This window comes from Oryctolagus cuniculus, chromosome 1 (assembly GCF_051225735.1).
Source record: "Oryctolagus cuniculus isolate XC-2025 breed Fujian yellow rabbit chromosome 1, ASM5122573v1, whole genome shotgun sequence".
Lineage (NCBI taxonomy): Eukaryota > Metazoa > Chordata > Mammalia > Lagomorpha > Leporidae > Oryctolagus > Oryctolagus cuniculus.
The window spans coordinates 144,005,332-144,258,858 of record NC_142867.1 but is presented as its reverse complement, the minus strand read 5'-3'; the positions used below and the strand labels follow the sequence as shown (position 1 = coordinate 144,258,858).

Below are 253,527 nucleotides of genomic sequence, written 5' to 3'. Positions count from 1 at the left end.
GTTGAGGACTCAAGGACTCCTAGGTATGCCTGAAAGTGACAATTGTGGCTCTCCACTGCTTGACTGGACTCTGTATTGTCTTGGCAACCTTGAAACTTTCCTGTATTTCTGTTAGGTGGTCTAGTCCCTCCAATCCCACCCTCCCCCGCTGGTGCCAAGCTGGGGGTAGATCGCATGCTTTGAATTTGTCCCTCAATTAATTGGAGCCTCCACATGATGGGGTGGTCTGCATCCCTTCCTGTTGCCATGGAGATGGCCTAGCTTGTATTTCCCTCCTCGCGCCACTCCCAAACCTCATACTTTTTTTTCCCATGGACACTGAACACCCTGCTCTCAAATATTTCCTACAGCCTCACACCTGCGCCTCTCATATTGTCACCACAGAGAATGGTCCGCTCAACTCCTCTCCCTTCCAATGCTATGTGCCTGTCCCCGCGGGTCAGACTTCCTAGGTAGTCTCTGGGTGTTTGCTGGGTCAGGTAGCTATGATTGGTGCTGGGCCACGGGGCTGGTCCCGATAGAGCCTGCAGCCTTCCATTCACTGCTCACAGCTGGGGGTTCATGCTGAGGTTTTTTAGAGTCCTCTCCAGGCCATCTTCATCCCCAAAGAAGCCAAGAGGCAGCCCTGTGTTCTGAGGAGGATTGCTTCAGATTCGTGACAAAGCACAGAGCCCCAAATGGCAAGTCATACAACAGGGGAACAAGCACCCTGCAGAACCAAAGAAGCCAGGGCCCTTTCAGAAGCGAGGAGTCTGTTGACCAAGGAGATCCAATGCTGGAGCCCCATCTTACTGAACTTTGTCATAAACATCCTCTTCCAAGCTCCTCCAATTTGCACACCGGCTTTTCTACCCAGCTCATAGAACTTGCCTGAAATGCCTGATGAGAGACACAGATGTGGGTCCCAACCCCTGTCTCCTTACTGGTTAGCCACATAATAAAGCTTTGCTTTTCCAAAAGGACTAGTGTCACCGATTGTCTTGACGTGCACTGGACAGTGGACCTGTTCCCTGGAGCAGGTGGAGTTCTTTTAGCACTGTTCACAGTACCGGGATGGGGAGAAATCAGGGCTGGATTCTTCCGAGAAAATGAAATCTCAGCTTCCTTCAAAAGGAGAAAGAGCTGATATTGGGCAATGCTGAGGTCGTGTTGTGACACAGGTGGGAGAGGAAGGAAGGGACCTTGTACCGATGAAGCAATCCTGGGCAGCATGTTGCACATTATCTGATTACCCTGTGGTACTTCTGTAATTCGTGAGCTGAATTGGAAAATGGAGGCTCTGAGAGACCAAGTCCCAGGCAGGTGGAAACATGGCTTTGCTGGTCATTCTGATGTCAGAGTTAATATATTTTATCTTACCTTGCACCAAGCTCTTGTTCCCTGGTTCAACCCTCATATGTGTCAACAGAAATAAGCCAGATCTACTTTAAGGGTTAAAAGGAGGTTATTGAGGGCAGAATTTGAATGCCCAGGAGACACAAGCCCAGTGAGTTCCAATGAGTCTTGGCAGATGTTCCAAAGTGATCAAATTCTAGTTATAAGTTATGATTGAGGCTACATTGCCTTACCTCGAAATGATGGGCTATAAGTAAGTGGGAGGAGGGGCAAATTTCTTACTGATTGGAGATTAGAGTATAATTGCCTAAAAACACCTTCAGAGACACAGAAGGCATTGTCTCTGAGAAACAGGCCATTAGAAAGAAGGCTGCTGGTGGTGGTGTTGTGGTGTAGTTGGTTAAGCTGTTGTTTGTGAAGCCGACATCCCATACCAGAGCAGCAGTTTGAGTCCTGACTGCTGGCTTCAGGTCCAGCTTCCTGCGAATATGCCTGGGAAAGCAGCAGAAGATGGCCCAAGTACTTGGGTTACTGTCTCCTATTGGGGAAACCTGGTGTTTCTTGGCTCCTGGTTTTGGCATGGTCCAGTCCCAGCTGTTGTGGGTATCCCTCTCTGTCTCTGTCTCTCTCTCTTTCTCTCTCTGCCCTCCAAATGAACAAATCTTTACAAAACAAAAGAAGGCTACTAATTAACTTTTAGAAGACTTTCCTGGGAGTGGATAGGGAATGCATAGGTAAAGAACACATCCCCTTCACCAAATTGACCTAGTAGATAGGGTTCACAGCTCTGTCTGCTGCCACCCAGGCAGGCTTGAGCAGGTGAGTGTCTTGAAGGCCTGTAGGCTTTCTAGAAGCCATTCATTCTCATGTCCCTAAAAGTCACTGTTCCTCTCTGGAGTCTCCATTCCTGAGATCCCCACCTCTTGGAACCTGGGACTCAGTGGTCTTGGACCGCAGTTCTGTTGTGGCAATTGGCCCCCCAGCTCTGTCTGCTCCAAGTTCTTGTTTCTGAGTGACAAAGCAGGAAGTTCACAAGCAGAGGTGTGAGCAGACGCACGCCCACCCCAGTTGGGCTGTTTCCTTTATTGAGTAGGGGGTAGCGTCCTCAATGAATGTACAAACAAGGTGGAGTTTGGGTGGGGTTCAGAGCACACGGTGATCTCTGGGAAGGTTTCCGTGGCATCTCCATGTAGAGCTAGCATAGATGTGTTCATCAAGGTGTCTTCCTTGTGGTAGAGGAAGCCCAGGTGCATTAAGGGAAAGTAAGTGGGCTGAGTTGGTGCCTAAGGGGGTGTTCTTAGCACTGTAGGGCGCAGCGCAGAAGTTGTTAGAAGCCTCCCAGTTCCTCTGCCTCTCATTAACTCCCTACCTAGTCCGTATTAGTTCCAGGTCTGCCTCTTTTTTGCTTTTATCTTGTGCAAGTCGTCTGCTTTTCTGGGACTCAGTTTCCCTATTTGTATGCAGAACACAAAGAAAATGAAACCAAACATCCCTTTTCTTGAGGGAGTAAGAACAGTTCAATTCTTCTCATTGAATACTTTATTTTGGGATGACCATTTTTTATAGGTTGATATATTTATAATTATTTGTTTTAATTGTTTATTTTATATTTATGCAACAATTAAATTTTAGGGGCTGATGCTGTGGCATAGTGGGTAAAGCTGCCACGTGCAATGTTGGCCATCCCATATGGACGCCAGTTCTAGTCCTAGCTGCTCCGCTTCCGATCCAGCTCTCTGCTGTGGCCTGGGAAAGCAGCAGAAGATGGCCCAAGTCCTTGGGCCCCTGCACCCATGTGGGAGATCCGGATGAAGCTCCTGGCTCCAGGCTTTGGATCAGCCCAGTTCCAGCCTTTGTGGCCAACTGAGGAGTGAACCAGCAGATGGAGGATTTTCTCTCTCTCTCTCTGCCTCTGCTTCTCCGTAACTCTTCTTTTGAAGTAAATAAATACATCTTCTAAAAAATTAAATTTTAGGTATTTTGGGTCTTTTTTGCCATTATATTTATGTGTATCTTTTATTTGTGATACTGGCTTTTCCTTTAGGGTGTGATACAAAGTTTCCTTTCCAAGTATGTAATTTTTTAAAAAAATATTTATTTATTTATTTGAGAAGTAGAGTTACAGACAGAGAGGGAGAGACAGAGAGAAAGGTCTTCCCTCTGTTGTGTCACTCTGCAAATGGCCGCGATGGCCGGAGCTGTGAGGATCTGAAGCCAGGAGCCAGGTGCTTCTTCAGGGTCTCCCAAGTGGGTTCAGGGGCCCAAGCACTTGGCTGTCCTCCGCTGGGTTTCCCAGGCTATTAGCAGGGAGCTGGATTGGAAGTGGAGCAGCCGGGACTCGAACCAACGCCCATATGGAATGTCGATGCTGCAGGCTGGGGCTTCAACCTGTTGGGCCACAGTACCAGCCTCAGTATTTAATTTTAAAAAGTTTTGATTCTATTTATTTGAAAGAGAAACAAGGAGAGAGACATACAGAGAGGGAGACAGTGCTTGTGCGCATGCACACGTGAGAGATAGCTAGAGACAGAGAGCGTGAGAGCGAGAGAGATCTCCCATCTATCTACTAGTTCACTCCTAAAAATGTCTGCATCAGTGGAGTTGGGCCAGGATGAAGCCAGGATCTGAGAACTCGATCCATGTCTCTATGTGGGTGACTGGGGCCCATCACCTGGTGTTTCCCAGAGTGTGCATTAGCAGGAAGCTAGAACTAGGAGTGGGGCTGAGACTCTAACCCAGGCACTCAGCTATAGAATGTGACTGTCCCAGGTGATATCTTAACAGCTGCCCCAGGGATCGGTGCTGTGGCATATTGAGTAGAGCTGCTGCCTCCAGGTGCTCTTTCCAGTCTTAATGGTTTCATGTGCACAAGAAGGAGTTCTGTAATGTATTAGAAGGTGGCAATGACCTTCTAGCTAAAGCATTGTTTCTAACGATGTCTGAAAGGAGTTTGTTGTCTGTTTTCCTCTGCAATTTGGATAAATACTTCTAATGTGTGTGTTTTATATATTGCTTGCTATGAAGGCTCTCGCTTTCACCTTGGGGGATAAGTTAGACAAAGATTTGTACTGCATTATATGAATAGGGAGACAGAGGCGAGAGAGGTTTGGGGACTTGCTAAAGGCCATGTGACTAACGAAAGACAGAGCCAGCATTGGTTCTTAGTATCCTCTCTGTAACCAAAGTTTGAATACTGAATCATGAATTTACTTCCTAGGCATTCAGTGGGTCAGAATCTTTTGTGTTGATGGAAAACACATTTTAGAAATCTTGATTATCAGGGCCAGTGCTGTGGCGGAGTAGGTAAAGCCACTGTCCTGGCTGCTCTACTTCCAATCCAGCTCCTTGTTAAGGTGCCTGGGAAAGCGACAAAAGATGACTCAAGTGCTTGGGCCCCTGCACCCACGTGGGAGACCCAGAAGAATCTCTGGCTCTTGACCTTGGCCTGGCCTACCCCTAGCCCAGCTTTTGCATCCAGCTAAGGAGTGACCCAGTGAATGGATGACCTCATCTCTCTTTCTTTCTTTCTTTCTTTCTTTCTTTCTTTCTTTCTTTCTTTCTTTCTTTCTTTCTTTCTTTCTTTCTTTCTTTCTTTCTTTCTTTCTTTCTTTTTTGACAGGCAGAGTGGACAGTGAGAGAGAGAGACAGAGAGAAAGGTCCTCCTTTTGCCATTGGTTCACCCTCCAATGGCCACCGTGGCCGGTGCACCGCACTGATCCGATGGCAGGAGCCAGGTACTTATCCTGGTCTCCCATGGGGTGCAGGGCCTTCCACTGCACTCCCTGGCCACAGCAGAGAGCTGGCCTGGAAGAGGGGCAACCGGGACAGAATCCGGTGCCCTGACTGGGACTAGAACCCAGTGTGCCGGCGCCGCTAGGTGGAGGGATTAGCCTAGTGAGCCGCGGCACCAGCCCCAAAATGTTATATATTTTTTAATTTTCTTTTTTTAAGATTTATTTATTTGAAAGGCAAAGTTACAGAGAGGGAGAAGCAGAGGCAGAGAAAGAGAAACTTTCGTCTGCTGGTTCACTCCCCACATAGGAGCTGAATCCCAGCTTTCCCAGGCAGGGGCCCAAGGACTTGGGCCATCTTCTAATGCCTTCCCAGACCATAGCAGAGAGCTGGATCGGAAGTAGAGCAGCCAGGACTTGATCCAGCAGGGAGCTGGATCCAAAGTGGAGCTGCCAGAACTCGAACTAGCACCTTTATGGGATGCTGGTGTTGTAAACTGGGCTTTAACTCGTTGTGCCGCTGCGCTGTGCTGGTCTGAAAGATTACACTTTCATGTGTGCCTTCCTCTCAAATCTGTCTGTTGAAATTCCATCCCCCAAGGCGGTGGTGTTGAGAGGTGGGACTTTGGGAGGTAATTAGGCCCCGAGTGGAGCCCTCGTGAATGGGATTAACGCTCTCCTGAGAGTATCTTAGGGCATGCTTCAGGCCTGGTGGTTAAGACACCACTTGGAATGCCTGCATGGATTTCCAACTGCTGGTTCCTCCCCAGATTCGCACAATGGCTGGGGACCTGGGCCAGGCTGAAGCCAGTAGTCTGGAGAGTTTCAGGGCTCCCGTATGGGTGATGTGGACCCATCTTCTGCCTTCCCAGCTACATTAGCAGGGAGCTGGACTGGAAGCAAAGGAACTGGAACTCGAACGGGGCACTGTGGTAGGGGACGCAGGGGTCACAGGCAGTGAGTTAGTTGTTGCTCCAAATGCCTGCTCCATCACCAGAACTTCTGTCTAAGAACTCATTAACCATCTTTACCCATGCCTCCCTCCACTCTGCGCTCTCCAGTCTAAAGTAGTGTTTTACTTCCAACTTCTACCATAGCACCTTTCGCTTGAGTGCATGTAGGAGTGAGATCATGTGCTACTTATCTTTTTGGCGTTTGACCTATTTTGCTTAACATAATGGCTTCTTGGGGCTGGTGCTGTGGTGGAGCCGGTAAAGCCACTGCCTGCAGTGCCGGCATCCCAGATGGGCGCTGGTTCAAGTCCTGGCTGCTCTACTTCCAATCCAGCTCTCTGCTATGGTCTGGGAAAGCAATAGAAGATGGCCCAAGTCCTTGGGCCCCTGCACCCACGTAGGAAACCCGGAAGAAGCTCCTAGCTCCTGGCTTTGGATCGGTCCAGCTCCAGCCGATGTGGCCAACTGGAGAGTGAATCAGCAGATGGAAGACCCCCCCCCTGCCCCCCGCCTCTCTGTAACTCTGCCTTTCAAATAAAATAATTAAATATAAAAAAAAACCATAATGGCTTCCATCCATGTTGTTGCAAATGACAAGAATGGCATTCCGTGGTACACATGTACCACACTATCCAAACATCAGTGGATGGGTACTTAGGTTGTTCATTTCATAGAGCATTTTCCGTGTGCCAAGACCTGTACTGCTGTGGGGACGCACATTCTCTCACTCTACCTGTACCGTGCCCTTTGGGACAAAGGCTACCATTGTTCCTTCTATAGAGGTCTGGGGCCTGGGACTGAGAGAAGGTAGGAGGTTTGTTCAAAGGCACACAGCTATGACTTCCAGACCCAAGATCTGACCTCTTGACTCACTCCAAAGCCTGGGTTCTGAAAGGGTGAGCTGCTCACCATGGCTGCCTTGTTAAGTCAGCATGGGCATTTGCACTCTGCAGACACAGTCACCTCTGCCCACACAAGTCCTGGAGGGAAGGCACAGGACACTGCTCAACTGGGCTCTACCGTAATTATCGTAGCTCTCGCTGTCAGTCATCCAAGACTCCCTTTCTTTCGCCTTCACCTTTTTGTGACTCATGAATCCAAAAGCTTCTATCTGGAAAAACCACCTCAACAGTTTTCCAGAAAAGTCTGCTTCTCTTTTTCACTTTTTTTTTTTTCCCCACAGAAGCCAACATCCCCCAAATCTGCACCCTTCTGGGCAACAGAGAACCAAGGTCAGAAATAAATTAGATTTTTTTTATGGCTACTTGCTTCCTGCTTGGCCTAGTGCACGGCACACAGGAGTTACCTCTGCAGAGTCCTTCTTCCAAATACAGACTTCAAAGCTCTCTAGGGCTACAGGCAATGTGTAACTAGTTATGGTGACCACAAGATACCTTGAGTGTGGGTGAGAGTGGGAAGCAGGGATGGTTGCAGGCTCAGGATAGAGCGCTCTGGCTCTGAAGCCTGCAGGTGCAGCACAAAGGCTGATGAGGGCTAATGACAGGTCCCTGCCAGACCAATGGAGTGACTCAGAACACAGATGTCCCGCCCACCCCTGCAGGCTGGTGGAGGCAACTCCCAGGCTGGGCTTGACTCATCTGTTCTAGTTCCCTCTGCTGTTGCTCTTTTTAGAACAATCTAGGACATGGCAGCTAAAACACATCATTGTTTGCAAAGGGAATGTTTTCGCGTGGGTGGGTGGACACAATGAGTTCTCCTTCTGCTTGGGAACATGGGAGGGGTAACCAGCGACTGATTCTCACAGACATCTGTGAGTTCTGGGGGACCCAGTTATCTGGAGAGCAGGAAGTGAAGGTGGTTCAGTGTCAGCATCGGTGTCACGAGGACATGAGGTTGGCATGCCTGTGTCCAGTGTCGCAGGGCCTGGCTTGCCGTCCTCATTCTGCTCCCTGTTGAAGGCACCCTTTTAGGAAGCACGTGATGGCTCAAGTACTTGGGTCCCTGTCACTCACGTGGGAGACCCTGATGGAGTTCCTGGCTCCTGGCTTCAGCCTGGCATTTGGAGAATGAACCAGCAGATAGAAGATCACTCTGTCCCTTGCTAGCTCTCTCTGCCTTCCAAATAAATTAAAAAAAAAAAAATGGGGCTATGAGTTTCAGGAGAACGTGGTCACTCCAATTTCCTAAATAAATACTAGTAATAAGGAGAGGAACCCAAGAAGCCTGGAGTTGCTTCTTGAGTGCTGCCTCTTGAAGCAAAAATAAACAGTGTCTGCTGCAGAATCAGGTTTGATTCAATGTGTCCCGGGAGGTGAGCCAGTGCTGGTCCTGGTGTTTTCATCCTCATGCATGTGTCTTGGACCAGGAGACCCCGGATCCAGCCTAACAGACTTGACTTTGGGTCACATGGGTCAAGCTGGCACAGGAGTACAGGTTACATTTTTAAAAAATTTGTTAAGTATTTGCCTGGCCAAGATAAAAGCCATATTCTTTTTTTTTAAGAAAGCTTTTATTTAATGAATACAAATTTCATAGGTACAGCTTTAGGAATATAGTGGTTCTCCCCCCCTCCCCATACCCACTCTCCTACCCCCTCTCCCATCCCACCTCCTACTCCCTCTCCCATCCCATTCTTCATTAAGATTCATTTTTAATTATCTTTATATACAGAAAACCAACTCTATACTAAGTAAAGATTTCCACAGTTTGCACCCACACGGACACACCAAGTATAAAGTACTGTTTGAAGACAAGTTTTACGATTAATTCTCATAGTACACTTCATTAAGCACAGAGGTCCTACATGGGGAGCAAGTGCACAATGACTCCTGTTGTTGATGTAACAATTGACACTCTTATTTATGACGTCAGTAATCACCCAAGGCTCTTGTCATGAGCTGCCAAGGCTATGGAAGCCTCTTGAGTTCACAAACTCTGATCTTATTTAGTCAGGGCCATAATCAAAGTGGAAGTTCTCTCCTCCCTTCAGAGAAAGTTACCTCCTTCTTTGATGGCCTGTTCTTTCTGCTGGGATCTCACTCCCAGAGATCCTTCATTTAGGACTTTATTTTTGCCACAGTGTTTTGGCTTTCCATGCCTGAAATGCTCTCATGGGCTTTTCAGCCAGACCAGGAAGGCTTAAGGGCTGATTCTGAGGTCAGAGTGCTGTTTAGGAAACACCATATTCTGTAAGGCACTGAATCCTGGTTTCTATGCCAGAGTTCTATTAATGCCGTCTGTGGCTGCAGCTCTGGGAGGAGCGGTGGAAGCAAGCAGCCATGGCTATTCCCATGCCAATCCTCCCTTCTCTGCAGTTTCGTTTCTGGCAGCATTAGTTAGTCCTGGGCAACCAGCACTGGCTTAGCTTGATGAGCCGCCTCTGATCACAGGGCAGGAGGCCCCTGGCGGCATCTTATCTTGTAGACATTGTGGCATCTTGTGTCATCGCAAGGGCAAAGGTGAGGACAGCACCATCAGATATTTTGAGGTAGCTGGCATTGTGGTACGGCACAGCTAGCAGTCCCATATCAGATCCAGCTCCCTGCTATGGCCTGGGAAAGCAGTGGAAGATGGCCCAAGTGCTTGGGCCCCTGCACCTATGTGGGAGACCCGGATGGAGCTCCTGGCTCCTAGCTTTTGCCTGGGCCAGCCCTGGCTGTTGTGGCCAGTTAAGGATTGAACCAGTAGATGAAAGATCTCTTTCTCTCTTTATACCTTTCTGCTTTCAGGTAAATAAAATAATTCAAAAATTTGGAAAGGTCTTTGAGAGAGAGAGAAAGGTCATAGTCACATAACTTTTATTAGAGTATATTGTTATAATTATTCTACTTATTGTTTTTTTAAAATAATTATTTTATTTGAAAGACAGATATACAGAGAGGGGTAGAGCCTGAGAGAGAGAGAGAGAGGTCTTCCATGTGCTGGTTCACTCCCCAAATGACCTCAACTGCCAGAGCTGAGCTGATCTGAAGCCAGGAGCCAGGAGCTTCTGGTTCTCCCACATGGATGCAGGGGCCCAAGCACTTGGGCCATCTTCTACTGCTTTCCCAGACCATAGCAGAGAGCTGGATAGGAAGTGGAGCAGCCGGGACTCAAACTGGTGCCCATATGGGATGCCGATGCTGCAGGCTGGGGCTTTAACCCACTGTGCCATGGTGCCATGGTGCCGGCCCCTCTACTTATTGTTAATCACTTGCTGTGTGTGTATAAGTGAAGCTTTATCAGAAGTATGCTGTATAGGAAAAAGCACAGTGCACATAGGGTTTGGGACTGTGTGTTTCAGTCTCCACTGGCAGAGGAGAGGATTCCATTCTGCAGAATTTTAGAGCCAGGAGGTGACTCAGAGGTGTGTTTCTCTGAAATGCAGCTTCATGGATGGGCGATCATTAGAAAATTATCGTCAGCGTGCACAAAATGAAAGACCAAAGTGTGGTAGTGAATTTTGTAGAAAGGTAAACGTGTTCAATTAAAATTATTTTTTTTGGTGGCATCTATTCTAATGTTCATATTTTTAAAAAGCCATTGTATGGTGATTTGGGGGGGAATGAAACCTTTTTTTTTAAATTTAGTTTTATTTATTTGAAAGGGAAACAGAAGGAGGGGGAGAGAGAGAGAATCATCTGCTAGTTCATTCCTCAAATGCTCACAGTCTGGCAGGGCTGGCCCAGTTCCAGTCCCGGTCTCCCATATGTTTGTCAGGGACCCAAGTTCCTGTACCATCATGGCTGCCTCCCAGGGAGCACAGTGGCAGGAAGCTGGAACTGGAAGCAGAGCAGGGACTTGAACACAGGCACTCTGATATGGGATGTGGGCTTCCCAAGCCGTATCTTACCTGCTGCACTGAACACCTGCTCTGTAATGAAGTCTTTCTTAAAAAAAAAAAAAAAAAAAAATTTACCTGAAAGGTTTGACTTGCAGAGAGAGAGAGATACAGAGAGAGAGATAGAGAGAGAGAGAAGAGAGAAGAGAGAGAGCGAGAGCGAGAGATAGCTCTTCCACCCACCTGTTCACTCCCCAAATGGCCACAATGGCCGGAGCTGGGCCAGGAGTTTCATCTGGGTCTCTCGTGTGGGTGCAGGGACCCAAGTACTTGGCTCATTTTCTGCCATATTCCCAGGTGCATTAGCAGGGAACTAGATCAGAAGTGGGGCAGCCGGGACTTGAACCGTCTGCTATATATTATGCCGGCGCTGCAGGTAGCAGCTTTGTTGCCCTCTCCCGCCCTGTACCCCCCAACCAAGTCTTTCTGCTCTGATCCTCACTCTTGGTCCCCTCCTGCCAGGCGAGATCTGGGGGCACCTGTTACCAGTAAATTCTGTGTCCAGGCCAGCTCTTGTGAAGCTGAGAGAAAAAGAACTCTGGGTCACTGCACTGGAAGGGACCCTCCTGCTCCTGCCCTTGACCTGAACTCAGCTGGGCCCCAGGGCACCACTGGGCGTCAGCAGAGGAGGTGGAGCAGAAAGAGAGCTGTGCATTTGCCGAAGTGGGCCGGGCTTAGTCTGCTTACAGGACAGGGATCAGGATAGGCCCAGTGCTCTCCACCCCAGGACCCTGCCCTCCACGGAGCCATGGCCTGCGAACCCCTGCTCTCCCCAGTCACAGGCCGTGTCCTCCTTGGGACAGTGGGTTGGAAACTGTCCTCCATGCCTGGCCAGCCGGCGGAAGTGTGGGAGAAGATCCTCTGCGGGCCAGTCGGGAAGGCAGGCGGGCTGGGTAAGCTACGGCGCTGGCCCAGAGAGCCGGGAGGTGCTCTGTGGGTTTCACTGCCGTCCGTCCGCGTCTCGCGAAGCTAACGGTTGCAGAGAAATACAGAAAAGTGTCCCCAATTCTACAACCAGGCTGAGCGGGATTTGGTTTTTCTTTTTTTTTTTTTTTTAAAGATTTATTTATTTATTTGAAAGTCAGAGTTACACAGAGAGAGAAGGAGAGGCAGAGAGAGAGAGAGAGAGAGAGAGAGAGAGAGAGGTCTTCCATCCGCTGGTTCACTCCCCAGATGGCCGTAATGGCTGGAGCTGCGCCAATCCAAAGCCAGGAGCCAGGAGCTTCTTCCAGGTCTCCCATGTGTGTGCAGGGGCCCAAGGACTTGGGGCATCTTCTGCTGCTTTCCCAGGCCATCAACAGGGAGCTGGATGGGAAGTGGAGCAACCGGGAATCTAACCTGCAGCCATATGGGATGCCGGCACTGCAGGTGGCGGCTTTAGCTGCTATGCCACAGTGCTGCACCCAAGGTCAACAATTTCCAAGAAGTGCCCATCATAGCAGGGATGTACTGGCCAAAGGTGAGGGAGTGGCCCGTGAATGAACATGTGCCCTGTCCCCGAGGCGCGGGTCACGGTCACGATGCCAGCACACACTGCTTCCACTTCGTCCATCACTCTTTCCTGCTTGCCTCCGTTCCCTCACCCAGTGAAGATGCACTTTGTGCTTGTCAGCTATGTGAGCTCTGGAACATATCAAGGCGCTTACCAGGAGTCTTCCTGGAGCCCCGTGTCAGCAGGGCTGGACGGAATCAGTGACTGTACAGCAAACCCAGCAAATCAGACCCTGTCCTGCAGGAAAGGAGGCGGGGATGGCCCACAGCAGGCTGGGGCGTCAGGACCCCGTGTGCCTGTGTGTGCTAGAGGTGGGAGCTGGGTGGGGGGAGGGCTGAAACTGTGACTGCCACCGCCCGCAGGGCTGGCCCCGGGGTCCCTCTCGGAGCAAATCAGGGCACAGCCAAGAGACCATGATCCCTGCATTTCTTTCCTTTCCTGTTTTTTAACTTGGTTTCTCTGTTGAGTGACATTTCCCTTTGCATTTCGTGGTCTCTCTAGGTTCCTGGTCTCTGTAGTCGTCTGTGTTCTGTTATCATAACCAAATACCTGAGGCTGGGTAACGTATGCGCTGGAGAGGTTTATTTAGTTCACGAACCCGATGGATAGAGGGTTCCAGCGGCACGGCGCCGAGGTCCTGGCGAGGCCCCTGGCTGCATCACAGCACAATGGAAAAGCAAGTAGAACGCGAATCTGCCCGCGTGCAGAGGAACCACGTGGCAAGACAGAGAGTCAGAAAGATTCAGGGGTCCAGGCTTGCTCTTTTGTAGCAACCCAGTCTTGTGAGAGTCAACCCGGGTTCGAGATTAAGCCAACAGTATCAGCTAGTTTTCACAGAGCCTGTCATTCTCATTTCTGTACACTAGATGGCAGTAAAGTTAAAGAAAAAACATCTGAAACTGAGGTTTTATTCTTAAAGGAATTTCCTGAGTTTTCCCACGGAGCCAAACCTGTAGAAAGACAAAGTTAAATTCCAGCAAGGCACAACAGGACACTAACATATCACAGGCTCGTGTGTGCACAGTGCTTCTAGAGTAGAATGCATTCTCTGGCTTAAACATTTTACAGAACTGATTTATTTTTATTTCAAAGGTACACACACAGAGACAGGTAGAGAAAGAGAGAAAGATAAAAGGGGGAGATAGAGATAGATAGAGAGAAAGAGAGGGAGAGAGGCAGTGAGAAAGATAAAGGGGAGGGATATATATATATGTAGAGAGAGAGAGAGAGAGAGAGAGAGAGAGAGTCAGAAACAGGCTCAGAGAGATCTTCAGTCCCCTGGTTTATTCCCCAAGTGCCTGCAACAGCTGAGACTGGGCCAGGACAGAGCCAAAAGTCAGGAAGCTGGAATGGAGCCAGGACTCAAACTCAAGGGTGCAGGTGTCCCAAGTGGTGGCTTATCCCCTGTACCAAACACCCACGCCATCTGTCTTTACCTGTCTGTCTGTCTCTCTGCCTTTCCCTCTGTGTGTGCCTTTACCACATAAATGTTCACCGAATCTGAGAACTATAAGCTCCAACTTCCAGTATGCAACTTAATTTGATATTATTCTTAAAAATGGGGCTGGGATTTTTTTTTTTTTTTTTTTTTGCCATTTGGAGGACATCATTTAGTTGGTTCATTCAATATCATTCAATGTGAAAATTAGAAAATGTAAGGAAGCCGGCTTTCCAGCAGTTTTCAAATAACATGGTAAGAAATGTAAGGGTAATGGTATCTGGGGTGTGGTTGTGGTGCAGTGGTTAAGCTGAGACTTGGGACAGCTGATCCCACACCAGGAGTGCCTGGTATCCAGTCTCACCTCTGTTTCCGATCCAGCTCCCTGCTAGCGTGCAGGGAAAGAAGTGGAGGATGGCCCAAGTCCTTGGGTTCCTGTAGCCCACATGGGAGGCCCAGATGAAGCTTCTGGCTCCTGGCTTTGGCCTGGCCCAGACATGGCTGCTGTGGGCATTTGGGGAGTGAACCAGTGGATAGAAGATCTCCCTCTCTCTTTGTTGCTCTCTTTCAAATATCATTTTTTATTTTATCTTTAAAATATTTTATTTACTTATTTGAGAGGTAGAGTTACAGACAGAGGGAGGAAAAGACAGACAGAAAGGTCTCCCATCTGCTGGTTCGCTCTCCAAATGACTGCAATGGCTGGAGCTGGGTTGATCTGAAACCAGGAGCCAGGAGCTTCTTTTAGGTCTTCCCACGTGGGTGCAGGGGCCCAAGCACTTGGGCCATCTTCCACTGCTTTCCCAGGCCATAGCAGGGAGCTGGATTGGAAGTGGAGCAGCCGTTCCCAAACCGGCGCCCATATGGGATGCCAACACTGCAGACGGTGGCATTACCTGCTACATCACAGTGCCGGCCTCAGGCTATATGTATTTGAATGGATAAGATCATGAATGGATTTGTCCCAAATACTTTAAGTTGGCAAACTAGGCAGGCTGTTTGTGGATCAGGTAGGGGCAGTAATACAGAACTAAAAACAGAAAGCAGTTTAAAAAACAAAAAAGCAACTCTAACAGAATTTTCATCGTATCTTCTCACCTCATTAAGGCCCTTCCTTATTTAGACACAATTCTGGCTTAAGAACATGTCAATCCCTTAAATGAGATCCTTGTTAAGGATTCTTTGAATGCAGGACAAAGTTTGTGCTTTAAATTTCCATCCACAGTAAATGACGTAATTCCAAAGCTGAGTACTCCCAGACTCCCTTAGGAAGATTTCATGGGGCAGAGTCCTTCATTTAGGGCGTGCAAAAGCACACACTTGTATTTTGTATGGCAAAGCATGGGAGCTTTCAGATTGCCTTCCACAAAGAGGGTGAAAAATACATCTCCTGTTGAAATATGCTTAAAAGCAACTTTTTATTCAGTTTTAACACCATGTAAGAATCCACATAGTAGATTTTTGGTCTGCAAATGGTCCCTTTTAATAATTTCTCATTGAAAAAAATTTGGTCTCTAAACCTTTCTTTTTAACACCCTTTTGAAGGTCAACCCGAAGAAGTGTGGTGTGGACCCTGAGTCTTCCTGGGGATGAAGGCTCCAGGAGGAGGGCAGGTGCCTGAGAAGTCGGATGGACAGGCAGCCAGGGAGACCTCAGGGAAGTGAGGGGTGGGAGCCAGGCTGATGCCTGCGGACAGGTACCACGGAAGACCTGCTTCATCCTGGGTCTGCCTTGGGGCCCAGCAAATAGTTGAGAAGACAAAAAAAGCCACTGATGCCCAATGTCTCTATCAAGCATCTTTGTTTAGCACACTGGCGATTCCTCCAAAAGTTACACAAAGACTTACCATATGATCCAGCCATCCTGCCTCCAAGTATACGCAGCTGTGCATCGCTTGATGAGAGGGGTGTGGTCACAGGAGCGTATCTGTGGTCAGGTGACTGTCCCTGGGAGATCACTGCAGGGTGCGCTCATGCTCCCTATGTGGCTGAGCCCACGGCACATCCAGGTTGTATGGTATGGCCTATTGTTCCTATTGTATACACCTGCATGTCTCATATTCTGAGCACTATAAGTGATTGCGGCACAACGTGTGTCTAGACACAGAGAAGGTACAATGAGATCACTAGGTAGTAGGAATTTTGCAGCTGCATGAGAATCTTCTAATCTTCAGCACCATTGTTTATGATCCAAAACATTTGTGATGGGGTGCACGACTATGCTCAAAAGAACTGAAAACAGGATCCCGAAGAGTCACTTGTGCATCTGTGTTGGTAGAAGCATTATTCACAATAGCCACAAGGTGGAAGCAAACCAGTGTGCGTCTATGGATGAATGTGATACATGGAACAGGGGGAGTGGGAACCACAGAACCAGGCCAGCCTTAGGAAGGAATGAGGTTCTGAGAAACCCTGCAACACGGATGAATCTGGAAGATACTGTGCTGGGGCCGGCGCTGTGGCGCAGCGGGTTAAAGCCTGCCTGCAGCGCCGGCATCCCATATAGGCACTGGCTGGAGTCCTGGCTGCTCCACTTCCGATCCAGCTCTCTGCTGTGGCCTGGGAAAGCCACAGAAGATGGCCCAAGTCCTTGGGCCCCTGCACCTGCATGGGAGACCTGTAAGAAGCTCCTGGTTCCTGGCTTCGGATTGGCACAGCTCTGGCTGCTGTGGTCATTTGGGGAGTGAACCATCGGATGGAAGATATCTCTCTCTCTCTCTGGCTCTCTCTCTGTAACTCTTTCAAATAATTTTAATAATAATAAGATACTATGCTGAGTGACATAAGCTGGACACAAAGGGTTAAATACGGTGTATCCCACTTACCTGAGATACCCGGAAGAGGCAAATCCACAGAGACAGAGAGTGGAACGGAGGTTACTAGGGACGAGGAGAGGGGATGACAGACTTATTATTGAATGGGTATAGGGTTTCTGCTTAGGATTATGATAAAGGTTTGGAAATTGATAGTGGTGCTGGTTGTATAGTGTTGTGATTGTACTCAATGCCCCTGACACTTAAAATGGAAAAGCTGACAGTATGCATATTGTACCACAGTAAAACACTTTCTTTTTTTATACTTATTTATTTATTTGAAAGTCAGCGTTACACAGAGAGGCAGGGAAAGAGAGAGAGAGGTCTTCTATCTGCTTGTTCACTCCCTAGTTGGCTACAATGGCCAGAGCTGTGCCAATCTGAAGCCAGGAACCAGGAGTTTCTTTCGGGTTTCCCACGCGGGTGCAGGGGCCCAAGGACTTGGGCCATCTTCTACTGCTTTCCCAGGCCATAGCAGAGAACTGGATCAGAAGTGGAGCAGCTGGGACTTGAACCGGTGCCCATGGGATGCCAGCACTGCAGATGGCGGCTTTAACTGCTTTGCCACAGTGCTGGCCCTGTAAAACACTTCATTTTTATTATTCATGCTTTATCCTTTCAAAGTAACTGATTTGCAAGAACTTAAAGATATGGAATCCTTTCCAGCAATAGTAATCATAGTTTTTTTTTTTTTCTCTTTGCCATCTTCTTATTCACCATGAAAAATACACACTCACACAAGAAAATTGCTTTAATTATCTGCATTACACCAAGCGTCTTTTCATAAGAAGGAAGTACATGACTAGAATGAACTCCCACTAAGAGATTCTTATTTCTAAGGGAAAGAGTTGGAAGCCAACAGCACATTCAATAACTGGGAAGTAGTGCGAGCCATTTTAAAGCATTGGGGCAGTAGAGTGTGATACACCCATTAAATGCTGATGATGTGAAAACGCTCATAGTAAATGCTAAATAAAAACAGCAAGCTGTAAGATTTTGTTGTGAGGTAGAATCTTATTGTAGTTGGAAGGAAAATATACACCCCAGGAACCAAAAACAAAATGTGATTTATTTATGATGTTAATGGTGTTGACTCTGGTGCTAGCATTATCAATGCTGTTTATTTTCATTGTATTTTAAAATACTTTCATAATAAATCCTCAGCATTTATTATGAAAATTTCATACAGAAAATCCAAAAGACTGATGTATAAACATCTGTTCTTCCTGTTTGATTCAATAACTGTTAATGTTTTCTTGTACTTCATTTTATTTATTCATCTATGTGTGTGTCTATCAATCAATCATCTATTTATCTTCTATCTATCCATCAATCATATGTATTAAACTATCTATCATCTCCATCATCATCATCAGTTTTGGGAACTGGCAAATTATAGCTCAATGCCAAATATAGCCCTATTTACAAATAGCTGAATTAAGAAGGGTTTTTGGGGGCCGGCACTGTAATGTGGCAGGTAAAGCTGCTGCCTACAGTACCAGCATCCTGTGTGGGTGCTGGTTCAAGAACTGGCTGATCCACTTCCAATCCAGGTCCCTGCTAATGTGCCTGGGAAAGCAGTGAAGGATGGCTTAGTTCCTTGGGCCCCTGCACTCATGTGGGAGCCCTGGAAGAAGCTCCTAGCTACTGGCTTTGGATAGGCCTTGCTTTGGTCTTTGTGGCTATTTGGGGAGTGAACCAGTGGATGGAAGACCTCTCTCTGTGTGTCTCTTCTTCCTTCTCTATGACTTTGCCTTTCCAATAAATAATCTTTTTTTTTTTTAAAGAAAGGTCTTTACATTTTAAATAGCAACATTTTAACTGATTATAGAGATGTCTGACTTTTCTTCTTGATTTGCAAGGCCTAAATACTTACTATGTGCTTTACAAAGAAAATTTGCCAACCCCTGTTATACATACAAACACATATACACACTCACACACACACGTGCACACACACAAATTTTGCTGGAGAATCTGACAACAAGTTTCAGACATTAGAGGACTTCTACCTCAATTACTTCATTGTACATCTCTTAAAAATAAATTAATATTTGTGATTAATCATAAACTATTAGCACACCAAACAAAATGAACTTTCTTCATGAACATCCTAAAATACCTACCAATAGACAAATTTGTGTGGGATTGCATGTGTAAACTTTATAAAGTGACATAAATAACTTTATAACAATAAAATTAAAACATGTATTTTAAAATTAGGTTATTATAACCAAAATGTATTTTTAGCATCAATTTTATTACTCAAAGGATTCAGCAACTCTGATCTAATCAAACTGCTCCTCTGGGAATTTCAAATTAATATTTAACATTTCAGTATCAAATACCACATATTCATAAAGCAGCCAGAATTTGTGGTGTTTGTTAGCTAAGGGATCTTCAAAAAGTTCATAGAAAATGCAGATGATCAAAAAATTATGCATGGATTTCAAAATTGTTAGCACCCCAAAATGTTTATTTTCATGTTGCCAAGAACTCTATGAAGTATCTTAACAGATGTAGGCAGGACAAGGCAGGATACTGTGTATTATTTTCTGTATTAAAAATCATCTCCAATGTTTCTAATAATGTTTAAGGCTGGTGGTTCACCTTACGGCTTCTTTCCCAATTTTTCTGTGTATGACTGTAACTTTCCGTCACCAGAGGCTGTGTGGTTCCAGGCTGGACACACAGCCGGCAGCTGCTGAGACCAAACCTGGCTCACAGAGTGTCAGGACTCCCGCAGCTCCGAAGTGGAAACCCTGTGCCTTTGCGGCAACCTCGCATTTCAGAAGCAGAAGCAAGGCCGTTAAGGCAAACAAAACATTGAGGAAACTCTGGCTTCAACATTTGAATGGATTTTGAGAAAAGCAGGACTTTATCCCCCTGGTAGGCATGTTTTTGTAAACATTCCATTTTGTGTGTGTGTGTGTGTGTGTGTGTGTGTGTGTGACATGACTCATGTGATGGAGCCACCTGATTTAGCTGCGGTAGAACTAAGTCTAGAAGGTTTGGGGAAGGATCGGTTCCTAAAATTCCCCACTGCCAATCATGACTGTGGTTACATGAGGTTCGTGTCTTAAAAAAAAAAAAAAAAGAGAGAGAGAGATCTGTGTTCCCAAGCTCTGGAATTATTGAAACCATGTACTTTTGTAAGCTCATCTTTGCTCTGTTTGAGCCATAATGTTATGTCTGCCTTCACCACAATCATATGAATAGGGAGCCGTTGGGCCAGGCCCTCTCCCAGCATGCAATGGGGTAGAATCTGCCTTACACAGTCAGCTGAAAGAGCAAACAAATTCTACTCCTTCCTTGACCAAGAGCTCAGAGAGAAATATCCTAGAAAATTATTTTTTAAAATTGGAGATAATCAGGGCATGTTAGGTATTAGGAAAATATCGAGCAATAAACATACAAACACACACACACATGTGCAAGTTTGGGAAAGAATGACAGTGTGTGCCTTTGCAAACATTTATTCATTTTATTTTATTTTTAAAAGATTTATTTATTTACTCTGAAGTCCACAGTTACAGGCAAGAGAGGGAGGGACGGAGAGAGAGAGAGAGAGGAAGAGAGAGAGAGAGAGAGAAATCTTTAATCAACTGGATCACTCCCCAGAGGGCCACAACAGCCAGGGCTGGGCCAGGCCAAAGTCAGGAGCCAAGAGCTTCATCCGGATCTCCCGCATGGGTGGCAGGGGCCCAAGTACTTGGGCCATCTTTGCTGCTTTTACCAGGCCATCAGCAAGGAGCTGGATCAGCAGTGGAGCAGCTGTGCACACCTGGGATGCCTGTGTCATGGGTGGCAGCTTTACATGCTATGCCATGATGCGAACCCCCTTGAAAACTTTTACTGGCTAAAAGATGTAGTACTGTTATCCTTTTTACAAACATGAAACATATAGGCTTTCCATATGCTCGATGAGATCTGAAGAGATGATATTAATTATGGAAGACCAAATTCAGAGTAGGCAGATATATTTGAATTTGCTTAATAAATATTCATTCCTTTGGAGAGAAATTGTTGCAAAACATTTTCTTTCCATTTAGTGGGAAGTATCCTTTTAGCACTCCCTCCTCTTTGTATGCTGTTCTCATCATATGACAATACATTTTTGGCTTAGACTAAATACAACATGTGGCTCTTCCTTATTATATCAACTCAGAATCCTGTTTATAAATCTGTTTGGCTCCAGGAAGCTGCTTTTCTATGTTAATGTCATTTCTCCAACACATCTTCTTTCATTCATTCCTTTGTCATTCATGTACTGATCACCCACTATGGTTAATTTTATTTTAAAGATTTTTAAAATTTTTATTTGAAAGAGAGTTACAGAGAGGCAGAGGCAGAGGCAGAGGCAGAGAGAGAGAGAGAGAGAGAGAGAGAGAGAGAGAGATGTTCTATCTGCTGGTTCACTCCCCAATTGGCTGCAACGGCTGGAGCTGCGCTGATCTGAAGCCAGGAGCTGGGGGCTTCTTCCAGGTCTCCCACGCAGGTGCAGAGGCCCAAGGACTTGGGTCATCTACTGTTTTCCCAGGCCATAGCAGAGAGCTGAATTGGAAGTGGAGCAGCCAGGATGCGAACAGGCACCCATATGGGATGCTGGTACTACAGGCAGTGGCTTTACCTGCTACCCCACAGCATTGGCCCCGATTTTGAACTTATTATAAGATAAAAAGCAAAAAGAAATTTCAGAAACCAGACCAAAACAAAGGGTACATACCATTATGACGATACCTTGTCATAAGCTTAAACAAAATTGGGGTTGGGTGGGTGATTGGTGCGTGGTTAAGACACTTCTGTGGGATGCCTGCATCTCATGTCTGAGTGTCTGGGTTCAAGTTTCGGCTCTGCTTCTGACCCTAGTTTCCTGCTTATATATACACTCTGGGATGTAGCCCATGATGGTTCAAGCAGTTGGATCCCTGCCACCCATATGGGAGACCCAGATTGAGTTCTGGGCTCCTGGCTTCAGCCTAGTTTGGCTCTGATTGTCACAGGCATCTGATGTGTGAACCTGCAGATGGAAGATCCTTCTCTGTCTGTCCCTGTCTCTCTCTATCTTTGAAGTAAAACTGAATATATGTAAATAAAAACAGAAAAAGAAAAAGGTAGAGATTAGATCAAATGGCTAGAGTAATTAGACTGCATTAAGCTGTCTGTACAGCAAGGAAAGCATGGTGTGCAGGATTCAGAAGCTGACTACGACGGACAGGCTAGTGGGCTAGCACATGGACTCCTGCAGCATGGTGTGGAGAGCCTAGCTTTAGTTTTGAGTGTTGCATTCATGGGAGCTTATTGCATTATTAAAAGCAAATAATTGGGGCCAACACTGTGGTGTAGTGGGTTAAGCTTTTGCCTGCAGTGCCGGCATCTCATATGGGCATTGGTTCTAGTCCTGGCGGCTCCACTTCTGATCCAGCTCTCTGCTATGGCCTGAGAAGGCAGTGGAAGATGACCCAAGTGCTTGGGCCTCTGTACCCAGGTGGGAAACCTGGAAGAAGCTCCTGGCTCCTGGTTCCTGGCTTTGGATCGGTGCAGCTCTGGCCATTAGATGAGTGAACTGGTGGGTGGAGGACCTCTGTCTCTGTCTCTCCCTCTCTTTATCTGTTACTCTGCCTTTCAAATAAATACATCTTTAAAAAGAAAAAAAAAACAAACAAACAAGTAATTAGGGCCTGGCATTGTGGCCCAGTGGGTTATGCTGATCCCATATGAGCGCCATTTAGAATTCCAGCTGCTCCACTTCTGATCCAGCTCTCTGCTGTGGCCTGGGAGAGCAGTAGAAGATGGCCCAAGTCCTTGGGCCCCTGCACCCACATGGGAGACCCTGAAGAAGCTCCTGGCTCCTGGCTTTGGATCAGTGCAGCTCGGGCCATTGTGGTCATTTGGGGAGTGAACCAGCAGATGGAACATCTGTTCGTCTCTGTCTGTCCCTCTCTCTGTCACTCTGCCCTTCAAATAAATAAATGCACATTTGAAAGCAAGCACATAAAGAAAAAAAACCAAGTAATTAGAAACAAAGGCAAACTCAGTAGAAGAGGGCCATGATGAGAACGGTGAGAATGTCATGAAATTCTCCATGTGATTGGGCTATTATTATTATTATTATTATTTTTTCATCTGAGGACAATCTACAAACAGAAAAACAGACAGTGAAGGGTGAGGGGAAAGAGTATGAAACTAAGAAATCGAGGAGAGGGGGAGAGAAAGGTGCTTCAGTTCTTTTGAAGGAAGAGAGAAAACGCATTTCCAAGAGCCCACGACGGCTTGGAAAAGACCAGAAGCCCGAGGGGTGGGACTGCTGAGCCAGCCCGGCGGCATCTGTGGGCCGTGAGAGGGACGTGAGAGGGACGCCGTGTCTCTGCGCCAGTGTCAGCCAGAGGGCGGCATTCCAGGAAAGGGTGATGTGGTTCCACACCACACCACGGTTTGGCCCAACGGACGCGGACACTTAGCCAACCCCGGGGTTTCCAAAAACTCAGAATGTTGTGGGCAGTTCTGGCTTCTTCCATACGCCAGGCTATTCATTAGAGGAACCGCTGGATTAACCCCTGGCCATAATCACCTAGGATGAGGGCTTGTGCGCGGACGCTTGTTGTGGGTAACCGAGGGGACTCCCCTGGGAGCCGCCATCTTGTTGCAGCCCTCCTGGTGCCCAGAGTGGGAGCGGTGCATGCTGGGAGCATGCCAAGTACGCATGCGCGCAGGAAACTCGCTGGCCAGTGCTAACTGCTGTCCTGCCGCCTCCGGGGCCGCAGGGTGACTGGCCGGTGACTGGCGCGCCTCTTAGCCGTAAAGTGACCTGAATGTGTTAGAAGTATTTGAGCCATCTGGGGTACAGAGAGATTTCTTCTGTCCTTCTCTGAGTGGCTTTGTCGCCTTTGTGGACAGTAGACAGCCGCAGATAAAACCAGAGGAGAAAGTGCCCAGGAAGCCGGCTCCCTGGACACACAGTGCTGCCCTGTGTCACTCCTTCCTTGGGAATGAATACCGTTAAAACACAATGAAATGGGGGCCAGCTTTGTGACACAGCAGTTGAAGCTGCAGCCTGCCTTGCTGGCATCCCCTGTGGGTGCTGGTTGCTGTTCCGGCTGCTCCTTTTCAGATCCAACTCCCTGCTAATGCACCTTGGAAGCAGCAGAGGATGGTACAAGCACCTGGGCCCCTGCCACTCACATAGGAGCTCTGATGGCCTTCCAGGCTCCTGGCTTTGGCCTGGCCCAGCCCCAGCCATTGCAGCCATTTTGGGAGTAAGCCAACGGATGAAAGATCTCTCCTTCTCTCCCTGTAACTCTGCCTTTCAAACAAACAAATCTTTTTATTTGAAAGGCAGAGTTGCAGAGAGGGAGAGAGAGAGAGAGAGAGAGAGAGAGAAAGTCTTCCATCTGCTGGGTCACTCTCCTAATGGCTGCAATGGCTGGAGCTGGGCTGATCCAGAGTCAGGAGCCAGGAGCTTGGTCTGGGTGTTCGACTCAGGGCCCCCGTAAGTCTAGGAGGCCTTCACGGAGTTGGAATTGACCTTAGTAGGCATGGATGCATACGCTCTTGAAATGTAAGGTGAATTGACAGGAGCTCACCACAGGGGCTTCTGTGTTCCCAGTGAAACAGGTGCTGTATCCCCAGAACCTAGAGCTTTTCCTGACACACTGTGGATGCCCAGTGAATGCTTATAGAGTGACCAGAGGGGTCCATTCGGTCAAACGAATCATCTAGGTGTGGAATTGACGCCTGGAAGGAGAGAGCCTGTGTTCTGGAACATCAGCTTTGGGCCATCTGCAGTAAGAGGTAGGCAGAGTCCTCGTGAGGCCAGTTCAACTGCTGTCATCATGAGACCACTGCCATTTTTTTTTCTATCAGTTTTCAAGAATCAGGGAATGCCGTGTGGTTTTAATTTTTACTTGAAAATCCAGATGTCTGTACGGTTTCCTGGAAGTTCCGAGAAAATGGAGGCATGAGTGAATTTGTGCATTTGGGTGTTGAAAGATCAGGAGAGATGAGGGGAACCACGGGAACCGTGGCCTTGAACCACCCCAAGTGACCTTGTTTCTTTCCCTTCTTACTTCCCCGATCTAATCCTTGGCTCTGCAGACACGTTAACCTTAAAACACTTCAATCATTCCAGCAACTATGACATGAATAGAATTTATGGCTAAGGACTTAATTTTTTAAATGAGCTTTTGTTTTATTTATTTATTTATTTATTTATTTATTTATTTTTGGCAGGCAGAGTGGACAGTGAGAGAGAGAGAGAGAGACAGAGAGAAAGGTCTTCCTTTTGCTGTTGGTTCACCCTCCAATGGCCGCCGCATCGTGCTGATCTGAAGCCAGGAGCCAGGTGCTTCTCCTGGTCTCCCATGCGGGTACAGGGCCCAAGCACTTGGGCCATCCTCCACTGCCCTCCCGGGCCACAGCAGAGAGCTGGACTGGAAGAGGGGCAACCGGGACAGAATCCGGCGCCCCGACTGGGACTAGAACCTGGGGTGCCAGCACCGCAAGGTGGAGGATTAGCCTAGTGAGCCGCGGCGGCGGCCATGAGCTTTTGTTTTAATCAAAGCAATAAATGTATATAGCTTTTAAAGGTCAAGTAATACAAAAGGGCTTATCACAAAAAACAATGTATTTTTTTTTAAAAAAGATTTATTTATTTATTTGAAACTCAGAGTTACACAGAGAGAGGAGAGGCGGAGAGAGAGAGAGAGAGATAGAGAGAGGTCTTCCCTCCGCTGGTTCACTCCCCAGTTGGCTGCAATGGCTGGAGCTGCGCCGATCTGAAGCCAAGAGCCAAGAGCTTCTTTTGGGTCTCCCACGCGGGTGCAGGGGCCCAAGGACTTGGGCCATCTTGTACTACTTTTCCAGGCCATAGCAGAGAGCTGGATCGCAAGTAGGGCAGCGGGGACTTGAACCGTCACCCACATGGGATGCCTGCACTTCAGGCAGTAGCTTTACCTGCTACGCCACAGCGCTGGTCCCAACATATATTCTTTTTTTTTTTTTTTTTTTTTTTGGATAGGCAGAGTTAGACAGAGAGAGACAGAGAGAAAGGTCTTCCTTCCATTTGTTCACCCCCAAAATGGCTGCTACGGCCGGCTTGCTATGCCGATCTGAAGGTAAGAGTCAGGTGCTTCTCCTGGTCTCCCATGGGGTGCAGGGCCCAAGGACTTGGGCCATCCTCTACTGCACTCCCGGGCCACAGCAGAGAGCTGGACTAGAAGAGGAGCAGCCAAGACAGAATCTGGCGCCCCAACTGGGACTAGAACCCGGTGTGCCGGCGCCGCAGGCGGAGGATTAGCCTAGTGAGCCATGGTGCTGGCACAACAATGTATTCTTATTCATCTTTCTCAACCTTTGGTTCCCCAACTCAGAGGCAGAAACTCTCAACACAGATCTATTTAATAGTTACCTCCATTTTTCTTTTCTGTCAAATGAAAAGATGTCTATTTCACTCATATACGGTAAATTTTTTTTTTGCTTTTAAAGATTTATTTATTTACTTGAAAGGCAGAGTTACAGAGAGAGAGACAGAGAAAGAGAGAAAGTCAGAGAGAGAGAGAGAGAGAGAGGTCTTCTATCCACTAGTTCAATCCCCAAATGGCTGCAACGGCAGGAGCTGGGTTGATTCATATCCAGGGGCCAGGGGTTTCCTCCAGGTCTCCCATGTGGGTGCAGGGGCCCAAGCACTTGGGCCATTTCTGCTGCTTTCTGAGTTGCATTATCAGGGAGCTGGAATGGAAGCAGAGCAGCTGGACTCACACTGGTGCCCATATGGGATGCGGCGCTGGCGTTACCCACATACAGAGTCAGCCCCATATACAGTAAATTTTAAAACAGTCACAGCTCAATAAAACTATAGTAATACACATTCTTTTTTTAAAAGATTTATTTTATTTATTTGAAAAAGTTATATAGAGAGGTAGAGACAGAGAGAGAGATCTTCCATCTGTTGGTTCACTCCCCAGATGGCCTCAATGGCCAGAGCTGTGCCGATCAGAAGCCAGGAGCCAGGAGCTTCTTCCGGGTCTCTCACATGGGTGCGGGGGCCCAAGGACTTGGGCCATCTTGTACTGCTTCCCCAGGCCGTGGCAGAGATCTGGATGGGAAGTGGAGCAACCGGGACTCGAACCAGTGCCCGTATGGGATGCCCGCACAGCAGGCTGGGGCTAAAACCCACTGTGCCCTTGTGCATGCCCAGTAATACACCATTCTTAACAATTTGCTTGAAACAGACTTTAAGTTTGATCAAACACTCTATTTGCAGGAAAACTGATACATACAGGATTTTTTTTTTTTGCTTTGGATTTTGGATTCTTTTTTAAATTTAGCTCCCACATATAAAGGAGAACTTGGGGTGTTTGTCTTATGTGTTTCACTTATTTCCTTCAACAGCATGAAGGACTTAGGCTTTTTTTTTTATTCTAGCTCATCAATGCGCTGTTTTGCTAAAGGGTCATGGAAGTCTCTGGTTAGGATTTACTTTAAAAAACTTCACCGTCCTTGTATTTCTTGGTCGTTAGAGAATGCAATCTAGCTTTCTCTAGTGCTGAAGAGTAATTTATGTTTCTCAGGCCGACAGCTGGGAGGCCAAATTCATCTGCAATGCACTTCCAGCCAGCAGAGGGAGCACTGCCCTTACCCTGTGATGTCAGGGCTTGAACTGATAGGGTTTGCCTGGAAACTTCTCGGCTAGTCTGGATAACCAAGACTCCATTTGGTGCTGGGGAGAAAGGTGTCTGGGACTCTGACTTGGGTTCTTGGCCATCCAGATTCTATATAACGGAATCAGCCGAGTTCCAGATTTGTTTGCTTACCGTGGGGGACTGCTGATGGCTGTGCAGGGACCGCTGTTCTGTGTTGCTCCCCACAGTGAGAAGTCATGCGACCAATTTGTACTAAGTCCACAAAGAGCTGACCTAAATAAACTCGCCCGCGGGATTAGATGCTGGCATCCGGGATCTCTTGTGCAACAGACTGAGTATTTCCGCATCCTTGGAAGCTTTTTGATGTGGCTGCTGGGCGGGCAGCTCGGATGTCTCCCTTCTCCCTGACTCAGCAGTCCCGTCTGGGGAGTCACCTCTGTCCACAGCTGACTCAGCAGACACGAGACTTCTCTGTTTCATGCTCTGCCTGGCCACAGCCCCACCCCTGCTTCTGCAAGAGTGGGTTATGCAACATTTTGTGCATCCTGTCACCATTGCATTCTCCCTATGTTTCCAATCACTGGTCCCCAGACTTGAGGGAGGATACTTTTCTTTGCTTGGAAATGGATGGCTTTGTAATACGAGAGGTCTTCACAAAGCACCTGGGGAATGCTTATTCTCAAAAAGTTGTGCATGGGGGGCCGGCACTGCGGGCGGGCCTGCAGTGCCGGCGTCCCATAGGGGCGCTGGTTTAGTCCTCGCTGCTCCACTTCCCATCCAGCTCTCTGCTATGGCCTGGAAAAGCAGTGGAAGATGGCCCAAGTGCTTGGGCCCCTGGGAGACTTGGAGGAAGCTCCTGATTCCTGGTTTCGGATCGGCACAGCTCTGGCGGTTGTGACCAATTGGGGAGTGAACCAGTGGATGGATGACCTCTCTCTCTCTCTCTCTGCCTTTCCTTCTCTCTCTGTGTAACTCTGATTTTCAAATAAATAAATAAATCTTAAAAAAGAAGTTATGCATGAGTCTCAACATTCATTTTTTGCACTCCAAAATAAACATATCTTTTAATTCCATTTTTCCCCCTGCAGTTTTTGAAGCACCCTTGTATTTACCCACCCGTCATTGCTGGCTTTTCTTTTGACTCAATTCTTTTGACACTTGCAGTTAGTCTTGTGATAGTTCTTTAATTTCTTGAATGGGTATTTGGATTGTTCTACTTCATTCAGGATTTTCTTTGTTTGCATCTTCTCTCTCCAGCTGCTTAATAGGAGTGAATGCTTGGGTGTGGAAATAACTTCTTTGAACTAGGATCCTGGTCTTTCCCATAAAAGTCAAGACTTCTTTTGTTTGCTTAAAGATGTTTTGGAGAAGAAACATGTAGGAATTCAGTGCCAACTAGCAATTCCCACTTTCCACCCTTTTGCTTTCTTAAAAGATTTATTTATTTGAAAGACAGAGTGATATGGAGAGAGGGAGGGAGGGATGGGAGGGGTAGAGGGGAAGAGAGAGAGAGAGAGAGAGAGAGAGAGAGAGAGAGATCTTCCATATGCTGGTTCGCTCCCCAAATGCCCACAGTGACTGGGGCTGGGCCAGGACAAAGCCAGGAGCCAGGAGCTCCATCAGAGCTCCTATGTGGGTGGCAGGGCCCCCAGTACTTGGGCCATCATCTGTTGCTTCCAAGGTGCACTAGCAGGGAGCTGTCTGAAGCAGAGTGCAGAGTAGCCGGGACCCTAACTGGCACTCCGATATGGGATGTGGGCATCCCAAATGCTGGCTTAACCTGCTGTGCCATGATGCCAGCCCCTTCCACCATTTTTTAAAAGATCTATTTATTTATTTGAAAGTCAGATTTATACATACACAGAGAGAGGGAGAGGCAGAGAGAGAGAGAGAGAGAGGTCTTCCATCTGCTGGTTCACTCCCCAGATAGCCGCAATGGCCGGAGCTGAGCCTTTCCGAAGCCAGGAGCCAGGAGCTTCTTCCGGGTCCCTCACATGGGTGCGGGGGCCCGAGGACTTGGGCCATCTTCTACTGCTTTCCCAGGCCATAGCAGAAAGCTGGATCGGAAGTGGAGCAACCAGGACTTGAACTGGTGCCCATATGGGATGCTGGCACTGTAGGTGGTGGCTTTACCTGCTACGCCACAGCGCTGGCCCCCCTTCCACAATTTTGAAGAAAGAAAAAGGAATTTGTGTTATTTGAGATTCAACTGATTCTTCCTCTCCTCTACTGTCCAGTTTTACAATATGTTGACTTTTTCAGAGTCACTCTAGGTTATAAAGTGGGTAGGCTCTGATTTTGTTCTCTTTGGCTCTTTTCTACGTCACCTTTTTGTTTTTTTTTTTTTTTAAAGATTTATTTGAAAGTCAGAGTTTTATATATGTTATACACACACACACACACACACACACACACACATATAGGGAGAGACACAGAGACAGGTCTTCCATCTTCTGGTTCACTCCCCAAGTGGCCACCATGGCCAGGGCTGGGCCAGGCCAAAATCAGAAGCCAGGAGCTTCCTCTGGATCTCCTTCGTGGCTGGCTGGGCCCAAGCACTTGGGCCATCTTCTGCTGCTGTATTGCGAGTGGAGCAGCTGGGACATTAGCCGATGCCCTTCTGGGATGTCAGTGTCACAGGTGGTGGCTTTAACCACTCTGCCACAATGCCACTCCCTCTACGCCCCCCCCCCTTTTGGTGAGTGGGTGGGGAGTGAATATTCTCTAATAGGTGAGAACCTTCTCTATGTTTCTGGTAAGTTTACTTGGAAGAGAGATTTCCAGTTCAGTGCTGAATTAATCACAAATCACTCCCATCTGACATGCATTGTGAGATTGTGGCTATGTTTTTTCCCCCTCTTTATTTATGTAGTTATTTATTTGAAAGGCAAGGAGGGGGGTGGAGGAGTGAGAGAATTCCCACCCACTGGCTCACTCCTCTGGCTGTCAGAACCAGGGCTGGACCAGGCTGAAGCCAGGAGCTAGGGACTCAGTCTGGGTCTCCTGCATGGCTGCAGGGGCCCAAGAACTTGAGTCATCACTGCCGCCTCCGAGGGTGTGCATTAGCCGGAAGCTGGAGTTGGGAGCTTCCGGTGTTAGAGCTGGGTACTAGACTCAGTCACTCTGATACGGCATGCAGGGGTCCCAGGCAGCATGTTGATCACTACACTAACAACTATAGCCTGTCTCAGTTGACTGTCCTTGACGTATAGCTACAATGACAAAATCCACCTAAATGTCTTGGGTCATTGTGTTCAGAAAAGATACTAATTAAAAAAATTTTTGGGCCAGTGCCGCGGCTCACTAGGCTAATCCTCCACCTGTGGCGCCGGCACACAGGGTTCTAGTCCCGGTTGGGGTGCTGGATTCTGTCCCAGTTGCTCCTCTTCCAGGCCAGCTCCCTGCTGTGGCCCGGGAGGGCAGTGGAGGATGGCCCAAGTGCTTGGGCACTTGCACCCGCATGGGAGACCAGGAGGAAGCACCTGGCTCCTGGCTTCGGGTTGGTGCAGCGTGCCGGCCGTAGCAGCCATTTAGGGGGTGAACCAAGGGAAGGAAGACCTTTCTTTCTGTCTCTCTCTCTCACTGTCTAATTCTGCCTGTTAAAAAAATTATTTTTGAGCCGGCGCCGTGGCTCACTAGGCTAATCCTCCGCCTTGCGGCGCCAGCACACCGGGTTCTAGTCCCAGTCGGGGCACTGGATTCTGTCCCGGTTGCCCCTCTTCCAGGCCAGCTCTCTGCTGTGTCCAGGGGGTGCAGTGGAGAATGGCCCAAGTGCTTGGGCCCTGCACCCCATGGGAGACCAGGATAAGTACCTGGCTCCTGCCATCAGATCAGCGCAGTGCGCCGGCCACAGCGTGCCGGCCGTGGCAGCCATTGGAGGGTGAACCAACGGCAGAGGAAGACCTTTCTCTCTGTCTCTCTCTCACTGTCCACTCTGCCTGTCAAAAAAAAAATTAAAAAAAAATTATTTTTTTAGGAAAGGCAGCTTTATCCTGTGAAAACAGTGACACCTGCCTAAATCTTATTTTGCAATCTGTTTAAAGATCAAGAAGGTAGTTGTATTTATTGGTGCCTTCAAAGTCTGCCCCTGTTCCCATGCCAGGGTGGGATGGGAATGGCTGAGTTGCAAGCACCTGGGGAAATAGAGAAGGTCTGGTGAGTGCGATGGAGAAAGGCTACTGGGGTCTGAGCTGGAAGAGACAAGACATCGTGGAACAAGGGGCCAGATTTTGTGAGGGAGATCCCAGGTGTGGCCTACGCCAGTGGGGGAGGGAAGACAGACGACTGGGAGGTTATAGACGGGGAGGGTGAAAATCAGGTTCCTCACCTGGAGAATCGTTGGCCTGTGAGCTTTGCAGTTTGGTTCTCCTGACTCCTTCTCCTCTTGGAAGTGGTCAGCTCCCCATCTCTGCAAAGAAATACCTGCAAGGAGCTGCCTGTGCAAGGAAAGACAGTTTCATTTTGGCTTATGGTTCTGGAGGTTCACAGTCCAAGATTGGGCAGGCGCCACTGGCTCAGCTTCTAGAGACAGAGCCCCAGCCCAGCACAGCCCAGCATGGGGGAGCAGGTGCTTGTCTGTGTCTCTCCTTATGAAGCACCATATTACATCCAGGGCCTGCACCCTCTACAGCCTCATCCAATCTCATCACTTCCAAAGGCTTCACATCTGAAGATCAAAGCTGGGTTTGGTTTACACCCTCTTAGTTTCATTAACATATGATTTCAGGACAAAAAAATTTTTTTTTTTTGGAAATACAGACAGACACACACACATACACACACACACACACAGAGAGAGAGAGAGAGAAAATCTTCTACCCACTGATTCACTCCCCAAACGGCTACAATGGCTGGGTCTGGGCCAAGCCAAAGCCAGGAGCCAGGAGCTTCCCCCAGGTCTCCCATGTGGGTACAGGGGCCCAAGTACTTGGGCCATCTTCCACTGCTTTCCCAGGCCATCACAGAGCTGGATCTGAAGTTGAGCAGTCAGGACTCAAACTGGCTCCCGTATGGGATGCTGGTATTGCAGGCGGCAACTTTTACCTGCTACACCACAATGCTGGCCCCGGGGAACGAGTCTTAAATCCATGGGCCTTTGGGAAACATAACACCCAAACCGTAGCATTTTTTGGCTGTTTTATCTGGTATTTAGATACTGCTATATTTTTATTTTTATTTGTTTATTTTTTTTTCAAAGATTTATTTATTTATTTGAAAGTCAGAGTTACACAGAGGGAGAAGAGGCAGAGAGAGAGAGAGAGAGAGAGAGAGAGAGAAGGTCTTTCATCAGTTGGTTCACTCCCCTAGATGACCTCAATGGCTGGAGCTGCACCGATCTGAAGCCAGGAGCCAGGAGCTTCCTCCAGGTCTCCCACGTGGGTGCAGGGGCCCAAGGACTTGGGCCATCTTGTCCTGCTTTCCCAGGGCATAGCAGAGAGCTGGATTGGAAGTGGAGCAGCCGGGATTGAACCGGTGCCCATATGGGATGCTGGTGCTTCAGGCCAGGGTGTTAACCCACTGCGCCACAGTGCTGGCCCCTATATTTTTAGTATAGCTGTCCTGTCCTGTCCCCTGCCTTTCCTCAGGCTCTGGCTGCTATTCTTATCTTGGGATATATGTTCCAAGACCCTGAGCGGATACCTTGAAACTGGGGATAGTGCCCAACCCTCTAATTTAATGCCTTTTCCCTCTTAACTAAGATTTTAGCACATACTGTGGCCATAACTTTTGCAGTGTGACAGAGAAGCTAGCATGAGTTTTGAAAGGCAGCATGACAGAGAGAGAGAGAGAGAGAGAGAGAGAGAGAGAGAGAGATTGATTTTCCATCTTCTGGTTGACTCTCCCATTTGCCACAACAGCCAGATCTGGGCCATGCCAAACTTAGGAGCCAGGAACTCCACCCGGGCCTCCCACATGGGCGGTAGGGCCCATGGGCTTGGACCATGTTCCATGGCTTTCCCAGGCACATTAGCAGGAAGCTGGATGGGAAGAAGAGTAGCTGGGATGGTAACTGGCACTCTGATACGGGATGCCGGCATTGTAAGCTGCGGCTTAACCTTCCGTGCTACAATGCCTTTATTTATTTACTTAGCATTAATTACTTGCATTACTTTTTTTTCCCCCTTCACAGTTTACCATAGGTTTTAGCAATCCCATACAAATTTTGTCTTTCCTCATTAGGTGGAGAGCTTCCATTTTTTCACTTAAGGGAGGCACTTCATGGTTTCTTCTTGGCATATCTGAATTGCCAGACATCAGTTCCTGTGTGCTTTGGAGCCCATTCTTGAGTACAGCCAGGGTGACTTGAACACGGAGCCCAGAATCCCGGAACACTGTGATAACCTAGACAGCTGCTAAACTACTTGACCGACACTCAGACAGTGGGGATTCATTGGGCAAAGGAGATTCCTGTCTTGGGCAGGACAGGCAGAGTGGGACAGAATGAAATCTCATCACTCTGCTCAGAATGGCACAGAACTAAAACTTAGGAATTGTTTATTCTGGAAACTTCTATGTTGTGTTGTTGAATCACAGTTGACTGCAGGCAGCTGGAGCCTTGGAGTGTGAAGCTGCGTGGCACAGAGGACGCCTGCACGTCTTACCGGGCTCTCCGTGCCTCCGTGCCCTGCGGTTGGAGAAGTGTCACATGAAAATTGCACAACCAGGCATCCTTCTGAGAAAGTCACTTTCCTTTTCAAGGACTTGACTTGGTCCATTTAGATTTATTATGGACCATCTTGGTATCTCATTTTTTTTAGCTCCCTCTTTTCCTAAATTGTTCTTTCTCAACATCTTGCATTTTTTAAAAAGTTTAATTTATTATTCTGTTCTGGTTTGGAAGTCATGGTTTCTCCATCTTTTCATCACTACCACAGCCGATGTTACATCTGGGCTTAGCACGTTCTCTTACACAATACAAAGACCCTAGAATGTGTAAACTCTGTTTACTTGCTTTCCACCGTGTACACTGTTGCAATGTATTTTATTTCTAGAATGCTCCAGGCCAATGTTCCGGCCCCTCTTGTTAGGTTTATAGATGATTTCCAGCTATGGTAGATTCCTCTTTCTGCATTGGAGTTTCCGAAGTTTTCAAAATATCCCCCAGAAGCGCTATTTCCCATTTTCTAGGGTGCTCAGAGACCTGGAGCCAGGTCTCCCATGTGGGTGACAGGGACTCAAGTATTTGAGCCATCTTCTGCTGCCTCGTGGGTGCGTTGGCAGGAAGCTGGAGTGGAAGTGGAGGAGCTGTAACCCGAACTGGAACTCTGGTATGGGGTGGGGGAACCCCAGGCATCAGCTTAACCCATTGTGCCACAACACTGGTCTCTTTTAATTTGGTTTTTGAAATCCAATTCATTCACCTTTTGTTTCTATAATTTCGAGCTGACTTTTCAGATTGGCCTGTTCATTTTCATAGTGTGTGATCTTTCCTTATGGTTTTTATTATATTCATTCATTTAAAATAAACTTGTTTGTCATCACTTCCACATAGTTTACTATCCAGATTTTAGGTGTTCTAATTTTCCTGTTTATTACATTTTCTGAATTTCCATTCTAGTACCTTCATTGCTTGTTAGGTTTATCTTATTTTTATTTTTTAGGATTTATTTATTTATGTGAAAGTCAAAGTTACACAGTGAGAGAAGGAGAGGCAGAGAGAGAGAGAGAGAGAGAGAGAGAGGTGACTTCCATCTGCTGGTTCACTCCACAACTGGCTGCAATTGCCGGAGCTGTGCCAATCCGAAGCCAGGAGCCAGGAGCTTCCTCCAGATCTCCCACGTGGGTGCAGGGGCCCAAGGACTTGGGCCATCTTCCACTGCTTTCCCAGGTCATAGCAGAGAGCTGGATTGGAAGTGGGGCAGCCGGGGCTCGAACCGGTGCTGGCACTGCAGGCAAAGGTTTACCTGCTATGCCACAGCGCCGGCCCCTCTTGTTAGGTTTATAAATGATTTCCAGCTATGGTAGATTTCTTTTTCTGTATTGGGAGTTTCCGAAGTTTTCAAAATATCCCCCAGAAGCGATATTTCCCATTTTCTAGGGTGCTCAGAGCGCCTTAAGAGCTATCTTCATGTCACCTGCGTGCCCAGTCCTATGACTGTCACACATTTAACCCTCACACCCCTGTGACTGCTTGATTGGCAGTTTGAACTCCAGGCCCTGGACAGGTGGCAAGCTTTCTCGCTGCTCAAAGGCAGGTGGGGGTGGGTGGGTGACATTTTTGGCTCTCTTTGGAGAAATTAGTTCTTCAAGGCTCCAACATGGAAGTGGGATATCCAATGGCAGCTCTCTCTGCTTTTATTTATTTATTTATTTGAAAGAGTTACACAGAGAGAGGAGAGGCAGAGAGAGAGAGAGAGAGAGAGAGAGAGAAGTCTTCCATCAGCTGGTTCACTCCCCAGATGGCCGCAGTGGCTGGAGCTGTGCCTATCTGAAGCCAGGAGCCAGGAGCTTCCTCTGGGTCTCCCACGTGGGTGCAGGGGCCCAAGGACTTGGACCATCTTCTGCGGCTTTCCCAGGCCACAGCAGAGAGCTGGATGGGAAGTGGAGCAGCCGGGACTCGAACCAGCACGCATATAGGATGCCAGCACTGTAGGCGGCTGCATAACCCGCTATGCCACAGCGCCGGCCCCTCCCCTGCTTTTACAGACGTCCTGTTTCCTGTCCTTACAGCAGCATTAAGGCCAGTCTTGGGCATCTGGAGCCTGTGATGGAATCTGAGGCAGTTGGTAGGCAGGACGGGGTCCATGCGCTTGGGACGTCACCAAATAATCAGCCGCCAGGGGGAGCTGCTCAGAGTTCTGTGGCAAGCAAAGGCGAGTTCCCTAAAGAAGTTGCTTCCCCGAGAAGCAGTCCGCATAGCCATGGGTAGGGGAGCGTCCAGCATGGAGGAGTAGGGCGCAGGGGGCCTCTCCTGCTCCAGCCACATCCATCTTCATGCACTGTGCGCAGGCTGGGTTCTGCTAGTTGTTCCTATTTGCGCTGGTCTGGCTCCTCTGTGTCCAAGGTTGTAGGCTAAGGTTTCCTGGAGCATCCCCTGAAATACTCAGCTTCCCACAGTCTGTGCCCCCGAGCCTGTGCCCTGCTCTTGCCCGAGGCCCACAGTCTGGGTCACAAAGCTGCCGTTGACTTGTCTCTGTCTTGGTCCTGATTTCCCTGTTTATTTGGCACAAAGGGATTTTCTAGGTTTTTTTTTTTTTCCTCCTAGTTTGCGTTTTGATTCTTTTGTTGTTTTTGCTCCATTTGACTCATTACTCTGAAAATTCATAAGAGGGTGGTTCCTTCAAAACAAGGTATGTTTTTGAAAATCCTGTTGGCCTCAGAGATTTTTAAAAATTTATCCTCCAGCTGCAGTGCTGGCATCCCATATGGGCACTGGTTCAAGTCCTGGCTGCTCCACTTCCTATCCAGTTCTCTGCCATCACCTGGGAAAGCAGTAGAAGATGGCCCAAGTGCTTGGGTCCCTGCACCTGCATGGGAGACCCGGAAGAAGTTCCTGGTTCCTGGCTTCAGATCAGTGCAGCTCCAGTCGTTGCGGCCAATTGGGGAGTGACCCAGTGGATGGAAGACCTCTCTCTCTCTCTCTCTGCCTCTCCTTCTCTCTCTGTGTAACTCTGACTTTTAAATAAAATAAATAAATCTTTAAAAAATATGCTGTATTATCTCAGAAAAGTGATTGTAAGGCTAATACATAATGCATATATGACAACTTCTATTTTATCCAGGTGCCTTTTGTCTGGGATTTCCATTAAATGCATATATTCTATTTTTTTAAAAAATGAAATTTTGGCTTCATGTTTAAAAAGTTTATTTATTTATTTTCATTGAATTGAAAGCAGAAAGAAAGATGGAGAGAGATCTTCCATTTGCTGGTTTACTCCCTAAATGCCTGCAATAACCAGGGCTGAGCCAGGCTAAATCCAGGAGCCTGAGCTCCATCTGAGTCTCCCATGTGGGTGGCAGGGACTCAAGGACTTGAACCGTCATTTGCTCCCTCCCAGGATGTATTAGCAGGAAGCTGGATCAGAAGTGGAGCAGCCGGGGCACAAACTGGTACTCTAACATGGAATATGGATGTCCCAAGCAGCCGCTTAACCCACTGTGCCGCAGTACGCACCCCACATTTATTCCAATTAAAATCCAATTTGCTGAAACATTGCCTCCCTCCAACCTCAAAATGACAACTGCTTTCTTCCCTCGTCTTTGTTAATTCAACGTTCTGAAATCAAGGATTTTGGGGATCTCAGTGCCCAACCACTAAAGGAGGATTTCATTAGCAAGACATTCTGGAGGCTGGCGCCTTGGCTCAATAGGCTAATCCTCCGCCTTGCGGCGCCGGCACACCAGGTTCTAGTCCCGATCAGGGCGCCGGATTCTGTCCCGGTTGCCCCTCTTCCAGGCCAGCTCTCTGCTGTGGCCAGGGAGTGCAGTGGAGGATGGCCCAAGTGCTTGGGCCCTGCACCCCATGGGAGACCAGGAGAAGCACCTGGCTCCTGGCTTCAGATCAGCGTGGTGCGCCGGCCGCGGCGGCCATTGGAGGGTGAACCAACAGCAAAGGAAGACGTTTCTCTCTGTCTCTCTCTCTCTCTCACTGTCCACTCTGCCTGTAAAAAAAAAAAAAAAAAAAGACATTCTGGAATGATCAAGTGTATTTTAATGCCTTCCCCCCTCCCCCTATGTTGGGCAATAAAAAACAACCAGACTAACTTTGCAGGATCATTAGGCCTCTAGGACATGTTCTTGGGTAAATACCTTGTATTTATTTATGTAAAGTGTTCAGTGGAGATTGCTAACTTTTCAAACATTTGATAAATTGTGTTCAGTCAATCCTACTTGTGCTTTGGACACTTCACTTACTGAATTATTTGAAGGTTGATAGACACTCAGTTTATTTAGTTATGGAATTTTTCTATTCATTGGAAAAAAACAGTTAACCAGAATAACTTCTACAGGATATCAGAGCTTTTACTTATTACACACACACACACACACACATACACATGCACAAGGACACATACACTCACACACAGGCTGTGCCATCCCATCATATATTTTCACTTACTTTTTTTTTTTTTCTGGCAACAGCTGAACATGCCCTGACAACCCACCTTCCATGATAAATATTTTCAAAACTAGGCAGGCGGAGTCCTCTGTTAACCACCATCTTATAATGTAATGGAGGGTACACACAGCTGCGGCAACACCATGCAATTACTTAATTTGTTTTTGACAGCTCCCATTTGCAGAGGAGAGGAAAGCACGAAGCACACATGGCCAGGGATCTTTGCTACGCCCGAATCCGTTTGTCCACTGTGAATATTCACACGCATGCTTGGAATGACACAAAGTACAAGGCGGGAACCACAGCCAACATCCTCCCTTTCCCAATGCAGCAACAGCTCCAGCTGTTTGCTGTCCATGGAAAGTTGCAGCAAAAGTTCACATCAGCATCTTTTTTTTTCCCATCTAAGGGAAGAAGTTTTGGATCAGCAAGCACTTTCCATGGTAGGTGTAGAGGGAGTTCAGAAGGTAGGCTTGCTCAACAGATGGAAGAATTCATTTTTTTAAAGATTTATTTATTTACTTGAAAGTCAGAGTTACACAGAGAGAGAGGAGAGGCAGAAAGAGCGAGAGAAGTGTTCCACGCGCTAGTCCACTCCCCAGTTGGCCACAACAGTCGGAGCTGTGCTGATCCGAAGCCAGGAGCCAGGAGCTTCTTCCGGGTCTCCCACATGGGTGCAGGGGCCTAAGGACTTGGGCCATCTTCCACTGCGTTTGCAGGCCACAGCAAGAGAGCTGGATTGGAAATGGAGCAGCCGGGACTCGAAGCAGTGACCATATGGGATGCCAGCACTGCAGGTGGCGGCTCTACCCACTATGCCACAGTGCCGGCCCTGGAGGAATTCATTTTAAGGAGCGCATGGAGCCCTATGTAGTCATCACATTTACCCAAGTGGAGTTTCCAAAGGCCCCTTCATCACGGCTGTGTGCTGGGTGGTGTGATAACTTCTCATGGCCTCCACCAGCCAACCGTGTAGGCTCATGGTGCTCCTCATTGGCCACCTCTCTGGTAACTTAAGTGTTGGCCCACGGATGCCAGAGGTTGAGCTGGCTCTGAGATGTCCCTGCATGGCCAAGGCACTCTGAGTCGTCTGAGACTGAGCATTTCATGAGGACTGGGCTTGAGGCGGAGTTGGGGCAAGATGCAGCCTGGGGGGGTGGTGTCAGGATCTCGTGACTGGCACTGGACTCCTTTCAGGCGCAGGAGAAGGGTTCTTCTCCACTGCTGGGAGTTGGGGTGAGGATTCTGAGAACACGTCCAGGGAGTTCTGGGAGGTAGGGGCACGGATTTGCCTAGCAGTTGAGCCCCCTTCATCACGGTTAAGATCCCTGCCAGGGACTGATGCTCACAACGGACTCTTGATTCTAGCGTCTCATTAATGCACACCCTGGGAGGCAGCAGTGATGGGGTGGCTCAAGTAACCAGGTTCCTGTCTCAAGTAGTTGGGTTCCTATCATCCATGTGAGAGACCTGGGTTGAGTCTGGTCCAGCTACTGCCTTTGCAGGCATTTGTGGATGAACCAGCAGATGGGAGCTCACTTTTTCTCTCTCTCTCGCTCTCACTCTCAGCAAAACAAAACAGGGAACACTAAGAAAAATGTGAGAATTCGCCGGTGCCGCAGCTCAACTGGCTAATCCTCTGCCTAGAGGCGCCAGCACACCGGGTTCTAGTCCCGGTCGGGGCGCCAGATTCTGTCCCGGTTGCTCCTCTTCCAGGCCAGCTCTCTGCTGTGGCCCGGGAGTGCAGTGGAGGATGGCCCAAGTCCTTGGGCCCTGCACCCCATGGGAGACCAGGAGAAGCACCTGGCTCCTGGCTTCGGATCAGTGCGGTGCGCCGGCTGCAGCGCGCCGGCCGCGGTGGCCATTGGAGGGTGAACCAACGGCAAAGGAAGACCTTTCTCTCTCTCTCTCTCTCTCTGTCCACTCTGTCTGTCAAAAAAAAAAAAAAAAAAAAAGTGAGAATTCAAGTTTTCTCAGAATTACCATTAATAGTCATAGCTATGCTTCTAGACCCAGCTATTGGGTCAGAAGGGATTAGAAAGTCTTTAAAAAGCGGGGGACAGCATTGGAGCACAGCAGATTGGGGCCGTTTATGTCTTATATAAAGTAGGGTGAGGACTGGTAGGTTGCATATCATTAGTCTGTTAGTATGTGTTGTTTAAGAGTGAGAGAATAAAAACAGGCAGAGCTCTCGTTTCTCTGGTGGAAGTCTTGCCAGACAGAGTTAAAGCTTTGCCTGTGCCTTCTCCATCCTTGGTGGCCTTGGGCCCTGCTGGTAATAGGCTCATCATGGGTAAGACCACATGCTATTTCCATAAGGAATCACATGTGGCCTGGTTAGCTCCATCCTGGAGAAAGTGCTGGGGAGAGATTTGGGAGGATTTGGTTTTCAAAGACGGACTTAGGAAACAAGAGGTTGGCTTGAGTCTGGGCTCTTGCTACGGCTGTCTTTGGTCAAGTCTCAGGCAGTTGCGGTGTCTTGGGTGGTCTGATCCTCAGGCAAAATGAGGATTTGGGAAGATGCGGGAGTGTCTCAGGTACCCAGAGTGGCCTACAGCCTGGTCATCTGCGAAGTCGGCTGCTAAGATGAATTTTTCTGCTCTCACCATCAGGCCTACCTGGGCAGGTGGCAGAATGCGAGCTCAGGGTTATGCTTCATCCTGTCTAAGGGCGAGGGAATATGTGTGGAGTGGACGGTGCCGGAGGTTGGAAGGGGAGGTTTCATCTTCACTTAATTGGGTACCTTTTTTAAAAAATAATTTTTAAGGGCCAGCACTGTGGCACAGTGGGTTAAAGCCCCAGCCTGCAGTGCAGGCATCTCATGTGGGCGCCAGTTTGAGTCCCTGCTGTGCCACTTCTGATCCAGCTCTCTGCTGTGGCCTGGGAAAGCAGTGGAAGATGGCCCAAGTCCTTGGGCCCCTGCACCGGCATGGGAGACCAGGAGGAAGCACCTGGCTCCTGGCTTCGGGTTGGTGCAGCGTGCCAGCCGTAGCAACCATTTGGTGGGTGAACCAAAGGAAGGAAGACCTTTCTTTCTGTCTCTCTCTCTCTCTCACTGTCTAACTCTGCTTGTCAAAAAAAAGTCTTTCTTTTTTTAAAGGAGTGTAAGATTTAGGAGCAAGGTTGTGGAACACGTAGGGAGAACCTGGACCATCTCGTAAGCATGACTGCTTTTCAAGCTTGTTTTTTAGAGGTCTTTCCAGGATCTGCCAGCCTCGCCCTCAGAGGGCGCCAGACCACCGCAAACAGGGAGAGCCGCCCGCAGCCAGCCTGACTCAGGAAGGTGGAGGAAGATGCCTGCAGGTGCCCTGCCTGCCCCCTTTCTCCATCCTGCACACTCCCCTAACCCTGCTGTCAAAGCGCCTGCTAACTGCTTCCCAGTGTTAAAATGAAAAAAAAAATATATATGTATAACTAGCGGATGCTGAGTATCAATTGCTTTTTCTTCTGTGCTGCGCTGCTTGCTCAGTGACTTGATGCGGGCTGTCCAGCGTAAGAAAAGGTGGGGCGGGGGGGATAATTGTACCTCCATGACAGGCTTCACAAACTCCAGGAAGACGGGGAGGCCCAGTTCTTAGAAAAGGAAACTTGGTAAATACTTCCTGAAATTACTGGTCTCCTACTTCCTTGTGTGACCACTTCCTTCTGAGACGCGTAGTCCCGGACTGCTGGGATGCACCAATAAAGTGCTCAAATTTAGGTAATTGACATATGAAGAATAAGGAACTAGTGTACGTGCGTAATGACGAATATACTTGTTTACTCAAGTGTATAAAAACGCTGAGAAGGAGAGAGGCGGGGCTTCTCACCCCCGCACTGCACTATGTTGTATGTGTGGTGGGAGCCCCAGCTCCTGGCAATAAAACAATAAATCCTCTTGCCCTGCATCTGTGACTGTCTTTTGTGAGTTAACTGGGAAAGGTCTCGGATCCCATAATTCAACACCAGGGAGGCAATTTCTTTCTTTCTTTCTTTTTTTTTAAATATTTATTTTATTTATTTGAAAGACAGAGTTACAGAGAGAGGTAGAGACAGAGAGAAGGTCTTCCATCTGCTGGTTCACTCCCCAGATGGCCACAACAGCCCAAGCTGTGCTGATCCGAAGTCAGGAGCCTGGAGCTTCTTCCGGGTCTCCCACGTGGGTGCAGGGCCCAAGGACTTGGGCCATCTTCTACTGCTTTCCAGGCCATAGCAGAGAGCTGGATCGGAAGAGGAGTAGCTGGGACTCGAACCGGCGCCCATATGGGATGCTGGCGCTTCAGGCCAGGGCATTAACCCGGCCCCCAGGGAGGCAATTTCTTTAGGGAACTCTGCCTCCTTGCTGTCTCCTTGACTTGTCAAAATCAAATCAAGGGTCCTCCTGAGCAACGCCTGCTTGTGGCTGGTTATGTGGTGGTGCCATGCGACGACCCACTGTGTCTGATGACACACCTAACAATGGCTTCCTGGGAACCAAGTGTTTAACACATAGGCCTTTGGGGGACACTCAGCCTTCAAACCACAGTGCTTGGTGCATCTCCATAGCCTAGAATATTCCCTGAGGATTTATCAGAAGGTGCTGGTAAGTTATAGATTATTATTATTTTTAAAGATTTATTTATTTATTTTAAAGCAGAGTAAGAGAGAGAGGGGGAGACACACACACACACACACACACACACTCAGAGAGCTTGCAGCTGGTGGTTCACTACCTGAATGCCTGCCACAGCTGGGGCTGGCCCAGCGCAAAGCTAGGAGCCAGGAACACACAGATTGGGTCTTTTATGTAGGAGCCAGGGATCCAGCCCCTTGAGTCATCCCTCGAGTGTATACTAGGAGGAAGCTGAGATTGGAAGTGGAGCTGGGATTTGAACCCAGGCAATACGACATGGGATGAAGGCATCCTAAACAAAGTTTTTTTTTTTTTTAAAGATTTATTTATTTATTTATTTTTACAGGCAGAGTGGACAGCGAGAGAGAGAGACAGAGAGAAAGGTCTTCTTTTTCTGTTAGTTCACCCCCCAATAGTCACTGCAGCCAGCGTGCTGCAGCCGGCGCACTGAGCTCATCTGAAGCAAGGAGCCAGGTGCTTCTCCTGGTCTCCCATGCGGGTGCAGGGCCCAAGCACTTGGGCCATCCTCCACTGCACTCCCGGGCCACAGCAGAGAGCTGGCCTGGAAGAGGAGCAACCGGGACAGAATCTGGTGCCCCGACCGGGACTAGAACCCGGTGTAACGGTGCTATAGGCGGAGGATTAGCCTATTGAGCCGCGGTGCCGGCTTAAGATTTATTTATTTGAAAGGCAGAGTTACAGCAAGGTAGAGGCAGAGAGAGGGAGAGAGAGAGAGAGCGCGAGTGAGTGAGAACAATCTCCTATTCACTGGTTTACTCCCCAGACTTCTGTATAACAGCTTGAGTTTAGCCACGCAAAGTCAGGATCTGGGAAGTCAATCCAGGTCTCCCCTGTGGGTGGCAGGGATCCAAGTCCTTGAGCCATTGCCTGCTGCCTCCCTGGGTCTGCATTAGCAGGAAGCTGGAATGAGCAGCACAGTGGATTCTAACCCATGCACTCCAATACGGGATGTGGATGTCCCAAGTCCAGTCCTAACCTCTATGCTGAACGCCCACCTCCACATCAGAAAACGTAAACCCTGGCTGGCTACTTCTTAGTTCTTCTTTTCTACACAGTGTGGTTAAAGGTTGGATGATTCATGAATATCTGTAAGGGGTTTTTATAAAATTGGTAACTGCTAGTGAAATTAGCTAAAATTAATTTATTATAATATTTCTGGAAATATTTGATATTCAATATTGATATTGAAATATATGAAATCGAAATGTGAAATTGTGTGATTTGATGAGTGCATGCCGTATGTATGTGTTGAAATATTGCACTATATCACCTCAAAATATTCAGATATTTTGATATACAGTAATAAAAAATTTAAGACAAGAAAGCAAAAAACACTTCTGAAAGAAGAATTTAAAGTACAAAAAAATGGGCCAAATTGCCAGAATAAAGATAATAGTAAGATAATAAAACCATTTATCTCTCTAGGACTCAATGGCCGTTAAAACTTGGAATAATTTATTAACTCGCCTTAACCCCTCCCCTTCCCTTTCATGCTGTTTATTTTCCTTTCTAATTGTTGTTTGTTATTTGTGAAAGTAAAATTTACGATCTTCATAACCAAAGAAACAGTATAAAGATGTATCAATAAAATTTAATGGTGCCCCTCACTCAAGTCTGTCATAAATAAACGCTAACAGCCTAGAATAAATATTTCCAATGTGTTCTCTCCACCCCCCCCTCCCACCCCAACACACCACCACATGGACTCATCACCTCCAAGGAGCTTAGCTCTGGTTACTGTGTTTACAGAAAGAGACTTGTAATACACAAATTGTTCTATTATACAGTTTTCGACGTCCCTCTTGGGGGATAGTTGTATATGCAAACCGATTGGAAGAACGAAGTTGTGGGTCAGCACCAAAGCACAGTAGAAGGCCCCTTGACTGTCCCTTCCCCCGTGGACACACCCAGGGAAATCCTACACTCAAATCTGTCCTGTCCAAGAGACAGTTGCATCCGGCCGAAAGACTCCAACACACTGGAGCACCGGGAAAATCTCCACAGCGTCAGAACCGTGGGAAAAGGACACGTTCTTTTTTTTTTTTTTTTAAGGTTTATTTATTTATTTGAAAGTCAGAGTTACACAGAAAGAGAAGAGGCAGAGAGAGAGAGAGAGAGAGAGAGAGAGGGAGGGAGAGGGGTCTTCCATCCACTGGTTCACTCCCCAGTTGGCCTCAATGGCCAGAGCTGTGCCAATCCCAAGCCAGGAGCCAGGAGCTTCTTCTGGGTCTCCCATGCAGGTGCAGGGGCCTAAGCACTTGGGCCATCTTCTGCTGCTTTCCCAGGCCACAGCAGAGAGCTGGATCAGAAAAGGAGCAGCCAGGACTAGAACTGGCGCCCATATGGGATGCTGGCACTGCAGGCGAGAACTTTACCTACTATACCAAGACGCCAGCCCCAGGACACATTCTTACACCAACCCTGTCCTGAACCCAGTGCCATCAAAGGTTGCTTGGCAGCAACATGAGAACAGGGGAAATATGAAAATCACTGGTAATAATGAACACGTCGTCAAACTCAGGACTCTTTAATAAATTATGGTGGGGTGTCAAAATCAATTGTATCTCTAGCACAAAGCTTAAAAAACAGAACCCATCAAAACAACCTCAATTGCGAGACTTTGTTAAGGTATACAAACTGTAGATGATGGACAACGTGTCAGCAAAACAAAACTGGAGGGCATTAAAAGTACAGTCTTTGTGCAAGTGATCAAAACTGAAGTCACTGTTAGCTTTGCATGGACTGTGTCTGGGGCATGTGGCTGGTCTAGTGGTTGAGGCGCTGCTGGGAGGCGCCCAGCCCATCTGGGTGAGCTCTGTTCCAGTGCTGGCCGTGCCTGCCCTGGGTCCCAGCCTCCTGCTAAGGCTCAGCCTGGGAGACAGCGGTGACAGCTCACATAGTTAGGTCGCTGCCACCCACATGGGAAGCCTGGATTGAGTTTCTGGCTCCTGGCTTGGGCCTTGTGCGGCCCCAGCTGTTACAAGCATTTGGGGAGTGACCTAGCAGATGGGGGATCTTTCTCTGTTTGCCTGTTTCTCTGCCTTTCGAATAAAAAATAATAAAAGTAGCTTGTTATTAATATAAAATGGTTTATGTTAGCTTCGTGGCAACCACAAAGCAAAAACTTTTTGTAGATACATAAAAGATAAAACAGTAATAGGATTTAGAACATAGAACCACATAGAGTCATCAAGCTGCGAAGGAAGATAACAATAGAAGAGAGGAACAAAGAATCTAAAAATTAACCAGAAAATAATGAACAGAATGGCAGCAGTTAAGTCTTTACCTATCAATAATTACTTTGAATGTAAATAGATTAAATTCTCCAATCAGAATGAATGAATGAATACAGTGGCTGAATGAAATTTTAAAAAACCCATCAATATGCTACCTACAAGAAATTCTTTTTTTTTTTATTTGAAAAGATTTATTTATTTATTTGAAAGTCAGAGTTACACAGAGAGAGGAGAAGCAGAGAGAGAGAGAGAGAGAGAGAGAGAGAGAGAGGTCTTCTGTCCGATGGTTCACTCCCCAGATGGCTGCAACAGCCGGAGCTGCGCAGATCAGAAGCCAGGAGCCAGAGCTTCTTCCAGGTCTCCCATGTAGGTGCAGGGGCCCAAGGACTTGGGCCATCTTCTGCTGCTTTCCCAGGCCATAGCAGAGAGAGCTGGACTGGAAGAGGAACAGCTGGGGCTAGAACCGGTGTCCATATGGGATGCCGGCACTGCAGGCCAGGGCTTTACCCCGCTGCGCCACAGCGCTGGCCCCATGGAGTTGTTTTAAATGGCTGCTCTACAGAAAAAACTCTGCTTCCAGTCTTCCTGATTTGCAGTAGAGCTTTGGTTCCAAGGGCTGCTGCCGCTCTGCAATCCATTCCATTTCCACAATAAGACGTCTTGTTTCCCCCAGATTTTTCAAGACCTGAGAATTAAATTTCTAGAAATGCCAAACCGCCCGCGTTTCATCTTGCCTGACCCGTCCTGCGGGCTGGCTTCCCACTGCAAGATCAGCATGAGGTTGCCTTTTTTTTTCCTTGAGAAATAAGAGAGCAATGCGATTCTTTGAGAGATACTCACCGGGAGTTCTCAGTAATCTGATAAAATTCTATCCATCCACACCCATAAAACAAATCTCAAGCTAAACTTTTAGCTTTTTTTTTTTTTTTTTTTTTTTTTTTTTTTTTTTTTTTTGAGGGGAGAACAGGATGTGCTTAAACAAATGCGTGCAGTTTTGGGAACAGATCTTCCCCTGGGTGAGGCGGATGAGCTACATTCCTGCGCCCCGCAGCCTGCAAGGGAAAAGTTCACAGATGCAAAGCAATGCTCTTCTCAAGGTGTCTGTGCAGAGAAAGGAATAATTACGTCTGTGCGATTCCAACCTGGGCACGATCCAGGTTCCCCAGGTAGCTGTGAGAACAGAGCCTGCCATTGTGTCTCAAGTTTACCTGGAATTCTCTAAGGACACCTTCTTCCCTGGTCACTGTGAAGGTGAGAAAGCAGGAACCACACACACACACACACACACACGCGCGCACGCACACACACAGCATCCTTTCTGGTCTTCCAGCCAAAGAGGTCAGGAGAGGAACAATGGCTGTGTGCATTTCATTGCAAGGGGGCAGCATGGGAATTGCCGCATGATTTTCAAATAGTTTCTTAAAAAATCAGAAAGTTTGGCAGGAAGAAGGAGGCTTGGCTATTCTTTTGCATGTGCATGGGGAAGTGGTGGGAGCTACAGCATAGCATTTTTCTTTTATTTGTGTAACTGATTTTCAGTGTAACTTGGATTTCTGAAGTCACATTAAGATGGAAATAAGTTCTAACACTGTCTTGCTAACTTGGTTTCTGCTAACGCTGCAAACTCTAGATCCCATCTTCTTCCCACGCAGCATTGGTAGTTGGCAAGAGATCACTTTTGCTGTGTTTCCTGGGTACCATGTGGTGCCTGCCGTTTTTAGCTTTTCAGGTGTGGCTCATGTGGAATGAAAATGGAGTCTGTTTTGCTAACTTCAGAGGGAGGAAATTGTCCCTAACAGCCCTAACACCTGCTATTGAGGCTCTGGGGTCTGTCACAGGTACAGTGTCTGATGTGCTCGTCCATCACACACACGACTGCAGTGCACTGGCGCTGTGGCACAGCAAGCTAAGCTGCTTCCTGCAAGACTGGCATCTCATATGGACACCTGTTCGAGTCCCGGCTGCTCTACTTCGGATCCAGCTCCCTTCTAATGTGCCTGGGAAAGCAGCAGAAGGTGGCCCAAGTGCTTGGGCCCCTGCATCCCAAGCAGGGGGAGCCCTGGATGGAGTTCCAGGCTCCCAACTTCAGCCTGGCCCAACTCTAGCCATTGTGGCCATTTGGGGAGTGAACCAGCAAATGAAAGATCTGTCTCTCTCTGTCTCTCCCTCTCTGTGCAGCTCTGCCTTTCAAATTAAATAAAATAAATCTAAAAAAAAGACACCACTGCCCACAGAAGGGTCGTTGCCTTGGCAAAGCTCCCATGAAGCCTGCTGCTCTCGTTACTGGTGCTCACGTCTGCCAAGGGCGTGGTGAGAGAGCCTTCACTCCAGTGTGGCTCCATTTGTACTCTCATGGTCCATGGAGAGATTTGTGTGTCCTTTTTCAAGACTGCTAATACTCTAACAAGATGAAAAGATTATGGGATGAAGCTAACAGAAATCTTTTTTTTTTTTTTGGTCATTTACTGAGATCTCCAATAGCTAAAACAAAGAAAGTGTTAATTTGGTTATATTCAGAGCATATAGAGAACCTATTGTAAAAATAAGCATTTTCAAGGAACACATAGCTTGTGAATTTGCTGCAGGTGCATGGTGCAGAATGAGGAAATCCCTGCATGTAATTGTTTTACAAGTGGTGGCCATTCGCGACATTATATCATTCAGAACATCTTGTAGTATTTAAAAGGCAAACGTGGGGCTGACGTTGAGGTGTTAAGCTTCCGCCCCTGACATTGGCATCCCACAGTGGAGTGTCGGTTCAAGACCCGCCTGCACTGCTTCTGATCCAACTCCCTGCTGATGCACATGGGAAAGCAGCAGATGATGGCCCAGGTGCTTGGGCCCCTGCACCCACCTGGAAGTCCAGGATGGAGTTCCAGGCTCATGGCTTTGACCTGGCCCAGCCTGGGCCATTGCTGCCCAGTGGAGAAGTGAAACCAGCAAATGGGAGATCTCTCTTTCTGTCTCTCCTCTCTTTCTCCCTCTCTCTGTCTCTCGTTCTGCCTTTCAAAGAATAAACAAATCCTAAAAGAAAAAGGAAAGGGGACAGGGCTATAGCGTAGTGGGTAAAGCGGCTGCCTGCAGTGCTGGCATCCCATATGGGCACAGGTTCAAGTCTGTTTCTCTTCCAATCCAGCTCCCTGCTAATGTGCCTGGAAGGACAACAGAAAATGGCCCAAGTACTTGGGTCCCTGCCACCTATGTGGGAGATCCAGATAGAGTTCCTGGCTCCTGGCCCAGCCATTGTGGCCATTTGGGGGAGTGAAACAATAGATGGAATATGTATTTTTAAATATTTGTTTATTTGACAGGCAGAGTTACAGACAGAGAAAGGGGAGACAGAGAGAAAGGTCTTCTTCCATCCTCTAGTTCACTGACTCCCCAAATGGCTGCAATAGCCAGAGCTGGGCCGATCCAAAGCCAGCAGCCAGGAGCTTCTTCCCAGTCTCCCACATGGGTGCAGGGACCCAAGGACTTGGGCCACTTTCTACTGCTTTCCCAGGCCATAGCAGAGAGCTGGATGGGAAATGGAGCAGCCAGGACTTGAACCGGTGTCCATAGGGGATGCTGGTGCCATAGGCAGAGGATTAACCTACTACACCACAACACCTGACCCTACAGCAGGAGGAATATTGCTCTCTCTGTCTCTCCCTCTCTTTATGTCACTCTGCCTTTCAAATAAATAAATAAATAAATAAATCCTCAAAAAAGTAGTTCCACAAGGTTTCAGATACACTAGGTTGTACAAGTGAGCTACTTTAACATGGTAAAAATATCTTGGGCACTTGGAGTTGCTTAGAAGTTCTTTCCTTCTAGTTCTTACACTATATCACAGCCCTAAGACTTAAAAATCACACGTAATCTATTATAATTCATGCTCTGGTTCAATAGAGAGTTGTAATTTTCCAAAAGCCACTCACCCCAAGAATTCAGTAAAAGGGTTCCCTTTTACTGCCAAAACATTTGTTTGCACTAATTCAACAGAAGGGCTAGTGAAGTTGGCTATGGCTTGCCTGTGGTTTGCCTCCTGGGAAACTCAGGCTGAAGTTCAATGTCCATTGTGAGGTAGGAGGAGGGTGGAAACTGAATCTGACCCTGGTGTTTAGGGGTGAGGCCTCTGGGAGGTGGTCAGGGATGAGATGGGGTGGAGGCCATGACTGAATGCTGGTGGCTGTGTAGGGAGAGGGAGGGGGACCGGAAGAGACGCACTGGATACTCCCCGTCTCTGACCACAGGACGTCCTTTGGCCTTGGACCAGAACTGAGTTCTAATGGATGTCTTTGCTTTGTGACTTGCCCAGTCCCTGCTGTTTTCAATGGGTTAGGACAATCCAAGGTGAGACATTCTAGGTGTGGGGCTTACTGAGGTCAGCACAGAATGTGGGGGCAGGGATTGGCTTTCCTGCTTAAGAGCTGCATCACTTAAACATTCTGAACCTCAGTGTTCCTTGTCTGTGAAATGGGGCCAAGCAAGCTTAGTGGAACGCTCATGCAGTGCTCGTGTGATTATCCATTTCTCGTCTGGAAGTGGTGGGAATGGTCACGAATGCGGTTGTTTGTGGAGTCTGGTGCAGGTGGTAGCCCTCACACTCTCTGTTCTCAGTGGTCGCCGGCTGTTGTCTCCCACCAGACTGTGAACAGAAGGGAAGATAGGACCTTGGCGTTTGGTATACCTAAATAAACAAGTAAATGAACGCGGCTCCCCTAAGTTCAGTAGCACTGACCATTTTTTCTTTTTCTTTTGGAAATAATCTGGAAACATCTAAATGCCACACATTTTCTTCTTTTTTTTTGACGGGCAGAGTGGACAGTGAGAGAGACAGAGAGAAAGGTCTTCCTTTTGCCGTTGGTTCACCCTCCAATGGCTGTTGTGGCCAGCGTGGCACTGATCTGAAGCCAGGAGCCAGGTGCTTCTCCTGGTCTCCCATGGGGTGCAGGGCCCAAGCACTTGGGCCATCCTCCACTGCACTCCCTGGCCATAGCAGAGAGCAGGCCTGGAAGAGGGGCAACCGGGACAGAATCCGGCGCCCCGACCGGGACTAGAACCCGGTGTGCTGGTGTCGCAAGGCGGAGGATTAGCCTATTGAGCCGCGGTGCCAGCCACACTTTTTCAAAAACTGGTTTCCTCCTTTCTTGAATGAGCAAGAAGTGCGTTATGTGCAGCCATTAAGCTGGAGGGAAACTTTGGAAAAGCAGCAAGTGAGATACGTTCTGTTGCATGTCAAACCAGCGCCAGGTGAGCGTGTATCAAGGACTTGTGTTACGTGGGACAACTCCTGTGCTCTCCTTTCTCTTGTGATTTTTCTTAGAAAGCATTCTCCCAATTCGTCCCACGAGTAACTTGGGTTTAGTGGACTGAGGGTGCTAGCTCCCCCACCCCCACCCCCACCCCCAATAGTGAATGGCTTTGTGGAATAAAATTCCAGAGTCTTGTATTAAATTTACAATATGAGATTGTTGAGGGTGATTTTTTTTCCTTTCTAGCCTAAATTGGAACCTTATGGACATTTACCCTAGAAACATATGCCCATGTGATTTCTATGTAGGAAATATCTCTTCTTATTATTAACAGAATCACTATTGTGTTCCAGTCTTTGTTCTCTGGGGAAAAATCCCCATAAATCAGTTCCTGGCACTCAGAGACCCCAGTGCTCAGCTGTCTGAGGCTTAACAGCAGATTCATCAGAAAACCCAATTCCAAAAAAAAAAAAAAAAAAAAAAGGAGAGAGGTTATGACAAGGAGAACAATGTTTCCCATCTCGCCCTTACAGTGGGGGAGGGGACCGGAAGGAAAGGGGAGGATTTAGAATCTGGTTTCTCTATGTCTGAAAAAAAAAAAAAAAAGACATTTTGGATTAATTACTGGCTTCAAATAAGAATCAGAGAGAGATGCCCTGCCTGGAGGGAGTTACTCACACAGTCACGAGCATTTGGTCCTCGTCCTAGGCCATGGACCAAACAGAAATTTAGACAGAGCTCAAAAATAAACAAACAAAGCCAAAGCCCAAACGGCGGGCCGGGCGTGACTTAAAAACCGAGAACGGGACACAGCACCCATCACGCTCACACTGTTCTCTTTAGGTTCATTTGCTTTCTTCAGAGCCTCTCACTGGAACAATGCCGGAAAGTTCTAGAAGGCTTAGTGAAGCTACATAATTATCTAGCTATATACTTTCATTTTTCCTTGAGATAGAACATATTTTTAGCAATATAGTTTACAAGGAGAATTTAGGTCTTCAGTATCTTGCTTTGATCACCTACAACTTGGAGATCGTAAAGACGTTTCTGGCTCCCAAGGACCATTCTCTCAAAGACCTGCTCCCCAGATGTGACAGGTTTCTCTCACATGTTTTAAAAAAAAGTCTCCATTTTTTTTAAGGGCTCTCTTAATAGAATGCAGTTTGTTATTTGTGATATGCTAGGTCTGTAAAAGACGGCTTTTGTTAGGAGAGACAAAATGTTATCTGGGCATATATATATACACACACACACACATATATATATAAAAATATATATAAAGTCTAGTTTCATTGTCTTTGAAAGGTAGAGAGAGAGAGAGAGAGAGACAGAGACAGAGAGAAAGAGAACTCCCTTCCATCTGCTAGTTCACTCCTCGGAAACCTACAGTAGGCAGGGCAGGGCCAGGCTGAACTCAGGAACCAGGAACTCAGTGCAGGTCTCCCATGAGGGTAGCAGGGACCCAACTACTTGAGCCACCTCTTGTTGCCTCCCAGGGTGTGCACTAGCAGGAAGCTGGATTAGAAGACTTGACCCAGGCACTCCAACATGGGGTTGTGGGTGTCCCCGGAGGTGACTTACCTGCTCTGCATCCAAAGCACACCCCTCATCTTTCTTTTCTTCTTCTGTGCAATCCTGGGTAAGTGGGGAAGCTGTGCTAGAGTGGAGAACCACTGTGGCGTAGCAGGTAAAGGCGCCGCCTGCAGTGCCGGCATCCCATAAGGGTGCTGGTTCGAGTCCTGGCTGCTCCACTTCTAATCCAGCTCTCTGCTATGGCCTGGGAAAGCAGTAAAAGATGGCCCAAGCCCTTGGGCCCCTGCACCCACCTGGGAGACCTGGAAGAAGCTCCTGGCTTCTGGCTTCGGATCAGTGCAGCTCCAGCCATTGAAGCCTATTGGGGAGTGAACAGGTGGTGAAAGACCTTTCTCTCTCTCTCTCTCTCTCACACACATACACACACACACACATTCTCTCCCCCCCCCCCCCCCGCCCCCGGCCCGTGTAACTCTGACTTTCAAATAAAAACCAGGTTACTGTGCTGTGCTCCTCAGCAGCCCTCAGTGTGTTGATCGAGTCAGCTATGCATGCACACATCAAGGATTTCTTTTGAATGAAGCTCACCGTAGCTTGAGCCAGGCTATGAACTGGATGGTGCTGGCATTTTTTCCCCCCTCTTCTCTCCCTAGGAAGAATTGCCCTTTCTAAGCAGGGTGGGGAAGGTCATTTTTGAAACAGAGAAACACTTTCAATTCGAGGAGAATCAGATGGCCTGGGAAGCCATGGAGTCTCCTGCCTTAAGTCCCCGGTAAAAGGGGAACTGAGGGCCTCAGCCCCACTGGGGTACAGAGGACCTTTCACATCCCTACTGCTTCTTCCCTCCTTGTTCTCTGAATGTGCTTTCGCGGACGTGAATTCAAAGTCATCCCCATGGTTCTTGGCCTTGAACCTTTTCCTTAGGCCTCCCAGTGCCTACAGGGGAAAGATGGTGTAGGTCCTGGAACCTGTGACAAAGCCTTGGGCAGCATCTCGAGTTCAACCCATGATAATACAAAGACAAACAAACAAACAAAATCACCAGCAGAAAAACAAAAAACAAAAACAAAACCAAAAAGCAACACAGAACCACTCCCCCCATAAAACCAACCAACCAACCAACCAACCAAAAAAAGGGATTTGAAATCAGAAGATTTGGGCCCTAGGTGTTGGCCCTGTATTTGCTAATTGGTTCTGTGCCAGTTTCTGAACCTTTCTGAATCTCAGTTGTGCCTTTTTTTATAATTAATTAATTTGTTTGAGAGGCAGAGTAATAGACAGAGGGAGATTCAGAGAGGTCTTCCATCTGCTGGGTCACTCCCCAGATGGCTACAACAGCTGGAGCTGTGCCGATCTGAAGCCAGGAGCCAGGAGCTTTTTCCAGATCTCCCACACAGGTGCAGGGGCCCAAGGACTTGGGCCATCTTCTACTGCTTTCCCAGGCCACAGCAGAGAGCTGGATCGAAAGTGGAGCAGCTGGGACTAGAACTGGTGCCCACATGAGACGCCAGCACTGCAGGCTGTGGCTTAGCCCACTACGCCACAGTGCTGGCCCTTGGTTGTGTCCTTTGTGAAACAGAGATAGTACTTGTCTTGCCTATTGTGAGGGTTGAATGAGAGTGACAGGTGGAACCCTGTGAAGTTGCCAGTATTCACCTGCTTTGGGCCTTTACAAGTAACTGGTTCAGACAGGCAAACTCATATAGAGAGTGCTTTGTAGTCTATAAACAGGGATGTGAACTTTGTGTAAAATAAAGCACAATGGTATAAAATGAATCGAGCAGGTAAGGTTTTCCACTCATGAGGTCAGGGAGAAATGGAACTTCTATAGCACCGAGAGCAGAAACGTGCAGGACAAGGAAGATAATGTTTGGTGAGGAAATGCATTTTTATTCTTTGGACAAAGCTTGGCTTAAAGTGAATATGGAATAGTGATTAGATATATTCATTGAATGAATGCATATATATATATATACATGAAATATTCATATTCCATATTAATAGGTCAGAAGGCGCTTGCTGTTAGTACACTTTTGTGTACGAATACAAAGAACAACCTAGTTTTTATTCAAATACCTCCCTCAGGGACCAGTGTTGAGGCACAGCAGGCTAAGCTGCCGCCTGCAGTGCTGGCGTCCCATATGGGTACCAGTTCAAGTTGTGGCCTCTCCTCTCCCAATCCCGCTCCCTGCTAATGCGCTTTGGAGGGTTGAGAAAGATGGCCTGAGTACCTGGGGACTCTGCCACCCACATGGGAGACCTGGATGGAGTTCCAAGCTGGCCTGGCCCAGGCTTGACCAGTCTTGGCCATTGTGGCCATTTGGGGAGTGAACCAGTGGATGGAAGTGAGTTCTCTCTCTCTCTCTCTCCCTCTCTCTCTCTCTCCTTCTTTCTCTGTAACTCTGTCTTTTAAATATATAAATAAATCATTCTTAAAAAAACAAAACCCATGGCTGGTGCCATGGCTCACTAGGCTAATCCTCTGCCTGCGGAGCCGGCACACCGGGTTCTAGTCCCAGTCGGGGCACTGGATTCTGTCCCCGTTGCTCCTCTTCCAGTCCAGCTCTCTGCTGTGGCCCGGGAGTGCAGTGGAGGATGGCCCAAGTGCTTGGGCCCTGCACCCCATGGGAGACCAGGAGGAAGCACCTGGCTCCTGGCCTTGGGTCAGTGCAGCGTGCCAGCCATAGCAGCCATTTGGTGGGTGAACCAATGGAAAAGGAAGACCTTTCTCTCTGTCTCTCTCACTGTTTAACTCTGCCTGACAAAAACAAAAACAAAAACAAAAAACAAAACCCAAACAAATCCCTCAAAGTCCTTCAATTTTTAATTCTGAGAAGATAACCATAATTCCCTCCCTTCCTTTCTCAGAACCTCCCTCAATCCCCCTCTTTCTTTCCTTTTTTTTTTTTCTCTTCACTTTGCAAAAATATGATTTCCATCCAGGAGTGGATGTTTTGAAGAAGTTAGTGCAACAGGATACTACAATGGAAATTCTATCCACAACACCCCTCAGTTGTTTATATTACATAGAGGAGGCTTTAGCCAGGATCTTTGTCTCTCTACTCCTGCTGTTTCCTAATATATTATATATGAGGGGCCGACTTTGTGACACAGTGGGTTAATCTTCTGCTTGCAGTGCCAGCATCCCATATGGGTGCCAGTTGGAGCCCTGGCTGCTCTACTTCCAATCCAGCTCTCTGCTATGGCCTGGGAAAGCAGTAGAAGATGGCCCAAGTGCTTGGGCTCCTGCACCTGTGTGGGAGACCTGGAAGAAGCCCGTGGCTCCTGGCTTCAGATCCGCCCAACTCTGGCCATTGCGGCCATCTAGGGAGTGAACCATTGGATGGAAGACCTTTCTGTCTCTCCTTCTCACTGTCTGTAACTCAACTGTCAAATAAATAAATAAAAATCTTTAAAATATATATATTATACAATCCTATGTAAATGGAAAAATATACATAATTTCAAAGTGAAGATGGAAACCAGATTGATGACTTTTAACGGATATATGGGCAAAATGCAATTTTGTCACTTTTTTATCCTGCCTACCCATGCCAAGGTCACACCACATTTGGGCTTTGGAGAGTAGACAAGGTTTGAAGCTGTTTGTCAATATGCCGTGAGCTCCTCTGACCCCAGGGGAGAGCCGTGGGTGGTTACCTCTTACCTAAAGTCTGGAGAAATGGCCTTGAATGGATCAATGTGGAGAGCCTGGTCTGTGGCCCCTGTGGGTGGGTGGATGGAGAGAGCTGGCACTGGACTCACACTTGGAGATGGCCCTGCTGCTCGATGCTGGATCACAGGGGAGCACCCCTCTTCCGGGGATCCCTCAGCCCACACTCCAGAGTGCGAGGGAGCAAAGGTCACATGAGTGTTTCCCGTGCACTGAGTGTGGGCTGCCCAGGAGGTACAGCCAGGGCCCAGGAGTCTTCATCCCTACTTGGAGTCCCACAGGCTGCTTGGAGGGGCAGACGTCCTTGGATGTCTGTTTTCTGTGGGCAAGGCTCGGGCACCAGTTGGAGGAGAAGAGACTCATCCACTCGGGTCAAAGGAACTGCAAGTAAGCAGTCCCGAGCAAGACGAGGCAGGATGTGGGCAAAACCCACAAAACCATTCAAAGGGGGGAGGAGCTTGCTTCCAGCAACCGGCAAGTTCGGAGGCCAGCGTGGTGCGATCCCGGGATGGTAGCCCTTCTCCTCCCTTACGTCAGCCCTGCAGTGGTCAGGGGGTGAAGAGGAGGAGCGTGCTGGTGTGTGTGTGGGGGACCGTGCCTGCCACCCGTCCTCCAGCTGCGTTGTCTCTCTGCAGTGCGCAAGATATGGGGGTGGTGAAGCATTGCCTTTTATCCATCACATGAGCCTGGATGTTTCATATTTTTTATTTTTATTTATTTTTTTATTTTATTTTTTTTGACAGGCAGAGTGGACAGTGAGAGAGAGAGACAGAGAGAAAGGTCTTCCTTTGCCATTGGTTCACCCTCCAATGGCTGCTGCGGCCGGCGCACTGCACTGATCTGAAGCCAGGAGTCAGGTGCTTCTCCTGGTCTCCCATGTGGGTACAGGGCTCAAGCACTTGGGCCATTCTCCACTGCACTCCCTGGCCACAGCAGAGAGCTGGCCTGGAGAGGGGCAACCGGGACAGAATCCGGTGCCCCGATCAGGACTAGAACCTGGTGTGCCGGTGCCGCAAGGCGGAGGATTAGCCTAGTGAGCCGCGGCACCGGCCCTAGCCTGGATGTTTTAAACCTGAAACCCAGACTGCACTGCAGTGACTTGGAAGGCATGCCGTTTGTGTTATGTAAAAGGGAGCAGAAAAAAATAAAGGGGCTGACCACGTGGTCATTTGGGGCAATGGGAAGAATTTGCCCCGAACGGCAGAGTTTACAGGGGCAGTAGGGAGGGAGAATTAAGTTCCTTTCTGATTTTACTCAGAGATTCCTGCTATTTTTTTTTTTTAAGATTTATTTATGTATTTGAAAGGCAGAGTTAGAGAGAAGCAGAGGCAGACAAGAGAGAGAGGTCTTCCATCCTCTGGTTCATTCCCCAAATGGCCACAATGGCTGGAGCTGCACCGATCCAAAGCCAGGAGCTTCCTCCGGGTCTCCCACATGGGTGCAGGGGCCTAAGGACTTGGGCCATCTTCCCCTGCTTTCCCAGGCCATAGCAGAGAGCTGGATCAGAAGTGGAGCAGCTGGGACTTGAACCAGCGCCCATATGGGACGCCGGCACTGCCGGCGGTGGCTTTACCCTCTACACCACAGCGCAGGCCCTGATTTTTGCTGTTTTAATGTACTGTTTACACCGTCTTCCCAAGCTGCAATATCTGATTTGATGTAAGCATATTTAGAAGGTCCTGTTTGTCTAGGAGTACTTAGCATGTTTCTGTTCATATCATTATATTTGATTCTCATCTTTAAAGTTGTTCTTGTGTTGTGTGTGCTTTTCTGTGGTCTCCAGGGGACATTCTGAGAAGGGAGCGCACGTTTTTAACTTGGCACCGGGCATTCTCGCTCTGCATTATTTTCCATTTTTTTTTTTTTGACAGGCAGAGTGGATAGTGAGTGAGAGAGAGAGAGAGAGAGAAAGGTCTTCCTTTGCCGTTAGTTCACCCTCCAATGGCCGCCACGGCTGGCACACTGCGGCCGGCGTACCGCGCTGACCCAAAGGCAGGAGCCAGGTGCTTCTGCTGGTCTCCCATGCGGATGCAGGGCCCAAGCACTTGGGCCATCCTCCACTGCACTCCCTGGCCACAGCAGAGAGCTGGCCTGGAAGAGGGGCAACCGGGACAGAACCAGCGCCCCGACCGGGACTAGAACCTGGTGTGCCGGCGCCTCTAGGTGGAGGATTAGCCTTTTGAGCCGTGGCGCCGGCCTCCTTTGGTTTTAACAATCTGCCGCTCATTGGCCATTATCTCCTTAACTGAAATAGGCCTTCCTGTAGCTGTTGGCTGATAACAAATCTCAAAACAAGATTGTCCCACTATCACTGACTGTACAGCTTGCGTTTGTTACAACTAACTCTGTTTTTTTTTTTCTTAAAGATTTATTTCTTTATTTATTTTGAAATTCAGAGTTAGAGATAGAGGGAGAGAAAGTGAGTGTCCATCTGTTGGTTCACACCCTGGCTGACTGCAATGAGCAACTCTGGGCCAGGCTGACACCAGGAGCCAGGAGCTGCATCCAAGTCTCCCACGTGGGTGGCAGGAGCCCAAGCACTTGGGCCATCTTCTGCTGCTTTCCCAGGCCATTAGCAGTGAGTTGGATTGGAAGTGGAGCAGCTGGGACATGAACCAGCACCTATGTGGGGAGCTGGCATCACAGGTGGTGCCTTTACCTGATACACTACAATGCCGGCCCCTACATGTCAAATTTCTTGAATGTCATTAGAAAATACTCAGACCACTTGAACCTTGGCAAGATGCTACCTTATGTTGGTTAGTGTTGACCTGATGTTCACCAAATCTCAGCTGAAATGGCTATTTGCCAGTTCAGCTACCTACCTGTCAGATTTAAGGAGGTATTCTTTGACATATTTAAAAAAAATTCTTAATTGAGGCCAGCACTCTGGCTCAGTGGGCTAAAGCCCCTGGCCTGTAGCACTGGTATCCCATATGGGCACTCGTTTGAGTCCTGGCTGCTCCACTTTCGATCCAGCTCTCTGCTGTGGCCTGGGAAAGTCCTTGGGCCTCTGTACCTACTTGGTAGACCTAGAAGAAGCTCCTGGCTCTTGGCTTTAGATCGGCTCAGCTCCAGCCGTTGCGGCCAACTGGGGAGTGAACCAGTGGATGGAAGACCTCTCTCTCTCTCTGTCTCTACCTCTCTCTGTAACTCTGTCTTTCAAATAAATAAAATAAATCTTTAAAAAATTCTTAATTATCACATAAAATTGTACATATTTATGGAGTACAGTGTGATATTTCAAAACTTGGGTGAGGGCACTTCAAAAGCTTCTTTAAAGTACAATTAAAAATTATTTTTATGTGAAAAATTTTGACATTTATGCATACTTTTGTCATAATATGCATTTTCTATGAACTCTATTATTATTTTTTAACACACACACACACTCACACACTCACTCACACAGAGTACTCTTCTTCGCTGCTTCATTCCTCAAATGTTCGCAATAGCAGGGGCTGGACCAGACCAAGGCTGGGAGCCACGAGTTCCATCTAGATCTCCCTCATGGGTGGCAGGAACCCAGACACTTGAGCCATCACCACTGCCTCTCATAGACTGCATCAGCAGGAAGTTGGACTTGGAAGCCGGAGCCAGGAATTGAACCCAGGCACTCTGATACGGAATGAGGTGTCTTTTTTTTTTTTTTTTTTCTTTTTAAGATTTATTTATTGATCTGAAAGCAGAGTTACAGAGAGAGAGAGGAGAGACAGAGAGAGATCTTCCATCTGCTGGCTTGCTCCTCCGGTGGCTGGGCCAAAGCCAGGAGCCCCCTTACCTGGTGTCGGGTGGGTTGGTGAGCATTTCCTCCCGACAGGGGAGAGTGACAGGTTTATTTTTACGAATGTGGGTGGGGGCAGGGCTGAGCACTCCGCCCTGTGACTTGTTATTTTCAAAACGAGTGCTACTTTGCTCTGTAATCGTGACAACTTTGAAAACTGTACATTACTGGAGACCAGCCAGCCATCGCCATCCCAATTCTGATTGTACCCCTCTTCCCAGCCCTGAGTCTGTTCTGTGCTTGTCTGGGGCGGTGGGGCAGCTGGCTCTGACCTTCGGAGGGCGAGCCCTCAGCTTCTCTTCGCTGTGACAAAACACTGCAGTCTGCTGTTTCAATTTCAAAATAAAAGGAAACTCATATTGAAGAAAAATAAACAACAAGAAAAAAAGAAATACATCATTGGGGCTGGTGCTATGGTGTAGTAGGTTAATCTTCTGCCTGGCAAGCCGGCATCCCATATGGGCACCGGTTCAAGTCCTGGCTGCTCCTCCTTCTATCCCACTCTCTGCTAATGTACCTGGGAAAGCAGCAGAGGATGAGCCAAGTGCTAGGGCCCCTGCACCTATGAGGGAGACCAGGAAGAAGCTCCTGGTTCCTGGTTTCAGATCACCCCAGCCCTGACTGTTGCAGCCATTTGGGGAGCAAATTAGCAGATGAAAGATCTTTCTCTGTCTCTCCCTTTGTCTGCCTCTTTCTATCTGTAACTATGCCTCTCAAATAAATAATCTTTTTTTTTTTAAATAAATATATCATTAACTGTTTGCCTACTGCATTTATCCTGCTGTGCACACAACATCAGAATCCCTTGGAGAAATTCTTTTACTCACATTTTCTGACAGCAACCAAAGGAATAACTGAGAGCAACTAAGCATATGGTCAGGAATGAGAAGCGTGTGCTGTAAGCAGCAGATGGAATGTTCTAGAGTTTTGTCCAACCCTGTCTCCAGTTTGTGAATTTGTGAAGGTGGATTCTTGTCTCTCGTTGGCCCGTGTCTTTCCTGCCTCATTTTTTGTGCTTGTTTTGGGTCTGGTTTCTGTTATTCTTTTTTTTTTTTTTAATTTACTTATGTCCATTTTGTTGGAAAGCGAGGGAGAATGAGAGACAAGAGAGCTCCATTTTTGTCTGTTGGTTCACTCCCCAAATGCCTGCAGCAGTCATACTGAAGCCAGGGGCCAGGAGCTCAATCCCGGTCTCCCATGTGGGTGACTGGCAGAGACCCAAGTGCCGAGTCAACACCTGTTGCTTCCCAATGTACATATTAGCAGGAAGCTAGAATTGGTCGTAGAGCTTAGACTTGATCCTGGCACTCCCATATGGCCTGGGGGCCTCCAAGTGGATACTTAGCTGCTCTAAGAGCCTGTTCCTGTTGCTCTTTTTCTTTCTTTTTTAAACCAAAATTCCTAATGCATATCTCTTTTAAAAAAGATTTATTTTATTTATTTGAAAGGCAAAGTTACAGAGAAGGAGAGGGAAGAGACAGAGAGAGAGGGTCTTCCATCTGCTGGTTCATTCTTCCCAGATGACTGCAACAGCCAGGGATGGGCCAGGCTGAAGCCAGGAGCCAGGAGCTTCTTCCAGGTCTCCCACATGCGTTCAGGAGCCCAAGCACTTCGACCATCTTCTACTGCTTTCTCAGACCATCAGTAGGGAGCTGGATTGGAAGTGGAGCAGCCAGGAGTTGAACCGGTGCCTGTATGGGATGCTGGCTCTGCAGGTGGAGGCTTAACTCACTATGCTACAGTGCTGGCCCCTACTCTCAGAAAAAAAAAAAATTAGAGAGGCAGAGAGACAGCAAGAATAAGAGTGGGGGTGGGAGAGGGAGGGAGGAAGAGGGAGAGTGGGGGTAGGGGGAGAGAGAGAGAGAGATCTCATCTGTTCATCCACTCCTCAAATGCCTGTATTTACCAGTGCTGGGCTGAGCCAAAGCTGGAAGTAGGAACCCATGGCGTACCCACAACACACCCCTTATGTATCATCCCTCCTGCCTCCTCTCCTCTGCTATCACTGGGCTGGGGCTCCTTTGGCCCCGGGCCTTTCCCTTTTCAATAGTCCCCTTTAATTTCTGTATCATTTCTGCATTGGCTGGTTCTTGAGTACTTGCTGTGTGTGCCATGGTGGTGCCAGTTGTGGTTCCTGATGCACTGAACGGAGCCGCTTGACTGAGGGTGGGTGTTGGCCCAGCAGTTAAGGTCCCTTCACTCCATAGCAGAGTACCTCCTGGGCTTGAGTCCCTGTCCTGTTTCTTTCTTTCTTTCTTTCTTTCTTTCTTTCTTTCTTTCTTTCTTTCTTTCTTTCTTTCTTTCTTTCTTTCTTTCTTTCTTTCTTTCTTTCTTTCTTTCTTTCTTTCTTTCTTTCTTTCTTTCTTTCTTTCTTTCTTTCTTTCTTTCTTTCTTTCTTTCTTTTTGAAAAGGCAGAGTGGACAGTGTGAGAGAGAGACAGAGAGAAAGGTCTTCTTTTTTTGCCGTTGGTTCACCCTCCAATGGCCTCTGTGGCTGGCGCACCGCGCTGATCCGAAGGCAGGAGCCAGGTGCTTCTCCTGGTCTCCCATGCAGGTGCAGGGCCCAAGCACTTGGGCTATCCTCCACTGCACTCCCGGGCCACAGCAGAGAGCTGGCCTGGAAGAGGGGCAACCGAGACAGAATCCGGCGCCCCGACCAGGGCTAGAACCTGGTGTGCCGGCGCCGCAGGCGGAGGATTAGCCTAGTGAGCCGTGGCGCCAGCTCCTGTCCTGTTCCTGATTCTAGCTGTCTGCTAATGCACACCCTGGGAGACAGCAGGTGATGGCGCAAGTAGTAGGGTCCCTGACACCTACATGGGAGAGGCTTGGGTTGTGTTCCTGGCTTTGGCCAGGGAATGAACTAGTGGATGGGAGAACTCTCTCTGTCTGTCTAGAATTTCTAGCTTTCTGTCTCTCTGCTTTTCAAATAAAAAAAAGAAAAAATGGTATAGATTTAAAAGCAAAAGAAGCTTGGTTGAAGAGTTTTTTTTTTTTTTTTTTGTTCTAAATGGATCTATCATTTTATTTTGATTGTGGTAGGGTTTAAGTGAGTTGCGTGCCTGGCATTTATAAACATGCCTAGAACAGATTAACTGCTGAGAAATTTTTTTCCCATAATGTCAGTGTTGATTCTTTCCTCTTGGATGCACATTTAAAACATTTTTAAAAATATTTTATTTTGGAATGGTTTTAAGTTTTCAAAATGAAAACTCTGAGGTAGTAATAAAAAGAGTTCCCATATACCTCTCACTCCATTTGCCCTATTAGGAACATCTTACACTAGCATATTTGTCACAATTAATGAACCACATCCAACTTCCACTGTGTTTTTTATTGTTTTTATGTATTATTAATTTATTTATTTCCTTAAAGAGTTATTTAGGTTTTGAAAGTCAGAGTTACATAGAGAGAGCAGAGGCAGAGAGAGAGGGAGAGGGAGAGAAAGAGCGAGAGAGAGAGAGAGAGAGAGAGAGAGAGAGAGAGGTCCTCCATCCACTGGTTCACTCCCCAATTGGTCACAACGGCCAGAGCTGTGCCAATCTGAAGCCAGGAGCCAGGAGCTTCCTCCGGGTCTCCCACGTAGGTGCAGGGGCCCAAGGACTTGGGCCACCTTCTACTGCTTTCCCAGGCCATAGCAGAGAGCTGGATGGGAAGTGCAGCAGCCGGGACTCAAACTGGCACTCATTGGAGATGCTGGTGCTGCAGGTGGTGGCTTTACCCACTATGCCACAGTGTTGGTCCCGTGTTTGTTTTTTTTTTTAACCCAAACTCCTTTTATCACTCCCACCCCTCCTAACTTATAGTTATCAACATTCAGTGTTCAGGTTGAGCCCCCCCCCCCTTTTTATTGACTTTTAGCTCCCCCATATAAGGGAAAACACGAGGTATTTTTCTTTCTGAGTCTGGATCATTTTCCTCGACATGGTATCTTCTAGTTCTATCCATTTTACCACAAATGACAGGATTTCATTCTTTTTAAAAACATAACTGAATAGTATTTTATTGTATATATATCTATGTATATCTTTACCTCATCTTCTTTATCCATTCATCTGATGATGGACACATTGGTGGATTCTATATCTTGGCTATTGTGAACAGTGCTGCAATAAATGTGGTGGGAACAGGTGTCTTTTTGATACAATGAGTTCATGTCTTCTGGGCATAAATACCCAGTAGTAGGATTACTGGATCATATGGATCACATGGCAAGTCTATTTCTAGTTTTTTTTTAAAAGTTTTATTTTATTTCTTTGAAAGGCAGAGTTGCAGAGAGAAAGGGGGAGAGGTACATAGAAAGAGATCTTCCATCTACTGGCTTACTCCCCAGATGGCTGCAATGGCCAGAGCTGGGCCAATCCAAAGCCAGGAGCCAGGAGCTTCTTCTGGGTCTCCCAAATGAGTGCAGGGGCCTAAGGACTTGGGCCATCTTCTGCTACTTTCCCAGGCGATAGCAGAGAGCTGGATCGGAAGTGGAGCAGCCGGGACTTGAACCGGCACCCATATGGGATGCCAGCGTTGCAGGCAGTGGCTTAACCCATTATGCCACAACAACATCCCATCCCTATTTCTAGTTTCTAAAGAGATCTCTTTATTGTTTTCCACAGCAGCTGCCCTAATTTGCATTCCCACAAAAGTGTGGAAACTTCCCCTTTCTCCACACCCTTGCCAGTGTTTGTTACTCTCTGTCTTCAGCTGTTCTAACAGGTGTGACGTCATATCTCCCAGAGGTCTTGACTTGTGCTTCCCTGATGCCTAGTGATGTTGAACATGTTTTTCATGTACTTGTTGGCCGTTTGCCTTTCTTCTTTTCAGAACTGTGACTATTAAGGTTTGCTAAGGCTGTTGCCATGTCGCTATGGGACATAGAGGGGGCTGTCTCCTTGTCTTGCCAGGTAATCCTGAGGGATGCTGGCACTTGTGGCCTTGATGGCTGTGGCCCTGAGACAGGATGATGTGGGTAGGACCTTTGCTGGGCGTGGCTAATACTGGAGCTTGGAGCACCAGAGGCCGGGCCCCAGCACCGGTAGATGTTAACAGGACCTTGCCCTGGTTCCACGGGGTGAATACAGGTCAGGCTGAGGGTTGGGCACTGGTAGCTGTCGGTATGGAGCACTGGAAGTCAGGTAGTGTCTCCCCAAGTCCCACAGGCTGCGTTCCAATGACTGTCATCCTGCAAGAGGGCGCCCCCTGCAGGGGAGCTGAGGAAGGAGTGGTGCACCATGGTAGGGAGCAACAGGCTTTGTTCTCTCCGTGGGCTGCTTGCAAATCTCATCACCTCTGTACTGAAGTTTTCTCCTCAGTTCTAATATTTTTTTTAAAGATTTATTTATTTACTTGAAAGTCAGAGTTACACAGAGAGAGGAGAGGCAGAGATAGAGAGAGAGAGAGAGAGGTCTCCATCTGCTGGTTCACTCCCCAAATGGACTCAACGGCCAATCAGCTGCGCTGATCCGAAGCCAGGAGCCAGGAACTTCTTTCAGGTCTCCCACACAGGTGCAGGGGCCCAAGGACTTGGGCCATCTTCTACTGATTTCCCAGGCCACAGCAGAGAGCTGGATCGGAAGAGGAGCAGCTGGGACTCAAACCGGCGCCCATATGGGATGCCGGCACTAAGGTAGCAGCTTTACCTGCTATGCCACCATGCTGGCCCCCTTAGTTCTAATATTTTATACGTGGAGCCTTTTTCCTGGAAAGACGGTGTCCCTGGCTTGGGGAGGGGCAGGAGAGGAGTGTTGGGTGGCAGCTGCAGGCAGCAACAGTAGAAGTGCTGCACTTTGTTTTTCTATCTCTCTGCTGGCTTTTGGAGTCTCAAGGCTGTTGGCAGTCGCTGTCACTTCTTCTTTTAAAAGATTTATTTATTTTATCTGTAAGGCAGAGATACAGAGAGAGAGAGAGAGAGAGAGAGAGAGAGCTGGATAGAGAGAGAGAGAGAGAGAGAGAGATATTCCATCTCACTCCCCAAATAGTAACAACAGCCAGGAACCTAGAACTCCATCCAGGTCTCCCACGTGGGTGGCAAGGGCCCAAGCACTTGGGCCACCTTTCACTGCTTTTCCAGGCACATTAGCAGGGAGCTGGATTGGAAGTGGAGCAGCTGGGACTCGAACTGGTGTCCATATGGGATGCCGGCCTTGAAAGTGGTGGCTTAACCTGTTGCACCACAATATCAGCCCTGATGAAGCGTTGTTTAAAAAGAATTAAAAAAAAAAGTGGCCAAGAATGACACATTAATGTAGTAATAAACATTCATGATTAGAGTGTGGCTGGCGTGCGGAAGTGGAAGGGGGAGACCACCATGGAGGCCACCGCTCTGCTGCCCTCGACAGGGTCTGGCTGTCAGGTGGGGGCTGCTACAGTGAGGGGAGTGGGCAAATTTACAGCATACTTTGGGGATAGCAAAGGTAATGATTTAAAAAAAATATGTTATTTATTTAATTGAGAGGCAGAGTTAAAGATAGAGAGAGGGAGAGACAGAGAGAAAGGTCTTCCATCTGCTGGTTTCCTTCCCAAGTGGCTGCAACAGCCAGAGCTGGGCTGATCCAAAGCCAGGAGCCAGGAGCTTCCTCCAGGTCTCCCACGCGAGTGCAGGGGCCCAAAGACTTGGGCCATCTCCCACTGCTTTCCCAGGCCATAGCAGAGAGCTGGATTGGAAGTGGAGCAGCTGGGACTCAAACCAGTGCAGAGGCTTAGTGTACTATGCCAGAGTATTGGCCCTGGCAATGGTGGTTGACAGATGGGCTAAGGAGAGGAGTGAGGGAAAGGGAAGAACTAACAGTGGTGCCTGGGTCTGTGACCTGAGACAGAGCTAGGGTGGGCCTGGGAGGGTGGCCAGGGGTGTGGGGCAACCAAGAGCCTTGCCAGCCTTTCACGACCTTGAACTCACCTGTCAAGGATCCCCTGTCAGCTCAACCTCTCTCTCCCTCAAGATAAGCTTAGTTTTCCACTTGTTAGATTCCGGGTGAACATTGTCTAATGGCAATCATTTACCAAAAAATGCTCTCTCTCCTCAGTTTTACAACACTTTGCCAAATTTTCTTCCTCCTCCGTGAAGTTCTGCTTTCAAAAGTTTATCTTGGACTTGTTCTACTTAAATTATGTGTTTTGGTTGATTCTTGCACTTGTAAACTATGCTATCTTTTTAAAAAAAGCTTTCTTTAAAATTCGTTTTTATCTAGTTACTGTTTGGTTTATTTGAAAGTAAGAGAGAAAGAGAGATACAGAGGGATGGAGGGAGAACTCTCATTTGCTGGTTTTGCCCATCTGTTGGTCCACTCCCCAAATACTGGCAACAAGTTTGGGCCAGGCCAAAGCTAGGAGCCAGGAACTCAATCCAAATCTCTTACGTGAATGGCAGAGATGCGACTATTTGAGCTATCACCTGCTGCCTCCCAGGGTTCTCAAGAGCAGGAAGCTGGAATCTGGAGTGGAGCTGGGTGCGGAGCCAGGCCTTGGACTCTGCCACTCTAATGTGGCTTGCAGCATCCCAAGCAGTGTTCTAACTACTGCACCAAACGCCCAACCTCGATTTCGTCTTTCTTCACCACCAATAGTATGTTCTATGGACCTCACACTTCTCTTTCAGTGTAAGGCTGTCCATCATAATGTATGAGTATACTTTTACATTTCAAAATGGCCCCTTACCTTCATTCAACAGAAAATAAGTGATGGGGCCAGTGCTGTGGCATAGCAGGTGAGGCCGGTGTTGGCATCTTGTATGGATGCTGGTTCGAATCCTGGCTACTCCACCTCCCATCCAGCTCTCTGCTGTGGCCTGGGAAAGCAGTAGAAGATGTCCCAAGTACTTGGGCCCCTGAGCCTGCATAGGAGACCCACAAGAAGCTCCTGGGTCCTGGCTTCGGACCAGTGCAGCTCCAGCCATTGTGGAAAACTAGGGAGTGAACCAGTGAATGGAAGACCTCTCTCTCTCTCTGCCTCCTCTCTGGGTAACTCTGACTTTCAAATAAATAAATCTTAAAAAAAAAAGAAGTGAAGAAAAAGGGACAAAGATCTTATGAATAAGATGGGGTATATTTTATATATATATATATACACACACACACAAGATGAGAATAATTCACATTGACTGTCAAGGCAAGTTTAATAAACCATCGCTTACTATCTGAAGACAAATAGTGAAAGAGATGGAACTGCTTTCCCCAGACACACCCCAGCTGTTTCCCAACAGAACCTCAGAGTCTCACTCTCAGGCAAGGCATTGGACAGCAGAGATTTCTGCTTCCCATGCCCATGTTTCTGTGGCCAGGGGAGGTCAAGAGAGAAATGTAGAGCAGTTGTGTGGTCCTGGTTCAGTTCTTTGCAGTAACTAGTTCAGCAGTCGGGTGGGTGGGTCACAGCAGGGTAATTCTGCTGAGAAGACCCTCACACCACACAACCACTGGGACTTTTTTTTTTTTTAAAATTTTTTGACAGGCAGAGTTAGACAGTGAGAGAGAGACAGAGAGGAAAGTCTTCCTTCCATTGGTTTACCCCCCAAATGGCCGTCACGGCTGGCGCGCCGCGCTGATCTGAAGGCAGGAGCCAGGTGCTTATCCTGGTCTCCCATGGGGTGCAGGGCCCAAGCACCTGGGCCATCCTCCGCTGCACTCCCAGGCCACAGCAGAGAGCTGGCCTGGAAGAGGGGCAACCGGGACAGAATCCGGCGCCCCAACCGGGATTAGAACCCGGTGTGCTGGCGCTGCAGGTGGAGGATTAGCCTAGTGAGCCGCGGTGCCAGCCACAACCACTGGGACTTTAACCTGCGCCTTTCTCCTGGACTCTGCTCACTCGCAGCTCCGTGAGTGCAGTTGGTTTATACTCAGTGGCCATCAGCTGTGCATTCTTTGATGAACACTCAATTTTCAGAATCCAAGAACAAATCAGAACTTTCCTGGGGGTGAAATCCTGCTGATACGGCTTACGTCTAAGAACGGGGATTAGCACCTGGTTGAAAGTTCACCACTTCCTCGTCCCCTCACTCTCCTCCTCATTTTTATATGGAAAAGCAGAAGACTGTTCCGTAATGTTTTCCTTTGACGGAATCTTGATGTTTGGGACCTGGAGCCAGGATCCTCAGTTCTAGGTTTGACCTCTCCTCTGGGCCAGTTGGTTCCTATCTTGACTTTGGCATTCTAATCTTCCAAAGAAGCCACCCATCCAGCTTCCTTTTTTTTTTTTTTTTAAAGATTTAATTATTTATTTGAGAGGTAGAGTTACAGACAGCGAGAGGGAGAGATGGAGAGAAAGGTCTTCCATCTGCTGGTTCAATCCCCAGTTGGCTGCAACGGCTGGAGCTGTGCTAACCTGAAACCAGGAGCCAGGAGCTTCTTCTGGGTCTCCCACGCAGGTACAGGGGCCCAAGGACTTGGGCCATCTTGTACTGCTTTCCCAGGCCATAGCAGAGAGCTGGACTGGAAGAGGAACAGCCGGGACTAGAACCGGCACCCTTATGGGATGCTGGCGCCGTAGGCGGAGGATTAACCTACTGTGCCACAGAGCTGTCCCCCAGCTTCCTGCTATGTGCTGGGAGGTAGCAGATGATGCCCCAAGTGCTAGGGTTCCTGCCACTCACTGGGGAGACCCTAATGGGCTTCCAGACCCCTGTTTTTGGCCTGGCTTACCCTTGGACATTGCAGGTGTTCGGGAGAGTGTACAAATAAGCAGGTGGGAGATCCCTGTCTCTGTTTTTACCTTTCAAACAAAGAAGTAAATAAGTAAATACATCTTTAAAATAGGCATAGTGATTCCTTTCTTCTCTAGGGCGTGGGTGGAGGGCTTTCCCAGAGCTTAATTAACCTGCAATTTGTAATATGCTTTGGAGAATAAATGAACTTCATAGAGATACTAAACATTATTATAACTCCAGCAAATTATTAACACAATCGAGGCTGTTGACACATCAAAAATGAAGGGAAGACTTGGCCGTGTTCCAGTTGATTTAACAAATGCAGAGAGGAGAGAGATAGAGTGCATAACCCTGAGTGGGGAGTGCCTTGAATTAACTGCACAGTTGAGAGGGATGGAATGACTTTTATTTGCAGATACAACCAGGCCAAAACCAGGAGCCAGAAGCATCATCAGGGTCTCCTGTCCACTGCTTTCCTAGGCACATTACCAGGCAGTGGATAGGTAATGGATCAGCAGTGGGGCAACCAGGACTCAAACCCATGCTCTCATATGGGATACCAGTGTCTTGAGCAGCAACTAAACCCGCTGCACCACACCAGCCCCCAGAAATGTAATATTGATATCGTCACCAGGAAGGCTGCACACTCTTATCCTGAAGTTTAAAGAGACAAAACTGAACTGAGGGCTTAGGTCAGCCTAGTGGTTACCCGCAGAGGGTTGCGACTGGGAGAGGACAGGAGCAACACCGAGGAAGAGCCTGGTCATGTTCTCTTTCATGATCTCGGTGCCAGTTACATGGGTGTCTTCATTTTATGAAAATTCACTGAGGTCTCATCTGGATGTTCTACCTCAATAAAACAAGAGAAGAGAAAAACCAAGATGCTGTGACATACTTGAACAATTTTTAAAAAATTTAGTTTTCTTTTTTTTAAAAAAGATTTTATTTATTATTTGAGAGGTAGAGTTACAGAGAGAGAGAAGAGTCAGAGAGAGAGAGAGAGAGAAAGGTCTTCCATCCACTGGTTCACTCCCCAGATGGTTGCAATGGCTGGAGCTGCACCCATCTGAAACCAGGAGCCAGGAGCTTCTTCCAGGTCTCCCATGTGGGTGCAGGGGCCCAAGCACTTAGGCCATCCTCCACTGCTTTCCCAGGCCATAGCAGAGAGCTGGATGGGAAGTGGAGCAGCCAGATCTTGAACTGGGGTCCATATGGGATTCCAGTGCTGCAGGCAGAGCCTTAGCCTACTACACCACAGTGCCAGCCCCAGTTTTATGTATTTGAGAAGTGTGCTTGCCTGCACTGGTCCACTCCCCGGATGCCTGACCTGCCCAGGGCTGGGCCAGGCTGGAGCTGGGAGCCGGGAACTCCTTGCAGGTCTCTCCTGAGGGTGGCAGGATCCCAATCAGTCGCATCGTCGCTCATGAGCACATCCTTGCAGGCTCTGCATTAGCAGGAAGCTGGAGTCAGGAGCAGGAGCTGAGTGTTGGACACAGGCACTCTGACGGGGGACGCGGGCGTCCTAACCTCTAGCTAAGTGCTTGCCCTGAGCAACCATTTTTAAAAAGTAAGAAAACATGAGTATTTTTTAAAATTTGGAAAATCTGTCAAATAATTTAATGACTTCTCTTGGTGTCAGGTGGTGACATGCAGTTTCCTGTGGTGTTTAAGCATTACCAAATATTGCCGTTAACAACCGCACCAAACGCATCCTTATGAATGACCACAAGTGTGGGGCAGGCTGTCTAACACCCTTTAAGATAAACAGACGGTTGAACTGATCCAAGCTTTTATTCATTTAATCAAAAAAAAAAAAAAAAAAAAAAGAAAGAAAAAGAAAAAAAAGTCTGCCAAATAAAATAGCCATAAAAAGTCAATGCTGGAAAACTGAATGTTATGTTGTTGGAAAAAAAATAAGATAAGTGTAGGAAAACATTTCTGAAATGAAAAAACATTTTATCCTGGTCATGGTAGACTTAGTAATAGAGTGTTGTCTTTAATTGGCGATTGGTTTTATTTATTATGGTGCATGTGCAAGGTATGGTGATACAGTAAAGTAGTTGGTTTTAAAAATAAACACCTGGGGGCTGGTGCTGTGGCATAGTGGGTAAAACCACTGCCTGCAGTGCCAGCATCCCATATGGATGCTGGTTTGAGTCCCGGCTGCTCCACTTCTGATCCAGCTCCCTGCTCATGTGCTTGGGAAAGTATGGAAGATGGGCCAAGTCCTTGGACCCCTGCACTCTCTCTCTTTCTGCCTCTCCTTCTCTCTGTGTAACTCTGCCCTTCAAATAAATAAATACATTAAAAAAAAATAAGTTGAACTCCTGGAAGCAGAGAGTAGCCAGGGGCGGGGTGCGGGTGGACAGGGAGATATTGGTTAAAGGGCACAGAATTTCAGTTATAAGATCAACTCGCCTGTGGCGCTGATGTACAGCAAGGTGACTGTGGCCAATGAGATTCTCTGGTTTCCCTGAAGTTAGCTGGGTGAGCAGATCTCAGCAGTTCTCCGGAGCCCTCCCACTCCCTAGCACAGGGTAACCGCTGGTGGTGACGGATGTGCTAACTAATTGGATTGTGATGTTCAGTTTATAATGTGTACGTACATCAAATCTTCATGTCGTGTTAGCTAGGAAGTTAGAAATTAGCCTATGTGTGTGTGAGGGGACCCTGAGGAAGCCGGAGTGTACAGAGCCCACTTGGGAAGTGGCCCAGCATCTATACTTCAAGGTCGTGCCCAGACCCTGATAACCTTCCAGGTGGTACCAGCCCCTTCCCCCATGGGAAAGCTCCCCCCACCCCCACCCCCCAGGACCAAATGGGTTACCTGGCCTGATAGCACTGAGCAATAAAACCTCCATATTCTCCCCCAAGGCAGGCACCCTAGGGAAGCCCCTTGGCCTGGTGCCAGCGAGACTCCACGTGTTGTCCGGTAACACCAGTTGGTAAACTGGGGAAGGAATTTCCCAATTTACACTCAGCAAACCCTTTGTCCTGGAGGAGAAGGAAGAGGTAAAGAGAAACAGGAGGGATGAACTGGACCCTTCCCTTAGAAGCCCCGAATCTCAACAAAGACAGCATGCTCAGCTCTCTGCTCTCTGCTGAGCCGCCTGGCTGGCCTGCCCGGTGTATTCTCTCTGTTCAACCGTGCAACCTTGCTTCCCCCCAGTCTGAATGACTGGGCGCTTCTCTCTCTCTGTGTCCCTTCTGTTCTGACGGATGCCCTGTCCCCAATAAAACCTTGCTACTTTGCTCTCTGTCTCATGCCTGAACTCTTTTCTAGCATGAAGACAAGAACCCCACGACTTCTCTCTGGTGTCAGTTGTACACTTTGCTTTTTTTAAACTTTATTTATTTGAGGGCGAGAGAGAGAGAGAGAGAGAGAAAGAGAGGGAGACCGAGAGACTACATGTTCCCATTTGCTGGTTCCCTCCCCGAATGCTCACAACAGCCTGGGCTAGGCCAGGTGGCAGCTGGGAGCTAGGAACCCAGTCCAGGTCTCCCACGGGACTGTGGCAGGGACCCAGTGGCTGCAGACATCATCATTGCTCCTAGTGTGTGCGTTAGCAGGGAACAGAAGCGGGACTCAAGCCCAGGTTCTCTAACGTGGGACATGGGAGTCCCAAGTAGTCTTAACTATTCTACAAATGCCTTCCCCATGTTGTCCACTTCGAAAGTATATAATTTGATTTGTCAATTATGCCTCAACAAAACTGGGAAAAAAATGTATGCTCCCTTTAGAAGATTTCTAAATTTTTCTAAAATGTAGCCTTATTTCAAAACTTTTTGATATTTCCTCTTTGAAGCTTTTTTTTACTGAATGTTATTTTTTTAAAAGATTTATTTATTTGAAAGAGTTACAGAGAGAGAAGTAGAGACAGACAGAGAGAGAGAGAGATAGAGAGAGACAGAGACAGAGAGGGAGAGGTCTTCCATCCACTGGTTCACTCCCTAAATGGCTGTAGTGTCCAGAACTGAGCCAATCCCAAGCCAGGAGCCAGGAGCTTCTTCTGGGTCTCCCATGTGGGTGCAGGGGTCCAAGGACTTGGGCCATCTTCTACTGCTTTCCCAGGCCACAGCAGAGAGCTGGATCGGAAGAGGAGCAGCCGGGACTTGAACTGGTGCCCATATGGGATGCTGGTGCCTCAAGCCAGGGCTTTAACCCACTACACCACAGCACTGGCCTCATCTACTGAATATTCTTGCTTGATGTGCAGTCCTCATGTTTGGAAGTCTGAGTTAGTTTTTGAAAACAACCAAGAGTCTTGAGAACTAAGTTTGGTTAAATGAGGGGGTAATTAAGTCAGATAATACTGTATCTAGATAAAGAGGCAGACGATTATAGAGCAATGAGATCTTTTTTTAGATGTTTTGTAAAGGAATATTTTTTTAAATGATTTATTTATTTACTGGAGAGGCAGAGTTACAGACAGAGAGAAAGAGGGAGAGACAGAGACAGAGAGAGAAGTCTTCTATCCGCTGGTTTACTCTCCAGATCACTGCAACGGTCTGAGTTGGGATGATCTGAAGCCAGGAGCCAGGAGCTTCTTCTGGGTCTCCAACGCAGGGGCAGGGGCCCAAGGATTTGGGCCATCTTCTACTGCTTTCCTAGGCCATAGCAGAGAGCTGGATCAGAAGAGGAGCAGCTGGGACTCGAACCGGCTCTCATGTGGGATTCTGGTACTGCAGGCAGATGCTTAACCCACTATGCCACAGTGCCAGCCTCGTATAGGAACTTTGACACACTTAAATACAATGCTCCCAAGGTGCGCTGAGCGTTGGGAACAGCAATGAAATCAGTGTACCATGTTCCATGATGATATTCCAGGAGACAACTTTCTTTGGGTATCTGTTGGTCAGTTGGCTGCTGAGTCGCTGGTACTACTTTTTTGCTGTTGTCTTATTCACTTCTGGGTACAGAATCGAGTTCATCACATCATGGTTTAGTTGTAAGATCCTTTCCGGGTCTACAGTTTCATGATTCAAACGTCTCTGGCTTCTTTAAATTTGAAGGTGACAGCACGAACCATCATTTCCAAATGAGAAATATTTACAGGAGATTGGAAGGTGTCCCAACTCGGATATCCATGCCCTGTAGGAGGAAGTGGGGAGTGCAGGGACTAAATACATACACAGACTTCAAAGATAGATAAGCCCACCCTTAAATGTCAGTAAAGAAGTAGCCACATTTCCCCAGGCAATTTACTTAATCTCTCAGAGCCCCATTGTCCTCACCCATAAAATGGGATAACAACATCTTATGTTTTATAGGGGATCCTGTATATAAAGTGCTCAATGCCTGTTTTGAGCAATGCACTGTATATAATAGGTAATTTCTTTTTTTTTTTAATAGCTTGCTGAGATTTGAAATCCTTAAATACTTCTCCCATGGATAATGATAGCTGTCAATGGTATATATGACAGAATGCGTTGGGAAAACAGGACATCCATTTGCTGGTCCCAAGCTCTGAACATAGTCACACAGTGTGATAAACCAACATCTGGGCTTCCTTGAACGCAGCCATCTGGGGCTAGAACCGAAAGCTTTGCCTTTGGGTGCTGAGTCCTGTGAACTGAAGAATCCTACTGGAATGCCACCCTCACTGTACAGTGAGCCCATGGTGGGCAATCTGTCTGTCAGTGATCTGGCCCGGGGTCTCTTTCAGTTTGCCTGAGATTCTGATCATCTCACCATCTGCATTTGGGATGTAGGAGTACCCATCGTTTCACAGGAGATCAGTGTAAAGTGGTGTGAGGACAGGGAGCTCCGTGAGGCCGTGGCTCCTGCTCCTGCTGCTGCAGAACTGCAAAGGGTGGCTTTATGGACGAGCTTTCACCACTAGCCTTGCATCCGAGACTCCGACTTCACTGTTAATTCTGGAAAAAAATGTTGCTTATTCTCCGTGGTCCCCCTCTGTGGCTGCAGAGTGAGACAGACAGTTGATGAACCTCACATTCCTATGGCTTCAACTTTCATTATTTGTTGTTTCAGAAGGCACAGAAGGACGCAAAGATATTTAAAGTCAGTGGTTCTTTTATGAACATGCATTTTATTGCCAATAAGCATTGGAAAAGTCAATGCTGTGTATTGTCTATTTAGCCTGTAGATGTTCCTGGATCTACAGTATCTACAGAGATCTACCTGTAGATTCAGGGTGCCATGCATTGCCTCTGGGGCTCCTCAGGGGTTTCCCTTGGTGGCAACACACTCTTAGATGCTCTCTGAAAAGCAGTTATAGGCCGGCGCCGCGGCTCACTAGGCTAATCCTCCGCCTTGCGGCACCGGCACACCGGGTTCTAGTCCCGGTCGGGGTACCGGATTCTGTCCCGGTTGCCCCTCATCCAGGACAGCTCTCTACTGTGGCCAGGGAGTGCAGTGGAGGATGGCCCAAGTGCTTGGGCCCTGCACCCGCATGGGATACCAGGATAAGCACCTGGCTCCTGCCATCGGATCAGTGCAGTGCGCCGGCGCACAGCATGCCGGCCGCGGCGGCCATTGGAGGGTGAACTAACAGCAAAGGAAGACCTTTCTCTTTGTCTCTCTCTCTCACTGTCCACTCTGCCTGTCAAAAAAAAAAAAAAAAAAGCAGTTATAGTGACAAGACACCATGTATTAGACTGAGTGGAATCTCCTCCAGCGATTGTCTCTGTCATCTCAGGCAAGCGATGGCATTGCATGTCAAACACGACTAACAACTTTGAGCCTGGGATGGTTGTGAGGGGTCCAAGACATGATCCAAAGTGTCTAGAACAGTCTGGCACATAGTAGAAGCTCGATAAATGTCCGTTCACTTGAGTGGCCATCATCAGCTTTTACAGATGTAAAAGAGAGCATTTTGCTTTTCTGCTTGAATCTTTTCAAAAACTTCCACTGGTTGGTTGGTTTGTTTGTTTTTTTTGACAGGCCGAGTGGACAATGAGAGAGAGAGACAGAGAAAGGTCTTCCTTTTCCGTTGATTCACCCCCCAGTGGCCGCTGTGGCTGGCGTGCTATGGCCAGTGCACCATGCTGATCTGAGGCCAGGAGGCAGGTGCTTCTCCTGGTCTCCCATGGGGGTGCAGGGCCCAAGCACTTGGGCCATCTTCCACTGCATTCCCAGGCCACAGCAGAGAGATGGACTGGAAGAGGGGCAACCGGGACAGAATCCGGCGCCCTGACTGGGACTAGAACCCAGTGTGCCGGTGCCGCAGGCGGAGGATTAGCCTAGTAAGCCATGGCACTGGCCTTCCGCTGTTGATAAAATAAAACTCACACTCATCCCCTCTGGCCTCTCGCCTTGGTGGACTGACTTAGTGTCCTGCTGTCCTAACTGTTCCTTGAAGGACAAGTGTTTGTTCCCTGGAAACCCCCGAGGTCTTTGGTTTTTTCTTGTTTCTCCTGTCCCAGATCAAGATTCTGAGTATCAGAGAGACTTGATCCATAGCCCCTGTCCCCAGCTTCCTTGTTGTTGGCTTCCTTCATTGCCAATATCGCAATTGGTAAACACTGATGATGTAGCTAACTCACTGGTTTATTTCCTGTCTTATTACGGAACAAGCAGGTGCATCAGGACAGGTGCAACAATCAGCCTTCCTCAAGCCTCCACCTCCAGTGCCCCTCCCAGGTTGTGGCACCTGCAGGGGCTGTAAGAGCATTTGTTGATTGATCTGATGATTGATTGATATTGCCTGGTACATAATAGCCCTCAGTAAATAGCAGCTAGGTGGTTTTTTGTTTTTCTTACAGTAAAAGTTCCCAGCCACAAACAGGCAGGTGCGGAATACCAGATACTGCTCCCCCGTGACTTCAAAATGTGGTCACTGACTCCACTTGCTCCATGTCCCCACCCCCACCCCCCACGCTGGGATTCAGAACTACAACTCCACCCCATGCCCAATAAAATTGTTCTGATTTTATTTATTTAGTTTTCAATGAGGTTTAGTTACTTATTTATCTTAATTAATTGAGAGAGAGAGAGAGAGAGAGAGAGAGAGAGTTCCCATCCACTGGTTCACTGCTCAATTGTCTGCAATAGCCCGGGCTGGGCCAGGCAGAAGCCAGGAGCCAGGAGCCCCAGGCAGGTGTCTCCAGTGCACAGCCGCCACTGCTGCCTGCAGCAGGAAGTGGCCACAACTTGGCATCAGTTCTTGTGGAGGCCGGGGAATAACTGAAGGGGGTACAGCAGAGAAAGTGACTCGTGTGGCTCTCAGTCACAGCTCGGACTTCCCTTAGGGTCTTGACTTAGCTGCCCTCACGAAGTGGTTGTTAGCTCAGCTCTGCCTCCCCGAAATATTCGAGAGAGACTAAGATGGGGGAATGAGCCCCTCTCCTCTGAGCTGTAACTCTGACTTATTTCTATGTAACCAAGTATATTTCCAAATCAAGGCTTAATTTCTTTCTTTCTTTCTTTTTTTTTTTTTAATTTGACAAGGAGAGGTATAGACAGTGAGAGAGAGAGAGAGAGAGACAGAGAGAGACAGAGAGAGAGAGAAAGGTCTTCCTTCTGTTAGTTCACTCCCCAAATGGCTGCAACGGCCGGTGCTGCACCAGTCTGAAGCCAGGAGCCAGGTGCTTCCTCCCAGTCTCCCATGCGGGTGCAGGGCCCAAGCACTTGGGCCATCCTCCACTACCTTCCCGGGCCACAGCAGAGAGCTGGACTGGAAGAGGAGCAGCCGGGACTAGAAGCCGGCGCCCACATGAGATGCTGGTGCCGCAGGCGGAGGACATCACCTACCTGTCAAATAAATAAAAAAATTTATAATTCAGAGAGATGAAAGTAAGGAGAGCAAAACACGAGTTTATTGAAACATGTTCCCAGGAAGGAGGAAGAGGCTAGCAGAAAGAGCTTGTGGCCACCTGGAGGGGTGGTCAAGGCAAATACATTGCAAGGGCGGAGTGAGCCCGTGCAGAGGAGACTTTTGGTTTGGGACTTTGATCCCTAAGGCGTGAGAGGCGCTGGCTGCTGATGTGGCCTTGATGCTCATGACTGACAGCTGGGAGCTGCATTAACCACAAGATACATGCCACATGGGCGGTCTTGGGTGGGTCGCGGGAGAAGGCGGAGTCCCCTGTCCCTCCCCTGCATGACGGCTTCTGCGACCCCTCCTCAGTCACTCCTGTCTGTCTGATCATTGGCCAGATGGCTTACGGAAGGAGGAACATTGCTGAGTCTCTTCTAGTTACTTCCCTAGGGTCGTCCGGGTTCGATGTCCATGGCATCGTTTCAGCATAACCTTTGAGCTCTAATAATACACTTTATCAACTCAGGGATTAGAAACAGCAGCTGTTAAGAAGAGCTGCACAGACCTAACTTCTTCCAAGTGGAAAAGTTATGTACTTTAAAAAAAAAAATGAAGAAAGAGACATTGCTTATAATGAAACCCTTTGGACACTTTGATGTCTATTTAACGGAGTTAAACTTTCCCACGATGAGACAGTTCCCACTGAGTTAAAGCAGATAGAAGTGTTTACCTCCACATCGGTGTCGTCTTGCTCTTTCCTTGGAGAGCCATCCACAGAGATTTAGACAGCTATAGAAATGTCTTTGCCACAGGGAAACATATTGGAAGATAAACCAGACCCTGCCTAGCATTAAAATCAAGTGATGTGATATATCGTAGGGTGAGCGATTTTAAACACTTCTGTTAGGTCAGGCTCATTTTCTAGCCTAAGATGAAAATCCAAACATCACTAAGCCAATGTATAAGGATTGCTATACAAAACATATGTGAATAACATTATTTTTGGGAGAGATTATGGGCAGGCCCTTTCTTGTAAATATAATTATCTGGGATTATGGTTCAATTCCTGGCACTGTCAGTGAGGTTTAGGAGCTTTCCAGGGGCTGGGAGCTTTTGCTCTCTGTGGGCTGTAGCTCCGTTTTGATGGAGAGTGACAAGACAGGAAGCAAATGGGAGTGGGGATTTTTTTTTTAACTCTTCTTCCAGGTGTGAGATGCTTCCATAAGATCAGCATACAAAGACTCCTTCCCAGAGAAGGAAAAGTGATCAAAAATGAGCAAAACATTTGCAAATGTAGCCAAAAACTTGATCCGCATAGGCTTTGTGCACTGAAGTTCACTTCTGTTCCACAAGGTGGTGGTAAATAAGTTCTTAAGGGGCCATGTGCATCAGAGGCAAGGAGGGGGAAAGGCGGGCTGAAAGCCTAGGCTGCAGGGACTGACGCTGGTGAATCTAGGGGAGACGCCTTTGGCCTTGGTCATGGGCAACACCCTGGGCAGATCCCTCCGCAACCCCCAGGAGGGCAAGGAAGACAGAGGATGCCGTGTGGACAGCCTGCCCGCCCGCCGGGAGCATCCCACGTCCAACTGCAGCGGGACGAGGGTCTCGAGACAGGCAGTGCATGATTTCTCTCTGCTGCAGCTGGGATGTTGTATTGAAGGCAGAGAGTACACAGGCCAATCCTGTTGGTTTTTAAGGCCAAAAATAGAAGTTGATCATGAAGAAATTAAGGAGCACAGAGCTTAGAGTGAGTGGTTAGAGGATGGTCCAATGACCGTAACATGAGCTCACCTAGACAGAGAAATTCGTGTACAAGTCAGAAACAGAATAGTCAAATAGTTAGATTAGAACTCTGTAAGATGTCAGTCTTTTTGGCTCTGTACATGGTCTGGATAAGTAGAAGCAGATGATGACATCATGTTATGTTTTCCGACTCCACGGATGCTAGAACAGAAGAAACAGGCAAGATTTGGGTTAGATGCAGAGATACTTCTATTTCTTTACTTGAAAGTCAGAGTTACACAAAGAGAGAGAAGGAGAGGCAGAGAGAGAGGTCTTCCATCCGCTGCTTAACTCTCCAGTTGGTCGCAACAGCCAGAGCTGGGCTGATATGAAGCCTGGAGCCAGGAGCTTCTTCCAGGTCTCCCATGCAGCTGCAGGGGCCCAAGGACTTGGGCCAGGAAGCCGATCCAAGTCCACTGTGTAGGTGGCAGGACCCCAGTTACTGGAACCATCACCACTGCCTCCCAGGGTCGGTGTTAGCAGGGAGCCATTGTGAAATGGGATGCAGGTGTGTTAACTGCTGGGCTGAATGCTTGTCCTTCATCCATTCTTATGTCATCTGCTAGAGATGGAACTGACAGTGGGAAACTGAAGCCCCGGCGCCAGTCTTCAAGCTGTAGCTCTGGCATGGAATCTCTGTTGGATTAGAAAATGTACCCCCTTAGGGAAGGTGCAGCTTCACGGGTGGTACCCGGATTGGCAGGAAGAGCAAGGGCTCCCCCCACCTTCCTTCCCTCCCTCCCTTCTTCCCTTCATTCATTTTTTAGATTTACTCCATTATTGAAAGCAAGAGTAATAAAGAGGCCGGCGCCGCGGCTCACTAGGCTAATCCTCCGCCTTGCGGCGCCAGCACACCGGGTTCTAGTCCCGGTCGGGGCACTGGATTCTGTCCCGGTTGCCCCTCTTCCAGGCCAGCTCTCTGTTGTGGCCCGGGAGTGCAGTGGAGGATGGCACAAGTGCTTGGGCCCTGCACCCCCTGGGAGACCAGGAGAAGCACCTGGCTCCTGGCTTCAGATCAGCGCGGTGTGCCGGCCACAGCGTGCCGGCCACGGCGGCCATTGGAGGGTGAACCAACGGCAAAGGAAGACCTTTCTCTCTGTCTCTCTCTCTCACTGTCCACTCTGCCGGTAAAAAAAAAAAAAAAAAAAAAAAAAAGTACCCACAGCTGTGCTCCTCCTGTGCCCACTGGGAAGCCTGGGTGAGAGGCAGCTGATCGGTGTTTTATTAGATCAGACAGATTCGCGTGGAGACCTTGACTCACTGATTGGAAGCGCTCAGGGTAGCAGGGGGAGGCAGAGGCTGCTTCCTCCCTGCCACCGGGATCAGAGAGATGGCTCAGCAAGGGGTTAGAGAGAATGGCTGCTTGCTTCCAAGAGCTTGCACAGCACCCTGGCAGTGAGCGGCCAGCCTGTGGGCTCTCTCACTTTGCAGGTTTGGTCCGTGGAAAACTTGCAGGTGGAGCTGTGTCTTTTCTTCCTTCTACATCTTCTCTTGTCACCAAGCCTGCGAGGCTGGGCATGCCAGAATAGGTCCTTGGTTACTACCTAGAGGTTGCTGCCGAAGCCCAGGTTGCTCTTAACAAGACAGGAGCCTAAGGTACAAGTTGGTTACTCAATAGGTTCCAGAGGGGTCGGCACTGCGGCGCAGCAGGTAAAGCTGCCACCTGCAGTGCCGACATCCCATATGAGCGCCGGTTCAAGTCCTGGCTGCTCCACTTCCGATCCAGTTCTCTTCTATGGCCTGGGAAAGCAGGAGAAGATGGCCCAAGTGCTTGGGCCCCTGCACCTGTGTGGGAGACCCAGAAGAAGCTCCTGCTTCAGATCGGTGCAGCTCTGGCTGTTGTGGCCAATTGGTGAGTGAACCAGCAGATGGAAGGCCTTTCTCTCTCTCTCTCTACCTCTCTCTCTCTCTCTGTGGCTCTAATTTCAAATAAATAAATAAATAAATAAATAAATAAATAAATCTTAAAAAAACATAGGTTCCAGAAAAACTCTACTTTGTAAGAGGCAGACTTAGGCCACCTAGGGTCTCATTTTCAGTTGTTTCGCAATGCAACTGTGAAAACAAAATGAGCCTGAATTGTGAAGGAGACATCTGTCCCCCCCCACCCCCCACCCCGGCCCATGATAAAGTCTCATAGCTCTCACCAACGGCTTTTGCTTCCATGCTCCCACTCTCTTAGTTTTTGTATTTTTGGGGGCAGCTCATGGATTATATCTGGATCATTTAAGTCCTCCAACAGGCATGGTTTCCTGGTTGTTTAATTTAAGTTTGATTTAATCTAAGTTTGGGGTTGTTTATTCAACTTTCTTGGGGAAGATGAGTGAACAGGTGACAAGGCACTAATGGAAGGATTCTCTGACAGAGAGAAATTCTACACCAGTAGCCGTGCAGCAAGTATGACCCACTGTGCCCTGGCTTCTGAATTCCGACACACAGACTTTTTACTGCATGTACGATTCACTCATGGGTCAATAGACTCCTGCCTCTATAAAATTTTTATAGCTGTCTTATGACAATCTGACCCTGAGTCCCTTACAGAAGTCCAGGCATCCAGAAATGTCTTCAGACAAGGAGGTTCGCTCACTGGGGCCACCCCCAGGAGGGCAGATCAAAAGCAGTTAGCAGGAATGTCTGTTGGGGCAAGTGTTACTTAGATTTGAGCTTGGCCTTGTGAAGAAAGAAGTTCATCATTTGGGCAGTGTTTCCAAGTCAGTATTGTTTATTTATCTCAGTTGGTGCAACACTCCTAGGGATAATGTGGTCTGGTGTTCTGTCAGTGATGATAGTAGGAAAAGACCAATTACTTATCCACTGGCTCAGAGCCTTCTACTCTGCACTGTTTCTGGGAGATGAACCCTGGTATTGAGGTCAGTTGACCTAATGACATATTAGGCTGCTGGTTCCCCCACATAAAAGCAACACTCACTAAATTGTATATGTATGTTGTTAGGTCAATTCTTTTCGGACTGAGCCCTTATAAACGCTGGAGGTTTGCACCGATTCTGTGCAAAATGCAGCTTTCTCGTCCTAGTTTGGAGCACACTATCGGGCATGCTGAAGGGGCTATTGCAGCAGAGTGAGTCAGTGGAGGAATGAGCGGAATGACCCCCGTGCCTTTGGGGTTCACTGAGCCCTGTACCGTGTGGAGCCTGCTGTGTTGAGCCTGCTGTGTTGCTGTCTAGTCTCATCCAAACCGCAGACAGCTTCGAAGGCTGAAGCGTTTAGCCTCACTCATTTGGGGAAGTCACTGGGCTCCAGAAACACTGTTGATGGCTTAACCTTCCAGTGGTCAATGAGCATCTCCATGGTCACCTCTTTTTTTTTTTTTTTTTTGCCCATCCAAAGGCTTACGAATCAGGAAATGTATGCACTGAACAGATCTCCTCTTTTTTCCTTGGAGTGTAGGGGGAAAGATGGAGGAGGACCGGCGTACACAGCCTAGCATGTTTTTGTTAGACTCACTCCCTGGTTCTTCCTGGGGCAGCTCTCATTTCTCTCATGTCTGTGTGCATGGGCCATTGTCACGGCATGGTCACCTGCAGACCCAGGACCTGGAACCTGGCCAGGCATCGGTAGAGCTCACCCAACTCATCCTAAAACAACAGGATCAAACAGCTGCAGAGAGAGACAGAGAGAGAGAGAGAGAGGGAGAGAGAGAGAGAGAGAGAGAGAATGCTTCCATTTACGGGTTCACTCTTCCAATGCCGGCCATGACCAATGGCTTGAAACTGGGAGCCAGGAACTCAGCCTTAGGTCTCTCACATAGGTGACAGGAAACCCAATGACTTGAGCCATCACTGATGCCTCCGACTGTGACCAATAGTGAGAAGCTGAAGTCAGGAGCTGGAGCTGGGGGCTGAACCCAGGTACTCTGATGGGGGAAGCGGGCATGTTAACCACTGGATCAAATGCTCATATATGAGAAATTTTAATATACAAAAGCTTATATGCCAAAGTGCCAGGCATAATTTAAAATGATTTACCTATGTTAACACATTTAATCGTCATAAAAATCCCTAGAGGTGATTTTAGTTATGAATCCTATGTTATAGATGGGGAAGCTGAGTGGATAAAGAGATTGAGGGAGCTGTCCAAATCAGGGGGGTGGTGGTGGCACTGAGATTTCAATGCAGACATTCTGTGCCCAGGGATTGTGTCTTCATCCAGGAGCCTGCACTGCCTTCCAGGCTACGATGCTGCCAGTGTGCACGGGTATCCAGGAAAAGGAGCTCACATAGCGTGCAATCCGTTAAAGAAAATGATAGGTTCTTGGCCCCGTGTCTTTCCCAGACTGGGAGCAAACGTCTGGGATTCAGTTTGGGAATGTGGGTGGATGAATGGAAGCCATCTAGCACACCAGCACTCTGCAATCTTATCTCTGCTTGATTTCCTATCTCGTCACTCACACCGCACATGAAATGCTTATCTAGGCTTCTCTGTCTCCAGACACTTACACAAAAGCACTTGACTTAATGGCATCGAGTGATCCATCTTGGTACAGGAGTCTTATCACAAGTATTCCGAGATGATTTCTATCGTGTTTCCTGTAGAGCAGCGATGGAGACAGTTCCATAGCTAATTCTCGTTCCCATGTAACTTCCCGGGCATATGGGAGGCGTGCACGTCTAGACAGTGATCCCACGAGCTGCCCACGAGATGGAACTTGGAGATAAAGCATCATGAGACTGAATCACTGATTCAGTTCCAGAGGAACCCGCTTAGCATTCTCTTTTTTATTCCTAACTTTCACTTCGCTTACCATTTGCGAAAGTTAGTGTGTGCTTGTTGTTGCGAAGGAAGCACTATAAAGTCATACAAGAGTTAATTACTTCCCTCAGCGTGCACACACTCACACACACAATTCTCTTCCTTCTCAAATAAGCAATGGCAATGGCTCAATATTTCCTTCTATACTTTTTTTACTATCCTAGTGAAAAAACACACAAATATAGATGTATACAGTATTACACATTGTGTGCAATGTATTGTTTTAATTTAGTAGATATTTAAGGGAAGTGTTAGGTCCACAGGAAAATTGAGCATAAGGTAGAGAGAATTCTCATCCATCTGTCCTGTCTCATGCACACAGCCTGTTGCATTAAGGACATTCCCCAGCAGTGTGCATTTGGTATCACTGATGAATCTACACTGACAGGTTGTGAGCACCCCCAACATCCACAGCGAACAGGAAGGCTTGCGCCTGGGGTCCTGCATCCTATGGGCTCTGACAACATATAATGCCGTGTATCCTCTGTTATGTTACCACACAGAGTGGTTTCACTGCCCTAGACACTCACTGTGCTCTGTCCATTCATCCCTTTTCTCCGTAACCCCTAACCTTCCTACTGTCTTCATAATTTGGCCTTTTCAACGATGTCATATAGTGGGAATCATACAGTGAGTAGCTTTTGCAGGTTGCTTTTTTCACTTTGTAATATGCATTGAAATTTCCTCCATATTTTTTTTTTCATGGCTTGACAATTCATTCTCTTTTTCACACCGAATAACATTCTGCTGTCTGGATGTGCCACAGTTTATTTATCCATTCAGCTGCTTTAGGTTGTCTCAAAATTTTGGCACTTCAGAGCAAAGACACTGTAAACATCCATGGGCAAACTTGTGGGCACATGTAATTTTTTTGTATCCTTTTGGATGAATACTAAGGAGTATGATTGCTGGATTGTGTGCTAAGAGTAGGTTTTGTTTGTAAGAAACCAGTTCTCCTCCAAAGCAGCTGTAGTGTTTTGCATTCCCACCAGGAATGAGTGAGTGTACCACATGCTCACCAGTGTTGTGGAGTTGGGACTATTCTAACAGGTGTTCCAATACATTCATCTGAAACTCTCCCATGACTTATGACGGCGAGCATCTTTTCATTTGCTTATTTGCCATCTAATATTGTCTTTGGTGAGGTATCTGCTGAGGTCTTTGACTCTTTCAATAACTTCTATTTCCTTGCTGTTGAATTTTAAGGATTCTTCCTAATTTTGGATAACAGTCTGTGATCAGGTATGACAGGTGCAAATCTTTTCTCCCAGTTTGTGGCTTATCTGTTATGTTCTGCACAGAGTCTTTCACAAGGCAGAAGTTTTAGATTTTAATGAAGCTCAGCTTAGCAATTTGTTTTCCATGGATTGTGCCTTGAGTGTTGCATCTCATAACCATTTGTTGAGAGGACTCTCTTTGCTGCACTCCACTGTCTTTGCCCCTTCATTGACGATTATTTGAGGATATTTATGTGGATCTGTTTCTGGGCTTGCTAGTATGTTCCATCGATCTACTTGTCTTTCACTGAATGTCCACTGTTTTGATTCCTGTAGTTTCATACTTAGTCTTGAAATAGAATATTTACATCTATGATTTTTCTTTTGCTTCAGTATTTTGTAAGCCACTCTGGGTCTTTTTTCTCAATATATAAACTTTAGGAACAGTTTTTCAATATTCACAAAATAACTTGCGGACATTTTGATTGGGAGTGCATTGGCTATATAGTTCATTTAGAAAGAACTTGTATCTTGACAATATTGTGTCTTCCTATCCATGAACATAGAATATCTTTCTATTTATTTAGTTCTTATTTATTTATTTAATTAATTTATTTGAAAGAGAGGTGGAGAGAGAGGGAGATACACACACTTGTACACACACACACACACACACACACACTCAAAGGCTTTCCATCTGTGGATTTACTCCCCAAATGTTTCCAACAACTGGGACTGTGCCCGGCCAAATCTGGAGCCAGGAATTCCATCCAGGTCTCCCTATTAGGGTCCGAGTACTCAAGCCATTCTCTGCTGTCTTCCTGAAGCATTTGCAAGAATCTGGGTCAAAAACAAAGTGGCTGGGACTTGAGCTGGTGCTGTGATGTGGGATGCAGACATTGCAAGTGGTGCCTCGACAGACTGCATCACAATACTTGCCCGCTCTGTATTTTCTGTCTCGACAGATTTCCTGGCTGTAGTCATTTTATTTGAATGGAATCATAATAGGTGGTCTTTTATGACCCATCTCATTTCACTTTGTATGATGTTTCCAGGGTTCCTTCATGCTGTATCAGTTTTTCATTCCTTTTTATGGGTGAACAATGCTCTGTTTTGTGAACATATGACATTTTGCTTATCTGTGTATCTGTTGATACACGTTGGTTTAAATTTGGGCTACAGTGAAAAAGTTGCTGTAAACATCCATATACACACTTTTCTGTGGACATAGAGTTTCTTTTCTTAAAAATAAATTTCTCTCTATTTTTTTAAAAAAACAAGAGTCATTCATTTATTTGAAAGGTGAAGTGACAGAGAAGAGAGGGAAGGAGGGGGGGAAAGAGAGAGAGAGAGAGACTGAGAGGGAGACTGGTTCACTCCTCAAATGCTTGCAATAACCAGAACTGGGTCAAGCAGAGCCAGGAGCCAGGAGTTCCATATGGATCTCCCACGTGGGTGACAGTACTAAACAAAATACTTGAATCAGGGTTTTATTTGTTGTGCAGACTGGATATGAAGCAGAGGTGGAACTCAAATCTCAGCACTCTGATATGGGATGTGGGTGACCCAAGTAAATGGCTTTACCTATTGTGTCATACTGCCCACCCCAGTATGGACCTATGTTGTCATTTCTTTTAGATGTATACCTGGGAGTGGAGTTCCTGGGTCATTTGATTTAATGTTTTCAGGAGTTTTCAGCCTGACTTCCAGAGCACCATTTTTTTCTTCTTATCAGCAGTGTATGAGTGGTTCCAATTTCTCTGCATCTCCACCAACACTTGTCACTATCTGACTTTTTGATTCTAGCCATCTTAATAGGTGTGAAGTGGTATCTGATTATGGTTTTGATTTGCATTTCCCTAATGACAAGACTGTGCTCATTGGACTGACATATATCTTCCTTGTATTTATTTGAGAGAGAGAGAGAGAGAGAGAGAGAGAGCAAGTGAGCAAAAGAAGTCCCATCTGGGGCCGGCGCCGCGGCTCAATAGGCTAATCCTCTGCCTTGCGGGGCTGGCACCCTGGGTTCTAGTCCTGGTCGGGGCGCTGGATTCTGTCCTGGTTGCCCCTCTTCCAGGCCAGCTCTCTGCTGTGGCCCGGGAGTGCAGTGGAGGATGGCCCAAGTCCTTGGGCCCTGCACCCCATGGGAGACCAGGAGAAGCACCTGGCTCCTGCCTTCGGATCAGCGCGGTATGCCAGCTGCAGCACGCCGGCCGTGGCGGCCATTGGAGGGTGAACCAACAGCAAAGGAAGACCTTTCTGTCTCTCTCACTGTCCACTCTGCCTGTCAAAAAAAAAAAAAAAATCCCATCTGATGGCTTAGGACAGACAAAAACCAGGAGCAAGGAATTCAATCCAAGTCTCCCATGTGGGTGGCAAGGACCCAACTGTTTGAGCCATCAGTCGCTCCTTCCCCGGGTGCATGTTAGCAGGAAGTTTGACTTAGGAGTGGAGCCAGGACTCAAACTCAGGCACAGGATGAAGCATCTCAACCGGCAGGTTACCCATCAGGCTGAATGCCCACCCTTGCCCATATTTTAATTGAATTGCAATAACATTTTTGTATCTGTGAAGGGGTTCTAGGATGCTCCCCCCAACTCTGTCAATGCCGGTTTCCAAAATATGTGATCTCATATATGATATATGACAGCAAACTTTTTGTCTTCTAATTATTGAGCTGTAAGAGCTTAAAAATATTTTCGGTAGGAGTCTCTTTGCAGGTCTACACAGCTCCCTATCTGCTGTTGGTCTCCGTGTGGTAGTTCCCACTGCCTCTGTTCTTGAGGGCCATGTGCATGTGGCACCCAGGGAATCCAGAACAAAGAGCCCTGAATGAGAGCAGAGAGCAGGAATGCCCTTAGCCAACATTCAAGAGTGTGTCGCGCCTGTTTTCTCACCCTGATAAACCCACAGCGATAAAGCCAGAACTGGTCTTTTTCAGAAGCTACGTGGTGCTGGGGAACTGCTTGGCGGGCAATGGATTACTGTCCAAACCTCTTAGCTAATTAGTGCGAAACACCAATCACCTTGATGGAATGAGACTTGACAGTAACATGAGAAGTCACATCAGATGTCTCAGAACCTGTGCCGTGAGCTGGGGAGGCTGCTTGTTGCTTTTTGAGGTTCAACGCTGGTCACCTCCCGGTTGGGAGTAATCGTTTCCATTGAGTGCAATTACTGTCTTCATGGGAAAACACAAGGATACTTTACATAGCGAGGTGTTTTCTGGAGTTCTGCATGGCAAGTCGATCCTAGAATGAGATTTTAGTGGATTTCCGTGATAAGAAAAGTCTGAATTAGCAAGGGAGATAGTTAACGCTGCCAAAGGAGAAAATAATACTCCCTACCCCAAAAAGTCTCCCAACAAACCCTTGAGATCCTTAATACACATGCTTCATCTGAACTGGTGTCTGATGCCCGTATTCCAAGGGCATTCCTCATTCCTTTGGAAAAGTGCCTTGTAGTATAAGCTGTCTTTCATTTCAAGGGAATGTCGTGTAACCGTAATTGGTAGATGATAAATTTAGTAGCAGCCCTCATTCGTTCAGAAATTGAGATATTCAGTCTCTGGCAGTAAGAGTATTTTTTTAATTTTTTTTTTTGACAGGCAGAGTGGACAGTGAGAGAGAGAGACAGAGAGAAAGGTCTTCCTTTGCCGTTGGTTCACCCTCCAATGGCCGCCGCGGCTGGCGTGCTGCGGCCGGCGTGCTGCAGCCGGCACACCGCGCTGATCCGAAGCCAGGAGCCAGGTACTTATTCTGGTCTCCCATGGGGTGCAGGGCCCAAGCACTTGGGCCATCCTCCACTGCACTCCCTGGCCACAGCAGAGAGCTGGACTGGAAGAGGGGCAACCGGGACAGAATCCGGCGCCCCGACTGGGACTAGAACCCGGTGTGCTGGCGCCGCAAGGCGGAGGAGGATTAGCCTAGTGAGCGGCGGTGCCGGCCAAGTATTTGTTTTTAATGTGCTGATCTTGGTAACTTTAAAATCACCCACCCTAAGGGGGATCCACTCCCAGGGGAGTCTTCATAGTGGTTGGATGGTACATGCATCATGTAGATGAGCTGCCAAGTTGAGAGCTGGCTGGGAGCGTGAGGGTGGTGCTGACTGTGACAATGATGGTGAGGTTAGAGGAGAAAGGCCTCTGAGCCAAAGCAAGGCCTCCCGGGACACAGCTGCGACCTTCAGTGCAGGCCACAGGGGCATCGCATGGGTTCCCTCTGACAGCTTCCCTTTGGCTGGGCAAAAGCAGGGATGGAGGAGTCACACAAACCTGGATCAGACTCCAGGGTCCACCTGGCATCAGCTGCATGGTGCAGGAGAAGCTACCTGACATCGCTGAGTCTTCGTTTTCCATCTGTGGAGGTAGGAGGCTGCTTCCTCTCGCAGGCGTATTGCAAGGAATAACTGGGGATGTATCTATAAACTGCTCACTCCAGTATCTGCTCCAAGGTAGGCACTTCCCACAAGTCACTTCCTTCCTCTTTTTTTTTTCTTAAAGATTTATTTATTTATTTGAAAGGCAGAGTTAGAGAGAGAGAGAGAGAGAGAGGGGTCTTCTATTCACTGGTTTACTCTCCAGATGGCTACAATGGGAGGCATTGTGCAGATCTGAAGCCAGGAGCCAGGAGCTTCTCCTGGTCTCCCATGCGGGTGCAGGATCCCAAGCACTTGGGCCATCTTCCACTGCTTTCCCAGGCCATAGCAGAGAGCTGGATAGAAAGTGGAACAGCCGGGACTCGAACTGGTGCCTATATGGGATGCTGGCACTGCAGGTGGAGAGTTTACCCACTATGCCACAGCGCTGGTCCCTTTATCTTTTTAATTTCTGTCCTTTTTCTTCTCACCAAACTGCTACCTTCCCATTCTGGGCCTACCCAGCCCTGGGTTCTGGGGGACAGTCTGCTGGATATGTTTATGAAGAAGTGCTGTGCCCCAAAGGAGGCAGCAGGTGATGGCTCAGGGATCTGGGGCCCTGTCACCCATGTGGGAGAGCAGGATTGAGAGGACTGAGTTTCTGGCTCCAGGTTTTGGTCTGATCCAGCCCACGCTGTTGTGTGGTGGGGACCTTTGGGGAGTGAAGCAGCAGGTGGGAGATCTCTCTCTCTTTCCTTCTGCCTCTGTCTCTCAGCCTTTCAAATACATAAAAGGCAAATTACCGTTATCAAGGGTGGGGAGATGGTTTATGGTTCTGTCGGGAAAGAATCTGGTCATCCGCCCCATTGGGCCTCAAAAGAATGTTAACTCGGTGTCAAGTGAGCCAAAAAATGAAATACTAAGACGCCGTGTAAGTCTCCAGGGCTCACTTTGGGCCAGACCTGGTTCCAGTCCATCTGAGTGTCAGCCAGACGACCGGAGCTGCCGAGGCTGTCCCTGACCTTGGTCTTGTCTCCGTAGGGCTTAACTTTTAAAGCCAGAGTCTGGCTGATCAAGGGCCCTGTCAGGGCCTGGAGCTTCTTGGCCCCAGCTCACCAGGTTCACAGGAGACGGTCACTGTAGCTTCCACAAAGAGCTCCAGCCATTTTCTAAACTCGGGGTGAAACCCTGGCCAGGACACAGACACCTGGGAGAGATCTTTCCAGAACAACCCTTTCAGAAGGCCGTCTGCTTTCAGTAGGGGAGGAACGGGGGAAGGGAGGGACTCACAGACCATTTATGCGACTGTGGATATTTGGTCGAGCCCTTGACAGAAAATTAATGAAAGATTTTGTTTTCTAAGACTTGGAAGGTTTCTCTGGCAAGCCCGTGTTACAGTTCCAGCCTCTTTTGAATCACTGGGATTTTTAAATCCTGCTGACATATTTTAAAACATTAATTATTTAAATATTTGAAAGGCAGAGAGAGGCAGATCTTTCATCTGCCAGTTCACTCCCCAAATGCCTGCAACAGCTGGGGCTGGGCCAGCCTGAAGCCAGGAGCCAGGAACTCCCTCCAGATCTCCCATGTGGGTGGCAGAGACCCAGGTACTTGGGCTGTCACCGGATGCCTCCCAGGCCACATATAAGCAGGAAGTTGGGTCTGGATGTGGAGTTGTAACTCCAACATGGAATGCAGGTGTCTTTAACCACGGCCCCAAACATGTGCTTCTCCTTCTTTATGTATTTGCAAGTCAGAGTTACAGAGAGAGAGAGAGAGAGAGAGAGCTCTTTCATTCGCTGGTTCACTCCCCAGATGGCCACAATGGTCAGGGCTGGGCCAGGACAAAGCCAGGAGCCAGGAGCTTCCTCTGGATCTCCCACGTGGGTGGCAGAGACCCATGCACTAGGGCAATTTTCTGCTGCTATCCCAGGCCATAGCAGAGAGCTGGATCGGAAGTGGAGCATCTGGGACTCGAACAAGAGCCCACATGGGATGCCGGCACTGCAGAAGATGGCTTTGCTCGCTACACCACAGCGCTGGCCCTGAAATTTTTTTTTTAAAGAAGGTTAACTGACTTATGCTTTAGAGTCACCACGGCATAGCATTCAAGACCTATCTGTTTTTTAATTCATAGAAATATACTCTCAGACACAACACGGGCATACACTCATGCTTCAAAATAACTGCTGAGAATCCTACAGTCTTTGTGGGATTTTGTGAGAAGTCAGTGTTGAGTTCTTGCATCCCATGTCATCAACAGTCCGGGAATTGTGATAAAGCCATGTAGAACCGAGGACACAGAAATGCGGGTGACAGGACCAAGCCATCTTCCCTGGTAGGGAAAGGAAGCAGCAAGGGCATTGTCTTGGGCTTCTCGTGGGGGAGGAAGCAGACCCCAGGACTCAGAGTGGGGACTTGGTGGGACTCCTTGCACCTGCCAGGGCAGTGAGCTGTCGCTGCCATCTCCGGCATGATTTACTAACTCTAACGAAGTTAGCCACAGAGGTGGGGGAGGTTGTAATTACTTCATTTTACAAATGGGGGATGGAGAGATAAATAGGTTAAGTGCTTTGCCTCAGGCGTGCTGAGGTTCCTCCGTGAGAGTGAGGGAGCTGGAGGACCTGGCCTCCCCAGCCCTGCTGGCCACCCAGCCCTGGGCAGCCTTTTCTCCTGCCCTGCAGAAGCCAGCACTGTCCCGAGAAAACCAAGTCTGGGTCCCCACTAGGATAGAGGCCAAGAATTGCATCCCCAGCAACTTAATCCCTAGACTAAATGCCTCCCATAACCTTCTTTAAAAAGGAAAAAATAGCTACACATTTTTTTAGTTGTATGTACACACACAGGCATACGTGTGCAACTGTGGAATAAAATTTTAGATGTATGCTTCTGTGTTTTTAAAATGCAAAATTTTTTTAAAAGCCTATTTGCATTCTACAAATGGCTCACAAGAACCACATTTGGAAGACATGCTACATTACTTTGTGTGTTTAAAGGATTCAGAATGGGGGCCGGCGCCACGTCTCACTAAGCTAATCCTCCGCCTGTGGCGCTGGCACCCCAGGTTCTAGTCCCGGTCGGGGCACCGGATTCTGTCCCGGTTGCTCCTCTTCCAGTCCAGCTCTCTGCTGTGGCCCGGGAGTGCAGTGGAGGATGGCCCAAGTGCTTGGGCCCTGCACCCGCATGGGAGACCAGGAGGAAGCTTCGGGTTGGCGCAGCGTGCCAGCCGTAGCAGCTATTTGAGGTTGAACCAAGGAAGGAAGACCTTTCTCTCTGTCTCTCTCTCACTGTCTAACTCTGCCTGTCCAAAAAAAAAAAAAAAAAAAATTCAGAATGGGAAGGTCAAAGTTGAATGACGTGGCGTAGGTATTCTCATCCGTCATCTGAGGTCTTTCCATGGGGATGCACACCCGGTAGGCATTCAAGAAGAAGCCGTGGCTATTCACAGCTGATTACCCAGGTCAGAAAGGCGGTGGGCACCCTTTCCCCGTAACTACTTAGATAATCATCCGACTGGACTTTGCCAAAGACATGGCTGCATCCCGCCTTCAAGCTCAAACAAAGGGTTTCTCTCATCATCCTCTTCTAGGATTTCCCAGGGTGTTGCTTTAAAATGCAAAGCTGAGAGTTGAGGAAACTATGAGAAGACATAAAATCATACAGAGAAGGCAATTGCAATCTAGATCATTGATTCAAGACGTGAGCAATTGGACCCTCACGTGATGCATCCTAATCCCAGAAGCCTCAGACCTCAGCGCTGGTTAATCGTCCTGGAATTTTCAGGCTAAGGAGTAAAGAGAACTACATGTAAAGAGAAACTTACTAATCAATCTCGTTTATCTATCAGTTTGTTAGTGCTTAGGCTTGGGGTCAACTTCGGGAAGGGACACAGGCAGAGAGGAAGCGGGCTTTAAAAAGAAAAAAGGAAAACAGGGCTGTATCGTAGATCCAGGGTTAAAGAGCAGCCCCCAATCAACGGGCTGGAACCTACAACAGGGACCACACGTGGGCAGACTAACGGGAGGAGAATGATGGTGAGGACTTGGCATGCATGCCCCTGAGGCAGAGGCCCAGGAAACCAATCTAGAAGCTTCTCTTTACAGGTGCTTCTGGAAAGACCAGACTGTAATTGCCCTGTTCCGGAGCTAGAACCCAAAGAGAGAGAGGCCCGAGTTTATAATTTAAATGTCTTCTTTGTTGCTCTGAGCTGTGTTTTCCTCAAACCATCAACAATAGTTAACAAAAAGTCAGAACTACCCCAGAAGGTGATAACAAAACAATGTGAGTAGCATTTTCTCCATCCCACCTATACTTCGATGAGTGGAGGTTAGAATTTCAGTGGTCTGGGCCGGCACCGCGGCTCACTAGGCTAATCCTCCGCCTGCGGCGCTGGCACCCCGGGTTCTAGTCCCGGTTGGGGCACCGGATTCAGTCCCAGCTGCTCCTCTTCCAGTCCAGCTCTCTGCTGTGGCCAGGGAGTGCAGTGGAGGATGGCCGCAGTGCTTGGGCCCTGTACCCGTATGGGAGACCAGGAGAAGCACCTGGCTCCTGCCTTCGGATCGGCACAGTGCCAGCCGCAGCGGCCATTTGGGGGGTGAACCAATGGAAGGAAGACCTTTCTCTCTCTCTCTCTCTCTCCCTCTCTCACTGTCTAACTCTGCCTGTCAAAAAAAAAAAAAAAAAAAAAAAAGAGAGAGAGAGAGAGAGAGAGAATTTCAGTGGTCTCTGCTTTTTCCTCTTTCCCTGAACTCCCAATCTGGTGAGTAACGTTCATTTTCATCTTCTCTTGACGTGTTCTGGTTAAGTCCACGGATGTTGACATCACATTTCACAAGCTCATACATTTATGGTAAAAAAATTTTAAGTCCACGACTTTTATATATGCATGGATAGCTCAGAAAATTCCTTTAAGAATAAATTCTGGAAAGCCACTGCCCATGACATAGGCATCCTATATGGGTGCTGGTTCAAGTCCTGGCTGCTCCACTTCTGATCCAGCTCTTTGCTATGGCTTGGGAAAGCAGTGGGAGATGGCCCAAGTCCTTGGGCCCCTGCACCCACGTGGGAGACCTGGAAGAAGCTCCTGGCTCCTGGCATCAGCCCAGCCATTGTGGCCATTTGGGCAGTGAACCATCAGGTGGAAGACCTCTGTCTCTGTCTCTCCTTCCCTCTCTGTAACTCTTCCAAATAAATAAATCAATCTGAAAAAAAATTCCACTGACATTTATTCATTTTTGCCTTGCAATTTTATTTCAATAAAAATAATCTTACTACGTCCTTTCTCACTGGGTCTGATGTGGGCTCAGGAGCTCACTGGTCTTAGTTAGGACTTCCGGGTGGTTGCTGAGTGTGCTGCTCCATAGTTCGCGTTTCCCCCTTTGCTCTGGCTGTTTCTGCACCCAGCATCGGGGGCTCACCTGCCTGTGGGCCGTCCGCCCCACGCATCCTCAGGGAACATTCTGGATGCTGGCTCACTTCAGAGCTGTAGATCGCTGGGTAGGGGAGCTACTCCAGTTTCCGTGTTGCTAGAACTCCTAGTAGGATCACAAGCTGCAGGGAAAGAGGCTTTGCTGAGTGCTCATCCATGCACAGCCTTGGAAGTAGCTGTTTCTATCTGGCAAGAGATAACTGCTGGCAGAGGTTCTGTCTTGGGATGTTGGTGCATCGCTGGGTAGCAGTGACATCTCAGTGGCCAGGGAATTGATCAGAGCTCTCGGGTACTTGGGGGAGGAGGGGCGAGGAGGGATCACATGGTAACAGGAGCCCTGGGGCTGCTAAACTGAGAAAGAGAAACTGAGAAGAGAAAGCTCTTCCTTTGCCGTTGGTTCACCCTCCAATGGCCGCCGCGGTCAGCGCACTGCGCTGATCCGAAGCCAGGAGCCAGGTGCTTCTCCTGGTCTCCCATGGGGTGCAGGGCCCAAGCACTTGGACCATCCTCCACTGCACTCCCGGGCCACAGCAGAGAGCTGGCCTGGAAGAGGGGCAACCGGGACAGAATCCGGCGCCCAGAGCAGCTGGGACTTGAACTGACACTCACATGTGATGCCGGCACTGCAGGTGGAGGCTTAGCCTGCTACACCAAAGCACTGGCCCCTCAATACTCTTAACACTAGTGTGGCAGGCACAGACTGATGTTTTTATTTTTGGAAAATGACATATGTAAAGCTTATATTTGGCTTATAAAAATACAAATATCATGTTTTCTCTGATTTGTGGTAGCTAATATATAGAGTAAAAATAATATATAAGAGTGAACTTGACACCTTGAGCTTTGATTATTGTTTATAGCCCTTGTCTATACTCCTGAAGAACAATGGTTTTTCTTTTCTTTTTTTTTTAAAGATTTATTTATTTACTTGAGAGGCAGAGTTACAGAGAGGCAGAGCCTGAGAGAGAGAGAGAGAGAGAGAGAGATCTTGCATCCATTAGTCCACTCCCCAAGCAGCTGCAATGGCCGGGGCTGGGCCAATCCGAAGCCAGGAGCCAGGAGCTTCCTCTGGGTCTCCCAAGCAGGTACGGGGCCCAAGGACTTGGGCCATCTTCCACTGCTTTCCATAGCAGGGAGCTGGATCAGAAGTGCAGCAGCCGGGACTGGAACCATTGCACTGCAGGTGGCAGCCTTACCCACTATGCCACAGCACTAGCCCTGGCACAATGGTTTTCCTACCTAGTACTTGTTGAATTCTTTATTTAGGGGAGTATTAAGCTTGTGATTATAAAGTATATTGCAATTATGTTATTGCAAAAAATTGAACGAAAAATAAGAAAGGAAGCAGCAGGGAAGGTAGGAGTGAGGTAGGGAGGGTGAGAAGTATCATGTTCTGAAATTTGTATGCAAGAAATACATGGAACCTGCTTCCTTTATATAAACAAATACACATAAATCAATAAATAAAAGTTCGTGGCAATAAAATATAATTTTAAAGCCTAAAAAAAAGGGTGGGGGAGGTGGCTTATTCAGAGGTGCTGGGACTTGGCTTGGGTTCTACAAACTCCAACCTCCAGGGCTCAGCCCCAGCTCTGCCTGTCCTGCCCCTACCCCATCGCACCCTGCAGCTGTCCAGTCCAGGATGGATGGATATTGGGTCCTCCGCTCAGTATTTGCCCTGCCACCTGCTGCCCCTTCTGTGGGCCTTGGAGCAGGAAGCTTCAGGCTCTGTGACTCCCTACCAGTCAAGGTCTGCACCCACCCACTCGGGGGCCGTGCGCCCTCCGCAGCCGGTGCAGGTCTGCAGGGCGCTGACGCCCTGCTCTCAGGGGTCTTTTGTCTGTGGCTCCTTCCTCAGGAAGCTGGCACAAGGACAGAGGCTGCAACGGATGAGGCGTGCACACTGCTTTCTTTCTTAAAAGGATTAAATTTTCTACTTTCGACTGTGTTCCTCCCCCACCCCCCCAAAGAAAGGAATTGTTGAAAATCACAATATAAACTCCTTGGGAAGATATGTATCAACAGCCCCTGTGATGGCAGGGAGAAAGATTGACAGATAAACATGCCTCCTCATTAACGGATTAGCCTGTCTCCTGAAATCTGGGCGGGAGGGGATGACTTCTGTGCTGACTTGTTTATGACACAGTTATTTGTTGTCATTTCGCCGGGAACAGCTCTCAAGTGGCAACACTGTGCCACTTTCCGTAGCTAAGCCTCGCAGGGGAGTGGGAAGCCGGGAGTACGTGCCTGCAAGGTTCCTGGTGGCTCCAATCCAGATGGCCTCTCTCTCTCTCCGGGGCCGGTGGCCTTCTCCTTCCTCCTCCGTCCCTCGTTTCTCGCTGGAGGGAGCCAGCTTCAGCTTGCGGGCTTGCCTGGCAGAGATCTGTGTTGGGTAGAGGAGAAGGGTCGCTTTTATTGGACGATTGAGTCTTTCCCTGCCCAAGCCACTGTGACTGTGGACGGAGTAAATGCAGCAGCTTTGGAAGACAGAGAACTTAGCTCTGGGACTATGCAGACAGCAGTCTCAGGTGTGCCTTTTCCTCTGGCCCTTTCTCCCTTGCTCTTAAGTTTCCACAGAGGCACAGACCATCTGGTTGGAACATCCTGAGGGTGGGCTTCATAGAGACCTCCAACCTCCTTTCCCTCCTTTCTCTCTCTTCATTCCAGCTCCCAAATAAGCCAACAGTACCCACATCCATGGATCACACTCTGTCTTTTAGGAAGCCGGATTAAGACAGAATCCTTGAAAAGGTTTCCTTGGCAGCATATTTGAATAGAAAACAATTCAAAACACCCAAGACAGGAACTCTTGGAGTGCATATACACATCTGTTGACTAATTGACCTATTCTTTCTGGAGTGAAATCTGGCAACTGGGCCTTAAAAAACAAATACCATAAAATCTCAATGGGAACTCACTTATCTGGGCATCCACCTTGAAAAACTTCAGAAGGAAGGGAGGTGGGTGGGCCAGGGACATTTGGCGACTCTTTGCCTCTCAAATAAATCATTTTTTTCTGTCTTTTGAATCTGCCCGATAAAGACCTTGGACAGGTGCAAGATCTTGGATACTTTTACATATTATCCAGAGATTCCAAAGTATCAACCCCTTTGGAAGCAAATGAGTTCTCCGTATTGGTGAATGTAAATCACTCCAAGAATCCAACTTCTAGTTTGTAATCAGGTCATCCTCTGTAGAACAAGGGTTAACTCTCTAAGGCACAAACAGGCTTGCAAATTCACGAATGCAATCCATGCGCCCCCAGAGAAAAATCAGGGAACAATCAGATCCAGGAGCAGAAGAAAGGTTGCTGGAGAGAGAAACGCAATCTAAAGACGCAAAGGGCACTCAGCACCTGCCCGCTGGCAAAACCTGGAGGCTTGATTCTCACTGGCGGTGGAGACAAGGGACTGGGGTGTCTCCTTCTCTGCTGGTGAGAGGTGGAGGGTGCACCCCTTTTCAGGAACCAATCTGGCGACAACTATTGAGAGTGCCCATATAAGGTTCCCACTGCTCTTCCACTCCTGGGAATTGTTCCCTCAGCGTTGTTCAAAGGAGTTCTTTGTAGCACTATTCGTAGAGCAAAATGACGGTCATTGGCTGATTTAAAATCAGCACAAACTTGCTGATAACCTGTATCTCTATGAGGATCCACCCAAAAGTCTGTGGAAAAATGGAACCAAAAGATACGCTTATTTTGGTGCAATGCTTTTGGAAATCTGTGCACAGCTTTCTGTGGTACGTATCCACCACATCTGTTTGAAGACCTCTCGTACGCTGCTGTCGAGAATGAATGAGTGAATTTGGGTTGATGGACTTGAAAGAGCTTCCACAAAGCGCTGACTGTCTGAGACCTACTTCCCTGGTCCTGAGACTCTCGGACTTGGGCTGAGCCACACTGCTGGCATCTCAGGGCCTCCCGCCTGCTAGCAGGATGTCCCAGGCACTGCCCAGTTGCCACAAAAGCGATCGGTCTGGCTCTCTAGAGAACCCTGGCTTGTTCACTCTGTAAGGAGGAGAAAAGGACCCGGAGGGAACTGACAACAAAAAGAAATAAGAGCTTCCCAATGAAAAACAAACAAGCGAGACTAAGAGATAGCATCTAGCTATGCACACACGGGTGATTAGACCGGAAAGAGGCATGAGAAAGGGGGGTAGCACAAAAGCCTCAGGAGTGCTTATATTTTTGGAGGAGAGGAACAGAGTCTGGGGTGGATGCAGTCTGCAACAGGGGTAGCCGCACACTTCTAGTGGTTGCTCTGGATGGCGCTTACAATAATTCAGCAAGATTTGCATTTGTGCCGTTGATTGCATCTGTATTATATTTTGCTTTACAACGAAACTGTCAAAACACCCTAGTAAATACGATACAATCAATCTGTGCACTTAGAAAAATTATATACACGCGTGTACAAAAACAAACGCTTGAATGGGAAACAGCGGCTGAGCGTGAGTACATAAAATTACCCCTGGGAGCTAAAGAGAATGTTCCAGTGCGAGGTGGAGGCTCTCCCTCTCCAGTTCCAGAGGCCTGAAGGCGCCGGGCTCGGCAGCCTTCCCACCTGACTCTGTCCAGACAGATGAAGGCAGGAAGGATTACTTCTGATCGTGCCCGCTGGACGTGTGACTCACATTCTGCGGGGTAATTATTTTTGACATTTGACAGTTCTAGGCACAACCTTTTGCAGCTCTGCAATCTTGGCAGGGCCTTTATTTTTGAAGCTTTCATATTTTCCCTTAAGTAACCAAGCGCTCTCAGGATACTTCTTTGGGCGCCTTGTTCAAAGGAAAGGTAGAGCTTTTTGGAGAGTCACAGACCCAGAGGGAAGCTTAACATTTCAGGGAAGACTTCATCCCTTAGCAACAACAGCAAAAACAATAACAAGGAAAGAGTGATCCGTAGGAGAATTTTACCCAATAAGCCCCCATGTGTGCCACTGGGCTCACAATCATTCCAAACAGGAACTGGGTGCAACTTTCTTCCCAAATCTGTCCCCCAGCGGCCACCCACGCTGCTAACATTCCATCCTGACACAGGTGAGTTCTTTGGGGAGTTTCAAACGTAAATATCTCTAGGAGAAGCAGCTCCCCATGCATACTGGGGTGGAAAGAATGCATAGAGAAAGGATTCTGAACCAGACTGGAGAGAGGACAGGATCTTTGTAAAGAAAAGCCAATTGCCAGGAAGACAAACGCCCAGAACTTTCCCAAGCAGGCAATACAAAGGTGTGAGTGCTTTGTAGGGCTGTCTATGATAGTTTTATTCATCAGATTCTTTTGGTTTCGAGTGACAGAAAACCCAGCTTGGCTGTGCTCATGGGGAATCTGTTGGCTTATCTAATTTTTTTTTTTTTTTTTGACAGGCAGAGTGGACAGTGAGAGAGAGAGACAAAGGTCTTCCTTTGCAGTTGGTTCACCCTCCAATGGCCGCCATGGCCGGCGCGCTGCGGCTGGCGCACCGCGCTGATCTGAAGCCAGGAGCCAGGTGCTTTTCCTGGTCTCCCATGGGGTGTAGGGCCCAAGCACTTGGGCCATTCTCCACTGCACTCCCTGGCCACAGCAGAGAGCTGGCCTGGAAGAGGGGCAACCGGGACAGAATCCGGTGCCCCGACCGGGACTAGAACCCGGTGTGCCGGCGCCGCAAGGCGGAGGATTAGCCTAGTGAGCCGCGGCGCCGGCCGGCTTATCTAATTTGAAAGTCCCATCGTAGATGTGCGGTGGGGATTTTAGGTAGGACTTGGTCCAGACGTCAGACAACCCTTCCAAAGCTTGGTCTTTGCTGCTCCTGGAACTGCTGGGCTCTGTTTTAGAGTCGCTTCCAGCAGGTCATTTGCTTGTGGGGACTCCTGTCTTATCTCAGGGGTGGTTTCAAAGGTTTTTTTTGTCCCCATTTGTTCAGATCATGGTAGCCAAAGTTGTGGGCTGAGCTCTGAATGGCCATGCACTTGTCCCCGAATCAGCCAGGGTAGCTGCTGAATGCCGTCTGCTGGGGGCCCACGCTGGAGGCTCTGTTTCCTCCGGGGACAGGAGCTGGGTCAGCCCTACTGATACACCTGCTCCGAGGAACGGCCCTGGTGTGTGGCCAGAGAGACAGAAGTGGGTGCTGGGGTGCAGAGGGCACACGTCCTCTTGGTAATGGTCTCGGCAAAGTGGCCAGAGGTTGAGTTGCTGGGTCATGGCCAGCATCGAAGAACTGTGATGTAAGGGAATGTGATAGAAAAGGCTTTGTGACCGCAGGTGTCTGAGGAGGTCACCTACAACACAGTCAGCTTTGGGAAAGCTGGGCTCCAGCTATTAGGGGTGTGTGTGTGTGTGTGTGTGTGCGCGAGCACACGCCTTACACTTAAGGTGGGGCTCCAGCCCAACAAGCCCACTGGATAGTGAAAATGTTGTGAGCCAGAAATGTACTCAATACACTTGACCTACTAATCATCTGCTTTACAAATGCTCAGAGCACTGGCATTAACCTTGGATAAAATCAACCAACCCAAAACCTATTTTATTTAAATTGTTAATTTTTTTAACTTTTTAAGATATAGTTATTTATTTGAAAGTAAGAGTCAGAGAGAGTCAGAGAGAGAGAGAGAGAGAGAGAGACAGAGAGATCCTCCATCTGCTGGTTTACTTTCCAAATGGCCCCACTGGCCAGGACTGGGTCAGGCTGAAGCCAGGAGCCAGGAGGAGGGAGCCTCAATGAGGGAGCCACGGGAGAGAGTTTCTCCCAAGACCCACTTCACCCACTTGGTAACTTTGACTCAGGACAAGCCTATCAGCGGGAGCAAGTCCCTTCTGAGTGCCTGGAGGCAAGTTCCTGGCTGGAAACCATGGCAACCGAGCCAGGCCCATCAATTCTCCTAACCCCAAACCTGTCTCGCCTCTTGCCCAGGTGTCCGGGAGGTTGACTCGATCTGTCTGAACGAGCCGTTAGCAAGTTCAGTTTCCACCTCAGCCCTGTTCGGGTGTTTTCTGTGCGGTTGAGATGTTGGATTTTCTTCGCAGCCCCGTCTTTTGCCGTTTTGCACTTGATACGTGTAATCAGTACCATGTGTACTTGCATGTTACAGTGTAGCTTTGCGTGGTTTTCCCATGAGCTATTACAGGGACTCCTGCAGATATTTTTCTGTCAGTGCTCACATGCACGCACATGTGCACTGGGGTGGGGTGGGGTTGGGTGGGGGCGCACATTTTCCCGAAGAGTGTTTGGCATTGCAGATTCAGAAATAAAATTTTCGCATTAGGAGTCCCCACGGGTGACCGGGGTGAAGCCGAGGCGAGTCCACAGAGACAGAAGTTGCGAAACGCATTAGAGATGGGAGAAGGTCCTTCGAACTGTCGCGTGCTTGGGTCTCAGGGGGAGTAACTGCAGACTCCTCCCTTGTGGACCCCCCCCCCCCAGCCCTGCTCTCCCTTAACATGCAGGGATCAGAATCCTCCCCACCTGAAAGCCAGGGGCTATGCAGTTACTGGTTGCTAACCTCAGGTTTCAGCTGGGTGGGGACACGCTGTGACCGTCAGATGAGTTCCTCTGAGCCTCGGTTTATTCATCTGTAAAATGGGGCTCTATCACTTGCTCCATCAGCTTTCTGAGATGACTCATCATGAGAATCTATTTGAAAATAGCATACGTTAAACACGCAGGTGGAATGGCGTGAGTATGTGAGTTGTCCAGAAAGCTGAAGACCTGAACCGAGAAAGAGAGAGAGAGAGAGAGAGAACTGAGCAGAGAGTCGTGGCACCAGCCAATGTCAAGGTCAGTGTTCCATCCGACCAATGCCCATGGCAAGCTTCCATGTGACATGAGCAGTCTCGAGGGAGGAACCACAGGAAAGGCTTTTTGGTTTGGTTGAAATATCATAGAGGGGAGGAGAATTACTCTCTGGAGACAAACACCAAGCATGCAAAAAAAAAAAAAAAAAAAAAAAAAAAAAAAAAAAAAAGAATCCAGGTCCTGCCTGGAGACCCTGAGGACCCAGATGGCTGGGAAACCTTTCTGGGAAACCTTTCTGGGAACAGGCGTCACCCAACAGTAGGGAGTTCACAAGCCCTGCTGAGGGCGGCTGGACTTCTCCATGTCCAAGGAGGATGGAGCCGATGCATGTGCACCCTTCTTTGCGCTCCTGTGGGTGGCCCGCTCAAGTCGGATCCCGGGAACGGAGGTGTAAGCAGAGGGCCAAAGCTGTGCTAGGAGCAGCCCATCAACCTCTGCCTGGGAGAAAGTGCCTGTGTGAGGTTTTCTGCAGGAGTGGAGGCAGAGGAGAGCTCTCGCATTTGCGTTTGTCTGCAGGTGCCATGGATTCAGCCATCCAAGGACCAGCATGCCTATATAGGTGTGTATGTAAAAACTAGTCTCTACTGAACACGTGTAGGTGATTGTCTTCATATTATTCCCAAAGTGAGATAGCGTCCTAACTACTCCCGTAGCATTGTCATGGCATCAGGTAACATAAGCATAAGCATGAGATGGTTTAAAGTCCATGGGAGGATGTGGCAGGTTTTCTCTATGAGGGACTTGAGCATCTGCGGATCCTGGGATCCAAGGGGGGGGGCGTGGATGCACTGGAGATGGCAGGTGGGAAGGGGGGGGTACTCCTGGAGAGCAGATGGCACGAGGTAAAGCCTGGTGGGAGAAAGCACCCTGCTGTCTAGGCCAGGGCAGCCTGACTGTAAGATTCCCTGGGAAACCCGGGGGCCTTGGCTTCCAGCTGAGAAGCTGAGCCGAGGAGCCTCTGCTGGGTGGTGCATGATGGAGAGCCGCTGAGGGATTCTGAGAAAGGCCCTGTCTCAGTACATGAGTGGGCGCAGGCGTGCAGGCCAGCTGGGGAGTAGATGGGCGTCAGAGAAGGCTCCTGGGCCCCGTGCTCACAGATGGAGCACACGAGGGATTTAGAAACCAGGTGGACTCAGTTTCCGTTCTTGGTCCCATGAGTGGCCAGCCACTCGATCTCAAGGGGAGGTGGTTTAGCTATGTCTCAGTTTTCCCATCTATAAAATGGGAATCATAATAGTGTGTTCCTGCAAGAATGGCACCAGGAGGGACTGCCTGGCACACCATCCGGCATCACCGATGAATGCCAAGTGGTAGAGAGAGGCTGGCCACGAGGAGCTGTCCAGTAAGCCAGAGGACAGACCATAATGCTCAGGCAAGGAGCCACAGAGGACAATGTGAGAAGTGTGGAGGGAGTCCTCTTTTCCTTCTGTCTTCTAGATCAAAGGTCACTAAGCATGGTCAGGGGGTGGTCCTGGCCTTGTGGCCTGTTTTGTACACCCAGGCATCAGCTTTACATGTTTCGAGAGTTGTTCAAAACACCCTAGTGGCAAGTATTGTGGTGCGAGGGTTAAGATGCTACTTGAGTTGCCGGATCCCATATCCAAATTCTTGTGGTTGAGTCCCAGCTCCGCTCTCCATCTGGCTTCCTGCTAATGCACACCCTAGAGCAGGGGCAGAGAGAGCAGCTCACCTGCACACCTGCACCCACATGGAGAGCTGGATTTTTTTTTTTGACAGGCATAGTGGACAGTGAGAGAGAAAGACAGAGAGAAAGGTCTTCCTTTTTCCCATTGATTCACACCCCCCCCCCCCCCCCCCAATGACGGCTGCGGCTGGCACACCGCGCTGATCCGAAGCCAGGAGCCAGGTGCTTCTCCTGGTCTCCCATGCGGGTGCAGGGCCCAAGCACTTGGGCCATCCTCCACTGCCCTCCCGGGCCACAGCAGAGAGCTGGACTGGAAGAGGAGCAACCGGGACAGAACCGGCGCCCCAACCGGGACTAGAACCTGGGGTGCCGGCGCCGCAGGTGGAGGATTAGCCAAGTGAGCCGCGGAGCTGGACGAGAGCTGGATTGAGTTCCCTGCTCCTGGCTTCGGCCTGGCCCCTGTCAGGACCATCACAGGCATTTGGGAAGTGAATCAATGGTTCTCTGGCTTGCTGTCTTTCAGATATAACTAACTCAATAAACTTTTAAAAAATGCAAACAAGACAGATGTGACAGAAACATGTTGGCCTACAATACCCAAGATAGGTACTATCTGGGTCTTCACAGAAACATGTCTTTTTTTTTTTTAAGATTTACTTATTTATTTGGAAGTAAGAGTTACACAGAGAGAGACAGAGACAGAGAGAGAGAGAGAGAGAGGTCTTCCATCCACTGGTTCACTCCCCAGTTGGCCGAAAGGGTCAGAGCTGCACCGACCCAAAGCCAGGAGCTAGGAGCTTCCTCCAGGTCTCCCATGTGAGTGCAGGGGCCCAAGGACTTGGGCCATCCTCTACTGCTTTCCCAGGGCACAGCAGAGAGCTGGATCGGAAGTAGAGCAGCCAGGACTAGAACTGGTGTCCATATGGGATGCCAGGACTTCAGGCCAGGGCATTGACCTGCTGCGCCACAGCGCCGGCCCCAGAAACACATCTGTTGACCTCTATCCTGGAACAAGCCCTCAGACATCTAAGCAAGGTTCCATTTGTGGAAAACAAGCATCTATTATACAAACATGTTCACACCCGAAAGGCCCCATCAGCCACCTGCCTCATGTCTCCAGCCCTGGGCCAGAGTGCCAGCCAACCTTCCTGCTGTTGAGAGGAGCTGTGCTTCCTGGAGTTTCCACCTTCCCAGGGCTTTCCTAAAAGCAATTAGCTCCCAGGGCCTGGGCCCTCGAAGCCTCCATTGCTCTCTCATATCTCTGGCTCTCGCTCACAACAATGGACTATTGTAGGAATCCCTAGGGTCTGCAAACATTTATAGGAGCTGGGCGAGGGAGAAAGCATCTTGGGTATTTGCATAATATTTTGGAAAAAAAAATCTTTCGTTCCTGGAAACTGCTAGAAAGTTCTCTTTGTGTAAAGGGTACGGCAGACAAAAAGGTCCCTAGAGCATCAGTCATATCATTGTGTAACAGATCTGGGTCTTATCTGAGCCCAAACAGATTTATAGGCCAAGAGATTTTTTCTTTTTTGGAAGAAACTGGATAGTTAAGCTATAGTTACAAAATACATGACATAATGGAAATGGAGGACTATTTCAGTGAAAAAAATAAAGGAAAATCACAAAGCAAGAGCAAAGATCCCACCAAATTAGATCCAGATGATGGGTGGACTTGACATTGAGCTTCAGTAATAAGCTTTTCCCTTGTATGTATTTCTAGATATAACTGCACCTTAAAAAAATTCTGTTTTAATTTATTAAGCTATGATTAAGATGCCTGAATTTATTTTTTAAATTATTTTTATGTTTTTAATTGGAATTTTAAATTAGTTTTAAATAGAATTTTAAATTAGCCATCTTTTACTGCTTTTCCAGGCCACAGCAGAGAGCTGGATTGGAAGTGGAGCAGCCGGGACCTGAACCAGCGCCCATATGGGATGCTGGCACTGCAGGCCAGGGCGTTAACCCACTGCACCACAGTGCCGGCCCCACTGTAACATTCTTAATTATTGGTTTGATAAAGGCATAAAACAAAGGTTTACACAACTGTATTTGCAGCAATACTGATATACACAGACTTTTTTTTTTTTTAAATTTTGACTCCCACATGTAAGGGAGAACACGTGGCTTTTGTTTCTGTGTCCAGGTTTCATTCAACATGGTGTCCTTCAATTCCGTCCATGTTGCTGCAAAGGATGAAATTTCGTTCTTTTTGATAGCTGAATACTATTCCATCATGTGTATGCACCACATTTGCTTTACCCACTCATCTGATGATGGATGTCTTGTTGGAGTCTGTATTTTAGCTACCGTGAGTGGTGCTGCTATAAACTCGCTGGTGCAGGTATCTCTTTGGGACACTGTGTTCAAGCCTTTTGGGTAGGTACCCAGTCCTGGTATTGCTGTACCGTGTGGCAAGCCTATTCCTAGTTTATTAAGAAATCTCCAGACTGTTTTCCACAGTGGCTGTACTAATTTACATTCCCACTAACAGTGTGGTAAGTGTTCCCCTAACTCCGCGTTGCTCTCTCTCTCTTGGATTTTAGCCATCTGACAGGGGTGAGGTGATGTCTCAGTATGGTTTCGATTTGCATTTCCCTGGTGGCTGGTGATGTTGACCATGTCTTCATATATTTGCTGGCCATTTGTATTTCTTCTTCTGAGGGCTTCCTTTTGAGGCCCTTTGCCATTTCTTAGCTGGTTTGGTTTTGTTGTTGAGTTTTTTAAGTTGCTGATATATTCTGGATATTAATCCTTCATCCGGTAGGTAGCTTGCAAATATTTTTCCCGTTCTGTTGGATGTCTCTTCACTCTATTGATCATTTCCTTTGCTGGGCAGAAGCTTCTGAGTTTGCAATAGTCCTGTTTGTTTAGTTTTGCTTTTGTTACCTGTGCTTTGGGGATCTTGTTCAAGAAGTTATCCCCTACTCCAGCGTCTTGGAGTGTGTCCCTATGCTTTCTTCCGGCCACTTCAGAGACTCCGGTCTTACATTTGCATCTTTCATCCATCTAGAGTTGATTTTTGTGTATGGTAAGAGGTATGGGACTGATTTCATTCTTCCACATAACTACATCCAGTTTTGCCAACACCATTTATTGAAGAGATTATCCTTACTCCACTGTGTGGCTAAACAGTTTTGTCAAAAATCAGTTGGCTGTGTGTAGGTGGATTAATTTCTGGCCTGTCTATTCTGTCCCATTGATCTATGTATTTGTTTTTATGCCAGTACTATGCTGTTTTAATTATTATAGCTTTATGGTATGCTTTGGAGGCAGGAATTGTGATGCTTTCAGCTGGATTTTTCTTGGTCCTGGTTGCTTTGGCTGCTCTCGGTCTTTTGTGATTCCATGTGAATTTTAGGATTGTTCTTCTAATACCGTAAGGAGTATCATTGGTATTTTGGTAGAGATTGCATTGAATCTGTAGATTGCTTTAGATGGCTTAGAAATTTTAATGGCATTGATTCTTCCAATCCATGGAAGATGCTTGAATTAGATTCTTGATTTTCTCAGTGCAGAATGCTGTCCTTGTTGAATTATATTTTAACACTCAGGAAAGGAGCCCATCCATCCACTCACTCACCTTTTCCTTCAACAGATGGATTTTAAATGCTTATGATGTTCCAAGAATAATGCTGGGACCATTATGGAGGGTATATCCATGGGGAGACACAAGTTAATAAACAAATGGTGGAAATCAAAGTGATTTCTGTGAAGGGAAAAACAGCATTTTAAAGAAAAGATTTATTTTATTTATCTGTAAAGCAGGGTATGAGAGAGAGAGAGAGAGAGAGAGAGAGAGATCTTCTATCCTCTGGTTCACACCCCAAATGGCCTCAATAGTTTGGGCTGGGCCAGGCCTGGCCAGGCCAAAGCCAGGAGCAAGGAATTCCATCTGTGTGGGGAGCAATCCGGACTAGACTGAGTTACTGGAATTAAGACTTATTCTATGCATCTGCTCTCCCACAATATGGCGCTGGGAGAGAAGTAAACAGCTTCTGCACAGCTGCCTCCAGTTCAACCAATAAACTGTAGGACTTGCTCCTGATTGGAGGAGAGCAGCGTACTCGGCGTGTGGGCAGCAGAGTTGGGATTGGTGGAAGAGGACTATAAAGGAGGAGAGAGACGGCATGCACCAGGGAACATCTAAGGGGAACATCTAGTTGAAGGAACACCTGTGCAGCCCCCGAGAAAGCCGGCCGGCGGTGTGCCGCTCCCCTGCGGAAGTGGGGAATGTGGCCAGGGGGAACTGCCCTTCCACGGAGGTGGAAGGGATAGTAGCCAACCCGGGAAGAACCAGCAGCAAACCCGGGGAGGGCCGAGCAGACGAAAGAACAGCGCAGGGTCCTGTGTCGTTCCTCCATGAAGAGGGGGAGCGACATAATGGTGCCGTGACTCGGATATGAAGCCTAGGCAGGACTTAGTGTCGTTCCTCCATGAAGAGGGGGAGCGACACATCTGGGTCTCCCATGTGGGTAGCAGGAGCCCAAGTACTTTGGGCTGTTCTCTGCTACTTTCCCAGGAGCGTTAGCAAGGAGCTGGATCTGAAGTCGGAGCCCCTGGTCTTGAATTAGCACTTTGATATGGGTTGCCAATGGTGTAAGCAGTGGCTTAACTCCCTGCACCTCAGTGACAGCCCCGAAAGCAGAATTTTGTAACAGAAGCAGCAGGAATTTGGGGCACCCTACTGAAAAAAGCAAAGGGTCTCCAAGGACTGGATAGGATCACAGAGAACTAAGAATGCCTTAGGTCAGGCTCCCCAGAAAGGACCCTCAAAGGTGGGTTCCTGGGCTGAAAATCTGTGTGTTCCTGAGAGGGTGATGAGAAGGCTGGGGTGTACAAATAACAGAATTCTGTCTTGGTCTCCCACGTGGGTGGCAGGGACACAGGTATCTTCTGGTAGACATCTTCCCAGGTGCATTAGCAGGAAGCTGGATTGGAAGTGGAGTAGTGAGGACAGGAACAGGCTCTCTGATACGGGATGTTGGTGTTGCAAGCTGCAGCTTAACCTGCTGTAGAACAACAAGGAATGAAATGCTATGACGTGGATGAATCTTGAAGACCTTTGGTTAGTGAAGCAAGCAAGGGCTAAAAGGGCACTATTGTATGATTCCACTTATATGAGGTACCTTGAGGAGTGAAATTCATGGAAACAAAAGATAGAGTGAATAAAGCCGCCACTTGCAGTGCCGGCATCCCATATGGGCACAGGTTTGAGTCCTAGCTGCTCCACTTCTGATCCAGCTCTCTGCTATGGCCTGGGAAAGCAGCAGAAGCTGGCTCAGTCCTTTGTCCCCTGCACCCACGTGGGAGACCTGGAAGAAGCTCCTGGCTCTTGGCTTTAGCCTGGCTCAGCCCTGGCTGTTGTGGCTGCCTGGAGAGTGAACCAGCATATGGAAGATCTCTCTCTTTCTGTAACTCTGAATTTCAAAATAAATAAATAAATCTTAAAAAAATCAAACTGGCAAAAACTGAATATATATATATATATATTATCTATCATTCCCTGTTAAAATTTAATTGAGGGAATTACATCAAATTGAGAAGCTTCTGTGAAAAAGAAACACTCAGCAAAGTGAAAGGCAACCGACAGAATGGGATAAAATATTTGTGAACTATTCAACTAATAAAGGATTAGTAACCAGAATATATAAAGAGATCAAGAAACTCAACAACAAAACAAACAATCCAGTTAAGAAATGGGTTAAAGGCCTTTAACAGGCATTTTTCAAAGAGGAAATCCAAATGGCCAACAGACACATGAAAAAATGCTCAGGATCACTAGCCATCAGGGAAATGCAAATCAAAACCACAATGAGGTTTCACCTCACCCCAGTTAGAATGGCTCTCATCCAAAAATCAAACAACAAATACTGGCAAGGGTGTGGGGGATAATGGTAACTTAATCCACTGTTGGTGGGAATGTAAACTGGTACAACCACTGTGGAAGACAGTATGGAGATACCTCAAAAATCTGAATGTAGACCTACCATATGACCCAGCCATCCCACTCCTGGGAATTTACCCAAAGGAAATAAAATCATCACATGAAAGAGTTATCTGTACCTCCACATTTTTTATAGCTCAGTTCACAATAGTTAAGATATGGAACCAACCCAGGTGTCTATCAGCTGAAGACAAAACACAGTGGCAAGAAAAAAAAAAGGAAAAAGAAAAAGAAAAAGAAATTCTGTCATTTGCAACAAAATGGATGCAGCTAGAAAACACCATACTTGGTGACATAAGTCAATCTCAAAAAGACAAATACCGTATGTTCTCCCTGATTTCTGGTAACTAGTAGAGCACCTAAAATGTAATCTATAGAAGTGAAATTGACACTTTGAGATGCGATGAATTTGAATAGCCCTTGTCTCAACTGTTGAGGAACAACAGTTTCTCTTTTTTTTCATACTATTTGTTGAACTCTACTTAGTGTAGGCTTACTCTTATGTGTATGAACTTAATTGAAAATAGATCTTAGTAGGCTGGTGCCACGGCTCACTAGGCTAATCCTCCACCTGCGGTGCCAGCACACCGGGTTCTAGTCCCGGTTGGGGAGCCAGATTCTGTCCCGGTTGCTCCTCTTCCAGGCCAGCTCTGCTGTGGCCCGGGAGTGCAGTGGAGGATGGCCCAAGTGCTTGGGCCCTGCACCCCATGGGAGACCAGGAGGAAGCACCTGGCTCCTGGCTTCGGATTGGCACAGTGCGCTGGCCATAGCAGCAGGGTGAACCAAGGGAAGGAAGACCTTTCTCTCTGTCTCTCTCTCTCTCTCTCACTGTCAAAAAAAAAAAAAAAAGAAAGAAAGAAAGAAAGAAAGAAAGACAATAGATCTTAGTAAACAATAGGAATAGGAATAAGAGAGGGAGGAGGAAGAAAGGCAAAAGTGTGGGTGGGAGAGCACGTAGGGTGGGAAGAATCACTATGTTTATATATATATATATACATATATATATGAAATTCATGAAGTTTGTATACCTTAAATAAAAGATTTCTAGGTAAAATAAAAAAGAGAGAGAGAAATTGGAAAATAAATTTGAATTCCTGCCCCCCCCCCAAAAAAATTTTAAATGAGAACATACTGAGCATATTTTAATAGCTGGTTCTTTTCACTTAAATATGTCTTCAGTGGCTTTTGTTATCAACTGATAAATACCTTCTTTATTCTGACTGCACAGCTACATAGTAGCTCAATAAATGAATGAGCCAGGATTCGTTGATCCAGTTCCTACTAGAAAAATTCAGGTTGTTTTCAATGCTTTGCTAGCCCATAGCATGCTGTAATGACTAACCTTGTGCGTGTAGTATTTCCCATGTGCGCGAGGATATTCTTGGGATCAATTCCTATGAGCTTACTGGGTCAACCAGCATTTTGCCAAATACAAAGTGGGGTTGCATCAACTTTGGCCAGTGCATAGCAGAATCTCTCTCTCTCCACAGCTTAACAACATATGTCATCTAATATGTCTTTCTTTCTATTTATCATCTATCAATCAATCAATCCTCTATCATCTACCTATCATCTGTCTACCTATCTATCCTTGTTACCTAATGCATTATTTTTGGCCTATTGCCCATCTGGCAGGCAAAAAAGATTATTTAATGTAATTCTAAGATCTTTTTACTGAAATATAATATAGACATGGAAAGGTTTGTGTGTCCTGGTCCATGGCTGATTCATGAGAATTAGTGGGGGAACTGAGGATAACAAAATGAGGAAATGATAAGAGGCATGGTTTCAACAGTATGGGATCTTGTTAATGGAGCTGGTAGTAAACCAACTTTCTTCAAACAAAATTTGCCCTAATTTGCAGCGTGTGCTAATTTCAGTAGTGTAAATAATCCCATCAAGGCCAATTTCAAGGTATCAGCATGACAGCCTTGTAAGAAGAGTTGAAAAGATGTGTATACTTGGATCTGTGAACCAGTACACAAATAAATTACAGCCTGTTTATATGCCTGGATAACATGGGCACTACAATGCATGCATATCTCATAAACCATTCATAGAAAGGTGCTTCGAGGGGCTGGCGCGGTGGCTCACTTGGTTAATCCTCCACCGGCGGTGCTGGCATCCCATATGGGCACTGGGTTCTAGTCCCAATTGCTCCTCTTCTAATCCAGCTCTCTGCTGTGGCCTGGGAGGGTGGTTCAGGATGGCCCAGGTGCTTGGGCCCTGTACCCACATGAGAGCCCAGGAGGAGGCATCTGGCTCCTGGCTTTGGATTAGTGCATCGCGGCCGTAGCGGCCATTTGGGGACTGACCCAATGAAAGGAAGACCTTTCTCTCTGTCTCTCTCTCTCTCTCACTGTCTATAACTCTACCTGTCAAAAAAATTAAAAAAAAAAAAAGAAACGTGCTTCAAAAAGTTCATGGGAAATGGAAACAAAAGATAAGCTTACTTTGGGGCAAGTATTAATTTTTAAAATTTATTTGAGAGGCAGAGTTACAGAAGAGAGGGAGAAACAGAGAGAAAGGTCTTCCATCCCTTGGTTTACTCCCCAAATGGTCACAATGGCCGGAGCCACGCTGATCCGAAGCCAGGAGCCAGGAGCTTCTTCCTAGTCTCCCACGTGGATGCAGGGACCCAAGCCCTTGGGCTGTCTTCCACTGCTTTTCACAGGCCATAAGCAGAGAGTTGGATTGGAACATGAACCGGCACCTATATGGGGTATCAGGACAGCAGACAGAGGCTTAGCCTACTATGGCACAGTGCCAGCTCCAGGGACAAGTATTGTGAAACCCACTATCAAGTAGGTTGGGGACTTGACGGGGAGGTCTTATTCGTATCCTCCTTCCAGTACACATGGCCCTCAGTGACCTTTCTGTGCCAACGTAAAAAGCCTGGGAGCAGATGAGTGAGTGATACAGGAATTGAACACATAGTAACCTTGGCTATTTCTTATCGAGTACTGTAGATGCAGGAGGCTGATAGGGAGAAAGCCAGCAAAGCATCTCCTCTTTCTACTCCTGCTTGCCCCAATAAGAGGATGCTTGGGCCATGAGGAGGGCAGAGAGCAGTCTTGGGGGTGCTGGGGTGGAAAGGTAGATGTTACATTTTCAGACTTGGCTAATATATCCTTTACATATGTTCAAGTAGCATTGATGCCTGTCTTCAGTAGTTGAGAAATATCTGGGTTTAAAACCAGGAGTATGAGAACTCTCTACTGGCTTGGGCCCACTTGCTCCACTTCCCTTCCATGACAACACAACCCATTCACTGAGGAGTTCTTCTGTTCTGGAAAATACGGCCATTATCCAGTGACCCAGAGCTGGTGTGCCCTGCATGAGGTGAGTGTCGAGGTTGAGGCATTGGCTCTCATGCGCCCAGAGATGGCTGGAGCAAGTCCTAGGAAGCAGATTTGGTAGGCCTGGGGCATTAATGTGCCTGGCCAAGACTGAAGACTTTTCATCCCGGACGGTGCTTGCCTTACATCCTTGCCAGTCTGACTCCAAAAGTCTTAGCTGGATTCTTTGTAGGGTCACGTTAGCAGCGGTAGCAGCTTCAGGTCCTGTAGGCATCTCATTGAGGAGCCCGTGTACCCCAAACAGGCCCAGCAGGAAAGACAATTTCCATGGCAGCACCAGGACAGATGCCCAGGCTGCCCTAGGGACCTTGTTGGGTTCTTCCTAGTCATGGACAGGCCTTGGTGATTCATTTCATTTCTTTCTTTCATTCTGTCCCATGTGGCATATCTGAGGGTGGTTATGGGGGATCTGCCTGTGCGTGTGTGTGTGTGTGTGTGTGTGTGTGTGAAATAATGATCATGGTGTGAGAGGCCCAAGCGTTCATGGGGAAGCTAAAACAAAACAATAACTTGAAGATATGAATCATTGCATAAAATGACTCTGTGAAGAATGACCCAGGTCATAGGGAGTGGTGGTCTTAAGACATTCTTAAATTTATAGCTTTTTGCATGAAATTTAGCTCTGAGCTAGACAGACCACGCAAACTCTGTGATTTAGTAGATAGCAACGTATGGCAAGAACATTGAGGGTTACAGTGATCTCCCTCCTGGAATGTGTTAATTTAGCGTTTGCTGGGCTGCATGAGATGCACAGGGCACTGGGAGATAATCACCCTGTCTGAGGAAGGAGGGGAGCCCATAAATAGAAAAAGAGATCCTGGGGTCAGAACCAGAGCTGTGAGCCAGGCGGGGAAGTGGCTCTGGTTGGGTGAGGTGCGGCTGCTCCAGAGCCATGCCGGCCTGGGGCGGGAGGGAGAGAAGAGGGGACTTTTCTTACTGCCTGCTATCAGGGTAGAGCTAGGGTCAAGGAAATGGGTAGGATTAGAGAGAGAGAATAATCAACATTTTTCAAATATGTGGTAATTGGGAAGCACCAGTAATTCCAGGCATAATTCCTCAGGACTAGATATTGCCTTAAAAAATTACCAAACTGGGGCCAGCGCTGGGTGTAGTGGATAAAGCCACCGCCTGCAGTGCCAGCATCCCCTATAGATGCTAATTCAAGTCCTGGCTGCTCCACTTCCGATCCAGCTCTCTGCTGTGGCCTGGGAAAGCAGTGGAGGATGGCCCAAATCCTTGAACCCCTACACTCACGTGGGAGACCTGGAAAAAGTTCCTGGCTCCTGGCTTTGGATCGGCCCAGCTCTATGTGGGGAGTGAACGAGAGGATGGAAGACCTCTCTCTCTCTCTGCCTCTGTTTCTCTTTCTGTGAAATTCTTTCAAATAAATAAATAAATCTTTAAAAAAATTAGATCCAGCCAAACAGTGATTTGTTAAATTATGATAAAATATATATCACATATCATTTATCAGCTTATAATTGTTTTAAATTGAGAGGCAGAGAGGGAGAGAGAGAGAGAGAAAGAGAACGAGAGAGAGAGGTATCTCACAATGGCAGGTTCTCTCCCCCCAAAGTCTACAATGACTGATGCTGGGGTGAGAGCCGGGAACTCAATCCAGGCCTTCCTTGTGACTAACAGGAGCTCAAGCACTTGAGCCATCCCCACTGACTCCCAGGGGCTTCATTAGCAGGAAGCCGGAGCCTGGCGCCCAGGCACCCTGATGAGAGATGTCTGTGTCTTAACTGCTAGGCCACATGCTTGCCCCCATTCAACTATTTTTGAGTACAAATTTCAGAGGCGTTGAGTACATTCACATGACTGTGCAATCAACTTGCTTTTAGTCTAAATGATTTAACTTAACATTGATAGCTGTGCTTTGTTAAAAAAAAAAAAAGAAAACAAAACAAAACAAAACAGGCATACAACAAACTCATGAAAAAGTGCTCAGGATCATTAGTCATCAGGGAAATGCGAATAAATCTACAATTAAGTGTCACCTCATTTCTGTGATCCCCAAATCAAAAAACAACAAATGCTGGCAAGATAGTGGAGAAAAAGGCAACCTAATACATTTTTTTTTTTTTTTTTTGGACAGGCAGAGTGGACAGTGAGAGAGAGAGACAGAGAGAAAGGTCTTCCTTTGCCATTGGTTCACCCTCCAATGGCCACCGCGGCTGGTGTGCTGCAGCTGGCGCACCGCGCTGATCTGATGGCAGGAGCCAGGTGCTTCTCCTGGTCTCCCATGAGGGTGCAGGGCCCAAGGACTTGGGCCATCCTCCACTGCACTCCCGGGCCATAGCAGAGAGCTGGACTGGAAGAGGGGCAACTGGGACAGACTCCGGCACCCTGACCGGGACTAGAACCCGGTGTGCTGGCACTGCAAGGTGGAGGATTAGCCTATTGAGCCGCGGCGCCGGCCATTTGTTTGTTTGTTTGTTTGTTTTTAGATTTATTTATTTATTTGAAAGGCAGAGTACAGACAGAGGAATCTTCCATCTGCTGGTTCACTTCCAAAATGGCCACAATGGCCTGAGCTGCGCTGGAGCCAGGAGCTTCTTCCGGGTCTCCCACACACAGGTGCAGGGACCCAAGCACTTGTACCATCTTCTACTGCTTTCCCAGGCCATAGCAGAGAGCTGGATTGGAAGTGGAACAGCCGGGACTCGAACCAGTGCCCATATGGGATGCTGATGCTGCAAGCGGAGGTTTAACCTATATCCCCGGCGTCACCTAATACATTGTTGATGGGAATACAAATTGGCATAATCACTATGGAAAATAGTATAGAGAATCCTCAGAAAGCTAAAAATAGATCTACTATATGACCCACCCATCCCACTCTTGGGATTGGAGTGTAATATTTCACCTCCGACAGATATGAAATAGCCCAGGAAAGATTTACCTGCACTCCCATATTAATAGCAGTTCAATTCACAGAAGCGAAGATACGGAATCAACTTAGGTGTCCATCAACTGATGACTGAGTAAAACAAATGTGATATTTGCAACAAAATAAGTGCAACTAGAGATAATTAGACCAAGTGAAAAAAGTCAAAACCGGCAAGACAAGTATCACTTCCCACTTTTCTTTCATTTGTAGGAGTTGATGTAGAGTGTAAGCAGTGTGTGGATGTCACATCACTGGGTATTTACTTGTAAATACTGCTTCACTGAACTGTACCATGGAAAGGACACTGCACTGTTCTATCCCCACATTGTGGTCATTGTCATGAACCCCTCACCCTGTGATGTTAATATCTCTGCTTTCAGGAAAAAATAATATATATGTGTGTGTATACAATATTTACATTTGAAGTGCGTGTGGCAAAATGTTAAAATCGTAAAATGAGAAAGAGAGCGAGAGAGAGAGCGAGAGTGCACAGGCAAAATTCTTCAAAGGCTTCGGAGAGTTCCACTGTGATCCTGGCCATGGTGTCACTGTTGATGGACATTTGGATGTCTTCAAAGTTCGAAGCTTCTAGAAACCTTGCTGTGCAGAGCGTTCCTTTGTCCTTCCATATACATTGTTGCAAACTTGGAAATTTTCCTGTAGTTGAGTCTCCTGGAGCTGAATGGCTGGAATGAACACGGTTCTGTGTATAATGCATCTGATACAACTTATCAGATTGTCTTCCCAGAAAGTCATGCCATTTACAGTCCTACCACCAGCATAGGACAGAGGACAGGATAAAATTTTATTGCTTTATGTATCCTGGTGTGTGTGAATTTTTATATAATAAAAGTCATCGTGCAGCAAATATTTCACTGATTTGTGTTTTTTTTTAAAGATTTATTTATTTATTTATTTATTTGACAGGCAGAGTGAACAGTGAGAGACAGAAAGAAAGGTCTTCCTTTTTTCCATTGATTCACCCCCCCCAATGACGGCTGTGGCCGGTGCACTGTGCCGATCCGAAGCCAGGTGCCAGGTGCTTCTTCCTGGTCTCCCATGCAGATGCAGGGCCCAAGGACTTGGGCCAGCCTCCGCTGCCCTCCTGGGCCACAGCAGAGAGCTGGACTGGAAGAGGAGCAACCAGGACAGAATCAGGTGCCCCAACCAGGACTAGAACCCGGTGTACCAGCACAGCAGGCAGAGGATTAGCCTAATGAGCCGCGGCATCGGCCCTCCCACACCTTTTTTAAAAAAGATTTATTTATTTATTTGAAAGGCAGAGTTACAGGAAGAGAGAGAAACACACGCACAGAGAGAGAGAGAGAGAGAGGGAGAGGGAGAGAGAGATATTTTTAATCCATTGGTTCACTCTCCCAAAGGCCACAGTGGCCAGGCTAGAGCCAGACTGGAGCCAGGAGTCAGGAGCTTCCTCCAGGTCTCCCACATGGATACAGGGGCTCAAGCTCTTGGGTCATTTTTTACTAATTTTCCAGGCATACCAGTAGGGAGCTGTTTGGGAAGCAGAACAGCTGGGACTCAAACAGGTACACAGATGGGATGTGGGCCTCACAGGTGGTGGCACAACCCCCTATGGCACAACCCCCTATGCTGGCCCATCAAAGCCATCTTGATATCTTGTAGTGGTTTTTTATTGTGGTTTGTAAGCATTTGTATTTGAATAATTCCAGGGGCTCTTTCAAAATGTCAATCTTTTAAAAAAATTCTTTATTAATATAAAAACAGATTCATTGTATTTCATAGGTACAGTTCTTTTTTTATGATTTATTTATTTATTTATTTGAAGAGTTACACAGAGAGAGGAGAGACAGAGAAAGAGAGATGTCTTCCATCTGCTGGTTCACTCACCAATTGGCCGCAATGGTCAGCGCTACATCGATCCAAAGCCAGGAGCCAGGAGCTCCCATTTGGGTGCAGAGGCCCAAGGACTTGGGCCATCTTCCACTGCTTTCCCAGGCCATAGCAGAGAGCCGGATTGGAAGTGGAGCAGCCGGGTCTCAAACTGGCACCCATATGGGATGCTGGTGCTTTAGGCCAGGGCGTTAACCCACTGTGCCACAGCGCCGGCCCCCATAGGTACAGTTCTAAGAAGATAAGCATACTTCTCACCTTTTCCCTTCTCCTTCCCTCAATCCCTTCCTTCCTTTCCTTTTTTCTTTAATTTTTTGCAAAGACATAATTTCAATCCCCTCTATAATCACCACTAACCTTAGTATCCAACAAGGAAAGCATAGGAAGACTACAGTTCCGTGGCTGTGTAAACAGGGCTAAAACAATCATTTTCCAAGATGTCCATTTCATTCCTATACATGTGTTTCATATTAACTGCCACATACTACAGAAACCTTGATATTTATCTTCTGGGGACTGGCTTATTTCACTGAACATGATGGTTTCCAGTTGCTCCCATTTTGTTGCAAAAGACAGGATTCCCACCCACCAGGAACCCACTAACTGGGATCTGTAGGGAAGGTGGCCTGGGAACCTGTATTTTTAAACCACCACCTCCATGATTCTTATGTATTCTAGAGTTTGAGAGCATCTAGAGAATATGGGGATGCTATCATTAATCTCTGAATGGAACACACCGGTGGCCTTCATTTTGGGGACATGTTTTCAACCACTTGCTGTTTTTTATTACTGGGACTTGGGCAAAAAAATATTACCCACCCTCCTTTGTTATTACGTGGCTTGGGAAATCCCTTCATCCCAATTCCAAGGTTTTCTCCATGCAAAAAAACAAGGTAGGGAAAGAAACCATCTGCAAAGCTATACTGACTTCTTCTTCAAGGCAAATTTTGGAGGAAATCGTGGGGTGCTTTGCTCAAGCAACACCTTCGCCCTGAAAGCAAAGGAAGGAAACTTAGATCTTTGGAATCGACTTAATTCTGCTGCAAGGGATCTCAAATTATGTGCATTTTATGATAAGCAGTAGGGGTACCAGAGTCTTCCTAGCTTTCACAGTGAGGATCACCTGGGGCTGAATTGTCAAAGTCTCAGATTCTAGCATGTGTTAATTAGAGTTGTCAACCTGGCTTGAGACAGCTGAAAGGCTGTGTGGTTAGGAATATGTAAGGGGGTTGTTGGGGGAATTGGCTCACGCGATTATTGTAATAGTAATAAAGGCAATTTCCCTTCCTTTCTTTTCATATTTTAACTAACAAAACCCAGCTACTGATATTTGTGAGTGACCTGTGACTGATCTTGTGCATAACAATGTTTGCCTAAGAATTTCAGAGTCTACAGATATAAGATGACTGGGATGGCGACCTCACACCCAGCTAAGGAGAAAGACTACAGCCTTCACCTGCAAACAGCTGGGCTCCACATCAAGAACCCTCCACCCCAGGACCCTGCGTACCCTGAGTGGCCATTGGAGCAAAGTCTGAAAGTCTGCCTAGCTGTCGATTGACTGGACTCCTTGTGTTTTTTCCTTTACTTTCCCTGTGGTTACCCCTTTCCCTTTAAAAAACCTTCTGTGTGGGCAGAAAGAGCACATTTTGGATGGAGACATCTCTCTTCCCCCAAGACCCCTGGATGCTGCTGCTACTTCCTTTTTTTTTAAAATAAACGATTTCATTTCATATGTGATACATCACATTAACAGACTGAAGCCTCAGTTTCTCCATTTGTAAAACTGCGAGGGCTCTTTCTTAGAGGTTTGGGAAGAATGAAGTCAGCCAGCTGCAGATGAAGTGGCTAGCCCTGGTCCTACATCGTCAGAGCTTGGTGACTGCTTCCTGCCATCCTGTTCCCTTTGGGATCATTATGTGTGTTCAAATCCTCCAGAGCTTTTGATGAATTTATGCTTGCCTGTTATGCAAATGAGTGAGACTGGCTTGCTGGGAGGATGGCAAACAGCAGTTCTGGGAGAGCAAAGACCTCCCTGTATATCTGACCTCACTTTCTCCAACTTTGACCCATGCACCTGCCTCACCTGGAGCTCACTTTAACAATGATTGCACCAACAGAGTAGATTTCTGGCTGTCACTCCATACATATGGGATCGGAGGCTTACAAGCAGGGTCTATGATCAGCTTTTCAACAAGGACTCTCAAGGCTCAGCAATCCTAGCGTTGGGGAGCAGAGGGAAGGGGCTTTGAATATTCATTCACAAGGACCTCCTTCCAGAGAGAGAACCCAGAATTGGCCTCTGACATGCAAATGTCCAGCCATAGTCTGACTCACTTCCCAGCATCCTTCCAGGCATCTTTGTTTCTAGGGCCCCGCTGCCCTGGGATGTTCCGGGGACACAGTTGTCCCAGCTGGAGCAGAAGAGAAACCTGATCTAGCAGTCTAGCATTTCCTGCTCTGTCTATTGAGCTCCGTAGCCTTCTTTCATGGTCTCCCTCCACCCCCTCTCTCTTGGCAGTGAGGGATGTGAGTCGTGCACAACTGTTTGGATGTGTCATCTCAGGTTGACACTGGGCTTCTTGGGAGTCTTGGCCAAGACAGCCACCTTTGCTGAAAAGCTATGAAACGTGATCCCCAAAACAAAATGCTGGAAGTACGGCATGTCCTGTGGACTCCCTTGTGGAAGTGACAGGTGGTGACTTGGCTGAGTCTAGAGATGCCTGCATATTCCAGGAACCAGTGCCAAGCTTCCATTCCAGCTAGCCTCTCAGTTTTCCTATGACGAGTTCAACATTTGAACAAATGGAGAACCTCAGATTCGCACAATTTCTAGGGGGCTCAGCTTGTTTGAAAATGGTCTTTTGCTGTGATAACAGGAGCCTGTGCTAATAGGTGAGAGCAGGCTCAAACTCAGAGATGGAGCTTGAATTCTTCCGTGGCCTTGTACACGGGTCAGAGGGTCAATGCAGCACTATGCCGGGAACTTGCTGTGGGACAGCCATGCAGGGGAGGTGCTGAGCTTAGAACTCAAGGCTGGCCCTGGAGTTCCTACTGGGGTTTATCCATGCAAAAGCATACAAGAGGATGGGAAAGGGAGGAAGACTCTGCCCTTGCCTGTGTGCACATGTCTCCCTTTTCCTACTCTCAAAATGAAGATAAAGAGTGATTCTTGGCAGACAAAGTAGTCTATTCGTTTTCCTCATCCTGGCCAATAATGAAAGCATTCTGTGATGGATCATCATGATTAAGTCAGGCCTCTCTACAGCCAAAATGACTAACATCGCTGAACTGAAAGCCAAAACCAAAGTGCTAGGAGTTGTCCTTCACTGAATTTGATAACAATTTTTGCTAATGCCAAAGAATCTTGTATCTAAGACACACATGTTCTGTGGTCAAATGCCTCCGTCAAATGGATGATCTGTTTCCTGTGGCTAATTCTCAGGCATGAGAAACTAATTTTCCAAGCAGCGTTCAGTGATCCAGCTGGTGATTTAGCAGGTGCACCCTTAGAAGGTTGTCAAGGCAACCCCAGCTATAGATGGTGTATTGGTTGGGTTTTATGATACACGGATCCCACCATGGAGTTTGTTGTGTAGGGCGTGGTAGTGCTATCATGGGGAGAAGGTTATCAGGAGTGGATAGAATGCAGTGGACTCAGATAGGACAGTGATTCAGAGGCAGCCTGGGCCAGGCTGAGGTGGCGGAGGGATTGAATATGGGCCACTCCAGGTGGCTGACACTGGCTCAGGAAGGGCTGCCAATAGCACTCCCGGTGGCTGAGATAGCAAGTCCTCAGTGAAGGAGAGCCAGGTCAGGGCATCTTCATGTCCATTATAGATGGAGTTTCATGCACCAGTAGAACACTCCTGTGAGAAACACAAGAGTGATTTTGCTTCACTTCCTACTTTGAGAATCACCTTCTTTCTCTCTCTTGTTCTTGTCTTCTTTAGCTTTGTGTCTTTCTCCTTCCCTCCAAGTTAACTCCTCTCCCCTAGCTTCTAGAAAAGGGAGCACCTCTGGGCCAGCATTCAGCTGTTTCATGCATATTGGATCCTGCTTTGAGAGTTGGTCTTTGAGCACTGATCAAAGACCACCCCCCATGCCTTCCTATGCCAAGGCCATTGTCCTTGGTGCTTGTTTGTTCTTCTTTCTAAGAAAAGAGACCACTCAAACCCACCTTGGATTCGAATAAGGCAGAAAACCCAGAAATCACTCCCTGTCCTCAAGCCTTAGCTTTGCCATTTGCCTGGGAAAATTCTTACCCACCTCTTGAAAGGCCACCACAAAACACACCAAACACCGGAGTAGGGGAAAAGTTTATTGTCAGCCGACAAAGCTCTCTGTGCACAAGCAAAACAGCAGCCTTCATTGGGAGAACAGGTCTTTCATAGCTTAGCAGAGATAAGTAAGAACAGTAAATTCCACTGGGCAGGGTGAAGGTGACATGTACAGTTGGGCTGTTTGGTCACCTGATTTCTGGTAAACCAGGCTGGACTTAGGAAACTGAAACTTATCTCAGAGAAACTGAAACTTATTGTACAAGATGGCGACTGGGCCAGAGCCTAAGATGGTGTCTGAGGCTTAAGATGGCGCGTCAGATAAGATGGCACTGGTTTCACTAGCAGCCTTGAGGTTCTTTTTTTTTTTTTTTTTTTTGACAGGCAGAGTGGACAGTGAGAGAGAGAGACAGAGAGAAAGGTCTTCCTTTGCTGTTGGTTCACCCTCCAATGGCCACCACAGCCGGTGCTCTGCAGCCGGCGCACCGCGCTGATCCGATGGCAGGAGCCAGGTACTTATCCTGGTCTCCCATGGGGTGCAGGGCCCAAGTGCTTGGGCCATCCTCCACTGCCTTCCCTGGCCACAGCAGAGAGCTTGCCTGGAAGAAGGGCAACCGGGACAGAATCCGGTGCCCCGACCGGGTCTAGAACCCGGTGTGCTGGCGCCGCAAGGCGGAGGATTAGCCTAGTGAGCCGTGGCGCCGGCCAGCCTCGAGGCTCTACTGGGGATCTGCCTCCTATGTGCTGGGATGGCCTTGGCCCCACTCTTGGGCCCTTTTAAGAGTGAGTCTGCTTCTCATTAGGGGGCCACACAGTTGAGTTCAGAACCCCCTTGAGTTGTTTAGGGCCCATCACCAAGCATCCTTTACTGCCCAAGACGTGTCTGGCTCCTATGACCGTGGCCTCAGCCACCACGGCTGCTTTGTATTCGCTGTTCTGATTTAGTTGGAAGTCATCGGAAATGAGATCTGCCGAGGCCCCCCCTCCTCGCCCCGTTCTGATGGCCGCAGCGACACCACCCGATTGCATTTCCAGTTAGGCTGGTTGCGGAGTTCTTTGTCCCGATGTTTCCTTTAGATCAATTTGGGACGGTGGTGCTTCGTGAATAATCCATGAACATCAATGAGCTGTGTGCACAAAGGCCTTTCCACTGTGTCCTTGCTACGGGAGTTTAGACGGTTCTGATGTAATTCATCAGGAATCAGGCAGAGCCAGACCCCGACGTGAAGGCTCCAGAGACCTCTGGGAAGCCTTTCACGTTTCTGAAGGGAAGGCCTGACACGGACTTATCTTTATGTGGTCATAGCAGGGATGCTTTTCCCGCAGAGCGTTCCAAGTCACGGCAGGGACAGAACTATGGAAATGACGACACTTAGATCATTTGAAATACACTTCCATTCCAGCTTCCAGAGTCCTTTTGCTTTCTGTGGTTGCCTTATTCACCAAGCAGTGTGGGCTAAAACAAAAGCCATAATTAAATTGAATCCAGTTAGTGGGGGGAAAAAATTGGGCAACTCTTTGCTTAAATAGAAGCAGGTGGTATTGGAATGCTTCGTGGAAGTGAGCCGTGAGGCGAGAAAGCTGGGGTTTTTTTCATCAAAAATAGTTAAAAGTATTTGCGGGCTATTGTGCCAGGCTGTGATTAACATTGTGTGTGTGAGTGTGTGTGTGTGTGTATCTCCCAGCATTAGAACTGTGATGGTAAGAGAGGGTGAGATGGTGTGTGTATGTGTGGGTTTCAAGGGTTGTTTTAAACAAAGATGTCCTGTTCAAGTTAAGATGCTATTTCATTTATACTCCGTCCATGAGCTCATCTGTGGCATAAAGCAAAATGCATTCTACACAGCTATGCTCACAAATGGAATGGAAACTGGAGGCGGAGGATTTGACCATGAGCCTGCTGGCTTGTGTGGGAGGGGAGAGCAGCTCTGTTGACAAGGATCCTATGTCCTACGCTTCTTCAGTCACTCTGGATTCTCCTTCGTGGGACCACATGTTGGTTTAATGGAACTTTCCCAGCAGAGGGCTGTGGCTCCACACACATGGGCTTCAGAAGGGCCTCAATGACATGCAATGACAATGTCCCTACAGATGCCCAGGTAAATTTGAATTTCAGATGAACAACAAATAATGTGTTACTGGGAGTAAAATGAAAAAAAAAAAACCCTAAAGATGTACTCGTTGTTCACCTGAAATTTATTTATTTGATAGGCAGAGTGACACACACACACACAGAGAGAAAGAGAGAGAGAGAGAGAATCTTCCATCTACTAGTTCACTCTCCAAATGTTTGCCAACAGCTAGAACTGAGCCAGGCTGAGGCCAGGAACCAGGAACTCCATCCGGGTCTCCCACATGGGTGCAGGGACCCAACCACTTGGCCAACCGCTGCCTTCCCAGGTGCATTAACAGGGAGCTGGATTGGAAGTGGAGCAACCTGGACTCCAGGTGTTGTCCATAGGGGGCGCCAGCATCATAGGTGGTGGCTTAATCAGCTATGCCACAGCACTGGCCCCTGCCTAAAGTTTCAATTTAGCTGAGGGACTATTCTTACCTGCTAAATCCTGCATCTTTACCTCCAGAGAACAATTCTTCTTCTGATTGATCATGAGCCAGACAGCCTTTAAAGCATTGGATTTTGGTTGTAGTTATCATTGCTGTTTTTCTCCTGAAGACTTTATTTTTAGAGCAATTTGAGCTTCAGTGCAAAATCAAGCAGAAAGTACAGAGTCCATAAACCTCCTGTCCCAACGTGTTCACAGAAGAGTGAAGTTTGCTATACACCAGAGTCCATGGTTTAAGCTTCAAGCTGGTTAGGTTTTTTTTTTTTAAGATTTATTTATTTATTTGAAAGTCAGAGTTACACACAGAGAGAAGGAGAGGCAGAGAGAGAGAGAGAGAGAGAGAGAGAGAGATCTTCCATCCAGTGTTGGATGCAACACTGGAACTGTGCCAATCTGAAGCCAGGAGCCAGGAGCTTCCTCTGGGTCTCCCAAGGGGGTGCAGGGGCCCAAGCACTCGGGCCATCCTCTACTGCTTTCCCAGGCCACAGCAGAGAGCTGGATCAGAAGTGGAGCAGCCAGGACTTGAACCTGCGCCCATATGGGATGCTGGCACAGCAGGTGGTGGCTTTATCAACTAAGCCACAGAGCTAGCCCCAGTGTAGGTTTTTTTTTTTTGGACAGGCAGAGTGGACAGTGAGAGAGAGACAGAGAGAAAGGTCTTCCATTGCTGTTGGTTCACCCTCCAATGGCCGCCGTGGCCAGCGTGCTGCGGCTGGCGCACCGCGCTGATCCGATGGCAGGAACCAGGTGCTTCTCCTGGTCTCCCATGGGGTGCAGGGCCCAAGTACTTGGGCCATCCTCCACTGCACTCCCAGGCCACAGCAGAGAGCTGGCCTGGAAGAGGGGCAACCGGGACAGAAGCTGGCGCCCCGACCAGGACTAGAACCCGGTGTGCTGGCGCCGCAAGGCGGAGGATTAGCCTAGTGAGCCACGGTGCCGGCTCCCAGTGTAGGTTTTTATTACTGTATGATGACATGTGTCTGACCTTAGTAGCAGTGTCTCACACACACAGCAGTCTCACTGCCCTAAAAATTCACTGTGCTCTGTCTGTTCATCCCTCACTCTCTCCTAACTCCTAGCAACCACTGAATTTTCTACTAGCTACAGCATTCTACAGAAAGCCTTTTCTATCATATAACATGTAGGCTTTCCAGACTGGTTTCTTCCACACAGGCATATGCATCTAAGGCTCCTCCCTGTCCTTCCCTGGCTCGGCTGTTCATTTTGTGAGCTCTGAGTAACATTCTGTTGTCTGGATGCACTATAATTTATTTATCAATTTACCCACAGAAGGACATGTTGATGGTCTCCAAGTTTTTGGCAATTATGAACGATGCTATTATAAACATTGATGTGAAGGTCTTTGTATGGATATGGTCTACAACTCATCTGTGAAAATACCAGGAAGATGGTGGCTGGTTGGGATGGGAAGAGTGTATTTAGCTTTGCAAGAAACTGCCAAGTTTTCTCCCGAAGTGGCCATGCCCTCTCCGTGACGAGCAGTGGGGGAAAAAAAAGAGGTCCTGTTGCTCTACGACCTCATCATTATTGAAGGTTGTCAGTGTCAGGGATTTTGGCCATTGCAACAGGTGTCTTGCTGTCAATGGTATGTGGCAGGCAGGCCCCATTTTTATAATATTTGCCATATACTTGTGCATCTTGCCTGGGAAAGTTGCAGTTGAGATCTTTGAGCTATTTGAAAATTAGATTGTTTATTTTCTTCTTGTTGAGTTTAAGAATTATTTAGATCGTGGCCAGCACCGTGGCTCACTTGGCTAATCCTCCGCCTGCGGTGCCAGCATCCCAGGTTCTAGTCCTGGTTGGGGCGCTGAATTCTGTCCCAGTTGCTCCTCTTCCAGTTCAGCTCTCTGCTGTGGCCCGGGAAGGCAGTGGAGGATGGCCCAGGTCCTTGGGCCCTGCACCCCATGGGAGACCAGGAGGAAGGACCTGGCTCCTGGCTTTGGATCAGTGCAGCGCGCTGGCCATGGTGGCCATTTAGGGGGTGAACCAATGGAAAAGTGTGGGGAGCAATTGGGAGCAACTCGGACTAGACTAAGTTACTGGAATTGGGACTTATTCTATGCATCTGCTCTCCCACAATATGGCGCTGAGAAGGGAGAAACAGCTTCTACACAGCTGCCTCCAGTTCAACCAATAAACTGTAGGACTTACTCCTGATTGGAGGAGAGCAGCGTACTCGGCGTGTGGGCAGCCGAGTTGGGATTGGCGGAAGAGGACTATAAAGGAGGAGAGAGACAACATGCACCAGGAACATCTAACGGGAACATCTATCTGAGGAACATCTGTGCAGCCCCCGAGAGAGCCGGCCGGCGGTGTGCCACTCCCCCGCGGAAGTGGGGAAAGTGGCAGGGGGAACCGCCCTTCCACGGAGGTGGAAGGGTTGGTAGCCAACCCGGGAAGAACCAGCAGCAAACCCGGGGAGGGCCGAGCAGACAAAAGAACAGCGCAGGGTCCTGTGTCGTTCCTCCACGAAGAGGGGGAGCGACATAATGGTGCCGTGACTCGGATATGAAGCCTAGGCAGGGCTTAGTGTCATTCCTCCATGAAGAGGGGGAGCGACATAATGGTGCCGTGACTCGGATAGGAAACCTAGGAGGGAAGAAACAGGAAGAAGTGGAAAATACCGGAGAGAGAGACTAGCAAAGAGCCTAGGGAAAAGCCAGACAGAAAAGGTGCCGGAAGAAGCTATTGAAAGCCTAGGCATAGACTCGGATACGGACTGTGGGAAAGAAGTTAGGATTTAAAGTGAAAGCAAGAAGAAACTTAGACTCAGATACGGACTGCAGGTTGAAAGTGAAAGTGAAACCTATAAGAAACTTAGACTTGGATACGGACTGTGGGGAGAGGCCAGGAGAAATGAGGGAGGAATATTGTTGGAAGAAAACTTAGGGAAACATACCGGGTAGAGAAAAATGTTAGGGAGGATGAAGCCACAAGTGCAGGCCGAGGCGGAGACGTAAGCCAGCTTGGAATTCTTCAAGTCAGCCCGGGGAGCAAGAGGCGAAGATCTGGAACCAGAGGCAGAGACGTGGGCCGCCAGGTTGGAATTCACCAGGTTAGTCCGGGGAACTTGGACTGAATACCGGTGGTGGCGGAAACGTAAGCTACGCTGTGTGACTCGCGGAAGCTGCCGCGTGCAGAGAGAGCACGGGGCGTGAATAGATAGGGAACGCGGGGCTGGCGCGAGGCCGTGGTGCGGGCGCGAAGTGCGTGGAGACCGCGGAGTGTGCGTGCGAAGCCGAGCCGTGCAGAGCCGGGAGCCCACCGCAGGACGGGCACCGGGAGGCCGCGCAGATGAGAGAAGCGCGGGCTGAAGCGGCTCAGATCTGGGAAGCCGCTGAGAAGCAGCCTCAGGGCGGGCGGCGGGAAGCCGCAGGGATAAGAGAAACAGAAGTTTAGAAGTAAAATGAGAGAAATAGGAATGCTGGTAGATAGAAGTAAAATAGGAGAAATAGGAATGCCCGGAGATAGAGAAACAGAAAAATAAGGCCTCCCCACAACATGGCAATGAGAGAGCTTGGATTCGGTCTGCCTGATTAGGGAGGTGGTGAGCACCTGCGGGCGGCTAGCAGCTTATGCGCCGCAGGTCACCGAAGACAGGCACGAATTAACATCAATAAGTCTCCCCACAATACGGCAATGAGAAGGCTTGGATTCGGTTTGCCTGATTGATAGGGCTTGTAAGCACCTGCATGCAGTTCTAGCAGAGCAGAGCATGCGCTGCAGGGCACCGAACACAGGCATGCATCAGCGCCTAAAAACCTCCTCACAACATGGTGAAGAGAGGACCTGGATTCGGTTTGCCTGATTGATAGGACTTGTAAGCACCTGTGGGCAACACCAGCAAGCAGAGCAGAGTGTGTGCCGCGGGGCACCGAAGACAGGCGCGTATCAACGCCAAAAATAAAAAGAAAGGGGGATCTGTGGGGAGCAACTGGGAGCAACTCGGACTAGACTAAGTTACTGGAATTAAGACTTATTCTATGCATCTGCTCTCCCACAATATGGTGCTGAGAAGGGAGAAACAGCTTCTACACAGCTGCCTCCAGTTCAACCAATAAACTGTAGGACTTACTCCTGATTGGAGGAGAGCAGCGTACTCGGCGTGTGGGCAGCCGAGTTGGGATTGGCGGAAGAGGACTATAAAGGAGGAGAGAGACAACATGCACCAGGAACATCTAACGGGAACATCTATCTGAAGGAACATCTGTGCAGCCCCTGAGAGAGCCGGCCGGCGGTGTGCTGCTCCCCTGCGGAAGTGGGAATGTGGCAGGGGGAACCACCCTTCCACGGAGGTGGAAGGGTCGGTAGCCAACCCGGGAAGAACCAGCAGCAAACCCGGGGAGGGCCGAGCAGACAAAAGAACAGCGCAGGGTCCTGTGTCGTTCCTCCACGAAGAGGGGGAGCGACATAATGGTGCCGTGACTCGGATATGAAGCCTAGGCAGGGCTTAGTGTCGTTCCTCCATGAAGAGGGGGAGCGACAAAAAGGAAGACCTTTCTCTCTGTCTCTCTCTCTCTCTCACTGTCTAACTCTGCCTATCAAAAAAAAAGAGAATTATTTAAATCTCAAAATATGCATATTATATGTTTTATATCATGTGTAACTTATAAACATATTTATTAGATATATTTTTGTCAGATTTATAATATATACTATATTTCCTATATATTTTAGAGTCTAGACACATACAATTAACATTTATATTTTTAGACACACATATGTTGTCAATTTATTTTCAACAAAATTGCCAAAGTAGTTATAGACTAAACAGATAAAATCTTCAACAAACTGTTCTGAAAAATTATGACATCCATGTGAAAATTAAAGTAACAAATGTCTTCACAATTTGAATTTACTAGTTAACATTTTCATAAATAATTTTGAAATTTTTTACTATTTTTAAATAGATTTCTGTATTTATTTGAAAGGCAGGGTTACAGAGAGAGGGAGGGAACAAAGAGAGAGAGGGATCTTCTGTCTGCTGGTTCACTCCCCAAATGGCTACAAACAGCCAAGGTCTGGTCAGAGTGAAGCCAGGGTCTGGACCTCCATCTAGGTCTCTCATGGGAGGAGAAAGGCCCAAGCCCTTGGGCCATCTTCTGCTGCTTTCCCAGGCACATTAGCAGGGAGCTACATTGGTAGTGGAGCAGCCGGGACTTGAACCATATGGGATGCTGGTGTCATAGGTGGTGGCTTAATCCGCGGTGCCACAACACTGGTCTAGTTAACTTTTACAGTCATTTTAATTGGACACATTTATGGGGTTCAGTGTGGTGACTCAATACATGTATACAATGTATGAAGATCCAATCAGATGTGTTAACATTTCCATCTTCTTAAACAATTAAAATATTTTAGATTAGCCCTTAACAACCGTACATATCTGTGGGGTGCAATGGGACATTTCAATCAATGTTTACAATGTGTCCTGGGTGCACATAGCTTATTGTGAATTTTAGTCAGCCGACTGTGTGTGGACATTAGACACTAGATATGTCCTTTGCATATTTCTGCACTGTGTGGTTTGCCTTAGTTTCTTGACAGAATCCTTAATAGAACAAAAGTTTTTAATTTTAATGGAGTCAATGAGTTCTGCCTTTGGTGCTGTCTTGGAATGTACTCCTCCCCTTGCCCCCTCAACCCGCAGCCAAGTGTACCATGAGGTGTCTGTTCCTAAAATAATTGCCTTGCTCCTTTTTTTGGTCAGGACACAGTTTTCTGTTTGAGAAGAGAAAAGGGCTTTTCAACATACATGAAGTCAAACGGGCCACCTGGAAGCCGAGCAGTTGTATGCCAGGGTGGGTGGAAGCAGAAGTGCGACGATGGCCCATGTGCTTGGGTCCCTGCCACCCACGTGGGAGACCAGGATGGAGCTACTGAGTACTGGCTTAGGCCTGGCCCAGCGCCAGCTCCAGCTATTAGTCATGGTGATGCGGGGACCAGCAGATGGAAGAGCAGTAGAGGGAAGAAGCCAGGGCATTGAGGCTGAAGACACACACATCTGGAAGGCAGACATATGCATGTCTGTGCACGCATGCGCACACACACACACACACACACACAGATCTCCTACCTAACAGTTCACTTCTCTCCCACCTGCAACAGCCAGGGCTGAGCCAGAAGTCTGGAACTCAACCCTGTCTCCCATGTGGGTAACAAGGACCCGAGAACTTGTGCTGTCCCTTGCTGCCTCCCAGGGTATACGCTAGCAGGAAATTGGAATTGGAAGCAGAGCCCGGACTTGAACCCAGGGCCTCTGATATGGGATGCAAGGATCCCCAAGGAGCATCTTAACTGCTAGGCAAAACACCCACCCTCAGAAGCAGATCTTGACATCACTGGCCCACGCATTTGAGAAGACAGAATGCAAAGAAGAAAGTAGTGGGGCTACTTACCTGGATGAAAGATGGAGAAGTCCGGGAAAAACAAGTGGGAAAAAAGGTCTTTTTCCTCTCCAAGACTCTTCCTCTCTCTGCATCTCACTACGAAAACGAGGAAACTGTCGAGTTATGAAATAATTTTGAGTGATGAGAAACACATTCAAACCCAGTTGTTTACCTGGCATTGAGTTCCCAAAAATTATTTATTTAATTGAAAGGCAGAGCTACAGAGAGGCAGAGGCAGAGAGAGAGAGAGAGAGAGAGAGAGAGATCTTCCATTCACTGGTTCATTCCCTAAATGGCTGCAATGGCCGGAGCTGTGCTGATCCAAAGTCAGGAGCCAGGAGCTTCTTCCAGGTCTCTCATGCTGGCGCAAGGGTTCCAAGCACTCGGGCCATCTTCTACTGCTTTCCCAGGTGCACTAGCAGAGAGTTGGATCGGAAGTGGAGCAGCCGGGACTCGAACCAGCGCCCATATGGGATACCGGCGCTGCAGGCGATGGCTTCACCCGCTATGCCACAGCACCAGCCCCCATAAAACTCATTTTTAAAATTGTGCAAGAAGAAGGCTTGTTTAGAAACATCTTGTTTCCATTCATCACGAGCCATCGTCAGGTTAAACACCACCGTGGGAACGTCCCTGGGGAGGCCCTGGACACATGTGTCTGTGAAAGCAGCGACATTTGGGGCTGGCAGTGACTACTAGGGGTCAAGGGTCTGTCCATCAATCAATTGCTTTTCTAGATGGGCAGGGCGGTTTTCTTCATTCTCCAGTGATTTTTTTTAAATGTATTTGTTTAAAAGGAAGAGGGAGGAAGGGAGAGCGAGAGAGAGAGCGAGAGAGAGAGCGTTTCCATATGCTGATGTGTTCCCCAAATCTGTGCATCAGCCAGGGTTGGTCCAGGCTGAAGTTCAGAGCTGACGACTCCATCTGGATCTCCCATGTGGTGGCAGGGACCCAAGGACTTGTGCTATCATATACTGTTTCCCCTTGTGTGCATTAGCAGGAAGCTGTATGTGAACAGAGACTGGACTCAAATCCTGGCACTGGGATACGGGATGCAGGAGTCCCACGGAACACCTTAACCTCTACACCAAATGGCCACCGCTATCCAATAAGTGTTGATTCAAGTCTCTGCGGATAGGAGGTTCTAAAGGGAATCACCAGAAGATAGCAGTATTCACTAACTGGCCACTTGATTGCATTCGTCTTTCCTTGAACAAATGTTCACCTTTTTAAGAAGTCAATTTTACTGCTTGTGAGACATTATAAATATCCACCAACAAGCTAAACACAGTGCAAGGGCCAGAGGAGTGTTATCCCTCCCTTTGTGAATAAGGAAGGAGGGCCTCAGCCGATACAACCTCATCCTGCTGGGAAGGTGGTGCTGGCAACAGCACAGCGTCCAGGGGTTGGAAAAGCAGAGCACCTCATTTCTCCATGGGGCGACCCTGGCTGCAGCCCTGGCTCGGAGCAGCTCTTGCTCCATCTCCGGACGTTCTTCAGTGCATCAAAGGGGCTGTGTCCTTGCTTATGTCACATCAGCGTCACCTGCAAAGAGCTGGTAAGGTCTGTGTGAGGAGGAACAAAGCCCCTTAAAGCAGGAAGAATTGAAATCACCGCACTTCTCCACATGCACAGACATTATGTCACCAAGTTCACGGGCAGATGGAATGAAAAGATACATTTATTTTGGGGCAAACAATATTTGAAGTCTGTGCATAAGCTTTCCATTTTATGCATGTTCCATGACCTTTTTGAAGACTCTTATCGTGTCTCCAAAGTGGAAGGGGAGGGAAGCTGGGTGGAGGGACCCAGCTGATTTGATCCTTACTCTCTCGAGTCTTTTCTTTTTTAAGGTTTATTTATTTATTTGAAAGTCAGAGTTACACAGAGAGAAGAGAGAGAGAGAGAGAGAGAGAGAGAGAGAGAGAGGTCTTCCATCCTCTGGTTCACTCCCCAGATGGCCGCAATGGCGAGAGCTGTGCCAATCCGAAGCCAGGAGCCAGGAGCTTCTTTTGGGTCTCCCACGTGGGTGCAGGGGCCCAAGCACTTGGGCCATCCTCCACTGCCTTCCCAGGCCTTAGCAGAGAGCTGGATTGGAAGTGCAGCAGCTGGGTCACCAACTGGCACCCATATTTGAGTCTTGATTCAGTTACACTGTTGTTTACATTTGATTTTGTAAGCAGCATGAAGCTCAACAGGTGCTAGCCCGTTAACCCACGCTTTCAAAATGTCATCTTTAAAATGTGAAAAAAATATTGGGGCAGCAGTAAAGCAGAAGGACTTTGGGTAGTGAGATAGGAAGTCCCTCCTGGGCAGATCCAACATTGGGGGAAACACTGGAAAGAGGGGAAAAATGGAAATGAACTATTAAGCAAACATCCTTTGTTTTATGGGCGTATGAAGAGGACAGAATTCTGGGCGTCATTTCTCTCTCTCTCTTTCTCTCTCTCTCTCTCTCTCTCTCTCGCAGGCTGACATAATCAAAAGAAAAAAAGGCTCATCACCAGGCTCTGGCAGACAGGAAAACGTTTCCCAATGCAGTTTGAACAGGCAGGTGAGTTATTAAGTTTAAACTCTGGGTTCCCAGGGCAGGGTGTAAACAGGAGGTCTCCTGGCGTGGAGGAGGAGCACCATCCAGACGGTGATGGAAGCCGGCTTTCCACAGGGAAATCCCCAGGCGATGGAGAAGTCTGCATCTCTGTTTCCTTCTGAAACATTTTATTCCTGCACACGGTGCTGGGCCAAAGTGACTCAGGTTGTCGCTATATTGGGGAGACGAGAAGTGGTTTCAAAAAAAGAACGCTGTGGCATAGTGGGTGAAGCCACTGCCTGTGGTGCCAGCATCTCATGTGGATGCCGGTTCAAGACCTGGCTGCTCTACTTCTGATCCAGCTCTCTGCTATGGCCTGGGAAAGCAGTAGAAAATGGCCCAAGTCCTTGGGCCCTTGCACCCGTGTGGGAGACTCAGAAGAAGCTCCTGGCTCCTGGCTTCAGATCAGCTCAGCTCTGGCCATTGTGACCAGTTGGGGAGTGACCCAGCAGATGGAAGGCCTCTCTCTCTTTCTCTCTCTCCCTCTCACTCTCTTTCTCTCCTTCTCTCTCTGACTCTGACTTTCAAATAAACAGTAAATAAATCTTAAAAAAAAAAAAAAAAAGAACCACCTTGCCCGACATGGGGTGATTTAGAAAGGCGAGTGCCTGATTCACACATGTGTATTCTGAGGGAGTCGCCGGAGCAAATTATCTTAGTGGGGGTGTTCAGTTTGATGAGGCGAGCTCACTGCGAGGAGAGAGTGGGTTTTGAGCTTTGTCCTCTGGAGCTTGATTAGCCGTGGTGCCAGGGGATTGGTTTCACGAGGCCTTGAAGATCTGGGACTTAACAAAGAAGAGTTGCCACATTGCTCCCCTAGGAGGCACCTAGGGGACACAAGGGGCCTGGGACGGCCTAGGGAGTGCTGGATGGGGTGAGGAACGGTGCCCAGCAGAGTTGAGGGGTGCCATGGTTGTCCTTTTGCAGAATTACCAACAAGTTGCAAAACTGGCTGCTCTGAGCCTCCCCACGGGCATGCCTGTTTGTACTTTGCGGGAGAGCTAAGCATACCCTCAGCCCATCACAGCGGCGGCGACGGAGCTCAGAACATAGGGGAGCCAGCCGCGCCTTCTCAACTAGCGCCTCTGTGCACTCCGTGTTGCTGGGCTTGGGACACTGCCTGACCAAATCCAGCCTTGGCTGGAAATACGGACAGATACCACGAGATGAAGTCAAAGGCAGTGAGAACCAGGGCAAATGAAACGGGGACTCCTCAGCTCTTGCCTGGCTGTGTAGCTGGGACTCCAATCCTAGTTTAGCAACTGGGGATTATTTGTCCTCTCTTGGCCTTGTCCCGATGTCCTGCTTCATTTGTTTGCTCATTCATTCATTCACTGGTTCTAAAATATGTACCAGGATGAATTTGGTGCAAACCTGATTCCCCAAAGTTTCAATGTACTTTTTTGCTTTTGCTGACCACAAGATTCACTCGACTTTCTGATTTATTTGGTTCAATTGACAATTAATGACTCTGTCTATCTTCAGGGTACAGGTGATTATTTAGATCCGTGTCTACACGGTGGAAAGATTCCATCATGTGCCCATCCCATCAATTTATCCCCTTTTTGTAGTGACAGCGTTGAAAAATCCATTCTTTAAGTGTTTTAAAATATGCAATTCATGATTATTAACTATGATCACTAAAACTCCTCAGGCTACTTGACATTTTGTACTCTTTTTCTCCATCTTTCACTTTTTTTTTGTTAAAGATTTATTTATTTATTTGGAGAGCAGTAAGAGAGAGAGAGAGAGAGAGAGAGAGAGTCTTCCATCTGCTGGTTCACTCCCCCATTGGCTGCAACAGCCGGTGCTGCGCCGATCTGAAGCCAGCAGCCAGGAGCCTCTTCCAGGTCTCCCATGTGGGTGTAGGGGCCCAAGGACTTGGGCCATCTTTTGCTGCTTTCCCAGGTGCATTAGCAGGGAGTTGGATCAGAGGTGGAGCAGCTGGGACTCGAACAAGCACCCATATAGGATGCCGGCACTGCAGGTGACAGATTTACCTGCTAGGCCACAGCACCAGCCCTCCTCTACTACTTCATCCTTCACCTCTGTATCCCCAGCCTCTGTCAGCTGCCTTTTCATCCCTGTTTCTACGAGATCAACTTTTTAGACTGCACACATAGTGAGTTTACGCACTATTTGTCTTACTGTGCTTGGCTGTATTCCACTTAGTAGAAGGTGTTTCCATTCTATCCACATTGCCACAAATGCAAGATTTCCTTCTCTTTAAAGCTTGCATAGTATTCCCTTGTGTGTGTGTGTATGTGTGTGTGTGTGTGTGTGCATCTCCCCCGCATTTTCTTTATCCATTCTCCCAATTATGGAGACTCAGGTGGCTTCCATTATCTTGAACTACTGTCAGCAGTGCCCCATGAACTTGAGACTGCAGCTACCTCCACCTCCCATAGTTTCAGCTCTTTGGCTCTATATTCTCAGAAATGAGATAGCTGCTTCCTATGCTAATTTTGCTTTTAGCTTATGGAGAATCTCTGTGCTCTTTTCCAAAAGGACCATGCTGACTTACAATCCCACTGACAACATAAAAGGGTGTCTTTTTCTACTCATCCTTACCCTTTGGATAAGAACTCTTCTAACAAGTACGAGGTGATAGCTTGTGGTGGCTTCAACTTGCATTTCCCTGATGGCTGGAGACATCCAGGAGTTTTTCAAATACCTGTTGGCCATTCATATCTCTCCTTTTGAGAAATGTCTGTTCTGATCTTTTGCTTATTGTTAATAGGGTCTCGGGCTGTTGAGTGGTTTGCGTTCCTTAACATCTCGAATGTGAGCCCCTCATTATGTCTAATGGTTTGCACATATTTCCTCTGGAGCCATGGGTTGTCTGTTGACTGTGCAATTGTTGGCTTCTCTCGGTGCATTTTCATCCAGTCTTCAGGAGTGACCACAGGTAAGCAGGTTGAGAACCTAGGCTCCTCCTCCCCTTGTGGGGCCCAGGGAATCGACGGGTCACAGCCTTAGCTATGTGCATGAAGACCAAGAAGAGAGTGACATTTCCAGGGAATCTGGCTCCTGTATTTTTGTCTTTTATGACCTTGTAAGTATCCTGTGTTTTTCATTATTCATAGTTTATACAACCATTTAGACAAAGTGTAGATAGAGAATAGGGACAAAACCACAGAGATGGCAAGAAAGCATAATTACAGGGGGCAGGCATAGCCGGTAAAGCCTGCAGTGCCGACATCTCATATGGGCACTGGTTCAAGTCCTGGCTGCTTCTCTTCTGATCCAGCTCCCTGCTTATGTGCCTGGGAAAGCAGTGGAAGATGGCCCAAGTACATGGGCCTCTGCACCTTGATGTGGGAGACCTGGAAGAAACTCCTGGCTCCTGACTTTGACCTGGCCCAGCCCTGGCCATTGCAGCCATCTGGGGAGTGAACCAGTGGGTAGAAATCACCCCCTTCTTTCTCACTATGTAATTCTGATCTTCAAATAAATAAATAAAAATCTTTATTAAATGAATAAATATTATGACAACACTTATATTTTCAAAGGTCTTTTTTTAAGTGTTTATTTCAAAGGCAGAGGAAGACAGAGACAGAGAGAACGCATCCACTGGTCCACTCCCCAAAGGCTCACAACGGCCCCTGAACTGGACTAAAGCTGGGAGCCAAGAACTCACTGTGGATCTCCCACTTGGTGTCAGGATCCCAATTACCGGAGCCATTACCACTGCTTCCCATGGTGCACACAAACAGAAAATGAGAACCCAGGCTTTCTGATGGAGGCTATGGGTGTCTGAATGGCTACACTATGTGCTCACCCCTTTTGTATTTTTTAAAAGATTTATTTTATTTATTTGAAAGACAGAGTTACAGAAAGAGGTAGAGTCAGAGAGAGAGAGAGAGGTCTTCCATCCAGTGGTTCACTCTCCAGATGGCTGCAATGGCAAGAGCTGAGCTGATCAGAAACCAGGAGCCAGGAGCTTCTTCCGGGTCTCCCAAGGACTTGGGCCATCCTCCACTGCTTTCCCAGTCGACATATGTTGGATCATCTTAGTACAGCCTCCACGTTTCAGGGCCCGTTGCATATTTCATATCTCCTTACTTTGCGTTCCTCTGGATTCTGAATAATTTGTTCCAATCCATCTTGAGTAATCTACTATCTAAACTGCCTATTCATTTTTTAATTCTAAAGAAAATACTTTCCTCTTAGAGAAGTTTTATTTGGATCTTCTTTAAACCTGTTCACTTTCCATGGGGCTTAATTCTTTCCTGATATTTTTAGCACTTAAAACCATCTCTACTGATTCGAACATATTTACTCTGTGGCTTATATCACATTGCTTTTCTATTATACAGAGACCTTGATGAATGAATCATCCTATACATCTGTTAACTTTCACCCACAGTGGATTGTTTCCTCAAGGAGTTTGTAATTCTTAAGAGAGAATTAGTTTCCTTTTTTAAGATTTATTTATTTATTTGAAAGGCAGAATTATAGAGAGGCAGAGGCAGAGAGAGAGAGAGAGAGAGAGAGGTCCTCATCCGCTGGTTCACTCCCCAAATGGCCATAATGGCTGGAGCTGGGCTGATCTGAAGCCAGGAGCTAGGAGCTTCCTCTGGGTCTCCCACATGGGTGCAGGGACCCAAGGACTTGGGCCATCTTCTACTGCTTTCTCAGACCATAGTAGAGAGCTGGATAGGAAGTGGATATGGGATGCCAGCACTGCGGATGGTGGCCTTGCCTGCTACATCACAGCACCGGCCCCGAGAATCAGTTTCAAGATCATGGTCAAGGTAAAGGCAGGAAGGGAAGAAGTTTGGGAAGCCCTTGTCAGGACTTAGATGAGACTCAACGGGACTGAAGCTGTACAGGAACAGTGGAAAAATGGTGGTCTGACGTCACAGCTCCTGCTGTACGAAGTGTTTGAGTCTGGGGTGAGATTTTGCCTTCTCTCAACTTTATGGAAAAGAAAGCAATCCTTGGAGCTGGTGTTGTGGTGCAGCAGGTCAAGCTGCTGTTTGTAACACCAGCATTCCCTCTCGGAGCACCAGTTCGAGTCCTGGCTGCTCGGCTTCCGATCCGGCTCCCTGCTAATGTGTCTGGGAAAGCAGTGGAAGATGGCCCAAGTGCTTGGGCCCCTGCACCCATATGGAGACCTGGAAGAAGCTTCCGGCTCCTAGTTCCTGGGTTGGCCCTGGCCTAGCCCTGCCTGTAGTGGTCATTTGGGAAATGAACTAAGAATGGAAGACCTCTCTCTCCCTCCATCTCTCTCTCTCTCTCTTTCTCTCTCTCTCTCACTCTCACTCTCTCTCTCTCTGTGTCTCTCCCTCTGTTAGTCTGCCCTTCAAAGAAATAAATGAATACATCTTTAAAAGGAAAAAAAAAGCAAAGCAATTCTTATGTAAGTGTGTTGGAAGAGACCCTAAATATGAAGAGTCAGCAGAAAAAAAAAAACACCCGGGCTCCATGCACCTGTTTTCCTGGCCTGCTCACAGAGTGTGTCAGGAAAGCACCAACCACAGTGTGTGCTTCTGTCACCTGCCTGGAAATGGAAAGGATCCCTCCCGCCTGGGTGTCCTGTGTGAGCACAGTCAGGGTGCAGTGCAGGTGTCAGGCGGTTCCCCTGGGAGAATCCTTCCTGGCTCCCTGGAGGACAGCACCAAAGCGCCACGCTGTGGACTGGGAATGGGAAACAAACACAAGGAACCTGGAGCTGCCCATCAGAACGGGTCCGAGGCGGGGGCGGGAGGAACGTTGGCCAAGCCTGCGGCAGTCCCGACCTCCAGGGCAGCTGTTCGCTTTGTACCCAGAAACCAGGGCAGAAGAATGGTGCCCAGGGAAGCAGAAGGGCAGAGGGAAACGCAAACTCTGCCATGCCCCGAACAAAACCGTCAAACGCTCACGCTTCCGGCTTGACGGGCGCGCAAGCCTCCTTGCAGAGGGGAAGCAATCAGGTGCTCCGAGGGCGATTTGGCACAGGTGCCTCCAAGGCACAATTTCAAGGGTGGTGGGGGGAGAGGCTTGAGCGGCTTCCTGTCTGGACAAACAGGAAGCCTCTTGAAATGCCCATTGTCCCTTCCCGCCTAGGCTGAAAGGACTGTTAAAAGACCAGTCCACAGAGCTCCTGCCAAGGCCAGAGACCCAGGGAACGTGCAGCTGCTGGGGCCACCTGTGTCCATCTGGGTCCCGCTCAGAGACTTCCTCTCCAGGGCGCCCCCACCCTGGAGCGAGGGACCCCACGCCGAGTCTGGAGCAGGCAGAGGCACTGAGTGAAGAGAGAGGAGGAACCAGCAAGCAACTCTGGGCCCTCTTCTTCCTCCGTTTCTGCAACAATTAGGATTCTGTCTCTCCCCAGCCCGCCGACTTCTGAAAAGCTCTGGCTGCCAATCACTTCCAAATGCGAAACACCTGCCGTCCACTGCTGAGTCACAGGCACAATGCACCACATGCCACTTGGCAGGAGAGAGGCAAGAGTCCCAGGAAGACAAATCCCTGGTGTTCCTGGGAAGTCACGTCCGCTGTTGGCCTCTCTCTCTCTCTCTCTCTCTCTCTCTCACACACACACACACACACACACACACACACACACAGAGTCCTCCAGGAAGGCAAAGGTTTTGCACACATCTCTGGCTGCTTCCCTGTTGATCAACAGTGGCTAATAGGTGGGTATGTGGGAGTGTGTGTGTGTGTGAGAGAGAGAGAGAGAGAGCGAGAGAGTGAAAGAGAGAGAGCGAGCGAGAGAGAGAGAGATATGCAGGAGTGTCTGGTGGTTCTGATGGTTAGGATTAGACCAACCCTGGGTAGGGGTGACTTTCATGGGGTGCTCACACCTAACTTGGACCCCGATCCTCTCTCCTAAGGCTTCCGGTGTGGTCTCAGGACCCTTTCAGGCCTGTGCATGGCCATCCTTCACCCAGGTGGGCTGGGACAGCAGGTATGGCGTCTGCTGGCATAGTCCTGGCATGCTGGGGCTTTCGAACTCAGGGGCACAGTTGCCCAGAGGGACCCTGGGTGGCATCTCTGTGTACCAACACTTCTCTCGGCTGCAAGGGGTGACATGACACCCTCCCCGCCTTGTCATGTCTCTCCCCCACCCCCAGTTCCTCCACCCCTGGAAGGGGGGGCGCTGGAAGGACCCTGTGGTCCCCATGGCCGAGCCACTCCTCTGGGGCTGCCTCTCAGCATTGCCTCCTCTGCCCCGTGTGTGCATGCTGGGTGGCCCAGGGCCAGCCCTCCCTGCCCTCAGAGCGGGCACGCGGTGGTCCACGCACATGGGGGTGGGGGTCTGTCCATGCAGTCTCCCCTGGCAGCTGCCATCAGCAGACCCGGAGGCCGAGGGCTGGCACCTTGAGCTGTTTTCTTTCCTCTCAGCCTCCCCTGACTTCCCCTTTCGCAAGGAGCACGGGCCGGTGCCCGCCATTCACTTGTCTCCGTGAAGGCGGCTTGACAGCTGCATCAATCATGCGGCGGCCATACCACTAATAGTGGCTGCCGAGGTCTGGACCAGACCACCCAAGAGCAGCGCCGGCCCTCTGTGGCTGCCACCGATACAGATATGCAAATTGCTTCACCCTTTGTCCCTCCTGCGGAACAAACGGCCTCACAGCCTCCTCTCCCCATTCCCACTCCCCCAGAACAGGCCTGCTCTGTGCACCCTCTCTCCTCCCCAGCGCCTTCTCCGCCCGATCTCAGCTGAGGCCCAAGACCCACAGGTAGTGCCAGGAGAAAGAATGGGATTCTCCAGGACCTGGGGACAATAGGAGTGAGGGTCGGGCTGCCAGTTAGAGGCAGATGGAACAGGTGGGCAGAGAAGTGGGAGCTGTGTGCCTCCGGCTTCCTGGCTCGAGCTGAAGCGGCAGGTGCCACCGTAGTGATGGAGCAGGAATGCCAGCCCTTATAGTCCTCTTCGGAGGGTCTTTTCTACAGCCACATTTTTTTTTCTTCTTTAAAAAATTGTTTCATTTGCCAGCATTAATGGACTTTCCCGGGCACGGTGTCAGGTTCAGTGCATGGACGTGATGTGTAATGATGCCACAGCAGTGGGCAGGTCTCCCATGTCAGACACACGTCCCTTTTGTTTGTGTAGGGAACCGTCAGGATTCTCCCTGACAGCTAGTGAATTGATTGTTGTCACCTGCAGTTACCTTACTGCGCTACCAAGTGTTAGGAGTGCCCCCACCTGCCCACCTGTGCCTCTGCCCTCTTAACTACCCTCTGTTCCTCCATCCCCTCCATGTTCTGATAAGCACTGTTCTGTCTCTCCTTGGAGATCAGCTGTTTGGTGTCCACACCCAAGGGTGCTGTATAATAGAATTATAAGATAATTTTATTTCATTGTGAATGAAAAGCAAATTACTTAAAAGGCAGAATTACAGAGAAAAAGGGACACACACACACACACACAGATATTTTCCATTTGCTGGCTCACTCTCCAAATGGTTGCAGCAGCCAGGGCTGGGCCAGGCCAAAGACAGGAGCCAGGACCTCCATCCAGGTCTCCCACATAGGTGGCAGGGACCCAAGGACTTGAGCCGTCTTCTGCTGCTTTTCCCAGGCACATTAGAGGGGAGCTGGATGGGAAGTGCAGCAGCCGGGGACTTGAACCTGTGCCCGTATGGGATGCTGGTGTCGCAGACAGATGGCTTAACCCACTGTACATAACAACAGCCCCCGCCCCACATATTTGAAATCCATGCACATGAAGAATGCATATCACAAAAAAAGAAGATGCATGGATTTCAAAAAATTTTTGGCTTCCACATACACTTCCCTTGTCATTCCGTTTTTCATGAATTTTCTGAAATCCCTCATCTTCATGTGGTAGTTATCTTTCTAGATCGGACTCATTTTGCCTAACAAAATGTCTTCCAGTTCCATCCTGCTGCTGCCAATGCCGGAATTTCCTTCCTGTGTCTCTCCAGAGCTAACTGTGAATGTTCATCTGGTATGAGGTGCCAGGCACACCAAGGAGAGTGAGAGAGGGCTCCTGCTCTCCAGAGCTCGCAGTCCCACAGAACGGATGAGACAAATTGGCTGCCCTGTCTCTGTGTGGCCCCGTCCCCTGCAAACGCCCCTCACGCATTGCCCTTTGCTGCCCTGTGCTCTGGGTGGCCCAGGAGAGGCTCTTTCCATGTGGAGCTTTATCGTTTGCTGAATCTGTGGGCAGCTCCTTCCCTTACCTCCTTCAAGTTTCCCCCCAAGGCCACCTTCTCCACCAAGCCTTTGCTACTTCCCCAGCGGGGCACTGTACCTGGTAGCGTATCTGGAGCTCTCTAACCCTCTTGCCTGCTTCATTTTTCCTTGTAGCACCTAATTAGGTTCAGGGACACCACATCACGTTCCCTTTTACTTTGTTTAGTGTATGCCGTCCCCTGCTACTGCTTGTGGCAATGCTTTGAGGGCGAGAACTTTTGATTCTTCTCTTCCCTGATGTATCCTGGATGGTTAGAATATTGCCTGCCCTGGGAAGTGCTCAATCCCTATTCGGTGGATGATTGATGATGTGAGAAATTGAGAGCCATAGGGGAATTAAAGTGGCCGGCCTCCTTCTCTTTGTCTTCTTTAAGCATTACATCACAAATACTTATTTTTCTCTGAAAACAGTTAAATGTCTCTGGGATAGGTTAACTAATGGCTCCCAAATATGTTCATCCACAAATCTCTAGAACCCCAGTAAAGTGGATCTTGCAGATCCAATTGAATCAAGGATCTTGTGATGGGGCATTATTTAAGCTTGTCTTGTTGGGCCTAAGTATCTGTATAACAGACGGGAGATCAGACAGAGAAGAGGAGGTGATGACAGAGGCACTGAGAGCAACGCTTTCTGGCTACACGCCACGAAGAGTCAGAAGTTTCTAGAAGCCGGAGAAGGTAAGGAAATGGATTTTCTCCCTACGGATGCTGGAAGGAACCATCTGAGACTGATTGCAGCCTAGAGGAAATGATATTGAACTCCAGACTCCTAGAGCTACAAGATAAGAAATTCATGTTGTGGTCAGCCATTAAGCCTTGGGATTTGTCATAGCAGCAATAGAAAGCTAATAAGATGCCCTGCTGTGGCCGGCACTGTGGTGCAGCGGGTTAAAGCCCTGGCCTGAAGCGCCAGCATCCCATATGGGCGCCGGTTTGAGACCTGGCTGCTCCTCTTCTGATCCAGCTCTCCTCTATGGCCTGGGAAAGCAGGAGAAGATGGCCCAAGTCCTTTGTCCTCTGTACCCATGTGGGAGAACTGGAAGAAGCTCCTGGCTCCTGGCTTTGGATTGGCACAGCTCCAGCTATTGCAGCCATCTGGGGAGTGAACCAGCAGATGGAAGACCTCTCTCTCTGTGTCTACCTCTCTCTGTAACTCTGACTTTCAAATAAATAAAATATTTTTTTTTAAAAGATGCCCTGTTTATGTTGACCGACTTTCATTGCAGCCCTAACCTTGTCTGGGGCTTTTGCTCTGCTTGATTGACTCTGACAGCTGGGCATGCCCTGTGGACATTCTTTTCCATCTTTGCCCATGCACATCTCAAAGTAGAATCAACCCGAGAGCTCTTGGTGTGATCCAAGGGACTTTATTTTCTTCCCCAAGGAGTTACCCTCATCTCTCCCTTGGGATCATTTGAGTTTGCACAATCCACACTTTTTGTTTTTTAAGCATGTGTATTTTTTTTTTTTTTTTACAGGCAGAGTGGACAGTGAGAGAGAGAGAGAGAGAGACAGAGAGAAAGGTCTTCCTTTTGCTGTTGGGTCACCCTCCAAAGACTGCTGCGGCCGGCACTGCGGCTGGTATATCACGCTGATCCGAAGCCAGGAGCCAGGTGCTTCTCCTGGTCTCCCATGGGGTGCAGGGCCCAAGCACCTGGGCCATCCTCCACTGCCCTCCCTGGCCACAGCAGAGAGCTGGCCTGGAAGAGGGGCAACCGGGACAGAATCCGGCGCCCCGACCAGGACTAGAACCCGGTGTGCCGGCGCCGCAGGTGGAGGATTAGCCTAGTGAGCCGCGGCGCCGGCCAAGCATGTGTATTTATAAGCACTGCCCAAGTGTTCTGCGTGCTCTCAGCAATTCCTAAAGGGCTGTGCTTTGGTCTCTGGCGTGGACTGCGTCTTCTGCCTCCTCCAGTCTGGTCACCCTCCCAACCTGCAGCTGGAGAACCCAGCTATGTGGGTCCCAAACCACCCCTGAACGAGGGGTAAGGCGGGGCAGGAGCACAGCTGGCCGATGGGTCACCCCCCTTCTGCGTCCTTCTCTGTGGTTGCTTTCATTACCTGCTGCTGTGCTTTGAATGTGGTTTGTCTCCGTCCAAACTCACACAGAGGCCTGATCCCCCAGGCGGTGCTGTTGAGAAGTGGTGCCTTTAAGAATTGATGAGGCCTATGGGGATGGCTCTGTGGTGCAGAGGGTTAACACCCTGGCCTGCAGCACCTGCGTCCCATATGGGCGCCTGTTCAACTCCCAGCTGCTCCACTTCCGATCCAGCCCTCTGCTGTGGCCTGGAAAAGCAGTAGAAGATGGCCCAAGTCCTTGGGCCCCTGCACCCACGTGAGAGACCCAGAATAAGCTCCTGGCTTTGATCAGCACAGCTCCGACCATTGAGACCAATTGGGGAGTGAACCATCGGATGGAAGATCTCTCTCTCTCTCTCTCTCTCTCTCTGTCTCTCTGTCTCTCTCTCTCTCCTTCTCTTCTGTAACTCTGACTTTCAAATAAATAAATAATCATAAAAAGAAGCATATTTGAATCCGATTTATAATTGTATGTGTTCTTGAGACTTTTCTCTTCTGTCCCAAAAAGCAACAGCAACAGCTCTATTGTTATCGTTACAGGTTGTCGTCGTCATCATCTTAATGGTGTGCTACCCCTTCTACTTGTGCACACACACACACACACACACACAACCCTGCTGCGGTGGTGTGCCATCCCCATCTTTATCAGGGAATTCTCACAAAAGCTACCCATTATCACAGGATTGGCTTTAGCTTAATGCCTTGCACATATACCCGTGTTGAAAGAATAAATGACCAAGTCCAATAGAACCATCTTTTGCATTGTAAGTGATCAGCACCATTGAGTTACAAGAGCTCAGATTTTTATGTGTATGAAGTGTGTAATGTGTCTGCTGTGTGCCTTTCTTTTTTCCTCATTAGTGTTTCTTGACTGATCGTAGCAACAATGTAACAGTAGCCATGGTAATAAGTAACAGTTATTGAGCACTTACTCTGCACCCTTGCCTTGTCATCCATCCATATGTTAAGAGGCAGGTGCTGTGACCCACCTACTTGCCCAAAATCAACAGGAAGTAAATGGAAGAGGCCCTGAGATATAAATCCATCAAATACTGCAGTGCCACCCTTTTTTTTTTTGTCTTATTCAGTGCACAGAATGTCAACCCAGGCCTGCCACCTCCCAGGCAGAAGGTTCAGAACTTTAAGCCCCCAACTGGGGCCGGCATGCAGGTGAACTTGAACTACCCTGGTGGTATAGAAACTCGACTGGCATCCTGGACTGCTGGGGGCTGCCGGGTTCCTCCTGTGCAGGTCAGCTCAAGATCACTGCTGGGGGATTCTCTCAGCTCGGGCATGGAGGACATGCATGCAAAACTCCTTTTGCTGAAACTAAGCACATACTTCAAAAATTAGAAAGCATGAGACTGAAAACACTGCCATGACTGAAAAAAAAAGAGAGAAGAGGAGAAGAGAGAGAGAGAGACAGAAAGAGAGAGAGAGAAGGGAGGGAGGGAGGGAGAGAGAGAGAGAGAGAGAGAGAAAAGGATGGAGACCCAGGCTCTTTACTGGCTTTGGCCATTTGACTTCTGGCTTAATTCCCCTTTTCAAACTTTGTTTACCCTTCTCCACCCCACCCTCTTGCAAAATACTTTTAAAAGACCGTTAACAGGAGGAGACTCAAGGATCTTTTTTCTTTTCATCCGTTTTGATTTATGTTCCTTTGTCTGCCAAGCCCCTGTAAGCTCCCACGTCTTCAGAGCCAGCTCCCTGCTGACAGGGCGAAGGCAGCAAAACCTCCCCTCCCCACCCCCTTCCCCAGCTCTGAGATCAACCATCCCAAGCTGGCTCATCAATGCACAAGCTTTCTCCCCCTGAGCCCTCTCTCAAAATGTTTAGGGACCTTGGCTATGAGAGAACACCAGCATCCCAGCTGATGCCTTTTAGAAACATGTGAGCAGAGCATTTGATTGACTTGCGTGGGAGGGACACCTCGTGTGTATCGCTGTGGTAACATCTTGCTGGCATCGGGCATCTATTGAGCTGCTTCTCTGTGCCACTGGCTAGTTCTGTGAGAGAGACGAAACTCTGCACCTTGGGTGGCACCTCCGCCGAGCCGGCTTGTAAAACAGTCAGGCACCAGAACTGCCAGCCTTCTAGGATCCCACAGTACCCTGGGCCAGGTAACCCTGGCAAACATTTTTACAACAGGCTGGATCTCTGCATCATGGCAAAGCATGTATTTGAAGCCTGTATTTTTACATTTGCGTCTGTAATGAGGAGTTCAGTGTCCTGCCCAGACACTGTTTTCTGAGTTTTATGAGCTCTAGGAGGGGAGGGGCTGTGTCTGTGGAAGTTATTCAAAAAGTTCATGAGAAATAGTCTGCTATGGCCTGGGAAAGCAGTAGAGGATGGCCCAAGTCCTTGGGCTCCTGCACCCATGTGGGAGACTCGGGAGAAGCTCCTGGCTCCTGGCTCTCGGCTTCGGATCAGCTCAACTCCAGCTGTTGCAGATATCTGGGGAGTGAACCAGTGGATGGAAGACCTCTCTCTCTGTCTCTTCCTCTCTCTGTAACTCTGACTCTCAAATAAATCTTTTAAAAAAATAATTATCAGAGATTTAATAAAAATAAAATAGAAACCAGAGTCAATAAAACCGCACTTCACCAAGATGACCTCCGAGAACTTGGGAGACAAAAATAGCCAGATCCCCAAACAGGCCAGTTTTAGCTGGAAGAATAAAAAAGAATCCACCTCGACCAGGAAAGTAACAACCAATGCACTTTCGCTCTGTTTCTGCTTTCTTCAGCCCTCCCCCTGCCCATCAAGCCCAGCCTCTCTGCTCAACTCGCTGTAGCGCTCACTGTTCAGGAATCACCTGGGACTACAATGGCCAGTAAAAGCCTGGGGACACCTGCAAAGGTGCTGTGATTTTGTCTTTTGAGGATGTTGACTCTTCAGGCTGTTCTTTGTGACTTGGAGAGTGGATCCCAGTGCAGTCTGAATACGTCCAAAAGGTGTGGAACACCAGGCCGTCCCCCAAATCCAAGGGCTTATTTCCTAGTCTTGGCACTTGGAGTTGGTCCCATTCCTCTTCTTGACCCACTGCTTGCAACCTTCCTGGGGGCCCTTCACAGGTGCGAGGGTGAGGACCTGCTGGGCAGACTCGTCCTCCAGTGCCAGTGAAAGCCATTGCTGGTGATTGGGAGAACAGGATGGGGGAGCTAAATGCCCCAGGCCCTCAACACAGGAGCCTCCTTAGGGATCGCGTGGCTCAGTCCCTTTGGGAAGAGGTAGCCTGGAAGGAAGCAATGGCCTGCCTGGTCAGTCATGTTGCTAACCACAGGTAGGTTAGGGATCTTGGGAAATACATAGATTAACCACAGGTGGGCCTGAGGCATCCTGGGAAATAACTGGTGAGCTAGTTCAGACCAATACACCACTCTAGGGATAAGCAATGTGGAGAAATTTGTCACTGCCTAACAATGCGGCCCGGCCTTCTTTACACTAGTGTGCCAGTATATGATGCCTAGGGGACAGTGTGTGTGTGTGACACACAGAAGCCAGCCAGGCAGCTGGCCCTTCATAAAAGTGACTATTCTAGGCCGGCGCCGCGGCTCAATAGGTTAATCCTCCACCTGCAGCACCGGCACACCGGGTTCTAGTCCCAGTCGGGGCGCTGGATTCTGTCCCGGTTGCCCCTCTTCCAGGCCAGCTCCCTGCTGTGGCCTGGGAGTGCAGTGGAGGATGGCCCACGTGCTTGGGCCCTGCACCCCATGGGAGACCAGGAGAAGCACCTGGCTCCTGCCATCGGATCAGCGTGGTGAGCCGGCTGCGGTGGCCATTGGAAGGTGAACCAACGGCAAAGGAAGACCTTTCTCTCTGTCTCTCTCTCACTGTCTACTCTGCCTGTCAAAAAAAAAAAAAAAAGTGACTATTCTGTCCTTTCTCTCTCATCTCTGAGTGTGTTGAAGCTGGATTGCAATTGCGATGCCCAGAGTCCTCTGTCTATTTATAGCATTTCTGGGAGAGCCACTTCCACAGCCCCCTGCTTCCCAGGGTGGGTAGCAAGAAGACCCTGAGCCTGTGTGTGGCCAGCCCAGGTGGAAATGCTCCCGGGCAGGGGAACAGGTGTGGCTTCTCCTCTCCCTGCCCTAGTGAGTTTGAAGCAGACAAGAGCACCTCGGCTCTCCATCAAACACGCTTTGGCTTTTTATACCTTGTGTAAAAAAAGCATGTGGACAATAAACTCATTGGGGAGAACTACAAGATGTGTGAAGGATTTTTTTTTAAGATTTATTTATTTTCTTGAAAGTCAGAGTTACACAGAAAGAGAAGGAGAGGCAGAGAGAGAGAGAGGTCTTCCATCCGCTGGTTCACTCCCCAGATGGCCGCAACAGCCGGAGCTGTGCCAATCTGAAACCAGGAGCCAGGAGCTTCTTCCAGGTCTCCCACACAGGTGCAGAGGCCCAAGGACTTGGGCCATCTTCTACTGCTTTCCCAGGCCATAGCAGAGAGCTGGATCGGAAGTGGAGCAGCTGGGACTCAAACTGGCGCCCATATGGGATGCCAGCACTACAGGCAGCGGCTTTATCTGCTATGCCACAGCTCCAGCCCAATGTGTGAAGGATTTTATTCCTACTGGAAAAAACGCTCACTGCTTCCTCCCTCAGGCTGTCTCCAGCTATGGATCAGAATCCGGGACAGGAGGCCATCCTCACTGATCGCAGCTTTGGTGGTGGTGGGGAAATGAGTGAGCTTCAAACCCCAAGTCAGTAGCGTTGCCTCTGAAAGGCAGGCTAGGGACTTACTCCTGGAGCCCTGGTCAGCTGGGACCTGCAGGCCTAGAGGTCAAGGTCTCTGTGGCAGGTCCTTTCCTGGGGGAGAGAACCTTGGCCAAGATGTGGAGGCGGTTGGAGGTTCCCCAGGGCTTGCTCCAGGGCAGTTAAGTGACTGCCTAATGGAACATTATTGATTATGTGAGGGAAACAGGTGTCAGCCAGGACCGCATTGGACAAACTGCTCCAAGTCGTCGCTCTAAGCACCAGGGACAGCCTGGCAGCCGCCTGGGGTCACATGGCTTGGTCTAATTCAAGCTTTGCCCCTCATGAGCTGTGTGGCTTGGAAAAGTTTCTCAACATTTCTGTGCTTTCTTCAACTATTCACTTGAGTGTGAGCGTTGTTGCGTTACATAAAAATCAGAGGAGGCCATGGTTTTAGGCTGAATTCCTGCCCTGCGGCCCCAGAGACCCGGCTAAAACTGAAGCAGAGTTACCATGCTGACGTTCCGCATCACCACCCTGAAGCTAAGCTGTGCATCCGACCTGAGAAATCAGGATCAGAGCGGGAACAGGGCAAGTTTTCAACCAGGCGGGATAATGAAGTCCCTTCTGCCTTAATCCTGACATGAAAGAATTAACTGGAAGTCACCCGGTGTTAACTAATGAGGCATTTTCCTTATGTTCTGTCTCTGCCTCTGCCTCGCGGGGAAAGCGAATCTGAAACGATCAATCTGCTTTTTCTTTCTCTTGTTGCCTTCTTCAACTTCCATGCAGAAATCCAACCTGCTTTGCTGAGACCTTGGCACGTGGATTCTATGGAATTGTTGAGTGTTGCCTGAGGCTAGAATAGAAGATATTACCAATGGAGATGGTTAAAGTAACGGTTTGCAATCTTGTTTTTGCTTTTTTTTTTTTTTTGCCAATACCATTGTGCATATATTCTGTGTATATAATCTTTAAAATAATACTACATTATTGCTGTTTCTGATCCCATTTTAAAGACAAGAAAACTGAGGCTGTAGCAAGCTCAGTAACTTGTCTAATGTCACATGGGAGCTGTCATATTTGCCTTCAAAGCCTGGGATCCACCTATTGTTACCATTTTGTGCCAACATAAGATGCCAGCCTCAAAAATACAGGAGATTTTTTAATCAGATAATAAGCTTTTCCTTTTTCCTTCTAGGACATGAATCTGCCACATGGTTTACCCAGCCACCTTTGAGAAATATATGGGGTCCCCTTAGCCAAAGTCAAGGCCATTGTGGTAGTTAGTGAAGAAGGACTCAGTATAGACAGGCTCTGAATTCAACAGAAACAGCCTATTTTTGTAAATTGGTTAATAAGTGGAAGTTTTAAAAAATTATTGGCATTTTTGTTTTGCTTTTCAAATTAATACACATTTTTTTACGGAAAAATTGGAAAAGAGAATCCCATTGAAGAAAATCACATCAACAGTAATCCAAATACACAGCATTTATCATACTCAATGTTCACATACTAGGGTACACACTCTATAAAACTGCAGGCCATGGTAACCTCATCGCTAGTTGTGTGGCCTGCAAATTGTGGATATGAGAACAGGTATTTAAGATTGATTTATTTTATTTGAACATCAGAGCTACAGAGAGAGGAGAGGCAGAGAGAGAGAGAAAGAGAGAGAGAGAGAGAGAGAGAGAGAGAGAGGTCTTCGATTGGGTTCAATCCCCAATTGCCAGCAACGGCCGCAGCTATGCAGATCCGAAGCCAGGAGCTTCTTCTGGGTCTCTCACGTGGGTGCAGGGGCCTAAGGACCTGGGCCATCGTCCACTGCTTTCCCAGGCCATAGCAGAGAGCTGGATCAGAAGTGGAGCAGCCAGGACTCGAACCAGCTCCCACATGGGATGCTGGCACTGCAGGCTGCGGCTTTACCTGCTACTCCACGGTGCCGGCCCCACTATTTGGATTTGTTCCCACCTCCAGCCCCTGATTTCATCTTCCCCAGAAGGCATCGAAGAATGGCTCAAGGACTCAGATTACTGCCACCCACAAGGGAGCCTGACTTGAAATCCCAGCTCCTGGGTTCATCTCGCCCAGCCCCAGATGTTGATGGTATTTGTTAGTGGATGGGAGCTTGCTCTCTGTCTGCTTCTCAAACAAATTAAAAAATAATGAAAGCAAAACACTTAAAAAAATTATGGGTGTGATTCAGGGAGCAAACGTGGAAGAATGCATTCTGAAGGCAAAAGGAAAATTCCACTGTGGGAAGAATTGAGAACACTTTAATGAACTTTAGTAACCAATTCTGATTGGGCAGATCATAATTCCATAGATTTATGGGGTATGACGTGAAGTTTTGGTACGTGTATACACTGTGGAATGATTAATCAACATATCTATCACCTCCTGTACCTATTATTTCTATGGGGAAACATTTGTGATTTAATTTCTTAGTTACTTTGAAAAATAACACGTTGATTATAGTCACCTTGTTGTACATAAAAAAAAATTCTTAGAAATGTACCCATCTTGTCTATATAAAACTTCAGTAGGAAATGTTTTGACAGGATAGGTGCTAGAATTTGGCCAGTGCTATCAGGCAGGAAAAAATTCATACAGCCTCAGCTTTGTTTTTTTTTTTTTTCCCCCTGATGAAATGTGAGTTTCTATGGCTCGTGGCTGTGAGGGCCTTGAAGACAAGGATTTTAACTAAGATTTTCACCACTCTTAGTGCCTGAAGAGTTGCTGAAGTCCATTGAGATGCACTTGCCATTATCCAAAACACTGCGTGTGCTCCCAGTTTCACGTACGAGTGCTCATTGTAAGAGCCACTCAGTCTAAGGATTCTACGGATTAGTCATGTAATAAACTACCCCCAAATCAAGAGGCTTCAAACAACAAGCAGTTAGCGTCTCAGAGTTTCTATGGGGCAGGGATCTGGGAGCAGTTTAGCTGTGTGGTGTCAGGTCCTTCAGGGAGCTGTCGGCCCAAGCTGCCATCTCATTGGCAAGTTCACGTTCATGTTACTGCTGTGACTATCAGTGGAAGCTTGATGGCTTACTTCAAAGTAAGGAGAGAGAGAGAGAGAGAGAGAGAGAGAGAGAGAGAGAGAGAGAGAGAAAGGGGGAGAGAGGGGGAGAGAGAGAGAGAGAGAATGAGAGAAAGAGGAGAGATGTGTGTGTGTGACAGAGAGACCAAGACAGAAGCTGCATCCCACAATGTTTTTACAACTTACTCTTGCAAGGAACAATCCTTCACTCCTGTGACAGTCTATTCTTCAGGGGCAAATCAAGAAAAGTCCAGTCTCTACTTCAAGAGAGAGAATTAAGTTCCACCTTTTAACGGAAGAATTATCAAAGAATTCGTAGGTATATCTTTGAAACTATCACAATCTATTACTGACTTACATAGAATAATCTCTACTTCATTCTTTCAATTGTTCATGATGTAATGCATAAGTATGTTCTTCACATTAAAAAAGTCTAAAACATTACCTATGACCAGACTCTCCATTGATCTTTCTTAACAGATTCCTGTTGACTCAGAATGGTCATCTGTGTTTCTGACTGTCTCACTGTGGATTTTTTTTTTTTTGACAGGCAGAGTGGACAGTGAGAGAGACAGAGAGAAAGGTCTTCCTTTGCTGTTGGTTCACCCTCCAATGGCCACCGCGGCCGCGCGCTGCGCTGATCTGAAGGCAGGAGCCAGGTGCTTCTCCTGGTCTCCCATGGGGTGCAGGGCCCAAGCACTTGGGCCATCCTCCACTGCACTCCCTGGCCACAGCAGAGAGCTGGCCTGGGGCAACCGGGACAGAATCTGGTGCCCCAACCGGGACTAGAACCCTGTGTGCCGGCGCCGCAAGGCGGAGGATTAGCCTAGTGAGCCACGGCGCCGTCACTGTGGATTTTATACTCAGAAGAAAAAGCTCTGTGTCATGTCTACACATGTACGGGTATACACATAGTGTCATAGTGCATGCGTGTTCTTTGCCATGTCTCTTTTCACTCAACATTAGACTTTGACATGAGCCTTTTCATGTAAGCTGGTATAAAGTATTCTAGGGTGGAGACAGACCGACATCCATCGAGCTGTTCTGTTGCTGGCCACACAGGTAGTTTCTAGTTCTGCGTGTGACAAATGGTGAGCCTTATCCGAGAGTCCCCTTCTGTGCTGCAAGTTCCTTGGGGTAGCTGAGAAATGGCTGGGTCAGAGTGCACCATTATTCTATGGAAAATGTCTAAAGGAGAACCTAAGGGCAAATCCAGTTTCATTCAATAAGCCATTTATTTATTTATAAAGTAGAGACAGAGACAGATAGACAGACATGTAGAGAAAGAGACAATCTTCCATCTGCCGGTTCACGCCCCAGATGCCCACAACAGCCAGGGTTTGGCCAGGCCTAAACCTGGAACTCAATCCAGCTCTTCCACTCGGTGGCTGATACCCAACTATTTAAGCCATCAACTTCTGCCTCCCAGTGTGCACATTAGCAGGAAGCTGAAACTGGAAACAGAGGTGGGACTCAAATGCAGGATATGTGCCCCAGTTGGTGTCTTAAGGTTGTCTTTGGTTTGTCCCATTTTATGGTGTGTTTGCAACCTTTTGTAATTTTAGGGGAGATCTTATTTGTATTAACCACCAGACTCTACGAGAGTAAAAGGCAACAACACCAAGAAATTGTTTTCACTGCAGGTGGCTCTGTGATTTGGCAAGGGACCTGAGGGCTGGGGCTTGGATGACATCTGGATGGAGGAGGCTGCCCCCGAGCCTGCCTCCACACCCACTGGACTCTGGGGCTGTTCTGTTCCCACATGGGCGCCAGTTCGAGTCCCATCTGCTCTGCTTCCGATCCAGCTCTCTGCTGTGGCCTGGGAAAGCAGTGGAAGATGGCCCAAGTCCTTGGGTCCCTGCACCCACGTGGGAGACCCAGATGAAGCTCCTGGCTCCTGGCTTCAGATCATCCGATCTGTTCTTTACTCTTCGGCATCCGCGTCTGCCTTTCCCTCAAGGGAGCCGTGACTGACAACAAGGACAGCCCCTGTCCCCTACTTGGGAAGACTCTTTGTTTTGTTGCGGAGGAAGTTTACTTAGCTTCTGATCCTACTGGACTGAAGTAGCAACAGCCTCCACCCAACCCCACACACCTCCGAGCAGGCAAGTGCCGACCTCCGGGGAGGGGTGGAGTGCTTGGGAAACACAGATCCGAATCCTTGGCCAGCTCCCTGTCACTGGAGGCTTACGGACTGTCTTCTCCCCTGCAACCTCAGAATGGCACAAATGAAAACTCTTTCCAGCTGGGGTTACAGCAGAAGTCATCCATCTGCTACAGAGGACAGAACTCCCGCTGAGTGTTGTACCCTTACCACCAAGCCCCTGCCTCAAGGAAAGCCCAAACCTCTAAAACCCATCCTGGCGGGCAGCAGTGATGGCCCGGGTAGAGGGGTCTCCATCACCCACGTGGATTCAGTTCACCACTTCCAGCTTCCACCTGGCCCACCCCAGCCCTTGTGGCCATTGGAAGAGTGAAGCAGCAGGTGCGAGCTCTCTTTGCCTCTCAAGTAAAAGAAAGGAAGCCAGGAGCTTCTCCTGGTCTCCATGCAGATGCAGGGCCCAAGCACTTGGGCCATCCTCCACTGCACTCCCGGGCCACAGCAGAGAGCTGGACTGGAAGTGGAGCAGCCGGGGCTCAAACTGGCGCCCATATGGGATGCCGGCAGGGCAGGTGGTGACTCTACTCCCTATGCCATGGCACCAGCTCCCAGTTTGCATTTTAAAGTTTATTTTATTATTTTATTAATATTTGTCAATTGTTATTTATTTAAACAATTCATATTTTATTTAGTAGTTCATATTTTAAAAAATATATATTTAAGTGGGGCTGGTGCTGTAGCGTAGTGGGTAAGGCTGCCGCCTGAAGCGCTGGCATCCCATGTGGGAGCTGGTTTGAGTCCTGGCTGCTCCTGTTCTGATCTGGCTCTCTGCTATGGCCTGGGAAAGCAGTAGAGGATGGCCCAGGTCCTTGGGCCCCTGCACTCACATGGGAGACCTGGAGGAAGCTCCTGGCTCCTGACTTCAGATCCCTACAGCTCCAGCCGTTGTGACCATCTGGGGAGTGAACCAATGGATAGAAGACCTCTGTCTCTCTCTGCCTCTGCCTCTCTGTAACTTTGCCTTTTAAATAAATAAATTTCAAATAAATCTTTAAAAAACAAATTTGAAAGGCTGATAGAGGGGGGGAGGGAAAAGTAGGGGGAGAGGGAGAGAGAGAGAGAATGCTCCCACTGACTGTTCACCCCCAGATGCCTGCCGTGCTGGGCCCTGGGCTGCTCTGAAGTGGGGAGCGGGGGTTCAGTGGAGGTGTGCCCCGTGAGTGGCAGGAACCCAGCGATCTGTGCCGTCACTGCTGCCCCTGAATCCACACATCAGCAGGAAGCTGCTGGAGTCAGGCTGTGGTCATGGAACCCAGGCACTCCAACATGGAGCCCAGCGTCCCGGTGCCCGGTGCGTGGGCCCAGCGCCAGCCCCATCCTAGTCTTGTGTGTGACAAAAACGGTCGTACTTCTCACAGGAGGCTGTGCAGGGACAGCAGAGCGATCTTCTCATCGTGGTGTCTAGGCTACCCCATAACCCGTGCAAGTCTTGAATCCTGGGCTTTGGCCTTATTAAGTATTGAGCTCCGAACAGCTGAATTAACTAGCCCACCAAGTATCAGGTATTTGCAAAAAGGAAAACAAACGACCTCCACCCCCACGACTATGGATTTCATCAGCCAAACCTTACTTCTCATTTCCTGGCTTAAGAGCTCGGATAATACCTGCCCCCAACTACACATTTCACACAAACCCTTCCCCGCTCAGCACAGACAGCCCTGCTGCGCTGAATTCTAAGGGACCCCCCCACCAATGCTGGCATTTTTAGCTCTATTCTGGGGTGTGCTTTTAAAAAAAGAAAATGTTTTCATCATTGATTATTTTTTTTCTTTTAACAGTTTCATCTCGGTTTTTAGAATCTTGGAAACTCAGCTCACAAATAAAATGCCAGATGGATTTTTGTTACAAATGTACTTTCTGGACTTGAGGATTTATTTTAAGAGAGGAAAAATCTCACCCTGTTTGGGCCCTTGAAGCAACTTCGTAGAAGCTGTGATTGAGCGTTTTTATTAGATGTTAAACTGTGTTTGGTGATTTCTTTTCTGCCTTGGAAGCCAAGAGTCTCCTACAGAGAAGTATGACTCACTGTCCCTGAGGGAGCATGTTTTGGCTGTCCTGGTCCCTAACTCACATCGCAGATGTTCATGAGCTCATGAGCAGGCGGGGCCGAGCCCCCGGGGGTCCCACTCTCCATATAGTGTAATTCTAGATGAGCAAATGCCGTGACACACTCTCCATTATGTCATTGTTAGACACACTTCTGATGACAGGAAGGAAGCCAGGGAGAGCTAATACTTTCCTGCACAGAAGATGATGCTGGATTTGGGAGACAGTTGACAGGTGTGGGAACATCTGTAGCTACCCAATAGCATTTTCCTGAATAATGCTTTATAAACACAAGTAATTCACTTCCCACTGGTTTGACCGTATCAGTGCAATAGGGATAAATCACAGGAATATGTTACAGCATGCAGCTAATGGCTTTTGGTGAATTCTGTCATCAGAGACCTTTTCTCTTGAGAAAATCCTAATAGAATGAACAATATACAAAGCATCCAGATAATTAGCATCTTTTGGTCAGTTTAAGTTTTATGGAACAAATTTTAGATATTTGTTGAAAGTTATCGTGTAAGTTTGAAGAGACAGTTTTTTTTTGAAATTTTTAAGTTGTATTGAGAAGAAAATGATTTATTTGTTTTTTATTTGCTTATTTTTAAAATTGTATTTAAGGTAGACAAACTGCATGCATTTTATATATACAAATTCAGGAATACAGTGATTCTTCCCCACCTAGCTCTCTCCACCTGCACTCCAACCCTTCTTCCTCCTTCCTCTCCTATTCCCATCCTTATCTTTTACAAAGATTTATTTTCAGTTAACTTTATACTCACAAGATTAATCCTACACTAAATAAAGAATTCAACAAATCGTAAGAAGAAAAAACCCACTGTTCCTCAACAGTAGAGACAAGAGCTCTTTAAAATCATTGCATCTCAAAATGTCCATTTCACTTCAATACATTACATTTTATGTATTCTATTAGTTACCTTGGATCAGGAAAAATAAATGGTATCTGTCTTTTTGGGACTGACTTATTTCACTAAGTATAGTGGTTTCCAGTTGCATCCATTTTGTTGCAAATGACAGGATTTCTTTTTTTTTTTTTTTTACCACTGTGTAGTGTTCCATAGTGAAAATGATTTCTTATATAGACTATCCATGAAAATTATCAAGAACTTAAACTTGAAGGCGAGAACAATCAGCAAGTCAATTAAATTATTTTGCTTCATCCTCCCCTGCCATTTTTTTTTTTAAAAAAGACTTATTTAGTTAATTGAAAACCAGAGTTACAGAGAGAGAGACAGAGAGAGGGAAAATCTTCCATCTGCTGGTTCACTCCCCACATAGCCGCAATGGCCGAGACTGGGCCAGACCGAAACCTGGAGCCAGGAGCTTCTTCCAGGTCTCCCACATATGTGCAGGAGCCCAAGGACTTGGGCCATCTTCTACTGCTTTCCCAGGCCATAGCAGAGAGCTGGATCAGAAGTGGAGCAGCCAGGACGTGAACTGCTGTTTATATGGGATGCCAATGTTGCAGGCGGTGGCTTTATCCACTATGTTATAACACCGGACCCTTTCCTTCCTTTTTTGAAAAAGCTAACTGCCAAGTTATTTGAAGTCAAATATGCTTCCACAAAGAAGAAAAGTAGAAATCATCTTAGCATCAGCAGGCAGCGCTCTTGTGTTCTTGTTATTCGGAATGAATAAAGCCAGACTGAAACTTTTCATTTCAAAGAGTTTCACTTGAATTTCCGGTCCAGAGCCAGACAACTATGTGAGCTTCTGTTCCCAGAGCACTTGTCGGTCAGTGCTGCTGGGTGGATCATTTTAGCTGTTGCTGTCTTTCCTCTCCTCCAACAACTAGTACAATTGCTTGCTTCTTTTTTTTTTTTTTTTAGATTGATTTATTTAATTATTTGAAAGGCAGAGTTACAGAGAAGCAGAGGCAGAGAGAAAGAGAGAGACAGAGAGGGAGAGAGAGAGAGAGAGAGAGAGAGATAGAGAGAGAGACTCCCATCTGCTGGTTCACTTCCCAGACGGCCACTATGGCCAGAGCTATGCCAATCTGAAACCAGGACCCAGGAGTTTTGGGTGCAGGGGCCCAAGGACTTGGGCCATCTTCTACTGCCTTCCCAGGCCATAGAAGAGCTGGATCGGAAGTGGAGCAGCCAGTACTTGAACCCATGCCCATATGGGATACCGGCACTGCAGGCAGAGTGGACAGTGAGAGAGACAGAGAGAAAGGTCTTCTTTTTCCATTGGTTCACCCCACAATGGCCGCTGCGGCCAGCGCACTGCACTGATCCAAAGCCAGGAGCCAGGTGCTTCTCCTGGTCTCTCATGCTGGTGCAGGGCCCAGGGACTTGGGCCATCCTCCACTGCACTCCCTGGCCACAGCAGAGAGCTGGCCTGGAAGAGGGGCAACCGGTACAGAACCCGGTGCCCTGACCGGGACTAGAACCTGGTGTGCCGGCGCCACAAGGCGGAGGATTAGCCTAGTGAGCTGCGGCGCAGTCCCCCAGCTAGCTTTTCAACTAGACCTCTATTCATTTCTAGAGAGTTATCAAAATAAACTCACTCTCGGTTAGCTCATAGGAAAATATTGCCCAGGTGTTTCAGACAGGAGGGGTCATGATCTTTAGCTTTCTCTCCCACTTACCCTTTGTATTGCCTGTAAGCCTCCTTGGAAATTGAAGCAGATCAAGATGGCCCCAGACTATGCGGTTTACAGCATGGCTTTAATAAATAGGGGATGGTGCTGTGGTGCAGCGGGTTAACACCCTGGCCTGAAGTGCTGGCATCCCCATATGGGCACCAGTTCTAGTCCTGGCTGCTCCTCTTCTGATCCAGCTCTCTGCTATGGCCTGGGAGAGCAGTAGAAGATGGCCCAAGTGGTTGGACCCCTGCACCCACGTGGGAGACCCAGTAGAAGCTCCTGGCTCCTGGCTTCAGATCAGCGAGGCTCTAGCCTTTGTGGCCAGTTTTGGAGTGAACCATCGGATGGAAGACGTCTCTCTCTCTCTCTCTCTCTCTCTCTGCACCTCTCCTCTCTCTGTGTAACTGTGACTTTCAAATAAAATAAATAAATCTTAAAAAAATGGGCATTTCCAAAAGGAGAGAAGGTCGAGGTCTTCTCAAATGGTTCAACAATGCCCTGGTGTACAACAGGCTGTCAGTACACACTTTAGGAATGGCAGATGGCAGAGTGGGCTTGGCAGCCCTGCTAATAGATGTTACTGATTTCCTGAGCGTGAGTAGGTGGTGCAGTGTTATCACTTTAAAACATTTATAAACAAAAGATCTTATTTGAAGACAGACTACTGGTAAATAAATAAAATAAATCTAAAAAAAAAAAAAGCATGCATCTGACCCAGGAGCTGGAGATGGTAGAGGAGCATCTGGGGAGGGGAGCAACAGCACATCTGGCTGCTGCCCATGACGTAGGAAGAGAAATAAAATACGGGTATGAACTGCAATGGTGCCTAAGGGACCTAAGTTGGCCTTATGAGTTTTATGTTAGAATGACAAATTTTGTATGTTCTTTCTCACACGTGGAAGCTAAAATGCTAGTGTGAATGTAGAATAGTAATTACCAAGGACTAACAGGGATGTGGGGTGGGAGAATTGGGGAAAATGGACAATGGGAACTAAAGCATTGCCAGACAGAAGGGGTGGTGCTGGTGTCCCATAGCACATGGAAAGACTAAAGTTCACAATAACCTCTCATGCATTTTGGGAAGCAGTAGAAGAGTAGACCTGGGAGACTTGCAAGACAAAGAAATGGTTAGATTTGTTTCTGCTATGTGTATGTGTTGGAATGTTCTACTGTTCCACATTATAATGTACAAATATTGTATGTTCACAAAAACTATAAAAAACTTAAGAAAAAAAATGAGACATACACATGTTGAAACATCACGCTGTATCTCATAAGCACGTACAATGATTAAATATTAATCAAAATAGGAGCCACTTCTGTGGCGTAGCAGGTAAAGCCGCTGCCTGCAGCACTGGCATCCCGTGTGGACGCCAGTTCGAGTCCCTGCTGCTCCACTTCTGATCTAGCTCCCTGCCAATGTGCCTGGGAAAGCAGTGGAAGATGGCCCAAGTGCTTGGGCCTCTGCACTCACATGGGAGACCTAGAAGAAGCTCCTGGCTTCTGGCTTTGGGTAGTCCCAGCTCCAGCCGTTGCTACCATTTGGGGAGTGGGCTAAAGGATGGAAGACCCCTCTTTCTCTCTCAATCTGCAATTGCCCCTTTCAGATAAATAAATGAATACATCTTTAAAATTATTCATCAAAATAAAAAATATTAAAACCAGATTTGGACAATTCCACCTTCCAAAGCTCTCACAAAATGTCTTAGGTGGTCTTCCTGGGTTGATCCTATGTAGTGTTCATCTAAATCACATTTCTTTCTTATTATTGTATCAAGTAGGCATTACAGCTGTATACTGACTCCACTCCTTTCTTCTCTCCTAACCACCGCGAAGTTACATACTGAAGTCTTGTCCTGTAGCCTCACCATTTTGTTATGAATGGGGGAGACCCAAAGTGGCAAATTATAGTTTTAGTGAACACACGTTTCTCTACCCTGGTGAGGATATGTGGTTACAACACTCTCTAGAATGAATAAACCCCAGGCAAACAGAAAATGCCTGTGCCCGCAGGCTCGGTGGTGAGGGGTAGATGAATGAAGTTTATCGCTGAGGCTAAATGACCTTTCTCCAGAAAGCTCATGGAAGAAGTGCACTCTCTCTCCCTAGCATTTCCCGTGTACTTGTGAAAGTTCCCTTGTAGAGAGGAAGTGTGCCGTGTTGTTCAGCCTCTGCTGGGCTTCAGACACTCTGTCAGGTTCTGTAGTTGAACATAGCAACAGTAATTAAGGTCATCTAATTAGGAACTTAGAACCCCCCTTAATTCACATCTCGGTGAACGGTGGCTTACACAGAAGAGATCAGACTGCTTCGAAAGGAAGCGCCAAGCCCTGCAAAGGTGACCTGTATTCATGGGTTTGCTTCTGATTCTGGATCTCCTCCCTGGGAGGAATTTCCGCACTTCTGAGAGCTGACTTCTGCTCTGCGGTCACGCCCACAGGCTCTGGACCCCACCTGCCACGTCTTGAAATGATAGGGTTGGACGTGGATGACTCGTAATGCTTCTAATGGCTTTAATGATGTAACAATACGTGTGACCCTGACAGATTCAATGACTGCATTCCCAGAGCCATCGGATTTCTCTCTCTGTGCTGCCAGGAGACAGATTTATGGCCTCATGTGACCTATAATTAGTACTAAGCTTATTTCTGGCTCCACTTAATGCATCTCTTTCTCTTTCTCAGTTCTCTTATCTAATCCTTGTTTGTAGTCTTTCATGATGCTTTAAACGCAACACATCTTACAGGTACTTTGGAAAACAACAGGGTCTAGGTGCATACGCATTTATTTCTGTTTCGTGGTCTAGAATTAGCAGTACAGGATCATAATTATGGAAATCACTTTCCAAACCTGGAATGGAGGAACGGGGTTTCCATGATTGAGGACTTTAGCTAGCTGAGTTGCAAGCAGCGCCGTGAAGAAGGTCGTGCAGTGTGTGTCTAAGTACCGACACATCAGTCTCTGCTTCTTCCGCCCTCTCCTTTCTATAGGCCTCCACCCAAGCCTGATGGCCTGGCATCTTGCAAACAGGCCAGCTTCACTCCCAGCTTCACAACATTGTGACTTGCCCTTCCATTGCCAGCTTTCTATCTTTTTGTCCTGAATCCTGAACCAGGAATTTCCACCCCATTTATTATTAAAAGCATCAAAGCTCACTTTAGGTGTCACTCCCCTATCCTGGTGCATGCTGGGCAAGTCTGCATCATTAAGTACTTTGGTTTGTGGCATCCTACACTTTTAATTAAAAGAAACCATATGTATTTATTTATTTGAAAGATAGAGTTAGAGAGAGACAGGGAGAGAGCTTCCACCTGCTGGTTCACTCCTCTGGCCACAATGGCCAGAGCTGGGCCAGGCCAAAGCTAGGATCCTAGAACTCCATCTGGGTCTCCCATGTGGGTGCAGGGGCCCGAGGACTTGGACCATCTTCCACTGCTTTCACAGGCCATTAGCAGAGAGCTGTTTGGGAAGTGGAGCAGCTGGAACTCGAATTGGCATCCATATGGTGGGGGGGCAATGTTGTTTTTTAAGTACATTTTTAGGAGCCTTAGTTTTGCCAAAGCCAAGTTTGATGAGGTTTGACTTCTGGATGTGCTATCGTTTCTATCATAGGAGTTAGAATCAACACGTATTTTTCACTTGATTAATGAACATAACAAAAGCAAGGTAAGCAAAAGCACATGCTCCAAACGTCTAAAATATTTTGAAAAATGTTTTTGAGAAATCTTATGTCATTCTAACACAATACTCATATTTATACAAATATAAAGAAGTGGAGCAACAGTTTTGTGATCATTGCAAATCTCCAAGTGTCTTCCCCGAAAATGTGAATTCAGCCATTTAAAAGTGGTTAATTGGGGTGGCTGCTGTGGCACAGTGGGTAAAGCCACTGCCTGTGGTGCCAGCATCCTGTATGGGCGCTGGTTCAAATCTGGGCTGCTCCACTTCTGATCCAGCTCTCTGCTATGGCCTGGGAAGGCAGTGGAAGATGGCCCAAGTCCTTGGGCCCCTGCACCCGTGTGGGAGACCTGGAAGAAGCTCCTGGCTCCTGGCTTTGGATCGGCTCAGCTCTGGCCGTTGTGGCCATCTGGGAAGTGAACCATCGGATGGAAGATCTCTTTCTCTCTCTCTCTCTCTCTCTCTCTCTGCACCTCTCTTCTCTCTGTGACTTTCAAGTGAAATAAATAAATCTTTTTTTTTTTTTAAAAAGTGGTTAATTGTCTTATTCTTGTTCTCACCTAGGTTTCTGTGACAGATAGATCTGGCATGAACTTAAGAATTCTGCAAACCATGGCTTACAGTGCCTGGGGTCAAGGTTAAGTTTCATCACTGGACATCCCACAGTCTTCATGGCTTACTTCCAGCCCAGGAAGGTGAACACACACAGCATGGTACTTAGTTAAGCTTTGCACCTGTTGCTGTCATCCTGTGAGTTGCTCAAGTCTGCGAGTGGAATCCGGGCCCATTACATTCACCTCTGTTTGGCCGGACAAGAACCCCAGAACCAGACAGCATGTGATCTACAAAAAAAAAAAAAAAAAAAAAAAATTTGAATCAAGCACTTCTAGAACAAACAACAACAACAACAAAAAAGCCCAACTCACAAGAATAATTTTTCTTTTTATCAGGGGCTGTTTTGATGTTTTGACTGTTAGGCAGGCAGTCGTGGAAAGCAGTTTCTGAAACAGATGTTTGGATCCGTAGCCTTGTGCCAATGTGACCTGATGTCCCAGCCGTGGTTAGCACAAGGAGCTACCCCTCCTATAAAGTTAAGATTCGGAGCACATTCTCTTTATATGGCTTGTTAAACCGCAACTCTCCTTTGAGACCCAAATTATTCAAACACAGCCAAATGAAAGAACTGCTGGTTGTTTGGTGAGCATGGATTCTGCGGTAATTCAGATAGTGGGATTCCAAAGGGAAGAAGTGCCCATTTGGGACTGGAATGTTTCTATAGCTTTGCTTCCAAGGAAAATACAGCCATGTGCGTGTGTGGAACGAGATTCCGCAGATCAAATTTGTCCAGACCGTTGTCTTACCAAAATGAAAAAATTATAGGCTAAAACTTCTAATAGCAAATACATTTTGCTCGTATTATCCTATGAATACAATTTTCACTCCAGATCTCTCCCGGAAGACACTGGAAACAACTCATGTTAATTACCGGCCATAACAGCTTCTGTCATGCTAAATCAGTTTGTATCAGGCACTATTCTCTCTCCCCCCATATTATAATTTTCTTTTTGTATGTAAAGTCATGGATCACTGGCCCGCACAGTGGCGCAATAGGCTAATCCTCCCCCTGCAGCACCGGCACACTGGGTTCTAGTCCCGGTTGCTCCTCTTCCAGTCCAGCTCTCTGCTGTGGCCCGGGAGTGCAGTGGAGGATGGCCCAAGTGCTTGGGCCCCTGCACCTGCATGGCAGACCAGGAGGAAGCACCTGGCTCCTGGCTTCGGATTGGCGCAGCATGCTGGTGGTAGCAGCCATTTGGGGGGTGAACCAATGGAAGGAAGACCTCTCTCTCTGTCTCTCTCTCACTGTCTAACTCTGCCTGTCCCCCCCCCCCCAAAAAAAAAAAGTCATGGATCACTTAGCAATGGAGTATGGTCTGAGAATGTTGTTAGACAATTTTGTTGCGCATTATAGAACTTACCTATACAAGCTGAAATACGTGCCGTGTCACTAGGCAAGGAAATTTTAAGGGACCACTGTTGTACAAACGCAGTTGTTGATCAGGATGCTGGACTGTTCTCTTTGTAAGCTTCTATCTGTGTTTTATTTGTGTGCGTTTGTCCACTTATCTGCCTTCATTTCACAGATATCCAGACTGAAACGCAGCAAGGTTAATTAACTACCCCAAAGTTACACAGGCAGTGAGAGACAGAGCCAGGACCCAAACCCAAACAGCCCAGCTGCAAGGCCTGGGCCCCATCTTTCCAGCACTAAGCTGAGTCTGAGAGTGAACTCTGACAACTCAGAATCCTACAGGAGAGAGGAAAGAAAGGGAAGCTGCCGCACTGGCTAACACGATCATTGTGACAATGATCCTGAAATTCTTGGCAGTTAAGGCAAGCATGGAAATGTATCAGCCAAAGAGAATCTGTCTGTCCAAGGCTTATGACACTGAATTTGAAAAGTAACATCACAGGGCAGGTGTTGTAACATTGCAGCTAAAGTGGTCACCTGTGACGCCATACCGTATGGGCACCAGTTTGTGTCCCAGCTGCTCCACTTCCGATCCAGCTCTCTGGGAAAGCAGTAGAAGATGGCCCAAGTCCTTGGGCCCCTGCACCCATACGGGACACCAGGGGGAAGTTCCTGGCTCCTGGCTTTGGCGTGGCCTAGCCCTCCTTGGCTGTTGAGGCCATTTGAGGAGGGAACCCAGGGAATGGAAGGTCTCTCTCTCTCTCTCTCTCTCTGTAACTCTACCTTTCAAATACATAAATCTTTTTTAAAAAAGTAACATCATGCCCATGTTTGGGAGGTGATAAGACTTAGCATCTAAGTGGAGGGGGTGGCTGAGTCCAGGTTGAACTCTGAGTCTGTCTCCCAAAGGCTAAAGGGATGGGTGGTGGCCTGGGGCCCTGTGAAGGGCTTGGAGGTGCACCTTCTGGGGACACACCTCCTTGTCAGGAGCACCCAGCCGGGGCCTCCTGATGAGAGGCATTTGTTGCTCTCAGGCACATTCTTGGCATTTCACTTGAGAAAAATGCCTGGTGGCCAAAGTGTCAGGAGCGAGCTTATAAATAACAAATGCCTTGGAGTTACTGAATGCTTATCTTCTTTTGCAGAAAAGCGTGCACTCATTCCTTTGAAGCTCACAGGGGCACACCGTTTGCACGAAGACAACACATTTTTTTCCTAACCTTCCTGCAGCGGGAGAGCAGCTAGTAGTTATCTGCTGGAGACTTAGACCTGAATGTGGGCACCTGGGCTTGCACAGTCACGCTGTTTCAGGCTCTTCTCAGATGCCCTCCATCCCGCCCGGGGAAAAGAGTAGGCGAGGATCCTACTGAGGGCACAGCTAAAGATACAAGGTCAGAACCGCTCATTCATTCAATAAATGTCTTCAGGGTTGGTTCGTGATGTATGTCAGGATCTGGGAGTAAGCTGGGCATCCCATAATGAATCAGGCACAGTCCCTCAATGGGCCTCATCAGGTCAGTGCAACAGGACAAGAACAAGGATGATGCAATGAAAGGTGGGACAATCAAATGAAAGATGGGGTCTGTGGCCACTGCTTTCAGTAGGGGGCGGAAGTGGGCAGAGAAAGGGGCTTTGGAGAGATGAGATCTGGTCCGAAGACGAGAACAGTGATAATAGGGGAAAGGTGATTAGGAAGAGGGGGTGAGATGGTTCAGGCTCATCTCCCAAAGCTCCCGTGTTGGAAACTTAACCCCCAATGTGACCGTGTTGAGAGGCGGGACCTTCAGGAGGTAATGAATGCTGTTACAGTGGGAGAGGGGTTAGCATGGTGATGGGTTCCTGACAAAAGGATGCGTTTGTCCCCCTACCCACCCTAGCTCAATGGTGTGGCAAGAAGGTCCTCACCAGGGACCTCACCAAATTGCTTTGGCACAGCAACCAAGATCTGTTTGGAGCACCCTCATCCCATGTCAGAATATGTGGGTTCAGGTCCCACCTGCTCCCAATTCCAGCTTCCAGTTAAAGGGTAGCCTGGGAGAAGCAGGTGATGGTTGGAGTGGTTGGGTCCCTGTCACCTCCGGGGGGACCCACATTGGTTTTCCAGTTCCTGACTTTGGTCTGGCCCAGGCCTGGTGGTTGTGACATTTGGCATTTTGGGTGTGAACAGCAGATGGGAAATCTCTCTCTCTCTCTCTCTCTCTCTCTGCCTTTCAAATAAATAAAATAAGTAAATCACATTTTTTTTCTTAAACTAAAGGTCATTGCCAAGATGCGGGACCCTCGACCTTGGAGTTTCCAGTTTCCAGAACTGCAAGAATGATCAGTCTGTATGATAGACTTAACATTGCAGGAAGCAAAGGGTGCTTCTGTTGGTATGAAACAACCAGGATCGGTAGACGCATAGAGGCAGAAAGCAGAGTGATGATTCTTTGTAAACAACTCATTCTCTGCACAAACCAGACTGAGACACGGTAGCTTCAGAAAGGTTGGGACAAAGAGATAGCACGGTTCTTTGGAAAACTCTGAGCTATTTAGAATGGTTCCGACATGTGGGAGTGGTGAGCTGAGAGGCATGGCTTGTCTAGATCAGGTAGTGCTTTGTGACCATGCTAAGTCTGGATTTTTTTTTCTTTGCACAATGTGAAGCCATTCATGACTTTTATTGGTACGGCTGGCACTGTGGCATAGTGGGTTAAGCCTCCGCCTGCGAGGTTGGCATCCCAAAGAGGCACCGGTTCAAGACCTGACTGCTCCACTTCCAATCCAGCTCCCTGCTATTGTGCCTAAGAAAGCAGCAGATGGCCCAGGTCCTTGGGCCCCTGTACCCACGTGGGAGACCCAGAGGAAGCTCTGGGCTCCTGGATTCGGCCTGAACCAGTTCTGCCCATTAGTACTATTTGGTGAGTGAACCAACAGTTGGAGGATATCTCTCTCTGTCTCTCCTCCTCTCTCTGTAACTCTGAATTTTAAATAAATGAAAAACAAATAAAACTCTAAAAAAATAAAAAAGCAAAGATGTTTAGGTAGAGAACTAGCATTATCATCATCATCTCCTTCATTGCTCTCTCATTTGACTGACAGTGTGTCAGGCCACGTGCCAGACAACGTGTCAGGCAATTTCCATGGACTCTCCTAACAGCCTTGTGAGATAGATACTTTTATTATTTTTATTGTAGTGAAAACTATGGCTTTAGAGAGTAGAGTGTGTTAGTCTGCTTGGGCTGCATTCACAGGTAGCTCAACCCACAGGAACTTATTCTCTCCCAGATGTGGAGGCTGCAAGTTCAAGATCAAGGTTTCAGCAGTACTGGTTTCCCTCAAGACCTCTCACTGCAAGTGGCCATCACCCCCTGCCCCCATCCACCCACCCCATCCCTGGTTTTCATAGGTTCTTCTCTGCACCAAGCAGTGTCCTAATCCCATGTCTTTATAAAGGCATCAGTCTTCTTGGGTTGGGGTTCATACTCATGACTTCATTTTAATTCAATCCCCTCTTTCAGGAGTCTGTTTTCAAATTCTATCACAACTCGGCCTGCACCAAGAAAGAACTTGTCCAGAGTCACAGAGCCAGTGAGTGATGGGCTGTGGAATGGAGTAGAGGCATTCTGGCATGAAACTTGAGTTATTTATTTTTTTAAGATTTATTATATTTATCTGAAAGTCAGTGAGAGAGGGAGAGACAGAGAGAGACGTATGTTCCAACTGTTGGTTCACTCCTCAGATGGCTATAATGGCTGGGACTGGGCCAGACCAAAGCCAGGAGCCAGGAGCTTCTTCTGGGTCTCCCATGTGGGTAGTAGGGGCCCAAGCACTTGGGCCATCTTCCGCTGCTTTCCCAGGTGCTTTAGCAGGGAGCTAGAGCAGAAGTGGAGCTGCCAGGACCCAACCCGGGGTGCATACGGGATGCTGGTGTCACAGGTGGCATCTTTATTTGCTCTGCTACAATGCCTGTCCCAAAGCTTGAGTTCGTAACCACATTGAGATAAATCTGAAATGTGTGTGGTAGAAAGCACGTTAAAAGCTGGATACAGAGCACACTCTACATCTGAGGTCTCTGAAGATCCCCTGGGCACTAAATGCTGGGGCGATTGATGACAAACCACAAGCATTCCTGGCCGGTCAGTGCTCTGGAATGCATCTGTGTCCTCTTTCCAGAAAAGTCGAAGGTGTTCCTGAGCGTTATATTCTCTTCTGTTTTCATTTAAACCTTACTTTATAGGTTCCGGTGACTTGGATTGGAGGATTAGTTGCTTGGTGTGTTCCTTTCTCCAGGCACCAGTTCAGAAGTTCCTGAACTCTCAGGGCTTTGTGTGCGTGTGCGTGTGTGTGTGTGTGTGTATGCACACATATGTAAATGTCATGTATAGTCCTAGCCTCCATCAACTCTGTGGTCATATGAAGTTAGGATTTCATTGACTGTGGAAGAACAGAACACTTTGCTAGGAATTATGTTGAATACCTCCAATGCCTCTTTTCACAATGAGATCTTTCTTTAAGAGAAAGGCGTGCCTTGGGCATCGGTCACAGCACCAGATCCTTGGGCTGTGTGTTCCCATAGAGAGAGGATGGCATTCTAGCGTGGCTGGCCACTACATACGGCAGCCAGCCAAGGAAGCTGGAACTTGTTTCCAAGTTGAGCTACCAACAGCCATGGAGATACCTGGAGTTTTCTGCAACACATTGGAGTTTACCCAATGCTTTTGTGTACATTATTTTATTTAATCCAGGGGACAACTCTCACTCTTCATCTGCCTGGCTCCTTCTTATGCTTACATATCTTGGTTTATGTCTTGTGTGATTTTTTTGGGTAGTATTGAGTACTAACTTACACTGATTTTGTCTTTCTCCATCACAAGAATGTGGGTTCCTGGAGAGGAGAGTCCTGTCTGATTCACCCTCCTATTCCCAGAAACTCATCTGAGGATGTGTTGAGGCAAGATGGGAGCAATGCAAACCATCCTCATTCTGTCTTAGTTTAGAGGCTGGGAAATAGACTTGTATTTATGCCCTCTGCAGAGTGTGAAGGAATATTATGTGACACACCACGGGTCTCCGGTAATCTGGGGATCCCCAGCAGCGAATAAAATTGCTGTTGTCCCCAGAGATGTAAGGCCCAGAGGGAGGTAAGGTGAGACTGGAAGATGGGGTAAAAATATCTATTTCCCCTGGACAGATCTATTATATGCTTATTGTCCCTGCATAATTATTTTTCATTTCATGTATTTATTTTTAGTATTATTAGAAAGATGGAGAGAGGGAGGGAGGGAGGGATGGAGAGAGAGAGAGAGAAAGAGAGAGAGAGAGAGAGAGAGATTTCCCACCCTCTGGTCACCCACCATGCCCAACCCCACAATGCTCTCTGTGGCTGGGTCCAGTCCAAGCTGAAGTCATAATCCAGGAGCTCCATCTAGGTCTTCCCTATGGGTGGTAGGGACCCTGAGCCATCACCTGCTGCCTCCCACAGTGTGCTTGAGCTGGAAGCTGACAGAAGTGGAGGAGTTGGGATTCGACCCCAGGCACGATGATACGGGATGTAGGTGTCGCACCCACGTGGCAACTTAACTGCTTTGTGAAATGCCTACCCTTCTTTTCTGATCTTTAGTATTTAATGTTGAGTTGTCAGCAGATCAGACCTAGAACTGATAATTCATAAAATACAGGTGCAAGGTCATATTCATAGTTGTTTTGGTCAAATCTTTTTTTTTTTTTTTTAAATATATATACAAGATTACGCTGTTGGCAAACAGTGACAATTCGACTTCCTCCTTTCTAGCGTTGATGCCTTGTATTTCTTTCTCTTGTCTGATCTGGCTAGGACTTCACATACAATGTTGAATAAGAGGTGAGAATGGGCATCCTTGTCTTATTCTAGATCTTAGGAAGCTTTTGGCTGTTCCCATTCCGTGGTGTCAGCTATGGGCTTGAAACACATGGTCTGTCTTATGTTGAGGAACATTGCCTCTGTACCTAATTTGTCGAGGAGATTTTACCTTGAAGGGATGTTGAATTGTATCAACTGCTTTTCCTGTGTCCCTTGTGTTGAGATATGGTTTTGTTCTTCATTCTCTTGATGTGGTGTATCACATTTATTGATTTGTACATGTCCAGTCATTCTTGAATCCTGCTTGACCATGGTGAATAATCCTTTTAATGTGCTGGTGGATTTCCATTTAGTGTTTTGTTGATGACTTTTGCAACTGTGTTCATCAAGGATATTGGTCTGTAGCTTTCTTTTATTTGTTGTGTCCTTATCAAATTTTGGGGATTACCGAGATTTCTTACGGCTTAGTACAAACACAGATGATCACTCAAGAAGATAAATGAGATGGTAATCTCCATGAATTCAGTTTTTGAAGTTTAGCTATTTTTAAAGATAACATGTAAAGTTCTAGAATGGATTTGAATTTTATTTAACCTATTATGAAGACCACTTTGTTATTTCCTACTTTTCATTTGAGAGACAGATTTTAAAAAATTCTTATATTTTTACTGATGCTGATGAACTCACAAAACATTGGACCTTACTTAAATAGAAGTGTGAGTTTTGTTCATAACATCCATAGCCTCTCTTCAATGGCTGTTTTGGATATATATATATATATATATATATACTTTAAAGATTTATTTTTTATTTATTTGAAAGACAGAGTTACAGAGAGAGGTAGAGACAGAGAGAGAGGTCTTCCATCTGCTGGTTCACTCCCCAGATGGCCACAACGGCTGGAGCTGTGCCGCTCTGAAGCCAGGAGCCAGGAGCTTCTTCCAGGTCTCCCTCATGGGTGCAGGGGCCCATGCACCTGGGCCATCTTCCACTGCTTTCCCAGGCCATAGCAGAGAGCTGGATGGGAAGTGGAGCAGCCGGGACTCGAACCGGCACCCATATGGGATGCCGGTGCTTCAGGCCACGGCTTTTCATCCACTGTGCCATAGCGCCAGCCCCTTGGATTTATACTTTTGATATAGAATCTTACCCCAAAGGGAGGACCGTCACACCATTAGTCTTATTAATCTTGGAGAACAGTAAAACCATTGAGACTGCTCTGAGGAACAGACAAATCAGTGCGCATTATATATGATACTTGGATCTGCTGTACGAGGAGAAAAAAAAATTGGAAATGAAATAGAACCTGCGTTGAGATAATAAGAGCTCCAACTGAATTCCTAATAACTAGGAGATTTGTTTAGGTTTGACATGTGAGATTTTAGAAGTTCCCTTATGACCAAGTTGACATTTGAGGAGAGAGAAACCATTTGAAGGAGTTAATTGAAATTTTAATTAGTGCCTTTTTAGCTTCTGTGGCAGAGGGTTTAAGCTCTCTTTCCTCCTGATCCTGTGCCACTTCCGTTCTCTCAGTCCCCTCCATCCTTCCCTCCATCTTTCCTGCTCTCGGCCTGCCTTTTCTTCCCCTCTTTTTCTGCGTGTGGGTTGTGGCGTTGCTTCCGTGGGTCTCCTGTCCGGATCCTGACAGATGCGAGCTGTGGCCCTGAGTCAAGCCATGGTGCGCGCTAGCCCTGGTGTTTATGCTGTCTATTAAAGGCGTCTCTTTCTGGAAGTGCCTAGGGAGTTAAGTGATCTCCGACAGCTGTGAGCTACAGGAAAAAAGGAGCCCATTGTTCAAAGAGCTGCCTTCCATATTGCTCAACACTGGAGTCCACAGCATGGCCAATATTAATTGGTCGTAAACTTAACAGGAGCTGGCTTTCCTGCTTTCCCTCAACCTCCTCCAGTCCGTTTTCCCACCGCCTCCTCCCGAGTTCTAGCTTCTAATGGCTTGCTTCCGTCTGCCTTAGATCGTCCCTTAGACTCATTGGAATGCTATTTTCTGCTAATACATTTTTCTGTTTTAAATCAAAGTGGATGCAACTCAGACTCGTAGAGGCAACCTTTGCAGTGTATAATCTGTGGAGGTCCTTGGCGTTCCCGCTGGGCTTCCTAGGCTTCTGTCTTTGTAAGTCATAGAACACCCTTCTGTGTCCTTAACATTTCCTTCTGGAGCATGTGTGGTCATTCTCAAAGGCAAGCTTTACCAGTCCCCAGGGATTTTATGGCTAGTTGGGGAGACTAGGAACAGCATGGGATCATGTGAGCCTCTCAGATTGGAAGACTCTTACAATGCTTCATCAGCTTGGTCCTATCTCTAATGTTCTCGCTAATCTTGTCCATTATCCACACCCAATGTGTCTGATAGTCCAGACTCATGTTCCACTTTTGTTTTAGGACCAACATTGGTACTTCTATAGTATTTAAATCCGTATTTTGAGAGTTTATATATATATATATAGACAGATCACAATTCAGATTTTAGATAATTTTATTACTTCAAATAATAACGTGAATTACAGATGATCCTAAATATGGCTGATTACCTGTATCTTCTGTATAATTTTACAAATATGAAGATGTGTTTTGAATTTCAGCTGTACCATTTCTGACTATACTCTTTGCAGGCTATCCCACATGATTTAGTGCCTAGTTATGCCAGTAGATTCATATTTTTGAATGGCTGCATAGACATTTGACATGTATTAACTTGATTTCCTTACTGAGGTTGTAGGCTTCTTCTTGAAGACTGAGACTATGGCACATAAGTTTATCATCCTCCCCACCTCAGATCCGATTCAGGGATGACTACACTGCAGGCTCAGTGAATGTTTTGAGTGATGAAAGCTAAACTCCAAGGCCTTCACTAAAAGACAGAGTTGGCCAAGCAGTTGGCAAAGCACCCTGTCTCTGTGTTCAGCACGAGGGGCAGAAGATGCTGGCGACAGGATATACAGCACTTACGCCAGAGCTTTCCACCTGCCTAACTTTTTTCACTTGACCCTTTGCATTTGTTCTTCTGTGAATTGCCCACTCATAATCTTTTTTAAAGAGATGCATTTATTTATTTGAAAGGCAAAGTTACAGAAAGGCAGATATAGAAAGACAGAGAAAGAGAGAAGTCTCCCATCTGCTGGTTCACTCCCCAGATGGCCACAATGGCTAGAGTTGGGCCCATCTGAAGCCAGAAGCCAGCAGCTTCTTCCAGGTCTCCCACATGGGTGCAGGGACCCAAGGACTTGGGCCATCTTCCACTGCTTTCCCAGGCCATAGCAGAGAGCTGGATCAGAAGTGGAGCAGCCAGAACTCAAACCAGAACCCATATGGGATGCCAGCACTGCGGGTGGCAGCCTTACCAGCTATGCCCATTCATAATCTTGTTATTGATGTATTGTTATGAATTTTAAAGTATTGATTTGTAGGAATTCTTTACATAGTAAAGATCAAATCTTCTGTTTACTATACAAACATTTTCTTCCAGGCTGTTGCTTCCTTTTGAGATTTCATTTATGTGTCTTTTGCCATCTAGAAGTTATAAATTTTTTGTCATCATTCCTGTTCATTTCTTTCCTTAGCAAGTAGGTCTCTCTGAGTTCTAAGTTTAATGTCATGCTTAGCGAGACCCGAGGGAGAGGTCCCAGGTGTAGCTGAGTAATCTTTTAATGAACTGATGTTCTATTGAGCACACATTCGAGTGAGAATTGTGTGCCAAGCTCCAGGACAAACGCTGAGTCAGAGCTGGGAGACATTCAAAACTGTGTGTAGATCTGATGCTGTATGGGGAGTAAGCATAGTGTACTACTGAGGGAATACTAAGAGGCCATATTACAAAGTCCTCCCTGGAATAGGAGGAAGAAGTGGAAGAATTCACTGTTTCATACTGTGACTCAGCAGGCTAAGCTGCTAACTGCAACACCCGCATCCCATGGGAGCGCTGGTTCAAGTCCCAGTTGCTCTGCTTCTGATCCAGCTCCTTGCTCAGGTGCGTGGGAATGTGGTGGAAGATGGCCCAAGTCCTTGGAACCCTGCACCTGCATGGGAGACCCAGATGGGGCTCTGGTCTCCTGGCTTTGGCTCCAACCAGCCCCAGCCATTGCAATCTCTCCCCCGCCCCTCTCTTATAATCTTTGCCTTTCAAATAAATCTTTAACATAAAATTGGAAGAATTCCCAAGTGAGCCATGTTCTAATTTGGGTTCAGAAAGATGAACTGGAGCTGCCTATCAGAAAGACTCCCTCTGATGGGTCTCAGTTAATGTTTCTGTCCGGTGCGTCTCTACTTATCATCTCCATTTATCACTCGGCGAGGCACTGAGGCCTTTCTGAGCCCAGGAATCTCCCTCCTAGGTTACAGGGATCACTAGGTTGAACCACATCCACATCTGCATTTGATTGAGTCCAGCCAGTAGTGGACCAACTTCCTATTATTTAACTTCTTTAATCTCAATTTTTGAGTGTGGCAACTGGATTAGACGCTCTTACGAGGGGTTTTCAGAAAGTTTGTGGAACATGCATATTGTAAAAAGATCTATTCACGAAATACATTTATCTTTGACTGACAGTTTCCATAAACTCTTTGAAGTATCTTTAGTTGCTCCACGTAATTGGAACATTTCAAATACGGAAGGAATGAAAAGCTCTTTGTACACCCCAGTTAAGCGCTCAATAAAATTTTGTTCCTCCGCTTCCCCTTGAACTTTGCCTAGAGTACAACGAATTTCATCCTGGCCATTTGAAGAATTCCTGGATTCATTCACAGACAAGGTAGAGAGCTTGTTTTAAGAATGATCTTGAAGCTGTCACTGATGGATTATGTTAAAAGTGTAGACTGAAATCATTAGAGTCCTATCTTTCACAAATATGAAATACAGCATTAATGATCCCCCACCCCAAAGACAAATATCAGATCTTTCTCCTCTATATGGAGCACCTTTTCCTCTCCTTGTTTATTGCATTCTGCTTCTCAATACGACGTGTTCTTGGAAGAATGCGTGCAGGTTACTGCAGAGCCTTTTACGGATTCTCTTGCTCTCTCTCTCTCTCTCCGCCTCTCATGCATGCATACAACACTATTGTGTGCAGTGTACAAGGGAGCTTCAAAACGTTTGTGGAAATTTTGCACTGTTCTTTTTTCCTTAGTATTTATTTATTTGAGAGGCAGGAGAGAAAGAGAGAGAGAGAGAGAGAGAGAGTGTCTATCCACTAGTTCACTCCCCAAATGACCCAACCAGCTGAAGCTGGGAATTGGAAATTCAATCCAGGTTTCCCACATGGTTACCTGGGACACAATCCTTGAGCTCTCAGCTGCTGCCTCCCAGAGTGCACATGAGCAGGACGCTGGTCTCAGCAGCCAGAGCCAGGAGTCAAACGCAGGCACTGCAATATGGGACATGGACATCTCAGCCCAGTCCCCCTGCTGCCTTTGGTAATGCACTTCCTTTCCTGACTCCAGCCCTACAACTTCAGGCTGGGATTGCTCCTTTGTAAGAAATTTCACGCACATGGAACTGTAGGAATCTTTTTTTTTAAGGAGGGTTACAGAGAGAGAGAGAGAGAGAGAGAGAGAGAGAGATCTTCCACCTGCTGGTTCACTCCCCAAATGACTGTAAAGGCCAGGGCTGAGCCAGACCCAAGCCAGTAGCCAGGAGCTTCATCCTGGTCTCCCACGTGGGTGCAGGGGCCCAAGAACTTGGGCCATCTTCAGCTGTTTTTCCCAGGGGCATTAGCAGGGGGCTGGATCAGAAGTAGAGCAGCAAGGACTTGACCCAATGCTCATAAGATATGTTGGCATTGCAGACATTGGCTTAACCTGCTTTGCCACAACACTGGACCCCATAGGAGTCTTTTGTGTCTTATGCCACTACCTTTTGGGACAGTTTGTTGTGTAACAATAGGTGACTGCAGCACAGTCAGCCTTCTGCACCTGTAGATTCCAACAACCAAGCATCAAAAATATTTGAGAAAAACATCATATCTATACTGAACATGTACAGACACTTTTTCTGGCCTTTATTCCATGAACAACATGGAATAATAGTTATTTATATGGTATTTACAATGTGTTAGGTTTTAATAATTTAGAAATGCTTTAAAGTATATAGGAGGGTGTGTGCAGGTTTAATGCAAATACTACTCCATTTTGGTTAAGGACCTTAAACAGGAATGGATTTTTTAAAAAGACTTATTTATTTATTTGAACGTCAGAGTTACACAGAGAGAGAAGGAGGGGCAGAGACAGAGAGAGAGAGAGGTCTTCCATCCACTGGTTCACTCCTCAATTGGCCACAAAGGATGAGATGTGCCAATTCAAAGTCAAGAGCCAGGAACTTCTTCTAGGTTTCCCATGTGGGTGCAGGAGCCCAAGGACTTGGGCCATCTTCTACTGCTTTCCCAGGCCATAGCAGAGAGCTGGATCAGAAGTGGAGCAGCCAGGACTAGAAACAATGCCCATATGGGATGTCAGCACTGCAGGCGATGGCTTTACCTGCTAAGCCACAGCACCGACCCCAGGAGTGGATTTTAATATCTGTGGGCAAGGGGCTGTGGTCCTGAAACCAATCCTCCTTGATGGTGATGGACAACTGTCTTCCCCCTCCCCATTTTCTAGGCTTAAAGCAGGCCTAAGACACTGCTTATCGGAGTTGGAAGACTAAGATCCCTTTATGCCTTATAATGTGACATAGTCAAGGGCCAGACACATTTCTGGAATAGAATAGAAGCGTTCGACTCATTTCCGTGAAACGCAATTCGCTCCAGAGTGTGACTTGCTGACTGGCTTTGCTGCCACATGCACTGCCTTTACATGGGAGTGACCCAAGTCTCACCCATCCACCTGCTGGTGGCCGGTCCCAGACGGCAGCTTCATGTCCTTACTCCAACTAGCAGGAGACAGGTCAGTGCCGTCCCATTGGCAAGTGGGAAGCTGTCATGCGTCCACATTTTCAGGGAATCCTAGACTTTGAAGATTCCTTCAGGATTTTGGGAGCTTCATATTTTTATTTTCTGTCAAACCAAATAGCCAGACACTGGAGAGGAAGGATTGATCAGGAAACTGAGTCCTTGTCAAGAGGCTTGCTTTCTCTTTATAGCAAAGTCGTAACCAAACTATGCAGACAAAAATCTACGAGAAAGTCTGTGGGTGGAAATAAAGGTGAACTCAGACAAGGGTCCAGGAAATTTGGAAGCAAAAAAAGGTAAGATCAAAAGAAAACATTTAGTCTGTTGTCACCTCCGGTTTCCAGCACAAGAAAAATGGGGTTCACTCCAGAAATGGGGTTTACTCATCGGCCCCTCAGTGCTGAGGAGGATTGCTCCAGGGCACTAGCAAAGTCTGGAAGCTGAAGGCATTGCTGGCTCTGCAGCTCCACCCAGAAATGTAAATTACTTACCTGGGAAAACCCATTGGATCATGGGAAGACAAACTCAACCTAACTGTGAAGACACTGCAGTTGCAAGTGTACCTCTTAGCTTGCAAGCTGTGTTGCAGCCCACAGCCTCTGACTGTCCTGTCTGTTACTCCCTTACAGCATAAAGCCACAGTAGTCAGCAATTAGTTGTCCCACCTGCCTGCTGCTGTCCTACAGCCTCTTCAATAAACCTCACTCTGCTCGCTCTGTCTGTATTTTATTTTTTTAAGTTTTAGATACTTGCGGAGGATGTAATTTGTGGAGGGCATTGCACCTGGGGAGGAGGCCACCTGGATACAGTCACGGAGCAATGGGGATGAGATTACAGCACACCACAGAGTTAGAACAGTGCAAAGGGTTATCTTACCTGTCCTGGATACAGAATGGATGACCTCACTACTCTGTCCTTGGAAGAGCCGACCTGAAGCATTTGGAGGCTGTTTGCCTGTTTGCGTGGTGTTCTTTCGCTGTCTTTATGCACATGTTTTTAAGGGGCTAGCAGGAAGGCTGTGCTGGTCACCTGGACACCCTTCTCACCGGACGCCCACTTGGTGTGGTCCGTGCCAGTGATATTCAGGAAATGCCACCAAGACCCACTGCAGTGAACTGAACTCGAACCTAGAGTGGGGGCCATCATTGTGCTGATGTATGTGTGTGGCTCCCTCCTGAGGGCTTGGGTCTGGCTACACCCCCTTTCCTCTGTGAGCTGCTTCTGTCTTCTGTCACCTTACATTTCCCTGTCCATCACCATTGGGTCCACACCTGACAAGTAGCAGAGCTGTTAAGACTATGGGACTCACCTGTGTCTGACTCAGATTGCGTGAGGTTCAGTGTCAACAGCCTGCTCTCTGTCACTGTCACAGAATACCTGAGCCTCGGTCACTTCCGGGGAAAAGGCTCAGGGTTCAGGGTATTGGGAAGTCCAAGAGCTCGGTGAGTGTGGCAGCCAGCAGAGCCTCATGCTGCTTTCACACATGGCAACAAAGCAGAAGAACAAGCCAGCAGGTGTGGAGAGGCAGAACAGGAGGGGGCGGCCTCACTGGTAACCCTGCTGTCCTGGTAACTCACCCAGTCCCACCAAAGCACTGACTCCCTCCCTCCCTCCCTCAAGAATTAACCCAGTCTTTTAAATAATTAATTTATTTTTATTTATTTGAAAGAGTTACAGAGAGGTAGAGAGGTAGAGAGAGAGAGAGAGAGAGGTCTTCCATCCTCTGGTTCACTCCCCAGATGGCCGCAATGGCTAGAGCTGGGCTGATCCGAAGCCAGGAGCCAGGAGCTTCTTCTGGATCTCCACGTGGGTGCAGGGGCCCAAGCACTTGGGCCATCTTCCACTGCTTTCCCAGGCCATAGCAGAGAGCTGGATCAGAAGTGGAGCAGCTAGGACTTGAACTGGCACCCATATGGGATGCTGGCACTGCAGGCGGCGGCTTTACCTACTATGCCACAGCACTGGCCCTAAGCACTTCATTTTTCAGTGACCTAGTTTCAGGTTGAAACGGGAGTAATTTATAGACTAAATGCTCCTCGGACATCTTTTTGTCATGCAAGAGCTTTGTTTTTTCCTTTGATCCTTTCCAATCTCCTATTATCCAAGGACTTCCTGGTTGAGAAAAAAAAAAGCGGTTTACAAAGAGGCAACTCGATGCTGTTCCTGGTAACTCAATGCCGTCACTTTGCGGTATTAATGTCAGATTTTTTCCCTTCCACTGTAGGAGGGTACTTCAGAGAGTATGTGGGGAAAATGGAATGAACAGATAAGTTTATTTTGGTGCAAAACTTTTTGAAATCCAAGCACTTTCCATGGCCTTTTTTTTTTTTCTTTAAGACTCCTAATATGGGACACACTGACTTAGGTGGCTGATATTAGTGAACACACAAGGCAGGGCAAGAAGCAAATGGCAGCTTTGTGACCCTGGGACCCCCGGATTCCTGGGCTGATGGAGAGTGGCTAGGATATGCGGCGCGCTCAGCTGTGGTGTCTGTGGTCTTACGTGTCTCTGCCTTTTGTCCTTTGGAAGAATCTGTGCTCTTCGGTTGAAATATTGTTTTGTGTTTGAGCCAAATCCCATCAAGCCTTCTTTTAAAAATAATGAGTTGCAGTCATTTTCTTTAAAAAGGACAAAGAAAAGGCTAATCAGTCAAAGTGATACGGAGAGGAAAATTGGCATACATATGTCAAGTGATTCAAGCCCCTTGGCAAGCGAGGGCTCTCTCCAACAGGCACAGGCTTTACAAGATAGAGTTAATTGGGAGCTGGGTGGGAGTTTGGCGGCCATCCAAGCCAGAGCAGGCCCCAGGGGAGAGGTGTGTGTGAGAAGAGGGGGCAGGGGGCAGGCTGGATACCTGAGCACTCAGGAACAAAGGTTTCCAGGGAAAAAGTATCCTTGTCTTCCACAAGGACCAATTAGGGAGGGCGACAAAACTTACACCACTGCTTCCCGACTCATTAATTTTTGCCTGTAGAGAATATGTATCCCCCCGCCCCCGCCCCCATCACACCATTGTGTGCTTAGAGTGTGTGCTGCCCCCGTAGGAAGCCCATGATGCCATGGGTGACGGAAAGGTGGAATGCCAGGAGGGACCTCCACTCTTCCGGGAACACTCTTGGCCAAGTGTCGAAGCCAAACTTGAACCCCACACACGCCTCCTTATTGCTGGCCAAACGCCTTAGCAAAGACCCTGTCTCCAAATACAGTTAACAATCTGGAACTCTAGGGTTAGGATCTCAACACGCAGATCTGGGGGAGAGGGGACAGAGTTCAGCCCGTAGCAAGGTGTGATAAGGGACATCAAGAGCATGGCAGGCGCCACAGCCTGACTTACTGTGGCTTCCATATCTGATACAAGGTAGCAGCCATCATTCTCTTTTTCTAGCCTTATTTCATGGTCTGTTTTCCTTGGAGCTTGTTAATCTGTTTTCCACCGCTATTAACACAGTCCCAAAGATTGGCTAAGTCCTAAAGAACAAAGGTTTACTTTGGCTCATAGCTCTGGTCCAAGGTAGAAGGGCTGCATCTGGGGACGGTCCTGTGCCTGCAAAGAGGGGTGTTTATATAAGATAGAACTGACCCACACCCAGGGCAAACCATGAATCTGCCAATACCAGGAATGGATTAATCCTCTCATGAGGACAGACTCCTAATCTTTTCTTAAAGCTTTCAACCTGGTCCTACTTAGTATCTTGTAATGAGGCCTCAGTGTCAACCTGTGTTTCAGAGGGGACAACAGCAGGGACAACCTTGTTTCTCTGTAACTGCCCCTTAGAAAGTGACCGGCTGTCTACAGGGGGTGTGATGCTGGCCCTCCGTGCTGGCTGCTGCACTTTGACATAGCTGGGGATCCACTCGTCATGGTGGGGTGCTCCAGAGAGGACCCCTAATCTCCCATCCTTGTCTCTGTCTTATATGTGCTTTATTCCCTTTCCCCAATGTATATACTTTACAATGTTACTCTGATCATACAGTTGAAGCAAGAATCACGTAACATTTTTAAAAAGAATATTCTTGGGGCTGGCGGTGCTGTGGCATAGCGGATAGAGCTGCCGCCTGCAGTGCTGGCATCCCATATGGGCGTCTGTCTGAGTTCCAGCAGCTCTACTTCTGATCCAGCTCTCTGCTGTGGCCTGGGAAAACAGTAGAAGATGGCCCAAGTCCTTGGGCCCCTGCGCCCGCATGGAAGACCCAGAAGAAGCTGCTGGCTCCTGGCTTCAGATCAGTGCAGCTCCGGCTGTTGTGGCCATCTGGGGAGTGAACCAGCAGATGGAAGACCTCTCTCTCTCTCTCTGTGCCTCTCCTTCTCTCTCTGTGTAACTCTGACTTTCAAATAAAAAAAAAATCTTAAAAAATAAAATAATATTCTTTCCTTGCCATCGTGAACATGATAATTTCCACTAAGGGACTGAATATGAGGGAACTTCAAAAAGGCTGTGAACAAACGGACTTAAGTGATAAATGTACATGGTGCAGAAATTTTTGAGATCTGTGCATGTGAGAGGTCTTCCAGTTAAGTTCATGTAAAGCGTATGAGTTATGCAAAAAGCCATGCATGGATCTCAAGATTCTTTGCACAAAAATAAGCTTATCTTTTAATTGTATTTTCCATGAATTTTTGGAAGCAACCCAGTGTTGCTATTTCCTTTCCAATTCATGTGTTGGGGCTCTATGTGATTGCACATGATATTTGGTGTTGGCTCATGGGACCTTCATGGTGGGATCAGCGGCTTTATAAGAAGAGAGGGAGATTTCTCTCAGGAACACAGGGGAGAAATCATATGAGGGCAGGGTAGGAAGGTGGCCATTTGAAAGCCAGGGAGAGTCCTCAGCAGACTGTTGGCACCTTGGTCTCAGAATTGCAGCCTTCAACCTGTCGCTCCCCCTCTTTGTGGAGGAACGACACAGGACCCTGCGCTGTTCTTTTGTCTGCTCGGCCCTCCCCGGGTTTGCTGCTGGTTCTTCCCGGGTTGGCTACCGTCCCTTCCACCTCCGTGGAAGGGCGGTTCCCCCTGGCCACTTTCCCCACTTCCGCAGGGGAGCGGCACACCGCCGGCCGGCTCTCTCGGGGGCTGCACAGGTGTTCCTCTTAGATGTTCCCCTTAGATGTTCCTGGTGCATGTTGTCTCTCTACTCCTTTATAGTCCTCTTCCACCAATCCCAACTCGGCTGCCCACACGCCGCGTACGCTGCTCTCCTCCAATCAGGAGTAAGTCCTACAGTTTATTGGTTGAACTGGAGGCAGCTGTGTAGAAGCTGTTTCTCCCTTCTCAGCGCCATATTGTGGGAGAGCAGATGCATAGAATAAGTCTTAATTCCAGTAACTTAGTCTAGTCCGAGTTGCTCCCCACACAACCCTGTAAGACAATGATTGTCTCTTGTGTGATCCACCCTGTGTGTGGTGCTGTGTTATAGCAGACCAACTAACTTTCTTTTCTTTTCTTTTTTTAAAAAGGTTTATTTATTTATTTGAAAGTCAGAGTTACACAGAGAGAGAAGGAGAGGCAGAGAGAGAGAGAAAGATCTTCCATCCACTGGTTCACTCCCCAGGTGACCAGAGTTGCACTGATCCAAAGCCAGGAGCCAGGAGCTTCTTCTGGGCCTGCCACGTGGGTGTAGGGGCCCAAGGACTTGGGACATCTTCTACTGCTTTCCCAGGCCACAGCAGAGAGCTAGATAGGAAGTGCAGCAGCCAGGACATGAACCGGCACCTATATGGAATGCCGGCACTGCAGGTGGCGGCTTTACCTGCCATGCTACAGCGCTGGCCCCCCAACTTGCTTTCTTAAAGGAAGAGTAGCACTTCTAGGAGAGCAGTAGAGTGAGAAGAGGCAATACTTTTAGAGGAACTGATGGATCTTGGATGCATTGGATGCTGCTCGTGTTACAGACATTCCTGATTTCTCTAAAGAGCACTGATCTTTTTCCTCTGCAAGGCTTAGAAGTTACACTTCTCCACCAGGATGCACAAACTCACTCAGCACTCATGTGATCATGGCAAAGGGATCAAGTTCTTCGACATGAGCTGATGCAAGGATCTGTCCCCGGGCACCTGCTGTTGTCCAAATGGAGACACCTCGACCTGTGCCTTATGGTGTTGCGCTCAGCAAGCTCCTCCTCTGGCCACCAGGGCGGCGCTCCCACCAATTGGGATTGAGGGATTGAGGGTCTGGCTGTCTCAAAGTGTTTCCTGTAAAATGCTGTATTCCTTGAAGCTATCTATGAACTCTGCAAGCCCAAGCTGTGCCTGGTTGGAGCTGATGGCAGGAGGGGATATTAGACACAGGTGGACAGCTTAGGAAGGTGACTTGTCCATGTCCTAGGCTCTGCTCTGTCTCACGCAGCCTTTGACAGACCGACCTCCTGCCCTTGACTGGAGGGGAAGGTTATGGCTCAGCCACCCCTGTGTTTGGGTTCTTCCATCCTACTCCTGGAGAGCAGTGCCTAGGAGGAGAGAAGAATGAGCTATGGCGGAAGTGAGTGTGGAGGAAGGTGTGGATGGATATCTCATACGCAGGGTGCACAGACGGCCCCTCAGGGCCTCACGCCAGGCTCACAGGGTTGTTGTGTGGTTTAGATGAGAACATATTTGTTCTTTGGGCACATACATGTGTAACAGGTATGTATTTATGTATGTATGTATGCACCTACTACATATATATGCAATCTGTATATGTATATATATGTATGTATGTATGTATGAGGGTACTTCAAAAAGTTTGGGGAAAAAGGAATTAAAAGATAAATTTATTTTTGGTGCGAAACAACCTTGAAATCCAGGCAAAGATTTTCCTAAAATTAATTCTCCATTAGCTTCTTCAAGATCCCTTGTACACATGAATTTCTCATTTTTTGGTCAGCAAAATAAACGTATGTTTTAATTCCGTTTTCTATGAGCTTGCTGAAGCTGTGTAGACATAGTCCGTCTGTATATACATGCATGACTTACTCTGTCATCTCCTGGTCATTGTTTTATGTGAAATGCAACCACAATGGGAAGCCAAGAGAGAGAAGGAAACTTTGTATGATTACAACTCCCGAAGGGTTCTATGCTTTGGGGAGGATGAGAGTATGGTGAGGGGGGGACTTCATTGGCGGTAAAAGGGCTTATGGTTTGACGTATGCTGGTTAATGAATTGCTTCTAGCTTGTTTTCCAAAATCATGTTCCCTGACGTGGCACTTTGTGAGGATGGAACATTTCCCTGATTTAAACAATATTAATAGTGGGTTAGAAACACCAAGAGGAACAAATAAACGATGCCTCTCATGTGTTTATTTATTTATTTATTTTTTGACAGGCAGAGTGGACAGTGAGAGAGAGAGACAGAGAGAAAGGTCTTCCTTTGCCGTTGGTTCACCTTCCAAGGGCCGCCACGGCCGGCGCACCACGCTGAACCGAAGCCAGGAGCCAGGTACTTCTCCTGGTCTCCCATGGGGTGCAGGGCCCAAGCACTTGGGCCATCCTCCACTGCACTCCCGGGCCATAGCAGAGAGCTGGCCTGGAAGAGGGGCAACCGGGACAGAATCTGGCGCCCCGACCAAGACTAGAACCCGGTGTGCCGGCGCCGCAAGGCGGAGAATTAGCTTAGTGAGCCGCGGCGCCAGCCTCTCGTGTGTTTTTAATGCTCCTGTCAGGTTAGGATTCCAGAAATATCCACAGAAGTCTTCATCCCCCTCCCCTCCAGTCCCCCACATTAAATGTACGCCTCCTGTTGGCTCCGTGCCACTTTTCCTGGTTGGACTTGACTTTGATTGGCTAGGTCCTGAGTCTGTTGAATGTGAGTCTCTGGGAGCCAGGAAACCAGAGGTGGCTCCTGTGCCCAGAGGTTCTGGCTGCGGGATCAGGTTTACCTTACGATGGTCTCCATGTAGCCCTGGCTGAGAGCTCAGAATCCTCCCAGACTCGCGCACAGAGGGCGAAGGTGTCTGTGAGTGGGGTCCGTGCCTGGGCTGAGGTCTCTGGAGGCCCCCAGGGGCCTGCTCATCTGACCAGCAGTCAGGAAAGAGGCAGCAGGCTCTAACAGAGGACTCCTGAGGATGCCGGACAGAGCCACAGAAAGAAAGTGCCGAGGTCCATGCATCTCCGTGTGAAAGCTTCCTGCTCACCAGGAACTCCCGTTGGAACTGTGTAGGAAAGAGAAATAACCTTCCGTTGTATTTGGACATGTGCGTTGAAGCCATGAGCTTGGGCTGGTTAACAACCTTTCTATGTCCACTTGAATAACATCAGAGCTGCATTGGCTATGAGCATCTAGTCTGCTGGATTTTGTGACTTTGCCAGGCTGGTTTGTGGTGTGGCTGGTGAAGCCGCCAACTCTGAGGCCAGCGTCCTATGTGAGCCCATGTTTGAGTCCTGGCTGTTCCGCTTCCCATACGACTCCCTGCTAATGTGCCTGGGAAAGCAGCAGCAGGTGGCCCACATACTTGGGCCCCTGTCACCCACAAGGGAGACCCAGATGATGCTCTGGGCTCCTGGCTTCAGACTGGCCCAGTCCCAGCCAGGGTAGCCATTCGGGGAGTGAAGCAGCAGATGGAAGATCTGTCTGTGTCTCTGTTTCTTCCCGTCTTTCTGGAACTCCACCTTTCAAATAAATAAATACATTCAAAAAAAATTTTTAAATGCTCTTTGTGTCTCAGCTGGTGGCTTGGTCCTACTTGGAGTGCTATTGATTTCTGGTTCTGTCACCAAAATTTCCCCTGTTCTCTATTTAGCTCTGTGCCTCCTTGTGTTTATTTTATGCCCATCCAGAAGCGGACAATGCTTTTTATTTTCAAATAAACCCGAGCTTCTGCTGCAACGTTCTAAATCCAGATGCTCAAGCCCTTGCCACTCTCTGCAGGCGTCTTTTATTATGTCCCAGCCCGGTCACCAGGTCATTGCTTTCCAAACCGTCTACTCCCAAACGTGACATGATTTTGTCAATAAAGTTTTATTGGAACACAGCCACGCCCATTCATTCCCACAGTGTCCAGGGCTGCTTGCCCACTGTTAGCATGGCTGAAGTGAGCGGCCATGACAGAGCTACCCAGCCCACAGTGCGGAACACAATTGCCATTTAGCCCTTCAGAGACAGGCGCTGCTGAATCCTGGCCCGTGTGTCTCCGCGAGAGGAACACGCACGGGGTCGTAGCCGCAGCTCTGCTCTTGTTTGGCCCCACGTTTCTTTTATTCCTCCTTGTTGACCTCTTGAGAGTTTCACGTATTCCTGGAAAATGTCCCTTTTGGGGACTTGCGATTTCCGGTTTCCTGTCGTCTCTCTCTCCCTTGCCAAACGCAGACACGTTTCTCGCTCTCCACGAACCACCAATGTCCCAGCATTGCTCTCACGGTGGGTCGCGGCCCCAGGAGCTGGAGTTTGCCTTCATGCTTCTCATATTCCCGGTGCTCTGGCTGACTCCAGGTCTGAGACTCCGCCTCCGCCTTTGCGAGGGTTGGAATACGGCTGTCCACACCAAAACTCAACTCGAGGCTTTGTCTCCAGCGTAAGGGTGCTGCAGGGGAAAGCCTCTGGGGGCTTTCAGAGGCCATGCGGGAGTCTCCCTCGGGGTGGGGGCTGGCACAGTGGTGCGGCAGGTTTAAGCCTGGCATATCTGAACCCCATATCAAAGTTCTGGAGTCATCAAAGTTCTGGCCATAGCAGAGAGCTGGATTGGAAGTGGAGCAGCCGGGTCTCGAACCAGTGCCCATATGGGATGCTGGCACTGCAGGCGGCAGCTCTATCCACTACGCCACAGCGCCGGCCTCTCTGCTTTTGATCACACTTCCTACAAACGCACCTGGGAAGGCAGCAGATGACGGCCCAAGTACATCTCTCTCTCTCTCTTTCACTCTCTCTCTCTCTCTCTCTCTCTCTCTCGGCTGCCAGCTCTCCAGGGACCCTATTTTCTTGGCATACGCATGCACACCATGTATGGTAACGCAGCGACCAGCCTCCCAGCCTCTGTGAAGGCTCATGCCTACCCACCCACCCCCCCCCTTTAGGTGTGCAAATAGCTCAAGGAAGGATCATTTGAAAGGCCTTTAAAGACTGATTTGTAAATAATCTAAGACCTAAGACAGAGCAAGTTAAATATTTATTTGAAGATTATGTCTCTAAGGAGGGATTGTTGAAAATTAGCGAGTGCTTTGCCATCTTGGGTTCCCTCCCGCGCTGGAGGGCATGGGAGTTTTACGGCTGTGTTTGACAGCCAGAATGAGCCTCTGTAGATTTAGTGGTTGCTTGTAGTGGCATTTACGTGTTTGAATGAGCTGCGCAAACAAGAGGGAGGTGCCGGCGCTTAATTAACTCTGAGAATCGCTTCACTCACACTTCTGTACTCAGGAAATGCTGGTCAGAGGGCCATCCACGGGTTGTTTAAAGAAAGCAAAGCCACTCAGAAACCTTTCCCTTACCAGGAAAGGTTTGGAAAACACAGCGATTTAGCGCTCTGGCCACTGCAGACTCTGCATCTCCAGGGATGGGCTCCTTCCGAGTGGAAAACGTGTGCAGGCATGGATTTTCCTTCAAGGTTTATTTATTTATCTGAAAGGCAGAGCAACAGAAAGAGAGGGGAGCAACAGAGAGAGAAAGAGATCTTCCACCTGCTGGTCCACTCCCCAGATGGCCACAAAGGTTGGGGCTGGTTTAGGCTGAAACCTAGGTCTCACATGAGGGTGGTAGGGACCCAAGTCCTTGGGCCATCATCTGCTGCTGCCTTCCCAAGGGCATCAGCAGGAAATGGGGCAGCTGGGACATGAACTGGTGCTTCCACATTGGATGCTGGCATCACAGGCAGTGGCTTCACCCACTACACCACACACTGTCGTTGGCCATGACTTTCTGGATGAGAAAATCAGTAGACCATCAGTCCTCAGGCTAACGTCACTCATTCAATCACCAGAAACTTTTTTTTAAATTAATTAATTTGAAAGGCAGAGAGAGACAGAGAGAGAGAGATAGAGAGAGAGAGGTCTTCCATCTGCTAGTTCACTTCCCAATCGGCCACAATGGCCAGAGCTGGGATGATCCAAAGCCAGGTCTCCCACGCGGGTGCAGGGGCCCTAGGACTTGGGCCATCTTCCACTGCTTTCCCAGGCCATAGCAGAGAGCTGGATCAGAAGTGGAGCAGCTGGGATTGCAATTGGTGCCCATATGGGATGCTGGCATCACAGGCGGTAGCTTTACCCACAACACCACAGTGCCACAGTGCCAGCCCCATCACCAGACCTTTTTTTTTTTTAGGTTTTATTTATTTATTTGAGAGGTAGAGTTATGGACAATGAGAGGGAGAGACAGAGAGAAAGATCTTCCATCCGATGGTTCACTCCCTAAATGGTTGCAATGGCTGGAGCTGGGCCGATCTCAAAGCCAGGAGCCAGGAGCTTCTTCTGGGTCTCCCACACAGGTCCAGGGACCCAAGAAGTTGGGTCATCTCCTATTGCTTTCCCAGGCCATAGCAGAGAGCTGGATTGGAAGTGGAGCAGCCGGGACTAGAACCAGCACCCATATGGGATGCCAGTGCTGCAGGCGGAGGATTAACCTACTGCACCACAGCACTGGCCCCACTAGAGCTTTTAATCAAAGAGAAGAGAGAAGTGTGAGAGAGAAGTCATGCACAAACATCCCACAATTGTCGATGCACTGTGACTCACAGGTAGAAGGGACATAGAGGGGACAGAGTCCCTTGGTGAAAAATAACACACAAAAATAGTACACATTGTGGCAAAACCCAAGTCAAAGCCATGTGAGGGCAGTCCAAAAACTGTGGAAAATGGAATTCAAAGATACGGATTGCTTGGGTGAAAAAAATTTTGAAATCCATGCATAGAACGATCATCCAAAGGCTCAAGGAAAATGCATATGATAACAAACTATGCATGGATTTGAAGATTGATTTTGCACTAAAATAAACTTTGACTTTTAACTGCGTTTCTCCAGTGAGTTGTTGAAGTACCTCTGTATGGTCTCGTGGCCCAAGGGCAGGGGAGAGCTGGGGAGAGGGCTCAGAGACTGCCTGGGGTGTGCTGTGAGGCACTTCAAGAGGCACCCAGCCCAGTGGCAAGGCTGCAGGCACCTCTTCCTTGCCTGATTACCCATTGCCCCAGGGATTGCCCATTGCCCCACAGAGCGGGGAAGCAAGCAACCTCCAGGTGCTGGCTCTCCTTACTGAGCTCCCTCCCCCAGCCCCGGGATGCCAATCCCTACTGGGTCCTGCAGTCCTTGCTCTTCCTCCTCTCTCTCTCCTCCAAGGCATTGCCACACCTACTCTTTGTGCACAGGAGAGAAGTGGAAGGAGTTTCCGCTTGCACGGATATGGCTACAGCGCCTCCTCTGCTTGCTCTGTGGGTCCAGCTCCTGCCGATGGTTCAGCTCTGGGGCTCTGGTGAGCCCCACTCTGCTCTCAGTCCTTCCAGCCTTCAGGGCAAATACCAGGTTTCTGCTCTTAGTAATCTCAGGGTTGCTTCACATTACTCGTTTGGCTTCTCAACTTTGCCATCACCTCCGTGCTAATCCTCTGCTTTCGATCCCCTCTGAATGTGAAACCTAGATGTGGTTCTGTTTCGTGGACGTGACTCCCACAGCTCCGAGCTCTCCAGGCAGATCTAGGTTTGATGTAGCTTCTGAGCTTCCAAGCCACCTAGGCCATGCCAGCGTCAGGATGTTCCCGGTCGAATGCATTGGACCTCCCTCTCTCAGCGGTCACAGTATCACTGTTCTGGGCTATTGTAATCACCAGTGTGCAGATGTCCAGGTTCTCTATGACCCTTCCCTCTACATCACCCCCTCACATTCAGTACAATGCCAGCCCTCTTGATGACGGTCCCCGGAAGTGGCTATAATCACACTCTCAAAGGCATTCCCACAACATTGCTTCTAGGTTGTAAGCCTTTCTTTTGTTGCCAAGGTGTGGGCTGGCCCCTGGCTTATGGCTACACTGCCTCTGATCCACACCTGAGCTCCTGGTGATAACAGAAGACAAGCACAGTCTCATTCTAGCTACTGCCGACACAAGACGCATTCAACCCTCACGGCCAGTAGGTTCTTCTATGGAGGACACAGTCTTGCTCCCGGGAGATGGTTTTACTCGCCATGTCTCAGGAATACCTGGTGTTTCCCACATCATACTGTTCCCTTCTTCCAGCAGGCCTTTTCTTACTTCTACCTAGCTTCAAGTCTTCGCTTAATGCCAGCTCCCACCTCAAGCCGTTCCTAATCCTCCTATCTGGAACTAATCTCTCCTTCCTCACTGTGCTCCTACATTTCTTTGTACAACTCCTTTGCTTCTGACCACATTCTGCCTCCAACGGGGGATGTGCGGCTTACGTTACCCCTGAGAGGTAAGTCCTTTGGATGTGACCCTTGTTCATATCTATAGCTCCTGGTAGATCCACTGAGCTTGGGTGGAAGCCGGGGCACCACCACCCGGTTAACACATACAACACCACTGCGGTTTCTGTTTTTCTGTCATTGCATCCCTTTAAATTCATCTCTGTGTTTTGTAAGCCAATTAGGGTGATATTCTTTTTGTTAATTGCCTTGCCTTTTTAACCCAGTCTCCTAAACATAATCAATGCATATGAATGATTTCTTAGACTAGTTTTCCTACACAAGTTATCTGAGTTCATGTGCACCTGCTAAGTGATTTGCATACATTATTTCATTTCCTTCTCTCAAGGAGCTGCAATTCTCTTGATGTCCTAGATGAGAGAAAAATAAGGCTCCGAGAGACTAATGAGTTTGTGCCAACACTCTAAAGCTGTTAAGTCTCCAGGCCAGGATCTGAACCCCGGGTCTATATGACTCTAAATCTGATGTCGTGAAAGAGACAGATCCTTTCCTTCTATGTTGGGGAAGAAAGAAGGTGCCTGATGAGAAAGTTACAGTCTGTATCCGTAGAACAGATGACAGCTTCTATCTGTTATTTCCAGAACAGCCTTGGAACATCCCCTCTGGTTTTTGGCTACCCCAACACTAGCGATCCACGTTGCTTCATTTCTCCTCTGGCTTCCTCCATGGTCACACATACACTTTACTGGAGAGCTGTACCCTGGACTCCCAATCTAGGTCCATCGACAGCTCCCTTATAGCACACCTGCCCTCACTCCTCGGGAGGTGGATCGTCCTACTTTCCAATGGCTCACCAGCTTGGAGGCTAGTTAGTCCTTAACAAGAGCCTTGGAGGGTTGCACCCCATCCTGCAAGGACCCGATCTGGCCATCAGTCTTTAAGACTTGAGTGGTGGCAGAGCTCCTGGCCCAGCCTCCCCGTTGGGACCGAGCAGGCCACAGCTGTTGGCAATCTCTTTCCCTGATTGCTCCAAGTGCATTGCCAAGTGCGTTGACCTTGGGGCATGATGAAAGGTGTGGCTTTTTGGTTAGCTATTTTTCAGGGCCTTGGGATTCTCTTTCCTCCTTTTTTTTTTCTTCTTTACATTCATAGCCACAGCCCCAAAGCACTGAGGTATGGGGGTTTAGAGGCCCTGGAGGCTTCATGAGTAAACCTGTAAGTAAACCCATGCACTAGCCCAGGGATAAGAGTGGGGGCGGCCACGCTCCCTTTTGGCTCCATTTTTGAGAATCCACTCTGTCTTTTTGGCTGTCACCTTTGCCCCTTGTCCTGGAAGTTTCCGCCTCGCTTCTTCCTCTCTCTTTATTTGCCTTCTTGTCTTTTCCAACCTCTCTTAAAAGGCAGAAGGCACACCACACAATCCATCACCCCCCGTCAGAGTTCTTGGCCCCTCCACCCTGGCTGAAAAAGTTCCCTGAATTCTCAGGAACCACCCCCCCACCCCGCAACCCCCCAACCCCACCACCTAGGCTGGCGGGCTTCTCCCATAAATACCCTTTGACCTCACCCCTACCCCGACTCCCTGCACAACTCCCCTCCACCCCCCGCCCCCCCCGCCCCGCCTCCCAGGCATAGCAGCCCAGGTTGGACTCGATTCGGGAGCCCAATTACACACCAGAAAATTAAAGAAAGGTAATAATTGCTTTTAAACACTTCACAAAAGCAAACCTCACCTCGCCAGTTTGTAAAATTGTACTGAGGACTAATTATAAGGCACTGCTTATGCTGGCCGCTTTGTGTGTGATTCCCAAACCAGAAAGCACACGCCTCCATGGGCATAATTGGATCCCCACGGTCTCCGCCTTACTGTGGCCATGCAGTAGAAGTTTATTTATCCAGTGCTCATTGAAAGAAAAGCTGAATGGAACGAGGGAACTCCTACTTTGCGATAGGATTAGATACCGTGGAGTATTCCCCCCCTCAACTCTTTCAAAGATTTTTTTTTCCCCCTTTAAGTTTCTAAATCTGCTTGGGAAGAAAAAGTAAATTGCCAGAAGTGAGATTAGTGGGGAATATTGTTCTTAGGACAATAGTGTCTTTATGGCTTCTCTGGTATGAACTCCCTGCTTCAAAAAAAATACAAGGGCTGGAGGTGTAGGGGTTCTTAATTGCCTACATCTGATCAACTGGCAGCAAGAAAAAAAAAGTAGAAGAAGAAGGAGAAGAAAGAAATGGCATTCAGCTCTGATTTGGCCTGGATCAAGTCCACTTGCTAATCAGAGTTTAATGAGGATGCCACTGGCCCTGTTGTATTTGCGATGCTCGCACTGAGGTCCCTGGCCTTGTGTTTGTGCTGGGAGCCCTCGCGTCCTGCCGCCCCACGGAGCGGGATGCAGGCCGAGATGGAAAAGCCCCGGCCCGGAGAAGTTAATTAAGTTTAGGCCCTTGGCATTCGCAGTCACCGGAACCCACGGTGGGAAGCCTCACCCAGCGGCATGGAGTGCTGAGTGCCCGTCTCTCGTGCGCCTCACTGCAGGCTCTTAACCCCGGGACGGACGGCACGCCTCTCCCCTCCACTGCCGTAGCTGAATAGCCCCGCAGAGCCGCGGGAGCCTGGGCTAGGGCGCAGGGGGTTCGGCCAAGTGCAGGATCCAAGCATCCCGCCTTCCAGGAGCCCAGTGCCCAGCACAGGCAGGGGCCCAGAGCTGCAGGGGCTGCCACGGAGGCCTAACTGGGGGGAAGCTTGCATTGTCTTTTGGCTTTGTAACAACGACGATAAATGGTATTCCGTAATCGCTCTCGGGAAACGGCACGGAAGTAAGGAACATCTGTGGTCTCCAGGGGGATGTGGAGTCGGTGAGGCGCCTTGTGGGGTTCAAGGAGTCCCCAGGAACCCTGCTCCACCGTGCCCTTTGTGCATCCACCAAGTCAGCGGCTCAGATCCAAGGACTGATCCTCCCTCCCTCCCTCCCTCCCTCCCTCCCTCATGTTCCTTACTGTGTTTCTCTAGTGCCTCCAGCAGTGCCTACCAATTCTAGGTACTCAATTAAAATGTATTCATTCTGGGCCAAGTATTGTGGCACAGTGGGTTAAGCCATCCATCGCCTGCAATTGCAGCATCCCATATGGGCGCCAGTTCAAGTCCTGGCTGCTCCATTTCTGATCCAGCTCCCTGCTAAGGCTCCTGGGAAAGCAGCGGAAGATGCACCCACATGGGAGACCTGGATGAAGCTCCTGGCTCTTGGCTTCAGGCTGGCCCAGTCCTGGCTGTTGCAGCCATTTGGGGAGTGAACCAGCAGATGGAAGACACCTTTCTGTCTCTCTGTCTCTCTCTCTCTAACTCTGCCTTTCAAATAAATAAAAGAAATCTTTTTTTAAATAAAATACTCAATCTACCAATGAAAGAATCCCCTCAGGAAGCAGCTACTTCGCTCTGCAGATGTAAAGGTAAGCTTTGAAAAGGACAGGAATGGTGGCTAAGTTTGCACAATCAGTGGTTGCAGGAGAAAGGAGTCCAGGCATGTGTGGTGCAAAGCCTAGGCTTATTCCCAGCATGCCTTGGGCTGAGGCTAATTAGGACAGGTTCCATCAGGAGCCCAGTAATCCTGACAGCCAGTAGCCCTTGGGACTCTGAATGGGCTCCTTCTCCCTGGAGATGGTGAAACAGGAAGTGTGGGGTGCAGGTGGCCCAGGGCGGGGCAGGTACTCTTCTGAGAGCATTCCTTCTCAGCCAGCTCATCTCTGGTGAACGTCTGGGTGTCTTGAGAGAGAATTTTGCCAACACCACTGCCCCCTCGTCGGCTGGAGAGCTGACGGAACATGATTTCCTGCTTGACAGTTTGGACTTTCCCTTCCAGACAATCCTTCCCCCAGCCTGGATGTTTGAAAATTCTGCTGTTGAAAGTCAGCGAGCTACCAGGGAGAGATCTTTCTGGTTCTACCACACAATGAGTGGTTGGAGGTAGCTTCATATGTGTCTGAACAAATGAGTGGATGAAACGTGTTACTTGAATTGTTTATTCTGCAGTAACTATAGAGTCGCAGGCAGTTGCTAGAAATGATGCAGAGAGATTCCATTTTTCTTGGTTCCTTGCATTCGTGACATCTTGCAAAACTACACAGTACAGTATCACGACCAGGGTGTTGAGGCTCATGTGGCCAAAACACAGAGTGCTTCCATTCTCTCAAAGATCCTCCCTGTTGATCGTGGATGGACACATCTAGTCACTTCCTGTCCTCCCCTCACTGTCCATGTCCGTAACCTCCTGGCAATCACTAATTTGTTCTCCAGTTCGGTCATTTTCCCATTTTAAGAATGGGAATCCCACAGCATCTGCCCTGTTGGGATGGCCTGTTCACCTCACACAAATCTGTGGGCGTTGCACAGATCCAAGTGTTGCACAGCTCAGGAGCTCTTTCCTTTATTTCTGGGTAGGATTCCACGGTCTTAATGCACTAATAGTTTCACCATTTGCGTGTCGCCGGACTTTTGGGCTGTTTGTAATTTGGGACTGCTAAGAATAAAGCTGTTGAGGACATTGATGTATAGGATTTTTGTGTGAACCTAAGTTTTCATTTTTCTGGGATAAACACCCAGTAGTATAAATGCTAGGACATTTGATTTTTTTTTTTTCAGAAGCAGCCAAATTATTTTCCAGGGTGGTGGGGTGGTGGCATCATTTTACATTTATACTAGAAATGTGTGAGTAATTCAATTTCTTTGCGTCCTCAGCATCTGGTTTTATGGGTATTTTTGTTTGAACCATTCACATTAGATGTGCAATGATGTCTCCTTGTGGTTTTAATTTGCATTCATGGTGAATGATGGTGAACACTTGTCCTGTGTATCCTCTTTGGTGACATGTTTGCTTTTGTTGTTTTCCCATTTTCTAATTGGATTACTTGTATTACTACTGAGTTTTCAGATTCTTTATATATTCTGGATACTAGTCATTTGTCAGATACATTGATAGTTAATATATCCCAGTAACAGTAGAAGATGGCCCAAGTCCTTGGGCCCCTGCACCTGCATGGGAGACCTGGAAGAAGCTCCTGGCTCCTGGCTCCTGGCTTCCGATGGCCATGTGGCCATCTGGGGAGTGAACCAGCAGATGGAAGACCTCTCTCTCTCTCTCTCTCTCTCTCTCTGTGCCTTTCCTCTTTCTGTGTAACTCTGACTTTCAAATAAATAAAATAAATCTTTAAAAAAACAAAAAGGAAAGAAAGGCAAGGTCTCACCAGCCTGAGGACGACATCCAGGGAAAACCAGAAGAGCCAAGAGGCATCTGGCTGTTCCCGGGCTGGCACGAGCCTTTTTGTTCCTGCAACTTTGCAACTGTGAAACACATGGGCTCATCAGCTCCACGCTGGTAGATACCCAGTTCTGCTTTCCTGCCAGGCAACCACAGAAGTTAAATTCCCTGTCCCTGTCTGTGGTTAGGTGGAGCCGTTGAACCAGATGTGGCCAGTGAGTGGTGAGTGGAGGTGATTCTGTGATAAATCATCGCACCTTCTTTCTTTTTCACAAAGTACTTGTGACTAGTCGAGTGCGTTAGCTGTGACCAGACTTGTGAACAAGACCTGCAGGAGCCTACTGACAGAGGGTAGGAGGAACGGCGGACCTCACAGCCAGCTAAGAAGAAAGCTTCCACCCAACTCACCCAAGGGTAAGCGCCAGGGAGCCTCAGCCTGAGTGACACCCTGGATTTTCCAGAGGCTCATCAGAAAAGAGCCTGAAAAATCTGCCTGTTTATCAATTGACCGGACTCACTGTTTTTTTTTTGTTGTTGTTGTTGTTGTTGTTTTGTTTATTTTTAATTTTTTGTTCCCCCAACCTCCCTGCCAGCTACCAGCTTTCCCTTGGGGGAAAGGGCACATTTTGGATCAAGAGATCTCTCTTGCCGGCGCCGCAGCTCACTAGGCTAATCCTCCGCCTTGCGGCGCCGGCACACCGGGTTCTAGTCCCGGTCGGGGCGCTGGATTCTGTCCCGGTTGCTCCTCTTCCAGGCCAGCTCTCTGCTGTGGCCCGGGAGTGCAGTGGAGGATGGCCCAAGTGCTTGGGCCCTGCACCCCATGGGAGACCAGGAGAAGCACCTGGCTCCTGCCATCGGATCAGCGCGGTGCAACCATTGGAGGGTGAACCAACGGCAAAGGAAGACCTTTCTCTCTCTCTGTCTCTCTCTCTCACTGTCCACTCTGCCTGTAAAAAAAAAAAAAAAAAAATCTCTCTTTCACCAAGACTGCCGGCTTTTGGAAACAAACTCTTTCGTCTTACCAGCACGCCTCTCTGGGCTATTTTAGCAGTACTTGTTGCTGCAGCAAATCATAGCCTGTTCTCATTCATGTTGCTCTTTCAAACCTAGCAAGAGGGGCCAGTCCTGGGGGCTGGTGCCGTGGCTCACTTGGTTAATCCTCTGCCTGTGGCTCCGGCATCCCATATGGGTGCTGGGTTCTAGTCCTGGTTCTTCCAGTCTTCTTCCAGTCTAGCTCTCTGCTGTGGCCCAGAAGGGCAGTGGAGGATGGCCCAAGTGCTTGGGCCCTGCAGCCGCATGGGAGAAGGAGGAAGCACCTGGCTGCTGGCTTCAGATCGGTGCAGCACCAGCTGTAGCGGCCATCTGGGGAGTGAACCAATGTAAGGAAGACCTTTCTCTCTGTCTCTCTCTCTCACTGTCTATAACTCTACCTGTCAAATAAAAAAAATTAAAAAAAGAGGGGCCAGTCTTGGGGGTGCTGCCTGCGATGCCAGCACCCCATATGGCAGCCGGTTGGAGTCCCAATTACTCTCCTTCCAACCAGCTCCCCCCTAATGCACCTGGGAAAACAGCAGAAGATGGCTCCAGTGTTTGGGCGGCCCCTGCTACCCCAACGTGGGAGACCCAGATGGAGCTCCTGGCTCCTGGAAAAGCTGGGAACGGTGTCTTCTGAACACGGAGACTCTACAATGGCACCTGCTGTTCTTGCCATAGGAATTCATGTCCTCTCCAGAATCCTCATCATGGGAATTAGTAACCCCGACAAGGGCACCTTCCCTTGTCACATTTGAACTTTCAAGAACCAACTACGCGTCTTTGGACTGATCCTGTGATCCGTCTTGGTGACTTACAATGCTGACCTAAGAGTTTCAGGACCCCCTGTCCTCCCCGACTTCCCCCAAATACTCCTTCTCCTCTGCAAGCCAGCCTGGCAGCTTGCAAGTGGGGCAGCACATCCTTGGGACCACAGAGTCTGCCTTGCTCTGCATGGCCACTCGAATGAATGCCTCATCTCTGGCGTATGGGCTGTCCTGCACTGAGCAGCCCGGGCGTCACTGTGATCCGGTAACCTTCTCATTGCACAGAATAGGGACTCCGGGGCAAGGCAAATCTGTCGTAGAGCTGAGAAGCCACAGAAAGTAAAAAGGCATATCTTCAATGTGATTAAAAGTGAATGTTGCATCTATATATTTATGTTTCTATGGTTATTTTTTCAAGATTTGTTTATTTATTTGAAAGTCAGGGTTACACAGAGAGAGAAGGAGAGGCAGAGAGAGAGAGAGAGAGAGAGGTGTCTTCCAACTGCTGGTTCACTTCCCAATTGGCTGCTACAGTCAGAGCTCTGTTGATCCAAAGCCAGGAGCTTCTTCCAGGTCTCCCACGTAGGTACAGGGGCCCAAGGACTTGGGCCATCTTCTGCTGCTTTCCCAGGCCATAGCAGAGAGCTGGATCGGAAGTGGAGCAGCCAGGACTCCAACCAGCACCTATATGGGATGCCGGCACTGCAGGCAGCAGGCTTACCCACTGTGCCACAATGCTGGCCCTATTTCAGCTTTAGCCTATGCGAAATCCATACACATTTATCTGCATTCTCAAAGATCTCAGTGCCTAATATACAACAATGAGAAGTGGTTGTTTTTAAGCCCTGTTAAATGGTGTCTAATGCAATGATTGGTAATTATTCAGCATAGAACATGCGTGTTTATATAAAAATAGAGCTGCCCTTCAGACCTAACATTGCTCTTAGTTTTTATCCATTTTGAAAGTCCTTGGTACTATAGTTGGTTTGTAGCATTGGCATCTTTGGGTCCTGAGCTTAAAACATTATCTGAGGGGGGCTGGTGCTGGGACGCAGCGGGTAAAGCCGCCATCTGCAGTGCTGGCATCCTGTATGGGCGCCGGCTCAAGTCCCAGCTGCTCCACTTCCGATCCAGCTCTCTGCTATGGCCTAGGAAAGCAGTAGATGATGGCCCAAGTCCTCAGGCCCCTACATCTGGAAGAAGCTCCTGGCTTCTGATAAGCACAGCTCCGGCTGTTGCAGCCATCTGGGGAGTGAACCAGCGGATGGAAGACCTCTCTCTCTCTCTCTCTCTCTCTCTCTGCCTCTGCCTATCTGTAACTCTGCCTTTCAAATAAATAAATAAATAAATAAATCTTTGAAAGAATCATCTGAGGCTCTTTTTCAGCCATACGTGTGCACAATCGACAGAGAAGTAATTGAGAAATAAGTATTGGTGATATTGCAAGTAGTTTTAGTTTTAAGTCATTTCCCCAATAGAGAAATTTTTATATGTATTTGCATAATTCTATCTTTAGAGATTGAAAAGATATACAGGGTTTCATCTCTCTCTTTATGGGAATCTCAAAAAGTAATAAGGAGACAAGGCAGAGAGAGAACCCAGGACACAATACAGAACAGTGTCCATCAAACGTATTCCCAGTGAGATTTGTTTTCACAATTCTCTGCATCTTTAGGCATTACACCCAAAAGAAAAGAAAAAATTTCCTTTTTTGAAAAAAAAATCGCTTAGTATGAATGATTTATGAAATCATACTTTGCTCTTTTTTTATTTTAACCATCCAAAACAATCACTGATAAGGAAGTTGTTGGTGTTATGCAAAACTGAAAATGAGTGTATCACCCGAAACTTGAACAGCAGGTAATAGAAGATTCAACTCAACTGCCTTGAATAAAGAGAAACAATATATCGTGACTTTACATGGAAGTCTAAATGTAGGGCCTGAACTGGCCCCTTTTCTCTGCCTGTTGGCTTGTTCTAAGACCGACTTTCCTCACGGTCACAAGATGGCTGCTACAGTTCCAGAAATCACATCTGACCAACATGATGAGACAGGCATCCTGCCTTGGATGGCCTTTAAAACACAGTCTTTACGCAAATAAGTAGACTTTTTCTGAAATCACACAGATTTTTCTTCCTGTCTGTTGGCCAGAATTACATCACATGTGTATGCCTGAAGCCGTTGCTGGCAGAAGGAATGGGGCCTTGAAAGGTTGGAACTATCTCCCCTTGGAATCCAGTGTTAAGACAGAACAAAGTGGATTTCTGAACAAATCTGAATTTCTCAGCAGGGAGAAGAGGGGATTGGCTGTTGGCAAAGTAGGTCATGTTTTATGAGGCTTGATGGTGATATACTTTGGTGTTGCTCTTTAAGAAAAAGCACACAAAGTAATTAGGAGTGAAAAAAGAGTATTTTCATAGGATGAGAAAAGAAATGGCAAATTATCAAATTTAAAATAAAAAGATGTGGCCGGCACTGTGGCTCAATAGGCTAATCCTCCGCCTAGCAGCGCCGGCACACTGGGTTCTAGTCCCGGTCGGGGCACCGGATTCTGTCCCGGTTGCCCCTCTTCCAGTCCAGCTCTCTGCTATGGCCTGGGAGTGCAGTGGAGGATGGCCCAAGTCCTTGGGCCCTGCACCTGCATGGGAGACCAGGAGAAGCACCTGGCTCCTGCCATCGGATCAGCGCGGTGCACCGGCCGCAGCGCGCCGGCCGTGGCGGCCATTGGAGGCCATTGGAGGGTGAACCAATGGCAAAGGAAGACCTTTGTCTCTCTCTCTCACTGTCCACTCTGCCTGTTAAAAAAAAAGATGTTAAATGACATATGTCATATTTTTAAAAATAAAATATTTTAAGCAACTGCCTACCACATCTGTCTGGAACTTTTTCCTAAATTTTGGGGGTGGGAGGTGATTAATTACATAGTCTTTGGAAGCCTGTTTCCATGGCAATAATTCATTTTCTATATTGACAGTGGAAAAATAATTTGGCTTTTCTTTAACATGGTAGATAAAAAATCTTTAAACTGGTAGTTTAAAAAAAAACAATGGCTTTAAGAGGCTGGCAGTGTGGCATAGCAGGGTAAGCCATCACTGGTGGTGCCCCGTATTAGATCCTGATTGCTCTGCCTCCAGTCCAGCTCCCCGCTAAGGAAAGCGTCAGATCATGGCCCAAGTGCTTAAGCTCCTGGCTTCAGCCTGGCCCCGCCCCAGCTGTTGTGGCCATTTGGGGAGCGAACCAGCAGATGGAAGAACTCTTTCTTTCTGTCTTTCCCCATCTCTGTGCCACTCTACCTGTCAAATAAATAATAAATCTCTGGGAGCCTGCACTGTGGTATAGCGGCTAAGTGTTTGCCTATGGTGCTGGCATCCCATATGGGCGCCAGTTCTAGTTGTGGCTGCTCCACTTCCAATCCAGCTCTCTGCTATGGCCTGGGAAAGCAGTAGAAGATGGCCCAAGTCCTTGGGCCCCTGCACCCATGTGGCAGGCCCGGAAGAAGCTCCTGGCTCCTGGCTTTGGATCGGCGCAGCTCCAGCCACTTGGGGAGTGAACCAGCAGATGGAAGACCTCTCTCTCTCTCTCTCTCTCTGCTTCTCCTTCCCTCTCTGTGTAACTCTTTCAAATAAATAAATAAATCTTTAAAAAAATCTCTGAAAACAACTTATTTCAGTTTGATGACTTGCTGTTGGTGACGTCATGAGATTTTACGTTGTTGCTAAAATTACAGAAACCCCCAGCCAGCGTCTTTCACATAGGAGCTGTAAGATTTCAGGGGGTCTCACGCTGCCTTACGTGTTGACTCATCTTGAATACTCCTTTCCTTCATGGCCCTTAGGAGACAATTTATTCTTGATGTCCTCATCATTATGTGTTATGAGTTTAGTGATAAATTGGGGGATGCCACTATTTTGTGCTAAATCAGCAAGAAATCAAAATTGCTTCTCCTAGGTCCTCGGTGATTCAAATTCTTAACCAGCTACAAAATAATTCAAGAGCCTATTCTTTTTTTTTTTTTTTTTTTTTTTTTTTTTTTGCTTACATCACCTAAACTGTTCTTAAAGCTCACAGTTTTCTTCCAACCAAAGTGGGTTTCCCCTGAAGTGAGCCACGTAAAGATATTCTTCTACACCTGGACCACACAGAACTACAACTCAATCTCCCCTTATCAGGGCATCGTAAAATAGATATTCTACTACTATTCAACCCAAGGAGTGTGAGGGAGCAAACTGGGGTGAAGAATGACAGCCGACACTACCAGAGGTTGGACTATCTTTCACAAATATGGAACCTTGTGAGTGAAACCCTCCCTTCTTCCTGGGCTTTGGAGAGGAGCCCCCAGAAGGGAGTGGCCTTGGATCTTGAATCCCAGTAGCTTCCCAAGAAGTCTACCTCTGGCCCCTGGGAGCCAGCCACCACAGGCTGTCATCACGACACAAGGAAAATTGGAAATCTTTGGCAGTAATGGCATCTGACGTCAGAGGGGGCAGTGACCTGGATGTGTTGGTGTGCCAGGGAGGACCTAGACTTGGGAGAGGCAGTGGGCATGCAGTGTGTGTGTGTTGGGGGTGGGGTGGGGGTAGGAGGTAGGAGATCTCGAAAGCAAATAGCCCAGTGGAATGAGCAGATGTGGGGGCTGGCGCTGTGGTGCAGTGGGTTAGGTCACTTCCTGCCATGCCAGCATCCCATATGAGCACCAGTTTCAGTCCCAGCTGCTCTGCTTCTAATCCAGTTCCCTTCTAATGCACCTGGGAAGGCAGCAGCAGATGGCTCAAGTGCCTGGGTCCCTTGGAGACCTGGAGGAAGCTCCTGGCTTCTGGCTTTAGCCTGGCTCATCCCTGGCCACTGTGGCCATCTGGGGAGTGAACCAGTGGATGGAAGACCTCTCTTTCTCTCTCTCTCTTTCTCTCTCTCTCTCTGTGTGTCTCCCTCTCTCTCTGATATCTGCTTTTCAAATAAATAAATCTTAAAAATGAATACGTTAAAAAAAAGATAGTGTTTGACTGGAGGCTGTATCGGCAGGAGGAGAAGGCTTTGCTTATGGTGTCAAAGCACTTGGAAGGATGGGATTGGCATAACCTGGCAGAAGGCAGAGCAGCACCTAATTGCAAGCACTCAGAGGTGCTGAGCCCTGAAGCTGGCTGAGCTCTTAGCGGATGTCAGACGTTAGCTTGGTCTAATGGGCAATGCTTCACTCAGCATTATTTCTAAGGGTGTGGCAAAGCTGAAAGGAAACCCAGTTTTTCTGTTCCCTTTTCTTTCCCGCGGGCTCCCTCCCATGCACCACCTTCACCCCATGCCAAATATTCCCAGCCGGAAGAAGGCATTCATTCTTGCCTAAGGAGCTCCTTCCTGGGAGGTTGCTCCTCTGCGTCTTGGTGGGTGGCTCCTCTTATTGATGATTTTATCAGTTGTAGGGAGTCTGTGCTGAGTGCTAAGAACATCCATAAAACAGAGGAGGTGGAGGGAGAAATCTATTGCATCTCCCACAGCACGGCTCTCCCTGCCTACTGCCTCCCACAGGGATCTGGGATCTGCTGCCAAAATATGTACTCCTGTGCTTTCTGGCAAAACTAGTTCTTTTGCCAATGAGAACTCTGGCTCCAAACTTTCTGTTCCTCCCCCTTTGAAAACCCTTTATCACATTCTCAGCATACACAAGTTGAGGCATTTTGGTCGCTGGAGCAATTCTGTGTGATTTTTTGGCTGCTGATTCATGAAGGGTATATTCATTTACTCATTCATTGTCTTTTTTTTAAAAGATTTATTTCATTTATTTTGAAAGACAGAGTTACAGAGAGAGGTAGAGACAAAGAGGTCTTCCATCCTCTGGTTCACTCCCCAAATGGCCACAATGGCTAGAGCTGCACCAATCCAAAGCCAGGAGCCAGGAGCTTCTTCCAGGTCTCCCATGTGGATGCAGGGGCTCAAGGACTTGGGCCATCTTCTACTGCTTTCCCAGGCCAGAGCAGAGAGCTGGATCGGAAGTGGAGCAGCCCAGACTCGAACTGTGCCCATATGGGATGGTGGTGCTGCAGGCCAGGGCGTTAACCTGCTGTGCCACAGCGCTGGCCCCTGCTCATTCATTCTTGCAAGAGGAAGCTAAAGGAGAGACACACACCTTGGCCAGTGTTCATTCAGTAAGCATGAAGTCTGCTCTGTTTGGGGCTAAAAGATTTAAATGAGTCTGCATGGCTCGTGATAGATAGTTTTCTCAGTAGCCATTATTTTGGGGGGCTGTTGTGGCACAGTGGGTGAAGCCGCCATGTGCAGTGCTGGCATACCATATCAGAGTTCCTGTTCAAGTCCCAGCTGCTCTGCTTTGGATCCAGTTCCCTGCTAATGCACCTGGGAAGGCAGGAGAAGAGTTTGGCCTCCTGCCACCTGTTGGATGGTGATCACGAATACAGCCATCATGGGCCGGCGCTGTGGGGCAGTGGGTTAACGCCCTGGCCTGCAGTGCCGGCATCCCATAAGGGGGCTGGTTCAAGACCCTTCTGATCCAGCTGCTCCACTTCCGATCAAGCTCACTGCTATGGCCTGGGAAAGCACCCATGTGGGAGACCTGGAAGAAGCTCCTGGCTCCTGGCTTCGGATCGGCGCAGCTCCCACCATTGTGGCCATCTGGGGAGTGAACCAGCAGATGGAAGACCTCTTTCTCTCTGTCTCTACCTCTCTCTGTAACTCTTTCAAATAAATAAAATAAATCTTTAAAGAAAAAAAGAGTACAGCTATCTTACAGCCACACTACCATCTTAAGACGGTCTTAGGACAGTCCCCTATAACAGAAACACTGGGTCAGCAAACATTGAGTCAGCACCCACCCCAGAACCGGTTGAAAGGAGGAAGCAATTCTGATTCTATCAAGACCTAGTCTGTTCGTGAATGGCGGGAGGCGGGTCCCTGTCAGGTTTGTCTCCAAATAAACCTGTGTTGGTGTTGAGTCTGTCTCCTCTTGTTCATTTCTGTGCTCTCATTTCTAACACCACCCATGTGGGAGACCTGGGTCAAGTTCTGGCTCCTGGTTTCCATGTGGCCCAGACACCGGCTACTATGGCCATCTCAGGAGTGAACTAGTAGGTGGACGACCTCTCCCTTTCTCTCTGTTCCTTTGCCGTTCAAACAAAATATGAAAGTAGATGCTTTATTAAAAAGTGTCAGATTTTTTAAAAAAAAATCATTTTTTTCCTTTCCCTTCCCTTGAGCCTGAGCTGGTTAGGGGTTTGTTCTGATGGACAGAATGTCCTGAAGGGACACTAGGAGAGTAATGAGCCAAGGTCTTAGAAAGACTGATGGCTTCTGCTTCCAGGTTTTTGGAAGTCATCTGCCCTACAAGAAGCCCAGGTATCCAGAGGCCACCATGCTGTGAGGATGCCACACCAGCCACGGGCAGAGGCCACATGGAGAAAGCCTTGTCCAGCCAAGTCCCAACTGTGCTGTAACCCCAGCTAAGAACCCATGCATGACGTTGGAGAAGCCATCCTGGACATTCCAACCCCAGTCCATATTGCAAAGCTGTGAGGAAGAAGACATGATGGTTTTAGGCTATTAATTTGTGTGTGTGTGCATGTGTGTGTGTGTTGGGGGTGGGGTGGGGCTGGGTTTTTACACACCTGGAGAGCCTCTGCCATGAGCTCCCAGGCAGATGCCTCTGCTGTGTCCTGGGCCCCTCAAGCCCCTCCTCCAGGTTGGCCAAGGACCAATAAGAGCGCTCAGTGCTAAAAGGCAGCCAGCCCATCCAATCAGATCCTCTCGAAGCGTTCAACTCAAGCTGTACCAAGAGTAGCTTGGTCAAGAGCAGAGTAACTCTGAGGGTGGGTGGCAGACAGGGTGTCTTTCTGTGTCTGACCACCAGGGGCTGTGGAGCCGAGGCGGCCCGGCTGGCCAGCCCAGCCTTTTGTTGCTTGTTGGTTTATCCACACAGGGTAACCAGAGCAAGGCTTTATCATTGAGTCCTTTGCCCTGGAAGGGGTAGGGACCTTTTCCGTGTCAAGGGCCATTCGGACATCGTCTGTGGGCCATATGCAATTATCAATTTAAGCATGCACCTGCTGCAGATTTATTGCATTCCGAGTCCCGCCCGTGCTTGCCTTGGGAACCAGTGTCAGTGTCAGTGTCTCTGCAGCAGGGGCTGGCCTCGCCTCCCCGCCAGGGGACATTGCAGGTGTCATCACTGAAAACCCTGGGTGTCCTCCTGGTTGTCTTTGGGGTACGGAGGCCAGATTCAGCAAACACAAAAACAGATGGGAGAAAACCGCCACCATCAAAAGACAAAGTAATAAAACAAGGACTCTCAGTCAAGTTCATGTTTGACTCCGACAAAGGATGATTCTGGTAACTCTCTCTGGGAAGCCAGGCACCGTGGCACCTGGGAGGCCATCCTAGGTGAACACAGAATCAAGGCCCTCCGCTCTACACATAGCTCCGTCCACCCAGGAAGCCCCACCGTAGCCTAGGTCCAAGAGAGGTTGACTCAGAGGAGTGCCGAGAGTTAAGGTTAAGGGCTAGCTTCCCCAAGCCCCCACAGATCATGGAGGGCCCTGAATGTCAGGCTAACAGCTCTGGATGGACAATGACCCTTTGGCAGCCATGTTCAAAAAAGATGGTCGCCGTCATTGTTGCTTGGAGAAACTGGAAATACTATGGGCAGGCGGTCTCCATTGGAAGGTGCAGATGGGTTGGAGGTGACAGGGTTTGAAGGAAACACCCAGAAGCTGTGGGGACAGCAGGAGGATGCTTCTGGGGGTGGCAAACAGTGGCAGGGGACTGGTTGCAAGGGGAGCTCCCTCACCGGATGAAACGCGAAGCCTTTAGAGATGTGCTGGTTTTGAGTTGCAGGCAAATGGAGCAGCTCAGGAAGTGGTTGAAAATTCTGTTATATTACAAAAGCCACTAGGACTTAACTCTGCATTCCCCATGCTGGGAAATTTACGCATGGAATTTGTTGAATTCTCCCAAAAGCGCCCTGAGAGTTAACTGTTGTTGAGTAACGAAGTAGTCTGGACCTGGTCTGAAGTCACATGGCTGGTGACTTTCTGCCATGGCTGTCCCTGAACAGCTTCGCCACACTTCCTTCCAAGGTAAGTCCCAGGGTGCGTGCCTCAGCTCTCCTCTTAGTTGAGCAAACCATCTTGGAGCTGGGATGAGCAAGTCCTATCAGTATGGTATTAGAATTTCATAACAGGCATTGCGCCATGAAAACCTGAAATCCAGAGTTTCTCAGATGGCACATTTATTTTCTGAGTTCTAATTAGGCTGTCATCGTTTTATCATTGCGATTTCAGTCTTTGATACTTAATAAGACCAGAGCTGGAGATGGTCAGTGAGATGAATAATTAATAATACTATGCCTTTGAAGAGTTTTTAAAAATAATTATTTACAATAATATATTAATTAATTGATTACTAACTCTCATTCAATGGTCTGTAAACTAATTGTAATTGAATTCTGTTTAATTCATAATTAAATTGTGTGTAATTATGCAATGTGAACCTATGGTGATTTTCCCATCCGGGTGGTTGAATGTGAGCTACTTGGGATAGCTTGTGGGGTGGCCGTGTGGTGCAGTGGCTGAGACACCACTTGGGATGCCCACGTCCCGTATTGGAGTGCCTGGGTTCGAATCCTAGCTCTGCTTCTATTCCAGCTTCCTACTAATGTGCCCCTTGAGAGAAAGCAAAATGATGGCTCAAGAAGTTAGATCCCTGCCACCTTTGTGGAAGACTTGGATTTAGGTTTGGGCTTCTGGCTTTGAACTGGCTAAGCCCTAGCTGTTGTGAACCAACAGGTGGGAGATCTCTCTCTCTCCCCACCCTTCTCTCCTCTCTCCCCTTTCAAATAAATTCTCTCTCTCTCCTTTAAATAAATAAATAATCTTAAATATTGCTTTTTCTGTTCATAATACTAGTGCATTTTCATAAATCAACTTCTTGATTTGGACCATCTACTCTTGTGGAGCTGGGAATTTTGCCTTTTCAAAGCAAATTGTCGGATCTGTATGTTTAGATTAATGGCTACCCTTGTTTCCTTGTTTTGGAAGCATCTCGGAAGCGTAGATTGCATTCCTGAAGTCAGAGTGTGGTTCCTGGTCTCAGCTTTCAGGTGGAGAGGTTCCACTGGGCAAGGGAGGTACGTCCATGGAGGTGGGAGGTAGGCATCAGCCACGCATGTGCTTTGGGACACAGTGGGGTAGGATGCCTGTTGCCTCTTCCTGCTGAGACACAACTGTGCTTCCAGCTTCACCGACAGAAATCTGGGGAGGAAAATCAACCTTTGCTGTCACTCAGGTTTTGGAGTTTTACAGACTCAGCTACTGTCATCTGAGGTTTGAGGCTGCTGGCTCAGTGTGTGTGCAGCCAGGTGTTCCTGGTGATGGAGGCTCAAGGGAACTTGAGAAAAAGAGGGCCCCTGGGGAGCTAGATTTAGGAGTACCTACTGAGCACGGAGGTGCCCCAATCTCCCCAGTAATTCACTGCGGAGACTCCTGACTCCATACCCACAGAGGAAGATGCTTGTGGGTTTATTGGTGGTGGGGCTAGGGCACTTTGGGGCTCACTGAACACAGCACTCTCAGTGCCATCCAAGATGCCAAAGGGCTCAGGAGGCCGGGCCATTGGACTATGGCAAAGTGGCTGACTTATGAAGTTGTGCAGGTCAGGTGAATAACTTGAAGACAGTAAAAGCAGATCAATGTGTATAATGTGCCAGTCTGAGAGAGTTGGCAGTGAGATCCCGTGGAGAGGGTTTATTAAACACGTGTGTGTGTGTGTGTGTGTGTACTCATGTGCACAAGAGAACACATGAGAACCCTCATCCCAAATTGTTGTAACATCTACCTCTTGTATCAGAATCCCCTTCACTTTCTCTTCTTACAGCTTTCATTCTCAGCCCTCAGCACATCACCCGATTCCTTGCATTCTTGAATGTCAGGAGTGATTTTAACTTGATTCTTTTACCTTTTTTGAGCACATGAATTTTTTAACCTAGGGAAACATGAGGAAATTCCTTGGAGATTGATTTAGAAACTTCATCAGAAATAAATCTATTTGAAAATTTATTAGTAGTTCATACTTTTTAAAAAGATAGAAAATTGTTCATTTCAAACAAGTTTTGTTGACCACGTTGGAATGAAGTTAAAACATCTTTGAATAGGTCATCTAAATATATTTTTTCTCGTAAGGAGGTTTAAGCAGAAACAGATCGCTATTTGCCTGCTTCCTTGACATCATATGTGATGTTGCCTGTCAGAAGGCCAGACATAAATGAGGGGACATATGGAACCAGTTTTCCTCTCAATGACAAACACATGAGTGGATTCCATGCTCACTCCCTGGTTACATGGCTCCAAGCACACAATGACGCAAGCTCAAAGCTGCGCTCTTTGGCGTAGAATGGAAATCCTCCCACAGACCACTCTAACGGCTTTTCTGGAGATAGCTTAAGATTTAAGATGCTGATGGGAAGAAAGATCTTTCAGGAGCAAAAGATCTAACTCAAGTTTTTAATTTGGGAACATTTCTGCAAATTGGATTTCTTAAATTCAACAGTGCACAACCCAGAGGCTTCTGCTCAATGTGTGCTGTCCTCTTAGCAACCACAAATGCAACAATGACCAGGATTTTATTTCAAACAAAAATTACTTACTTTATTTTTCATATCTTATGGGGGGCGGAGAAAGATGGGATATAGAATACATCTATTTGTAAGTTCTTTAAAAAAATAAACATGGACAATTTATGTTCACATTTTAATTTTTAAAAAAAACCTACGCCATTTATGTTTATTGTATTTAGGGATAGTCTAGAAAAGCAAAGTAAGCTATTTTACTCCTCTGTTTCTATCAGTTTTGCATGCAAATTTGGTTAAAAGATAGAATATGCATGTAAGGGAGCAACATTTACAAATGTTAGTGGGGCCAGCATTGTGGCACAGCAGATTAAGCTGTCACCTATGATGCTGGCATTCCATATTGGAGCACCAGCTCCAGTCCTGGTTGCTCTGCTTCTGATCCAGCTCCCTGCCAATATGCCTGGGGAGGCAGAGGAAGATGGTTGCCACCTGCCACTCAAATGAAAGATTTGGATGGAGTTCCTGGCTCCTGTATTTAGCACGGTCTAGCCCCAGTTGTTGCAGCCATTTGGGGAGTGAACTAGTGGATGGAAAATCTCTCTTTCTCTCTCTCTCTCTATAACTGCTTTTAAAATAAATAAATAAATAAATCTTTAAAAAATGCTAGTCAAAAAAGAAATATATATTCCTTTTTAAAAAAAGTTTTTATTTTTTTATTTGAAAGGTAGAGTTACAGACAGTGAGAGGGAGAGACTTCCTTCCACTGGTTCACTCCCCAGATGGCTGCAATGATCGGAGCTGTGCCGATCCGAAACCAGGAGCCAGGAACTTCTTCCCGGTCTCCCATGTGTGTGCAGGGGCCCAAGGACTTGGGCCATCTTCCACTGCTTTCCCAGGCCACAGGAGAGAGCTGGATTGGAAGAAGGGCAGCTAGGACTCGAACTGGTGCCCATATGGTATGCTGGCATCGCTTGTGGAGGATTAACCTATTGCACCAAGGTGCTGGCCCTGAAGAAATATATATTCTTAAAGAAAGCTGCTACATTATCTTTCTAAATATAAACTCTAATAACTAACAGATAAATAGTAAATATATATATTTATTTTTTAAAAAAGATTTATTTATTTATTTGAAAGTCAGAGTTACACAGAGAGAGGAGAGGGAGAGAGAGAGAGAGGTTGGTCTTCCATCCAATGGTTCACTCCCCAATTGGCCACAACAGCTGGAGCTGCGCTGATCTGAAGCTAGGAACCTCTTCCTGGTCTCCCACACGGGTGTAGGGGCCCAAGGACTTGGGTCATCTTTTACTGCTTTCCCAGGCCATAGCAGAGAGCTAGATTGGAAGTGGAGCAGCCGGGTCTCAAACCGGCGCCCATATGGGATGCTGGCACTGCAGGCCAGGGCATTAACCCACTGTGCTACAGTGCCAGTCCCTAAATATATATATATATATATATATATATATATATATATATATATATTTAAGAATGGTGACTTAGCTTAGTCATGCCCCTTTTTTGTTTTAAAAGATATATTTATTTACCTGATTGAGTTACACAGAGAGCAGGAGAGGCAGAGAGAGGGGAGGGAGTCTTCTATCTGCTGATTCACTCCCCAGTTGGCTGCAATGGCAGGAGCTGCACCAACCCAAAGTCAGGAACCAGAAGCTTCTCTCAGGTCTCCCATGTGGGTGCAGGGGCCCAAGCACTTAGGCCATCCTCCACTGCTTTCCCAGGCCATAGCAGAGAGCTGGATCAGAAGTGGAACAGCTGGGACTCGAACTGGCGCCCAGATGGGATGCTGGCACTGCAGACGGTGGCTTTACCCACTGAGACACAGTGCCGGCCCCTATTACACAGAGTAGTAATTACTACCTGGCTATAGTTGTATCTGCATGTGTCCTTTAATGGATTGGTGGCAGGGGTATTTTGCAACTCTTATCTGTACATGTACCATCTAATATTTTAAAAGGCTTTTTAAAAATTCATTTACTTGAAAGAGTTACAGAGAGAGAGAGAGAGAGAGAGAGAAAGAGAGAGTGCTTCCACCCACTGGTTCATTCCTCAAATGGCTGTACCAGCCAGGGCTGGGTCAGGCTGAAGCCAGGAGCCAGGAGCTTCTTTTGGGCTTCCCACATGGGCGGCCAGGGCTCATGTACTTGAGCCATCTTTTACTGCTTTCTCATGCCATTAGCAGAGCAGTGGATTGGAACGGAGTAGCCGGGACACAAACCAGTCCCCACATGCGAGGCCAGTGTCGCAGGCCATAGCTTAACCTGCTATGTCACATTCCTTAAGCATCTAATTTATAGATGCCTGTGTAGCCTCTTGGTGTTTGGTTGTTTGGAGAAGAGTAAGCATTTTCATTTTTGTATTCTTATATAAAGGCAGGAGGAGAGAGATGCTGGGGAAGTTGAGTGACATGTGTCAATCAATTATGGAACTTTAAAAAAAACGACATCTTATCTTTGGCAGATTAGGTTACTTCAAAGCTGGATACCCCCTTTAAGGGACACTTGCTTTCTTGCTTTGGCCCCAAACCATGCCCACAGTTAGTCCCGACAACTGAAGAGAGTGTGTCATACACTTCAGGTGTTTGGGAACAGAAAAATAATTTAAAGGAAAAAAAATTAGTATTTCTAAGAGGGTTTTTCTTTCCAGAAATCATCTCCTGGTGAAAGAGATAGTTTCACGCCTCTGTGCTCCGTTACTTCGCATTTTTTAAAAGATTTATGTATTTATTTGAACGTCAGAGTTACACAGAGAGGAGGAGAGGCAGAGAGAGAGAGAGGGGTCTTCCATCCACTGGTTCACTTCCCAAATGGCCGCAATGGCTGGAGCTGAGCCGATCTGAAGTCAGGAGCCAGGAGCTTCTTCAGGTCTCCCATGTGTGTGCAGGGGCCCAAGCACTTGGGCCATCTTCTACTGCTTTCCCAGGCCATAGCAGAGAGCTGGATTGGAAGTGGAGCAGCCGATACACAAACCAGAGCCCATATGGGATGCCAGCACTGCAGGTGGCGGCTTTACCCCCTATGCCACAGCGCCTGCTCCTTCTTTGCGTTTTTGATCGGTACTTACTTAACACACTATGCAAAGTCTTTGCAGCACGTCTTGCAAGCTGGATGACTTGGCTTAAAGGTTCACTTAGAGAACGATTTCGAGAAAGGAGTCTGCTAAGTTCTGCTTCTGAACCGTGCTAAGGAGAAGAGGACGAAAGTGCATTTTTTTTTAAACTCCTGGAAAGATTCTATGTCAGTTTATTTTCATCCCAAAGTTTCATTTCAAAGGCTGGTGGTACCCAGGGATCAGGTCTCACAGCCGGGAGAGCTGAAACAATGCTGCTATCAGCCAAGAGGCCTGGGCTCCACCAACTCGAAGGGCAATCCATCAGCTCTGGGACTCGCACTGCTAGGACGAGAGACAGCTGTGCAGCGCGGCCGCTCTCCTCCTGCCCCTTGCCCAGAAATGAATGTGCTTTGAGCCGAGCCGACTCAGACACGGAGGAGTCAGGGCTGGAGGATTTATTGGAAGAGGAAATCCAAGAAAAATCCTGACACATCTTGAAAACAACCTCTAAAAATTGAAACAGGCCTGCCATCCACAGGCCTCCCCAGAAACACAGGCCGAGGAAGAGGTCGGGAGAGAGACCCCGAGGAGCCCGGATCTGTTTGCGATTTGTGCTGAACTTGGGCTCCCTGACCCAGGGCCTTCGGAATCCCATCACGGAGACAAAGGCCACCTGTGGGCGCAGCCAGCCCTGGGCGGGCAGAGGTCGAATCTAGTCTAATCTCCAGAACTCGGTGTAGGAAAGTGTGTAGGAAGGAACTTTTAAATGCTTTCTTTTTCTACATCTTACAAGATGGCTAACTTTAGATCTGGGCAAAAAAGGTTTTTTTTTTTCCCCCTTCTTCACTTTTCTCCTTGAAATGTGAAATAGAAATAAAACCTTGTGTGTATTTAATTAATTAATTGATTTTGTCCTGGAGGGGGGAGGGGGAAGGGGCAGAAAGGGGAAGGGAGAGGGAGGAAGGGGGAGATCTCCCATTTGCTAAATCACTCCTCAAGGCTCAGAACCAAGAACCCAATCCAGGACACACATGGGTGACAGGACCCATTTTCTTTTTCTTTCTTTCTTTCTTTTTTTTTTTTTTTTAAGATTTATTTATTTATTTTAAAGGCAGAGTTACAGAGAGGCAGAGGGAGAGAGAGAGAGAGAGGTCTTCCATCCAATGGTTCACTCCCCAAATGGCCCCAACAGCCAGAGCTGCGCTGATCCAAAGCCAGGAGTCAGGAGCTTCTTCCAGGTCTCCCATGCGGGTGCAGGGGCCTAAAGACTTGGGCCATCTTCCACTGCTTTCCCAGGCCATAGCAGAGAGCTGGATCGGAAGTGGAGCAGCTGGGACTCAAACCAGCATCCATATGGGATGCCGGCACTGCAGGTGGCGGCTTTAACAGCTAAGCCTGTCCCACGGGACTCGCTTTCTTGAAGTGTCATGGTTGTCTCCCAGCATGTACATAGGCAGGAAGTTGGAGTCAGGAGCCTGAATTGAGAACTGAGAATGTCAGGTGCTCTGACCTGAGGTACAGGCGTCTTAACCAGGCCCTTAACTGCCAGGCTACACACTGGCGCTGCTTGTGGGGAAAAAATGCATATACAGAGGTTGTTCAACAAAGACGTATATGCACAATGTATACACAGAGCTTCTTGAACATTCCTGGAAAGCTGGATTTAAAAGATCAGTTTATTCTGGTGGGCAAAAATTTTGAAATCCACGTATACGAGGGGTCTTCAAAAAGTTCATGGAAAATGTGTATTCTGAACCGACGACGCAGGAATTTCAAGCTGTTGTCGCACTTCCACAACTGGCGGGGAAAATGAATCTACAAGGGTGTGCACCTCCCAGTAGCGCAGCAGATGGTCAGGGCCTGCAAAGACAATTCTGATGTTTGAAGTGAATATCCGTGTCCCATAAGTCGTCATGTGTTCCTTCCTTCCTTCCTTCCTTCCTTCCTTCCTTCCTTCCTTTCTTGATTTCTTGATTTCTGATTTTTTTATTTACTTGAGAGGAAGAGTTGCAGAGAGAGGGAGAGACAGAGAGAGGGGTCTTCCAGCTGCTGACTCACTCCCCAGATGGCTGCAACAGCCGGAGCTGGGCCATGTCAAATCCAAGAGCCAGGAGCTTCCTCCGGGTCTCCCATGCAGGTGCAGGACTTGGGCCATCTTCTACTGCTATCCCAGGCCTTAGCAGAGAGCTAGGTCAGAAGAACAACTGTTCTTGCTGCCGATTAGCTCCCAAGCTAAGAGCCCTGATTTTATCGTCTCTTATCTTGCCTCTCTTGCCCCTTCATTGCTAAGAGAACACACTTCGGGTTCTCAGTCCCCCCTTTACCTTCTCCAGAGTTTCCAGTTCTGGGTAAGGAAAGCAAAGGCTCTGACATATATGTGTTAATAAGGGATGCACTGTCTGTGGGAGGCATTTTGCACGTGATGCATCCATTTCTTTGGGTCAATGTGACAGCGGAATACCACTAGCCCATTCTACGGATGAAGAAACCAAGGTGCAAAAAGGCTGCAACACTTGCCTAAGCACCCTTAGCTAAGAGGGGACTCACACTGGACCTAGGATTGCCTTGTCCCCAGATTCCTGTTATTTGTCTTTCGTGGTACCTCTCTCTCCTGGACCCTTGCTCATATTCTCTCTGGATAGATGTGCAGGTATGCAGGTAGCATGCGGGAGAGGGACAGGTGTGCGGGAGTCAGGTGTGCAGGGGCGGGGGGGAGCAGGAGGCACAGCTGGAAACATCTTGGTGAACTGACTCATCTGCCCTCTCCCTCCCTCCCCCACCCCAACAATCTCCTGGCTCTGAAAGAAGCCACAACAAGGGATTTGTCTCTTGAGATCAAACCAGTGATCCATCCAGCTCAGTTTCCTGCTTCTGGAGTTTGGCTGAGTCCTGACACTTGAGCAGGAGGCTCAGGGAGCCCCGAAGGCAAGCAAACAATATTGCATATTGTAAATGGGATGAAAACGTCCCGGCTGACCCCAGGACGCCCATGCCTGCCCCAAAGCGGCAGGTTTAATGAAGCAAATGGCCAGGTGAGGTCACAGACCAAATTCCAGGCATGTTTTGCCCACACCAGCTTGAACGGTCTCCTTGCATCTCACTGTCAGATTTATGGATGCATCTGAATCTCATTTTTAAAATTCCAACCCCTGGGCTTTGCTGTGCTCCTTCCTAATCCTTTTCTTCTGTGGCCTGGGCAGCAAGGGGGAGACTTGAAGCTGAGATGCAGACAAGAGGAAAATGCTAACCAATCTTTAAAATTTGCTTCATGACATTTGCAACGTCGCATTTCAGGATAGAGGTGGAGGAAGGAGCAATTTGTTTAAAAATGTTTACTTGGCTCAGATGGAGTTGGTCGTCATCCAGCACCCTGCCCTATGTGTTCTCTATAGTATTTCTCTGCTGTTTATGTGGTTAGGTTGCTGCTGCAAGCAAGTGAGACCTTGTGCCTTCTCCAGGGCTAACACGCACTATCCTGGCAGGGCACAAGGTCATGTCCATAGCTGGGCATGCCCGTGGTTGGTCAGATTGAGAAGGAGCAGGTCCTTGGGGAACTCCAAGGACCTGGCGTCCAGTGAGATGCTCAGCTCTGGGAGTGACCATCTGGGAACATAGCCAGAACTCATGGAGCCATGCAGATGTGGACTGTATGGGTATCCTTTGAAGCTCTCTCTCTCTCTTTTAAAGATTTGTTTATTTATTTGAAAGGCAGAGTTACAGAGAGGCAGAGGGAAAGAGAGAGAGAGAGGGCTTCCATCCGCAGGTTCAATTGGCTGCAACAGCCAGAGCTGCACCGATCTGAAGCCAGGAGCCAGGGGCTTCTTCCAGTTCTTCCACGCAGGTACAGGGCCCAAGCACTTGAGCCATCTTCTACTGCCTTCCCAGGCCGTAGTAGAGAGCTACATCGGAAGTGGAGCAACCAGGACTCGAACTGGAGCCCATAGGGGATGCTGGCACTACAGGTGGTGGCTTTACCTGCTATGCCACAGTACCGGCCCCTCCATTGAAGCTTCCATCAAGAGGCAGACCCCAAAGGCAGGTGGATTTAGGATCCATGCTATAGGCTTCTAGGGTGACCAGGCCAGTGTCTGTCCCTTTGTGTCTGCAGTGACTGCTCAGTGACAAACACCAGACAGGCCAGGCACATGCTAGATGCGTGCCTTAAACAGGCCTGGGGAGCTCATCACTCACACTGCTGGTGTCTGTTTCTTTTTTTAACCACGCCCATCCATGCTTTTCTTGCCTCTTGTGTGAATTTTGGCTGATTCCGTTCACATCTCTTTTGCCCTCTTCCCCACCCCAACCCCGCACTACTTTTTCCTTCTGAGGCTGAATTACGTGTGGCCCACAGATGCAATACAGAAGCTGGTTGGAAACAAGAGGCAAGCCCCACTCCCCGTTAGCCCCTCTTGCCTTTTTTTTTTTAATGGCACTTCAAACGTCCATCTCTTCACCCCACTGGGAACTTCTCTCAGACTACCAGGTTGCAATGCAACGGTCGGATCTTTGAGAGGGAGTCCATCTTGGAGCCTTTCCCAGGCAGGTGGGTTCCACTGCCAGCCCCCGCAGAACCGGGAATGCTAGCGAGCGAGGGAGCGAGCGAGCGTGTGGCGCGGGGCTGAGCACGGCAGGGCTGCGGGGGCGGCACCGGCCTCCCGGGCGCAGGTCAGGAGTTCCCGTGGATGACTTTGGAAAGTTGCAAAGCTTTGACATTCAAATATCGTCCCCCCGCCCCGCCCCGTTAATGAAGGTTTTTAATAGAAGAGGCGCAAAGAACGCTAATGAGCATCGCGGCACTCAGGCTGCAGCATTACTATCTAAGCGCCGGGACCCGGGCTCGGGGCTTCCGTGTCATTAGGCTTCTCTGAGCTGGCAAGGAAAAGCAGCCCCACAAGAGTCCCAGTGGAAATGATTGAGTTTCTCAAGCAGCCTGTGCTATTTTAATGAGACTGGGATATTGAGAACACGGTGCATTGATAAGCGGGAGGAATAAGAAAAGTCGTTTCTTCTCCCCTCATCTCCTTCCAACGAAGCAATTATTTCTCAGACCTCAGGAACTGCATTTCAAAGAGGTCTGAAGACAGGCTTAGGCCTGCTGCTCCAATGCATGGTGTGATGCCCAATTACTGACCTCAGGAATCAACACTCTGAAGATTAGAGTCACGGGGGCGTTTGCTTCTAATCACCCACCTTCCCCCACCCTCGCCATGAACCTGCCTTTTCCAGGGAGCCAATCAGGGACCTGCCAGAGCAAAACTGTTATCAGCTCTCCCCGCCCCCAGGGGTCAGGCCCCCGGGGCTCTAATTAGAACCAGGAGCTTCTGCAAGAGAAAGTCATAAAGGGAGCCAGCCAGCGAAAGCTGATCTGGGAAGGCCCCGGAGTCAGAAGTCGCTCTAGCCCGGAACCCACAGCAATAACGCACTTGTGGTGCTGAAAGACTCGCCTCTTGGTTCGTCTGCCCAGCGTCTCCGAAGGCAGCTCCTGGTCTCCTTGCAAGGTTTAATTCTACTGCAAGCTGGGCAGATGCACGCTGATGGTTTTAAGTGCTGCTGCCACACAGCGAACCCTTTCTCTTGTGGTCCCGGTCTGAATCGTCGGGTGGAATTAAGTAGAGATTCACTTAGAGATGCTATTTGCCAACACTGCTTGTGTGGAGGGACGGCTAGTCCTTGCCCCTGAGGGGAGTGAACGCTGATGCCCAAAGCATCTGTAGTACATCTCAATGTCTGCTACAGATCAAGAATGATGCTAGCCGGTGCTGTGGTGTAGCAAGCGAAGCCGCCGCCTGCAGTGCCGGCATCCCATCTGGGCGCTGGTTCGAGTCCCGGCTGCTCCACTTCCGATCCAGCTCTCTGCTGTGGCCTGGGAAAGCAGTGGAAGATGGCCCAAGTGCTTGGACCCCTGCACCCGCATCGGAGACCTGGAAGAAGCTCCTGGCTCCTGGCTTCAGACCGACACAGTTCTGGCTGTTGCAGCCACTGGGGAGTGAACTAGCGGATAGAAGACTTCTCTCTCTCTCTCTCCCTCTCTCTTTCTCTCTGCCTCTACCTCTCCATAACTCTGCCTTTCAAATAAATAAATAAATCTTTTTGTAAAAAAAAAAAAAAAAAAAAAAAGGATGATACTAGCTACAGGCCTGCCATCTGTTGGGTGCCTGAGAAAACAGCCACTCATGCTCTCCAGGGCTTTATTCAACCCTAGGTGACACCCACTGACAAAGGCTCAGTCCCAGACACAATCCTAGCTCTCCCTCTGGGTCCTGTTGTAGCTGAGAAGCCAGCGATGGGTCTGGCAAACTGTGGATGGTGAGAAAGGAGTGCGCTGCTGTGGGAGCCTGGGGAGGAAGCTGTGGATCTGGTGAGAGAGGGTGGGGTGGTCTGGGAGTTCTTCCTAACAGGATGCTAGCTAAGCCCCCATCTGGGGTTGTTGGAAGAGGGGGAACGAAATGTCGGGCAGACAGAAGAGCTGTGCATGGCACGCAGCGAAGTCCCAAAGGAGATGGAGGGGGTTTATTCTGGGTTGGCCACTTTGGAGACTCCTTCGTAGTCAGCACGTCGTACTTGAAACGCACAAGTAGCAGGTGCGCTACAACTACTTCCTGAACTGGTGAGGAAGTGGGAGAAGCCAGACTGCAGGAGGAGGGTGAGCCTGTGCGGGGTGGGGGAGAGACCCGTCTGGAGAGGTTCCCCGGGAGCTTAGATCTGCTGCCTTCAGCAATTTGGACTTGATCCTGCAGGTGCCCAGGAGCCGCTGAGGGGGTGGTGAGGCTGGCTAGGTAGCTTCTGAGACACGCATCACAAGGGTGGCTGGGCACCGGAGCTCCCTGGAGAGCAACTCTTGCATTAAGCAGGTGGCTGAAAGGCACCGGATTCAGAGGCTGGTGGCCCATGCAGAGTCCACCTCTGGAGGGCATCTGAAGATTCACCACCCCCCTCTCTGGTCTCTCTGTCTCCCTCCCTCTTCTCCTGGTCTCCACCTCTGAGCTTTTCCTAGCCCTCCGCTCTTTGCACTGAGATGCTGGCCCTAGCTGGACAGATCACATCAGCTCCCATGTTCCTAGGATTTGGGACAAAGCCCCAGGCCATCCACATGGTACATGAAGCTGCTCTGGGACAACCCTCTTCCTTCCTGTCCTGTAACTTTGCTATAGCCCACTTGCCATCTTTACTTGATGTTAGTGATTCTATCCCTGTGCTTGGCCATTTATCACTGGTGGTTTGACTGTCTCCACCAGAGCTCATTATTGCAATTTAACCTCCACTGTGAGCTATTGAGAAGGGGGACCTGGTGGGATCCGTAAGACATGACCGCATCAGAAGAGCTCTGCTCTCGCGAAGGGGTTCATTCATGGACTAGCGGGTCAGTCAGTTGATGAGTTATCTCCCGAGTGACTCTGTTATAAAAGCCGTTGGGCTCTGTCCCACCTAAGACTCCTGCCATGTGATACCCTGTGTCACCTTGGGACTGCTGTGTCCTTACCAGACAGAAGGACATCACCAGAGGTGGCCTCGTGACCCTGGAATTCCCATCCTACGCAACTGTAGGAAATGCATTTTTTCAGGGTTGGTGCTATGGCATAGTAGACTAAGCCTCCACCTGCAGTGCCAGCATCCCATATGGGCATTGGTTCATGTACCAGCTGCTCCACTTCCGATCCAGCTCTCTGCTATGCCTGGGAAAGCAGTAGAAGATGGTCCAAGTCCTTGGGCCCCTGCACCCACGTGGGAGATCTGGAAGAAACTCCTGGCTCCTGGTTTTGGATCGGCGCAACTCCAGCCCTTGTGGCCATTTGGGGAGCGAACTGGTGGATGGAAGGCCCCCCTCCCCCCTCTCTTTCTGTCTGAACTCTGCATCTCAAATAATCTTTAAAAATTACATTTTTTATTCTAAACTGCCCAGTCTCAGGTATTTATGTACAGCAATGGAAAACAAACACCGATCTTCTTTCCAAATGTCTCAAGTAGTTAACAGCCCTCGTGGGATCGGTGGGAAGTTTTCTCAAAGTTGTCATTTCTAGAGGCAGGTTGGTTTTGCTTTAAGTATTCACCTTGTAACCGGAAAGACTGTCCGTGTTTTTGACTTGGGAAAGCAAGCGAAGCTTATTGTAAGAAGAAATAATGTCACGAGGAGAGCAGCAGGCTCACGGGAGAGAGCAAGTGGCCAGTGTTGGCGGCAGCTTCTCTTCCATCTTCAGCTTGTGACGCTGGTGCAGGAATATGTATGAGAGAGCCAGGAGAGCCCCAGCGCGGAGGCGGGGTTTTCCTGGAATAGAGGTGCCACCTGCTTTTCTTTCCTAATGAGCTCGTTTGGGATCCGTCGTGGTGATGTTGGAGGCAGTCCGTAGCCCCAGCCACGATGCTAATGACATTATAATGAGCCTAGGGTTAATTAAGGTAAGGGCATGGCTGGCAATGTGGCTGCCTTTTCCGGGACATTTGCCAACCCTGTAGTTTTGGAATTGTTCTGCAGTGGAGAGTCCTTGAGATGTGCTGCGGCGTTGGGCTCGGTTCATATCTTGCTGCCTGCCCACTGGAACACTCCTAAGGGAAACAATGTTATTATAGTTATTCTTTCTTCCTGGGGGAGCTTTGCCTTCTCTCCCAGGGTCAGCAGTCTGGGCTCTCATAGCTTTCACTGTTTTGGAAATTCTTCAGATAAGAGATTTATGAGATGAATCCGAAGTGGGGAGCTGACCAGCATTTCTGGGCATCTCCTGGGTTTCAGGGCTTGTGCTGAAAGCTTACCCTAGATTATTCCCTTTACCTCTAGACAGAGTTGAGAAAGAAGAGAAACACTGCACAGATGAGCAGAAAGAACATGACCTTAACTTCCTTAGTGCGTGTTAGAAGCTGTGTCCCCAAAGCCTGCGACTTGTCCCTGGTAGGACTGGGAATGGCAGGCACTGTGCAACCAAGCTGTGGACGTTCTGCAGCTGATGTTCTCGAACTTCCGTCTGTAAATAACAGAAACATGGGCGTTCGGTCCTCACCTGCTGGCTTGGCATGGCGTGCACGAAAGCAGAATATTTAGCAGGTGGGAGTCACCAGGGAGACCACATCGGGAGGAAGGCGGCAATCATCATTAAACCTGGGAGCCGATTTTATGCAGGTTCATTTGTCTCTGCAAATGACACGCCTGCCAATTAATTTGGAAATTGAGGTCGCTGGATTAATCCACTCCTATTTCTGCTGCGAAGCATTGGTTAGCGAGAGAGGCCAGAATAACTCAGGCTGGTAGGATAGCTTCAGCATTTGTACTAATGTAATAGAAGTGTTTGTCTCTCTTTCCTCTGGTTATTTTCCTTTGTGAACCCTGTGGTGTGACGACAAGTAAGGAAACTCCCCTTTACAACTGTGTTGCAAAGTGGGTCTATGTCAATGCCACAAAATCAGGCTGGAAAACACACTTCCAAAAATCAGGAGGCCCGAAGGACATCTGGGCAGACCCAGCACCTTCCCTGTGCCTTTGTTCACGGCCATAGCATAGGACGCCCTCTTCACCCTGTCAACTCCTATTGATCCTCAAACCTTATTGCAACTGTCACATCTTGCCGAAGCACTTCCTGGCTCTTCTTGCGCAGTCCAATGTGATTCCCATTACCCCTGAACCCACAGTATGTGTGGTTGTAATTCTTCCATGGTGCCTATTTCTTCTTCTTTTAATCTTGCATTCTATTGCTCTGTCGAATTGCTAAAAATGCTCAAGGCAATATGTGAGTACTACAAGGATGCAGAGTCTAAAGCAAAGCCTCTGCCTTGCACATCAGCACCAGTCTTCATTGTAAAACTTTAAAAAATGAATTTGCCATCTGTCCAGCTACACACACACGCACACACACACACACACACACGCAGGCTTACCATATGTTTTAGGGAAGGTTTAATCTGCATTACATATGCTTCCTATCAGTTGCGCTAAGACATGTAGAATTCCAAAGAATGTTTGATTCATTCTTTAGTCTGGGTGTATCTTCCTGCTAGTCCATCTCACTTTTCTTGCAGTGCTCAAAGAGTGTTTCCTTGCTGGTCTCGACTCAAACCCTGTCATGGGACCAACGCTGTGGCATAGTGGGGTAAAGCTGTCACCTGCAGTGCTGGCATCCCATATGGGTATCTGTTTGACTGCCAACTGCTCTACTTCCAATCCAGCTCCCTACTAATGCACCTAGGAAAACAGCAGAAGATGGCCCAAGTCCTTGGGCCCCTGCACCCACATGGGAGACCTGGTGGAAGCTCCTGGCTCCTGACTCCTGGCTTTGGACCTGCCCAACTCTGACTGTTGTGGCCATTTGAAGAGTGAGCCAGTGGATGGAAGATCTCTCTCTGTCTCTCCCTCTCTCTCTATAACTCTGACTTTCAATAAATAAATAAATCTTTAAAAAGAGAGGGTGAAGAGGGAGGGAGAGAGAGAGAGAGAGATTAAAAAAATGTTTGGAGCCAGCACTGTGGTCAAACTGCCACTTGTGACACTGGTATCTCATACCGGAGTACCGGTTCTAGTCTGAGCTGCTGTGCTTCCAGTCCATCTCTCTGCCAATGCACACAGAAAGGGAACAGATGATGGCTAAAAACAGGGGCCCCTGCACCCATGTGGCGGACCCAGATAGAGTTCGGGGCTCTGGCTGCATCCTGGCCCAGCCCTGGTGTTACAGCCATTCGGGGAGTGAACCAGTGGATGGCAAATCTCTCTCTCTCTCTCTGACCTCTCTGTCACTCTGCCTTTCAAATAAATAAGTCTTCCAAAAGAAACACCATCTTTTCTTGTACATATCTTATTATACTTTATTAGCTTCTTGAAAATAAGTACTTTGAAAACACTTTTCAAAAATTCGTTTATTGAAGGGGCAGACTCTGTTTCTGCAGCATCCATTTGGATGCTCGATGCATATTCGGTGCTCAAACCTTTTGAAATGAATTGCTACTCATGAGTTCTAGCAACACGGCTTTCCTCCAGCCTGGCCTTTACCCTCAGTCTGCCCACGACTATGCCTTTTCTTCTATTCCCATCTCAATGAGCAAATAGATGAAAAAATAGTGCTAACATGTCTTAAGTTCCTTTGTATACACAGACTATCTTGGAAATCCAACATAAATGGACTAGACTTGAGGGAAGAAATAAAAAGGTAGGGGCTGGCCTTGTGGCGTAGCTGGGTAAGCCTCGGCCTGCAAAGTCAGCATTCCATAGGAGCACTGGTCTGAGACCTGGCTGCTCCACTTCTTAGCCAGCTCCCTGCTAATGTGCCTAAGAAAGCAGTGTAAAGATGACCCAGTGTAAAGATGACCAAGCCTACAAGTGTACCCATGTGGGCTCCTGCACCCACATGGCAGACCCGGGTGAAATTCCTGGCTCCTGGCTTCAGATTGGCCTAGCTCCAACAACTTTGGCCATTTGGGGAATGAATTGGTGATGGAGTGTAGGACCCCAAAAGCGGTGTCCTCTTGTGACGACCCCAGAAACACAGACTCCAGACCAGACGATGCAATAGAGCAGGAGGTAATTTTATTTCATTTGCGCAAATGGGCCCCCTACTGCTGCAAGCAGCAAGCAAGTGAGAGGAGCCCCGAGCAGCTATCTCACACAGCTTTTAAAGGGCAAAACTACAAAATTAACATATTATAGGCTGGCGTAAGTTCATTGGATAATTTTCAGTAGCGGGCCTTGTATGGCAGTCTAAAAGTGGTAATGTTGGTGGAAAAGTACTAGGTCAAAGGGATACATTAGGGGAGGGGGTCTCTAGGAGAGAGGAATAGGTTGCTACGTGCCTTGCAGCTTTCTTTGTTAACCTTGAGCAAGCGTAGGGAAGGGGCTTATCTACAAGGCAGGTGTTCTGTGTATCTCTGGTTAGTAGCTGACTGCTTTCTCTGTGAACCGGTTTACTCCCCATTTCCCAAGGCCGTCTCTGGAACGGTTTGTCTCAGGAGCCCCATTTTTTTTATGGTGGCTCTTGGCTCCTTTCATTCCCCCATTTTCTCTTTGAACTAATTTTAATCCTAAAATTGTGTGCCGTTAATGAGGGGTTTCAATACGGTCACTGGTGGCCAGGGCTTGATACTGTTGCGTGAGGACTAATGCCAATGATCAGCAAGCCAGGCCTTAGCATGTGGGCCCATGGCCAGCCATGGGTTTTTATATATATATATATATATATATTTTATTAAATTGAGAATGGCCTCTGTCTTAGGTTGCCCTCAGTCATCTCTGTCCTTACCCGTCATCGGTAACTCTGGCAGCTTGGCCTAGAGCCCTGTCTTAGGTTGGTACAGGATGCTGAGCGTCTTACCCGTCTTTGAGTACCATTCCAGCCCAACATTAGGTGAGAGATGAAACATACAGCCAAATATCAATTATTTTGATTACAAAGGAGGTTTGGTAAAGTTTTAAATGATGAATCTCAGTCCATTCATACTGTAGCGAAGTCAGCATAAAATGCAGAACACACAGAATACATCCCATACAAAGTAGGAAAAGCAGTAGCAGTCCAGCCAACATTAATAACCAATGAATCCATTGAAACCCTTCAAATGAACAGTGGGTTAGTAATAAACATATGTTGCATTTTACTCTTAAGTTTATCAATAACAGACTCTATATATGGCACATTGTTAGTAACGTTAAAGCAATATCCCCCAGGTACAGGTTTACAACTTAAATGATCTTTTTAACAGCAAGTAATTGTTAGCTGCATGGCTTAAAAGCACTCCTGAGTGAACTTGATCCAATTCTTTGGCTATATTGGATAGCACAGTAGCAGTAAGATTGATTGCTTTGGTCACCAAACATGTAAGCCTTCATAGTCCACGATTATTTCCAAAAGCCAGTCCAGGAACACTTACTACTGATGCAGCCATGGCAAGGGCAGTGTCCTCTCCTATTAGGATGATTGTTATTGTAGTCTTCAGGTAAAGCACGCCACTGACGTGCTCTATCCGCTGCTGTAAATACAGATGTTAGCATCAGGGCCACACGGCCCAGGGAGCAATTGCAGAAAGGCATGTTGGTTACATGGAAAAACCCATCCCTTAGGAGCCCTTGTCCCATACTAGTACTGGATCAGGTCCATTCCATTGATTGGTGATAGGATCTCTCCATTTCACCATTGCTCTTTTTACAGCTGTTTTTAAGCAGTTAGAATTTAACAGAGACATCAAGAGAACATAATAGATTACTTTAACTCATTGCTTTAACAGAGGATCAGATTTTGATTTTATGTCAAAGAAAATAACTAAAGATTTCTTCTTTCCATAACATTTTGCGACTTTTTCACACCTTTTGTAACTTGCTCAAACCTTTCTCTCCCCCCCCCTTTTTTTTATTCCAGTATAAACCAGCCATTAAGATAAATAATTTTTATAAATTATATTTTTTAAAAGTATTTTTTTAAATTTTTTTATTAAGAACACATTTTTATGTTTGTGACCTTTTACATTAAAATGATGGTATCTGGGACTGTAGCAGTCAATGGGAGAGTAACTTTGTTTAATTCCCTGTAATCCACAGTTATTTTTTAGGTTTTATCTGATTTCTTAACATGCCAAATTAGATAATTCCTTTTAGTGATTATGGGAATCATCACTCCAGCACTAAGATAATTTTTTTTTTACTGTTTTAGATATTTTTTCATATCCACCTGGAATTCTGTATTGTTTACACTGAATAACCTTAGTTGGCCCTGGCAGCAGTACAGGAGCTTGATATAATTTTTTTACCACTATCTAGCAGTTTGACTCCAAAGGGCAGCATTTTTTTTTAATTTATATTTATTTTGTACTTATTTTTTTAATTGCTTACACATGCATCAGTATGCAGATAACAAAATCCATTTTCACCTTCCCAAAGCCTATAGTTTATCCCCCTTTTCCACCGGCACTGATAGCAAAACCTCAATAACTTGTGGAGGCTGTGCACTCTGTAACTTGCCATTCCAATTCTCACTCGATTCTGAGCAGAGAGCCCATTCCTTCACCAAAGAGGCGAACTGAAGGTCTTTTCAGCCAGGAACATCACAGGTTACACATGCAACTTCAGTTTTTCTTTTAAAGAAAGGCATTGCTTTGCATACTTGCAGATCCTGCCAACTACGCCAATTTGTGACAGTAAATTACTTTTTAGCTATCTGCTGTGCACAGACTTAGTTACTTTTAATCTGCAAGAAATATGCTGCAAGCCTTGTAGTGCACACTAAAATTATTTACAGGAAAGATGGTAAAGGAGCATAGATTAACAGAATGTTGCAATAAACATGGCTCCATTGCTTTAATGATACTATAGCAAGATGGTCCACTGATCCCTGTAGGGAGGGCCTGAGGCTGGCCCCGCTTCCAGTTTCCTGAACTCTATTTTTTAATGAATTACCTTCTTTATCAGTTTTGGAGTGACACTTATTGGCCCAATGCCTTTTCCTTTAGCACTGGAAGCAAATCCCAGGAAGAGCCTTATTTTGATTTTTGACTTCTGGACAATTTTTGTACATGTCCCTGTTGCCCACATTTATAGCACCCTCATTTATCAGGCATAGCCCTCCTTGATGATTTTTGTAATGACATATCAAGCAGAGTGTTAGGTCCTGAATGTCCTGTTATTAATCCATTTTGTTAATTTTTTATTAAAGGGACTGTCACAGAACACCTCAATCACAGTAGCCAATTGATCATGTAATTATTACGGGCATATTTAACATTCAGCTTGACTGCGTGTTCCCCCAGGATGAAACAGCAGCAGCAGAGGCTTGCTCCGGCTCCCCCCTAAAGCCTCCAAGGACAAGGGTGGCTCATTGCCAAGATTTTAGGCAAGCAGTGCGTCCCATCTCGGGTCTTGGCCAGAGAGCCGAGACATGAAGCATGCCCACCTGTTTATCAGAAAACATTCCTTTATCCTCCTCCCCGGGAACTGGCCAGGCTCCCAAGGAGCAGGAGAAGGTCATTCGGCAGCAAAGTTTCTTGGTTACCAGAGCCAAATCTAGGTACAAGCCTCTCCAGCCCAAAAATTTGTCCTTACATTTGGCCCTAGAGTTGCATTGAGAGGTAGACATAATTAACACATTATAAGAATACAATATACATTTTTCATACAAGTATACATCTAGCAATCAAACACAACAATAAAAACAGATGGGGGAGACAGTAAGAGATAAAGGACAACAAAAACAGCGACACACAGAACACAAATTACAAGCCGCGTGGCAACAGACCGAGACAAAACCGAAACTATTAGAAGGGAGCGGCAGTCTGGCCAGGCTCTCCCCTGGAAGAAAGGAAATTCCCTCTTTCCCTCCTTCCCAGACCACCACTGGAGCGTTCTCCAGGGTTGAACCAGGGGTCTCAGGACACGTCTGAAATCACAAGCCGCGCAGCAACAGACCGAGACAAAACCAAAACCAAAATTTCAGAAGGGAGCGGCCGTTTGGCCAGGCTCTCCCCTGGAAGAAGGGAAACGCCCTCTTTCCCTCCTTCCCAGACCACCACTGGAGCGTCCTCCAGGGTTGGACCAGGGGCCTCAGGACACGTCTGTCTCCCCCTTCGGTCCAGTCAGTACTGAGCCTGTACAGGCGCCCCAGGACGGATTCCACGTCGTCCTGGCAGACAAAGACAAACAGTACAAACCACAGTTACAATGATACACAAGTAAGCAAACTTACCTCTGTCTGGCCGATGGAGTGTGGGAGTCTGGGGTCCCCCAAATCCCGGACGAGCCCCCAAATGTAGGACCCCATAAGCGGTGTCCTCTTGTGACGACCCCAGAAACACAGACTCCAGACCAGACGATGCAATAGAGCAGGAGGTAATTTTATTTCATTTGCGCAAATGGGCCCCCTACTGCTGCAAGCAGCAAGCAAGTGAGAGGAGCCCCGAGCAGCTATCTCACACAGCTTTTAAAGGGCAAAACTACAAAATTAACATATTATAGGCTGGCGTAAGTTCATTGGATAATTTTCAGTAGCGGGCCTTGTATGGCAGTCTAAAAGTGGTAATGTTGGTGGAAAAGTACTAGGTCAAAGGGATACATTAGGGGAGGGGGTTTCTAGGAGAGAGGAATAGGTTGCTACGTGCCTTGCAGCTTTCTTTGTTAACCTTGAGCAAGCGTAGGGAAGGGGCTTATCTACAAGGCAGGTGTTCTGTGTATCTCTGGTTAGTAGCTGACTGCTTTCTCTGTGAACCGGTTTACTCCCCATTTCCCAAGGCCGTCTCTGGAACGGTTTGTCTCAGGAGCCCCATTTTTTTTATGGTGGCTCTTGGCTCCTTTCAGGAGGATCATTCTCTCTCTCTCTCTGTTTTTCATCCACTCTCTGTAATTCTGCCTTTCAAATACATTTTTTAAAACAAAACAGAAAAAGGCATTCCAAAGTTTCATAAAAGTGGAATTAAAAGGTAAGTTTATGTTGTTGCAGAAATTTTTGAAACTAATGCATTGTGGTATTTTTGTCCCTAGAAACCTTTTATTTAATGAATACAAACTTCATACATTTCCTAATTTTTTTTTTTTTGAACGGCAGAGTGGAAAGTGAGAGAGAGAGACAGAGAGAAAGGTCTTCCTTTGCCGTTGGTTCACCCTCCAATGGCTGCCGTGGCCGGCGCACTGCGGCCGGCGCACTGCGCTGATCGGAAGGCAGGAGCCAGGTGCTTCTCCTGGTCTCCCATGGGGTGCAGGGCCCAAGCACTTGGGCCATCCTCCACTGCACTCCCGGGCCACAGCAGAGAGCTGGCCTGGAAGAGGGGCAACCAGGACAGAATCCGGCGCCCCGACCGGTACTAGAACCTGGTGTGCCGGTGCCGCTAGGCGGAGGATTAGCCTAGTGAGCCGCGGCGCCGGCTCACATTTCATAATTATAACTTTTGGAACATGGTGGTTCTTCCCACTGCATTGTTTCTTCATAACATTTTCCATGAACAATTTGCAAAGCATGCACTTCAATTCTCTTCACCAAAATAAAATATCTTTTAATTCCATTTCCCACAAGATGTCCCATTTACCTCTCTAGACACAGGTTCATTTCTTTTTCTTTTTCTATTTATTTATTTTAAAGTCAGAGTTACACACAGAGAGAAGCAGAGGGAGAGAGAGAGAGAGAGAGAGAGAGAAAGAGAGAGAGAGGTCTTCCATCCACTGGTTCACTCCCCAGATGGCCGCTATGGCCGCAGCTGAGCTGATCTGAAGCCAGGAGCTTCTTCCTGGTCTCCCATGTGCTTGCAGGGGCCCAAGGACCTGGGCCATCTTCTACTGCTTTCCCAGGCTATAGCAGAGAGCTGGATCGGAAGTGGAGCAGCTGGGACTCAAACTGGCGCCCATATGGGATGCCGGTGCTGCAGGTGGCAGCTTTACCTGCTATGCCACAGTACTGGCCCCTCATTTCTTTTTTTTAAATCACAAAGAAAAATTCACAGGAATGAGGAAGAGGACCTAACTCTTGTCACTTGCTAGCCTGTGACACACCAAGACGCAGTAAATTTGTGTCAGTTTTCTAAAACACTCAATACTCCTGGTCACATCTTTGAAAATGGCAGTGAGATTTCTCCCTTTGCACTTCGGCTGGGTGACCAACCCTGCACATGCTTCTGAGAGCTCCCTCTCCCTACTCCTGCCTTAGCAGCCTCCCTTGAAAGCAGAGCGGGATTCTTGGTAACCATTGAGTCTTTCTTTCTGTTGGTAAGATCCGAGTCTTAGCGACCCTAAAGAAACCCTGGCAGTTGAAATGACAGTAGAAAGGACATTAGTCAGAGGAAAATTTCTTCCAAAATAAACTTTCCTTTGACCCTGGAATCTGAGCTAACACATTCAGGTCTTCAATTTACAGATTTTTCACCCCCTAGTCAGAAAATAAAATGTCTAACAAGCCTACAAGTGTACCCAGTAGCCATATTAAAGTTCTCATAAGTCATTTATAGGATGCAAAGTAAACACACCCGGTTCTTTGTGTTTTAGGTCCTGGGTAGAGAGTTTCATTTAAACTGGATTAGGTCAGCAGGGAGTGTTTTTACCAAGAGCTAATGTTGTGCCTTCTGAACTGATCCTTCTTTTTAAAGATTAAATTATTTATTTGAAGGGCAAGGTGACAGAAAGAGAGTCAGAGAGAAACAGAGAGAGAGAGAGAGAGGGAGAGATCTTTAATCGGTTGGTTCACTCCCCAAATGGCCACAATGGCAGGGGCTGGGCATGGCCCCCTTTTAGATAAATACCTGATTTTCTATCCTCTTTCCAGATACACATGTGGTCCACATGGACCTCTTAGCAAAGAGCTTTGCTGGCACTGGAGTGTGATAGCCCACGGTTCATAATCCAGAGAAGAAACACAGGGTGTCTTTATCTGGGAAAAGCCTCTCTTTATCCAATCATTAGACCATTTTCAGAGATGCTCGGGGCTTCAATTCTGCTTCAATTATTATTATGCTTCAATTATGCTGCAACATAAGAGCAGGCGTTGGCAAACCACGGCCGTGCCTGCTTTGGTATGGCTCCTGAGCTAAGAACGGTTTTCCACTTTTACATTGACTTTTCCAGGTCTAAAGAACAATAACTAATGACAGGTGAACACTGTATGTAATTTCCTTCAAGGTATCTCCAGTGCTCGTCGGTAAAGTCTGAGTGTCCACAGGCCATCACTTCCTTTGCAAATTCCCTACTGTGGCTTTTGCACTATAAAGGCAGAGTCTAGTCCTCCTGGTAGACGTCCCGATGGCCTGCAAAGCTCTTTACAGAAGGAATTGGCAGAATCCTGGTTAAGAGCCCATGCTGGATTTGTTAGTCTAGTTTGAATCCTGGATCTGGATTCGCAAGGCCACACTTGTGTTTTTCTTGTCTATGAAATCAGGTCTCCTCCATTGTCTTCGTGGGAAAGTTACATGGCAGCAAGTTTGGGCTCCTCCAGGCTCCTTCAGATACCACTACTCCCATAGAGGGCGTTTTACTCTTTCCTGACAAAGGCCCCAGTTTTAATATAAGAGACTTAGCAAGGCTGTGGATTTCGCTGGAACTCAGATTCTGTGAACAGTCTTGTGGGGCTTGGTTTTCCATTGGCTTGGCTCTACAATGGAAAGAAATGGTCTTCACTCCCAGAAAGTACATATGTCTGCAGCAGGAGGTGGGGATTCTGAGGCTTGAACACAAAGTCTCTGTAAGTTATCCTGTGCATTCAGAAGGCACCTAGGGCTCTGTAGTCTCCCAGTTCCTTCCCCTGGATGGCAGTGCTCCAGTCCCTGACGGGTCCCCTGCAGCAGGTGCACCGTGTCTGTGACCACAATCACTGATCGGAGCGGTGTATTGAACCATGCGGATTTGGGCTGACCCCAGCCTCCCCCACGGATCACAGACAGGAGTCCCGGGTCTCTGTGCCCCATCTCTGCTTTTTGGTACTGAAGTTATCGGTTGTGTCTGCTCCCTTGTACCCGACAGAAACCCAGCCTGGTAAAGAATGGGCTGCCCGTTGGAAGGGTACCTGGGTGGCTGACAACGTGGGAGGAAGAAATACAGAGCTGCTGGCCAACCCGAGGAAGGACCCGGGGGAGCTGTGGGGACCTGGGAACACAGAACTCAGACACCGTCTCTTTAAGACACCATTCCAGCATCTGGGAAGACCAACGTGATGTGGCCAGGAGGAAGGGTCCTGCTATCGCAATCCTGCTGGGAGCACAGTAAACAGGTGGAAAGGTTTCAAACTGGTGACATCAGTCAACTCCACCTTTTATTTATTTATTTATTTATTTATTTATTTATTTATTTATTTATTTTTGGTGGGAGTGGTGAGTAGGAGTGGGAGAGAGAGGGAGACTACTACTTACATGGTCTCTAAATCTCAACTTCATAAACAGAAGGCAGATGTTAACGCTCATTTTGCTCTGTTGTTGTAAAGATCAGGTGCTATAAGATTTGGAGCGTGGGCTCTACCATGCTTGGTTCTGAGCTCTTAGACCCCCAGATCCATAACTAGACCCACCCCGCTCCTGCTTGTAGGTGCAAGGCTTGGCCGAAAGTGGGTAGTGGATAAAGACGTTAGAACAACGATGTCATTCGTTACTCTTCAATGCCATTGCTTAGGTCCTGGCCAAAGCTTTGTGAACACCAGGCCAACAGGTGTTTCCTGGCCTACTCTTGTGTTAGAATGAAATCGTTTTGAGGACAAGACCGGGTCTTCATCTTCTTAAGCTGAATTCAATTAATTTTTAAGCAAGCTGAGCATCTACTACAAGGGTGCTTTGAAAAGTTTGTGGAAAAGAAAATGGAATGAAAAGATAAGTTTATTTGGTCAAAAAATGTTTTGGAAGCCATGCAAAGTGTTCTCCCACCCCCCCCCCACCCCACCCCGATCACATGTATTTTTCAGGAACTTTCTGAAGACTCCTTAGATGCACGGATCGCTACATTGTTGTGAATTAAACTGATTTTTAAATTCCACTTTCCAGGATGTTTTTGAAACACCTCCTGATAGGCAAAGCTCTGTGGACTGGGCCTGGGGAGGCTACAAAGGGGATTCTTGCTTAGTGAGACTGAAGAAGTTGCTTCATTACAGAACTGGAAGAGGAGGCTGGCACTGTGGCTCAGTGGATCAAAACCCAGACCTGCGGCACCGATATCCCACATGGGCACCGGTTCGAGTCCCAGCTGCTCCACTTCTGATCCAGCTCTCTGCTATGGCCTGGGAAAGCAGTAGAAGATGGCCCAAGTGCTTGGACCCCTGCACCCACATAGGAGACCTGGAAGAAACTGCTGGCTCCTGGCTTTGGATCAACACAGCTCTGGCCATTGCAGCCATCTGGGGAGTGAACCAGTGGATGGAAGACCTCTCTCTCTCTCTGTAACTCTGTCTTTTAAATAAATTAAAAAAAAAAAACTGGAAGAGGAGAAGGGATGTTGGCTTAAAGCATTTGGGAAGCAGTTGGCTTAGGGGGGGTTTCCAGGCTCCAGAGACCAGGTAAAGAACTCAGAGATTCCAGTAGGGTCCTACGTTCCGTCCTAAATACAATAATACTGACAAGGTGCATAAAGCACTTTAAGTGTGTGGTTTTTTAAAAATGTATTTATTTATTTGAAAGTCAGAGTTAGAGAGAGAGAAAGAGAGAGAGAGGTCTTCCATCTGCTGGTTCACTCCCCAGATGGCTGCAATGTTCAGAGCTGTGCAGATCAAAAGCCAGGAGGCAGGAGCTTCCTCAAGGGCTCCCACACGGGTACAGGGGCCCAAGGACCTGGGCCATCTTCTACTGCTTTCCCAGGCCATAGCAGAGAGCTGGATCAGAAGTGGAGCAGCCAGGACTCAAACCAGAACCCACATGGGATGCCGGCACTGCAGGCAGCGGCTTTACTTGCTATGCCACAGTGCCTGCCCTTTTTAAGTGTGTTTTACTAATGTAGCCTCAGTGCTTATCTGCCAGTCAAATTATGAGTAGAAGCACAATGAATACCCAACCGGTGGTCTCTCCGTGTGTTTTATAGCACAGAGGTTTGTACGCACAAGGTGTCTGTGCCTCAGCCTCATCCTATGAATGACTGTAAGGTTCCACTCGCAAAGACTCATCTTGGGCTGGAAGCTGGGTCCCAGGGTAGCGGTGTGAGAGGTGGGCCCAGTGGGAGGTAATCTGATCCTGAGGGCTCTGCTCTCAGGAATGGATTAACACTGTCTGGAGGGAGGGGTCCAGCGCAGTGGGCGTGGAGTCGTTCCCATCAGAGCACCAGCCTGGCCCGCCCACCCCTTGCTTCCACGCTCAGGTGCATTTCCCCTGGCCAGTTCCCCGCCATATTGTGACGCAGCCAGGGGCTCCACTCACCAGGACTCCACTGCTGTGCTATTTGGACCCCGTAGCCACCAGCACAATGAGCCCAACAGATCTCTTGACTTTCTAAGGTAGCCAGCCTTAGGTATGTTGTTACAGCAACAGACCACTGATTAAGGCAGACAACAAGAAGAAATTAAATGGGGCCAGTGTGGTGGTACAGTGGGCTGCTGGCATCCCATGTTGGCATGCAAGTTCGAGTCCCAGCTTCTGTTTCCTATCCAACTCTCTGCTAATGTGCCAGGGAGGCAAAGGTGATGATCCAAGCACTTGGGGCCCTGGTATCCAGGTGGGAGGCCCAAATGGAGTTCCTGGTTCCTGGCTTTGGCTTGGCCCAACTCTGGCCATCTCAGTCACTTGGGAAGTGAACTAGTGAATGGAGGATCTCCCTTTCTCTCTCTCTCTCTCTCTCTCTCTCTCTCTCTCTCTCTCTCTCTCTCTTTCTCTGCTTCTCTGTCTCTCCCTCTCTCTGTTGCTCTGCCTTTCAAATAAATAAATCTTTGGAAAACAGAATGAATTGAATGGTAGACATATAATGCAGTAGAAATCTGTCTCTGGCCCCAACCCCAGACTCATTTCCCTGGACAATGACTCTCAATGAAATCTGAGAGTATCTGGTTTATCTTTGCACTCTCAAAATTAGGCTTTTTATGCACCCATTTATTCCCCCCCCAAAGGTATCAGGTGAATTAAACTTAATTCATCACTTTCTTCATATTCTTTGATCTTTGGAGAATTGCTGAGGTCCTCTCTTTTGTGACACCCATTAAAATACAATTTTTTGAGTGGTTTCAAAAATGTACCAATGAATATTATCATAGTTATTTATGATGATGTTTTCTGAGGGAGTTCAGGCACCTCTAGTATAAAATAATACTATTTATAATATCACTTTTCAAGTACCTTACACTAGGAGTTTTGTTTATCTGTTGCTCTGTGGGAAATAACATCAACACTCAGTGTTTATTTTTCAATAGATTTTAATTTATTTATTTGAAAGATAGAGTTAATTAGAGAGGGAAAAAAAGAGTTCTTCCTTCTACTTGTTCACTCTCTAGATGGCCACAACAGCTGGGGCTGGGCCAGACTGAAGCCAGGAGCCTGGAGCACCATGTGGGTCTCCCACGTGTGTGACAGGGCCATCATTTCTCACCTCCCAGGTGCATTAGCAGGGACCTAGATGGGAAAGGGAGCACCAGGTACTGAGCAGTTCTCATATGGGATGCTGGTGTTGCAGGCGGCAGCCTAACCCCCTGAGCCACAATGCTGGCCCCCCAACTCAGTGTTTGGAATGAGAATTTTGTTTTGTTTCTGGCTTTGTGAGTCAGGATTTTGGGGAGGGCTTGCCTAGGCAGTTTGTCCCTGTTCCGTATTGTGTTGGCTGCAGCAGTTGCCATTGGGAACTCCACTTCATTTATTTACTTCTTGACAGACAGAGTTAGACAGTGAGAGAGAGAAACAGAGAGAAAGGCTTTCCTTCCGTTGGTTCACCCCCTAAAATGGCCGCTACAGCCGGAGCTGCACCGATCCGAAGCCAGGAGCCAGGTGCTTCCTCCTGGTCTCCCATGTGGGTGAAGGGCCCAAGCACTTGGGCTATCCTCCACTGCCTTCCTGGGCCACAGCAGAGAGTTGGACTGGAAGAGGAGCAACCGGGACTAGAACTCGGCGCCTATATTCGATGCTGGCGCTGCAGGCGGAGGATTAACCAAGTGAGCCACGGCGCCGGCCCCAGGGAACTCCACTTCCAAGACAGAATCCTCACTCATGTATTCGACTCCTCTGGCCTCCTCGGCTTCTGTCTCTTCACATGGCATTTTATTGTCCATGGTTTCTCTTCAAAGCGCAGCTGTCTCTGGATGGTTGCAATTCTTGAGGCCCCTGGCTTCTAAGAGGCAGAAGCCAAACTGCCATGCTGGTTTGTCACTTCCTCCCCGTTCTCTTGGTCAGATGCAGGGGAAGCCCAAGGGAGTGGAGGAACAGATTCTTCCTCTCTGCGGGGGAGCGCGAGAGTCACATTGAAGAAGAGCTCACAGGATGGGAACCATCTTTGGAAAGTATAATCTGCCACATTAGCACAAGTTCTAGACCTTTTGCATGGAAGTCTTTCAGTGATCCTATAAAGCAGTTACTATTATCACTACCATTTTGCAGGCTGTACAACTGGCTCCTGTGGAGCTGAATAACACAGCTAGGTTCTTATGTCTTACTTAAGGATCTTATGTCTTACTTATCTATGTCTTACTGAAATAACGAGGTATCTGGTTTTCTGGGCCAACACTCTGTGTGCTCTGTGTTCCTATCATACTTGACTTGCCAAATCTGAGCCTATAGATGTTCTTGTAGAACAAGCAGATGCAACAGTTGTACATGGGCCAGGTAGAGCGTTAGAACACAGACAGGAATATGGCCCAAGAGTGCTTTTGTCTTTCAAGGAGCCTGGGCTGCAACAAAGAGAACACACACAGTTGGAGACAGAACTGGAGGTGAATCCCAGCTCTACCATCTTGCATCTTTGTGGAGTTGGGCCATTTGCACAACCTGTCCGGACAGCTGCATCACTAATTGAGGGAGTAAAGCTACTGACCTTGAAATGTCTTCCTTGGAACTGAAAGAGAATGTGCTCATGGTGGACGGTGCTCAGGGTAGCTGGACAGCAGAGTTGTGAGGTGAGAGCTAGTGACTCAACAGCATGAATCCTGGGGCTGTGGCCATGAGTTCCTTGCTCTTCGTCTTCCAGGAGATCTCCTGCTGGCTGCTGCATGCTGGTGGGAGAGGTGCAACTGGCCCCGTCAACTTCTTCAGAGCAATTTTGCTTCAGGGTTTAAAAAAAAAAAGTTTGTTTATTTTTCTTTGAAAAGGGGAGAAAGGAGAGTGAGAGAGAGAGAGAGAGAGAGAGAGAGGGATCTTCCACCTGCTGCTTCACGCCTCCAAATGCCCACAGCAGTCAGGACTGGTTCAGGAGGCAAGAATTCTACCCAGGTGCCTCCCCCATGTGGGAGGAAGGTACCCAAGTATTTGAGCCATCACCTGCTGCCTTCCAAGGTGTGCGTTGGTGGGAAGCTGCATCAAAAGTGGAGGTGGGACTTGAACCTGGCAATTAGGTTCAAAGCCTGCCCCCTTGGTTTTGGATGTGGTCTCCTCATCCATGTTGTGTCCTTACTTTCCTTTCCTACTGACTTCAATTAGGTCCATTTAGAAGCTTTGCCCATCAGGGCATGCGCGTGGAGCAGTGCTGTCAACATCGGTCAAGTGCGCTGTTGGCTCCTTTTGTAGATCCGTATACAGAATGACTGGTTAGGTCAAAAGGACGCATATTTATAAATTTGATAAACTCTGTCAAATGCCCTCCTGCAAACTTTTATCAATGTATAATCTCCCGGGCAACATGCAAGAGATCTGCTTTCCCTCTCTTTGCCAACGGAGTGATTTGAAGGTCTTTGATCTGGGCTCAATTAGTCAGTGAAATGTAGGTTCCCACTGCGATATAATTAGCATTTCTGTCTTGTGAGTGCTGCCTTTTGTCTTCTCATGTGCATATGAACCCTTTGGATTTCCTTTTCTATGAGCCATTTCTTCAACATGCCTGCCAAACATTTTGTATTGTAATCTACGATGCATATTCCAATTCCCTTCCAATAGCCCCCTTTATATCAAGACAATTAACATTTTGTCTACGCCAATGTTTTTCCAGCTTTTGATTGTGCTGTTCCTGTTATGTCAAATGTAAATTTTTCTTATAGATTATAAAATGTTTTATAGCCAAGTTTCATTTTTTTCTTGTCTTCTGAGTTCTTTCACGCCTAGAAGTATTTGTTTCTGTACTCCAAGACTATGGAAATCATCTCCCATTTTATATGTTTTGTGAGTCAGGAGTCATGCGAAACTTTCCCATCTACTTGATGGAGGTAGATGTGCAAAATTAGGAGAAGTCCCATGAAAGCCAGGATTCTTGGGGTTTATGTGCTGCAGCGCTGGCCAGCACTCCCACGTGGAAGCCACTGGCTGGAGCTGACAGGAGCCCTGCCCCTTTGACAGGCCCGGCTCCTTCCCCTTGGCCAGGGACTACCTTGCTCTTTGTACTCCCCGGCATTCCAAGGCCGCCTCCAAGGCAATTAGACTACCTCTGAATTAGAGTCTGATGTGCCGTTAGAGAGCAGCCGGTATGAGCCCAGGAAAAAGATAGACCGGCTTTGTATAGTGGTCTCTTTTCATGGGTTTCCATATTTCTCTCCATTTTAACACCATAATATGGTGTTTTGAAACACAGGTGACAGACACCCTCATATCCTGGAAGTAGGCTGAGGCTGTGTATCTGATTTTGACTGTGAAATTGGTGCTGATAGCAAATGATGCAGTTTGACTGGCAAAATTTTTTTTAAAGATCTATTTACTTATTTGAAAGGCAGAGAGAGAGAGAGAGAGAGAGAGAGAAGGAGAGAGAGAGAGAAGGAGAGAAAGAGATCCTCCTCTATCCACTGGTTCATTCCCCAGATGACTGCAACAGCCTGAGCTGAACCAGGCTGGGTCATGAGTCTGGGACTCCATCTGGGTCTCCCATGTGGGTGGCAGGGGCCCAGGTCCTTGGACCGTCATCTGCTGCCTTCCCAGGTGCATGAGCAGGGAACTGGGTCAGAAGTGGAACAGCTGGGACCAGAAAGAGAACTCTGAGCTCTGATGCCGGCATCAGGAGCGGCAGCTCAACCTACTGCTCTTCAGTGCCGACATCTTCGCTCAGTTATTTAGAAAATGCTGTTAACAAATAAGCATGGACTTAATTTGGAATATTAATGAACATTTAGATTTTTGCGTAACATTAAGAAACCCTGGCTACATCCCCAGGCCTCGTGTGTGTGTGTGTGTGTGTGTGACGCCTCTTCTCTGATGGGAGGAGTTGCAGAGGTACAAGTTTGATGTCATTGGATAGAGAATTCTGTAATAAGTATAAATCTGGTTAAATTGCATGGTCAAGTCACCTCTTTGTGCGGCTTATATACATTATTATCTTATTTCACATATCTGATGTTGGGTTGGTGTCCTGTTCATTTGAATTTTCTGGTAAAAATGAGATGACTTGCTTCTTACTGCCAAAGGAATATTTTGAGTGAACATAGTATAAAAAATTATCTGTTAATAGGAAGGAAATACTACTATATGTGAGAAAAGAGGTAAGGGTGGGACTCCAAGAGGAAGAAATTATCCTGTTTCTAGAATCTTCTCAGAATTTTTTCTAAATACTAGACGGCAGGTTTATTTCAAACAGCAAGCATTTGCTAGGTGTGTAATACATGCAAGAATACATATTTTGAATAGATAGAGCATTGGCAATGCAGAAGGGACAGAGAGAAAGATAACTCCATAAATAACTAACCATGTTTCTGTAGACACTGCCCAGATATAGAACTCTTCAAATATGGGTAAATTATATATATATATATATATTTTTTTTGACAGGCAGAGTGGACAGTGAGAGAGAGAAAGGTCTTCCTTTGCTGTTGGTTCACCCTCCAATGGCCGCCGCACCGCGCTGATCCGATGGCAGGAGCCAGGAGCCGGGTGCTTCTCCTGGTCTCCCATGGGGTGCAGGGCCCAAGCACTTGGGCCATCCTCCATTGCACTCCCGGGCCACAGCAGAGAGCTGGCCTGGAAGAGGGGCAACCGGGAAATTATATTTTTAAAATAAAAAGACAGCTGAGATGGCAGAGGACTCCCTGTGCCTCCAGTGCTTCTGTTATGGTATGGTGGTCCCTAGAGCTAGTTTTATTGACCTACAGCATGGAAGCCAAGGGACCAAGCCTAGGGCCCAACCAGAGTCTGCTTAGAGGACCAGTTTCAAAGCAGAACTCTAACAGATGACACCTGGGCCATCCGGGACCTGACTGTCCCATACTTGGCCCTGAATGCTATAAAAAGTGAGAAGTTCATGAGCGTTTGGTACGGTGGTTAAGATGTGGCTTGGGATGCCCACAACCCATCTTGGAGTACCAAGGTTTGGGTCCTGGCTCTGCTTTTTTGTTTTAGATTTATTTATTATTTATTTGAAAGTCAGAGTTACACACACACACACACACACAGAGAGAGAGAGAGAGAGAGAGAGAGAGAGGTCTTCCATCCGATGGTTTACTCCCCAGTTGGCTGCAACTGCTGGAGCTTTGCCGATCCGAAGCCAGGAGCCAGGAGCTTCTTCTGGGTCTTCCATGCAGGTGCAGGGGCCCAAGTCCTTCTGCTTTCCCAGGCCATAGCAGAGAGCTGGATCTGAAGTGGAGCAGTCGGGACTCGAACCGGTGCCCATATGGGATGCCAGCACCACAGGCGGAGGATTACCTACTGCACTACGGTGCTGCTGGCTCTGCTTCTGATTCCAGTTTCCTGCTGATGTACATCCTGGGAGGGAGCAGATAACAGCTCAAGTCCTTGGGTGCCTGCCAACAACATGGAAGGCCCAGATTGCATTTCAGGCTCCTGACTTTGGCCTGGATAAGCCTCCACTGTTGCACTTGGTAAGTGAATCTGTGGATGGAAGGTAAGTCTCTCTCAAATAACATTTTTTAAAAATAAAAAGGGAAAAAAGAAAAAAGCCTCAGATGAGCATTTCTAAATTGTAGACCTGGGTTCATTTGTGTTTGGAGGCCATAATTCGCCAAGTTGCCTTAACACAATTCCAACACAAGTGCCCTGGGGTTGTAGAATGCCTGCAGGCAATGCCTAGAAACAAACAGATCCTTTCTCAGTGAATGAGAATTTCCACAAACTCTAGGAATATAAGCTCATCATAAAATGTTTTTTAAAAATATTTATTTATTTATTTGAAAGGCAGAGTTACAGAGAGGTAGAAGCAAAGAGAGAGAGAGAGAGAGAGAGAGAGAGAGAGAGAGAGAAAGTTTTCCATCTGCTGGTTCACTCCCCAGATGGCTGCAATGACAGAGCCACACCAATCCGAAGCCAGGAGTCCAGAGCGTCTTCTGGGTCTCCTATGCAGCTGCAGGGGTCTAAGGACTTGGGCCATCTTCTACTGCTTTCCCAGGCCACAGCAGAGAGCTGGACAGGAAGTGGAGCAGCCGGGACTCGAACTGGCACCCATATGGGATGCTGGCACTGGAGGCAGTGGCTTTATCCATCACACCACAGTGCTGACCACTAAAATGTTTTAAAAAAATCACTAAATGTACAAGGAAATTGTACGCCAAGAGAGAAAGGCAGCAGAAAGCAGTAAAATCAGATTTGTGGGAACTGCAGGCTCATCATGTATTGAAAAGAGAATCACCCTACTTCATACATTTAAATCAATAATTGAGTTTATTTAAGGCATGGTAAAGAAAAAGAAAGTTATCATTATGGATGAGATCTATTTTTATTTATAAAATTTTTAAAATTCTATTATTATTTATAAAACCCCCATACCTAAAAAAAAAAAAAAACAACACTGAAATTGGAAACTGGTGGGTAAAAAGCAAATTGGAAATAGCCAAGAAGGAAATTAAAGAACTGAAGATGGATCAAAGGAATTACTCGGGGACCAATACTGTGGCATAGCAGGTAAAGCCTCCGTCTGCAGCGCCTGCATCCCATTTGGATGCTGATGCAAGCTGACTGTGTCTTCCTTGTGTGTTTGTTTTTATTGTTCATGCTCGGCTGGAATGGAAGATAAGTGTCTGTCTTATTCACGGCCCAGTCTACGGAACCTAGCCTATCCTGTGCACACCATTGGATCTCCTTAAGTAAGGCTGGAACCAAACAGGTGCATGCTTTATGAATTTGCCTGATTTTATCCTGACGTGTGAACGTTAGGAAAAGTAGACTTCCAGTAACAGGAAACACTAGTAGGGGAGGCTTAGCAATTGCAGTTACACTCCCTGAATTGAATTCATCCAGGTCTTAAGCACCTGGATTCAGTAGTCCAAACCTCTTTTTGAAAAAGATTAAGATGTGGGGATTAAGGACAGGCCTTGTGTGCAGTGGGTTAAGCTGCAGCTTGGGACACGTGTGTCCCATGTCAGAGTGCCTGGTTCATGGCCCAGCTACTCTGCACTTCCAATCCAGCTACTCCACACTTCTGATCCAGGCTTGTGCTGGGACACCTGGAAGGTGGCAGATGACAGCTCAAGTACTTGGGTTCCTGTCACCAGAGTGGGAGACCTGGATGGAGTTCCTGGCTCCTGGCTTTGGCCTGGCCCAGCTCTGACTGTTCTGGGTGCTTGGGGAATGAGCCAGTGTGGGGAAGGAAGGTCTCTGTGTCTGTCCCCCTTTCTCTCGCTGTCACTCTGCCATCTTGGAAGTTCCTTGTTTGACTTAGGCCACTGTCTCCCTGGAGAAGCACACTTGTTGCAGAGTGAAGGGGTTGCCTAGGTGAAGCGAGATGGTGCTAGCTGCCAAGCAAGTTCAACAAAATATGGAAATGTGTGTGTTCTCTCCTTATTTCAGACTTGGAGGAGGACTGGTAACACCCTCCTTTCTCCTATTTGGTTTTGCGCCCTCCCCCGAACCCCTAAATGCAGAAAAATGGCATTAAAACAGTGCTGGCAGGATGAGATGGGTGTTTGGCTTAGTAGTTAACATACCACTTGAGGAACCTACATCCCGTGTTGGAGTGCCAGAGTTCAAATCAACACTCCGATCCTGACTCCAACTTCCAGATAATGCACACCCTGGGAGGCAGCAGGTGATGGCTCAAGTACTTGGGTGCCTGCCACCCCTGTGGGAGACTTGGATTGAATTTCTAGTTCCTGGCTTTGGCATGGCCTTGCCCTAGCTGTTGCAGGCATTTGAGGAGTGAAATAGCACATGGGGGATCTCTCTCTCTCTCTCCCACCCTCCATCCCTACTTTTCAGATAAGTAAAGTAAGTAATAGGAAAAGAGACTAGATATCTAAACTTCGTGATGATATGAGCCATTTCTGTTATTACTATGAATATTACCTTCTACTGTTCATATAAGCTTTGATTTCTTATACCCTTGACATTCCAAACGCTTTTCCTTTTGTTTCACTTTATCCTCTATTCCTAGATATAAGTTCTGAATCCCATTGTAGGGGACAAAATCGTTCCTCACTATGCCCAGGGTTGTTGAACTACCTATCAGAAGACTTGGATTCTAGTCTTGGTTTTGCTGCTGTGTTTCCAGTTCTTATCTCTGTGCCACCAGACTCAAAGCCAACTCTTTCTAAAGATACTGGAAATATCCCCAAATCGGTAGAGTTAAAATATAGATTTAGGGAATCAGAAGAAATACTCTGGGATTCTTTGTTCAGAAAAATGCTGTATTGTACAATCATCCAGTTATTATTATTACTGCCAACATTATGTGTCACAATTAACTAATTATATTTTATATGAAGCACGGTAGATAATAGTTACAAGGGGATGACAATGATAACTTATAATCGCATGGTGCTTTCATCTTTCCAAAGAACTTTAGAATGTATTATCTCATGTTATCCTACAGCCTCTGCCTTAAGTTCCTATAGTATTGTATTTTTAAAAGCAGATCGTGCAGTCAGGTATTGTAAATAACATTTGCAGCTATAGTAGAAGTTCCTATGCAGTTGACGGGGGTGGGGGGGTGTTGAATCGCTCTTGAAAACACCTGGCAGCAAATTGAAAGTGGGGGAAAAAAAAACACCATGCACATTCAACCACTCAGCTATCTAATTCCCTTGGGATTTCAGACGCCGGCCATAATAGTGTGTGTTTTGGCGTCAGCTACCCCTGCAAGTTGTATTCAATTCAGTAAGGAGTGGCATGGTGGTAAGCTTTGGCTTCCATGGGTTGCTGGGATTAAGACCACACTAGTAATTAGCCAGACTCATTTGCCTCAGCAATTACCCACAATTATTCATAATCTCATGGGTAATGGAACACACAAATGCAGTCGGTCCACACTGCCTTTTGGGTACTGACCTCTTGACTGAGAGGTACCCCCAGGCTAAGCCAGTGGGACTGAGAGGCAACATGTGAGAATAATTTACTAGGGACAGGGACACCATAGGTATGCACAGGAAAAGCTTTTTTTTTTTTTTTTTTTTTTTGGCTTGCTTGAAAAGAATGCGCTGGAAAGCAATATGGCGGGTATCCTTGGATAACGCAATAGAGACTCAGTCTTACCCAGACACCAGGTGACTGTTCTGGGTGGAAACCTATGCGGGAGAAGGAAGTAGACTGTGGAGCAAAACAGCTGAGCTGGGGGCTCCTTGGGTTGGACCTGGTAGAGTCCCAGCCCGCAGCTCTTCCAGAAGCAAGTGCACGCTTAAGCACCAGGCTACCTTAATCTCTCCAGAACCCCAAGACGACCTACAGGCAGGCTCTTCCTAGCAGGTGGGTGTGGTGGGCATTGGAAGAATTGGTTTGCAGTGAGGACATGTGCTTCTCAACATTTTAATTTTCTGCATTACTTTTATGAGGAGAACGAGTTTCTCCTAAACTAGGTTTCCTAGCTTAAATTTGTACTCTATAGCATAGTGATTAGGAATAGATATTATATTCCATTACACATCAACTAGGCAAGTTACTTAAATTTCTAAGCCTCCATTTCCCTTTCTGTAAACTGAGCAGAATAATAAATACTACCTCATCAGGTTTTCTTAAAAATTTTAGTGTCCTTTGGTGTATCTTGTCTGCGATAATTACTACTGTGGCATTATTTTTTAAAAATTTCCTTCATAACTTCTGTATTTAATCATCATCACCACACTCATGAAGAGCTTGCTCATGTCCTCCCATGTATGGACTGATTTAATGATTCATTTAGGTCAGTGTACACTCCCAGATCACTACTCGATTTTTCCTCAAGTTATAAAGTTATTATGCTGTACCATAGTTGTTGTGTCTTTGACCAAGTCATTACAGTTTTTTTTTAAGGTTTATTTATTTATTTGAAAGTCAGAGTTACACAGAGAGGAGAGGAGAGGCACAAAGAGAGAGGGAGAGAGAGAGAGAGGAAGAGAGAGAGAGAGAGAGGTCTTTCATCTGCTGGTTCACTCCCCAATTGGCCACTATGGCCAGAGCTGTGCCGATCCGAAGCCAGGAGCTAGGAATTTCTTCCTGGTCTCCCATGCAGGTGCAGGGGCCCAAGCACTTGGGCCATCTTCTACTGCTTCCCAGGTCATAGCAGAGAGCTGGATCAGAAGTGGAGCAGCCAGGACTCAAACCAGAGCCCACATGGGATGCCTGCACTGCAGGAAGCGGCTTTACCTGCTATGCCATAGTGCCAGCCCCACTGTGGCAGTTTTGACGACAGGAGCCCTTCCAGGCCGTGTCCTGTCCTTTCAGCATGCCCCCATCCTTGCACGAGCACTTCCTTCTTTTCTGGCCCCCTAAGATCTTTCAGACTAATAATTTTTCATAATTAATCCCTCCCCCTTTTTTTTTGCAAAGAGCCCTGCTTCTTTATATTGGAGAATGGTATATAGGAGCCAGGATCTAGCCACTAGGATGCTTAAATGGCTATGGCCTGTCATTACTTCTAGGGTATTTCAGATCCAGGACACATATACATGCACAAAAACATTTCTATCTATCTACACACACATAAATACATTTCTCCTTATCTATTGATCTATCATCAATAGATGTCTTTTTTTTTTTTTGACAGGCAGAGTGGACAGTGAGAGAGAGAGACAGAGAGAAAGGTCTTCCTTTGCCGTTGGTTCACCCTCCAATGGCCGCCGTGGCCGGCGCGCTGCAGCTGGTGCACCGTGCTGATCCAAAGCCAGGAGCAAGGTGCTTCTCCTGGTCTCCCATGGGGTGCAGGGCCCAAGCACTTGGGCCATCCTCCACTGCACTCCCTGGCCACAGCAGAGAGCTGTCCTGGAAGAGGGGCAACCGGGACAGAATCTGGCGCCCCAACCAGGACTAGAACCCGGTGTGCCGGTGCTGCAAGGCGGAGGATTAGCCTAGTGAGCCGCGGCGCCGGCCATCAATAGATATCTATATCATCTATATCACCTATATCTTCCTCCTCATTTACATTTACAAGAGTTCACGATGACGCCTCTGGTTCCAACTTAACACACAAGTCCACTTTAGCCTCTTTCTTTTCTTTTCTTTCTTTCTTTCTTTCTTTCTTTCTTTCTTTCTTTCTTTCTTTCTTTCTTTCTTTCTTTCTTTCTTTCTTTCTTTCTTTCTTTCACAGGCAGAGTTAGACAGTGAGAGAGAGAGACAGAGAGAAAGGTCTTCCTTTGCCGTTGGTTCACCCCCCAAATGGCCGCTACAGCTGGCACGTTGTCGCGCTCTAATCCGAAGCCAGGAGCCAGGTGCTTCCTCCTGGTCTCCCATGGGGTGCAGGGCCCAAGCACCTGGGCCATCCTCCACTGCACTCCCGGGCCACAGCAGAGAGCTGGCCTGGAAGAGGAGCAACCGGGACAGAATCCGGCGCCCCAACCGGGACTAGAACCCGGTGTGCTGGCACCTCAGGCGGAGGATTAGCCTAGTGAGCCGCGGCGCCGGCCTCTTCTTTTCTTTTCTATAACTTCTTTCTACAACAATGAAACATTGTGCCCTCGCTATTGACAACATATTTATTTATCAAAGAATAACATAGATTAACTACCTGGCTCCTGGCTTTGGCCTGGCCCAGTCCTGGCTATTGTGGGCATTTGAGGGGAGTGAACCAATGGGTAGAGGATCTCTCTCCCTCTCTCTGTCTCTCTACCTTTCAAAATAAAATGAAAATAAATAAAGAGGGAAAGACTACAGTGACTTGTAGATTTGCACCATATACTACATGACAAGCCTCTGTAGTAAAAGCTCACCTATTACTCTGCATGGTGGAAGTTTTCAGCCCTGTTTCTCACATTTATGTCAGTTATGATTTTTTATCTTTCTCACAGTCCTCTCAATTAGCAGCCTCCTTGGCTTTCTGCGTGTTGAAGGTAGCAGTGTTGTATACAGCCTCATACAACAAGTTGCCAAGAGGGGCTTTATTTACTTACTTACTTACTTATTTGAGAGGCAGAGTCACAGATAGGGAGAGACAGAGAGAGAGGTTTTCCATTCACTGGTTCACTCCCCAAATGGCTGTAATGGTCAGAACTGGGTCAATCTGGAGCCAGGAGCTTCTTCCAGGGCTCCCATGCAGGTGCAGGAGTCATCTTCCACTGCTTTCCCAGGGCCATCAGCAGGGAGCTGGATCAGAAGAGGAGCAGCCGGGACTCGAACCGGCACCCAGGTAGGATGCCAGTGTTGCAGGCGGAAGCTTAACCTACTTCGCCACAGTGCCGGCCCCCAGGAGGGGCATTTTTTAACTGAAGGCTGGAAGTAGTTCATATCCCCAGCCCAGTTTTATGAGTGAATGCTGTGCATGCTGTCCTGTGAAAGGAAACGTTGGCAGCCTTGTGTCTGAAGACGACGCTGTGGGTTAAAAGCATCTCCATGAAGACATCCTAGCCAATAGGCATGTTCAGGCACTGTCCAGGCTGCAGGATCACGCTCTATATAAGAGGTGTGTGAGATCCTGCTCTCTTACTCCTCATCTCACTCCATGCTTGGAGCAGCCAGAGTCAGCAGAGGCAGTGGGGCGGGGTGGGGAGATGAGGAGACAAGATTTTAAAAAAAAATCACGCTCATCCTGCCACTGCCAACCTTTCAGGCTTCCAAACTGGTTCTGGCCCAGGATGAGACAGGGGAGACATTTCGCAACTGGATAAGAGCTTACCATTTTAATTTTACATTCAACCGGCTGTTGGACACCTCAAACAGTACATAGAAAAGCCATGGAATTTTCCTGGTATTTTACCTGGGGCAGAGAAGCATGATTTGGCAAATTTTGACAGCTAGTGCAGAACAAATGATAATGAGTGGTGTTGCCCTGTATCCTCGTTCTCAGAACCCTTCCCCTCTACATGCAAGGGGGCTTCTGGAGGATTGTGGCAGCATGGAATTAAAGAGAGGTTCATCCTGTTGCAGGTTTTCCCAGTGCAAGACTGCTCATCGAGAATATTTACTGGAGCCGGGGTTGTGTAGTGTGCTGCTGCCTGTGAGGCTGGCATCCCGTGTGAGCACTGGTTCAAAACCTGGCTGCTCCATTTCTGATCCAGCTGCCTGTTCATGTGCCTGGGACAGCAGTGGACAATGGCTCAAGTGCTTGGGCCCCTGTACCCATGTGGGAGACACAGAAGAAGCTCCAGGCTCCTGGCTTTGGCTTGGCCCAGCTCCTGCTGTTGTGGATATTTGAGGAGTGAACCCATACATGGAAGACCTCTCTCTCTCTCTGTTGTCTCTTTCTCTGTGTAACTCTACCTTTCAAATAAATAATCTTTTTATATATATATAAAAAAAAAAAGAATATGGGCTGGCGCCGCGGCTCAATAGGCTAATCCTCAGCTTGCAGCTCCGGCACTCCGGGTTCTAGTCCCGGTCGGGGTGCCGGATTCTGTCCCGGTTGCCCCTCTTCCAGGCCAGCTCTCTGCTGTGGCCCAGGAGTGCAGTGGAGGATGGCCCAAGTGCTTGGGCCCTGCACCCCATGGGAGACCAGGAGAAGCACCTGGCTCCTGCCATCGGATCAGCGCAGTGCGCCGGCCGCAGCGGCCATTGGAGAGTGAACCAACAGAAAAGGAACACCTTTCTCTCTGTTTCTCTCTCTCTCACTGTCCACTCTGCTTGTCAAAAAAATAAAAAAGAATATGTATTGAACCAATAAAATTGTTCCCCGATTTCTTTTGTATTATGCAGGTTAACAATCTCACAACAAGTTAAGAAGTGAAAAGCGAAAAGTTCCCTATATTTAGCTGTCCTTGGAGTTACTTAAAGGCACATTGCATCTTTTAGGAAAGACACTTCGCCAATGGTGAGTGTATTTTCTGTTTTTAGGATGGCTCCAGAAAGAGAAAGGAAGGGGACGTTCATTTATATTGGAAAAATTGGAAGCAAGATGACAACCTACCAACTTTTTTTTCCTTCTTCTGAATTTGAGTTTTGCACAGTAAACGGCGAGTCAGGTTAAGATCCTTGCAATTTAAAACACACCCACAAAAATGAGAACAATGACAGTGACAAAATGTCTTCGTTTCTGACATGCTACCTGCAGGTTCCGACTTTCTGTGGTTGCAAGGGGAGAATTAGAGTCTTGAAAAGATGGGATTCCAAGGGGAGGGCTGACAGCCCCCTACCGCCAAGAGTGTTGCCAGGCGCCCCTGGAATAACAGGTGGCAGCCGTCCAAGGGTGCTCGCAGCTGCATGCCTGCCCTGTGTTAAACATCTCAATGCAGCGTGCAGGCCCCGGCCAGCTTGGGCCTCATTCCTGCTGACACATTCCAGGTCGTAATTAGCCTGATACTAATATGGTCCTTGCTTTTTCATTCTGTTCCTGTCAAGCAGGACTGTTTGGAAAGACAAAGGTGTGTTTCCCTGGGCAATCGGGGAAATCCACAGGGTTGGATTCTCTAGGCACTCTGCGCCTGGCTGGGCTCCATGGAGAAAGGAATTAGGCTGAGCTGTCCTCTGTCTGCCCACAAAACCGGACACAGATTCCCGGATTTCAATTTCATCCTAGGTTCTCGGTCTCTTCCCCTCTAAGGGCTTGTGTTTCATCTGAACTACTCATGCATAGAAAATGCACCACCTCCCTCCACCCCTGACCTCACTCCTCATGGCCAAGTAGGGATAAACAGCGCCTTTCAGATGGAATGGTCATGACGTGCACAGGGTGGACATTTTCTAGGACAGGACTGCCATCGGCCGTGTTTCCTGTCGGTCAATGCTCTCCTGGGGCTGGTGTGGTGGCTTTGTAGTGTGTGCATCCAGCTAAGTTCACACCAAAAGAAAAAATGTGGAAGGTAGAACTGATACATAACAGTGGTTTTATTTTTTGAATGAATGAATGAATGCATCTTTAATTCATTCATTCAGTTTCTCCAACTCCTGGGCAAGAGTCCGGCACTCGATTTGGATGTTTTGCATGACCTATATGGATTTCAGCCCATCCTGGTGGGTTCTGACTCATCGCCAGGGGTTCCCATTTGTCCTTGCTGTCCCAACTTCATGTCCATCCTTCTCTCCTACTGTCTGCTCTGTGGATCTTGGGGCCAACACAGCCACAATGCCGAAAGCCTTAGACCTATTGCTTCAGCCTCACCTATCATTGTTTAAGGGCAAATTCCCATCATAAGTGTGTTCTGTCACCCTGGTGATTCTGCCCTGCTCAGCTCACTCTGCCAGAGATAGATAGGTGCATAGCCCTTATTAATACAACCAGTACCCCCAGAAATAACCAATGTTTGTTATTGAGGCAGAGCAAACCTCTTTATTCTCCTTTTACAGCTCAGCAAACTGTGAGTAGAGCAAATCAGTGATTTTTGCCCAGCGAATAAATACCAGAGACAGGATTTGAATTCAGATCTTCTGGGCTCTGCATGTAAATGGAAATCAAAAGAGGTTACATGTGGAGAGGCACTCAATGTCACCAGTAATGAGGGTGGTACAGCAGTGAGATGTCATTTTCCATCCCTCTGGTTGGCCACATTGTTAAATGTTGCTATAAGCAAGTCTTCTCCAGGAAATTTCTAAAGCGCTGACATCAACTGCAGAGTCACTCGAATGGACAACTTTGTATTAACTAAAAGCTAAAGGCTTTCTAGCCCTGACTCAGCAAGTTCAGTTTGCACTGCCTGCTCCAGCCACAGACATCTGTGAGGGCACACGGAGGTATCTTCAAAGATAGAACATGCTAGAACAAAATGCATGCTCCTTAGCATGCCTAAAAGTACGATGGGTGCATTTAAACTCGAGAATGAGGTAGGTCTAGATGAGAAGTCTTCAAACTTACCCTTGAATTCCATTTGTACACAAGCATGTTGGAGTGCTCTCATATGCATTAGTATGGAGAGCGCTTTGGGAACACTGTGCAATGGACAGGAAGCAAACTGCGGACTCATGTTCAACAGAGTACAATTCAAAGGGAATCAGTTGCATGAATGATATCTAGCTGGATGTTTTCCATGAGCTAATACATGTAAGTGAGAGTATTTTAAAAAATAATTGGCAAAAGCTAATAATGATGGGAAGAGAAAGTGAGGAAAGTTGGATTGGGAGTGATAAAGTAGGGTTTCATTTCTAATATTCTACTCCTTTCACAAAGAAGTGCATTTATTACCTGTGTAATTAATTTTTTTGGCTTTAGAAACAAA

General features: G+C 47.8%; 1 long non-coding RNA gene across 2 annotated transcripts; it reads left to right on the top strand.

Annotated features, from left to right (window-relative positions):
* Positions 1–11,508: 11,508 nt before the first annotated feature.
* LOC108176703 (uncharacterized) lies at positions 11,509–121,453 on the top strand. Of its 2 annotated transcripts, none has more exons than XR_016236150.1 (2): positions 11,509–11,692; positions 121,078–121,453. It is a non-coding gene; the product is annotated as an uncharacterized LOC108176703 (long non-coding RNA). The 2 variants fall into 2 exon arrangements; XR_011379166.2 differs by lacking the exon at positions 11,509–11,692 and adding an exon at positions 101,120–101,249.
* The last annotated feature ends 132,074 nt before the right edge of the window (positions 121,454–253,527 follow it).